The following is a 241,748-nucleotide window of genomic DNA, read 5'->3' on the forward strand; positions in this document are numbered from 1 at the left end:
TCCTCAGATAAATCCTGAAAACACTCAGCTGATTTCAGCCAGACCCTGCTGCATGCCCTTGAGATTTGCATGCTATTTTTAAAAAAAGAAGAAGAAAAGCAGGGGGAGGAGGAGAGAAGAGGGAGATGGGATGCAAAGAAAAGACAGAGAGAGCCCTGGAGTCTACACCATCTCGGAATTACTCAGCTCAAATAAGAAAGCTCACTTGACATCCCAACTTTATCCTCCTTTAAAAACTCTGAGGCAGCAAAAAAAAAAAAAAATAGTGAATGTTTTCTCTGATATAAGGTGACTGACTCATAGTGGGGTAGGGAGAGGGAGCATGAGAGGAATAGACAAACTTGAGATAGGGCAGAGGAGTGGAAGGGAAAGGGAGGAGACAGGGGGTTAGCAATGATGGTGGAATGTGATGGACATCATTATCCAAAGTACATGTATGAAGACATGAATTGGTGTCAACGTACTTTATATACAAAGAGAGATATGAAAAACTGTGTTCTATATGTGCAATAAGAATCATGATGTATTCTGCTGTCATGTATTTAAAAAACAAAAGCAATTTAAAAAAAAAAAAAAACTCTGAGGTAGAGCTACCAACAGATCCATACCAAATCCAAGTGTCTCAAAGTCCAAGAACTTTTTCCCACTACTGCTCATGAGGGTAGAGCCATGAAGAAAGAAGGTGTATACTGAGTGTCACCCCCAGAAGTTCTTGCTTGGACACTACAACTACGTAGGGCTGGGCCTCTGCCAAGCTGTTTTGTCATTATGTCTTCAGAGACCTGACCACTACTTTCTGGACCCCCCCACTCCCAGCTCTACCTTGAGGGTGATTCAAGTTGAAGATCAATTCCCCTCATAGTACAGACAGATACACTGAGGCCTAGGAAATAAAGAAAATAGGTACTCATCATCGGGGGATATTATAGATGAAATGCCTTCATCAAAAGAAGATCCAAATGGAGGATTCCCAATTTCATTCCAATACAAGGCTCTACAATTCTTATTCTTGCCCCCAGGGAAAAAGCTATTTAGAGGAAAAACCTGGATCAGAACATAGGTCTCACCCCACCCAGTCCACCAGCTACAGAAGATGAACCTGGCTTATCTTTGATGATTAGCTGTTATCAATGAATTTTCAGGTCAGATCTTAAATATCTGTTAAGCACCATGTAAATATTATCCTCACAATTTTCACAGGGAAATAAAGACTAGATTAAAGGGTAAAAAAGGAATAAGCAAGAAGATATGCAGAATCCCCTTTCTGCAACAGATACAGTCCTTAAGAGCTAAAAATGCAATTACATTCTACTAGATAAACTCTTCTTTAAAATTAAAACTCAACTGCCCTACAAATGGACTTCACTGTGAATTGCTATAAAGGTGACAATTCTTTTTTATAAAGTGACAGACCATTCCTTAATGTATAAATGTAGGATATTTAGGTATGTTTGGTTTTGATTAAAGTTCTACCTTGCTCTGCTTGTAGTCACTTTACTGCAAAGCCACAGTAATAAAATCAACTCCAGAAAGGTTAGTTATGTCTCATCCAAGAATATCCTAGGACTAATTCCACACTATGGACTCAAATCCCTTTCCTACTCACTCCTCCTCACAGCCCGGGACTCTAAGGAACTTCATCTCTTCACCTTGCTTGCATCAGAGCCAAGAGCTCCATGGTGCGCTTAACTTCAGATTTTTTTAAAGCAAGGCTTTCAAACAACCTTGTGCTGGATATTGGCATAGAAGCAGAGGCCTGTGTCCCTGACACACAAAGCCACTTTGAGTCCCCTAATCCCTGAGCAATTCCCTGCCTGCTGGGTCTTATTGCTTAAAAGCAACATAAGCTCCTCTGACATTGACCTGGACAAGTGCTATATATCTGGAAAGAGAGGAGATAGGACAAGCACAAAACATCTTTAAGCGCATTATCATCCTGCTTGATTTCTGCAAGCCATGAGAGTTGACCTGACCCCTCCTCTGGAAGAGAGACCCTTGAAACTTCAGGCTATCGAAACACAGGATCCCTAGGAAGAGCAAACTCCTTTCTTCAGAACAATGATCCCTACTCACCCTTAAAGGAACAAAAGCTATTAAATTATTTTTGTTTGTGTTTTTTTATTTCTCCCATTTCCACATAACAGTATTGCTGCTGAATTTGGCTTGTTGACCAGGCTATTAATTTACTAATTAAGTTCCAGTGGTAGCTCCTAAGTTGTCAGGCTGATGATTATCTCTCCTAAGTATTAACTTTCTCCTAGCTGTTTGAGGTTTTTCTTTCCAACTAACCCATGTGTTCTTGAAAGACTGAGGTAGGGCCACTTAAGCCTTTGCTTTACCCATAGAGAGTCTTATTTATGTTTGGAATAGAGTTGGAACTCAATAGACTCATAAATATATGGATAAGAATTTCTTAGGTGCTTATAGACATTATGAATCTCAACCTACAAACTGAGGCATGTAAAACAAAGATCTAATTCTTTATTTTCATCAAATCAAATTAATTTCCATTTGAGTTTTTATCCTCCTAGATTTGCAAGAGTTTCAATCTCAGGCATTACTAAGGTCTCTTTTCACCTCAGGGTCTCCCCAAAGTCCAGTAGGCTTCCACAGTGCTCAGAAAGTCAGGGTTAAACTTCTGTTCTCTTCTCCTTCATGGTCATTACTGAAAACCTCATCACCCCAGCCCATGGGGAAGGAACCCTAGAAATCTAATGTCTTTGTGCTGGAAGAAAGGGAGTTTTTACCATTGGAATTCCAGGGCCTAAAGTCAGGCCTCCTTCACCCTCTCTAAAATCTTGTCACCACTATAGGCAAGGGGCTCAAATGTTGCTGAGCCCAGTCCTTCCAAAATGTCCCACTGCCTCTTCCCCAGACAGGGTGTCTTATCGGACTCCAAGGGAAATCACTTTTCTTCTTCACTTATTACTTTCAGTCGAATCCGTAGTCTCTTCAATGAGATCACCAACGCCAGTTGAGCTAGGGCAATCTCTTACTGGTACCACAATTAGGAAGTCAATCTGCTTGCTAAAAGGAAAAGTAAGTAGTTCTTTTTAGTTTGGGAAAATGAAGCAAAGAACAGAAAAGATCACATGCAGGAAGAAAAATAGAAAGACTGTATTATAACCATCAGGTTCTTTGGTTGAAAGCAATTGAAACGGACTCTGAAAAAGTATAGACAAAATAATAATAATTTATTGGGAGGACAGAACATTGGGTAATGTCCTAGGACTGAAGGAAGATCTGAACAATCAGTCCTCAAGGACAGGAAAAGAATAGTTCCCAGAATTTCAGTCAGAATCTCACAGAAAAAAAGAAGAATGACTCATCTCCACCACCTCTGTCTACAAGTCATTGCACTAAACTCCCAGGAGAGAAGCTACTGGGCCTAACCCAGGTTATGTGCTCAGCATCTCCTGGGCAGAGAGTTTGAAGGCCACGGAGCACTTAGATCCATAGGTTACATAAACATATTAAAGAGGAGATGGAAAGTCCCTTCAACATGCCCCGCCCCCAGGAAATAGTGCTCTTATCAAAGGAAGAGAATACTAAGTAGGAAAAATGACTAATGACCATCACAAACAGAACAGAGCCTCTCTAGGTAGTAAATTGCCAGGAGGAGCACAAAACATCCCAGTCAAACTAATTACACTTGATAACTTAAAATTAAGTTGGGACATTTGCAGATTCAAAGACCAAAATCTGACTGAAGAAAAATAATATGAGCCATAAAGTAAATAACCAACACCAGAGCAGACAGCATGAGAAAAGAGTAGACAATATCCTATAGGATTAGGATAACTAGAGAAGGAAACTATGGAATAGACAACAAAGAGAACTGTTTTCTTAAGGATAAAGATTTTAACAGGTATCTTAAAGGGTGCAACTTGAGACTTAGTCAAGAAACCCACTCCAAAAGCTTACATCATTAAATTGTTGAGGCCTACTTTGTAGTTAAATATATTTGATTCTCATTATGATGTCTGAGTTCAATTACTGTCAACTAATTTTTTTAGGGTCTCTATAAAGTCTCTGGTCAAAGAATCCATCCCATTATTAAACACTTATCTCTTAACTGGATACATCATTCCAGCAAAAATTCTGAGCACCAAAGTGGGAAAAACCAGGTAAGCAGTGCTTCCCACAGATGGTGTCACACGATTCATTTCTCTGTGTGTGTACTATACATGAATAAAGATTGAAATGTAGACTTTTAAAAACAAAACAGCCATGTGAGTTCAACATTTCTCAAAATGGTACCCCACAATTTAGATCTTTGAGATTCTCTTTGAGCAGAAAAGAGGAGAAGAGAATTTCATGAATGAAAGGGAGCAAAGACTAGTGACCAGAGGTCTCCTGTTAGGAGCCCACTGAGGCAGTTCACCAGCTAACTAATGAGGACTGTGATAGGGAAGGTGATTATGAAAACAAAACAAAAATTAAAATATATGGAACAGTTATTGAGGCATCCCATCCAGGAAATAACATCATCAAAAGAATATCTAACAGTAACCCAAGAACCTACAGGTCATAACCCTTTGTTCTTAAACATAGCTTATCTCAAGCTTATTTCAAGAATAAATAGCTTATCAGGACATGGAATAATCTCCAAACAATCATGCTGAGTGAAAGACACCAAAGAAGAAGAACATGTTGTATGATTCCATTTATATAAAATTCTAGACTATGCAAACTAATGAATAAAGACAGAAAGCAAATTCAGTGATTGACTAGGGACAGTGAGTGGAGTATATGGCAAGAGCAGGGCTGAATTACAAAAGGACAGGGGGAATCTTTTGGGTATGATGGATATGTTCATTTTCTTGATTCACATGTGGAGATGTCAAAACTCATCAAATTATACACTTCAAATATGTACATGTTATTGTATATTAATTATACCTTTATTCCTGATAACATTTCAAAAAAGAAAAAGAAAATGCAGTTCATTGAGCTTTAATATATAGCAGAGTTTCTTAACCTCAACATTTACTAATATTTTAGGTATTTTTGTTGTGGGGGGATATCCCGTGCATTGTAGGATGTTTAGTAGTACCCCTGGATCTACCTACCACATACCAGTAACACCACTCCACCCACCAGTGACAACCAAAGATGATTCCAGACACTTAACCAAAGATGACCGCGGTCCCTGCCAAAAGTCTCCTGGTTGGGGAGGGGGTTGGGGGGTCCCCAATTGAAAACCATATGTCTATGTGGATTTGGTAGGTTATAAAGGAGAAAAAGAAAGACAGGAGCCTGAGTCCACATAGGTCAGTTCATCCTTTTAGACCTAACCACTGGAAACTCTGCTCTGGGGATTGAACAGAGTCACAAACTAGTTGGCAGGAGAAGGAAAGCTGTGAGGATTCTGATGGAAATACCATGAAGTGTCAAAGCCAGTGCTGTAGAAAAACATTAAACAATGAAAAACAAGACTCAAGAGGAAAAGTGAGAAGTATTTAAATAATACCTGGTACTTGTTTATATTTCCAGAGTACTTTATTCATGTTATCTTCATGGGTCTCTTAAGGCCCTTGTGAGGAGGAGACAGGTGGAGCCTCACTTTCTAGATGTGGAAACCATGACCTACAAAAGGGTATCTAAGTTCCTAGGCCTCTGAGCATGTTGTTAGACCTCTGAGTCTCATCAGTAAAAGAGGGTTAGGTGATCATCCCCAACCTAGTTAGAGATTCCAGGTAAAAATTCTAAAGGGCTATGATTAAAATTCTTAATCCCTGGTGGCCATCCAATAAGAAATGGGCTATAAAATTGTTAGGAAATTAGACTGGGAAGTTTAGCTTAAAGAGGCATTTTAGGGATGAGCCTTGTCAGATGAAGAATGTATGATTGAGGCATGTTGAAGAACATTCTCTTCTGGTGCTTAAAAATAGGAGAGACTTATTTCACTGGAATGATTTGATGTTACAGATAGAGGGCAAGAGGATAAATTAGAGGGAGATGCCCAGCCTCTTTCAGCCCTTTGATTTTTTAAGATTTATTTATTTATTTATTTATTTATTTATTTATTTATTTATTTATTTATTTATTTTTATCTTGAAGCAATAAAAGAAAGAGAGAATTCAGAAGTGAGTGATAGACGATCATTTGAAATGAGAATCTAGACTCAGTCTCAGTGCATTTAAGAAGGGGCTAGATTTCAGTGTACTTAGCCTCCCCTTGCTGCACCCTTTATCCTTCACAGATATCAAAATCCTCACTGCAGAAAGGCCTTATCATCAACACATAGTGTGAAGGTCACAAAGCCTCTCCTTGAACAAAGAAAAGCATTGCTTCTCCACAAGCAGAAGCTCAGGCCTGTGCAGGAGGAAGAGAGAGACTTGGCAAAGGGGCCTTAACAAATCATGCAGATGAGAGCACATGGTCCAGCCACTTTCCCCACAAGTTTGACAACCACTGATATAGGATTCCCAAATCTGTCTCTCCCATTTCAGTGTTTCCTTTGCTCTGCACCAGTGGGGTTCAGTTGCCTCCTAGATTTCTACAGGCAAAGGCCACCTCAATTTGTGCATCCTAGACAGCACTCCTGGTTTCTGTCCCTCCTCTCCCTTCCATCCCTTGCTGACACTCTCAGCCTGCTGCAAAGCACTTATTACTAAGTCCCTTTTGCTGAAAACAGGAATACCATTCTTTCAGTCTGTGGGCCCAAATGCACAGTACAGTACTGCTTCCTTTTCTAAAACTACTCTTTGAAGGAGATTCCCCTTTTGATAAAGACCTTGCAAGCCCTAGGGTAATGGCTAGCCTCTCTGTTTGTCTACATGACACATGATGTCCAAAAGGCATAATTCAATGTGACAGATATTATCAGCTGCAGGAAGAGGGATAGTGCATCCCTAATAGAGCTGGCACCAGAGCAAGTAGCCCCAAACAGGATGAGAGGAAGAGGAAGAGAGAAGAGAGCACTGCATCCACTCAAAACAGCCAGGAGAAAAGCATAGCAATTTTTCACTTTCCCTACTCTCTGTTCTGAATGAATCTGAGGGCAAAATCATGCAGAGGGTCTGCTTCTGGCACAGCTCTGACAGGAGGAAGTCCAGTGGGGACTCTTCCTTTCTCCAGGGACCCACACTTAATCTCCATATGCCCAGTGTCCTCACATCACCTGTGAAAGTCTTCAAAAATTATCCAAAAAAAATAGATCATTCAGATAAAGATATAATTGGCTCAAAGTGCTGCCATCCTGTGCTGTATATTCATTTTCAGAAAAGAATCTGGAAAGAGAGGTGCTTAACTTTTGGGATATATTGATAACTTTGGGATTTCCAGATATTGAGAGAGGAAGGGGAGTAGAAGGATTCAGATGATCTTCCATTCACCATACTGATCTGCTGTACTAAGATGCTAAGAACAGCTGTGGTTTCCAAACCAGTAGAAGGGTTCTTTGCCATAAAACTCAGGTAACTGCCATGTGTAAATAAACCAATTTGTATTCCCAAATCAGTATTTTTAAAGTATCTCAAAGAAACACCAGTCCAGGAGAATTTTCAAGATGACAGAATAAAGGAGGTCACTTTCCTTGCTGTTCCATGGAGTGCAACCAAGAAAGCAAACAGGCAGTTTCTCAGGAAGGTGGGTGAACAAAAAAAAAAAAAAAGCAGGAGGATTTTACTGAAATGTAAAACTGGGCATTCAAAATAGACCAGGGACTCAAGAGGTTGGATGTAATAAAACAAGGAAGAAATCCCCAGTGGCACACCAGAAGCACAAGCCAGTGGAGTCCCTCCAGGAGCACAGTGGAGGATAAGGGAACGAAAGGAACCCACATTTTGGGGAAGCCCAAGGTATGTCTGGGTGCGGAGTGTTTAGAGATCAAGGACATTGCCCAGCAAACCAGAAAGACATGCTGCACAATATCCATTTGAGGGGAATGAAGCTGCCACCTCTTCATGCAGCTTGCAGAGGACAAAGGAAGGAACCATTTTGCAGCTGCCATGTGGGGGCCGGCAGCTGAGGGAGCTGATTCCCGGAAAACTCAAGTTTGGCCCAAAATTCAGGTCCAGTAAACACACTGCATGACATAGTGTGTGCTTAAGTGACCAGGAGAAAATCAAACGTAGAGAGAGGTTTACACAAGGGACAACTGGACACAGAAACCCACCCAGCTCTACCCTCCTCCTTCAATCCGACTGCTAGTAGGACCGGCTGGGAGATGTGCATCTGGCCCAGAACTCAGAAGGGCAGGAGCAGAATAGATTGGCAACTGAACCTGAGACCAGAAAACATGGGGACTGAAGGTTACATAGGGGACTAAGAATTGGGTCCCTCACCACATGAGTAGAACCTAGGGAAGACCCCCACAGTCTTCCAGTGTGGACCAGCAAGTACTGAGCACTGAAGGTGTGCTGATTTAAAATGTCCAGACCAATTGGCATTCACCGAAGAGCCTGGAGCCCACCTAAGCCTAAACCCTGCCTCCAGGAATTCCACCTATGGGATTACCTCTCTCACTCTAGCAGTCCAGAGGGTGGAGCATCACACTTCAGATGACCCCACCTAAAACTGCAGAGAAGAGAAACAGAATCTTTTGAACTCCAACAGAAAGAACTCTTTAACTTTTCATCAAGATCTTTTTAAAAAAAAAAAAATTCCCTAATTGTGATCTTAATGATAAATGGATATTTATAAATATTTATATATTTTTTTCTCATGTCTAGCATATTTGAAGCCAGTTATTTTTCATGGATTAGTTTTTTGTGAACTAGGATGTTTGATTAATATATTTTAGATTTGTTTTTATTTTTATTTTTAATTTTTAAATTTTTACTTTATATATACATTTTGTTCTCCTACCTGTGTCCCTTGATTCTCTCCTTTCTTCTGCTCATAGCCAATCTCTATTGTCTTTCACTCTTCCTTTAAGTTTTTACTTCTATCTTCTGTCCTCTCTCATAATCATCACATCCTATATATCACTTCTGTTATCTCCCACAATTTCAAATTATAAACCCTTTTGCAAACTTGCTATTTTTATTGCAGACAATAACTGATCATATCATTTCTGTTTATTGTGATAATTATCATTGTAGATGTCATAATAGAAACTATTTGGTAAAATGCTGTATATTGTTTGCATTGGTTGATGTTATTATTTGTCTCCCCCGAAATAGTAAGGTACTAGAAATCTTCAGGGACACCATAAGTCCACAGGGTAGAAACTCTACTGCCTCTGAGCCATACTGTTAGATGAGTAGACACACAAACAACATGAAAAGGCAAGGAAACAAATTACCCCCAAACAAACCAAGTATTCCAGTAACAGAATCTATTGACACTACTGTGGAAGAGAAGGAGTTTAGAATGTACATAGTTAAACTGATCTGTGAAGTAAAGGATGGTGTAAGAAATAAAATCAGAGAGAAAATACAGGAAGTAAAACATCATTCAATAAAGAGGCAGAGATTCTGAAAAAAAAATAATAAGTAGAAATCCTTAAAATGAAGGAAACAATAAACCAAATTAAAAAGACAATAGAAAGCATCACCAACAAACTAGAACACTTGGAAGGCAGAACCTCAGGCAATGAAGACAAAATATATAATCTTGAAAACAGAGTTGACCATGGAGAGAAGGTGTTAAGAAACCATGAACAGAACTTCCAAGAACTATGGGGTAACATGAAAAGACCAAATTTAAGATTAATCAGGATAGATGAAGGTGCAGAGATACAAACTAAAGAAAAGCACAATCAATTTCCCAAACCTAAAAAATGAAATGAAAAATCAAATACAAGGGGCTGGGGCTGTAGCTCAGCAGTAGAGCACTTGCCTAGCATGCATGAAGCACCACATAAAAATAAACAAACAAAATAAAGGCATTCTGTTTATCTACAACTTCAAAAAAAATTTTTTTTCAAAAAGAGGCTTACAGGGCCCCAAATGTACAAAATTACAACAGACCCACACCAAGGCATATTATAATTAAAAAGCCTAACGTACAGAATAAGAATAGAATTTTAAAGACTGTGAAAGAAAAATATCAGATTATGTATAGGGGGAAATCAATTCAAATCTCAGCTGAGTTCTCCACCCAGACCCTCAAAGACAGAAGGTCCTAGAATAACATATATCAAGCTCTGAAAGAAAATGGATGCCAACCAAAAATACTATATCCACAATATTAAGCTTCAGATTTGAAGGTAAAATTAAAACCTTCCATAATAAACAAAGGTTAAAAGAATTTGCAACTAGAAAGCCTGTACCACAGATTATTCTCAACAAAATATTCCATGAAGATGAAATGAAAAATAAAAGTGAAAAATAGCAAAGGGAGGAACTAACTAAAGGAAGAATCAAAGAAGAAAGTAATTCAAATTAAAAACTAGAAATAAACCCAAATGACTGGGAATACAAATCATATTTTAATAACAACCTTGAACATTATAGCCTAACTCATCAATCAAAACACACAGACTAGCAGATTGGATTAAAAAATAAGGCCCAACAATATGCTGTCTCCAAGAAACTCACCTCATAGGTGAAGACATCCATAGACTGAAGGTGAAAGGATGGGAAAACACACATCACTCACACGGATCATGTAAGCAAGCAGAGGTTTCTATCCTTATATCAGATAAAGTGGACTTTAAAACAAATTTAATCAGAAGGAACAAAGAAGGCCATTTCATACTGCTTAAGGGAATTATACATCAACAAGACATAACACTGCTAAATATTTATGCCCAAAACAATGGAGCATCTACATACATCAAACAAACCCTTCTCAATCTCAAGAATCAAATAGACAACAACACAATAATAATGGGTAGCTTTAACATGCCTCTTTCACCACTGGATAGATTCTCCAAACAAAAGCTAAACAAAGAAGCTATAGAAGTAAAAAATATAATTTATAATTTAAACTTAACAGACATATATAGAATATTTCATCCATCAATTACTGAATACACTTTGTTCTCAGCAGCACACAGATCCTTCTCTAATATAGACCATGTTACATTAGCTAGCACATATGTTGGCATACAATGGTAATATTACCTTAATATATTTTTAATATCTGTGGGGTTATTTTGATTTATAATAACCCCACTATACTTATAAATGAGCCATTTAATTTTGAAATATTTGACATGTGGGGGTGGGGTTCTATATACTTTAAGGTGATTGATTTCTAATATAATAAATCATGCAGGAAACACAGTCTGCATAATTTCAAATATTGAATAAAAGTAATAGAAATGTTTTTTATATTGATTGTGTTGGTTACATGCACATCAAAACTTGTCAAATTGCATACTTCAAATATGTGCATTTTATTGTACTTCAATTTTATCTCAATAAAGCTATGGGGGGGAAATAGTCAAAAATAAATAAATAAATAAGAAACACCAGTCCATTACATATACTGTGGACTTCTTAGTGATCAAGAATGCATATTAAAAGTTATCAGAAACTCTCTAGTAAAGAATCTTCTTTAACTTTTAGACTAAATGTTCCTTAAATTTCTTGGGCTTTGACGTTTTTCCCTAAACACTAAGAATTAGCATAGCAGGGAACCATTAGGTATCCTGTGGTACAAACTTTGATTAATTCTACATTAAGTTTTTAGAAATAAAATCCTATTTACCTATGATTTATATCATCATTTCAGAAAGTTTTCTCTTTTTTGTGTTGGTTCTAATATTTTAGCTTGAAATTTAATTTCTAAATCAAGGTCACAGTTTTTTAAAAGGCCTTACCAAAAAATGAGAAGAATGTTTGGCGAATTATTTAGCAAAATGCAGCTTCCCAAAGAAAGGGAATAACATGGTACTCAATATTACCTTTTGTGCACTCAATCACTCTCATTCACTCATTCAACTACTTATTACCAGAACCAGAATGATGCAATGGGGAAAAATTCACTGAGGATGCGATGAGTCCTGTGACAGAGATAAGAATAAAAAAAGACTATTTCTCTCCTCTCTGGTAAGAGGTGAGGAAGTAGACAGGTCAAAAAAATCACAGCAAAGCTGATAATGGAAATCAGGATTTCTGGTTGCAAGTGACAGAAACCCAACACTGTCACCTAGCTTAAGCAAAAGAGAGAATGCATTGTCTCATTACTTGAACTCAAATGTGGAACTGGCCTCAGATATGATCAATTCCCTGGGGTCAAAGGACATTATCAAGATTCCTTGCCGCCATGCTTCTCATCTGTATTGTCATCCCCAGAGCTTCAGTCATTGCCAGTGCAGACAGGCTTTTTCCATGAGACAAGGAGAACAGCAGACCCCAATTTATTTCAGATTCTTTCAGCAACATGACCAAAAAAGATAAGTCCTCTTCTCCACATCTTTCTCAGTCCATCAGTTGCAGAGAAGTATTCTTGAGTCCCAGACTAGTCATCTCATTCTAATCCACACTCAATCCCAGGACCAGACCCAGGTGCTTAGGCACTGGAGCCCCAGGTTCCTCTCCCACAAGAACTCCAGGGTGGCATTGGAGGTGACATAATTGTTCACATCTCTGGTTTCATACTGTGTAGGCAGTAAAATGGAGATGAAATTCCCAAGCAAGAAACAGAAAATTTGCATGAAATTTCAGAGTGTAACTTTTAGGGGTCATCTTTTTAGTTCTCCTTGCTTGGATTTGGATTTTCTTGCAGGTAGCAAGGTAATCAGCTCAAAGACATAATGTATTTATCTTTTCTTACATGTTTTGTTTCTTCCTTTACCCTACATTTACCTTTCCTTCCAAGAGACAAGTGAAACCACTGTTTTTATGAGAGAAGCAATATCAGCTATAGTACAAACAGGATATGTGTTCAAGAATCAGAAAAGCAGGGCTGTGGATATAGCCCAAATGGTAGAGTGCTTGCCTTTTATGCACAAGGCCCTGGGTTCAATCCCCAGTACCACAAAAAATAAATAAACCAGAAAATCTTGACTATTCTTCTTAAGAGATTATTATTATTATTATTATTATTATTATTATTATTATTATTATTATTGATTTGTTAACTTCCTCCAGTTCTTAATTATGTGTGACACAGTATGTCTTAGTGCAACATCAAATGCTATTGAATTTTGACCTAGGAAGGCATAAAGAAAATAATTTTATGATCTTATGATAATGCTTATTCAAAAGATAAATAAATAAGTAAATTTGAATAGACTGTTACTCAAAGAAAAAAATTTTAGCAACACAACCAATTGAATAATTTTAAATATTTAAACACAACACACACAAACCTGCATGTTTCTTTAACAATGCAACAAAATACTTAGGCTTTGTTCAAAATTCTTCATAAGGATTCTTAAACTTTGTCTTCCTAAGGCAAATTCAGTTTAGCGTTCCTGCAACTGTGCTCTGGGAACCCTATACATCAAAATTACATGGAGGAGCTTATTAAAGTGTAAATACATTGGCATATCTATTGAATTAGAATCTTTTTGGGGAAGTCCCAGGAATCTTGTTTAAACTTTGTAAATGACACTTCTGCACCCTAATACATGAACTCTCTTCTAAAACTTTGGGAGTTTAATTAGGATTTCTGGTTGTAGTGTCAGATATTTTCATTTCTTTAAGATGGGATAAACTTCTTGTGAATTCCATGAACTTCATTTTGTCAGGAAAATGTAATTAGCAATCCTATGGGTCATGCTGTTTTGAAGTTCTGTAACAATAGTAGCTATAGGCATAGTTATATAAAACAGAAGTCCTTCAGATTTAAAAATACTCTAAGTAGGTCACATATTAATGAGTAGGAAAGGTAAATTCCATTATAACAAATATATAACAAGCAATTCAATGTGATATTCTTATAATGGGTACACTGCAGGAATTGACTGGTGATAATTAAGATCCAACTGAAATTAATCATAGCAAAATTTAACAAAACTCATTACAGTTGTAAACTTTCTTCCACATGAACAACCTCACCTCTTTATAAACAGAATTTTACATAAGGCAAGCTACAAGGAGTTAATATACACACCTCAACTTCTCCCCTCAAGAATATGGCAGGAGCTGCAAAGTTCAAAGACCCTGTCTCTAAATAAAAATGCAAATGAGTCTTAGGGATTATGAAACCATTCCCTCCTACAAATAAAGAAATCAAAGATCAAATCACATGGCTGATGACAGAGCAAGATGGAAAATCCAAAAGCCCTGATTTCCCAGTCCTTCTCCAACCAGAGTGCATAATTAAATAATTCCTCCTGAAATAGCCACTGTTCTCAAATATGCAATATTAGCTGAAAGCAAGCATTTTATATAAACACAACAAATAAGCTATGGAGTAAAAAGAAAACACCACATAAAACATGAGACTTGAAATAAATTCCATTCTGCTACCTTGAATTACTCATTGCTTCTTTCTTGTAATTCAGGCCACAAAATACAATCATTTAAAAAGTCCAGTGCTACCTCAACTTCCCTACCAAAATCTGACAAAGCTAAAACAGAAGAGACAATGTGACCCCAAAATAATCATGGATAATTACTTGAGGTTTATGCAGATAGATGCAGTATGGTTGAGAAGAAACCAAGCAATGTTGTTAAGTTCTTCACATAATTTAAGCATCTGCTATAGACCTGAGCTTGGGTTTCATTTATTTATTCTATTTCTCAATAGTTAAACATGGAACACCTACTAGGAACTAGAAGCTGTGACATGCTCTTGATGTACCAAAAAAAAAAAAAAATCAACTGACAGGAAAGCAAAATTCTACCCCAAATTACAGTGTATTGTATTACAGAAGAACTACTAAGCTATGTTGAGTCAGAAAAGTCACACAATGGAAATGACATTGGCTGTGTCTAGAAGTACAACCAGGAGTCTATCTGATGGAATAATGGGAAAGGAAAAAAAATCATTTAGAATATTGAGAACAACATATGCAAGGTATGAAAAGTATAAGTAATCAGATAAGCACTTGGAAAGAGAGATCCAGAGAAGACTATATTATAGACAAAAGCATTGATTCTAGCTTGGCACAGTGGTTCACGCCTATAATCCCAGTAGCATGGGAGGCTGAGTCAGGAGAGTTGTCAGTTCAAAGCCAGCCTCAGCAATGGCGAGGTGCTTAGCAGCTCAGTGAGACCCTGTCTCTAAATAAAATGCAAAATAAGTCTGGGATGTGACTCAGTGGACAAATGCCCCTGAATTTAATCCCCAATACCCTCCTACCAAAAAAAAGCATTGATTCTGTGCCATTAAGCACAATGTGGCCAAAGCCAAATTATTTTCTAAAACAATAATAATCTACCATCTTTGGCCAAGAGACTGGTGACTGAAGGAGAGTATCTTTGAGAATCAGTCAGAAATAAATCTAGTTTTATGTTTCCTGTCTTGAGAGCTTTAGACACCCTCCCAGCTCTGAAAGTCCACTTCTTCAAGCAAGACTTCTAGGATTCCTAGAGTCCAAACAAAATCCTTGGAAGAAAAAAAAGCTTAATGATCAAATTAGAGGCAAAATTATACATCCCATGGTTACCATAAAATCTGATCTCTTTTCAAAGCCCCTTGGTATGTAAACTGTATAACAGTATTTTTGCATTGATGAGAGACAGTGGATGATATAGCTAAGAGTCAAACAGGAGTTCTCTATTTATAAGTTGTGTTTTCTTTTTCTTTTTTTCCCTCCCCCCTCCCCCAGGGAAGTCACATACCTCTTGGGACACCATTTATCTTACAGTAAAAGCCCTGCTAATTTGGCATGAAGCTCAAGCATGATGCAACGCAGGGCACCTGTCATAGGGTCTATATTGGGTCTTCCACTGGGGCAGCTGAGTTATGTGAGGACTTACCATATAGAAGCCATAAGGAATATAAAAATAAATCTGAGTTGAATTTTGCTCTCATGGAACTCACAATCTCTAGTGGAGGTCACAAATAGCTATCCTGTAAGGAGGAGAGCAGTTACTACAAGAGAAAACAGAGGAATCACTGGGGAAGCTGGGAAGAGAGAGAACTTGCAGTATGAAGGGACTTGGTCAGAGAAAAGGAACTAGGATCTGGCGTTGAGCCTGAAGAAGAGGAGAAGCTTCTGAGAAGGCACTTTCACTCCTTCCATGTGTTTGCAAGTATCCATCTGACCCTCTCACGGATGAAATAAGGAAGTGCCACAGATCACCCAACTTCACTACTGCAGTTCTGCAGCAGAGCAGAATTGAGAACTCCCCACTCTTCACCCAAAGCATTCGCCACGTATCACTCTGCCTCCTAAAACTGGGACCATTTGCAGGTGTGGAGGACAAGACGCGTTAGGGAAAGCAGCAGAAAGACTGTGATGGGGCAGTTGACCAAGGTTCCAGGACCGGGGAGAAGGGACTCAGCTGGGGCGCTGTGAAAGGGGAGAGCAGGGGCGGGCCAGGGGACAGTGGGTGGGAGGGCAGACCGAAGGGCGGGCAGCGGGCGCGGGCCGCCCTCGGGCTGGGGACTGTCCAGGACACTGGCCCAGGCTCAGGAGCCTGCACTCAGGCTTGCTGGCCATGGGGCAGCGGTCCCCAGCGCAGCGGCTGCTGCTGGCTCTGCTGCTGCTGCTGGTGTTACCGCCACTGTCCCGAGCGCTGCGCGGGGCGCGCTGCCCGGAGCCCTGCAACTGCACGCCCGACAGCGCCCTGCGCTGCCCCGGCCCACGGGCCGGCCTCACCAGACTGTGAGTACACCGCGCTGCCCTCCCACGCGGGACCCTCGCTCACTCCAGGCCACCTGCCCTGCCTACTTCTTTAGTCCTCTTTGCTGAAACCTGGGAGAAGGATGCTTCACCCTATCAAACTTCCCCTTTAGGATGATGATACTCTTAAGGTTGTCTGTCACCCAGTTCCCTGGTAGCCCAAACCCGCACTTTCTTCATGTTTGAAACCGAGGCAGGGGGCATGGAACTGCCCAGAAGCTCCAAGAGACGTCCTGCTTTCTGCCTCTGCGGAAGCGAACATGGGTGCAAGGCTCTTTAATCAGCAGTGGTCGCCGCCAGAGAAGTCTTTGTGTGGTGTTTGAGCCTGGGCCAGCCAGGTCAGTGGGCTCTGCCACCCTATGGTGCCAGAATGGAGTGCTCAGCCCCTAGGGCCAGGGTGACCTGATTTATCAACAAGGATGCTGGCGGGCCTACTCCTCTACCTGCATCCTGGTGAGCATATAAGTCCCTGCCCTGGCCCTGCCCCCAGATATTCTTGCACTTCAGTCTAGTAAGCTAAGCACTGAAAGGCCTTGTGTCTAGTTCCTAGTATGCCCCCACCTTCACACCCACAGACATGATTAAGGGAATGTGTGTATCAGCAAGCAGGTGCAGGAGGCTTTTGTTGAAGTCATAGGGTAAATAGGAGGAGGGGACCATCAGGTCTCCTTTCTTCCATTTAGAAAAAGGTTCCACATATTACATGATTCTATTTAATATGAATAACTGGATAGACTGAAAGTAGATCACAAGTTCCTAGGGGTTGAGCAAGTTGGGAGGCAAGCATTACTGCTAACAGGTGTGGGGTTTGGGATGAGGGAAAATATCTAAAATTAGATGGTGGTAATGGTTGTACATGAACATACTAAAAATCTTGATATTGTACACTTTAAATGGGTGAATTTTATCTTACATGACTTACATCCCAATAAAACTGTTAGGAAAGAAATGTTGGGGGTGGTATCCAAAACACACCTGACCAGGAGGTCTTCAATATGTTTTAACTACTTGAGACAATTGGATTCTATGTTGGGGATGGAAAGAGACCACCCCCATCTTCTTTGGACCCCAGCTGTCTGTCAGGGGTCTGTTCATGGAGAAATTCACCCTCTCCTCAGGGCTGGACTTTTCCCTGTGGAAGAATTAATGGCCTTCTGGGAATAGTTGTGGTTGAGAGAAACAGGTTAAGGGTTGAGGGGTTTATATTAATTAGTTTCCATTAATTATCTTGTCAGCTCCATTCCCTGAAGGTGATGACCATGCTGATAGAATTTGTTTCAATCAATCAACAAATCCATGGAACCTGCCTTCCAAGTTCCAGCCCTTGCCCTTCCGTGACAATCCTCCTGTGTTTCTCTTATGAATGATTGTGCCACTAATGGCAGTTTTCACCTGCTCAGTGCTTACACAGATTAGAAGAAACCACGATCCAGAGAGATAGAATAACTTGCTCAAGGTCCCATAGCTATTGAATAGCAAAGATAGCACTTTATCTATTAATTGTCTTTTTATATCTATCTTTGAAAATAAGAAAATTACCTCTTACTTAATTTAAAAAAAAATACAACTTCTCCAAGTTTGGTACTGGGTAGAGAAACCCCTGTGGCAGGGGAGAGGTAAGGAATGGGTGAGACAAATCCTAGCTCACCTGAGATTCAACTTTTCACTGAGATCTCACAAAGCTGACATATTTATGCTGGCCTGAGGGGGGACCCTTTCCCTGAAAAAAAGCTGAAGAAAAAAACAAAAAATCAAAATACTCTATCTCATTGTCCCACAGCATGGTTGGAAAAAGCCTAGAACCAGAAGCCATTAAAAGATTTCTGTGTGTGTGTGTGTGTGTGTGTGTGTGTGTGTGTATTGAAGCCAGGGTCTCATACATATTAGGCAAGCACTCTACCACTGACCTACATCCCCAACCCAACTTTTATTTCTGAACATATTTTTTTTGCAGTATTGGATATTGAACTCAGGGATTGGCATATGCTAGGCAAGTGCTGTACCTCTGAGCTACATCCTCAATCCATCCTCAAGATTTAACAGTGCTGACTAGAGTGAGGGGTAGAAGTGGGAGACCCACACAATAAAAGGATAGGTGGCAAGTCTGGTTCTCAAACAGGAGTCCCTTCTCCAGGCTATGAAGCTCTTTACTATCCACAAGGTATTCTGGAGAAATCTTCTACTTCCTCCCTCTGCAGGCTCCATCTTAGCATCCACCCCTACCTCCCAACATCCTCTCCTAGACATTTGGAGCCTTGAACCAAGCATGATAACCTTCACAAGGTCATCTTTAATGTGGACCAGATGACTGAAAGGTGACCTGTCTTTCAGGTGAGAATCCAATAGAGGCAGAGCCTATGTAGGATAATTTTTGGCACAACACAGTGACTGCAACATCCATATGACAAGAGTAATGTGTATGAAGCAATAGGAAAGTTGCTATTCAAGGCAATGTTTCTCAAAGTGTGATCTGGACCAGCCCATGAGCACCTAAGAAATGTTAGACCTGTGTTCTCAGGACCCACTCCAATGAACTGAATCTGAATCAGTGGAGGTGGCACCTAGTAGTCTGCACTTTGGCAACTCCTCTGGGTGATTCTGATGTGTGCTCAAGTCTGAAAAACACGGCATTGGTTTTTTGGTTAGTTGGTTGTTTTTTGTTTGTTTGTTTTAATCCAGGGGCACTTAATCACTGACAGGTTGTCACTAAGCTGCTGAACTGGCCTTGACCTGTGATCCTCCTGCCTCAGCCTCCCAAATTGCTGGGATTACAGGCATGTGCTACCATGCCCAGGCATTGTTCTTCATAGATATAATCCTCCTGAAGAGCAAGAAGTATATTTTAAACTTCCTACAGCCATACATTTTCCTTCCCCATCTTCCCCCTACCCACCATATACACAACACCTACTTATTGCAAAAGGCAATAAAATTAAAACCTTAAAATCAGAAAGAGATGAAAAATAAGCAAAATGGATGAAAGTTTGTTTTATTAAAACAGGAATAGAGGAAGGAAAAGGACAGACTGAAGATACAAGGGATGAGGAAAGAGTCATAATTATTGGAGGAAGATCTCAACAAGAAAGTAGGGAAGCAGCAGTTTAAGAACATAAGGGAGGAGATGATTTTTAGAGAGCAGGGATAGCTCTATGTCCTGGGGAATGGAGATGGATGTGCAAAGGATAACTCAGTGTTACCGCAGAGGACAGGAAAAGTGGGCAGGCTCATGCTGACATCCCCTGTTCTTGATGATGACTGAATAAAACAGTAAGTAATCATTAAGTTGTGAATAACAAGTTTTCAGGAGTTCATAAAAAGAAGAGAGCTGAAATTATGAGAAGAGTGCAATCTTGCACTAATTTATCCATAGGGTTTGGCTCTGCAGAGAGAAAGGGAGCACCCCAGACTCTGGGGGTTGGGGGAAGCAAGTACCTCAGAGCATACTGAAATTCATCAGCATCCATCAGTAGATGATTGTTTATGTCAGTCGTTTCAGGTCTCGATAACTCTACTTTCTAAGACCTTCATCTATTTGGTTTAAAAAGTAGAATAAACAAGTGCAGGAATTATAATTGCTTGTCACTGATGATCCCACTGCTTGAAAATTTTGAAAATGGCACTACTCAAATTGTTCATCTCTTTCCTCACCTTCCTTATTTTATTAACAACATAGGTATTTAAAATCTAAAATATGATACAAGAAATAGCCCATATTTTCACTTGTTCTAATTGATTTTAAATTTTTTCATTTCCTTTCTCTTTCTTATTAGTTCCAGGCAAATGGAAAGAAGGGGGGCGAAAATCTCACCTTGCACATGGTTATATAAAGATCTTTGTCTCTATGACAACAGAAAGGTTGATCTGCTTGATATGGAAACAGCTTCTGAAAAATCTGTTAGTAAGAAAATGCTAATAATAATTGTGGCAATTTATTTTTGAATGTTGTGCCTGCTAAACAGAGATGAAACTTTTAAACTATATTGTAAGATACAATCCAAAGACTCCGGAAGGATAAAAAGTATGTATCCACCAGTCCAGTGTCCCTCTTCTTTCCTGAGTGTCTTCCTCTTCCTTGGAAGTCAGGGTCCCAAACAGCACTTCAGGCTGTAGAAGTAGGCACATGTGGAGGTGGTGGCTTCTGTCCTTGAAGTGGCAACACACCCCAAGAGACTAGTCTAGATGGGAAAAGAGAAGACAAGGCTGTAAGGTTTCAGAGAGTAGGTCAGTCACTATAACATGAAGTCCCCAAGGGATGACTTCATGGGCCAAATGTGAAGAAGATAAACCTTGAAAGAAAGAAGGGAAGAAGAGTCACACAGAAGAGTCCTTGCTGGGGGGCTGGGGTTGGGGCTCAGTGGTAGAGTGCTTGCCTAGCATGTGTGAGGCATTGGGTTAGATCCTCAGCACCACATAAAAATAAATAAATAAAATAAAACTATTGTGTCCATCTACAACTACAAAAAATTTTTTTAAAATGAAATATGATATGTCAAGAGCTTTGTAATGTTGTGAACAGCCAATAAAAATAATTAATTAATTAATTAATTAATTAATTAAATAAAGTCCTTGCTGAAAAGCAAAGGAAAAGGCTGAGTGGACTCTTCCCTCTTCATGCTTCCCCCAGGTTCTCTGGGGGGAACTTTTTTTTTTAAGGCAAGATAAAAAGCCATCAGAAATCTTTGAATAGTTTCTCAGAGGGCTGTACAAAAAGAAAATGGATTCTATTATGTAATTCTTGACTAATAATAAACTTTCAATAAAAGTCTTTCTTGGGCGGCTGGTTACAAAGACATTAAAACTATGATTAGGAGTCATTTCCCCATGAAGCCTTCCTGGATGGCCACCACCAGAAAGTCCATGCAGCACTCCTAGCCTCCAGCTTCTCCCTCAATAGGTTTGCTTTCATAACCTGCACTTCATGCATTTTTGCACATATCCTACCAGAATATAACCATTTGGTCAATGTGTACCTGTTCTACTGGAGCAGGATTTTTGATCTTCAGTACTTTAACACTTGGGACCAGATAACTGTTTGTTGCAGGGGACTGTTGCACATCCTAGGATGTTCAACAGCATTCCTGGCCTCAAATCACTAGCTGCCAGTAGCACTGTCCTCCCAAATTGTGAGAACCAAAAATGTTTCTAGATAAATACTCCTTCAGTCCTTAGTTTTAAATCAATGTGCTAGAGCCCTCTGAGAAACTATTCAAAGATTTCTGATGGCTTTTTATCTTCCCTTTATCTGAAGAGTCCACTCAGCCTTTTCCTTTGCTTTTCAGCAAGGTCTTAATAATGTAATTCCCAGAATTTTGCATTTATTATTATTAAAGGGTTTACTGAGCTACATGATGACTAAAATGAGCAGACAACTACAAAGGAACAAGGAATTAATGCAAAAAGGAAGCATGTTTGTTAACTAGCATGGCACCATATCTAAGTGTCATTTCTTAAATCTCCATCATAAGAATGGGAGATGAAAGGGTGCTATGGGAAGTGGAGGACGTTCTTTGTGTCACAGTTTATGTCAACATCCAAGTCCTAGAATCTGCAGGCTCTCAGTCTGTCCTATAAATGGGAAATAACAGATATACCAGCTGCAGAGAAGCAGACCTTCAGCTTACCCTTATTAGTAGATCCCATCTAAATGTTTTAATTTTGGTTGTTTGTTTTTAACTCTCTCAAGAGGGAAGGCTTAATCCCCAGCCCATGATTCCTTAAAAACAAAGAAACCAAAAACAAACAAAAATACCAAGGGAGCCTGAATCAAGATAGATGGGTTCCCAGTGCAGGATACCAGGTTAACAGACCCCAGGAAAGCAGCACAGTACAGAGAGGAGCCTAGCAAGCTCTTGCAAGAAGAATAGTTTGACCTATCCTCAGCTTCCCTGCAGCTGGGCCAGAAGAAAAATCTCAGATTTCAGAAAGTTCATGTCCCACTTTCCTACTTCACCCCCTTCCTTAGAAAGAAGAAAGGAAGAAAGGAAGAGGGAGAGAAGGAGAGTGGGAGGGGAGGGGAGAAAGGTACAAGGTAGGAGTTGATCTTGAACCTCAATTCTAATTCAGCCCTCCCAGCCATGCTTTTGAGACAATTCTTAAACCTGGTTGTGCTAATAAACTCCTTATAGGAAGCTTTGGGAGGGCCAAATTTTATTAGTTTAAGAATCATCTTTGGGGCCATGGTTGTGGTTCAGTGTTAGAACGCTTGCCTAACACGTGTGAGGTTCTAGGTTCGATCCTTAAAATCACATAAAGAATAAATAGATAGAGAGATAGATAGATAAATAAAAGTATTGTATCCATCTACAACTAATTTTTTTAAATCATCCTCTTGGGAAAAGTGAATGATGTTCACTAGCAGGATACTAAGAAACAAGCAAGAGCTCCCAAAATCTCAGTGAAGTATAGAGCCAAAAAAGTTCACACCCACATCCCTTTGGCATTGGATCCAGCTTTCCCTTAGAAAGCAGTGATTGCTTGGGATTCTTCTTCATTGTTGTTTTTATTACAAAAGCAGTAAATCAGGTCAACTCAGAGATCAGCTCTGCTCCTTTACATACCTCTATCTTCTTCCCAAGCCCTTGATTTGGCTTTCTTTCTCTCCCTCCTTCCTTCCCTCCCTTCCTTCCTTCCTTTCTTTCTTTCCCAGGGATTCAACCAAGGGATGATTTGCCATTCAGCCACATCCCCAGCCCTTTTTTATTTTTTGAGACAGCCTTCACTAAGTTTTTTAGGGCCTCCCTAAGTTGCTGAGACTGGCTTTGAACTTGCAATCTTCCTGACTCAGCCTCCTAAGTTGCTGGGATTACAGGTATGCTCCACCATTGACTTCTTTTCTTGAAATGAGGTGACAGAGGTCTCTTTCAAAACTATTTTCTCCCAGAGTGGCTGCACCACACAGTGCATGTATAACTCTGAGCTTACTCATGGGACTTTGTTGTGGTGGTGGTGGTCCTAGAATTGAACCTAAGCTATATCCCCATCCCTTTTCCCTTTTAATTTTGAGTCAGGGTCTCATTAAGATGCCCAATCTGGCCTCAAATTTGCAATTCTCCTGCCTTGACCTCCCAAATAGCTGAGATTACAGGTATGCACAACTGTGCCCGGAACATGTGAGGTTTTAAAGCCAGTTCAGTCACAGTGATAGAGAGAGGCCCTTTTGCTCAATTGCAGATCTGAGAAGGTGGGCTCCATGCAACCATATATATGCTCTGTTCCTGCAGTTCCCTTGGTTCAAGAAAAAACAAACACTTAACGCCAATTTTAGCAAATTTCCCACCAGCTTTATATATAGAGAGAAAAAAATTAAAATAATCCTACCTACCATGCAGGTGGACTATCTGATTTGGTGGGCAGCTTCTAACAACTTCTATACTGGATCCTCATTATTCTTAGCTTCCATCTCACTGGGAGATAACACCCCCCCACCCCGGCAGCAAACCACTCAGAGCTCTTCTCTGTGTGGCCCTGAATCATAGTTCTGTAATGCCACCTGAGCTAAGCTCAGAAAAGTCCAATTTATAAATAAAATGCAACTTTTTATCCCTTGCTGCTGTTACATCTGTCCTTGGCTCTGATGCAATGAGATTATGCCTGGGTTCCTACTCCTTCTCATGACCAGCAGCACACAACATTCCTGAGCCCACAGGGGTAGGAACTCAGGTGTGAGTCTAACTGAGTCTAACACGGGCCTCAAAGTATCTGATCAGTAAGACAAACACAAGGCAGACCTGACTTCTAGCACCATTAGCATTCCCTAATTTGCACTGTAGGTTCTCACTAGTGACAAAACCTCTATGCTCTGTTTAAAAGGGGTGTGATGATTGCTGCCTCTGAGTGGGGCCTGCTATGATGAGAATAAACAAGACTATAGTGCCCAAATTAGTAGTAAATAAAGGTTTCACATAACCATAAAGTGGTATTGTTACAGTCTCATGGGGCAAAGAAGACTGAAACCCACTGCCCATACATGAGGTTGAGTAGTAAATACCTATTCTCTATCCGGGGCAAGCCTGAAAAAAAAGAGTTTTGTTACTAGAAGGTGTTAATTAGAGAAAATTACCCACTAGGTCTTCTCAACCTGTGGGTGAATAAGTTAGAATGTCAAAATAGCAGAGGTCATTATTGCCTGGAGTCTAATATTCTGTCCTTTTCAGCTCAAACTGCATTGCCTCTGAAACATCCCTTCTAATACCTACTATAGGTTGTTTTAGCCCAATCTGCACAGTAGGGCATCTAAGGCCATTCTGTATCTTTTCCTTTCCCCATTCCCCATCACTAAAGCTCAGGCTGGACACAAAAAAATCTTCAGATCAAACTTGCTCACCACTCAGGAACTATGCTCTGAAATGTACAGGATCCAGACATTATCCCTGCCCTCCAAGAGCTTACAGTCTTCCAACCATAGGAGATGAAGGCCCAGTTCTCAGATCACTGCAGGAAATGCAGAAGGTGATAAAAACTAGCAAAGGTCAAAAATCAGGTAAGAGTTCAGACCAGGAAGCCATCCTTTGTAGCCACAGTAACAAAGGAAACTTGGTGGAGGGTTAGTTCTTCAAGGCTCACTTTTTATCACAGCAGGTGGCCAAGCAAACAAGCAAATGTGGTGACCCCATAAATTCATGACTGGCCTTTGACACCAGCTTAGAAAGGCTGCTAGGAAATCACAATGCAAAGCCTTCTATTCTCTCTCTGACCATCAGCACGTGCTCTGTCTGTGTTATGAACATATGATCAATGGAACAGAGGACTACTTCACCATGGAAATTTGGGGTGGGGCTCTAGTTAAGGCTTTTCTCATGTGCAAGCATTAGAAATCAACTCTGACAAATTTAATCATAAGAGAAAACTCAATGGAAGGATAAGGAGGTAGAAGGATGCCAGCAACAACCGAAGAGAATCTAGCATCTTAGCAACAGGAGGTCAAGGAAATTTTCTCTAGATTCCACCTTTTAAATGAATCAGTTCCAAAGACCTCCTTTCTGTCTCTGTATTGTAAGTTTTCAATTCCCAAAACACACACACACACACACACACACACACACACACACACACACACGAAGCATAGAATCATCCTGCTCCATCAGTGAGGTTTTTCCACCATGATGCTACCAGTAGTGGCATACTTCCAGAAGAAAGGGGTGTTTTTGAGCCAAGCAACCACACAAATTGGTGTCTACCAGAACAGATAAATTAGTGAAAAGTGAAGGCACATATGCCAGTAATTTCAGGTACATCAAACCCATCCTCCGATTAATTAAAAGTATATAGTATGTCAATAGCAACCAGCATTTACACGCTCACTCAAAAGAGGAAAAAAAATCTTTTTAAGTGTGGAGCAAGAAAAGCTTGTAATGAAAGGGCTTCCTGAAGCATATATGCAATGTCACTGCCCTGACAACATAATATTCTCTGCTTCTGAAAAATATTTTTGAGAAATCATTAGAAATGACACAGACATTCCCCAGGGAGAATTCAACATGTAGTTTTATTTACCAGAGTTATTCTTTTCATGTTACATTATTGCTGGAAGAATTAAGGGCTAGATTGGGTTATTTTGTTTTGTGTCTTTAGAATACTTTAAATGGTTTTGTGTAAGGGCTTAGGTATGTTTACCATTTTCCTCTGAGGCTTTATACTTTTAAATTAGTTGCTGCACAAGTAACTTGGAAAATGCATTATCCAGGGAATCTTCTTAACATTTTGGTTAACATGACAATTCACAAACTCCACCACAGCAGCTTTCTTGATGTTCTGGAATGGCTGTCTTGGAGGAGAGTGCAAATTGAACTTTTCAGTAGGAGGGTTCCAACTGATTGAACTTTTTAAAATCAATGAGCAATTGCAAACTCTGTAGAATGGTTTGCTAGAGCTAAAATATTTAATGGAAGATTGTTCTTTATGATTTCTCTAAAAGGCTATCAGGGGCTTATCTTAGTCCAAAAGAAAGATACCAAATGGGAATGTCTAACCTTCTTCACAGTTGTCCTGTATGTAATCAGTGGAAAGTCAAGACACAGAGACAAGTCATAGGAACTACATAGGCTGAAGAGTGACTCATGACAAAGTCAGTTCCAAGGTACAGGATCCACCTACCTACCTGCCAAGGAAGTAGAGTTGTCATGAGATGTAGCAGAGGTAGCTTAAACTTTTTACAATGAGTTGTTGTAAATTAAACCACTTACTGAATTACTATCTTGTGCTAGATGTTGTACCAGTATTATATAAACATTTTCTTATTTAAGCTAAATATATATATATATATATATATATATATATATATATATATATATATATATATATATATATATATATTTAACACATTCTATAGACTTGGAATGAAGCCATGATTTGAATCCAGGCATTCTGGTTCTAAAGTCTGCACTCTGTGCACGCTGTATTGCTCAAGAGAGAAAGCAAGTGCAGTTATATATGGAAGATACATTACCCAAAGTATATGACTTGAGATGAACCTTTACCTAAGAGTAGAATTTGACCAGCAGAGAAGACTTGAGATGTGCATCATGGTGGTAGAAACAGTACGAATGAAGGCAGGAAAATGTGAGGTGAGCTCAAGAAGCACAAATGGTCTGATTGTCTAGGGAAACTGTCCAGTAGAAATAAGATGTGAGTCTAAGGTTGTAGCTCAGTGGTAGAGCACTTGCCTAGCATGTTTAAGACACTGGATTTGATTTTTAGCACCACATAAAAATAAAATAAAATAAACATTGTGTCCATCTACAGCTAAGAAAGAAAGAAAGAAAGAAGATGTAAATCCTTTTAAATTTCTGGTACCTACATTGTAAAAGTTTTTGAAAGGTGAAACTAATTGTAATACAATATTTTATTTAATCCAGTATGGGCAAAATATTATCATGTCAATATGTAATCAATACAAAAATTATTAATAAGGTATTTTACATTATTTTTTCAAAGCCTAGTATTATTTCATACTTACAGCTCATCACCATTCAGACTGGACATATTGAACAGTGCAAGTCTAATATAATGGTTACATGAACAGAGAGTATGTGATATAACTGACAAACGAAGAATGAAAATTGAATGAAAGACCGAGACATTTGTAGGAGCCAAGGGGAAGCACAAAAGAGACTTGAGTACTAGAATGACATAGAAGGAGCTATCAGAAAGAATGATCTAGACCAGGCAGGGGAGAGCCAGAATAGAGAAACAGAATAGGAAAACATTTAGGGGCCCTAGAATAGTCAAGGTTGAGAAAAGAACGGCCAAAAGTAGCAGTGGGTAAGGACTAAAGCAGCCAGAACCAAGAGACAAGACAAGAAAGCAAAATCCACCAGAGACAAGGTATTCAATGGTAGAACAGAGGACATGGTAGTAAGCACCTGGTAAATTCTCAAATAAGTTCCGGCGGTAGGCAGATGGGGTGGGGGTGGTGGTGGGGAATGCAACAGTAGACATTAAGCACAGAGGAAGACAGAAAAATGAGAGAAAAAAAATATTCTGGCAGTCTCCAAAGATTCAAGAATAGAAATTTGAACTGCATCCTCAAGTTGAAGACTGGGCACAAATCCTCAATAACCGAAGGTTAGGTTTTCACAGGAAGAAGAAAGCACTGTGTAATAGAGTGTATCAACAAACACCAAGTGAACAGTGCAGATGTGATTTAGTTGGCGGAGGACACCATACTGGACCAGGAAGAAATGACCTAGATCTAGTCCAGCTTTGCCCTTAAAATTACCATGTGCTTTCAGGGAAGTCATTTCACCTTTCCTCATTTAAAATTCTTCCTCTGTAAAGTAGAGGCTTGGACCAAAAGGACTTGTAAGCAGCCCCATCACTCTGACTCCATGAGCCTAATAGGATCAGTGCTTCAGGCTGTAGTCAACTGATAATCAAAACCTCTGGGCTATATTTTTAAGGAACATTCCAAAATTTTCTGATGTAAAGTTTATCATATTGGATGTCCACCTATACTGACTTCATATTTCAGTTAACACTGAAGCCTTAGCTTCCTCTAGGTAAATACTGAAGAGGCTAATAAATGAAGACATTGCCCATAATGAAGTTACTAAACAGATGAGCTCAAAGTCTAAAATCATTTGAAAAGGAGAAAGTCATTTTTATTTCATTCTAAGATGAAAGCAAGTTTATTATAATTAGTGAGCAGGTTTGAAAAGAACACAGTAATTGTAGCTGGGGATATAGCTCAGTGGGTAGAGTGCTTGCCTCACATGCACAAAGCCCTGGGTTCAATCCCCAGCACTACCAAAAAAAAAAAAAAAACAGTAATTTTAGTAAGTCTCTTTTAAAAGTAGAATAAGATCTTATGTAATAAATACACAGGAATTAACATTTCTTCAAATTTAAATAAATAAAACCCCTTCCATTTCAATAAGTTCATGGGGCTGAGGGCTTTGGCCTTCTCTGATTTTTCTTTTTCCCTCCCTTTGATTTTATATTGTTTTAAAATTCAGGTGTAGCCCTAGCAATAAACTAATTGTCTGTGGAAAATGGATGGATGTTTGTGCTGTCTTAAATCGATAATATAGATGGTTTTCTTAAATAATTAGAAGGTAGTGAATAAAAATATTTCATTTCTGCCATGTGTTGGACAGAGGAAAAGCAAGGTACCAAAGATGCACACACTCCCAGGCTTTGAGGATTCCAGATTAACACTGGATGTCTTCCCTGGCTCTCTTCTTTCTCTGGAGCTGCTCAGCCTGTGGGCTTCAGAGGGTGGTCCTGCCCTGAGAACTAGCTTGCACTCTGAGAAACCAAGGACCCTACAGTTATAATTTACTTTCTGCAATACCTGTCTTTAAAGAGAGGGGGGAGGGAAGAGGAAAGATCTGTGTGTCTATTGAACCCTACTTTTCATTCATCTAGGGAGTTTGCTATTTAAAGGAATCCCTGCAGTGAATCCTTCTGTAGAACAAAGAACCCTTTGATAATGCAAATGTCTCTCAATTGATAGGTTTTTATAAGCAAAGATTTCCAAACCACAGTTTCCTTGAAGAGGAGACACAAGAGCCCTCCTGAAGAGTAATGAAGCTCTCCAGCTTTGAGGGTTAGTTAACAACTTAGTGAACTGGACAAATTGACTCCTTCCAAGGTCTACTATGCCATTAAATCCAAAAAACAAAAAGAAGGGATCTAAGCCCCATCTCTGAGGACCTAAGAAACATTAGAAATGACAAAGGAGGATATAAACTGACATTATTTTCAAGATAATTAGACTTATCTGAATACTGTAAATTTTACCATTGCTGGGCTCTGGCACAGGTAGGAGCTTGGCAATTTGAGTTGGCTAGGATGGAGATGACATCAGTTGCCCAGGTGAAAGAGTTATTAGAAGGAGCTCAAAGATAGAACTGTCCTGAGTAAGCCCACCTTGAGATAAAAGGGCCACACCTTTATTCTGCACACTGATCACTCATTAGATGAGGGCTGCTCAGGAGAGAAGATATAATCCTTGATGAGATAGCAATGTTAGAATGAAAGTATAATTTCAGGAGAGCAATTTAGTTGAGGGTTTCTGCCACCCACTCTCTGAGCAGCTGGGAGAATGAGCCTCTGTACTAAAGGGTGATTCTGACAGCCCACCAGAGCATCCACTAGAGGAGCTAACTCAACTATACTAGGTAGCCCCACCACAGAGTCCCTAACTGTGCCAGGAGGCCCAGTCTGAAAGTCTGAATCCATCAGTGAGAGATACTAGGTTGATTCTAACAAGATAGTAACTAGGAACCGGTCTGGAGCAGCAGTGTTCCTTTAAGAACAGAGATGCAGGGATTGGGAATCTGGTGATTGGGAAGACGGGAAGGCAGGAACTAGTTGGAGCCCCACTCCTAGATGGACTTGAGGGATAGCAAGCAGTCTTCAGGATAAGGAGTCAAGGCAAATGTAAGCACCAACATGGCATGGGCCATGCCCAGGGCTTCATCAGAGTCATAATCAAACACAAGACTCCCCAGATGAGAGGATGAGGTGACTTCATTTCAATCCTAAGGAGTAGAGACTGCTTCTACTTTAACTCTAATCCACAAATGGAAGGATTGGGGACCTGCAGATGGGATTAATGAATAGCTGGATATTTCAGAGTTTATGACACTAAGGCTGCCTTAATCATCCCATCTAACCATTTTTTTGGGGGGTGGTACCAGAGAGTAAATTTAGGGGGCATTCGACCACTGAGCCACATCCCCAGCCCTATTTTATATTTTATTTAGAGACAGGGTCTCACTGAGTTGCTTAGCACCTCACTATTGCTAAAGCTGGCTTTGAACTCATGATCCTCCTGTCTCAGGCCCTAGAGCCACTGGGATTACAGGTGTGCACCACCATGCCTGGCTCACAGTAACTTTCTTTTTCTTTCTTTTTTTTTTTTTTTAGAGAGAGAGAGAGAGAGAGAATTTTTAATATTTATTTTTTAGTTTTCAGCAGACATAACATCTTTGTTTGTATGTGGTGCTGAGGATTGAACCCAGGCCGCACGCATGCCAAGCGAGCATGCTACCACTTGAGCCACATCCCCAGCCCTCACAGTAACTCTTAATAGAGTTGATTATTACTAACATAATCCACTAGTGAGGTTAGAACCCTCATGACCAATCAACATCCACCTTTGAACACTGCTGTAATTGGGGATCAAGCCTTCAACACGTGTGCTTTTTTTTGGTGGTGGGGAGGGTCATTCCAGATCCAAATTATAATAGTCTTCCTCTGTTTTAATTATTTATTTTATCCCCTTCTCCCACTTCTGTTCCTCAACTCACCATAGACAATCAATCCTAACATATGTTCATGTGTTTTAAAATTTCTAAGGTTTTGTGTGCAGGTAGTTTAATTCTGCAAATAGTGTTACGTATATCGAATTAGTTGTTTCCGTCACTCCCATGATTCTAAGATTCACCCAAGCTGTTCTGTGTGCCTTCAGCTTCCAAGTGTTCATCTACTTGACTAGGTATGTACTGTGTACATTGTACCTGCACCCTTACCCAGGGATGGACACCTAACTCCCAATGCCACAATGTGGTCAAGAAAATTCTTGTATAGGTCTCCTTAGGAATCAGTTTAAAAATTTCTCTGGGATGTAAACAGGAATGGAATTGTAGAGTTATTTAGATAATTGTTCACATTGCTAAAAGTTTCTGGCATCTTGGGAAGAATAATAGAGGCATCCATCAGAGAAGGAAGCACCTACAAAGGGTGTAAATTGCAATGGCCCTTAACAAATCACATCTGGACTAGAGGAATCACTTTTCATGTTCTATAGCACAGTGGGTTAACTATGGTTGACAATAATTCATTTAATATTTCAAAACAGTTAATAGAGAGGATTTCAAACATACCTGTCTGAGGTGATAGATATGCCAATTACTCTGATCTGGTCATTACACATTGTACAGGTGTGTTGAAATGTCACCCTCTACCCCATAAATATTGAAATTGCTACATGCTAATTTAAAATGAAATATATTTTTAAAAACACAAGGCAATTCAGGTTACACTATGAACAAATTTAAATATAGGAAACAATACTTAATGCTGAGCTATTGCTCCAATTGAAAACAAATCAAAAATGGAAACAAGACTTCTTGAAATAAAAGTATTAAGCAATGGAAAAAATGTTTTGAATTCACAGAATCACATTCTCCATGGTGCCTCCTGGGAACACATCTGCTGTGAAAAGCACATGTACCTGCTTCACCCCGCTTCTCTCCCTACTCTCTGGCCCCAAGCCTCTTTCTGCACCCAGCCACATACTCCAAGATGTCAGTTGTTTGATCGGTGTCCCTTTTTAGATAGGGACTCTTATTTTCACTCTCATTATAGCTGCCTTTCCCACTCTGCAGCGTGGACATCAACTCTACAAAATTTCATCTTGCACCAGGGCTGTTCAATAGTCACTGGGGACAGCCAGTGCATGATCTATAGCTTCTCTCACTTCTGTCCGACCTTTGCTCCTCTTCCTTCATCCATACATCAATGAAGAGCTCAGGCAACCCCCTGGCGAATCTGAACCAAACTGTTCTGGGAGCAGCAAGCTCCCATTTAGGGGAACAGGCCGCCTGTTGAGAGGTGCCGGCTTCTGGGCTCCATTTACATGAATAAACACCTCTGAAGGGTTTGGTTGAAGCTTTTATGTAAACACTCTCCAAAATATGTTCTGCACTGCATTATCCCCAGCAATAAAGATTCTGGAATCAGAATTTGGCTGTCAGTTTTATTGATGTTGCATGGGGTACAGTAGAATACAGCTTTCTCTTCTGGAAATTTATTGGCTTGGCAGTGCAGAAAGCAATAAAACTGTGTTTTTAATCAGTAAGCCAAGCAGACATGATTCCAGAAGAAATATAGGACGCAAACATGCCATGGCAAGAAGATTTCTCCCTCCACTATCCCTGTTCTTCTCAGATCCCCAGTTAAATAATTTGGGGTTTTGAATAATGTGCTTGGTGGGACAGTCATCAGGAACAGAATCAGAGGACCAGGTTTGGATTATTTCCTCTAGGTTGTCTCATCTCTAAGAAACTGTTGAATGAAAGCACTCTTCTGAAATCTCTAAAACTCCTCTGTATTAGCTTCAAGAGAGGAACTGCTGGTAAGCTGCTTTGAGAGAGAAACAGAGTGTGACGTGCTTCCTTTCAAGAGAAGCAAGGATGGAGTGCTTGTCCTTCCACCTTACTCACCAAGAGACAATGGGTTAGGAATCACTTGCTTCATTTAGCCCAGTACTGCACATTGGAAAAGGCATTCAGAGTCAGTCTGCTTGGTTGTTACCTTGTCCACAGTACCTAATTTCTTTCTGACCCAATTTCTTCTACTATCAAAATGGAAATACCCCTTCACGCCATTGTTGCATGAATAAAATAAAGTTGTAAGTGGGTATATGTAACAGAATTACAACGTAGCAAGTTCCTTCTAATGCCTCACTGATTGATATTTGCTCATCACAGAGGACTTGTTTCTTCTTGAAAGCTAAGACAGTCCCTGCTGTGTAGACATCTAGAAAAAATGAGACAGCATCTCCCTACTCTGTTCTCATATACCTGATAGTCACTGGATTTCCACTTGAAATGACCTGATCCATTCGCTTCCTCTTTGCCAGTCCTGAGCTGAATCTTGAACCACTGGAGATGCCTGATAAATGGTTGACTGTTCATCTCTAATTTGCGGAAGCTTTCTTATGCACCTCTTAACCTCAAGATCCTTTAACCTTCCCATATCATCCTGAACTGGTTTTCCTGTTGCAAACTGGAGCTCTTTTCTCAACTCCTATGTCTTGTACAGCTTTCACCTCAATTTTATGAATACTCAAGTTGTTCCTGTAGATGTTAGTGCTCTCATAGACATTCTCCCAAATGATGTGAAATTCCCATGTGAATAAAACCATAGGAGCAGAGTGGCCTGGTTAGGACTATATTGAAATGGCTGCCTGAGGAAGATAGGTTAGGTGGAAAGAGGCCATTATTTAGGGAATCTTCCCTTCTCCTACCTGCATGGTTCCCAATTGTATTTTCACCATTCATTTCTCCACTGTATCTAAAAAAAGGCTTCTTATTTCATCCTCCCAATCAGTTCTACAGGACCACTCTAAAGCCATTTATTAACTATTTACTTGGTTCGAGCCTTGACTTTACAGAGGTAATCTTGATTAATTACTACAACAATCCTATGTGATAGGAATTACTATTCCAATTTTGTTGATGACAAAAGAAACAGAGGGCTTAAAGAACATGCTCAGGGTCACATAATCAGGAGGTGAGACAATGGAGATTTGATCCCAGATGCATCTAATCCCAATGTTCATGACCGTAACCACCCAATTACATATGTTTTGATAAAGACCAAGAATAAGTCATGGTATATCTCCTTATTGATATGTTAGAATACTCAACCTGCATCTAGTTGTTGTTACCTCTGTAATATCTCTCTCTCTCTCTCTCTCTCTCTCTCAAACACACACACACACACACACACACACACACACACACACACACACACACTTTATTTATAAACTTAAAAGGAACCCAGTCTGAAAACTTAAACTCTTGACTTTTCGTTTTTCTTTTCTAGATCACTCACTTATCTCCCTGTCAAAATCATTCCATCTCAAGCTTTCAGAGGACTTAATGAGGTCGTAAAAATGTAAGTAAGATATTGCATATTAAAAGACATTCAGAATCAAAATAATGAATTTTCTTCTAAAAACACAACTGAAAAAGAATAATTTTTCTAGGAGAGAAATAGTGTTTAGGACACCCAAGTATTTTTATCTTCATAATACAAATAATATCTAGGGGCCTTTGAAGAAAAGGTATGATTTTCAAGAGTCATTAAAATCCAGATAATTAACCTTGGTTCAAAGAATTGAATGCATTTTGATAAGTGATGATACACTTTTTAAGTAAAAAACAAGATATATTTCAATCATAAAAATTCTTCTACTAGAACAGCTATTCCCTTGTGTCACATTTTTAGATAACTCCCACACAGAAGAAAATGTGTTGGAAGTTTATTGTGCATCAGAAGATAATCTTTGTATCTAAAATATAATAAGTGTATGACAAAAACACAGTATTTATAGACTTATTGATGAAAGGCATTTATCAGAAGTGTAAAGCAGCCTGATAATGCAATATGATCTCATGTCTGTCAGATGTAAGTTCAATCATTTGTCCCTGGGTTTTTTCAGCTTCCAGAGTCAAAGACTCCATACATAAAGATAAAATTTTCTCAGGAGAAAGAACTTTCCAGCATCCTCCTTAATGCTAACCTGAATCAAAGGATGGTTATTTTGTTCCTATAGGGCATCTGTAACATTAACAATCCATTGGACTTTCAGGCAGATTTACACCTCCAAAGAAGATGCTATACTGTTAAGCCTAGCTCCTTGGAGAAACTCTGCTGCTCTTTAGGGTGTTTAGTATTATCATTATTAAGTTATTAAAATTCTATATTGAAAAGAAGCAATGAGAATATTAAACTAAGAATATTAAAATATACTCAAGAATTGTGCATCTTATAGTGTATTTGCTGCTGATTACAGACATGTCGGTTGACTAAAGCCTAACCCATGTTCTTCTGACTGCACTCAAGTTTAAATGTTGAGTTTTGATAACTTTCAATGCATTAAGACCTCCTACTCAGAAAAGCAGCCACACAGTTAAATAAGCAAACATTAGGTAGGAATAAGATGAATCAGCCCAGGCAATCCATTACTGTGTTGTTCAGAAAAGACATTAACAGCCTTAGGCTCTGCCTTTCTATGGGCTAAAGCTCTCATCAAGTCTGAAGCGTTCAGTAAGCATTAACCTTAGAAATACACAAATGTACAATTTGTGAATTTGAGACTTTTATCTCAGCTGGCAGCAGATAGTGGCTCATGTTGGGATTTTGGATAACACTGACATTACTAACATGCTTAGGGATAGCAAAGATGGTTGCTTTATGTTGTGTGTTTTTAAAAAGTCAGTTTATTCACTAGTCCATTCATTTATTCATTCATTCTCTAACTATGCACCAGGCAATATAAAGCCACCAGGGATTCAGAAGGAAATAAAAATGTTTTATGTCCTTTATTGGCTCAAGAATAAGAAAACAGTCAAGGAAAAGGATAATTACTGTCCATGATGGATGCCACATGCAGAGGTTAACCATTACAATAGCCTCAGGAGAGTGTTTTGGGAAATCAAGAATTAAGCGTTATTAAACAGCAGGTTGTGGTGATGCATGCCTGTCATCCCAGTAGCCCAGGAGGCTGAGGCAGGAGGATTATGAGTTTAATACCAGCCTCAGAAACTTTGTGAGGCCCCAAGCAACTCAGTGAGACCCTGTCTCTAAATAAAATATATAAAAAGGGCTGGGGATATGGCTTAGTGGTTAAGCACTCCTGGGTTCAATCCCCAGAACCCAAAAAAAGTTATGAAGCAACTAATTTAGACCAAATTAAAGCTTCAATACAGTGATGGAATTGGGACCCCAGTGTTCCTAATCTTAGTCTTGAGACTTCACAAAAATACTATTTGCCTGTCCTCTCAGGGACTCGATTTCCAAAACAAGAGAGTCTGGTTAGATTTTCTCAAGAATTGTGCATCTTTCTCAAAGGACTTATCTACTTCTAACAAATCTGTGATTCCAAGTCACAGATAAACAAGAGAAAAGCCTGTCATATAAATGGGAGTTACTGAAACTTACATTTCAACTGCATCTGGGTTGTAGACATCCATGGGTGCTCCTAAAGGGAGATGTTAGTATTTCGTGATGTAAGCAGAACTCGCACATTCTGTTCTTTTCCAGAGGGACACAATGCAGCACCTAGTTGTTGGGTCACACACACACTCCTCTTTATTATGTAGACATAGTCATTTCTTTCATGCTTCTTTTTTTACTTTTTTTTTTCTCCCCTAGAGAAATCTCTCAGAGTGATTCCCTGGAAAGGATAGAAGCTAATGCCTTTGACAACCTCCTCAATTTGTCTGAAATGTAAGCATCAGCTAACAGATAGTTTATTGCTGTACACTATTACCCTTGCTGGCTGGAGCCCACTTGGTATTTGTATTCAAGCATCTACTGCTAGGAATCCAAGAGGAAAAGACTCAGCAATTACTAGGTCTGGGCAGGCACTAATTTCTCTCACTGCAGTGGCCTGAAGGTTGCCATAGTGACAACTGCTTCTCTCTGGGAGCTGTATAAACCCTGAAACATCACAACACACTGTTGGAAATTAAAATTGACATTGTGAAGTTCTGCCAAGTAGCTCTTGCCTTAGGGAAGGGAGGGTATGGAGTACTTGGGGTAGTTGAAAATTTTGGAAAGGAGCTTAGAGATCATGAAGTGGTTCGTTGGGGGCTGTTCTGGCATATTCTTTGTGTCAGTAAAATGCTTCTTGAATACCTACCATGAAAAGCCCCATATTGAGCCCCTGTGTGTTGGACATGCTGTATTTTGTTGGTGTTTTGGAATTAACTTTTTAATGTAACCCCTTCCAATTCATCATTTTCTCTTAATTCCAAAAAGAGGATGGGAGAAGTCCAACTCAATTGAGTTTTCACATGACACATCTGTGACCCAAAGAGGTCAACTAACTCGCCTGATGTCACACAGCAAGTTGTACCAGAGCTGGACTAGAAACCAGGTCAGATGACTTTGAAACCAGACCTCTTACCACTGCCATATGTGGTTCTGACCCATGCAAAGATCCCTCAGTCTCCCCTGCTTAGGAGTATCAAAAGTACAAGAAAGGGAATTGTGGCAGCATGGGATATTTTTTGAACTCTACTGTTTGGCATTTCCTCTAGGTTGTGTCACTAATCCTCACAGCCACCTTGCAGAGTGGGATAATTATCCCTTTTGCCCAAAGAAAGGAATGGAAGCTGGGAAAAGTGCCACAACTTGACCAGTGTGACACTTTAGACAATGGCAGGACTGGGATTCAATTCTGAGCCTATCTTTTTCAAAGCTCATGTATTTTCCACTATACCACAAGGTCTCCCTGTAAATGCTCCAGTGAATAATTATCTAAAAAGAATAATTAACCAATAAGTATGTGAGTACCCACCATGTGTCCAGTTCTGATCCAAGCACCACTGGAATGCAAAGGAGATAAAATACAAATATCCACTAGGAGATGATTACAGAAAAATCCAAAATAATGGGTATTTTAGTGCAAACAAAAATGTCTAGACTTGGCTTTGAAGCCGAATTGTGCATAGGGCCCATTATAGTTGTACTCTCCCAGACCTAGAGATCTGCAGTTTTAACAAACTTCCCAGGTAATGCTGAAGCACATACTATATTGAGAACCACCAGGGAAGCTAATGATAATAAAGCCTCCAGTGATGTAAAGCAACATTTATCAACACAAAGAAAAATAAAGAACACTAAAGGGAATATTTATTGATTCCCAATGAAGTCCCTGACACTAGAATGCCAGCTCAATGCAGACTCTTTTTGCATTTTCACAATTATATCCCCAGTCTCTAGGACAGTTCTTGGAACATGTAGTCATTAAGTAAATGTACATTGAGTGAATGAATATATGAACAAATGGTCTAAGGTAAGACCCCCAAGAGATCTTTAAGAGGTAAAAAGCCTCTTCCATCTCACCCATATAAAGCCCTATGGCCCATGATTACTTGAATTGGTTGTTGAAAAAATAATTACCACAAAATATCACTCACACTGAAGAATCAGATGCCTATTTCCATCTTTTATTTGCAAATATATGCCAGTGATAGGAAACCATAGCACTAGACTTGGAGTCAGAAAAATGGGGTCACACTCAAGTTCTGCTACTTTTCAGCTGTGTGACTGTAAAGAAATCATTCAACTTCCTAATTTCAATTCTAACAATCATTATTAACACCTGATAAGGCCTTGCTGTGAACTAGACACCCACTTTTAGTCTTCCTCAAAAACTATTATATGAGAAAACATCCAAGTTCATATGATGGGTAAAATCAGGATTAAAAAAAACCAACTGGTAGCCGGGTGTGGTGGAGCACACCTATAATCCCAGCAGCTCCAGAGGCTGAGGCAGGAGGATTGCAAGTTAAAAGCCAGCCTCAGCAAAAGCAAGGTATTAAGCAATTCAGTGAGACCCTGTCTCTAAATAAATTTTTTTAAAAAATGGATAGGGATGTGGCTCAGTGGTCAAGTGCCCCCAAGTTCAATCCCCAGTACCCTCCCTCCCCCCGCAAATAAAACCAACTGATCTCACAGTGCATATTCCTAAACTATATACTATATTTCTCTGTATAGCAAAGGTGATTACCATGTCCTTAGGTTGTTGTCACCTGGGTCAAGAAAGCCGCACATATTTACAGGCTTTTTATTGAATCCAAAGTAGGCAGTACTCAACAATTGTGGCTACTTCTTACAGGGTCACAGTAATTGATGGAATGGGGGGGCAGGAAGGCAATAACACCATTATAGTATCATAGCTCAAATTATCTGTCTCAAATTATCTCGACCTATTCTATTACTCAAAACCCACCAACCTATGAGATGGGAAGAAGACATAATATTATTATTCCAATTTTGCAGAAGCAAACACTAGCTAAGGGAAGTTAAGATGGGCATCATCACACAGCAAATTATCTATACACTATGCCTAAGTTTCCAAAAATCCAAACCCCTAGTCTCTACTCTGTGCTGTTGCATAGACTGGGTGCCCATCTGGATAATTGCTCAGTGTGGTTGCCAGTTCAATATGAAGAGGACTAATTTGCCTGCAGAGGAGAGCAACTAATTTGTTCCTGAGTGCAGAATCTCTCACCAACCAGGCTCCACAATGGGACAGGATCTACTTGGCTAGGAGCTCTGGATGTCAGAGGTATTTGATGGGGAGCAGGAGGAGCAGGTAGAGATGTACAGCTATGATACCTACACCTGCCTCTTCAAAAGGTTTGAGCCAAGCTCCCTCAAAATAACCTCAGCAAACCATTTCCATCTCCAAAGTCTTGGGAGCTCCTCTCAAGCACATGAATTTGCTTGATTTTGTTGATTCCATTTTCAGGCAGCAACCTCTGGTGACCACAGCCTCATGCATTCCAAACAATATCCATCAATTAAACTGCTTCCTATTTCCCTCTCTCTTTACAGACTGATCCAGAACACCAAAAACCTGGTACACATTGAGCCTGGTGCATTTACAAATCTTCCGCGGTTAAAATACCTGTGAGAAATTTTCCTTTTTAACCATTTGGGAAGGGGAAGATGGGCATCTGATGAAAACCAAAATAATTAAAAGGCTGAGAAATATTTTTTAAAACCATCTACTTGGCATTGTTTGCATGTTCCTCCTCTTTAGCTGTCTGATTTAAACGTAATCGACATTTCTTATTGGCTGCCATGCTGGGTTCTTCTACATGGAAGTGGTTCCCAGCATTTTTTCTGTCCCAAACACCTGAGAAGAACATCACTCTTTGCTGTGACTTTCAGAGCTGACCCTGGGAAGGGAGGGGGGGGTCACAATATTCCAAAAAGGGTACATCAGAATCTCTAAGGTGAGCAGATAGTAGGTGAAAGTGGCAATTCTGATTTAGCCATAGTTGCTGGTTGAGAATTGTGTATCACCTTTATCTCATTTGTTCATTCATTTGTCAAGTGAAAACTTCTTAAGTACTGCCTTCATGTACTGTGAGAAATAAACTAAATAATCATTTGTTTTTTCCCATTAAATCATACCAACACTACTGTTTAGCATGACAAATTGAGTACAACTGTAGCCAAACAGCAATTGTCCTTGCCAAAATTCCTGAAAATTGATACAATCTATAAATTGATCAATAGCAGAGCTTCTCACCTATCAAGTCCTCCCTACTCACGCAGAAAAATTTAAGTCCTCCTAGTTTAGATAATTCTCTCTTCTTTTTAAAAAATTAAATTTCATAAACACCCCAGTCCACTTCCCACCACTACCTTAAAAAAGAAAAACAAAGGGGCAGGGAAGGAACATCACTCTGGTGATCCACATCATCATCTTGCTCCCAGGCCTCCTGCAGGAGGTGCTGATGGAACTGGCACAGCTCTTTGGCAACTCCAACATTGGACAATTCCAAACCCTGGTGTTCTGCTTTTCCCAGTCTTCAGGAGACCTAGAGTCATGTGAGCATCCTGCAGTATCAATCACTTTGAAAAAACATAAGAATAACAAAGAACCAAATTTGACCACTACTGCCCCTTATTTTCCAAGAGTCATTATCTATTAAATAGTATTTTCACCCAAAAATATGATGTTCCCCCAACCCAAACCCTCTTGCCCAAACTAAGCTCAAGCTGCTGTCTCCAGCCACAGACAGGGCATGGATTCTCATTCATCCATTCAAGACAGTTATGAGTAAAGAGGAGACCCACAGCCAGAAGGGAAACCTGGCTTTGTTCCATTGTCACCAGGATTCCAGACAGTTCCTATCAGTTGTCCAGGTCTGGTGAATTTAAAACTTAGTTGGGGGAAATCCAACTGTCTGGATGCCTCTAAAGGAGTCCATTCTGATAATAAAAAGTTCAATTTTACCTGTCACTTAAGCCTCTCTCTTCTTTGGAGGTTAAATAAAAGACTGGAGGAAAAGAAGAGGATCCTTGAGTAGCTCCAGACACCACAAGAATGTACAATGGTTTCAATGAGGTACAAGAAAGAACTTCCTGAACTGTGAGGTAGATAAATAAAGGAAGGTTTTTAATAATAAGGAAGATGAATTTCTCACATGAGATGAATCTTCCTGAAGTGTTTGAGTTAAAACCTGCTCCAAAAGAGAGGGATGCTTTCTATAACTATCAAGAGCATAGAATAAGCTAATTACCAGAAGGAAACAGAATGTAATACAATAGGAAAATACAATTGATCTAACGTGAAAAGACAGGTTGGAAATACAAATGGAAAAGACCTGAAAGCTTAATTCCAACTCCTAGATCTCTAAATAGGAGTGATTAGAACAACTTCTCCAGAGCAGTAGGGGCCTTTGAATTTTTACGGTCTTCGTCAGCTAGAAGTGATACTGATATAGCCAAATTCAATGTTTTTATTTAAAGTGAAAATAGCATTTGCAAAATGCCTTTCTACACCTTTTTGTCTTTATGCCTTAATGACAATCACTTTTACCCACTCTCTGCCCACATCACCATCCTGCCCTGAATCATAGGAGCATCTGTAACACAGGCATTCGAATGCTTCCAGATGTTACGAAGATCTTCTCCTCCGAATTTAATTTCATTCTGTAAGTACCCAGCTGATTGCTATGCATAACAGTTTCCTATTTGCAGCTAAAATTTGGAAAGTAAATATTTCTCATTTATTTCCTCAAGGGAAATTTGTGATAACTTGTACATAACCACCATACCAGGAAATGCTTTTCAAGGGATGAATAACGAATCCATAACACTGTGAGTAAACTCCCAGAAACTCATTCTGCCACACAGCCTCCTGCTATTCTTACTTCTGGCTTGAGGTGAGCTCTTTCTCATGTTTTAACACCTTCTTCACCAACTGGTGACATCCTTCTCAACCTAAAATGCCAAGGGTTGGGGGAGTGATATGAGATCACTGTTAGGTTACATATTCACAGGACAACTAATCACTCAATTCAGTTTAAAATCAATCAAATAGGTCCTAAAGATTCTCAGTACTAAATTTCCAAGTGATAAAATTGTTCAGTGAATCAGTGGAATGCTTTGAGGCTTGGAAAACACAGCCTAGAGGGTTATGGCTAAAGAAAGCACATGGTTAAAGAAACACAGGAATTTCAAGGTTTCAACTGAGCAAAGTTTGGAAGGACACTCTCCAAGTAGGTAGAGTAGTTCATCAATGGACTTTGTTCTCTCCCTCTGATTTTTCACTTACCCCTTGGATCTCTCTCAATTTATGTTTGAAGTAACACCATCAATGCCCATTTCCTCCATTCCATGATACTTCAAAATTATGACATTTCATTTGACAGTCACTCTTAGGTTACTAGGCTCACAAGCCCTGCCCTTTTCATGATGTTTCCTAAGGACCTGTCATTTAAAGTATCATCCATGAACTGACATCTTCAGCATCATCTGAGAGCTGGTTAGAAATTCAGACTCTAAGATCTGTGCAGACCCATTGATTTAAAATCTGCATTTTCACAGGATCCCAAGAAATTTACATGCAATCGTAATTTGAAGGGCACTGTACTCGGTGCCCATACCCTTTACAATGCACCAGAGTGACTTCCTTCACTTAGAACACTGCCATCCCTCTTCACATGTATACTCTCCCTTGCCCACCACTCAGAAGCAGCATCCTAAGCACCATGTCTCATTTATCCAAAGCCCAGTGACATATATTCATTTCTGCTCCCCACATGCACATCCCTCTCACTCTTTCCACCTTAGTTACAGCCCATGGTGGGATTGTGATGAAGCAATAAATAAGCTCAGGGTGGGGGGTAGAAAATATGGATTGGAATGACCCTGGAGTAACGAGAAATATGAAAGCAAGAGGAAAGATCGTCTTAACTCCCTTTTATAGCAATGGATCCTAAAAATTGGTATCAATGGCACACTGCATTTGTATAATACTTTTACTTTATGTGGATATAATTTTACACATATAATTGCCATGTTACAAAGCTGTGACTAACATAGCCCCAGCTCAGACTGCAATCAAAAAGATACAGAGCAGCAACCAAACTAATTTTAAAATAACTTAAATTCTTTACTAGCAACTCTTGAACACTGGGAAGGAGACTCTGTAGATCCCAGAAATACTTTTCTATAGTCTTTCAGCTCCTGCCACTTCCCTCACACACTATGGCTCTGGCAGCTGTGTATAAATTGTTTCCAACCCACCATTGCATAATAGATTTATAACTATATATCATGTTCCCACATCCCCTGTTTCCACAGGGTATTCATAGCATGAACTCTGAGTGAGGAGACACCACATAGCTTATGACTTTTGAGTCTCACAATGCCTTTAGTGAGAACACAAAAGACATGACAATATTCATGTTAAGAAGCTTATAAACTCAATGAGGGTAGGAGACATGAAATAACAAAGGAATAATACAAGCCAGTAGATATTCCCCTCCAAGTGTGTGGTATGCAGAAATAAGGTCTCAGAGAATTCCTCTTGGGTTGGAGAACTCCAAGGAGGCTACATGGTGAAGCTGAGACTTGAATTGTACCTCACAGATTCAGTAGTATTTGTATGGGTAAATTTATTAACAGCAGCTAATATTTAGACAGCATTATTAAATGCCTGGACTGTTTTAAGTACCTTTTAAAACTCATTTAAGTTCCACAGCAACCTTATATGGTAAGGTTCAGCTCCACTTTTATACAAGGAAACCAAGGCATGAAGGGCTTAATTATTTATCCAAGGCCAAGATTTGGACCCAGGCAATCTGGCTCCAGAGGGCATGTTCTTAACCATTATGTGGTATCAAAATAGAGATGGGGGAGTGAGGAAACAGCAAGAGCAAGAGCATGGCCAGGGTGAGGCTCACACCTGGGAGTGAACATCCTGTTTAAGAAATAAAAGATGTTTCCAGATAAATGTCTAGGGTAGAGGGGACACTGGATTGCAGGGGTTTTGAATGCAAAGATAAAGGGGACAAGGCTTGGAAGAAACTCTGAAAAAAACTAAGAAGAAACCATGTACTAGAGTAGCTTTTATGCAAAGATCAAAATATTCAAGACTTTCATCAATTTTATCCTAAATAATCAAGAACCAATAGGTAAATGTGCAGGAATGGGAGTGGAGTGGAATGAAAGGGCAGAGGCATGAGGGGCACACTGGGATAATCCACAGGGAACTATGAGCTCCAAGACAGGGCCACCCCACCAAACTGAAGAGAAACCAAAGCTTCCTTTCAGACACCGCATTCCAGTATGTATGCATAAGAGCAGCATGGTATTCTTTTTACAGGGACATTAACTTGTGTTGGTTATGAGTTTAAGAGGAATAGTACCTGCCAGTTGGGTGTAATTGCCCCACCTCTGAAGTTAATGAGGACTTCAAATTCATCTCTCCCAGAGGGCCTGTGAGGAACTGTGCTTCCATCCCCCTCCTTAGTCTTGGCACTTCATCTGGAAGGGGAGTGATTAGTCATTTGCTTGGCACTTGTTCTCAGCTGAATGGGCCCTTCTGTGAGTGAGGGATCATGTGGAGCACCCTGCTGGATAAAGGGTATTATACTTAAAGAGGAAAGCTTTATTTTCCCAGCTATAAAGTTCAACTCCTTAATTAGAAAATAATGAAAGCAAGCCTTCTCTTTTCATTATTAGTAGTATTTGAAATTTTGCTTCTAGTGGAACCTGTCCTGCCCCCACCCCACCTAAATCTTTACCAACTGTGAGCTCATTTAATGAAAACAAAACACTTTACTTGATGCAGGAGAAGCTCAGTGGGGCTAATGCTAAAACTATGCATTATACTCTTATGTCCCTTTATAGCCACTTTGGCTTTTCATTAAATCTCCTCAAGAGGCCACCTTGAAATCCACCCCCACCCCCACCCCACTGCAAATGAGCAGCACTTAGCTGCACCACCTTTAAAATATTCTGGATGATTGGTGATACCAGTCTCAAAAAAGAGGCAACCTTTATTCACATCTGAAATCCAATAAGACAAGGGAAGGCCATGGCGATTTTTTTTCTGAGATCCTTTGGAGAAGGAGTATCTGGTAAAGCATAGCAAAATTCCTGGCTGCACCCATGACAAGCCATAGTAGAGAGGCTGCTGGGTGTTCAAATAAAAGCCTTCATTTTAGTCCCAGCTTTGTGCCTTACCATCAAGCATGCTTAGCCAAGTCAGGCCACCTCTATGTGCCTCCCTCTCTGTCTATTCAATGGTATTATGAATGCATCCTTATGCAGATCCAATTATTATAATTAACTAGTTAAAGGCTAATATGCAGTAACCCACAACAGGTTAGTTGTTTTAGATCATACTGAAAACACTTTTGAATATTTTTTATGTAAAAATTTTTTAACTTGGGCTGGGGAGGTGGCTCAAGTGGTAACGCGCTTGCCTGGCATGCGCGCGGCGCTGGGTTCGATCCTCAGCACCACATAAAAATAAAATAAAGATGTTGTGTCCACCGAAAACTAAAAAATAAATATTAAAAAAGTTTTCTCTCTCTCTCTAAAAATAATTTTTTTAACTAACACATGACTTTCCATTTGTCTTTCCACTAACAAATAGAACAATATGATTAACATATACCTTACCTAGAGTCATCAACTATTACATGACTTACAAGGCACATGACTTTCCATTTGTCTTTCCACCAAGAAATAGAAAAAATGATGTGATTAACATGCCTAAACCTTACCTAGATTCATCAACTATTATCAGCTTGCCACAGCCACTCCATCTATAGATGGGAGTATATACATTTCCCTTTTGCCAAATCATCCAGGAGAAAATTATAGAGATAATGATATTTTATCCCTAAGTACTTCAGCATATATCTCCCCCTCCACATAGTACCTTTATCCTTAAGAAAATTACTGGGAATTTAATGATATCATCCAGCCCATATTTAAGTGAAAATGTCTTGTATGGGTTTTTCAAAATTTAGCATCCAAAGTTTATGGATTACATTTTTGCTGTTATGTCCGGCATTCAGTCCTCTCAACCTCATCTCCCATACCTCTTCCACACCTAGAACTGTCCCTTTGCCTTCCTCTGTTCTATAAGACACTGAACATGCTGAGAAGCTCAGGCTGCCTCGATTCATCTGACTGAATTGCCATGACCACATTTAGGCCAGATATTTCTATCAGAGCACCGCAAAGGGAATGGTATGTCTCTCACTGCATCAAACCAAGAAGTCACACTGTTCCATTACTTGGCCACTTGCTTAAGATGTTGACAGTTAGACCTCTATTGTAAAGACATGTTTTTCCCTTTGTCATTTATAAGTAAATCATGATGGGATACCTGGTGGGATGTTCAGTTGCCTAACTATCTTTCAGCAAATTTGATCACTCAAGTTATTTCAAAGGGAGTTACAAAATGGAAATTTTTACATTCTAGTATTCCTCTATATTTATTAGCCAGCATGTCTACAAAAAAGTGACTTCCTTTGTTGTTGTTGTTTCTGTTCCTCTCTCTCCCTTGCTCTTTCTAAATATCACTGTGGAATGTGGATTTCTCAGATAATGTATTCAATATATCAGAATTTATTACTGTCATCATTCTTTTTGATGCCTGTCACCTTCTTTATTACTATATATGGTAAAGTCATATAAGTTGGCATGAACTTGGCTGAGGTGAAGGGAAACATGAAAACTCAGCGCTGCTGAAAGACAGGCAGTTGTTCCATATCAGGGACAGGGATCCCTTGCTACAGAGACAGTGACACTCACAGAAAAGGGGGCACCTTGACATACATTCAGAGCAAGTGTCATGGCAGCACATAGCAGTGATGGGGTAACAGCACACAATCACTGCCAATATATCTATTATTGAACTGTCTTCATACCTGGGGAATGCTTCAGATATAGAAGGACTTCAGTAACATGCCACATGAGGAGATACAAAAAGTTATTTGATTAAAATTGGCTTACAGATATCCAAACAGAAGAAGGGCCACTTTTTGAGACCTCAAACACCTGCAAATATAAATTAATCCTTCTTTGAAATATCCAAAAACTAGGTGACTATAAGATACAAAAGAAATACAGCTGCATATAGAAATGCTACTTCCAGAAGTGCTTCTAGAACCCCAGGAATAATGTTTGTAATAAGACAGCATTCAGCAGCAGAATATCATCTGTGATTAATTTCTAAAGCCCAAATCTTATTTTGAATAAAAAAGATGCCATTCTCTCTGCTTGATTCGCAATTACTGACATTTGAAGAGAGAACCTAGACAATGCTCGCAAGCAAGGGGCTGCTATTATGATAGAGGAGCAAGGGGGAAACCTCCATTTCTATGCCCCTGACAGAATTCTCCAGGCAAAGGGAACCCTTCTCATTTCATTCTGACACCATGAGATCTTGGGAAAAATTTATCTGAAGTGATCTCTAGATGTTTTGAAAGAGCACTGGAGGCATTGTGCTGGCGCGATAGTGCAAGGGCTCCCACTCACATATGTAATTCATCCAGAGAGGGGAAGCCACTCTTCTCATCAAAACGAGGCAGCACATGCCATTGTGTGCCACTGGGAAGAACAGAGATGAGAAGCAGCTGAAAAGGAAACAGTGAGCCACAGTCTTTGGAAAATTGGGACAAGCAAGACCTGGGCTATAAAAAAGAAAGAAAGAAAAAGACATGAAAATTATCTAAATGCAAAAACATCCATGATTCTGGCTCAGACCAAAGTATCTTGAGGGCACTCAGAAAAGGAAGACATTTTGGCAGTCCCAGCCACTGACCTAGACTGCTCTGCCCAAGAATAGAAGGGCACCTACCCCAAAGGAAGAAAAGAACAGTTCAATTAAACAGGTTGCTTGAAGTTCATACAAATCCTTCCCAGAGTATGGAAAGGTAGACCCTTTCCCTATGTTCTGGTAGAGGGCTGGAGACTACTGCAAAATACAGTCATAATAAGATCAGCACATTAAGCATTTACTGTGTCCCAGAACCTATTTCTAAGTGCTCAACATATGTTTGCCCCTGTAACCTTCAAGACAGCTTTATGGAGTTGATACTATTATTATCATTCCTACTTTCAGATTAAGAAACTGAGACACAGAAAGGTAAGTAAATTGCCAAAAGTTAGCTCAGTTTGTAAGTAGCAGAACTGGGACTGAAGCCCAGGCAGTTGAGCTCAATGCTTGCAGACTTAACCATGAGGCCTCACTTAAAGCAATGGCATTATGAATCCACAAAAAAAAAAAAAAAAAGATAACCTAATGTAGCAAAACTTAGGATCAAGGCAGCATGCAAAAGTGAAGGGCAATGGTCACTGAGACAACTGCAAGAAGCTTTGCTTTCCCCAAAACAAAGGAAGGATTACTTTTTCCTGATCCACTAGAAATGTAGCTCCATCACTTAAAAGTAGAGAAAGCAATGACTCTAGACTTAATATGGGGCAAAAGACATTCTGATTTGCACCCTAGAAATAATGAGAACCTCATCTTATCATGGTGTATTTTATGGTGAGGGTTCCCAAACTGGTATGGCTGCCACTCAGTGGGAGCACTTGTCACAAAAGTGCATATTCCTGAATACCACTAATAGACCCTGACTCAGTGGGTCTGTAGTAGCCCTGGTCAATAGGCCTGAGTCTGCATCTTTGACAAATAAGTCCAAGTGACTCTGATTCAGTGGATGGAGGAGAATGCTTTGACAAATACTGGCCTAGATTCTAAAAAATCAATTTTTTCAAAGAAGTTCATTGAAAAGACAGGTATGAATCTCTCATCTAAAAAAGATTGCTGCTACACACAATGGTGTACATCTGTAATTCCAGCAACTTGAGAGGCTGAGGCAGGAGGGTTGCCAAGTTCAAGGCAAGCCTTGGAAATTTAACAAGACCTTGTCTCAAACTAAAAATTAAAATAGGCCGGGGCTGTAGCTCAGTGGTAGAGCACCCATGGGATTAATCCCCAGTACCAAATAAATGAATAAATAAGAGGGATTGCTATAAAGGAATTCAGCCACCCCAAATGACAGGTGTTTGACAAAGAATAATATTCTAAGTATAATTTTTTTAAAGCTCCCATAGGATTGAGCTACTAAGAAGGCAAGAAGGTTGTGTACAATTTCCCAAAGCAACAGGTATATACCTAGTATCTATTCTCTCAAATTCTATAATATAAAAAGTAAGGAAAAATTATCAGAAAATGTCATCTCATAATCCAGTGCAGATCATAGTTAAGAAAATAGTGTGTGAAGCTGTAAAATCAGAAAATCCTAGAAGAGAGCAGGTGAGAGCAGGAGAAACCAGGGCAGGGGGCGGTGCTCTCTCTGCCATGGAAGGGCATAGCTATCGCTTCAGCCAGACCATGGACAGCTCCTTCCAGGTACTAGGCAGCATGTGAGGCCTCAGGTTTGTGGGTATTTGTTTTTAATTAACATGTATTAATTGTATATATTTATGGGGTACAGTGTGATATTTCAATATGTGATTGGTATATAATGTATAGAGATCAAACCAGGATAATCAACATCTCCATCTCTTTATAATTTCTTTATGTTTGGAGGCTTCAAGCTCCCTTTTTTCAGCCTCTTCATTAAATATATAATGGGATTTTAAGAAATAAATAAGCTTCCTTGCTCTCTTTGAACTCAATTTGATGAGGAGGCTTTCAGAATTATTTTGTAATGTCTATATTTTCTGAATTTTGTCGTTTGAATATCATACCTCAATATGAGTACCACCTCTATTTATTTGCTGATTTGTCTCAGATGTGATATGATGGGAAGAAATCAAACATATACATTCACTACATATACATACATATGACATACATATACATTATACACATTCATCTACAGCTCAAGGTTAAAATCTCTGTTCATTTTGTTTAATAAAGACTAGAGAAACCCCATGGACAACAGCAACCTAGAGTAGGAGCGGGTAGAGCAGAGCATGCATCTGAGCCATTTCTCAAGTCACTCCCCAAGTCTGTCCCTAAAATGGTCATCCAGCTGCCAACAACCCTGGAGAAGAGGCTAGACCTCGCTAGATATGGGATGCTCAAACATGTATTACATTCCAGTCGTTTCTCACCTAGGACTTGCATCATCATTCACAAAGAACCCATACAAATATTGCATGTAAGATAATGGCTTTACAATTTGTTTGGTTTGATCAACAGTAAGAGATTCTTCTTACATAAGCCCATTTGTTCATCCAATTCATTTAACATATACTTACTGTAATACTGCAGATGCCAATCATCTGTTATGAATATGGAAGTTATGCTAGGTGAAAAGCAATTTAAAATCCTTTTTTCATGAAATTTATGCTCTGGTGGGGAAGAATAAGTAAAATAGCATCATGGGTCAGATCATGAAAAGAGATGGAAGAAAAATAAGTTGGGGAAGGGAGATAAAGAATTCTGGGGATGGGAGATAGGCATTTTAAATAGAGCAGCCAAAGAAGGCCACATTGAGAACATGACATTGAACTCAGCCTTGCAGGAAGACAGCAAGTGAACCTTCAGTATTTAGGGGTGGGAGGAAAAAACAATGATGTCTAATACAAAACTGATATGTTGGAAGTGGCCCCAGACAAAGTGTATTCTGGTCCCATTCCTGCCGATGGTGGAAGTCATTTTCCCTCTCTGAGCCTATTTCCTTCTTTATAAAATGAGAGAGTGTTGTTGCTCCTTGAGCCCATCCAGGCTCCTTTCTGGTTCTAACATTTGTCAATGTCTGTGTTCTAAGGATTCTCTTATGTCTTAGTCTGGGTAGATGTGTGTGCACATGTGTTAAGTGTGTTTATATGTGTATGCCATAAAAATTCTGAAACAACATTTCATAAACATTCCTAGCCTAACTACTCGTAATACACAATAATATTTTCCATTTGTTCTATTCTATTTCACTTTTTAAAATGCTGATGGCACTCAACTAAATTGATTTCACTGTCCACTAATGGTTCTTACAGACCTCTTTACAGATGTTTACATCTTCTTGGCTTTGGAATCAACTCTGGCATCCACAAAACCACCTACTCACCCAAGAAAAAGAACAGGTGGATCAGTGCTGGAGCTTTGCTCTGCCCTTGGCTTTCAGCAGCCCAGAGATCACACAGCCACAAAACCAAAGGATGAGTCTCTGGCCTCAGATCACAGCTCCACCACCGCTTTCCTTTCACAATAAGCAAGCTGCACGGCAACACTGATGCTTGGCTCTCTTTTCAGGATAAAGGAAATGATGATGAGAATTAAATCATAAAATAGGCATACAATGGCTGGTCAAGTATCTGGCACTTAATAAACACTTAATAAATTAGTGATGGTGGGGATGGAGGAAGTAGAGGGAAACCAGAACAAAAAGAACAGCTTCTTCCCTGCATGCCCTTAGAATCTAAAATGTTGGAGGAATCGAGCTAGATATTGTGAATGCCAGTGATTATCTCAGTAATAAATGTCACAGGAGGAAGAATGTGTGCTTCCAAACTGGGTTTCTATCAGTTCTTTCCCATTTCTAAATCGTCTCTCCTCCCTCCTTCAGCAAACTATATGGAAATGGATTTGAAGAAGTACAAAGTCATGCATTCAATGGAACGACGCTAATTTCACTGTAAGTATGTGCTTATTTCCCTAACTCATGAATAAAAATGAAATATCACTCTGGCTACCAGATCATATTCAATCTTCAGCAACTAACTCAGGGCAAAAATAAACTTTCAAGTGGCTAGTCCTCAGTGTTTTACGCATGTTACTAGGCAACCGGCTGGCTGGAAACCCCAGAGCACCCTGATTTCAAAGACAGATGCAGCCTCAATACATTGAAGTTGACAGTTTGCTGAAATATTCAGCACCTTACTTGATGCCTCCTCCATAGCACAGCTTCCCCCTCTATCCCCCTCACTCAGGTTGATGGTGTGTTAGAGGCTGCATGATTTCAGAAAGAAATTCTTCCCCAGGCCTCACTGCAGAGAAATCGGGTGACACCATTTACCAGCCTAATTAGTCTCAAAAGCCCCACCCAGAAAGGCTATCTCCCTCCTACTCTGAGGGAGGAAGCCCCTGTTCCCAGGTGAGGGAACTCACCCCATCCTAATCCCTAGCCTAACAGTCTCTAACCCAGGGGGAATGACCCTACTCATTGTCCCCTTCTTCTCAACCTCTCTTTTTTTCCCCTGTGGTTCCTCTTTTAGAAGAGTGGCACATTCCCAATCCCATGGGGACATGAGACCCATCACAAGTACAGGATGAGGTGCCAAAAACCATACAGTTGTGCATAGTAAAACCTAAGAGCACACAAAAAGTTCAACTAAAACAAAATTTTAGAAAAACCAACAAAAATGCTTTTTAAAGAAGTGATTTCTATAAACCATGATCTATACCATATAGGTCATATATGGTGTATACATAGATACTTCTCAAACTTGAACACACATGAGAATAACCAGTAGATTGTTAAAAAACAGAGATTCTCTGGGCCTTACCCCAAGAGATACTGATTCAGTGGATCTAGGTAAGGTCTAGGAATTTGCAGTTTTAACTAGCTCCCCGGAGATCCTGGCACTGGCAGTTTGAAGTTAAGTAGCACAACTCTATATGAAATACTAATTATTTTAACTATAGATATTAAACCAAAGGCCCCATTATATTGATACTATATAGTTTGGTGGTTAAGAGAACAGGCCTAAGGGTCAAAGTCCAACCCCACTATTTATCAGCTTTATGAAGCTGAGCAAGTTCCACAGCCCCTCTAAGCTACAGTGTACTCATTAGTAAAGTTGAGCTGCTAAGAGACTTGAGGATACCCCCAACAAAATGGAAGGTTTGCTTTGTATCCTCAGTACTTAAAATGGTGCCTGGCACATAGTGTGTCCTTTATTTAATTTTTATTATATTTTACAATCAATGATGAATAATTAAATAAGATTATATTTTTATGAGGTCATATAGGATCTGGTACATACTAAGTACTAGAGAAATGGTAGCTTTTTAAAAGTTGTCCTTTCAGTCCTCCCAAATCACTCCAGTCCTGGTTGATAGGAAATTTCAGGGGAGGACCCCACGTGGAGAACCCTGGGGCTCTCTCCCACACTTTGTCTAGCTTCCAGGTTTGTTTGCTGTGTTTATAAAGACATTGACCCTGGACTTAGCTGGGGAGGGAGCTCTGTCTACATACCACCATCCACCCCAGAGCCAGGGGTCTGTTTGTAGTTGTTGGGTTTTTTTTGTTTGTTTGTTTCTTCTGTTTTGTTTTGTTTTGTTTTGGACAACTGAGCATTTCTCTCCTGTACAGGACCCAATACAAACTTCCTTATGATTTGCAAAAACCACACACACACACACACACACAAAAAAAAAAAAAGTTGTCCTTTCAATCATGGACTGAATCTGCCCTCATTTTCTCCTCTTGGCTTGATTTAATGAAGGGTTGATTAACAAGACCCTGGAGTTGGTGAAGGGTTTACCCTGGCCAATTGAATCTGTTTCTGTCAAACTCAGATCAGAGGCATGTATAGCCTCTCCTGGTCTAGTATTCTCAGATGCCTCATTCTGTCATTCACTCAACAAGGGTCTAGCAGGCATCAGCTGTGTTTGGAGGAACATGCTATATTTTGAGAAGAAATGAAGATGAATAATCACTGGGGTCTGCCCCATAGGCATTTACAGCAAATGAAGAGGCATTTCCAAATGGTACATTATCTGTACACTAAGTTGTAGCTAAAACAGAAGGCAACAGTGTGGCACCTGCACTGGGAGAGGAGAGTCCCCTGGGATTTCAAAGACAGGAGGAAAGGAAGTTACAGCAAGCCTGGTCAGAGGTGGGCTTTAAGCTGGGCCTAATTGGGGCAGACAATGAGGGTAAGCAAATGTATTCCAGGCAGAAGGCAGAAAGAATAGCCCAGAGAAAAGAAGGAAGCAGGGGATGTGTTCATAAACCAACAAATAGTACTGTGTACAAAGTGGTGGACGTGAGTTAGGGTCAAAGAGGGAAGAGCCTCGATGCCAGAGTAAAGAATTTGGACTCTGTAGAAATGAGAAGCCATTGAAAGTTCTTGGATGGAAACTATGAGAAGTGGGCATAAAGAAAGTTCATGTATTAAGAGGAAGGACAGAGGCTGGAAGAGACAGGGCAGGTCTATAGACACAAATATTGGGATTTTCTGAACAAAGGGTATCTGAAGTCCTTCATGACTGATGTCACCTAGACAAGGGAGAAAATAAGAGGACTGAATATGCAATTAGGAGAAACAAGAGATGAGGAAGAGAAGCCAGAGCAAGAGCAAAGAGAGGTGGGAGGGAATCCAGCAGAGCACTGCTTTGGGAGGTCAGGAAAAACAGCAGGAGGAAGTATTCAGGTACTCCATAGTGTCTCAGCTGTCACAGGGGTGCCAAAATGAGAACTGTCCAATTAACTAAAAGTTTGCATCCTCCTGTACCTCATATAGCAAGAAAGAAGAAACAAAAAAATCCAGATCAGATTGCCAAGAACACAAATTAATTTTATTCATGTATTCATTCAACAGATGTTTATTAAGCACCACCAATATCTTAGACACTGTGTTAGGTGCTGAGTCTACAATTAGAGTGGACACAGTCCCTGCCTTCATGAAATTTCTTTTCTAGCAAACGAGTCAGACAAAAAGGCAAGTAAATAGATAAATAAAGTTATTAAAAGTAGTCATATGTGCTATGAAGAAATAACCCATTAGGAGATCTGAGAGAGTACAGAAGGTGAATGACTTGGACAAGGTAGTTTGGGGAAGGCCTCATCAAAAACATGATAATTAGGTTGAGCTCAGAGATTGAAAAGGAGTCACCATGGCAATAGTGAGGAAACATATTACTGAAAGCAGAAGCAGTGTATGCAAAGGACCTGAGTTGGGAATGAAAAGAAGCAGACAAGTACCAAGAACTGAGAAGAAGCCCCTGTGGCTAGAGGGTCTTCAGCAAGAGGAAGACTGGCATGAGATAAACTGGAGACATTGCAGAAGCAAGTCCTGAAGGACTGACAGGCCAGCAGAAGGAGTGTGAATCTCTTGTAAGAGCAAAGATACACACTGAAGAGTTTAAACAGGACTGAGGGAATAGTTTTCCAAACTGTAAAAACAAAATTCTCAAACTATACAGTCATACTGCTGTCATATATCATATATAACAAAGTGGAATAAATTTTAAAAAAAAACTATACATTCAGCCCAGTCTCTGACACCTCCCTCATGTCCAGAGTTGTTTAGAGCAATGATGGGGAAGTCTGCAACATGCTCAGACACCTACTCACTATGGGTGGCCAGGACAGAGAGGAGCAATACCAGAAGCCCACCTCAGACACCTGCAGGGGGCTGGCAGTCAGTCCCTCCCATTCTCAGAGCACACCAGTTAGGAGGCTTTGGTGGAGCTTGTGGGTTCTCACACTGTGCCTCAAAATGGTTGCCTGTCTCTGGTTCTCACACCTGGTTAGTCATGTCACTTGGGAGAATTCTCAAAAGATGACCCCCAGGAAAATGTGCTAAATGGATTTATTTTTTGACAAAGTAACATAAGGCAGAGTTACCAGTACACAGAAAGATCCAAGTTTTAATAAAACATGTGAAATGCTCTGTCATGAAATTCAAACAATTAATTTGACCTGGCTGACATGAGGATTATCTGCTCACTGGGCCCCATTTCAACGATTTATAACTATAACTGAACATAATTAAAACAAACTGAATCAGGAAGAAGAACTGTGGAGGTTTAGGAGGGAAATTTTCTTTTGATTTAGATTTTAAACAGCAATTGACTCTGACAACCTCATCTCTTTGAAAGTGAAAGTGCACCCAGGGGATGGGAGGCTGCGAGACTGACAGGTGCATTCTGATGAAAGGCTGAGGGCTTCCGAGGAAAAGGCTGAGTAGAAGCGTGTGGAAAACCACCACCCAGAGAATGAGATGCAAGGGCTCTTGCAGTTTCTAACTGGCAGACATGATATGCAAACGTGCAGAAAGCTGGTGAAGGAGATGTAAAGTTATGAGATGAGCACTAGTGATTCCCAGTCTTTCTGCAGGGGAGGGAGTGGCTGTTACTGTCTTTGTTTTGCTGTGTCACACTATAATGATAATGCAGAAGACTCATTCCCATGGTGCAAGTCATCACACTAATAATGGATGCTTAAACATTGTGCCTACTATCCAGGGTTTCCAAAATGTTCTTTTAGACACAACTCTTATTGGAAAAAAAAAAATACTCAAAAGAAGGCTGGCAGGCCTGAGCCCAGGGACTCCTTTTCTAGGTCTCTTGTCCAACCAGCAAAGAGCCTGGTGCTCAGGAGACCCTCTGCGTCAGAGACTGGACAAGAGGTCTCTTGGCAGGGCCAGCCTGTGCTGCTCCTCAGTCATTTAGCTTGAGCTGCTTTGAGCTATGGGGCACAGAGCCCTCGTGTAGTTACTGCCTCAGCAGTTTTGGGATTCATGCACTTTTCAGAATAGTGGCCCTTAGCACTGTTGTTTGCATAATACACACACACACACACACACACACACACACACACACACACAGCTGTCTATGCGGTACAGACCCATACACAGGGTATGGGGCAATTGTCTCCTCAGGCTGTGATCTCACCCCATGCTCACCCCCTGAGAAATGCAAATCTGAAAGAAAAAGAATGCAACTTATGACAAGGTTGACTTTGAATAAGCCCTACTTTTTTTGTTAAGTATTTGCAAACTTCAATATATTACTATTGACAAACTGAGAGCCCTTCAAGGTCACTGCTGCTGCTGGTCTGACACAGAGCAGGCTGCCCATTAACACTCCAGTCTTGGCCTCTTGGAGCAGCCTTTCATCCTCACCCAGCTGTCTGGTAGCAAACTCTCACAACTCCAGGACAGGAGGGGTGAGTTGTGCATTGTAGGACAAAGGGCTGCACCAAGTGAGGGAGACATTGCAGAGAAAAGGTGGAGTCAAACACATATGCCAGCAATCACACAATTTCAGCAAGGGCCAGCATGTCTTTTTTCCACTTTTCCTAGAGTTCCTCTTTCCCTCTCCTAATCTTGCACACTGTCCAAAAGTGTGTGTACACATAAGGTGCAAACTCCACTAAGGAAACTGTTCTTTCCCACAGGGAACTAAAAGAAAACATACACCTGGAGAAGATGCACAATGGAGCCTTCAGGGGGGCCACAGGGCCAAGCATCTTGTGAGTACGGTGGTGCTGCCTTCCTTTCCCACCCAATGTACCCCGACTGGCCTAGTCAGTGTGCTCAGCCACGTCATGCTCAGCCTGGTTTGCAAAGCATCAGCCTCTGCAGCTGAAAAGTCCCAATGTATTTGGGATGCCAATAATAAAGCACCACATATTGTCTCTCAGCTGTAGAGTCTAGAAGTCCAAAGACAAGGTATCAGCAGGTTAGGTTCCTTCTCAGGGCAGTGAGGGAAGAATCTGCCAGGCCTCTCTCTTTGCTTCTGGTAGTTCTTTCTGGTTGTGGCAGCATAACTCCACTCTCCCATGGCATTCTGTGTGCATGTGTGAGTGTGACTTCCAATTTCCCCTTTTGGTAAAAAAAAAAAAAAAAAAACAGGCATACTGCATTGGGACTCGGCCCAATGACCTCATTTTACTTTGGTTAGCTCTATAAAAAGCTTATCTCCAAACAAGGTCATATTTGGAGGGACCAGGGTTAAGACCTCAACATATGAATTTGAAGGAACTATAATTCAATCAGTACTACCAAATATGGAGGGTAGTCTCATGTGCTAGCAGACGGGATGGCTACCTGCCTGGGATCCACTCATGGAATCCAAGGCCAGAATTCTGACTTGTCCTTGGCACTTGGCGTATCACACTCTCAGATGATACAATGACTGAGCCATGCTTCTCAGTTTATAGGAGTTTAGGGTAAGGACATGTGGGAAAATTAGGAGGAAGAGGAAATCGAATCAGTAGTCTGGTGAAGCCTTGAAAAACCTGAAACATCCTGCAGAGGAGAATTGCAGCTGCAGGCAGGGCTCAGAGAGACAAGGTTCCAGATGCTCTCCAGCTCTAACATGGGAGATCACTTCACCCTCTCCACAAAGGTGCAGTCCATTACTTCCCACTCGAGTGAGCTGCTATTCATTCAACAAACCCCTCCTGCTCACCAAGCACCAGGATGGAGAGACAGTGTTGAGCAAAACAGCTCTAGTCCCTGTCCTTAAAGAGATTACAGTCACACAGGAAGACAACAATAAAGAGGCAAAGCAATAAATAGGCATGTCATTTTAAAATGTAAAAAAAATGTGCTAAAAAGCAGGATAACTTAGTTTATTTGTTGATCCATTCATTCATTTGTTCAACAACTCCTTTAAGAGCTCAAATCATGTGCCAGGCATTGGATTACACAACAGGGAAATAGCACAGAATGAGACAAGACAAACATCATCTCTTTTATAGAATAGGGAAAGACAAACATGTAGGAAGCCACATGGTGTCAGTTACAGAGGTGAAAAATTCAGCTAGAGGGCGGGAAAGAAGTTCTTGAGAGGCAGAGTTACCATTTTAAAGAGGATGGCCAAGGAAGAGTGCCTGAAAAAGTGTCAGTTGAACAAACATGTATGAAAGGAGTGAGGAAGCAAATTGTGTGAGTATCTGGAAGAAAAACATTTCAGGAGACAGAACAGCAAGAGCAAAGGCCCTGAGGCAGAATCTTGCCTTGTGTGTTTGAAGAATAACAAGGAGGCATGGCAAAGGAGTGAGTAAGGGAACATAAATCAAGAGAGGTGACAAAAAGCAGGGTCACAGGATCTTGTAGCCACTAAAAGGCTTAACCTTGCTCTTAGTGAGATGGGGAGGCTTCATAATTTTGATCAGAAGAAGGACATGAACTGTCCCAGTTATTCTTTATATCCTAGATCCTGCCAGGATCAACCCAGGACTCTCTCCTACCACTATAAACCCCAAACTCTTGTCCACTTCCTACTTCTTTCTGCTGTCAAGTCGAAACACCTACCCACACCTGCTCTACTTTCTATCCAGCCACTGCCTAGCTCCCACAACTACCAATTCCTGGTGTCATCCACTCCTAGCTCCAGTGGCTATTCATTCTGAATCTAATTTCCTCCCCCATCAACCTCTGGCTCTTCCTAACACCCACCACTAAAATTTGGGATTCTTTCTGTTCTCCGACTTTTGCCGCAATCAATCCTAACTATTCAACCTCAGGGCTCCCTCTAGCTTGTGCCTCCTGCCTATTGCTTTCTCTGTTGTCTCCCAGCTTCTGGCCACTAGGCCCTAAGAGATCTTTTCTACATGTCCTCATACTAGAAAGACACCAGTCTTGCAGGCTGGCTGAATACTCTCCATCTTACCCACCCCCCACTGGCACTGGACAGCGTGCTGCTTCTGGCTCAGTACAGAACATGACTGTTAGGGTGGCTGGAAGAGCCCTGAGTGACAGTCCTGAAGAGCTGCTTGGTGGGCTGCTTAGGAATGACTATGGGTACTGCAGGTACCTATGCTGTCATTTTTGGAACAGTGGGGCTAGACCTAGGTCTCTTCATTCCCAAGATAGAGTTCTCATTGCACCTCCAGGATTGAGATGGTGTCTAGAAGCATCCTTTCTGCCCCTCAATATTATATTCCCCATACCCCAATCTGTCACTGAGACTGAAAATCCACTCTCAGAGTTCCTCCTTTGTAATAAGGTCTTGCCATTTCTAAGATCCTAATTTTACACATATACACTCAGGAAAAAAAAAAAAGCAAGTCTGCGAAGAGTTCTGTGCTCAATCCCTAACACAGCTGAAATGTTAACTCTGTAAAGCAGAATGAGAACACTGTTTTACTTAAATCAACCAGGACATAGAAGCAGTAGGAAGTCTGAAGCTCCTGAGGTAAATTCTGCTGTCTATGCCAGTCACATTCCATGTTGTCAAGTTCATGTTCCATCCATCACTTATTGATCCCCTCCCACACACTGGGCACCAAGTACTGGGTCAGACTGCTGAGGGGTGCTGTGCTGCTGGAAGTCTCAAGGGGCACCAGTAGCAAGTATTTAGAAGATGAGCAGAATTTTTTAATTCCCACTGACTTCTCTTCTTCCTGATTTTTTACACGTTTGCTATTTTCTTGGACATGGCCTCAAATCTAGTAAAACTGAAGAGTTCAGGTTATTTGCAGAGCCCCAGACTTCCTTCCACACAGCTCTGCTTACATGGCAGAAGTGTTTGCTTACTTTGGATAGATGCATCCAGCCTGCCACTAGAAAATATTCAGTTTCCCAGGCAGATTATGGTAAATGCCACAAGGCGGCTGTTAATGAGGTAGCCAGCCTAGGTTTCATGAAAACCTCTCCTGCAGGGCTTCATAAATCAAAGGCATCAAAGTCCTGAATATTTACCCCAGGAATGAGCACAAAAGCTGATGTCACTACATGTGCCCACTCTCTCAGAAAGCAAGTAGTTATTTCACTCCTACTAAGTGGAAGAAGGGAGAAAGAGAATGGGAGAAGGGAATCTAGAGAGGGAAGATTCAAGGCAGGTACAAGGAGTTACACTCAATCTTGAAAAGAATAATGGGGTGCACATGAAGGGAAAAAAAACCATGGAATGACTTTTTTGAATTCAGATCTTAATGAGGGTAACTAAGAGAAGTAAAGGAAAAACAAAAATGGAGAAAAGAGTTCTAACAACTTAGAATGACAGACTATTGAGGGGAGGTTTTGTTCTCTGAATAAAATGTATAAAATAAATAAATAAAAACGTTTTCCTTCTTTATTGCTCAGGGACATTTCTTCCACCAAATTACAGGCCCTGCCAAGCTATGGCCTGGAGTCCATTCAGACGCTAATTGCCACATCATCCTATTATCTAAAAAAATTGCCATCAAGAGAAAAATTCACCAATCTCGTGGATGCCACACTGACTTACCCCAGCCACTGCTGTGCCTTTAGGAACTTGCCAACCAAAGAGTAAGTAGGGCTGGGATTGCAGCTCAGAGGTGGAGCACTTGCCTCGTACACATGAGGCACTATGTTCGATCCTCAGTACCAACATAAAAATAAATAAGTAAAATAAATGTATTGTGTCCATCTACAACTAAAATTTTTAAAAAAATTAAGAGTAAGTAAAAAACAAAATGTAAAGCCAACCCATGTGGCAGAGACTCAGTTCTCAAGATAGTCAACTAATGGGGATCTCTCTCTACTTTTATTCCCTGCCTTCCAGGCCAATTCCATAATCACGAGGTCACTCTCAGATACAGAAGAAAATGAGCTCCCCTGTTTTCTCACAAAAAAATGCTACCAACCAGGCATGGTGGCACACGCCAGACAGCATCTTGGTAGGCTGAAGCAGGATCACAAGTTCAAAGCCAGCCTCAGCAACTTAGCAAGGCCCTAAGCAACTTAGCAATACCCTGTCTCAAAATAAAAAATAAAGAGGACTGGGAATGGACTGGGAATGTAGCACAGTGGTTAAACATCCCTGGGTTCAATCCCTGGTACCAAAAAAAAAAAAAAAAAAAAAAAAAGTGCTGCCAAATCACGTACTGACCCTGTAACCACAAAACCTCAGTGATCAATTCTGGGCTAACTGAATGATAGCCTACTTTAGCAATTACAAAATGAAGTATAAAACCAGCATCTCAAAGATCAATTAGTTCCAATCCTCATCAGAGAGCATCATCTTTAAAGAAGTGGGGGAAGTAGGCTAAGAAGAGTAAAAATTAGCTAATATCTTATTTTTTAGTAAATATGGACCAAAAAAAAACTATAGAAGGGATTTTTTAAAGTTATTTCTCACTGAAGAACATCATTCATTTCAAAAAGAAAGCCAAATTCCCTAATGATTAACGTAGCATGCAAACAGACAGGGCATGCGCTCCTGGCTAGTTTATGTCCAGTAAACTGCATCTTACTGATTTGGTTCACTCCAGAATGGGGGACAGGATGGTAAGATTTCATTTTCTCCTTTGGAGGGTTGTTTTCCAGATTTTTTTTTTTGACTGAGACTCATAGTAAAAAAATACCTTTTTTTTTTGTATTGAAGCCAATACACTTATCATATATGTAACTGAAATAAAACAAAGCAAAGCAATATGTAACTTTTAAATATGTGACATATTCTGATACTTTCCCTCTTACTCCATTCTATTTCATGTTTGTTTTTACTACCAGTAATGATGCATTCTATTGTTTTCAAGATCCACTAATGGGACACAACTCACGAGTGTTGGAGGGGGAACCACTCACCTGAAGGATTATTACTGCAGTCTATGAAAATATTTTCAATCAATTAATAAGGCACTGAGACAGTGACACCAGGCTGCTGCTGGTTTTGTTTGGATTCAACTTCTTTTTTTTTTATTGTTGGTTGTTCAAAACATTACATAGTTCTTGACATATCATATTTCACATTTTGATTCAAGTGGGTTATGAACTCCCATTTTTACCCCGTATACAGATTGCAGAATCACATCAGTTACACTTCCATTGATTTACATATTACCATACTAGTGTCTGTGTTGTATTCTGCTGCCTTTCCTATCCTCTACTATCCCCCCTCCCCTCCCCTCCCCTCTTCTCTCTCTACCCCCTCTACTGTAATTCATTTCTCCCCCTTTATTATTTTTCCCTTTCCCCTCACTTCCTCTTGTATGTAATTTTGTATAACCATGAGGGTCTCCTTCCATTTCCATGCAATTTCCCTTCCCTCTCGCTTTCCCTCCCACCTCTTATCCCTGTTAAAATGTTAATCTTCTTCTCATGCTCTTCGTCCCTACTCTGTTCTTAGTTACTCTCCTTATATCAAAGAAGACATTTGGCATTTGTTTTTTAGGGATTGGCTGGCTTCACTTAGCATAATCTGCTCTAATGCCATCCATTTCCCTCCAAATTCTATGATTTTGTCATTTTTTAATGCAGAGTAATACTCCATTGTGTATAGATGCCACATTTTTTTTATCCATTCATCTATTGAAGGGCATCTGGGTTGGTTCCACAGTCTTGCTATTGTGAATTGTGCTGCTATGAACATCGATGTAGCAGTGTCCCTGTAGCATGCTCTTTTAAGGTCTTCAGGGAATAGTCCGAGAAGGGCAATAGCAGGGTCAAATGGTGGTTCCATTCCCAGCTTTCCAAGAAATCTCCATACTGCTTTCCAAATTGGCTGCACCAATTTGCAGTCCCACCAACAATGAGCAAGTGTACCCTTTTCCCCACATCCTCGCCAGCACTTGTTGTTGTTTGACTTCATAATGGCTGCCAATCTTAGTGGAGTGAGATGGTATCTTAGGGTGGTTTTGATTTGCATTTCTCTGACTGCTAGCGATGCTGAGCATTTTTTCATGTGCTTGTTGATTGATAGTATGTCCTCCTCTGAGAAGTGTCTGTTCAGGTCCTTGGCCCATCTGTTGATTGGGTTATTTGTTATCTTATTGTCTAATTATTTGAGTTCTTTGTATACTCTGGATATTAGGGCTCTATCTGAAGTGTGAGGAGTAAAGATTTGGTCCCAGGACGTAGGCTCCCTATTTACCTCTCTTATTGTTTCTTTTGCTGAGAAAAAACTTTTTAGTTTGAGTAAGTCCCATTTGTTGATTCTAGTTATTAACTCTTGTGCTATGGGTATCCTATTGAGGAATTTGGGGCCCGACCCCACAGTATGTAGATCGTAGCCAACTTTTTCTTCTATCAGACGCTGTGTCTCTGATTTGATATCAAGCTCTTTGATCCATTTTGAGTTGACTTTTGTGCATGGTGAGAGAAAGGGATTCAGTTTCATTTTGATGCATATGGATTTCCAGTTTTCCCAGCACCATTTGTTGAAGATGCTATCCTTCCTCCATTGCATGCTTTTAGCCCCTTTATCAAATATAAGATAGTTGTAGTTTTGTGGATTGGTTTCTGTGTCCTCTATTCTGTACCATTGGTCCACCCGCCTGTTTTGGTACCAGTACCATGCTGTTTTTGTTACTATTGCTCTGTAGTATAGTTTGAAGTCTGGTATTGCTATACCGCCTGATTCACACTTCCTGCTTAGCATTGTTTTTTCTATTCTGGGTCTTTTGTTTTTCCATATGAATTTCATGATTGCTTTATCTATTTCTACAAGAAATGCCGTTGGAATTTTGATTGGCATTGCATTAAACCTATAGAGAACTTTTGGTAATATCGCCATTTTGATGATGTTAGTTCTGCCTATCCATGAACAGGGTATATTTTTCCATCTTCTAAGATCTTCTTCTATTTCTCTCTTTAGGGTTCTGTAGTTTTCATTGTATAAGTCTTTCACCTCTTTTGTTAGGTTGATTCCCAAGTATTTTATTTTTTTTGAGGATATTGTGAATGGAGTGTTTTTCCTCATTTCCATTTCAGAGGATTTGTCGCTGATATACAGGAATGCCTTTGATTTATGCGTGTTGATTTTATATCCTGCCACTTTGCTAAATTCATTTATTAGCTCTAATAGTTTCTTTGTAGACCCTTTTGGGTCTGCTAGGTATAGAATTATGTCATCTGCAAATAGTGATAATTGAAGTTCTTCTTTTCCTATTTTTATGCCTTTAATTTCTTTCGTCTAATTGCTCTGGCCAGTGTTTCGAGAACTATGTTGAACAGAAGTGGTGAGAGAGGGCATCCCTGTCTTGTTCCAGATTTTAGAGGGAATGCCTTCAATTTTTCTCCATTCAGAATGATGCTAGCCTGAGGCTTAGCATAGATTGCTTTTACAATGTTGAGGTATGTTCCTGTTATCCCTAGTTTTTCTAGAGTTTTGAACATAAAGGGATGCTGTACTTTGTCGAATGCTTTTTCTGCATCTATCAAGATGATCATATGGTTCTTAATTTTAACTCTATTGATGTGGTGAATAACATTTATTGATTTCCGTATATTGAACCAGCCTTGCATCCCAGGGATGAATCCTACTTGATCATGATGCACAATTTTTTTGATATGTTTTTTAATCCGATTCGCCAGAAATTTATTGAGGATTTTTGCATCTAGGTTCATTAGAGATATTGGTCTGTAGTTTTCTTTCTTTCAAGTGTCTTTGTCTGGTTTAGGAATCAGGGTGATGTTGGCCTCGTAGAATGAATTTGGAAGTTCTCCCTCTTTTTCTATTTCCTGAAATAGCTTGAAAAGTATTGGTATTAGTTCCTCTTTAAAGGTTTTGTAAAACTCCGCTGTATACCCATCCGGTCCTGGGCTTTTCTTAGTTGGTAGTCTTTTGATGGTTTCTTCTGTTTCTTCAATTGATATTGGACTGTTTAGGTTGTCTATATCCTCCTGACTCAATCTGGGCAGATCATATGACTTAAGAAATTTATCGATGCCTTCACTATCTTCTATTTTATTGGAGTATAAGGATTCAAAATAATTTCTGATTATCTTCTGTATTTCTGAAGTGTCTGTTGTGATGTTGCCTTTTTCATCCCATATGCTAGTAATTTGAGTTCTCTCTCTTCTTCTCTTTGTTAGCATGGCTAAGGGTCTGTCGATTTTATTTATTTTTTCAAAGAACCATCTTTTAGTTTTGTCAATTTTTTCAATTGTTTCTTTTGCTTCAATTTCATTGATTTCCGCTCTGATTTTAATTATTTCTTGCCTTCTACTTCTTTTGCTGTTATTTTGCTCTTCTTTTTCTAGGATTTTGAGATGAAGTATGAGATCATTTATTTGTTGGTTTTTTCTTTTTTTAAGGAATGAACTCCAAGCAATGAATTTTCCTCTTAGAACTGATTTCATTGTGTCCCATAGATTCTGATATGTTGTGTCTGTGTTTTCATTTATCTCTAAGAATTTTTTAATTTCCTCCTTGATGTCTTCTATAACCCATTGATCATTCAGTAACCTATTGTTCATTCTCCAAGTGATGCATGATTTTTCCTTCCTTCTTTTATCGTTCATTTTCAGTTTCATTCCATTATGATCAGATAAGATGCATGGTATTATCTCTACTCCTTTATATTGTCTAAGAGTTGCCCTGTGACATAATATATGATCTATTTTTGAGAAGGATCCATGTGCTGCTGAGAAAAAAGTGTAACTGCTTAATGTTGGGTGGTATATTCTATATATGTCAATTAAGTCTAGGTTATTAATTGTGTTATTGAGTTCTATAGTTTCCTTATTCAACTTTTGTTTGGAAGATCTGTCCAGTGGTGAGAGAGGTGTGTTGAAGTCTCCCATGATTATTGTATGGTGGTCTATTAGACTCTTGAACTTGAGAAGAGTTTGCTTGATGAACATAGCTGCACCGTTGTTTGGGGCATATATATTTATGATTGTTATGTCTTGTTGGTGTATGGTTCCCTTGAGCAGTATGTAGTGTCCCTCTTTATCCCTTTTGATTAACTTTGGCTTGAAATCTATTTTATTTGATATGAGTATGGACACTCCTGCTTGTTTCCGAAGTCCATATGAGTGATATGATTTTTCCCAACCTTTCACCTTCAGTCTATGTATATCTTTTCCTATCAAATGCGTCTCCTGTAGGCAGCATATTGTTGGGTCTTGTTTTGTGATCCATTATACTAGCCTGTGTCTCTTAATTGGTGAGTTTAAGCCATTAACATTTAGGGTTATTATTGAGATATGGTTTGTTCTTCCAGCCATATTTGTTTATTTATGTTACTAAACATGGTTTGTTTTCCTCTTTGATTATTTTCCCCCCCTTTACTGTCCTACCTCCCACTGTTGGTTTTCATTGTTGTTTTCCATTTCCTCTTCCTGAAATGTTTTGCCAAGGATGTTTTGAAGAGATGGTTTTCTAGCTGCAAATTCTTTTAACTTTTGTTTATCATGGAAGGTTTTAATTTCATCTTCCATCCTGAAGCTTAATTTCGCCGGATACACGATTCTTGGTTGGAACCCATTTTCTTTCAGAGTTTGAAATATGTTATTCCAGGATCTTCTAGCTTTCAGAGTCTGTGTTGAAAGATCAGCTGTTATCCTGATTGGTTTACCCCTAAATGTAATCTGCTTCCTTTCTCTTGTTGCTTTTAAAATTCTCTCCTTATTCTGTATGCTGGGCATCTTCATTATAATGTGTCTAGGTGTGGATCTCTTATGATTTTGCACATTCGGCGTCCTGTAGGCTTCTAGGATTTGGGATTCTGTCTCATTCTTCAAGTCTGGGAAGTTTTCTCATATTATTTCATTGAATAGATTGCTCATTCCTTTGGTTTGGACCTCTATACCTTCCTGTATCCCAATGACTCTTAAGTTTGATCTCTATATGTTGTCCCATATTTCTTGAATGTTCTGCTCATGGTTCCTTAACAGTCTTGCTGAGCTGTCTATGTTCTTTTCAAGTTGAAATACTTTGTCTTCATTGTCTGATGTTCTATCTTCTAAGTGTTCTACTCTGCTGGTAGTATTCTCAATTGAGTTTTTAAGTTGGTTTATTGCTTCCTGCATTTCTAGGATTTCTGTTTGTTTGTTTTTTATTACCTCTATCTCCCTGTATAGTTGATCTTTTGCTTCTTGGATTTGTTTATGTAATTCATTGTCAAAGTGATCTTTCATTGACTGATTTTGCTGTCTAATGTCTTCCTTGAGACTCCAGATCATCTGAAGCGTGTATATCCTGAATTCTTTATCTGACATTCCATCTGCTGCAGCTATTACCTCTTCTAAAGTTGAGTTGACCTGCATTGCTTGTGGTCCTTTCTTTCCTTGTCATTTCATACTGCTCGCATTTCTTTCTGCTTGGTGAAACTGTTGTGTTTTTTAAATTTTCCCCCTATATATTTATATTACTCTTGTATAGTTGAAAAGTCTCCCTTGCAGGGCGGGCAGCAGCTGTGCTCCTCCTCCAGTTGGTGTGACATGTCTACCATGCCCGCGGACCCCTGGGGCTGTTCTGCCGGTCGGTCGCAGGTCTGCCTAACTTGCAGGCGAGGGCGGCGGCTCTGCTCTGCCCTTACACCAATTGGGGTGATGTGTCTACCACGCCGGGGGGTCGCTGGGCCTGTTCCGGGCGCAGGAGGCGGCTCTGCTCTACCCCTACTCCAATTGGTGTGACGTAACTACCACGCCGGCGGGCCTCTGGGCCTGTCCCGGGCGCGGGCGGCGGCTCTCCTCTGCCCCTCCTCCAATTGGTGTGACGTGTCCACCACGCCTGTGGACCGCTGGGCCTGTTGTGCCAGTCGGTCGCAGGTCTGCCTACCTTGCGGGCGCGGGTGGCGGCTCTGCTCTGCCCCTTCTCCAATTGGCGTAACGTGACTACCATGCCCGCGGGTCGTTGGGTCTGTTCCGGAAGCGGGCGGCGGCTCTGCTCTGCCCCTACTCCAATTGGTGTGATGTGTCTACCATGCCGGCAGGCCACTGGGCCTGTCCTGCCGGTCGGTCGCAGGTCTGCCTACCTTGCGGGCTCGGGCGGCGGCTCTGCTCGGCCCCTACTGCAGTTGGGGTGAAGTGATACCACGCCGGCGGGTCGCTAGGCCTGTTCCAGGAGCGGGCGGCGGCTCTGCTCTGCCCCTACTCCAATTGGTGTGACGTGTCTACCACGCCGTCAGGCCACTGGGCCTGTCCCGCTGGTCGGTCGCAGGTCTGCCTACCTTGTGGGCTCGGGCGGCGGCTCTGCTCGGCCCCCACTGCAGTTGGGGTGAAGCGATACCACGCCGGCGGGTCACTAGGCCTGTTCCAGGCGCGGGCGGTGGCTCTGCTCTACCCCTACTCCAATTGGTGGGACATGTCTAGCACGCCGGCGGGTCACTAGGCCTGTTCCGGGCGCAGGCGGCAGCTCTGCTCTGCCCCTACTCCAATTGGTGTGACGTGTCTACCACGCCGGCAGGCCGCTGGGCCTGTCCCGCTGGTCAGTCGCAGGTCTGCCTACCTTGCGGGCTCAGGCAGCGGCTCTGCTCGGCCCGTACTGCAGTTGGGGTGAAGTGATACCACGCCGGCGGGTCGCTAGGCCTGTTCCGGGCACGGGTGGCGGCCCTGCTCTGCCCCACTCCAATTGGTGTGACGTGTCTACCACACCAGCAGGCCGCTGCGCCTGTCCCGCTGGTCGGTCGCAGGTCTGCCTACCTTGCGGGCTCAGGCGGCAGCTCTGCTCGGCCCCCACTGCAGTTGGGGTGAAGCGATACCACGCCGGCGGGTCACTAGGCCCACTCCAGGCGCGGGCGGCGGCCCTGCTCTGCCCCTACTCCCATTGGTGTGACGTGTCTACCACGCTGGCAGGCCGCTGGGCCCGTTCCGCCGATCAGCCGGTGGTCTGCGTACCTTGCGGGCTTGGGCGGCAGCTCTGCTCAGCCCCCACCGCAGTTGGGGTGAAGTGATACCACGCCGGCGGGTCGCTGGGGCTGTTCCGGACGCGGGCTGCAGCTCTGCTCTGCCCCTCTGGCCCCCACAGCACTCAGCAGGATCCGGACTGAGAAGCAGTCTCCGCGGGTTCCTCAGCCCTGGGTCAGAGCAGCTCTGGGAGCCAGAACTCGGCCGCTCTGGGCTCCGTGCATGCTCTGATAGGAGCAGGCTCCAAGAAGCAGCCCCCGCGGGCTCCTTAGCCCTGGGCCAGAGCAGTTCCGGGAGCCAGAATTCGGCCGCCCCGGGCTCCGTGTATGTACTGATAGGAGCAGGCCCCAAGAAGCAGTTTCCGCGGGTTCTTTAGCACTGCGCCTGAGTAATTTGTCTGCGAGACGCAGGCGAATGGCAGCCTGAAATTACCTGAATGAGCTGCGATCAGTCAAAAACAGGGATGATGACGTCAACTCTCCAAGATGGTGGCCGCTGGCTTCCTCTGTGGTCTGACCAGTGGAGAACCGAACTGGACCGCTTCTTTCCCCCGTCTCAAACCCAGAATTCAGCACTGTGTACAGTGATTGCACAGCTGGGAGGAGCCCACAGAATCCACAGTGCTGTATCTTTGCGTTGCTATCTCTTGCTTCCCAGCGCGTGCCGCAGATTCTAGCCACGGGGCGATTTGCTGAATAAGCGGCGTGACCCTCCGTGCGGACAAATTGCTCGCGTTTGAGCCCCTGTAGCTGATCCTCGTGCGATGAAAATCCTTCCACTAGGTTTTGGAGCACCCCAGTTTTGCTAGAAATTCCTAACAAGATAGTTTTTAGCTGTTCTAACTCATCATTCTTCCGAACAGTGACGCGGTACATGGGAGTGATGCACTCCCTTCGCCGCCATCTTCCCCCTCCAAGTCTGGATTCAACTTCTTTATAACTTATTTATAGTCAGCATGTATTATGTGTGCTTTGCATAGGTAAACTGAGCTGAGAAGACAAAACACTTGCTGTGTTCAAAGTTATGCACCACTAACTGAGCTTCAACAAACATTAATTGAGCACTTACTGTGTTCTAAACACTGGGCCAGGTCTGAAGATGAAAAGATGAGTAAGAGTTCAGTCCAATTTTCAGAGTATAGGGGAACACACAAATAACCCAATATCTACACAGAATATAGCAGATGTTATAACATAGTTGAGAACAAAGCAGAATGTTCTGGTAGCACAGAAGAACAATTTCTAAATGGTAGCAGGGTTTAAGGAAGGCTTCCTAAGGGAGGTGATTTGTGCTGAGCTGTGGAGAGCAGATGAGGGGGATAGCATGCCAAGAAGATGGAATTTGTCATATAAAAGTAAAAACTCAAGAGACACTAGATGAATGTCATTCAGAAAAAGCAGAACAAGAAGACTTATGGGTGTGTGGAGGAAAATGTGTCAGGAGAGAAGTCATTGAGAATTGGGCCATGATGGGTTCTGAGTGCCAGCCAAAGTTGTCTAGAGGATAGAAGGACATAAAGAATTTAAAGCAAGATTACTCAAATTTTCTTTCACAAAATATCACCCTGGCAAGCAGGGTGAAGGATGGGCTGAAGGTGACCAAAGCTGGTGAGTGACCAGTTTAGAGAAAATAGAGATGCTGAGGTATGGTAAAGCTGATTCTGGATACCTACACTATGTGGTGTAGAGGCCACATCCCTTCTGAAAGTAATAAATTGTAAAACTTTAAAACTTCTATTACAGTAGATGAAAGAGACTATTTCTGGTGGGGGGAGGATTGCACAATTATGGACCAGCATCAAGGTAAGATGGGAACATAGTTACACAGAGATTGTCTTGATTAGAATTACAAGTTTTATTTGGCATTTGTTTTTTAAGGATTGGCTAGCTTCACTTAGCATAATCTGCTCTAATGCCATCCATTTCCCTCCAAATTCTATGATTTTGTCATTTTTTAATGCAGAGTAATACTCCATTGTGTATAAATGCCACATTTTTTTTATCCACTCATCTATTGAAGGGCATCTAGGTTGGTTCCACAATCTTGCTATCGTGAATTGTGCTGCTATGAACATCGATGTAGCAGTGTCCCTGTAGCATGCTCTTATTAGGACAGGGTAGGGATGAAGAGCTTGAGAAGAAAATTAACATTAAACAGGGATGAGAGGTGGGAGGGAAAGGGAGTGAGAAGGGAAATCGCATGGAAATGGAAGGTGATCCTCAGGGTTTTACAAAATTACATATAAGAGGAAATGAGGGGTAAGAGAAGAATAATACAAGTGGAAGAAATGATTTACAGTAGAGGGGGTAGAGAGAGAAAAAGGGAGGGGAGGGGAAGGGTGGGGGATAGTAGAGAATAGGATAGACAGCAGAATACATCAGACACTAGAATGGCAATATGTAAATCGTGTTTTGAACGACCAACAATAAAAAAAAAAAAAAGAACTACAAGCTTTAACTAACTCCTTCTGTGACCCTAAAGCTTAAAGCCTTAGATACCAGTGAGGATGGAGAACCTCAAGTAGGGCCTATGAGACGTTGGTGCAAACTTTGAGTCATCCCTCTGCCTGGACAACTCACACAGCTGCCTGGGCAGATGGCTCCCAAGACTTCTTTGGTATCTATAATTAAAACTTTAAAGAAGATGGAGTGGACAGTACCTAGTATTATCATTTAAAGACCAAGAACAAGCACATATCTTGTTAACTGTGGATTTGTTTCCACAAAAGAGCTCTCAGTGTCAGATACTCAAAGCCAACATGTAAATCCATCCACCATCCCCCCACACACACATATTTGATACATTTTAAGAATTTACAATCATAACCCAAAATAACAAGTTGATTAATTTTTGAAAGTCTGGCACATCAAATAATTCTGACATACTCCCCAACTTTCTGCTTTTGTACAAAGTTATTTCTACAAGGAACTGTCTCATTGATATTGCAGAAGAACAACTCAAGAGAAATGTCCAGTCTTTCTTGATTAGAATTACAAGGACAGCCTTTCTCTTTCTTCCTCGGTGAAAGCTGAGGCTCTTGGAGTCTGCTCTCCTTTATCCCAACTCTTCATTCATTTTTATCCCTGCCATAGGTTTCATCCCTAGGTAAATACTCCTTTAGGCAAGTTTACACACTTTCTTTGGTTTTCTTGGCATTTCTCCCCTTTCCATAAGCTAAACTTCTTAGAGGTGAAGATGGAAGTGCAGGCAGCATCCACATAGGTTTCTGCCCATAAGCAAAAAAAAAAAAAAAAAACAAACTAAAATTCACATTGTACTGTCATGTCAAACATCCTCAAATCCTTACAAGAAGAGTCTCTGTTATAATTCAAAGTCATAAACTCTGAATGATTATTAATCAAGGCCAATATGGACAGGAGAGTTGGTAAGTAGCAAACTTTAATAGACCATTAAGGTAGCTTTTAATAAGCATTAAAAAAGAAAACTTGATTCACTATGACAATTTTAAGAGTTTTCATCTCTAGAGCCCACACAAAACATTTAGCATTCAGAAGCATTCTATCTAAACTGGAGGAGCACTAATAACAACTCAGAAGGCTTTACTCTCTCCTCAGGAAGCATTTCAGTTAGGACAAAGGTGCAGAAAATGTCCCCTGGTGTATTAGGTAAAGAACTTGGATGAACAAAGCATAAATAGACATGATTAGGTTTAGTTTAAAAACCAAAAGCTCAATTGCTTTTTTTTTTACTTCTTCTCTTTCAGACAGAATTTTTCATTTTCCATTTTTGAAAACTTTTCCAAACAATGTGAAAGCACAGTAAGAAAACCAAATAATGAAACACTGTAAGTATCTGCATGCAAAGAAACTCAGGAAGCCATGTCTTACTCTGTGTGCACCTTATTATTATCAGTACCAACGACTTTCTTTTGATAAAAGTATTGGTTAAGGTATGTTTGCAAGATATTTTTTAATAGTTTAAAATGGAAAATTCTTTTTGCAAGTAGTATCTAGTTGTACAGGTATTTTACATGGTTTTTAAGAAGCCTATTTTTAAAATGTACCTGAATGTTCATTCTACATTTAAATTAAAATTTTTAAAAATTAGTTTTATTTTCAGGTATTTGCATATCACTAAAGGCTGATCTACATAATAAGTTTCATTTGTAGGAATTTTCAATAGTCACATGGTCAGCATTCCACAAAGGTAAACTGATTGCAGACATAGCTTTTGAAAGTAACCAATTCCTTTCAAAGGGACTTAGGCTACATGACCACTATACCCCTAAGCATTAAATTAATCATAATGCCATCATCATCATACACTGGACAGGAGCTACATTTCCATTCTACTAATTTTTAACGTTTTTCCTGCTTTAAATACTGTCTGCCTTGGCATTTCACTTACCTTCAATTGTAAAAGAGCACGCTTCAAAAGATAATCCCAGTGTCCCTATGCCACATTTAGTGAGATTTAGAAATATTATTAGTCCTCCCATGTGTCCTTAGACAAAACCAGGTGCCCCTCTAAGAGACCTTGCCAATTTCTATTATTTTTCTCTTCTCTCCTCCACCCCCATTAATCTCTGAGTTACACAGAGGCAGCAGGGCCGTGTGGGGAAGGCCTGAGCTTCAGGGTTCCTCAGAGTTTGACAGTAATGTTCCTGCAATGCGTGGGGACTGCTGAACAATAAATTTCTTTTTGAGACTTTTGCCCTCATCTATAAGAAGCAGCATAAATATCATTTGGCTTTTAGAACCATAAGAGTGATAGGAGTTGTAAAAGAATGTGATAGCATCAGCATAGGTTTTATTCTTATTAGTCTCCTTCGTTTCCTTTCATTTGGGTCTGACACTCTGTCCTCCCATGTTCCTTTCCTCCACTGGTCCCTCTCTTCTCAATACCACTCACCTTCCACATGACTCTCTGGCAAACACATGGCTTTATACTCATCAATGGGAAACCATTTCTGGGTTCAGTCAATGGTGGCACAAAGGGATGTTTTGTAGGGGGAAGAGAAACTCTAACCCACACTCAATAATCTTCATCAGCCCCCACCCCAAGGTTTCCCAAATAAGCATGCAACCTCAAATTTACTATGCTAATGCTGCTTTAAGACAAATCCCCTAATCTCTAACATCCCCAAAATTACACAACGTTCATACATAATCTAAGTTAAATGGTTCCCTGTGAAAACATTTTTAATGATAAATCCCCTACCTCCCATTTCCCACCAGAGAGCTAGTCTCTGGGGTCTAAAGCCAGCCACTAAGCCTTATCAGTTCTTCCAAGATAAGATTGGTACTCTCACTGCTGTGGCTGACCCCACTGTCCTAAAATTCCCACCTTTTCCCTTTCTTTCTTAATTGTAACTGGAACAGTGGTGCTACTGTTTCTGCCTCCTCTAACTGGGTCCCTGTGAGCCACTAACATTCCCTGTCATAGCCTCCAGTACTAAGGACAGTTCCCTGCTGGGCTTTTCAATAGGCAACAGGCTTCCCTCAGGAGCCATCCCTGGACACACTTGTTAGTAGCAGCAGGTGGGTATTTGGTTTGAAGACAAATCGCTAAGGAGAAAAACTACTAGACATATGACAGGTAGGGCAAAAGAAGAAAGGACAAAGGACCAAGGAGGAAGGAGGAAGGGAACATGTTGAACCTTTTATTGATTTTAATTTATTCAGAAATCATGCCAGAATTTTTAGAAATTTTAAATTATTTCTTCTAACAGCTGAAGTAGTTTTGATTAGGGGAAAGGAGTAAAGGCAATCAAGACAGCAAGAGTTGAAACATTTTTACCTGATTTTTGGCCTGTATTTTATATGAATCATTCAAAGAACCTGCTTAAATTGCAGATTTCTGGGCTCTGTCTCTAGAAATTTTGAATCGGGGCTTGCTTGGAGTGAAGCTAGGAATCTGCAGTTTAACAAACGTCCTAGTGATTCTGATGCAGGTGGTGAGGACCACACTTTGAAAAACACTACCAGATAGTGAGGTGTAGAGCAAGGGCCTCTGGACAGTGGATGTGGAAACCTCATGCTGCCACGGTCCTCCAGAGGGACCTCGGGTAAGTCACTCACTAATAAAACGAAGACTCAATGAGATGGTGTGTAAGGACCTAACACTAATTTTAATAGTTCTTTGTAACAATCTTTTCTCTTTAGAGATTAAAAATAATTATGTTGATGCCTGTCATATGAAGAAAAATAATTGTATTGTTTTTAAAGATATTTAATAATAAAATAGATAAGGTTTCTGTGCAGCCTTCTGTATAAAGCAGCCCTTCTGTAGTTCCAAACTGGTCTCCGTGATATTTTCACAAATTTTCAGAGAACATTTTTTATTTTTTTCCTCCTTCAGTATTATATTCCTCAAATATATTATTTCAACCACTCACTAAATTAGACACATACTCCTAATACAGAACATAGGAAGTTCAAAGAGAAAAATACTACTAATTTGAGAGACCCCAAGGTGAAATACATATTTGTAATGGTCTTCACAGAAAAATTACACCTGCTTTTCCAGTTCTCAAGATTATATTAGCAGAGTGTAATAAGAAAAGATTTGAGCCCACATGCATCATGCAGGATATGCTCATTGTTCCTGTACCCTATCAATTCCTTTCAGAGCCAGGATTGTTGTGCTTTAGATTTATTCACTCTACATTTATTGAAAGGACACTCTGAGCCAAAACTGTGCTAAACACTGTTATTTCAGAAATAAATAAGACCTGAGTCCCCTGTCTTCTAGAAACTAAGAGACTATTAAAGACAGACATGTATCATCACTTCATTGCAATATGTTTTGATAACTCCAATAGTACTAAGTGCAACCTAGCAGAGAGGAAAGATAATAAACTCCTTGGGGAGGAGAATCAAGAAAGCCATTATAGAGGAACTTGGCTTTAAGAATGAGGAGGAAATCACCAGAGAGGAAAAAAATTCCAGGCAGAAGAAACAACACATATGAAGACAAAGGAATGAACAATAGAACTGCTTCATTCAGAGACTTACAAGTAGTCTCATGTGACCAAAAGTGCATGGGAGATTTGCAAGTGATAACTACTGGAATTCCTGGTATTATGTCAATAATTTTTCTAAACATTATACATATCTTAATGCACTTAATTCTTAGCATACCCCTAACAAAGAAGGTATGATTATTATCCCTATTTGGCAAATGAAGAACTTGGGGCACAGAGATGTTAATTAACTTTCTAGGTTGTCTGCAGCCTGGAGGCTGCTATGCCAGGCCTGAACCCTGGCAGTCTCCCTTCAGAGACCATGCTCTGTATTGTACAGCACTTCTGCTTCTCAGAAATGAGACTGAAAAAGTAGACAGGACCCAACCAAGGAAGTAATTTAGACCCAAACCTTGAAGATAACTTAGAAAAGGTCATTCCAAGAGGAATATACAGGCTTGAATGGGGAGAGCTAAAATTGGAGAAAGGATGTCAAGAAGAAAAGCAATGTAACTGCCCCAAGAGAGAGGATGAAAACATGAGAGGAGTCGCAATGGGGTTGGAATGGAGTGGCAGAAGTAAAACTGTTCCTCCACTAGGAAGAGTCTTTGCCTCATATTCCTAAGAAATGTCTATTTTCACTACTTCTTCCTTTTGTCCATGACTATTCATCCTCTTCTCTTAGGTTTTTAGTAATCTGTCCTTGGTTTCTATTCCTCATTTTTATTAGCCAGGGACTTAAGGTCAAACAAGTCCACTGGTAGCTCATGATTTTAAAACTGCAAGCCTTCCTATCCCATTTGTGGGCTACTACAAACAGCTTAGTAGCAGTTTGGTTGGCAACTAAATGAGATAAATAGCTAAGAAAATGCCAAGAAAGGATTATTTTAGATTTAGCAAAGTGTATATTATGCCTCTAAATTTGTTTTCCAAAGAAAATCATCCTCTGTAAACAGTTTCATTAAGTCTTTGCATCAATGTGACACACACACACATATAAAATATAGTCTAATTGGTTTTTAATTCCCTTCTTAAAGAACTCTATCAAATCAGATAATCTAACAAATAAATGTAAGGCTGAGGCTGCTGTGTCTTTTTCTCTTGTTTCTTAGGCTTTAAAAACACAATAAGGATGATTCTTGAACTTTTTTCAATACTCAGAATCATAAAAACATCTCTTAAGTTTACATCAAGCCAATATTGTTCTTACAGTTATTCTGCTATCTTTGCTGAGAGTGAACTGAGTGGCTGGGACTATGATTATGGTTTCTGCTTGCCAAAGACTCTCCGATGTGCTCCTGAACCAGATGCTTTTAACCCCTGTGAAGATATTATGGGCTATGACTTCCTTAGAGTTCTGATTTGGCTGATTAATATTCTGGCCATCATGGGAAACTTGACTGTCCTTTTTGTTCTTCTGACCAGTCGTTACAAACTGACAGTGCCCCGTTTTCTTATATGCAATCTCTCCTTTGCAGACTTTTGCATGGGGCTCTATCTGCTCCTCATTGCCTCAGTTGATTCCCAGACAAAAGGCCAGTACTATAATCATGCCATAGATTGGCAGACAGGGAGTGGATGTAGTGCTGCTGGCTTTTTCACAGTATTTGCAAGCGAACTTTCAGTCTACACCCTTACAGTCATCACTATAGAAAGATGGCACACCATCACCTATGCTGTTCAGCTGGACCAAAAGCTTCGATTGAGACATGCCATTCCAATTATGCTTGGAGGATGGCTCTTTTCTACTCTGATTGCCATGTTGCCCCTCATGGGTGTCAGCAATTACATGAAGGTCAGCATCTGCCTCCCCATGGATGTGGAAACCACTCTCTCGCAAGTCTACATATTAACTATCCTGATACTCAACGTGGTAGCCTTCATCATCATTTGTGCTTGTTACATTAAAATTTATTTTGCAGTTCAAAATCCAGAGCTGATGGCTACCAACAAAGATACAAAGATTGCTAAGAAAATGGCAATCCTCATCTTCACTGACTTTACCTGCATGGCACCTATCTCTTTTTTTGCCATCTCAGCTGCCTTCAAAGTTCCTCTTATCACAGTCACCAACTCTAAAGTTTTACTGGTTCTCTTTTATCCTGTCAATTCTTGTGCCAACCCATTTCTATACGCAATTTTCACAAAGGCATTCCGAAGGGATTTCTTTCTGTTGCTGAGCAAATTTGGCTGCTGTAAACGTCGGGCTGAACTTTATAGAAGGAAGGAATTTTCTGCTTATACCTCCAACTGCAAAAATGGCTTCCCTGGATCAAATAAGCCTTCTCAGTCGACCTTGAAGTTGTCCACATTGCACTGTCAATACTCAGCTGTCCTAGACAAGACCTGCTACAAAGAGTGTTAACTATTACATCAGTAATTGCATTACTGAATTATACTTAAGTCTGAAAAAAAATTACCTGAACCAGTAATTTTAATATAAAGAGTTGGTTTTAGAAAATTATTTATTCTTAGGTATGTTGATCAAAAGACTTTTGCCTAGTTCAAATTGTGATCCATGACCATTGCCAATCTGGGAACTATTTGTCATTGATATGTGATGATATAAAATTCAGAGGCAGCTCAGAAATTTTGTAACAATTTTGACAGAGTGATTAAATTGTTAAACCTAATATTAAGAAAAATCAAGATGGTATTTTATGTGTCTTTGATTTTTTTCATTTTATTCTTTTAATTTTTATTTCACTCTATAAAAACAATAGTGCATAACAGATTGGAAATTTAAAGTAATTGGTCTTTTTTTCCCCAGTTAGAAAGCCACACTCAAGAGATTGCACTATGCAATCTGCTAGCCACTAGCCATGTGTGGCTAAATTAAGGTTACATGAAAATTGTAGTTTCTCAGTTGCACTAACCACATTTTAAGTGCTTTATGAGCACATCTGACTAGTAATTTCTATACTGGGCAGCACAGATAAAAAACATTTTCATCTTCCCAGAAGAGTTTATTTTTTATGGATTTCAAAGTAATTTGCAGAAGACTTCAGTACTTGTCAGTCCTAAAATTTCTGCAAAAAAAAAAAAGTTTCACAAAAGTTCAGTATTTATTTTTTGTTTTGTTTTGTTTTTAGGTAAAATTCACATATGAATTTTTTAGGTGACATGAACAAATCTTAAATATACCATTTAAAAAGTTTTGGGAAATGCATACAACTCTATGAAGACACAGAACAGTATCACTATCAGAAAGTTCCCCCACCTCCCTTCCCAGTCAGTTCCTCATCCCCTCTCTTAAAGGTACTGATGAATCTGATTTTTATTCCTATAGATTAGTTTTGCCTATTCTAGAACTTCATATAATGGAATCATACAGTTTACATTCTTGTACATTTCTTCTTTAACCCAACATAATGTTTTTGCTATTCATTTCTGTTTCTGATGAATTAGTTCATTGCTTTTCAATACTTATTAGTATTCCAGTGGCTATGTCAATGGATATCTGGGCTATTTCCAGATTTCAGCTCTTCAACATTTCATTAAATACATATCTAAACATAACTAGACTCAACACATCTAGTTTTCTTTCAATCCTTGTGCTACTATGTATAATGTGATTCAAATAAAAATTTAAAAAGACTATAAACTTTATAAAATCTCTTCTCTATAATGCGTTTTTCACATTTCTGACTTTTCAACTCCATAACAGTTACTTTATTCAGATGTAGTCCTCTCTCTTGTAAGCTAGTGTTTTAGAATTTGTCTCAGCAATATGGCAGAATACCAATTCATCATGTTGCTATTTAACTACATATATACATTTTATTCATAATAAATCCCAGAAGCAAAACAACTGAGTGAAAATTTTTTAAAAGCAGAAAGCAAAATAATGAAAAATTAAATCTATTCTGGTGGAGAATCTTAATATAACTAACTTCCCCACAGTTAAATAGTTTGAGCCCAAAAGTCATCATACATATACTCTGAAAATACCTGTAAATTTAAGTTTCAGCTACTAGACTAATATTCAGAGAGCTCTAGAATCCATCCTCAGATCTGCTCACTTTTTCTCCTGTTTTTTCACATGTAGCAAATTGTTCCAGTTACTTTTCCTTAGTCATGCCATATATGTATTTATCCCCTATACTTATCACATGAATAATTTATTCCTTATTTGTTCCTCTATCCTGCTTCCTTTAAAGTTCCAACTATGGGTTTATCTTCTTTATCAAACTCTCCTTAATCTACTCCCTTGCTAATCCACTATAGTCAAGAACCTCTTATGTGCAATAAAATAGAGTACAAATAATATTTATATAAACTACAACAGTCTCTCTCTTTGGACTCCATGGCACTTGCCATCCATATCACTCATTTGCTTCTACCCTATACTGTGTATTACTAATTATGTTTACAAGCCCATCCTTATTTCAACTGTTACAAATTTCTGATACACTTGTCTCTTTTACAACTTTGTTTCTCCCACTATATTTATCCTTCAACTACTCTGTGAAGCCTTACACCGAGTAGTTGATTGAATTTTTTCTTCTTTGTGGTGTTAGGGATTGGATCCAAGGTTGCGCTCATGTTAAGCAGATGCTTTACCAATAAGCTCCTCACCCAGATTAATAATTTTTTAAGCTGATTCACTTTTGTAACTGAATATAAAACTGTCCTTGTCAAGAAGCATTTCTTGTATGTAATAGTCCCATAGACAGTGTGTGTATTCTTATGCTGTATAATCTCTCAAACCTAAATCATAGAAAAAATCAGTTGCTTAATGGATTTATATTTCTGCCTTGAATTTTTTTTGTGATGTTGAATATTATTATTGTTAGGTTGTATATTGGCTAAAAAGGGTTAATCAATTTGGAATAAATCATGTAAAGTTATAAATAGCTTTAAAATGTATTGGTGTTTTGTACTCCATTTATTACATTTGTTGTAAAGGGTCTGTTTTTAGCTTCTTCAAGAATGTAAATTAAGCAGAATACAACAGTCACTAATATGCCATTATGTAAAAATGTGAGTGTGTAACCGATGTGATTCTGCAATTTGTATTTGGGGTAAAAATGGGAGTTCATAACCCAATTGAGTCAAATGTATGAAAGATGATATATCATGAGCTTTGTAATGTCTTGAACAACCAATAAAAAATATAAAAAGAAGAATGTAAATTAAGGGCTGGTGTTGTGGCTCAGCAGCAAAGCACTCACCTAGCACGTGCAAGGCCCTGGGTTTGATCCTCAGCACCACTTAAAGATAAATAAATAAAATAAAGGTATTGTGTCCAACTACAACTAAAAAAATAAATATTAAAAAAGAATGTAAATTAAGAATCTCATAATGATTTCAATAAATGTGTTCATAATTAGAAATAACCTTTTCTTCAAAGTATCCCCACTGTTTTCACTTTCCATGGTTTCAGCTATCCACAATCAACCACAGGCAAAAAATATAAAGTGAAAAATTCCAGAAATGAAAATTTCACATGTTTTAAATTGTGTGCTGTGGTGAAATCTCATATCATACTCAATCCCACCCATTTGAATCATCCTTTTATCCAGAATATCCACACTGAACACCTGACATACCATTGTTATTTAGTAGCACTCTGGATTATCAGTTTGACTGGCATGATATCACAATGCCTATATTCAAGTAAACCTTTTTTTTAATTTAATGATGACCCCAAAATGCAAGAATAGTGATGCAAAGGAGACACCAGAACATAAAAGGAAAGATTAACTTAGGTGTTATATGGCAACAATGAACAACACATATGGATAAAAACAGTTTATACAGGGTTTGGTACTATCTTCAGTTTTAAGCATCCACTGGGGGTCTTGAAACATATTCCCTATGCATAAGATAGAAGTACTCTAATTTTAATTAACGTATTTTTCCCTAAGAGTTATTGCCATAGGCTTCCAACTTACCATTTAACTTTCTAGTTATAAAACACAAAGTTCCCACCTTGCCTAGAGTATATTTACATGGAAAACAGCATAATATTGACCTACTAGCATAAATCAAATAAAATCCTGTATTAAATTCCCTGCTTAATGTCCCAATTAACTGTTGCTGTTTGTTATGGTTTGCATGTAAGGTGTCCCTCAAAAGCTCATGTGTTAGACAATGCAAGATACTTCAGAGGAAAAAATGATTGGGTTGTGAAAGTCTTAACCCAATCAGTGAATTAATCCCCTGTAGGGATTAACTGAGTGGTAACTGGAGTAGTAAGGTGTGGCTGGAGAAGGTGGGAATTAGGATGCGTCTATGGGGTATATATATTCTGTATCTCGAGAGTGGAGTCTCTCTCTCTGCTTCTTGATCACCATAATATGAGCTGAATCCCTCTGCCACACACTCTGCCATGATGTTCAGCCTCATCTTGAGCCCCAAGGAATAGAGCCAGCCCTCTATGGACTAAAACCTCTGAAACCGTGAGCCCTCAAATAAACTCTTCTTCCTCTATAATTGTGCTGGTCAGGTCCTTTAGTCATGACAATGAAAAAGCTGACTAAAACACTATTCATTCTATAGTTATTATTTTCCAACACAATATAAATGATTTAAACTGAGTACAGCAGTTATAATTAGAATCCTAATGCTGTATGAAGTCTGAGCTGTAGATGATTATTTATACATATTATAGCACTGACTGGGGAATTCTGCACATTGAATAAAATAAGTAAAGGAAGCAAGGTCAGTTAGTCAAGAGACTAATTCTATGCAAAATCAACAAGATCTTCTTGGTCTACAGGGAGATAGAAAATATGTTAAGAAATCACCATAGGATGCTGAGTATGATAAAAAAAAATTTGAGAAATTCTCAAAGTGTACTGGCACAGGAATTAGATACATGATACTTTCACAAACCTCCTTTAACATAGCAAACTGTAACCTCTACAAAAGACACTTTACTTATAAAAAGTAAAAGACAACATTTACCAAGGCACTGTCTTTATAAGAACTTAGAAACTAACTTTATAGTATTTTGTTATAAAATACAATAAGAAATGTTTACCTTGGACATGATGCAGAGGTTCCTAAAATTCATATAATAGCAAAGTGAAGTCTCAGATAAAATCTCTCAACTTTACAAGGTTCAAAGAATAATTTTCTCTTCTAAAGTAGATGGAGATTTATCTCACATTGTCTTTACCACATAGGTTAAAAATCTTTCTCATATGTGTAAGTTAAAAAAAAAAGGCCAACCTGAATGTGGAGTAGTGATTATTAGAGGTTGATGAGCAAGCAGGGCAGGGGAGGGGAGGGGGATACTGGGAGGGTGAATTTGATCACTTCACACTGTATGCATATACTGAAATATCACACTAAACCCTATTAATAGGCATAATTAATACATCTTAATCAAAAATGCAATAAAATACTAGATGAATTTGTTAAGAACTGAATCCTCTATATTATCATATTCATACTGAATAATAAAGATATGATTGTCAGCATGCCAAAAAAAAAAAAAAAAGGTTTTTAACTGCAAGTAATGAGACCAACTTGGTTGAGATCATCAGGTTTAAAAAAAAAAAAAGGCAGAATGGAATCAGCTAATGTAGAAGGCCATCATGCTAAAGGCAATCATGATTTTCTGAAACTTGTTTCATTTGTGTCATGAGTGTCAATATGCATTCAAATATATATTGTGTTGTCAAAGTGCATTTCTTAGTGTGGATCCTGGCCAAAAAAAATTGCAAATCACTGGTTTAGATAACTTCTCAAGAATTAGAAGTCTTTTTAACATTATCTGAGCTAATAAATGGGTATGAGATCCAAAATAATTTGGTGAAATCCTAATTTTTTCTAGTCACTACCAAAATTATCACCACTTATATTATCATGCAAGGATATTTATTATTGGACTTTGTTTTGTGGTAAGCCTACTTTTAAATTGATTGTTTTTTTATTTTTAAAAGATGAGGGGCATGAAGACATGCAGAGACACAAGTGGGACTACTATGACTTTTTTTCCCTAATAATACAATGTGCTACATAAAGAAGACTGATACAATAGTACTTACAATGTACTATTTTAAAAAAATCACTGAAGCAAAGAGAAATTTTAAATCCTAGTTCCTGGGTAGGATATCTTGTCAATTAACCTAGGGCTTAATTTACAATAAGGTTTGCCTAGAGAAAATACAAAGTGACCAGGTGGGCCTAGGAAGAAGAAAACAAAAAGAGTAGAAAGTAAACTACTCCAATCTAACAATTGATATTGACTTTATATGAAGGGGCACTGGAATCTGATTTAAATTTTACTTCAAAAAAAGAAATATGCCAAGGGGGCTGGGGCTGTAGCTCAGTGGCAGAGCGCTTGCCTAACAAGTATGAGACACTGAGTTTGATCCTCAGCACCACATAAAAATAAATAAAATAATCTGTCATCTACAACTACAAAAAAAAGAAAAAAGAAAAACATGACAGGGCCGTGGTTATAGCTCAGTGGTAGAGTGCTAGCCTAGTACATGTGAGGCACTGAGTTCCATCCACAGCACTACATTAAAAAAAAAAGCACTAAATAAAATAAAGGTATTAAAAAAAAGAAATAAGACATAACAGTATAGATAATAGGGGGGCACTTTAAAACATAGCAAAATAAATATAAAATTGCATATTTGCATCTGCATCTGAATTAGAAGTTTATTAAATTCCATATAGTGAATTAAAATTTGATCAGCTCTTGATGGACTATATTTAAAATAACAGGAAGTTTCACAATACGTAATATTGTGATGTTTACAAAACTGATGAACTGAGCTCAGAAAGTTTACCACTCTGCATCACCAATGGCTTTTGCAAATACATAGTCTCTCCCTCCAAAACACATAACACCATCTTTCAAAAAGAATTTCCATTTGTTCTTGCTTCGATGAATCTGGAGGGAGAAAAATAATCTAAATTAATTTTATAAGTTAAAAAATCATTTACATTTCTTTGAAATAGTAAACAGATTTATTCTAACACTAAATAGGAATTTTTTAAAAGTAAGACCCCCTCAAGATAGTTTATTCACTAATTCAACAGATATTTGAATTTCTATAATGTCAAATACTGTTTGAGGTACTGAAAATACAACCAGTTCTTACATATAAAATATTATTTTAGGCACTAGAGTACTATATCTATATCATATATACAGTCATCCCTCAATATCATTGTATCCTGAGGTATTGGTTCCATAGCTCCCACAGATATGAAAACCTGTGGATGCTTGAATTCCTTATGAAAAATGGTGTGTGTGTGTGTGCATGTGCATGCATGTATGTGTGTTTACATATACTGACATGTTTACATATATTTATATATATAGCACACACATATAACCTATGCATATCCTTCTATGTGTTTTAAATCATCTCTAGACTTTTTTTATGTTAAGGTTACAAACTTACTAGCATGAATAAGGTATAGAATTTGAAAACCTTAGGCTTTGCATTACTTTTATTATCATAGGAGTTACTTCCCCAAAATGTTAATCACAGCTGTATTGAAAGAGTATTTGGGAAATGTGGCAATATGGTTTATATAAGTATACCACATTATAAATCTACTGGAGATCCAAAGGGATTTGCCTTTGTGGAATTTGAAACAAAAGAGCAAGCAGCAAAAGCTATTAAGGTAGGTCCAAACCCAGAAGGCAAAACAGGGAAGAGGAAAAGAAGCAGTTCTGAAGATGCAGAGTGCTTAGCTCCCAAATTCTTTTTAAAAGGTACAGAAAGCACCTCCATGTTAAAGTGGAAGGGAGTCCACGCATACAAGACTCCTTTGTATCCGAGAATTAAAAGCTTCTAGCACCAATTTCCAAGGAGTTCTGTCCTCATCTTCAGGAGTAGATCTCCAGATTATTTGCATACCTAATACAATGTAAATATTCTTAAGTAGTAATTATACTGTATTGTTTAGGGATTAAAGATGGGGAAAAGGTCTGCAAATGTTTGGTAAAGACACAATTTTTAAAATATTTTCAATTCACAGTTGATTAAACAGAGGATGAAACTGCAGATATGGAAGGCCTACTATACATGATTTCATATACTATGTCTGTAAAAACATACATATACATAATATATACGGAAAATACAGGGGGAAAAAATCCTGCCTTTGAAGAGTTTACATTTTAATAGAAAGGGGACAGAAATCTAATCTGTAAGTAAATTATATAGAATATTAAAAGGTGATGTGCACTACAAAAAATAAAGTAGGAACCAAAGCACAAATGTAGAGGTAGAATTACAATCTTAAAAAGGCTAGTCAGAATAGGCTTCACATTTAAGGTGATACTTAAGCAACAACCTGAGGAAGGCAAGGGATAAGGCCAGACAAGTATTGACTCAAGGTCACTCCAGGCAAAAGGCACAGGAGAGAAAGGTGCTGACAAGGGACATGCCAGAAATGTTCAAGAACACCAAAGAGTCCAACATGTCTGCAAAGGTATAAACAGGGAGGAGGTAGCTAATATTATCAAAAATGAAAAAGTTGTGTTTCAGTGTGAAAAAGAAAGTCACAATAAAGCACCAACCACAGACAGAAGATACATCCTAAAATCTGTTTGATTCTGTCAGCTGTTCTTCAGATTTAATAAATCAGCCTAGATACAGGTAAAATAAAATGATAAGAAATCATACTACTTTGAGAGGTAAGAAACCATAAAATAACTGCTATCTCTTCGTAAACTACAAGTAACTATTCAGAAAATATATGATCTGAGATCAAAGATAATATTTAAACCTCGTTGTCTGACTATAAATAATCAAGTCTGGGAATAGACAGATATTGTGACTGGTATTCTTGTGCATTTTGTGAAGTAAAAGAAAATGCAAAAAAAAAAAGAAAGAAAGAAAGAAAATGCAAAGGATAAATCCCTGTTTATGTGTTTAAAATGCCCTAATAATGTAAACTTTTTTTCTGAGTTTGATTCCCAAATTTTCACTTGCACAGCACAGGTGAGAAAATATAACCAGAATTAGAAGAACAGTTGCAGCAATGGGAAGATTTATCAAGTGACTACTTTTTGTCCTACAATTTCAATATAGTTTAAATTAGGTATTTATTAATCTAAAAAAAACATATTGCTTGTGACAAATCATTATCATTTCCAGTGATATTGAAAATACATCTGAGAATACTCATGTATTTAGGGTATTTTTAATCCAAAAAAAAAAAAAAAAGAATCATTTGTTTTTTATCCTATACACATACAGCTAGGAAAACCCTAAAAGTATTTCCATGAAAGTCAGGACATACACAAGATTATCTACCACTATTCAACTTTTAAACACTTTATTGGTACTAGCTAATACAGACAAGTGTAAACTACAATTGATATTAACCAATGCAATTAGATAAAATAGAGATATAAAAACTGGAAAAATTTAATAAATTTGCAGATGTATGTCAAAACTCCAAGATAATCAACAAAAAAAATACTAAATAGGAACTCAGTTGGATAAATTAGCACACCGAAATCTATATCCTTCATGCATATAAACAAAAGAAGATACAGAGGAAAAGCCTATTAACCACATAAATCAAAGAAATAAAATAACTAGGAATAAAGAAGAAATACTGATCCAACATGGCGGCAGGCGCGGAGAGATCAAGTCTCTGACCTCTTCAGCTGCGTGGGCATAGGGAGTCGTAAACCGTCTAAATGCTGTTTGCTCAGGGTCACTAGGCAATGCTGAGCTGACGTGGATCTGGGGCAAACAGTCTGGGCCTCTCAGAACACACACGGAGCCCGAATTGGCTGAATTCAACCTCCCATTCGCCTTCGTCTCGCAGACAAACTGCTGTGACTCAGCACTAAACGATCCCGCTGAAACAACTGGTCGGCCCTTCTGAACCTGTGGAGGTTAATACCAACCGAGCCTTCATAGGCAGTGGCCACAGGATTGAAATGGGGTTTGGGAGAGCCAGTCAGGACCCACCCGTTGCATTGGTCACCCGGCAAAGGGAATGAACTGTTGCCATTTGCATGGGATACCAACATGGCAGAGAACTGACGTCACCAGAATGCGGCAGAGGAGATAACTTCATTGAAACCAGCGGTGACAGGTGTGTAACCCCATAGCCTTCCCTCTCCACACATCGGGGAAACCTTAAGGGACCCTCCCAGCTCTCCCGTGAGCGCAATAGCCAGACCGAGGGAATCAGGAGTGGCGCAGAACCCGTGGCGTGGAACAACCGGCTACCGCTCCCACCAGTGCTGACAACCGAGGTCTCTTGCACCAGCTACCAGGGGCGTGGCTACCGGAGGGCAAGCAAAATTTGCTGAGGGTTCTCAGCCCCAAGCTCTACAAACTTAGGGCCTGAGGGAATAGCAAACAGGGAGAGTGTGCCCAGTCGTTCATGAAAATAGGGCTCCCAGGAGCAGCAGACCTGGCGTGTAGCCAGTATTGTGGTGAGCATCACTGGTGAGCGGGAACTGGCTTGAGGAAAAGTGGGGAAGTGACTAAACACAAGAGAAGGCCTTAGGCACTCAGGATTGGAGACCTGCCCAGTCTGGGAGGAGGAGCTGCTGCAAAGTGATTGGTTCCCAGGTATTGAGAGGAGAAGCTTGGCCCGGTGGGCACAGCTCCACCTACTGGAAGAGCAGTTAATCAAACTTTAAGACTGCATTTATTAATTTTTTTAATTTGGGTTTTTTTTTAATTTTCATTTTTTGTGGTTTTTTAAATTTTTTTTAATTTTTTTATTATTTTTTTAATTTTAATTTTAATTTTTTTATTTTTTTAATTTTTTTCTTTTTTTATTTTCTATTTTTTTCATTTGTCTTTTCATTTATTTTCAATTTCCTTATTCCCCCTTCCTTGAATTCTACCTGCTTACTCTCATTCTCTTTAGGGATTCCTTCCCTTCCCTTCTAATACCTTTCCTCCCAAGCATCAAATAAATTTTAGGAGTAAACAGTAACTCAGCAGTCAAACAGAACAAGAAGTAACATGAGCAGCATGAAAAAGCAAGGAAGAAAAGAAGTACAAACAATGCAGGACAGCCTAAATATTCAGGAGGACCTAGAGGCATCAGAAAAATGGTCAAATAAAGAACTCAAGGAATACCTTAGACAGATGGAATGGAACCTTTAAGAGGATATGAGACAGCAAATTCAAACAGTGAAAGAACACATTGAAAATGAATTACATAAACAGATAAAAGAAGAAATTAAGCATCTTTATCAGGAGATAGAGATTATAAAAAAATCAAACAATAATTCTAGAAATGAAGGAAACTATAAACCAAATTAAAAACTCAAATGAGAGTATCACTAACAGAGTGGAGCAAGTAGAAGCCAGAACGTCAGATAATGAAGACAAAATATATCATCTTGAAAAGAGTCTAACCAACTCAGAAAGGCTGGTAAAAAAATCACGAGAAAAACATCCAAGAGATATGGGATAACATAAAAAAAACAAACTTAAGAGTCATCGGGATAGAGGAAGGTATAGAGGTTCAAACCAAGGGAATGAGCAACCTGCTGAATGAAATAATTATAGAAAACTTTCCAGAAATAAAAAAGGAAACGGATATACAAATTGCAGATGCATACAGGACACTGAGCATACAAAATCACAGTAGACCAACGCCAAGACACATTGTTATGAAGATATCCAATATACAGAACAAAGAGAAAATATTAAATGCTACAAGAGAAAGGAGGCAGATTACATACAGGGATAAACCAATAAGGTTAACAACGGATTTTTCATCACAGACGCTGAAAGCGAGAAGATCCAGGAACAACGTATTTCAAACACTGAAAGACAATGGATGCCAACCAAGAATTCTGTATCCAGCAAAATTAAGCTTCAGGTATGACAACAAAATAAAAATCTTTCATGATAAACAAAGGTTAAAAGAATTTGCAGCCAGAAAACCAGCATTGCAAACCATCTTGAGCAAAACACTACACGAGGAAGAAATGAAAAACAATAACCAAAACCATCAGTGGGAAGTACCTCAGTAAAGACAGAAGGCGAGGGGAAAGATAATCACGGAGAAACAAACTAAATATTTTTTTTTTTTAAAAAAAAAAAAGGATAAACAATCAAACATGGATGGAAGTTCAAACCATATATCAATAGTAACTCTGAATGTTAATGGCCTAAACTCTCCAATAAAGTGACATAGGCTGGTATCATGGATTAAAAAAACAAATCCAACAATATGCTGCCTCCAGGAGACACATCTGATTGGAAAAGACATACACAGGCTGAAGGTGAAAGGATGGGAAAAAATATACCACGCACACAGTTCTCGTAAGCAAGCAGGAGTGGCCATCCTCATATCGAATAAAATCGACTTCAAGACTAAGTTAATCAAAAGGGATAATGAAGGACATTATATACTGTTAAAAGGAACCATTCACCAACAAGACATAACAATTATCAATATTTATGCACCAAATAATGGTGCTGCGACATTCATAAAACAAATTCTCAAGTTCAAGAATCAAATAGACCACAACACAATAATTATGGGTGACTTCAACACACCTCTCTCACCATTGGACAGATCCTCCAAACAAAAGTTGAATAAAGAAACTATAGAACTTAATATCACAATGAATAACCTAGACTTAATTGACATATATAGAATATATCAACCATCATCAAGTGGATATACCTTTTTCTCAGCAGCACATGGATCCTTCTCAAAAATAGACCATATATTATGCCATAGGGCAACCCTCAGTAAATATAAAGGGGTGGAGATAATACCATGCATTTTATCTGATCATAATGGAATGAAACTGGAAATCAATGATAAAAGAAGGAAGGAAAAATCCTACATCACATGGAAAATGAACAATATGTTACTGAATGATCAATGGGTTACAGAAGACATAAAGGAGGAAATCAAAAAATTCTTAGAGATAAATGAAAATACAGACACAACATATCAGAATCTATGGGACACAATGAAAGCAGTTTTAAGAGGGAAATTCATCTCCTGGATGTCATTCCTCAAAAAAAGAAAAAACCAACAAATAAATGAGCTCACACTTCATCTCAAAGCCCTAGAAAAGGAAGAGCAAAACAACAGCAAATGTAGTAGAAGGCAAGAAATGATTAAAATCAAAGCGGAAATCAATGAAATGGAAACAAAACAAACTACTGAAAAAATTGACAAAACTAAAAGTTGGTTATTCGAAAAAATAAATAAGATCGACAGACCCTTAGCCATGCTAACAAAGAGAAGAAGAGAGAGAACTCAAATTACTAACATACAGGATGAAAAAGGCAACATCACAACAGATACTACAGAAATACAGAAGATAATTAGGAATTATTTTGAAAATCTATATTCCAATAAAATAGAAGATAGTGAAGACATCGATAAATTTCTTAAGTCATATGATTTGCCCAGACTGAGTCAGGAAGATACACACAATTTGAACAGACCAATATCAATGGATGAAATAGAAGAAGCAATCAAAGGACTACCAACCAAGAAAAGCCCAGGACCGGATGGGTATACAGCAAAGTTTTACAAAACCTTTAAAGAAGAATTAATACCAATACTTTTTAAGTTATTTCAGGAAATAGAAAAAGACGGAGCTCTTCCAAATTCATTCTATGAGGCCAACATCACCCTGATTCCGAAACCAGACAAAGACACCTCAAAGAAAGAAAACTACAGACCAATATCTCTAATGAACCTAGATGCAAAAATCCTCAATAAAATCCTGGCAAATCGAATACAAAAACACATCAAAAAAATTGTGCACCATGATCAAGTAGGATTCATCCCTGGGATGCAAGGATGGTTCAATATATGGAAATCAATAAATGTTATTCACCACATCAATAGACTTAAAGATAAGAACCATATGATCATCTCGATCGACACAGAAAAAGTATTCAACAAAGTACAGCATCCCTTTATGTTCAAAACATTAGAAAAACTAGGGATAACAGGAACTTACCTCAACATTGTAAAAGCTATCTATGCTAAGCCTCAGGGTAGCATCATTCTGAATGAAGAAAAATTGAAGGCATTTCCTCTAAAATCTGGAACAAGACAGGGATGCCCTCTATCACCACTTCTATTCAATATAGTTCTCAAAACACTGGCCAGAGCAATTAGACACACAAAAGAAATTAAAGGCATAAAAATAGGAAAAGAAGAACTTAAATTATCACTATTTGCGGATGATATGATACTATACCTAGAAGACCCAAAAGGGTCTACAAAGAAACTACTAGAGCTAATAAATGAATTCAGCAAAGTGGCAGGATATAAAATCAACACACATAAATCAAAGGTATTTCTGTATATCAGCGACAAAACTTCTGAAATGGAAATGAGGAAAAACACCCCATTCACAATATCCTCAAAAAAAAAATAAAATACTTGGGAATCAACCTAACAAAAGAGGTGAAAGATTTATACAATGAAAACTACAGAAACCTAAAGAGAGAAATAGAAGAAGATCTTAGAAGATGGAAAAATATACCCTGTTCATGGATAGGCAGAACTAACATCATCAAAATGGCGATATTACCAAAAGTTCTCTATAAGTTTAATGCAATGTCAATCAAAATCCCAAGGGCATTTCTTATAGAAATAGATAAAGCAATCATGAAATTCATATGGAAAAATAAAAGACTCAGAATAGCAAAAGCAACTCTAGGAAGTGTGAATCAGGCGGTATGGCGATACCAGATTTCAAACTGTACTACAGAACAATAGTAACAAAAACAGCATGGTACTGGTACAAAAACAGGCAGGTGGATCAATGGTACAGAATAGAGGACACAGAGACTAATCCACAAAGTTACAACTATCTTATATTTGATAAAGAGGCTAAAAGCATGCAATGGAGAAAGAATAGCATCTTCAACAAATGGTGCTGGGAAAACTGGAAATCCGTATGCAACAAAATGAAACTGAATCCCCTCCTCTCGCCATGCACAAAAGTTAACTCAAAATGGATCAAGGAGCTTGATATCAAATCAGAGACTCTGCATCTGATAGAAGAAAAAGTTGGCTCCGATCTACAGATTGTTGGGTCAGGCTCCAAATTCCTTAATAGGACACCCATAGCACAAGAGTTAATAACAAGAACCAACAAATGGGACTTACTTAAACTAAAAAGTTTTTTCTCAGCAAGAGAAACAATAAGAGAGGTAAATAGGGAGCCTACATCCTGACAACAAATTTTTACTCCTCACACTTCAGATAGAGCCCTAATATCCAGAGTATACAAAGAACTCAAAAAATTAAACAATAAGATAATAACCCAATCAACAAATGGGCCAAGGACCTGAACAGACACTTCTCAGAGGAAGACATACAATCAATCAACAAGTACATGAAAAAATGCTCACCATCTCTAGCAGTCAGAGAAATGCAAATCAAAACCACCCTAAGATACCATCTCACTCCAGTAAGATTGGCAGCCATTATGAAGTCAAACAACAACAAGTGCTGGGGAAAAGGGTACTCTTGTACATTGCTGGTGGGACTGCAAATTGGTGCAGCCAATTTGGAAAGCAGTATGGAGATTCCTGGGAAAGCTAGGAACGGAACCACCATTTGACCCAGCTATTGCCCTTCTCGGACTATTCCCTGAAGACCTTAAAAGAGCGTACTACAGGGATACTGCCACATCCATGTTCACAGCAGCACAATTCACAATAGCTAGAATGTGGAACCAACCCAGATGCCCTTCAATAGATGAATGGATAAAAAATAATGTGGCATTTATACACAATGGAGTATTACACAGCACTAAAAAAATGACAAAATCATGGAATTTGCAGGGAAATGGATGGCACTAGAGCAGATTATGCTAAGTGAAGCTAGCCAATCCCTAAAAAACAAATGCCAAATGTCTTCTTTGATGTAATGAGAGCAACTAAGAACAAAGCAGGGAGGAAGAGCAGGAGGAAAAGACTAACATTAAACAGAGACATGAGGTGGGAGGGAAAGGGAGAGAAAAGGGAAATTGCATGTAAATGGAAGGAGACACTCATTGTTACACAAAATTACATATAAGAGGTTGTGAGGGGAATGGAAAAAAACAACAAGGAGAGAAATGAATTACAGTAGATGGGATAGAGAGAGAAGATGGGAGGGGAGGGGAGGGGGAGTAGTAGAGGATAGGAAAGGTAGCAGAATACAACAGTTACTAATATGGCATTATATAAAAATGTGGATGTGTAACCGATGTGATTCTGCAATCTGTATTTGGGGTAAAATGGGAGTTCATAACCCACTTGAATCTAATGTATGAAATATGATATGTCAAGAGCTTTGTAATGTTTTGAACAACCAATAAAAAAAATAAAGAAGAAATATTTGATTTATTGGCAGCATTCAATACTCTCTTCTTTGAATTGTTCTCACTTGGTTTCTAGAACATTCTGGTTTTTCATCTAACTCCCCAACATCATAACTCTGACCACTCCTTAGTTTCCTTTACTCATCCCTCCAATATCTCTCTTACTTCTCAATTTTAGAGTATACCAGAACCCTTGTTTCTGCTTATATTCATTCTTGGTAATACTAATCTCATGACTTTAAACACCATCTATATGTTGATGACAAAATTTATATCTCTAGCTCATACTTATTCCCTTAAGTCCTGATTCTCATTCAATTAATTCCACATCTCCTAAATGTCAAGTGGACACCTGAAGCAAATTTAAAACTAGAATAACTTTTTCTCCCCAAGTCTTCCTCCATCTCATTGGGAAATAGCCAGGTAAAAAAAAAAAATTCTTCAACATTCTTTATGCCTCCTAGTCATACCCCATTCCCAGATCTACCATTGCATGTTAGCTCTACCTACAAAGGATATTCGTATTTCAGCTACTTCTACCACCTCCAATACTATCACACTTGTTTAAGCCTCTATTTTCTTTGCCTAGACAATAACCTTGTAACTAGTTTCCCCATTTTTACCCTTGCATCCCCACTTTTTAGTCTAATATGAATGTGGTAGCCTGAGGGGTTCTCCTAAAAATGTAATTTAATATCATTTCTCAGCTCAAAACTCTCCAATGCTTCCCATCCAAAAATTAAAGTTTTTACAATGGATGCAAAATCTCTCATTTCCCCTCCCTTACCATTCTAGACTCCTTTCTGTTCCCAGAACACAAAGGTATTCCTACCTCAGGACTTTTACATTTGTTCCCTCTGTTGGAAATGTTTTTACCCAAATACCTTAACAATTCACTCCCTTACCTCTTTCTGATCCCTAGCCTATTATATTTTCAGTAAGGCTGTCCCTGGAAACTCTATCTAAAATTGCAACCCATTTCTCCCCAACATCATTAAAATATCAGATTTTGTGATTTAATGTTATCTCATTGAAAGTAACGTAACGATTAGGTTTTATTTTGAACTGGTCAAGTTGATTCTGAGTTAATGCTGAAAAATAGACAATTATACCCAGGAAAAAACATATCAATAAACAATTACTTACCTACCGGATATTTAAAAATCTCAATGTAATACAAGACTAAAGATAGATAAACCAATAGAACAAAATAGAAAATTAACTAAATCCAAATACATATCAAAATTTATTAGGTGATAAAGGAATCTTATCAGTATGGACAAAACAGTCTTTTCAATAAATGTTAGGAAAATCAAGTGTTAAAAAAAGTTAAAACCATGTTACTTTATACATCAACACATATACTAAATGGATCAAGACTTGAATATTAAAAAAGAAATCAAATAAATACTAGAAGAAAACATGAGTGAATCCTTTAAAATCCTGAGGTAAGAAAGAAGCTCTCGTGACTCAAAATTTAGAAGCCATAAAATTAAAGACTGACAAATTTAACATCTACACATAAGAAAAAGCAACGAGAGCAAATGATTAAGGAAAAATTACTTCCATGTATAACAAAAAGCTAATAACATCTCTCAACATGATATAGAACTCTTAGAAATCACTGAGTGGAAAACCAATATTTTAATGGTTTAAAAAGTTGCTGGATATGGTGCCACATGCCTATAATTCCAGTGACTAAGAGGTTGAGGCAGGATTCCAAGTTTGAAGCCAGCCTCAGAAACTTAGTGAGACCCTAAGCAACTTAAAGAGGTCCTGTTCTCAAAATTAAATTTTAAAAAAATTAAAAAGGCTGGGGATGTAGCTCAATAGTTAAATGCCCCTGGGTTCAATCCCCAGTACCAGGAAAAAAAAGAAAAGAAAAAGACAGAAGTGTACTCATTTCAGCAGCACATATATTAAAAAGACAAAAGTTAAGAACAAGAAGGTCACAAAAACTAAATATAAATGGCCCTTAAACACATAGAAAGTTAAAAATTCCACCAACATATCATTTTCACTTTCCATAGCAATAAAGATCCAAATTTCTTTATCACATTCTATTGGCAATGTGCAGGAAAAACTTCACTCTCAAACACTATTTTGGAAATATAAACTGAAACATCCCCTTGGAGAGCACTGTGGCAATAGCTAACCAAATACATTTGTCTTTGACCTAGTTATCCTATTTCTGTACATGTATGTAATAGGTATGTTTACATACATGTGAAATGTCTTATCCATATAGTAATTCCAAGCAAAAGACTAAAACATAAATATTCATCAGTAAGGAATTAATTAAATAAATTTTAATAACCCTAAAATGGAATATTATACGACTCTTAAAATATTAGCATGAAGAAAACCTCCTTATGTAAAAAAGACTGAGACACTGTCAATAGTAGAAAGCAAAGGTGCAGAATGAAGTATTGTCTATGCTACTTTTTGTACTTACACTAAATAAGCTCTATAAATATATTTAAAAACTAATATAACTAGTTACTTATTTGCAGTCAAGTCAGAATCAGAAGAGCTACTAAAAGGAAACACAAATAGTGAAGAAGTGAGAATCAGACCTTATTGTATACCTTTCTATTGTGTTTTGACTTTTAACCAAGTGTATGCACTATTTAAACACCAAAACAAATATACATTTGAGAGACTGTACTATATACATTACAATTAATCACTGTGCTAACATCTAAAGGACAAAGCCACTATAAAAAGGTTTACTAACCTGTTAGATGAAGATATAGGCTATTCAAATGATTTCACATCCCTTTATAAAGTGTCCTATTTATAGCACAGAATACTCTCATTCCTATTAAAATGCTTCATTTCACCATTAATGTTTCCTGTATTATCCTTATTACTTTAACCTTTATATATTTTTTATTTTTTATTTGTTTTAATTAGTTACACATGACAGTTCAATGATCTTGACATATCATACATTTGAATCAGATGGGGTATAATTTCTCATTTTTCTGAGTGTACAGGTTGCAGAATCATATTGGTCATACAGTCACATATATATATGCAGCAATAGTAATGTCTGTTTTTATATTAATCTTAGACATTTTCTAGGTCTCTGGAATCACTAATTCTCACCCAGTATATAGACCAATGCCTTTATTTAGCCCCTTTTCATTGTGCATGTTAAAATTTTCAAACTTTCTTCCAAGAGTTAAACTATACAGTTTAAAAGGTAAATTCCATCTGTTAATCAAAGCAAAATAAACCACTTAAAAAAAAACAGCTCTTCTCAAAGTTTAAGGGGTTGCAAATCACCTGAAAGTCTTATTAAAAAGGCACATTCTGGGGCTAGGGCTGTAGCTCGGTGGTAGAGTGCCTGCCTCGCACATGTGAAGCACTGGGTTCGATCCTCAGCCCCACATAAAAATAAATAAAGATATTGTATCCATCTATAACTAAAAAATATTTTTAAATGGTTTTTTTAAAAAATGCACATTCTGATCCAGGACTCTGGAGTGGTCCGCAGAGTTCTGTATTTGTAATACTCTCCCAGGGAAACAGATGCTATTGGCCTTTAAAACACTCTGAACCAGTAAAGCTTTAAAGACTATATATACACAATGGAATTTTACTCAGCAATAAAAGAGAATAAAATCGTGGCATTTGCAGGTAAGTGGATGGCGTTGGAGAAGATAATGCTAAGTGAAGTTAGCCAACCCCCAAAAAACAAATGCCGAATGTTTTCTTGATATAAGGAGGCTGATTCATAGTGGGGTAGGGAGGGGGAACATGGGAGGAAAAGACGAATTCTAGATAGGGAAGAGGAGAAGGAGGGCAAAGGAGGAGGCAGGGGATTAGCAAGGATGGTGGAATGTGATGGACATCATTATCCAAAGTACATGTATGAAGACACGAATTGGGTGTCAACCTATTTTATATACAAACAGAGATATGAAAAATTGCGGTATATAAGTGTAATAAGAATTGTAATGCAAAAAAAAAGTACATGTATAAAAAATGAATTGGCGTGAACATACTTTATATACAAAGATATGAAAGATTGTGCTCTATATGTGTAATAAGAATTGTAATGTATTCCATTGCTGTGTATTTAAAAAATAAAATCAATATTAAAAAAAAAAAAGACTACTGAGGATTCTTTTAATTTACTTGAGTTTCATTCCATTCAATACTATTCTAAGCAAATCAACCCATGACAAGAACTGGCAAGTTTTCCCTCATAAAAATTCACTATAACAATATTTTCCACTCTATTTTGACTTTATAGATACATTCTTTTTGCTACTATTTTCTGACTTCATCACTCCCTTTAAAAAATATTTCAATGGCTCCCCAATGCCCTGGTTTCTATTAATGTTCTTAAAATATTCACTAATTAGAGAGTGCTCTCGGACAACTAGATTTGTTAATACAACTAATATCACCTCAATCTACTCCACAAGGAGAAGAAGCAAAACACAAAGTATGGGTAAATGCTTTGAAAAATACAATGCACTATGTAATTAATTATAAACTCTCTTCAACAATGTAGCAAAGAACACTATATTCATAATGTTCTAGAAATTTTTTGAGACTTTAAAGAATGTATATATAATTAGATACCTTAAAATCTTTTCTTTGTAGAAGTCAATACAATGTTTATAAGAAACTAAAAGAAGTTTCAAACTAAGAACTGTCCCTTTTTTATTCCTACTCCCTCTTAAATTATATTTTACAAGCATTTAAATTGCTTTTTTGGGGTGAGGGGGACTGGTACTGGGGATTCAACTCAGGGGCACTCAACCACTGAGCCACATCCCCAGCCCTATTTTGTATTTTATTTAGAGATAGGGTCTCACTGAGTTGCTTAGTGTCTCACTGTTGCTGAAGCTGACTTTGAATTTGCAATCCTCCTGCCTCAGCCTCCCAAGCCGCTGGGATTACAGGTATGTGCCACTGTGCCCAGCCTAAATTCTAAATTTTCTATCTATATAAAATGTTATAGATAAGAAAGTGGTTATCATTTTTATAGAAAATGATTTTTAAAAATAAATTCACAACAAAGGGTATCCTTTGTTTCCTTTAAGTATATTCTAATTGTGATTTTAAAAAAAAAAAAATAGGCCAGGTATAGTGGCACATGCATGTAATCCCAGCAACACAGGAGGCTGGGCCAGGAGGATGGCAAGTTTGAGGGTAGCCCCAACAATGTAGCAAGGCCCTAAGCAACTTAATAAGATCCTGCCTCAAAATGAAAATTAATAGAGTTGGGGGTATGGCTCAGTGATAAAGCACCTCTGGGTTCAATCCCTAGTACCAAAAAGAAGAAAAAAGATTAAAATATCTATTAGATATCAAGGCAATGAAAATCACAACTGCAATAACATACCATCTCATACTCACTTGGATGACTAGGTTCTTGAAGTCAGATAACAAGTGTTAGCAAGGATGTAGAGATATTGAAACCCTCAAATGTTGCTGGTAAGAATGTAAAATAGTATAGCTGTTTTAGAAAACAGCCTGGTAGTTCCATAAACCATTACCATGTGACCCAGAAAATCAACTCCTAGGTGTCAAGACAGATAAAAATACATACCTACACAAAAACTTGTGCATTAATGTTTATAGTAGCATTACTCATAATATCCAAAAGGTGGTGATGGGGTTCAAGACATCCTAACCCAAAATATGGCACCTTGTCATCTGAGAAAACAGTCAAAACAAGAAAGACTCTCTGACGTTTCTCTTGCCCTTCTTCCCTTAAGCAGGCCATAAAAGAATTCTCTAACCTTCTTCTGAATATTTTATAAAACACTTAAGCCAGAGTTGCCCTCCCTACACCCAGGAGGAACTAATTCATCTCTGAAGACACAGGGGCACAGAGAAGAATCTGAATAAACAGGACTTACAAAATTCCTCTCCATTAATTACAATATCATACCCCTATTTCCTCCAATCACACTTCTGCACAATTCTCCAGAAAAATACTTTTCCCTGTATCTTTGTGTCTTCATTTCTAAAGGTTCCTGTGCCATGTAAAACTAATCTAAAATCAATGTGTACACTTTTCTATTTTATTAGAGGGTCTTAGCTATGATCCTAGTGGTGGATGAGGAAGAGAGATTACTTTTTTCCCTATACAGTGGAAAACAACTATGTTAGCTTTTTATCACTGTTACCCAAACACCTGACAAGAACAATTTGGAAGAGGAAAAGTTTTTTTAGCTCATGATTTCAATGTTCTCAGTCCATAGTTGGCTGGCTTCAAGACAGAAAAATCATGGCTGAGAAAAGCCACTCAGCTCATGACAACCAGGGAGCAGAGAGAGTAAAGCTCAAGCTTCTGTGGAGACCCCAGGAATCAAGAGACACCAGAAATGGGGACTGCTGGCAGAGGGAAAGCTGAAGGCAGGAAGCAGAGCCAGCCCAAGAGAGAGGCTATATAGGTGCAACCATCGAGCTCATGGAGGTGGGGCTTCCCATATCTCACCACCACGTGCCCTGGATGCTAGACATGGAGCTACAGGACTTAATATGTGCCTAGTTGGGTTCCAGTCTTGCTTTGGTCCTATTTTTCCCTTATTTCTATGTTCCTTTTCCTCCCTTTTGGAGTGGAGATGTTTATTTTGTGCCATTATATATTGGAAGCATGTAACTTAATGTTCTTTCTTTATTTTAATAGGGATTCACAGGATCTGCCTTGAGTCTCAAAGGAGACTTTGGACTTGGACTTCTAAGCAGTGCTGGAACTATTAAGACTATAGGGACTCTTGTAGATAGAATGAATGTATTTTGCCCTGTGAGATGGGCACAAGCTTTGGGGGGGCCAGGGGAAGGATATTATGGTTTAGATCTGTGATGTCTCCAAAAATGCAACCTTGGGGAATATATCTGTCTCTAACCAGCTTCTCTCCTCTTTCTTTCTCTCTCTTTTTCTCCCCCACCCCTTTCTCTCCCACCACCCGTCTCCTTCCCAGCCACCATAAGCTGGGAAGCTTTCCTCCACCATAACCTTCTGCCATGATATTTCAGTCTTGGAGACAGCCAACCATGGACTAAACCTCTAAAATTGTGAGCAAAAATGAATCTTTACTCTTCTAAGTCGTTCTTGTCAGGTATTTTAATCACAATGACAAAAAGCTGAGTAACAAAAAACCCAAGGTCTACTGGCAGATTAAAAAACAAAATGTGGTATATACATTCAATAGACTATTGATCAGTAATAAAAATGAATGAGTTTTGATACATGTTACAATACAAATGAATCTTGAAATCATAGTAAGCAAAAGAAATCTGTCAAAAAAATACTGCATGTTACATGATTCTTTCATATGAAATGCCAGAACAGGAAAATTCATAGAAACAAAGTAGATCAGTGGTTCCCCAGAGCCTAAGGGGTAAGGTGGGGGCAACAGGTAGATATTAGAGTAAGACGTAAAGTTTTAAGAAGTCTTCTGAAGATACAGAAAGGTTTTCAAATTGACTAAGGTAATGGTTGTACATATCCATGAACATATTTTAAAAACACTGAACCGAGCGGCCACCATCTTAGAGAGCTGAAGTATCCACCGCCACTCTCCGACAGATTGCAGCAACAAAACAGGTGTGTGTGACCCAGCCCAGCCCCCATACTTAGGGGGATTTCGCATAAAATCTCTCCTAGACTTTCAGGGGGAGGCAGTATCAGAGTGAGCCTGCATAAAGACTAAAGGGGAGCTAGAGGCACCTGACGCTCAACCCCCCCTCCCATCAGCGGACAAAACAAAACCTGCCTAGCCAGCGCTGGGGGAGGGGCAAGCAGAAAAAATCAAAACCATAGAGTGCCGGGGATCCCAAAAGCCAACGGTGTGACCCCGGAGATCCAGGCTGTCTGATACGCGCGGCCTGCCCCGAGGCTACAGAAGGCGTGGCGCCGCAGGGAAGGGGTTAACCAGTCAGCAGGGAATTAAGTGGCTGCGACACGGTGGTATCCCACCAGCCAAGCCCAAGCCCGCACTGACCCCCGGGCTGAGTTCGGGATTGCAGTCGGGGAAGGAAGCCGGTAAGGCCCCGCCCCCCACAAGGGACACTCCGCTAAGGCAAACAGCGGCCACCATCTTAGAGAGCTGAAGTATCCACCGCCACTCTCCCACAGATTGCAACAAAACAGGCCCAGAGTACAGTTTGAACTGCCGAGAACCATCACTGAGGGGAAATCTGGTCTAGCAGAAGAACCCAAGCCTAGCAGGAGAGAACAGGAGACTAGAGGCAAGGCTCTCGTGACTGGGCAGCTGTAAACTGCAGGCCCGCCGGCGACAGTTCATCCACTGCCAGCGTAACTGGGCGGTAGGAGAACGCCCTCCCGCTGGCGATGGATCACCTGCCCACGGCCTGAGATACTGGGCGGCGGGAGTCTGCCCGCCTGCCACGACCAGGTGCTGAAACCAAACAGAGACAGTCCAGTCACACCCCCCCATTAGGGTACCCCGGCAAGGAGACTGGGGCACGGCACAGCAGAGTAGTGTCGTCACTGGAGCTTGGACGTCGGAATTCCTTCCCAGCAGAATCCACGTTAGCAGGCATAGTTCAACAACACAAAGGAGAGACATCAGAGTAATACAGAAACAAAACAAATCTATAGAAGAGAGCAGAAACACGACAATCAAAAAGAGCTGGAAAGTAACGTGGACAACATGAGAAAACAAGGGAAAAAAGGATTTCAAACAATGCAAGACAACTCAATTCTACAGGAGGACATAGAAACTTCAGAAACAGGGATATGGAAAGAACTCAAGGGATACCTAACTCGAATGGAAAGGAATATTAGAGAAGACATGAGACAGCAAGTCCAAGAAATAAAAGTGTATTTTGAAAATGAATTAAACAAACAAATTCAAAGGGCAAAGAACGAGATCTACCAGGAGATAGAGATCTTAAAAAAAAATCAAACAATAATCCTAGAATTGCAGGAAACTATAAACCAAATTAAAAACTCAAACGAGAATATTACAAATAGACTTGATCAAGTAGAAGTCAGGACATCAGATAATGAAGACAAGGTTTATCAACTTGAAAAGAATATAGTCAACACAGAAAAGATGCTTAAATCCCACGAACAATCTATTCAAGAGTTATGGGATGTCATAAAAAAAACAAATCTGAGAGTCATAGGGATAGAAGAAGGCACAGAGTTTCAAACCAAAGGAATGGACAGCATATTAAATGAAATAATTCTAGAAAACTTCCCAGAGATGAAAGATGGAATGGATTGCCAAATCCTGGAAGCCTACAGGACCCCAAACATTCAAAACCATAATAGACCAACCCCAAGACATATAATTATGAAGATAGCCAACATACAGAACAAGGAGAGAATATTAAAAGCTACGAGAGAAAAGAGGCAGATTACTTTCAGGGGTAAACCAATTAGGTTAACGACCGATTTCTCATCACAAACTTTGAAAGCGAGAAGATCCTGGAATAATGTATTTCAAACGCTGAAAAATAATGGATTCCAACCAAGAATACTATATCCAGCAAAATTGAGCTTCAAATTTGACAATGAAATTAAAATCTTTCATGATAAACAAAAGCTAAAAGAATTTGCAGCAAGAAAACCAGCTCTGCAAAGCATTTTGAACAAAACACTACAAGAAGAGGATTTGATAAATAGTGCCCAAAACTAACAGCAGGAGGTATCTCAGTAAAGGGGGAGGAAAACAACCAAAAAGCAAAACTAGCCAAACTAAAATAAATAAATAAAGAAGCATGACTGGAAATACAAATCATATCTCAATTGTAACCTTAAATGTTAATGGCCTAAATTCACCAATCAAGAGACATAGGCTAGTAACCTGTATCAAAAAAACAAATCCAACAATATGCTGCCTTCAGGAGACTCATATGATAGGAAAAGACATACACAGGCTGAAGGTAAAAGGTTGGGAAAAATCATACCACTCATATGGCCCTCGGAAGCAAGCAGGAGTGGCCATACTCATATCGAATAAAATCAACTTCAAACCTAAGTTAATCAAGAAGGATAAAGAAGGTCACTATATACTGTTAAAAGGAACCATCCACCAACAAGACATAACAATCATCAATTTGTATGCACCAAACAATGGAGCTGCAACGTTCATAAAACAAATTCTCCTCAAGTTCAAGAGTCAAATAGACCACAACACAATAATTATGGGTGACTTCAACACACCGCTCTCGCCATTAGACAGATCCTCTAGACAAAAGCTGAATAAAGAAACTATAGAACTCAACAGCACAATCAATAACCTAGACTTAACCGACATATATAGAATACATCAACCATCATCAAGTGGATACACGTTCTTCTCAGCAGCACATGGATCCTACTCAAAGATAGACCATATATTATGCCATAAGGCAACTCTTAGTAATTATAAGGGCGTGGAGATAATACCATGCACCATATCTGACCATAATGGAATGAAATTGGAAATCAATGATAAAAGAAGGAAGGAAAAATCCTACATCACATGGAAAATGAACAATATGTTATTGAATGATCAATGGGTTGTAGAAGACATAAAGGAGGAGATGAAAAAATTCTTAGAGTCAAATGACAACACAGACACAACATACCAGAATCTATGGGACACAATGAAAGCAGTTTTAAGAGGGAAATTCATTTCTTGGAGTTCTTACCTCAAAAAAAGAAAAAACCAACAAATAAATGAACTCACACAACACCTCAAAAACCTAGAAAAGGAAGAGCAAAACAACAGCAAATGTAGTAGAAGACAAGAAATAATTAAAATTAGAGCAGAAATCAACGAAATTGAAACAAAAGAAACCATTGAAAAGATAGATAAAACTAAAAGTTGGTTCTTTGAAAAAATAAATAAGATAGACAAGCCCTTAGCCATGCTAACGAAAAGAAGAAGAGAGAGAACTCAAATTACTAACATACGGGATGAAAAAGGCAATATCACAACAGACACTACAGAAATACAGAAGATAATTAGAAAGTATTTTGAAACCCTATATTCCAATAAAATAGAAGATAATGAAGATATCGATAAATTTCTTAAGGCATATGATTTGCCCAGATTGAGACAGGAAGACACACACAATTTAAACAGACCAATAACAAAAGAAGAAATAGAAGAAGCCATCAAAAGACTACCAACTAAGAAAAGCCCTGGACCAGATGGCTATACAGCGGAGTTCTACAAAACCTTCAAAGAAGAATTAATACCAATACTTTTCAAGCTATTTCAAGAAATAGAAAAAGAAGGAGCTCTTCCAAATTCATTCTATGAGGCCAACATCACTTTGATCCCAAAACCAGACAAAGATACTTCAAAGAAAGAAAACTACAGACCAATATCTCTAATGAACTTGGATGCAAAAATTCTCAATAAAATTCTGGCGAATCGAATACAAAAACATATCAGAAAACTTGTGCACCATGATCAAGTAGGATTCATTCCTGGGATGCAAGGATGGTTCAATATACGGAAATCAATAAATGCTATTCACCACATCAATAGACTTAAAGACAAGAACCACATGATCATCTCGATGGATGCAGAAAAAGCATTTGACAAAGTACAGCATCCCTTTATGTTCAAAACACTAGAAAAACTAGGGATAACAGGAACTTACCTCAACATTGTAAAAGCTGTATATGCTAAACCTCAGGCTAGCATCATCCTAAACGGAGAAAAACTGAAGGCATTTCCTCTAAAATCTGGAACAAGACAGGGATGCCCTCTATCACCACTTCTATTCAATTTAGTTCTCGAAGTACTAGCCAGAGCAATTAGACAGACAAAAGAAATTAAAGGCATAAAAATAGGAAAAGAAGAAATTAAACTATCGCTATTTGCGGATGACATGATAATATACTTAACAGACCCAAAAGAGTCTACAAAGAAGCTGCTAGAGTTAATAAATGAATTCAGCAAAGTGGCAGGGTATAAAATCAACACGCATAAATCAAAGGCATTCCTGTATATCAGCAACAAAACCTCTGAAATGGAAATAAGGAAAACCACTCCATTCACAATATCCTCAAAGAAAATAAGATACTTGGGAATCAACCTAACAAAAGAGGTGAAAGATTTATACAATGAAAACTACAGAACCATAAAGAGAGAGATAGAAGAAGATCTCAGAAGATGGAAAAATGTACCCTGTTCATGGATAGGCAGAACTAACATCATCAAAATGGCGATATTACCCAAACTTCTCTACAGGTTTAATGCGATGCCAATCAAAATCCCAATGGCATTTCTTGTAGAAATAGACAAAGCAATCATGAAATTCATATGGAAAAACAAAAGACCCAGAATAGCAAAAGCAATTCTAAGCAGGAAGTGTGAATCTGGAGGCATAGCGATACCAGAGGTCAAACTGTACTACAAAGCAATAGTAACAAAAACAGCATGGTACTGGTACCAAAACAGGCGGGTAGACCAATGGTACAGAATAGAAGACACAGAGACTAATCCACAAAGTTACAACTATCTTATATTTGATAAAGGGGCTAAAAGCATGCAATGGAGGAAGGATAGCATTTTCAACAAATGGTGCTGGGAAAATTGGAAATCCATATGCAACAAAATGAAATTGAATCCCTTTCTCTCGCCATCCACAAAAATTAACTCAAAATGGATCAGGGAGCTAGGTATCAAATCAGAGACACTGCGTCTGATAGAAGAAAAAGTTGGCTACGATCTACAAATTGTGGGGTCAGGCTCCAAATTCCTTAATAGGACACCCATAGCCCAAGAGTTAACAACAAGAATAAACAAATGGGACTTACTTAAACTAAAAAGTTTTTTCTCAGCAAGAGAAACAATAAAAGAGGTAAATAGAGAGCCTACATCCTGGGAACAAATCTTTACCCCCCACACCTCCGATAGAGCCCTAATATCCAGAATGTACAAAGAACTCAAAAAATTAAACAATAAGATAACAAATAACCCAATTAACAAATGGGCCAAGGACCTCAACAGACACTTCTCAGAGGAGGACATACAATCAATCAACAAGTACATGAAAAAATGCTCACCATCTCTAGCAATCAGAGAAATGCAAATCAAAACCACCCTAAGATACCATCTCACTCCAGTAAGATTGGCAGCCATTATGAAGTCAAACAACAACAAGTGATGGCGGGGATGTGGGGAAAAGGGTACACTTGTACACTGCTGGTGGGACTGCAAAATGGTGAGGCCAATTTGGAAAGCAGTATGGAGATTCCTGGGAAAGCTGGGAATGGAACCACCATTTGACCCAGCTATCGCACTTCTCGGACTATTCCCTGAGGACCTTAAAAGAGCGCACTATAGGGATACGGCTGCATCAATGATTATAGCGGCACAATTCACAATAGCTAGACTGTGGAACCAACCTAGATGCCCTTCAATTGATGAATGGATAAAAAAAATGTGGCATCTATACACAATGGAGTATTATGCAGCACTAAGAAATGACAAAATCATAGAATTTGCAGGGAAATGGATGGCATTAGAGCAGATTATGCTAAGCGAAGCTAGCCAAGCCCTAAAAAACAAATGCCAAATGTCTGCTTTGATATAAAGAGAACAACTAAGAACAGAACAGGAAGAAAGAGCATGAGGAAAAGACTACAGTAAACAAAGACGAATGGGGGGAGAGAAATGGAGAGAGAAGGGAAAGCATATGGAAATGGTAGGAGACCTTCAAGGATACATAAAATTATAAGAGGTTATGAGGGGCAAGGGGGAGGGAAAAAAAAAAAGGGAGAGAATTGAACAACAGCAGGGGAGGTAGAGAGGGAAGATGGGAGGGGAGGGGAGGGGAGGGGGGATAGTAGGGGATAGGAAAGGTAGCAGAATACAACAGTCACTAATATGGCATTATGTAAAAATGTGAATATGTAACAGATGTGATTCTGCAATCTGTATTTGGGGTGAAAATGGGAGTTCAAAGCACAATTTGAGTCTAATGTATGAAAGATGATATATCATGAACTATGTAATGCGATAAATAATCAATAAAAAAAATTAAAAAAAAAAATAAAAAAATAAAAACACTGAACCATATACTAAACAGGTAAAATTTACAGTATACTAATGATATCTCAAGTTTTAAAAAACAGAAATATTCATGAATTAAGGACAAAAACTTACCATTCTGTTACATAAAAAAAAAAAACAGTTGTGATTGTTAAGAAAAACTGTTACTAACTTATTTCCTCAGCTTAAAACCTGATAGGCACCTTCATCTAACACAAAGTCCCACTGATTCTATCATAACCTCTAGCTTTTCTGTCTTTTTACTTAATCTTACTTTTACTTAATCTGAACTTCTATTACTTCATATCTATACTATCCCTGTTTTTCTTCCTATTAGCCTTTTCCAAATCATTAAACATAGCCAGTTTCTAAATTCAATCACAATTTTTTCAATAGCCTTTTCAAAAGGCTAATTTCTTCAAACCAAGTTTAGACTTCTCCACCTAGCATTCAGAATATTTCAACATGCTCCCTACTCTGTCTTCCAGTCCAACTTTATTCACTGTACATCCAATAAAAGAACACTTACCAGAGCCAAAGCTGTCTCTTCACTGTCCCTTGTACATACTACAACTATTCATTTCTTGGCCTTTCTCAGGATATTCTACTTTGAATGCCTACCCTCTATATTAACCTACATCCTATAAATCATTCAAAACCCATTTCAAAGCTCCATGTCATCCATGAAGGATTTGTGGAGAACTCAAACTGCAAATGATTTCTTGTATTTCCTAGCCACTTTTAGGACTCACAGTCTGCCACATATCTCATTTGATTTATGTAACACTCATCTTAGCATTTGGTTTACCTGTCACATATTTTAGCTTTTGGTTTGCCTGCCATCTTATTGTGTGTTATTCTATTATTCCCTAAGATATCCCTTGTTTCAATAAGACTGTCACCTCCTTAAGACAAGGACTATTGCTTTTTTTTTTTAGTACTTCAGCATCCATACAGCACAGTACTAGACCCAAAATGCACCATCAAAACTTGACAGAACTAAATAGCTGTTTTGCAATTCATTAAACAGTTAACTATAACTCACCATAATGTTTCCCATCATTCAAAAAATCTTCCTATTCCAAATGCAATTAATAAACTCAAAGTCCAAAAGGTGAATACAGTACCTTATCATACTGACAGACAATTACATTATCTGTGTCAAACAGGTCTGGCACATCCTGCTCACTAACATCATCTCCAGAATTTAAAGGATCCTAAAGATGAAAGATGATCACATTAAGAAATTTCATGATGCTTCAAATTTTTTAAAGATAGAGAAACATATAGAAATGGAGAGCTTAGAGAGACAGAATTATATTATACTTTAAAGTCAAACAGCTGAGTTTTAATCCCAGCTTGGCTACTTAATAATCATATGCCTGATCTTATGCAAGTTACTAAAACTCCCCATATCTCAATTTTCTCATTAATACAATAAGGATAGTAATAACTGGGACTATTAAATAAGGCAGATAAGATTTAGTGTTATATGATATATATGTAAATCTACCACAACTGATACCTAATACCTATGTACTCCTTAATTACCATATTCCACCCAGATGTGTACTTATTAGAATTAGAACAGATACTATATACTTCTACGCAGGCTACCTTCTTAACCTCCACTTCCATCCCCTAAACCTTCCACTACCTCTAATAAAGAGCAACAAATACATAAGACAATTCCTAAACACTTATTACTAATCTAAATTACAGTTTAAGTCCCAACATACAAATAAGTCTCATTTTAAAGCGCAAAAACACAGGAAATATTGTAATTGATCTTGGTTCCCAAGTATACTGAAGCACAAATGTTGTAAGTTAATAAAGAAAGTCTGAGCTCAAAAGTGATCCTCACCTCTTCCACAACATCTATTTGAGCATCTTCATCATCACTACTGTTTGCAGGTGAATCTTCATTTGATATACTGCCAGCTTCTTCAAGCACCTTTAGATCTCCTGCATCAATAATCCCTATAAATTCATTCTCATTTACATCCCTTATACTTTCTATTTCTTCATTGGAAGATGTATCACCAGTCCCATCTATTTGAATTATTTCATTAATATCATCATCAGATACCTGAGTGTTTAAATCCATCTGAGAATTAGAATTCTAAAAAGAGAAAGAAATAAAGTTCTTCAAGTCAAATATGATGTATAAAACAATGCGTCAGAATTTTAACTTACTTTGGCAAGTATTCTACAAGTGGTCACTTAAAATATATTTCTGCCTGGTCATAGTGGTGCACACCTGTATTCCAGTGACTCAAGAGGCTGAGGCAGGTGGATCACAGGTTCAAGACCAGCCTCAGCAACTCAGTGAGGCCCTAATCAATTTAGTGAGAGCCTAACTCAAATTTAAAAACTTAAAAGGGCTGGGGATGTAGCTCAGTGGTAAAAATATCTCTGGGTTCAATCATATTTCTGCTTTATAAAATGACTCTCCCTCCAGATTTGAATTCCAGAATACCTCTAGCATTTCTATATAACATATATGTACATGTAACATAAGAATAGTTTTTTTAAATTATAAATTAAACCTATTTATAATCATACATAAGCAACAAATGAATTCACTTTCATATAATATTTACCAGTTTTTATTAACATATTACCTTAAATTAACATAGTACCTATTGGCTTTCAATTATTATACTTGATTCTAAACAATTACTGAAGTAGAAAACAAATGACAGCATGTTTAATACATAACTAAAAATACAAAGGATTATACCAATGAAGTAAGTTGAACACAGAAGAATAAATATCACATTATTCCACTTAATATGAGATACCTAGAATAGGCTAAAGCCAGCAAATTCAAAAAGATAAAAAGGTTACTAGGCCTAGGAGGAAGTAAATTATAATTTAACAAAAAGAGTTTGTTTGAGATGATGAAAGTGTTCTAGAAATGGATAGTTATGATGGTTGTACAATGTTGTGAATGTACTTAATACCACTGAATTATACACTTAAATATGGCAAAGTTTATGTTATATATATTTTTACTACAACTACAAAGATTTTAAATTAGAAAAAATGTAAAGGAAATTTAGTAATCACCTATGCTCACATAGCTACTCTTTTTATCACTACCTTCACCTATCAGAGCTAACAGATAAGCATTTGTAAAATATTTTATAGGCATTTTCTCACTTAACCTAATTGCAACACACACTGAGAGATGAAATACGTGCCAAGATCCAAAAGCTAGAAAGGTGTGCAATGGAGTTAAATCCCAAATTTGATTGTAGAGAACTGCCCTACATGTTGCTCTCCTGTTGGTTTGTCATAGACAGAATAGAGACCAACCAAATTTCAAGCTAAGGACAGGGGCTATTTCATATGCTTATAAGCACCACAGAACTTAACCTTTTTGATGACTTCAGAGATCTCATGAAAACTTGGTGAAAGTTCCAGGTGCTACCATGGAGTTTAGAGCACTGCTGGTTGTTTTGGAAACAAACACAAGTAGATGCACATATTGCAAATATAATAGGTTACTTTAACTCAAAGGATGGGGTACAGAAGTGGAGCTCAAGAACATGTAAAGCTTGGCTCTCAGCACCCAAATGGTCAGCCTCAGAAGTCTTGGAAACCTATAAGGTCACTGAAGCTAAAGAAGGCTCCCAACAGAGCTCAAGAGGCTTTACTAAGTTTCAAATAAATGGGTTTTCTTTCTACCCCTACAGGTGATACTATGGGCAATATCTCAATGCACCTTCTTAAGATATATCTTTATTATCTTGAGTGGATGAATGTCCTTCTGGGACTCATACCCATAAGAATATTCCCTACAATGAATCTCTCAAAGAACCCCCAACAAATAATCTCACATATAAAAAATAAGATTAAAAAACTGGGGTTTTGGCTCAGTGGTAGAGTGCTTGTCTAGCATGTGTGAAGTACTGGGTTCGAATATCAGTACTGTATATAAATAAATAAATAAATAAAATAAAGGTCCAAAAATAAAACACGTAATTAACTAGTTTGCACTGAAAAAAGATCTTCACAGATGGAATAAGGACTATCATACTTATGCAAAAGTGAATGGCTATGTGCTCAAAAATGAAAATAAATCCAAATTATACAAATAATTTTTATTGTATACAAAAATAATATAGAAAATTCTTGGGGATTCCACTGCTGCCTATGATGTAAAAGCTAAAAAAATTTCCACCAAAACACTAACAATAAGAAAAAGCTAGAGACTCGGAAGATGGCGGCGAATGGAGTGCATCAACGCTGTGTCCGCGTCACTGCACAGGTGAATGACGAGTTAGAACAGCCAAAAGCTATCTTGTTAGGAATTTCCAGTAAATTTGGGGTACACCGAAACCTAGAGGAAGGATTTCCATCACCCAAGGATGGGTTACCAGGGCTCCACCGCGAGTGATTTCTCCGCCCGGAGATTCAAGCTGCTTATTCAGCGGCTCGCCCCGCTGCTAGAGACTGCGGCGCGTGCCAGAAACGGCGAGCTAGCAATGCAGCAACGCGCTGCTGATTCTGCGGACTCCTGCCGGCTGTGCCCTCACTCTGCTCCAGGCTGAATTCTGGGTTTGAGACGGGGAAGGAAGCGGTCCAGTTCTGTCCTCCACACCAGTCAGATCACCGAGGAAGCCAGCGGCCACCATCTTGGAGAGCTGACGTCACCATCGCCAGTTTTCGACTGATTGCAGCTCACTCAGCGATAGAACAAGTCTGTGACATTTAGTTCATCTCCCATACAGCGGGGAAATCTCATAAAATCTCTCCCCGGCTTTCCGGGGACGTGATTAACAGATTGAGCTTGAGTAGAGGCGTGGGGGAAAGGTAAAGGCACCGACCTCCAACTCCTCCCTCCCACCAGCAGCTAAAAGGAAACCTGTTTCACCAGCTCTAGGAGGAGGGGCTAGCAGAGGGAATCAAAACAATAAGGTGCCGGTTCCCAAAAGCCGCACTCCACGTCCAGGAAACTGCAGGCACAGAGTGTAGTTTGAACTGCTGAGAGGTATCACACTGGGGAAGGCCTGGCTGACAGGAGAAGCCAGGGGACTAGAAACCAGGAATAAACCTAAGCTAACAGGTTTTGAGAGACACCAGTGGGGGGAGGAGGGAGCTGCCTCACACGGATTGTTTCCTACAGCCAGAGGGCAAAATCTTGGCTCAGAAGGCACAGCACCACCTACTGGAAGCTAAGAAAATAGAAGCCTAACAGTGTCCCTTTTTTCTTTTAATTTTATTTAAACTTTTTTTTAGTCTTAATTTTTTTTCTTTTCTACAATTATACTATTATTTTTTAAATGTAATTTTTATTTTACCGCATTTTATTATTATTATTTTAATTATCATTTCCTTTTATTTTCTATTCTTTTCTCTTTCTTTCCTCTCTCCCTCTCTCTTTCTTGGTTTGCTTCCTTACCTTTTCCCCATCTTTTCTCTTAAGCATAACCACCAGATTACGTACAACTTACTAAATGCAAATAGATTAATACTACGAATCGGTCCATAGTCCACCTAAGCCCTTAACTACCCCCAAGTACTCCTGTCTATTCTCTTGTTAACATCCACCTGCATTTGAGTAACCCTACAAAGGAGCTAACATATACTAACCTCCATACCATCAAAGCGCCCGAACTCAACATAAAATCCTAAGTTCAAACCTCAATTCTATACATGCCATCAAATTCTATAGGCCTCTAATGAAACTAATGAATTCACCTTAAATCACAATTAAATCCAACGTCTCTAAACATTGTCTCCCAACACAAAGGAGAGATATTGGAACTATAAAAACCAAAACAAATTTAAAGAAGAAAACAGAAACACAGCAGTCAAACAAAGTTGGAAAGCAACGTGAGCACCATGAAAAAACAAGGGAAAAAAGGATTACAAAAAATGCAGGACAACTTAAATTCACAGGAGAACCTAGAGGCTTCAGAAAAATGGACAGAGAAAGAACTCAAGGCATACCTAACTCAGATGGAACAGAATCTTAGAGAAGACATTAGACAGCAAGTCCAAACAATGAAAGTATACTTTGAAAATGAATTAAATAGGCAAATTCAAATGGCAAAGAATGAGCTATACCAGGAAATAGAGATTTAAAAAAAAAATCAAACAGTAATCCTAGAAATGCAGGAAACCATAAACCAAATTAAAAACTCAAACGAGAATATTACAAATAGAATAGATCAAATAGAAGTCAGAACATCAGATAATGAAGACAAAGTGTATCAACTTGAAAAGAAAATAGTCAACACAGAAAGGATACTAAGAAATCACCAGCAATCTATCCAAGAGATATGAGATGTTATAAAAAAAACAAACTTGAGAGTCATTGGGATAGAAGAAGGTATAGAGATTCAAACTAAAGGAATGAACAATCTATTGAATGAAATAATCCTAGAAAACTTCCCAGATATGAAAGATGGAATGGATTGCCAAACCCTGGAAGCCTACAGGACCCCAAACATACAAAACCGTAATAGACCAACTCCAAGACACATAATTATGAAGATATCCAACATACAGAACAAGGAGAGAATATTAAAAGCTACAAGAGAAAGAAGGCAGATTACATTCAGGGGTAAACCAATTAGATTAACGGCTGATTTTTTATCACAGACGTTGAAAGCAAGAAGATCATGGAACAACGTATTTCAAACGCTGAAAAATAATGGATTGCAACCAAGAATACTGTACCAAGCAAAATTAAGCTTCAGCTTTGACAATGAAATTAAAATATTTCACGATAAACAAAAATTAAAGGAGTTCGCAGCCAGAAAACCAGCACTGCAAGGCATTTTGAGCAAAACACTACAAGAAGAGGAATTGAAAAACAGCACCCAAAACTAACATTGGGAGGTAACTCAGTAAAGGGAAGAACAAAAAATATAACCAAAAAGGAAAAACTAGCCATATTAAAATAAATAAATAAATAAATAAGCATGACTGAAAGTACAAACAGTATATCAATAGTAACTTTAAAAGTTAATAGCTTAAATTCACCAATCAAGAGACAAAGGCTAGTAACCTGGATTAAAAAAAACAAATCCAACAATATGCTGCCTTCAGGAGACTCATATGATAGGGAAAGACATACACAGGTTGAAAGTAAAAAGCTGGGAAAAATCATACCACTCACATGGTCCTCGGAAGCAAGCAGGAGTGGCCATACTCATATCAAATAAAATCAACTTCAAACCTAAGTTAATCAAAAGAGATAAAGAAGGCCACTATATACTGTTAAAAGGAACCATCCACCAACAAGACATAACAATTATAAATATGTATGCACCAAACAATGGCGCTGCAACATTCATAAAACAAACTCTCCTCAAGTTCAAGAGTCAAATAGACCACAACACAATAATTATCGGTGACTTCAACACAACTCTCTCACCATTGGACAGATCCACCAGACAAAAGCTGAATAAAGAAACTATAGAACTCAATAACACAATTAATAACCTAGACTTAACCGACATATACAGAATATATCAACCATCATCAAGTGGATACACGTTCTTCTCAGCAGCACATGGATCCTTCTCAAAGATAGATCATATATTATGCCATAGAGCAACTCTTGGTAAATATAAAGGTGTGAAGATAATACCATGCATCTTATCTGATCATAATGGAAAGAAACTGGATATCAATGATAAAAGAAGGAAGAAAAAATCCTGCATCACCTGGAAAATGAACAATATGTTACTGAATGATCAATGGGTTACAGAAGACATAAAGGAGGAAATTAAAAAATTCTTAGAGATAAATGAAAATACAGACACAACATATCGGAATCTATGGGACACAATGTAAGCAGTTTTAAGAGGGAAATTCATTGCCTGGAGTTCATTCCTCAATAAAAGAAAAAACCAACAAATAAATGAACTCAAACTTCATCTCAAAACCCTAGAAAAGGAAGAGCAAAACAACAGCAAATGTAGTAGAAGGCAAGAAGGCAAGAAATAATTAAAATCAGAGTGGAAATCAACGAAATTGAAACAAAAAAAAAACATTGAAAAAATTGATAAAACTAAAAGATGGTTCTTCGAAAAAATAAATAAGATCGACAGACCCTTAGCCATGCTAACAAAGAGAAGAAGAGAGAGAACTCAAATTACTAACATACGGGATGAAAAAGGCAATATCACAACAGACACTACAGAAATACAGAAGATAATTAGAAATTATTTTGAAACCCTATATTCCAATAAAATACAAGGTAGTGAAGATATCAATAAATTTCTGAAGTCATATGATTTGCCCAGATTGAGTCAGGAAGATACACACAATTTAAACAGACCAATAACAAAGAAGGAAATAGAAGAAGCCATCAAAAGGCTACCAACCAAGAAAAGCCCTGGACCAGATGGATATACAGCAGAGTTTTACAAAACCTTCAAAGAAGAATTCATACCAATACTTTTCAAGTTATTTCAAGAAATAGAAAAACAAGGAGATCTTCCAAATTCATTCTATGAGGCCAACATCACCCTGATTCCGAAAACAGACAAAGACACTTCAAAGAAAGAAAACTACAGACCAATATCTCTAATGAACATAGATGCAAAAATTCTCAATAAAATCCTGGCGAATCGAATACAAAAGCATATAAAAAAAATAGTGCACCATGATCAAGTAGGATTCATCCCTGGGATGCAAGGCTGGTTCAATATACGGAAATCAATAAATGTTATTCACCACATCAATAGACTTAAAGATAAGAACCACATTATCATCTCGATAGATGCAGAAAAAGCATTTGACAAAGTTCAACATCCCTTTATGTTCAAAATACTAGAAAAACTAGGGATTACAGGAGCTTACCTCAACATCGTAAAAGCTATATATGCTAAACTTCAGGCTAGCATTATTCTGAATGGAGAAAAACTGAAGGCATTCCCTCTAAAATCTGGAACAAGACAGGGATGCCCTCTCTCACCACTTCTATTCAACATAGTTCTTGAAATACTAGCCAGAGCAATTAGACAGACAAAAGAAATTAAAGGCATAAAAATAGGAAAAGAAGAACTTAAATTATCACTATTTGCGGATGATATGATACTATATCTAACAGACCCAAAAGGGTCTACAAAGAAACTACTAGAGTTAATAAATGAATTCAGCAAAGTGTCAGGATATAAAATCAACACACATAAATCAAAGGTATTCCTGTATATCAGTGACAAATCGTCTGAAATGGAAATGAGGACAACCACATCATTCACAATATCCTCAAAAAAATAAAATAAAATACTTGGGAATCAACCTAACAAAAGAGGTGAAAGATTTATACAATGAAAACTACAGAAACCTAAAGAGAGAAATAGAAGAAGACCTTAGAAGATGGAAAAATATACCCTGTTCATGGATAGGAAGAACTAACATCATCAAAATGGCGATATTACCCAAAGTTCTCTATAGGTTTAATGCAATGCCAATCAAAATCCCAACGGCATATCTTGTAGAAATTGACAAAGCAATCATGAAATTCATATGGAAAAACAAAAGACCCAGAATAGCAAAAGCAATTCTAACCAGGAAGTGTGAGTCAGGCGGTATAGCAATACCAGATTTCAAACTATACTACAGAGCAAAAGTAACAAAAACAGCATGGTACTGGTACCAAAACAGGTGGGTGGATCAATGGTACAGAATAGAGGACACAGAGACCAATCCACAAAATTACAACTTTCTTATATTTGATAAAGGGGCTAAAAGCATGCAATGGAGGAAGGATAATATCTTCAACAAATGGTGCTGGGAAAACTGGAAATCCGTATGCAACAAAATGAAACTGAATCCCTTTCTCTCGCCATGCACAAAAGTTAACTCAAAATGAATCAAAGAGCTTGATATCAAATCAGAGACTCTGCACCTGATAGAAGAAAAAGTTGGCTCCGATCTACATATTGTTGGGTCAGGCTCCAAATTCCTTAATAGGACACCCATAGCACAAGAGTTAATAACTAGAATCAACAAATGGGACTTACTTAAACTAAAAAGTTTTTTCTCAGCAAGAGAAACAATAAGAGAGGTAAATAGGGAGCCTACATCCTGGGAACAAATTTTTACTCCTCACACTTCAGATAGAGCCCTAATATCCAGAGTATACAAAGAACTCAAAAAATTAAACAATAAGATAACAAATAACCCAATCAACAAATGGGCCAAGGACCTGAACAGACACTTCTCAGAGGAAGACATACAATCAATCAACAAGTACATGAAAAAATGCTCACCATCTCTAGCAGTCAGAGAAATGCAAATCAAAACCACCCTAAGATACCATCTCACTCCAGTAAGACTGGCAGCCATTATGAAGTCAAACAACAACAAGTGCTGGGGAAAAGGGTACTCTTGTACATTGCTGGTGGGACTGCAAATTGGTGCAGCCAATTTGGAAAGCAGTATGGAGATTCCTGGGAAAGCTGGGAACGGAACCACCATTTGACCCAGCTATTGCCCTTCTCGGACTATTCCCTGAAGACCTTAAAAGAGCGTACTACAGGGATACTGCCACATCCTTGTTCATAGCAGCACAATTCACAATAGCTAGACTGTGGAACCAACCCAGATGCCCTTCAATAGATGAATGGATTTAAAAAATGTGGCATTTATACACAATGGAGTACTACACAGCACTAAAAAATGACAAAATCATGGAATTTGCAGGGAAATGGATGGCACTAGAGCAGATTATGCTAAGTGAAGCTAGCCAATCCCTAAAAAACAAATGCCAAATATCTTCTTTGATATAATGAGAGCAACTAAGAACAAAGCAGGGAGGAAGAACAGGAGGAAAAGACTAACATTAAACAGAGACATGAGGTGGGAGGGAAAGGGAGAGAAAAGGGAAATTGCATGGAAATGGAAGGAGACCCTCATTGTTACACAAAATTACATATAAGAGGTTGTGAGGGGAATGGGGAAAAAAAACAAGGAGAGAAATGAACTGTAGTAGATGTGGTAGAGAGAGAAGATGAGAGAGGAGGGGAGGGGGGATAATAGAGGATAGGAAAGGTAGCAGAATACAACAAGCACTAATATGGCATCATGTAAAAATGTGGATGTGTAACCAATGTGATTCTGCAATCTGTAATTGGGGTAAAAATGGGAGTTCATAACCCACTTAAATCTAATGTATTAAATATGATATGTCAAGAGCTTTGTAATGTTTTGAACAACCAATAAAAAAATGGTTAAAAAAAAAGAAAAAGCTAGAGAAACGTGTCACAGTAGATTGGGTAGAAAGAGGTGATGGGAGGGGAGGGGAGGAGAGGGGGGATAAGAAGGGCAGCACAATACAATAGACACTAGTATGGCCCTATGTATAAACGTGGCTGTATAACCAATGTGATCCTGCAATCTGTACTCGTGGAAAAATAAAATTATGTACCCCATTTGAATCAAATGTATGATATGTCAAGATCATTGTAATGTTTTGAACAACTAATTAAAAAAAATAATAAATGGGGCATTGTCAAAAAAAACCCACAAAATTTAGGAAAGTCTTTGTAAGTAGTATATCGTACTGAAATAATGAATTTAAACCTGGGCACTCCTAAAGCATCATGAAAATAAAGAGATTGATAACATTAAAAAAATAAAAAGCTAAATAAACTATAATATCACATTTTTCCTTTAATCCATCTTAGAATCCATCCTGAGGTCACAGGGCATTCAAGAAATCCGATTTTCAAGGATAACCAGACCTTGGAAAACAGAACATACAGATATCTCTCTCTGTGAGAATAGTAATACCCACTTCTAAGTATGAATATTATTTAACTTTTTTTAAGTAGCCTCTCATTTTCTAAACAAGATGTCTGACATTTAATAAAAAATAAGAAACAAAAAAGCAATGGAAACCAACCATCAAACAGAAAAGCAATCAAGAGAATCAGACCCAGAGATATAAGAATCATCAGACTATCATGAAAAAATATGAATAACATATCTGAACAAATCTGGAGAATTTCAGCAAGAGAATCTATAAGAGTCAAATAAAAATTCTAAAAATAAAAACATAATAGAGCAAAATTTTCATCTGAAGGAATCATCAGATATGACATAGCCAAGGAAATAATCAAAACACACAAGAAAAAAGAAAGTGAAAGAACACACAGAAAACAACTGCAAAGTAGCTTAATAGCTATATTAAATAGAAATGGTTAAAACATACCAATTAGAAAACAGAAATTATCAGACTGCATTAAGTTAGCCAGACCCAACCATTTGGATCATTTTAAATTTGAAACTGGGAGGAGTGGCTATGAATAGAAAAAATATGTATGATGTAAACACTAATTAAAATAAAACTAAAATCTTTACATTAATATCAGAAAAAAGTGAACTTCAGAACAAGGATTATTATCAGAGATAAATAAGAACGATTATATAATGATAAAGGGTTCAATTCAAGAAGAAAACATTAATCTTAAATATTTACATACCTGTCAATATATATAACCTCAAAACTCCATGAATCTAAAATTGCTTGGGCTGGGGATATAGCTCAGTGGTACAGCATATGCACTTAGCATGCGCTAAGGCCCTAAAAGTTCAATCCCTAGAGTGTATGTGTGCATGCACACAAACACACACAACCATTATTGGAAGTTGGAAAATATAGATAAATCCACATTATCTTTAGAGAAATCAAAATTCCTATCTCAGAAATTAAAAGTAAACAGAAATTCAGTAAAGACATAGAATACAATGGAATCAATACACATGACCCAATTGACATGTATAGACTATTCCATCCAAAAATAGCAAAATTGCTTCTTTTTAAGAGCACACAGAATGTTCTCAAAGACAGACCACATTCTGAGCCATATAACAAACCTTGACAAATTTAAAACATACAATGTATGTCCTGACAAAGAAATTAATCTAGAAATAAATAACAGAAAGATACCTAGAAAAAACAAATATTAAAAAATTTAAAATAATAATCCCAAACATGTATGGGTCAAAGAGTAAATCACAAGGGGAATTAGAACTTAATTTATTTGAATTTAAATTAAAATAAAACAAAAACTTGTGAGATGTAAACTATGTCTACAGGTAAAAGCATAGTATTAAATGATTATAAAAGAAGAAAGTCCCGATCCAATGTGGTGGTACTTGCCTATAATACTGGCAATTTGGAAAGCTGAGACAAGAGCATCAAAAGTTCAAGGCCAGCCTCAGCAAAAAAAGAGGTTGTGGGTAGGGATGTAGCTCAATGATAAAGGGACCCTGAGTGGAAAAGAAGGAAGGAGAAGTAACAAAGAATGATAAGACAAAGAAGGAGAAAGAGAAGAGGAGGGGAAAGAAGAAGAGGGGGAGGAAGGAAAAGAGAAGGAGGTTTTAAATCAATGTTTTAATATTCCATGTAAGAAACTACAAAAATAAGACCAAGTTAAATTCAATGCAAACCAAAGGAAATAAAAATAGAGAAACAAAGAACATAAAAAAATAGAGAAAAATCAACAATACCAAATGTTCATTCTTTGAAAAAGAAATTGAAAAATCTTGTACAAACAAGTGAGTCAGCATGAGAGAGAATTCAAAATTAGAAATTACAGAAAAGATGTTACCATAGGTCCTAAAATATTAAAATGATAAGGAAATATTATGAACTTTCTTATAATAAATTTTATGACTTAAATGAAGTGGATAAATTCCTTAAAAACTACCAAAGTTTAAGGAACTAAGTTAAAAGAGAAAAAAAAAAGCAGATGACCTAAATAGACATTTCAAAAATTTAATTCAGAGTTAAAATTCTTTCCCACAAAGAAAAAGTCTGGATCCAGATGACTACAAACTCTTGCAGAAAACAGAAGAGGTACAGATATTTTTCAACTTATTTTATGAAACTAGTACTATTAACCTGATGTAGTAGTACAAAGAAAAAAATAAAGACCAATATTCTTTATGAACATAGAGGCAAAAATCCTCAATAAAATTTTAGCAAGGGGCTGGGGATGTGGCTCAAGCGGTAGCGCGCTCGCCTGGCATGCATGTGGCCCGGGTTCGATCCTCAGCACCACATACAAACAAAGATGTTGTGTCCGCTGAAAACTAAAAAAAAAAAAAAAAAAAAAAAAAAAAAAAAAAAAAAAAAAAAAAAAAAAATTTAGCAAATTGAATCTAGCAATATATTAAAAGGATAACACAACCTGACTAAAGGAAATAATTTGGGGAGTGCATTTCATAGTTGAACATCTGATAATCAATCAATGTGCTTTACCATATCAAATGATGAATGAAGGGAAACATTTGGTTTCAATGGATGTGGCAAAAACATTTTAAAAATTCAACAATTCATGATAAAAACTCTCAGAAAACTTAGGTTAAAGTCATCTACAAAAAAAAATTTACAGCCAACACAATACTTGATAATGAAAGATTGAATGCTCTCCCTTTAAGAATAAGATATCTGCTCTCACCATTCTTATTTAATTTTGCACTGGATATCTTGATGCAATAAGTCAGTGGGGGAATTACTGACTGGGAAGGAATAAAAACTATTCCTATTAACAAGAAAAAAATAATTGTCTATATAAAATAATTCCAATGTATGTACAAAATAGCAACTAAAACCTATCAAGATGACAAAAACTATACATCTATATAATAGCAACAATTAGAAATTGAAATTTAAAAAACACTTTCATTTCAAGCAGCAAGAGAAATCAATTTTTCCACATACTAAGGACCCTTAAAAAGAGTTTTAGCACATTTTTCAGAATAACAATGAAGATCAGAAGGCAGTAGGATGATATAATTAAAGGGCTTAAAATGAGAAAAGGAGTTGAGTTGAATCTCTCTCCCCTACTATAAAACCCTATTACAATGGTCCATATACCTATTGCCATGACCCACCTTTAATAAAATCTGCCTTGCCATTTTAAATGAGGGAGAAATTAGAACATTCCCAGATAAAAGCTGAAGGAATTAATTACAATGAGACCTTCCCTGTAAGACACATTAAAAGGAGTCCTTTAAATTTAAAGGATGTTAGATAATAACTCTGGTGACACAAAATAAAGAATTCTTCAGGAAAGGAAAATTACATGGAAAAATACATAAACTAGTATTATCACAATTTAGTTGGTTATTATTTTATTCTTCTCTAGGAATTAAAAAACAAAAGCATAAAATTATGTCTATTATTAGGGGTATATAACATAAATACACAATCTGTGAAAACAGTAGGAGACAGTAGAATGGTAAAGGAATAAACTTTTGTGTGTGTGTTCTTTTTTAATTTTTTTTTTTAGTTATAGTTGGACACAATACCTTTATCTTATTTATTTTTATGTGGTGCTGAGGATCAAACTCAGTGCCTCGCACGTGCTAGGCAAGCGCTCTACCACTGAGCTACAACCCCAACCCCTTGTGTGTGATTAATCTTAAATTGATATCAGATAAAAATAATTATAATGTTAAGATATTATATGTAATATCCCTAGTAACCAAAGAAAATAACTATAGAATGTTCACAAAGGAAATGAGAAAGAAATAAAAATATATCATTATAAAATTATCAATAAAACACAGAAGAAAACAATATAGAAGATAATGAGGGACAAAAAAGTTCAGACATGAAGAAAATAAATAACAAAATGGCAATTTTCCAATTATTTAAAATGTAAACTGAGTAAACTCCCCGTATTAGTCTATTTTGTGTTGCTCTAATACCTAGGGCTTAGTACTTTTTAAAGAAAAAGGTTTATTTGTTCACAGTTCTCGAGGTTCAAGAACTTGCAGTCAGCATCTACTCAACTCTGGTGAGGAACTCAAAGCAGATGGCCCAATTCCTTAAAGGTTATACTATTTCAGCACCTCCATATTGGAGACCAAGCCCCTAGTACATGAACCTCTAGGGGATAACCCATATCTAAATTACAGCATTCCCCAATCAAAAGACATGGGCCGGAAGAATGGACAAAAAGCAGGATCCAATTATATGCTGTCTACAAGGACTCACTTTAGATCTAAGGACATGCATATGTTGAAACTGAAAGGATGTAAAACTGAAGTCCATGCAAACAGTAACCCAAAGAGAGTTGTGGGGCTATGTTACTATCAGACAAAACAGACTTTAAGTCAAAAACTATTACAAAAAAAAAAAATACACAGTGATAAAAGAATCAGTTTACCAGAAAGATGTAACAATAAACACAAGTTCACCAAACACCAGAGCAGATAAATATATACAACATTCAAAGAATTAAAAGCAGAAATAGTTCTATAGTACTAGGAGATTTCAATACCCTACTTAAAATAATGAACAGATGAATCACAAAAAAAGATCAATAAGAAAATAAAGAATTTAACAACATCAATCAATAGGACTTAATGGACATATAAATAACTTTTTATGCAACAAAGTCAGAATACAAATTTTTTTCTTTCTTTTTTTTTTAAATAATGGGGATTGAACCTGGGGGTGCCATTGAGCCACATCCCCAGTACTTTTTGTTATTTTTTATTTTGAGACAGAGTCTCACTAAATTGCCTTGCTAAATTGCTGAGGCTGGCCTCAAACTTGCAATCCTCCTACCTCCATCTCCCAAGTCACTGGGAATACAGGCATATACCACCACGCATAGCAGAATACAAATTTTTCTGAAGTATATAAATAATATCCTCCAAGATTAAATATGCTAGGATATTAAACAAGTCTTTAAAAATGTTTTAAGTTAAACTTATGCTAAGCATCTTTTCTCATCAAATGGGATAAAACTAAAATGGAAATATTAGAATTATATTTAATATAGTAATAAAAATTATACAAATAGATTTTTAATAAATAGTAAAAATTAATAACTAGAAAATGATGTAATAAAAAATGGAAAATCCACAAATTATGAAAAATATATATATATTAAAAAAATAGTAGGTCAAAGAAGAAATCACAAGGGAAATTTATAAAATAGTTTGAGGCAAATAAAAATGAAAACACATATATCAAAATTTATGGGATGTAAGCAGTGCTAAGAGGGAAATTTACTATAAATGCTTACATTTCAAAAGACCAATCTCAAAACTGACAAGTAAAGGAAGAGGACCCAGGAGAAGGAGTAGCAAAGGGGAAAGGGAGGTAGTAGGGAACTAAATTGATCAAATTATGTTTAATGCATGTCACAATCAATCCCACTATTACAATGCACCAATAAAATTTTTGAAAATATAAAAAAATGAATCTCAAATTCGCAACCCAACTTTACACTCTAAGAAACTAGGGATAAAAAGAATAAATCAAACTCAAAAACCAGAAGAAGAAAGAAATAATTATTAGAGATAAACAAAATAGAAAATCAACAAAAACTATGAGTTAGTTCTTCAAAAAGATCAAGACATAGACAAATCTTTACAGCTAGACTGAAGACAACTCAAACATTTAAAATCATTATAAAACAGGGAACACCACTACCAATCTTACAGAGATAAAAGAAAGAGAGAGAGAGAGAGAGAGAGAAAAACACTTTGAGAGACTACTATGAGCACTTGTATTCCCCAAAATTTGAAAACTTAGATGAAATGGACAAATTTCTAGAAACACACAACCTACCAAGGTTGAAGAGGCCCATTAACTATTAAAGATATTCAATTAATAATTTTTAAAAAATCTCCAAAACAAGAGGGCTTCACTAAAGAACTGTACCAAATATTTCAAGAATTAAAACCAATACTCCCCAAACTCTATCAAAAATTGAAAAGAAAGGAATATCTCCAAACTCATTTTATAAGGCCAGCATCACGTGGATATCAAAACCTGACAAAAACATTACAAGAAAACTACAGGTAATAATTGACTTAAAAAAAAAAAAAGCTTGAAAGATGAGGAAAAAAGCAAAAATGCCTGCTTTCACCACTTCTACTCAGCACAGTATCAGAAATACTATCTAGGACAATTTAATAAGAAAAACAAATAAAAGAAATACTTTTATATGTAGAAAACCCTAAAGACTTCACAAAAGAAGAAGAAACAGAATAAATGAATTAGGTTATAAAAACCAATACACAAAAATCAGTTGCTTATCTATGTACTCTGAAAACCTAAAAAGGAAATTTAAAAAACAATTCTATTTATACTAGCATCAAAAAGAATAAAACCCTTTTTTTGATAAAGAATTTTTTATTTTTTTAATTGATTTTTTAAAATAAATGACACCGAATGGATTACAATTCTTATTACACATATACACACAATTTTTCATATCTCTGGTTGTATATAAGTATGTTGACACCAATTTGTGTCTTCATACATGTACTTTGGATAATGATGTCCATCACATTCCACCGTCCTTGCTAACCCTCTGCCCCCTCCCTTCCCCTCCCACCCCTCTGTCCTATCTAGAGTTTGTCTATTCCTCCCATGCTCCCCCTCCCTACCCCACGATGAATCAGCCTCCTTATATCAGAAAAAACACCCGGTATTTGTTTTTTGGGGATTGCCTAACTTCACTTAGCATTATCTTCTCCAAAAAAAATGTGTGTGTGTGTGTGTGTATGTGTGTGTGTGTATTTTTTTTTTTTTTTAATTTAGAGACAGGGTCTCACTGAGTTACCTAGGGCCTTGCCTAGTTGCTGAGGCTGACTTTGAACTGATGATCCCCCTGCCTCTGCTTTCTGAGCCACTGACATTATAGGCATGTGTCATGTAACTACAAAATTTGAGAAGAAAACATGACTATGCTGGGGGTGTAGCATAGTCAGTGGTAGAGTGCCTGCTTGCCTAGTATGTGCAAAGCCCTGGGATAGATCCCCCAGCACTGTAAAAAAAAAAAAAAAAAAAAAAAAAAAGGCGGGAAAGACAAAAATCTTGAAATCTTTGCAACTTTCAGTTACATATACATGAAGCAGAATTCAAAAGAAAAGCTTAATTGGACTTGATCAAAATCCCAAACTTCTCTCCAAAAGACTGTGTTCAATGGCAAGAACCTAAAGCAATTATAACCCTCCTACATTGCTGGCAGAAATGCAAAATTCCACCCAAACACTGGTGTTGGATATATAGCCACTTAGGAAATGAGTTTGACAGTTTGTTATAAATTATTATATGACCTAGCAGTCCCACTCCTCAGTATTTACTCAAAAGGAACGTATACATACATACACACACACACACACACACTATATATATATATATATATATTTTTTTTTTTCAGGAACTTCATTCACAGATGCCAAAAACTGGAAACAACCCAAATATGCAACTGGTAAATAAACTATGGTACATTCATATAATGGAATATACTGATACATTCAACAACATATATGAATCTCAAGTGCATTATTCTAAAACTACATATTACATACCTTCAACAGTTTGACATTCTGAAAAAGTTAAAGCTCTACCAAAAGAAAACAGATCAATGAGTGACTACCAGGGACTAGGAGTAGGTAGGAGGGTATTGACTATAAAGGAACATGAGGGAACTCTTTGAGGTGATGGAAATGTTTTCTTATCTCAGCTGAGGTAGTTTTATATAACTGCATATATTTGTCAAAATTCATACTATACACCTAAAACTGACAAAACTCAAAAATGAAAATTTTATCATTTACTATATGTCAAAAAATCTGACTTTTTGCCAATACTTCAAAAATCTGCTTTTTAGAAAAAAAAATATTATAAGGTTAGTCCTAAGCCTAAACCACATGTTGAAATTGGCTTTTCATTTTAATAGCATCAAGTACTGAAAACTTTAAATCATGAAATCTTTTGTTGCAAAATGACTCAGAGCTCCCTTGGTACTGTGCCAGATGAGTATAAGCTTACTGAGGAATATTAAAGATTCCAGAACTCTTTCAACTGAATTCACATAACATCATCTTATTTTTCTCAAATTAATGAGGTTCTCTTTACCCTGGGAAAGTAAGAGTACAAATCTGAATTTAATTTCAGTAACTGAAAAAGAATTTTGTCATTCTCAATTTCTTTCTTCAGAAGCACTTCCAACATGCACTGCAAAGTTCAGACTACACATATGATTATATGAATCCAGTGTCCTTTGAGGTTGTAATTTGACCCAAATAGTGAATAGTTTTATAACATCATCAATAATGGATGCTGCAGGACCATGAATAGGAAGATTTACATCTTTCATATAGCCAAACATCCCCCACACTGATCATCAATAAATTCCTCCAGGTAAAACTATATAAGGAGGCTTTTGTTCCCTCTCAAAAATAGTAAACATCTCCCCAAGGATTAAGTCAGGGCTTTAAGCATTGTCCTTTGAAATATCAGGAAAAAAAATCTTCATGAAGAAAAATTTAACATTTTGCACACATTTTTAATAAACGTATTGGAAAAGATAATAATTCAAAACCTTGTTTCTAAAGTACTGGAGTTTTATGTCAGCAGACAAGATTTTTTTTTTTTTTTTTTTTAGAATTACTGGCTATATCTTAGCACTAATGAATGCCACGTGCCAAAATAGACAACAATGCTTGCTTTACTAAAACTACAAAACTATGTATTGCCAAGCATCTCAGGTGCTATATTAGTGTACAGAATATCAAATTTTGCAAAGCAAAAATCCCTTTTTATTATTGCAATGATTTCAGGTTCCAACTTCCCCCCCCCCCAAAAAAGGGGTTCTCAGCAAAGTAATTCTTTAATGATGTCAACATGCAAATATAATGAAAATCAAATGCTAGCTGCCCTAAGCAGCACTGGTATTTTTATCCTGTTGAATGTTAAAGGAAAGTTACTGCTGATTCTTCTATGAATTCTAGCCAAATGTAAAATTAAAAAAAAAAAATGTCTACAGTTCTAATGCAAATGATGTAATCTGACTGCTTCAATTCTCTTTCTCTGCTCTAAAACAAACCAGCTCAGTAATGTTCAAGATTCTCAGTTTCACCAAAGTATCTTTAATTATTTGTTGCTTCTGTGTCTGGGTATTACAATAATCAAATAAATAGGATTCCTTAAAATAAAGCTTCATTTACCTAATCCAGCTTCCAACCTTTTCCATTTACGCTTTCTTCTAATTAAAAAACCATATTTTTCCAGTGGCTAGTAAGGACTGACAAAACTTCATACACATAAGGTGAGAATAAATACAAAACAAGAGAAACATAAGGTATAATAATTTTTTACCCATTTTTAACCTAAATTATGCTGAATTCAGTGTTCTGTAATCATGACAGGTGATTTAATTCAGCTATCTATCATAATATAGTGACAATGATGATTATATATTATCTGACCATGTAAACAGCATCCCACATTATTCCACTCTCATTTGGCAGGAAATACACCTTAACATATTTTGACAAATACAAAAAAATTTTTAATCCCCAGTATTATACACACACAAAAAAAAAAGAAAAGAGCTAGGAAACAGAATCACTTCCATTTGGTGTTTCAAAGTACTAGGCATGAAAGGAAAAGTAAATAAGAAATTGGCAGAGAGAGAACATGGAGATGGTCCTTAACTGCCATATTAAGGAGCCTGAACTGTATCCTATACATGATGGGCAGTGATGTGTTAAGCAAGCAAAGAACACAGTCAGGCTGCACTCTGGACAGATCTCTCATGGCTTTGAAAGACATAAGGAAGACCAATAATAGCTAACAGGGACTGAGCACTCACCATGCAGCAGCAGTGTGCTGTTGAGCACTTCATGCTATCCTAACACATCCTCCCATCACCACAATTTTAAAGGAGAAACATTATTTTACATAAAATATACTTTTTGAGTCACTTTTTTAGTACTTGCCCACATCACAAGAGTAGATATTCAAAACAATTCTGATCCCTGAAACTTAGGCCTTTATCCTCCTGGAATGGAATGAGAAACAGCAGAGGCTAAAAGGCTGATAAATTCATTAGGAAACTTATTCCACATAAGAGACATTTAGGGCAATGTCAGCTGGGATGGAGAAGAGGGAACAGACTCCAGAAATATTTACAAGTTTTTTTTTCTTCAGAACCTTTTTTATTTATCATCTACCCAACACTACAAGTTTTATCATGCTAAGCGAAGTAAGCCAATCCCCAAAAACCAAAGGCCAAATGTTCTCTCTTATAAATGGATGCTGATCCCTAATGAAGGGGACATGGGAAAAATGGAGGAGCTTTGATGGGGCAAAGGGGAGGGAGGGGCAGAGAGGAGGCATGGGGGCAGGAAAGGTGATGGAATGAGATGGACATCACTACCCTAGGTACATATATGACTGTACATATGGTGTGACGCTACACTGTGTACAATCAGAGAAATGAAAAGTTGTGCTGCAATTGTGTACAATGAATCAAAATGCATTCTGCTGTCATATATAATTAATTTAAATAAATTAATTAATTTTTAAAAATTATCAAAATCACGATTCAGTCTTAAAACAGAATGAAACCCTGGTACTGTCAACATGATGAACCATGAAAACATTATACTGAGAAAGCCAGTCACAAAAGAACATTATATGATTCCATTTATAAGGTACCTAGAATGGTCAAATTCATACAGATGAAAAACAGAACAGAACTTATAGGAAGCTGAATCAAAATTTGTCAGGAATATATTTTATGAAACAGTAAGAAATAATAAGATTGCATAGTTTCTTAAGATAGCTGGGAGTCTACAACACAGGACAAGTAAACAAGTACTGCTAATTACAACTTGCTCTAAGCTGCTTAGAAAAAAATAAAACTACTTATAAATTTTTTCAAAATTAGATCAGCATAAATTTCCCATATTGCTAAATATTTAAAGGTATTCTACAATAAATAAATAAGGAAGCATTTTATAAGGTACATACTCTTGGATATTTGGATTTTGTGTTTTACATACAGACCTATTTTAAAACTAATAGACAAGTGATATGAAAAGCTATCCAATATGTAACCATAAAGCATACTAACACTAATCTGAAGCTTTCTATATCAGAAGCTTTACGTCTTCTATATACAACAGTTTTGAAAATTCTAAAACTTATGAAGTTGGTATTATGCCTAGTTTACAGACTGTGACTGAATTTCAGAGATTAACTTTACATAGTGCTTATAGAAGTGAATCTGGAATTTGAATTTTTTGTGCCTTCAATGCACCAGTATTCCCTAAATAATTCTTGATTAATACATAGTAACTAATCTATTTTCCTCTATCAAAAAAGTACATGATGATATCTAATGCCTAAAAGTAGAATATGTCCTCGACTCATCACACCAAAAATCTGCAAAATTCACACAGAATACCAGAAAAAAAATGCCTCCAGAAGTACTAAATGACGAAAACATATATATTTTAAATTTACAGTTATTTTTACCTCAAAATCAAATGTTTTATAATTATTAGTTTAGCTAAAATTTAACTCCAAATTTCATATTTTATGTTAAAAATGTCATGAAAAATACTTAAAAAACACATTTATTTCAATACTTTTTATGAAAACTAAAAATTTGCTAAAAGATCCTGTACAGGTTTCATCAAACATCAGAAATATTCTACAATGGGTCAAATATTTTCTGAAAGTTATCAGTCAATTGAAACTCCCAAAATAGTTTGACACACTCTCTTCACAGTCCCTATCTTTCCCCTAAGAAATATGAAATATTCTAAAAATAAAAAGTTCAGATGGCACTTAACTGTACATTACTACAGCTTTATACAGTGGTTCTAGAAGATGACTAAACCATTAGCTAGAGCATAACTTAGTCACATGATACTAAAATAATAAATGGAATTAGCAAAAATTCCCTTGGGGAGCTCACATTTACTTTCAGAAATGCAATGTTGTTTCTAATTTTTACAACCCAAAATTTGCCATGAATCTTTCTTTTACCACTATGAATTTCTTGGAAATAAATACCTCAGATCAATTTTAATATGTAAAATTAATTAGAAACTTTCTTTTTAATGATCTGAATTCCAAAAGAAATTCAATAAAACTAGTATTTCAACAGGCAGAGGGAAACAAAATTACTAGCAAGATAATTCCTTGTGTAGGGAAGTTTTTCATGCAAGTTCAAGAAAATTAGGTAAAATAGGAAATACATCAGATAACTTTTGTACATTGGCAATGAATTAATCTCAAAATATTCATTAAATACTGGGATAGATTTCTGGGTCTTTTAAATTTTATCTCTAAACAAAAAAAAAAAAAACATTTCTCACAATCTGAGGGAGAGGTAAAATGGGTTACCTCAAAATAAATGCATTCTCTTTAAAGAAGTATTCTGATTCATCAATGGAAACAAAAAGTTAAGAAATGCTGAGTATGAATACTTTAAGAACTGATAGTTATACTTAAAACTATAAAGAAATAATTTTATGAAAGGAGAAACACTGGGGAATGATTCTGGCCAAATAATATGGTTATATTAGGTACATGTACAAATATGTAACAATGAATCCCACCATTATGTACAACTATAAAGTACCAATAAAAAAATAGAATAAAGAAATTTTCTAAGGAAAAACAAAAACATATATAATTCTGATTAGTATTATACCTTTAAAAAATTTTCAGGAATTCTAATTACTGGCCACAATCAGTTCCCTAATATCAAGAAGGTGAACAAAGAACTATACCTTCTCAGAAACAGGTAGGCTGCTGGGTTCCTCTATTTTTCTAGGTTGTTTTACAGAATCACATCCATACATTCTTTTTTTAAGAACATGAAGCTGTGCATCAGTCATGTGGTGGAAAGACACCTGAGGGCCCAATGAGAGAGGCCCACTATGAAGATTCTGAGTCATGCTAGCTGAAACACTGAGCACTGGCTCCACATTAGAATCTGTCTGCAAAACCTGTGGAGGAAATACAACACCTGGAAGACTGATGTACTGAGAGTTTTCCTGCTGCCTCAACAAAGCTTCAGGCATGATTTTATGCTCATTTCCAGGAGGTACAAGTATATCACTAGTGGCATTTTTTAAGAGCTTCCTATCCACTGGCCCAGAATGTAGGATTGTGGGTTGCTGCAGCGCAGTTTCCATCCTTTGTGATTTATTACTCGCTTGAAGGGAACAAGGGTTCAGTTGTGAAACACTGGTCTGTATCATTGAAGGATGCCCAAACTGTTGAAAAACTTGTTGAACTGGATGCTGGAGAATACTTGCTCTTCCAGAAGTCTGTGTAACCATAATTGGTACATTAACTTTATAAAGGTGACCTTAAAAAGGAGAAAACAAAACTTTAAGTATTATTAGAATTCTAGCAATAGAATTAAAATTCTAATTTCCTGTTAAAAAAAAAAACCTCACCCCTAACAGGCTGGGAGGAAATCTATCAATAAGGTAATAGTGGTTATCTCTAGAAATTTCTCTTATTCTTTAGACTTTTTGTATTTTCTATAAGCAATATGTATTACTGTAGTTTTTAAATTTTCTTTTGCTTAAACTCTAGTTTTTTCCCACTATGATTTATAATACACACTCTGAGACACACATAGGCCACCAATATTTTATCCAAGACCCTCTCCTATTGCTTGATAAATTAATCTTATCAGCCTAATGGAACTTTAACAAAGAATCATGTACAATGTATTTCATACACTTAAGATACCATTACAAGAAAAGATTATCCAAAAAAAGAGTTTGATAATTTCTTTTTTTTTTAATTGGTTGTTCACAACGTTACAAAGCTCTTGACATATCATACTTCATACATTAGACTGAAGTGGGTTATGAACTCCCAATTTTACCCCAAATGCAGATTGCAGAGTCACATCGGTTACACATCCACAATTTTACATAATGTCCTATTGGTAATTGTTGTACTCTGCTCCCTTTCCTATCCCCCACTATCCCCCCTCCCCTCCCCTCGCTTTTACTCTCTCTACCCCATCTACTGTAATCCATCTCCCTCCTTATTTATTTTCCCATTCCCCACCCAGCCTCTTATATGTAATTTTGTATAGCAATGAGGGTCTCCCTTCATTTCCATGCAATTTTCCTCATCTCTCCCTTTCCCTCCCATCTCATGTCACTGATTAATGTTACTCTTTTCTTCCTACTCTTCCTCCCTGCTCTGTTCATATTTGCTCTCATTATATCAAAGAAGACATTTGGCACTTGTTTTTTAGGGATTGGCTAGCTTCACTAAGCATAATCTGCTCTAGTGCTGTCCATTTCCCTGCAAATTCTATGATTTTGTCATTTTTTATTGCTGCATAGTACTCCATTGTGTATAGATGCCACATTTTTTTTATCCATTCATCTACTGAGGGGCATCTGGGTTGGTTCCACAGTCTAGCAATTGTGAATTGTGCTGCTATGAACATCGATGTGGCAGTATCCCTGTAGCATGCTCTTTTAAGGTCTTCAGGGAATAGTCCAAGAAGGGCAATAGCAGGGTCAAATGGTGGTTCCATTCCCATCTTTCCCAGGAATCTCCAAACTGCTTTCCCAATTGGCCGCACCAATTTGCAGTCCCACCAGCAATGTACAAGTGTACCCTTTTCTCCACAACCTCTCCAGCACTTGTTGTTGTTTGACTTCATAGTGGCTGCCAATCTTACTGGAGTGAAATGGTATCTTAGGGTGGTTTTGATTTGCATTTCTCTGACTGCTAGAGATGGTGAGCATTTTTTCATGTACTTATTGATTGATTGTATATCCTCCTCTGAGAGGTGTCTGTTCAGGTCCTTGGCCCATTTGTTGATTGGGTTATTTGTTATCTTATTGTCTAATTTTTTGAGTTCTTTGTATACTCTGGATATTAGGGCTCTATCTGAAGTGTGAGGAGTAAAGATTTGTTCCCAGGATGTAGGCCCCCTGTTTATCTCTCTTATTGTTTCTCTTGCTGAGAAAAAACTTTTAAGTTTAATTAAGTCCCATTTGTTGATTCTTGTTATTAACTCTTGTGCTATGGGTGTCCTATTAAGGAATTTGGAGCCCGACCCCACAATCTGTAGATCGGATCCAACTTTTTCTTCTATCAGACGCAGAGTCTCTGGTTTGATATCAAGTTCCCTGATCCATTTTGAGTTAACTTTTGTGCATGGCGAGAGAAAGGGATTCAGTTTCATTTTGTTGCATATGGATTTCCAGTTTTCCCAACACCATTTGTTGAAGATGCTATCCTTCCTCCATTGCATGCTTTAAGCCCCTTTATCAAATATAAGATAGTTGTAACTTTGTGGATTAGTCTCTATGTCCTCTATTCTATACCATTGGTCCACCCGCCTGTTTTGGTACCAGTACCATGCTGTTTTTGTCACTATTGCTCTGTAATATAGCTTGAAATCTGGTATCGCTATACCACCTGATTCACACTTCCTGGTTAGAATTGCTTTTGCTATTCTGGGTCTTTTATTTTTCCATATGAATTTCATGATTGCTTTGTCAATTTCTACAAGATATGCCGTTGGGATTTTGATTGGCATTGCATTAAACCTATAGAGAACTTTTGGTAATATCGCCATTTTGATGATGTTAGTTCTGCCTATCCATGAACAGGGTATGTTTTTCCATCTTCTAAGATCTTCATCAACTTCTCTCTTTAGGGTTCTGTAGTTTTCATTATATAAATCTTTCACCTCTTTTGTTAGGTTAATTCCCAAGTATTTTATTTTTTTTGAGGATATCGTGAATGGAGTGTTTTTCCTCATTTCCGTTTCAGAAGTTTTGTCGCTGATATACAGAAATGCCTTTGATTTATGCGTGTTGATTTTATATCCTGCCACTTTGCTGAATTAATTTATTAGTTCTAGTAGTTTCTTTGTAGACCCTTTTGGGTCTTCTAGGTATAGAATCATGTCATCTGCAAATAGTGATAATTTAAGTTCTTCTTTTCCAATTTTTATGCCTTTAATTTCTTTCGTCTGTCTAATTGCTCTGGCCAGTGTTTCGAGAACTATATTGAATAGAAGTGGAGATAGAGGGCATCCCTGTCTTGTTCCGGATTTTAGAGGGAATGCCTTCAACTTTTGTCCATTCAGAATGATGCTAGCCTGCGGCTTAGCATAGATAGCTTTTACAATGTCAAGGTAAGTTCCTGTTATCCCTAATTTTTCTAATGTTTTGAACATAAAGGGATGCTGTACTTTGTCAAATGCTTTCTCTGCATCTATCGAGATGATCATATGGTTCTTATCTTTAAGTCTATTGATGTGGTGAATAACATTTATTGATTTCCGTATGTTGAACCATCCTTGCATCCCAGGGATGAATCCTACTTGGTCATGGTGCACAATTTTTTTGATGTGTTTTTGTATTCGATTCGCCAGAATTTTATTGAGGATTTTTGCATCTAGGTTCATTAGAGATATTGGTCTGTAGTTTTCTTTCTTTGAGGTGTCTTTGTCTGGTTTCGGAATCAGGGTGATGTTGGCCTCATAGAATGAATTTGGAAGAGCTCCCTCTTTTTCTATTTCCTGAAATAACTTGAAAAGTATTGGTTTTAATTCTTCTTTAAAGGTTTTGTAAAACTCCGCTGTATACCCATCCGGTCCTGGGCTTTTCTTGGTTGGTAGTCTTTTGATGGCTTCTTCAATTTCATCCATTGATATTGGTCTGTTCAAATTGTGTGTATCCTCCTGACTCAGTCTGGGAAAATCATATGACTTAAGAAATTTATCAATGTCTTCAGTATCTTCTATTTTGTTGGAATATAGGTTTTCAAAATAATTTCTTATTGTCTTCTGTATTTCTGTAGCATCTGTTGTGATATTGCCTTTTTCATCCCGTATGTTAGTAATTTGGGTTCTCTCTCTTCTTCTCTTTGTTAGCATGGCTAAAGGTCTGTCGATCTTATTTATTTTTTCGAAAAACCAACTTTTAGTTTTGTTAATTTTTTCAATAGTTTCTTTTGTTTCAATTTCATTGATTTCCGCTCTAATTTTAATTATTTCTAGCCTTCTGCTACATTTGCTGTTGTTTTTCTCTTCCTTTTCTAGGGCTTTGAGATGAAGTGTGAGCTCATTTATTTGTTGGTTTTTTCTTTTTTTGAGGAATGACATCCAGGAGATGAATTTCCCTCTTAAAACTGCTTTCATTGTGTCCCATAGATTCCGATATGTTGTGTCTGTATTTTCATTTATCTCTAAGAATTTTTTAATTTCCTCCTTTATGTCTTCTGTAACCCATTGATCATTCAGTAACATATTGTTCATTTTCCATGTGATGTAGGATTTTTCCTTCCTTCTTTTATCATTGATTTCCAATTTCGTTCCATTATGATCAGATAAAATGCATGGTATTATCTCCACCCCTTTATATTTACTGAGGGTTGCCCTATGGCATAATATATGGTCTATTTTTGAGAAGGATCCATGTGCTGCTGAGAAAAAAGTATATCCATTTGATGATGGTTGATATATTCTATATATGTCAGTTAAGTCTAGGTTGTTGATTGTGATATTGAGTTCTATAGTTTCTTTATTCAATTTTTGTTTGGAGGATCTGTCCAATGGTGAGAGAGGTGTGTTGAAGTCACCCATAATTATTGTGTTGTGGTCTATTTGATTCTTGAACTTGAGGAGAATTTGTTTTATGAATGTCGCAGCACCATTATTTGGTGCGTAAATATTGATAATTGTTATGTCTTGTTGGTGAATGGTTCCTTTTAACAGTATATAATGATCTTCTTTATCCCTTTTGATTAACTTAGTCTTGAAGTCGATTTTATTCGATATGAGGATGGCCACTCCTGCTTGCTTACGAGAACTGTGTGCGTGGTATATTTTTTCCCATCCTTTCACCTTCAGCCTGTGTATGTCTTTTCCAATCAGATGTGTCTCCTGGAGGCAGCATATTGTTGGATTTGTTTTTTTAATCCATGATACCAGCCTATGTCACTTTATTGGAGAGTTTAGGCCATTAACATTCAGAGTTACTATTGATATATGGTTTGAACTTCCATCCATGTTTGATTGTTTATCCTTTTTTTTTTTTTTTTTTTAAATATTTAGTTTGTTTCTCCGTGATTATCTTTCCTCTCGCCCTCTGTCTTTACTGAGGCACTTCCCACTGATGGTTTTGGTTATTGTTTTTCATTTCTTCCTCGTGTAGTGTTTTGCTCAAAATGCTTTGCAATGCAGGTTTTCTGGCTGCAAATTCTTTTAACTTTTATTTATCATGAAAGATCTTTATTTCGTTGTCATACCTGAAGCTTAATTTTGCTGGATACAGAATTCTTGGTTGGCATCCATTGTCTTTCAGTGTTTGAAATACATTGTTCCATGACCTTCTTGCTTTCAGTGTCTGTGATGAAAAGTCCGTTGTTAACCGTATTGGTTTACCCCTAAATGTAATCTGCCTCCTTTCTCTTGTAGCTTTTAATATTTTCTCTTTGTTCTGTATATTGGATATCTTCATAACAATGTGTCTTGGCGTTGGTCTACTTTGATTTTGTGTGCTCGGTGTCCTGTATGCATCTTCAATTTGTATATCTGTTTCCTTTTTTATTTCTGGAAAGTTTTCTGTAATTATTTCATTCAGCAGGTTTCTCATTCCCTTGGTGTGAATCTCTGTACCTTCTTCTATCCCGATGACTCGTAAGTTTGGTTTCTTCATGTTATCCCAAATCTCTTGGATGTTTTTCTCGTGATTTTTTACCAGCCTTTCTGAGTTGGCTAGACTCTTTTCAAGATGGTATATTTTGTCTTCATTATCTGACGTTCTGGTTTCTACTTGTTCCACTCTGTTAGTGATACTCTCAATTGAGTTTTTAATCTGGTTTATCGTTTCCTTCATTTCTAGAATTATTGTTTGATTATTCTTTATAATCTCTATCTCCTGATAAAGATGCTTAACTTCTTCTTTTAGGTGTTTATGTAACTCATTCTCAATGTGTTCTTTCGCTGCTTGAATTTGCTGTCTTGTATCCTCTTTGATGTTCCATTCCATCTGTCTAAGGTGTTCCTTGAGGTCTTTATATGACCATTTTTCTGATGACTCTAGGTCCTCCTGAATATTTAGGCTATCCTGCATTGTTTGTACTCCTTTTCTTCCTTGTTTCTTGAAGCTGCTCATGTTGCTTCTTGTTCTGATTGACTGCTGAGTTACTGTTTATTCCTATAAATTTATTTGATGCTAGGGAGGAAAGGTATTAGAAGGGAAGGGAAGAAGTCACTAAGGAGAATGAGAGTAGGCAGGTAGAATTCAAGGACGGGGGATAAGAAAAATGAACAGACAAAAGAAGAAAGAAATAGGAACTAAAAAAGAACAAAAATTTAAAAAATATATTAATAATAATTAAAAAAAATTAAAATTAAGATTAGAAGAGAAAGAAGAAAAAAAGAGAAAGGAAAAAAAAACAAGATAGAAAAATGAAGATGAAAGAAAAACCCCAATCAAGGAAAAAAAAAAAAAAAAACCTAATAAATGCCGTCTTAGAGTTTGATTAACTTATCTTCCACTAGGTGGCGCTGTGCCCACCAGGTCAAGTCTTTCCCGTCAGTACGCGGGAACCAATCACTGTGCAGCAGCTCCTCCCAGACTGGGCGAGTCTCCAAACCTGAGTGCCTAGGGCCTCCTCTTGTGTCCAATCCCTTCCACTTTTCCTCTAGCCAGGCCCCTCTCACCACAGTACTGGCTACAGGCCAGGTCTGCTGCTCCCGGGAGCCCTGTTTTCATGAACGACTGGGCTCACTCCTCCAGAATGCCATTCCCTCAGACCCTAATTTTGTAGAGCTTGGTGCTGAGAATCCTCAGCGAATTTTACTTGCCCTCCGGTAGCCACACCCCCGTAGCTGGTGCAAGAGACCTCAGCAGTCAGCCCTGGCAGGAGCGGCAGTCCCGCACCACCTCTGACTCCCTCGGGCTGGCTGTAGCACTCACGGGAGAGCTGGGAGGGGCTCTTAAGTTTTCCCCGATGCATGGAGAGGGAAAGCCAGGTGTCCACACACCTGTAGCAGCAGGCTTCAATGAAGTTATCTCCTGCGCTGCAGCCCTGCGACTCCAGCCCTCTGCCACAGTGGTGTCCTCCGCAAACGGCGACAGTTCGCCTCCCCCTGCCGGGCGACCAACGCCACAGGCGGGTCCCCACTGTCTCCCAAGCCCCGCCTGGACCCTGCGGCCACTACCCACGAAGGCCCGGCAGGCATCCACCTCCGCAGGATGAGAAGGGCTGACCAGCCGCCTCGGCTGGATGGCTTAATGCTGAGTCGCAGCTGTCAGTCTCAGCTTTTCAGACGCGGCGGTGCGGGGCGCAGAACTCGGAGAGGCTTACTCACTTCCCACCGCCATCTTCCTCTTCTCGCTATTTCGGGATGATGGCGGGGTGCTGGCTCGCTCTCTCCGGTGTGTCTCTGCCTCCAGCTCCCACGCCTCTCTCCTCCACGGCCTCCACAGCCAGCGCTGCCCTGGTCGCTCTCTCCGCCCCCGGCGTTCCCGGCTTCTAGCCAGCCGCGCCGCGTCCCGGTCCGTGTTTTTCTGGCTCGCGCTCCAGCGGCGCCCGGGGCTGGGGAGGCGACGGCCGGCAAGTACCACAGTCCCCGGGCCCCGAGTCCCAGCGGCCACAAACCGACACTTCTAATAGACCTACCAGATCCCGGCAGGACCCCTCTTCATGGAATTTTGCTAGGAGTTCCTCAGTGTGAAGACTGCCGCTGTTCCAAAGGGTCTTTTTGATCTCGTTAATGTGGAGACATTAGAGTCACTGCTTCCTCGTCGGCGGCCATGTTCCCTCCTATCTCAGCTGTCTATTCACAGTGAAGGGACTTCAAAGCACTTCAAATTAATCTCCATGCTGGAAGGGCATAGACCGGCCTCCACACACGTTCTGGGGCAATCCCAGTTCTGCTGCCACCCAATTCACTTACTCCAGGAGGCTTTTTTCCCAAAATGCTCTGATAATTTCAATAGTTATCAAATTTCTTCCTCTTTTCTTTAAACTACAACTAAACAGGAGAGGAACTGAATAGTTTTTAAGCATTGAGTTAGGTACTGTACTTAAATTTTACAACACCCAAAAAAATAAGTCTGATACTCTTTTAAATCAAAAGATAGTACTGAAATGCAAAGGTTGGTTAACCTCCAAACTTATGGATGTTCTTTCTATTAGGGGATGCAATCTCCAATTCAAAAGGAGGCAAAGGTTGATCAACCTAATCTTTGGTTTTCCTTGATTAGAGCTACCAGGAACACAGATAAATCCTTTTGTTTGTATTTGCTAAAATTTGATAATTGACTTGAATTAGAGAAAATAGATACAAAGCATCTTACACAAGGTTGGAAAAGAGAATTCAGAGTGAATTAGATATAGGACAGGTATCATACAGTGTTCTTTGTGGTGGATGGTGTCTATAATAACAATAACTGCAACTTAATACCATTTTTAATATTTATTTTTTAGTTGTAGCCAACACAATACCTTTATTTTATTTATTTTTATGTGGTGCTGAGGATCGAACCCAGGGCCTCGCACATGCTAAGCAAGCACTCTACCGCTGAGCCACAACCCCAGCCCAACTTAATACCATTTTTAAAATAGGTTTTATTGAAGGTTCCTTTAATTTCTGGTATAGTTCATTAAACAATATGAGATTTAATATCCAGAGTTAGCACCAATGCTAACTAAAAATAAAATATTCTTAGAAAATATTCTCACCAGATGCAGTCTGTAGTGTCACACCTGCTGGTACATGAATAGGATAACCAGGAAAAGTAAAGTTTGCACTGGAGTTTGAAGTGCCCTAGTAGAAGAAATTTGTATTAGAAAGTTAGAAAAATATTTTATTTACATCCTTTTCCCATGGTATCACAAGGAATGAAAAAAAAATCTGATTCCAGACAATAGAACAATAATTTGACAATACATTTAATACTAGGCCTGTCTGAGTTCTTTGAATAAAATGGCTTTTGAATTTGTAGTCATTAACAATGAAGCCAGTAATGTTTTTCCCCCTTTCTATAGCTCTCCTCAGTAGCTTCCTTTATGAAGTCAGTAAGTCTTAATAAATAGAATGAACACCAACTCATAAAACTTACCCAATGCCTAGCTTTGCCTGGGCCATTGACTCCTAAGGTGTCAAATATAAGAACCACAGCTATTTATAAGGTGCTTTAGTCTCTAAGTTGATCATGAATGGTATTTTGAAATAGATATGATAATGCATAATTCATAATAGTACATAATTTTATTTTTGGAATAATTAAACCCTAGAGTTTTAAAATTAAAAATAAAATCAAGACAAAGAAATGTTTTATCTATCCGATCTGAAAATTTTAAAAAACTGATAAAGTAGGCTAGGGATGTGGCTCAGCTAGTAGAGTGCTTGCCTAGCATGTGCAAGACCCTGGATTCTATTCCTAATATCACACACACACATACACACACACACACACACCACACAAAAGATTGATAAGTAGCACCCTATGTTGGTGAGGATGTGAGTAAAAACTAGTTGCCTTAGGCTACTGTTTATATGAGTATAAACTAGAACAACCCTTTAGACAATTTAGCAATATATTCTAAAATTGAAAATATGACCTTTGACCCAGAAATCCTACTTTTAGGAATCTACCAAATTGTCACTTAAACAACAGATAAACACAACTATAATCAATGGGATGCTATACATTTTTTAAAAAATGAAAAGAATTTAAAGGTCCATCAGCAAAAAGCTGGTTAGTTGAACCATGGTATATCCACTACGTCCAATCTATGTTTACTGACATTGAAAGGAGTCCATCTATATTACTAAAAGAAGAGGGAGGGAGGGAGATCAGGGGTAGGGAGTGAAGGGAGGGAAAGAGAGGAAACACAGTGCATATGGAAGGAAGGAAATTACAAAAACAGTAACAAATGTAATCCTACTTTTTGCCCTGAAAAGTAATGTACAGCTCATGAAATAAGTCTAGTGAATATTTATCAAACAATTAAAACCATTATCTTTGGGGTATAAGACTGCAGGGTTCTTTCACATTTTACTTTATAAATTTGTTTGTTTTTACTTCATATAAGCATATTATTCCTTTAATAAGGAAAAAAAAGATATTTCCACTAATCTCAAAAGCAGAGATATTTCAAAGGTTTCCTATCAAAAGCAGAGCCATTCTTTCCAAAAATCTAGTTAAGGAGTAGTCTTTGTTTGTTCTTAATGAAGAAATGGAAATAAGTGGCACATTTAATCTTGTACCTTAAAAGGTAGCTCATGGACTAGAAGAAAATGAAAAATAGTTAATGGATTATATGCCATCAGTACCATGGAAGAAAAGTAAAAGTGAAAATGTGCCATTCTTTCCCACCTAAAAAACTACTCAATTTTCTATGAATAAGTAATAATATTTATCTCCTATCTCCAAGTCCTAGGGAGGTAGGAAACTTTATTTCATAAAAGTAGGAAATGACCAAAACATTCCACTTAAATAAAAGGAAGAACTATGAAGTCACTCAACTCTGGAGGGAAAAAATTCAGAAAAAAATACCAGATCGAAATTATCTGCATTAAGGCCCACCAAACATATAACACTATATGGTATATTAAAACCCCATTCAATGTAACTGTAGAAATTTCCTAACCTTGTAAGTACAGTTTGGGCAGATGCTAACAACTGCACTGGAAGACAGGAAAAACTAGTAAGAAAATGTTGATTCTGAATCTCCTGAGCTTTTCTATGATATGGAAACTATTCTATGATATGTGTCCCACTTCTTACCACATCTTTTCCCTAAAGGATCATGAATTACATCTATGCCCACCATTATCCCACCATTCACTAAAAATAGTGCATATCTTTTCAATTTTAGCCAGGTGCTGTGGCATAGGTCTGTAATCCTGGCTACTTGGAAGGCTGAGGTAGGAAGATCACACTTTAAGGTCAGCTTCAGCATCTTAGCTAGACACTGTCTCAAAATAAAAAATAAAAAGGGCTGGGAAGGTAACTTGGTGGCAAAGCACCCCTGGTTTTAACTCCCAGTACCAAAAAAAAAAAAAAAAATATTTTAAATAAGCTACATACCAGTTCTGCTGTGGCAAAACTTGGAAGAGTTCTACCAGTAGGAATAACTAACGATGCTGCATAGAAAACAAAATAAATATCACACATTCATTAGAATTTATTAATTTAATTGCTAAATAGATTTTTTTAAATATTCTATAATGTTAGACCATAGTGAATTCTAAACTTCCAGTCCAAATGAGAACAGAAGTATTTAATTATACTTTTCCAGCAACTTTAGATAGACTTTACAACTAAACTACTTTAAATATCAAAGGTAAATATTTCTTTATAATTAGGCATACTGTACTTTAGGAATCCATAACAACATCTGCAGACTGTCTTTAGTAAGTAACTGTAGCACTAAGTCTCCATTACAACTTATACAATAAGGAAAAAAACTTCAGACCAATATCTCTGATGAACATAGATGCAAAAATTCTTAATAAAATGCTGGCAAATTGCATAGAAAAACATATTAAAAAGATAGGGCACCAAAATCAAGTGGGTTCATTCCAGGGATGCAAGGCTGGTTCAACATATGGAAATCAATAAATATAATTCATCACATCAACAGACTTAAGAATCTATGATTATCTCAATAAATGCAGAAAAAGCATTTGACAAAATTCAGCACACATTCATGCTCAAAACACTAAAAACACTAGGGATAATAGGAACATAACTCAACATTGTAAAAGCTACAAATGCTAAACCCAAGGCCAACATCATTCTAAATGAGAAAAATTGAAGCATTCCTTCTAAAAACTAGAACAAGACAGGTATGCCCTCTTTCACCACTCCTAATTGAACATAGTCCTGGAAACCCTAGCCAGAACAATTAGACAAAGGAAAGAAATTAAAGGGATATGAATAGGAAAAGAACTCAAACTATTCCTATTTGCCAACGACATGATTCTATATTTAGAAGACCCAAAAAACTCCATCAGAAAGCTTCTAGAACTCATAAATAAATTCAGCAAAGTAGCAGGTTATAAAATTAACACCCATAAATCAGTTGCATTCCTACACACCAATGACAAATCAGCTCAAAGACAAATCAGGAATGCTATCCCTTTAACAATAGCCTCAATAAAATAAAATATTTGGGAATGAATCTAACAAGTAAGGTGAAATACCTCTACAATGAAAACTACAGAACACTAAAGAAAGAAAATGAAGAAGACCTCAGAAGATGGAAAGATATCCCACGTTCTTGTATAGGCAGAATTAATATTGTCAAAAATGGCCATACTACTAAAAGCACTCTACAAACTTAATGTAATTACTATAAAAATTCCAATGACATTCTTCATAGAAATAGAAAAAGAAGTCGTGAAATAGAAAAAGGAAAGCATACATTTGGAAAAATAAGAGGCCCAGAATAGTCAAAGCAATCCTTAGAAAAGTGATGCAGAAGGCATCACAATACCAGACTTTAAATTATACTACAGAGCTATAGAAACAAAAACAACACAGTATTGGCACAAAAACATAAATGAAGACCAGTGGAACAGATTAGAAGACACAGAGTCATACCTATATAAATACAACTATCCATTGGGAAGAAAAAGTAATTTTGTTAAGTGGCATATTTCTATGAAACTATAGTATTGATCAAAAATATGTAACTTGACATAAATCCATTCTAAATTTTATAGATTCAAATAAGTTTCAATTCATTTCATTAAAAGTTATTTATGGTACTTTAGCTATGTTAGCAAGCACAGCTACACCACTTTAGGAACAAACAAATGAAAATACTTTGTAATGAAACCACTATGACTGATAAGAAAAATAGAATAAATTATCCAAAGTGAAATCCTTAATTTGTACAATTAATATGGCTCAATAATTTTAATTTTAAGATTCTATTTATAAAAGGAAAAGAACAAATTCTTAGGAGAATTGCAACTCAACCTACATTAAAGCCACAATCCCATACATCTTCCCTTTATTATCTGCCAATTTTCTATGCTGACTATTGCTTTGTTTCTAATGCATCCAAAAGGTGGTCCAACTGGTTGTAAATGTAATCTATCATTAAAAAATTATGTATAAATCCCAGCACAGTTGCTCACACCTATAATCCCAGCAGCTCAGGAGGCTGAGGCAGGAGGATCATTAGTTCAAAGTTAGCCTCAGTAACTTAGCAAGGCCCTAAGCAACTCAGTGAGACCCTGTCTCTAAATAAAATATTTTTTAAAAAAGGGCTTAGGATATGGTTCAATGGTAAAGTGCCCCTGAGTTCAATCTCCATTACCATATATGTATATGTATATGTGTATGTATATGTATAAAGACCAAATAATAACCACAATAGAAGTATCTCAGTTATCAATGTAACCATAAACCTTAAATGCTCAAGGTTCACCTAGCTGAATGTAATTATTAGAATAACATTTGCCTTTTCTTTAATAAAAAGTACTTCTTAGCATGTTTATAAAGTTACATATATATCAGTGTAATGCTGATTATGGCCTGCCTGTTTTTCACATACTGCAATAAGGAAAACTCCCCCATTCTGATGGTAGAAAGGCTTCTTCACATACAACAAAAAGCTCAGAAGAGCAAACTAACCATTCTTCCCACGTTCAGACAACAGAATTGAGGCTGCAGATTGATGGTTAATGAGCCACAGAATTATTTTTATCCTCTGTTCATCTATGGCTTTGCTTATTAACAGGCATTCTTTCAGAAAAGCTAAATTAGAAAGAATCGGAGTGGCAGGAACACAATGGCATTAGTCTTAATTAGCTGAAGTGAGCAAAGCTTACGCAGCTACAGCTTAAGTCATAGCCTGAGAGGAAACAAAAATCTGTTAACGCACTGTCTGAAGCAATTAAATGAGTTTCTTGAGGAAAAATAGCAACAATCCTCCTCTTTTAAATACCTTGTAATAAATCCTACAGGATAATTCTCTATCTTTAAGGAAATCAAGCAGGGTTATAAGAGAGCTTTCAAAGTTTCTTTGTGACATCAGAATAAAAGCACTGAACTAAATTGTATAATGAAGTTTCATGCAATTCCTACCTAACTAAATTCAATACTAAATTCACAAGTTATATGTACCATTTATATACATTTACAAGTTGTACACACCATTAAACATACCTGAAACATATTTTTTAACATTCAGAATTATTTTAATAACTAAGTAAATTTTAACTAAATGTTTTCACTCAAACTATGACATAATTTCAGATTTTTCATATATATGTTCTAGAAATTATTATTATCATTTATATTATTATTATTACTGGGGATTGAACCCAAGGGTGTTTTACTACTGAGCCACATTCTCAGTCCTTTTTTATATTTGATTTTGAGACAGAGTCTTGTTAAATTCCCTATGCTGGACTCAAACTTATGATCCTCTTACCTCAGCCTTCCAAGTTGCTGAGATAATAGGCATGTGCCAACTCACCCAGCTTAGAAATATTAATTTCAAAATGAATAAATTTTAAAATATAGCAATAATTCAATTCCATAAACATAATTTTAAAATTCTGAAATGTGATAATTTGGTATAGAAAAATTTCCCAGACATGAGTGACATTCACATCTATAAGTGTACTTTTTCCCACCATCAAAAATTCTAGTAGTTTCACAATTCTTACTTCTATTGTTTTGGGGGTTTTTTTCTGTGAATTTTTTAATTTGTTTGTTTGTTTGTTTATTTTGGTACCAGGGATTGAACCCAGGGGCACTTCACCACTGAGCCACATCCCTCTCCCCTTTTATTTTGTTTTATTTTAAGACAGATTCTCACTAAGTCCTTAAACCCCACTAAGCTGCTGAGGCTTGCTTTGAACTTGCAATCCTCCTGAGCCACTGGAATTACAGGCATGCATCACCTCACCTGGCCTTACTTCTGTTTGAATCATTTCAAATCTTAATATGCAAGTCACATTATTCAAAAACTGCAGACTGATCAGTTCTTGAGACTAATCATAAGCACATGGAATTCTGATGACTAAACTGAACATTCCACCCCTCATATCACCTAAAGAACAAATCAATCACATTGATGAAATTTCCACCAGACCTAAGTTTGAGAACAATTTGAAATATTACTTATACCTATTGTTTAAGTGTTTAGTGCTCAAATCCCCCAGAAACTTGTGTTCCTGTTCTTCCCTTCTCTTACTCCCACAAAGACTGATGTTTTCATTGAAAAAAAAAAAAAAACACTGTGATATGAAAACCAAACAGCAGAAACCAATTTAAAGTCCCCTAAAAAAATGGATAGGATGACTGCACATTCCAGTTTGCCCAGGATAGTCCCAGTTTACACCTGTTAGTCTGAGATAATTATTAGTAGATTCCCATTTCTCTCTCAAAAATGGATTATAAATTATATATGTGTATACACAAACACACACACTCTGTAAGTACAGAGCTGCAGATCTCAGAGTATAATGTGCAAACCCCTGGGGGTCCCAAGTTCCCTTTCAGGATGTTCAAAACTGTTTATAATAAGACAACATATGCCTTTTTCATTTTTCATTAACTACAGTCTGTTCTGTTTTGTTGACATTTGTATTAAAGACACAAAAGCAGTGATGGGTAAAACTGCAGGGACCTCAGCATGAAGTAAGGCAGCAGCACCATGCCTTATGAAGTCATTGTGCTCTCCAGTGTCACTCAGAAGGGAGGGAAAGAGTAAAAGGAAGGAGAAGAAAGATCAGACAAAAATCAGCAGCACCAACACCAAAACTGTTCCACTTAAGAAAGTCCTGTGATGACCTAAGGATTATTAATTATAGTGAATTTTACCCAGAAAGTATGCTTCCTTTTAATATTCTATGGTAAGATGAAAAGAAAACAAAAATTTCAGCAGCGTATGGAAGTGTAAAGATGTACAAGCAAAATCATTTATGCTCTTATTTAAGTGGAGAGTTGACCTAGCCTCTTTTTTCAAGGAACATCATTTTAAATGGAAAGAATGACAGAAACTGCTTTATTGCATCTGGGTATTTAGCAAACTCTCAAAAAATGAACTAAGCATTTGCTTCAAAAAAACAAACTAATGTCTTTATACATGTACTTTGGGTAATGATATCCACTCCATTCCACTGTCTTTCCCACCCCATTCCCCCTCTTTTTCCCTCCCTATCTAGTGCCCTATCTAGTGTTCATCTATTCCTCCAATGCTCAATATCCTTGTATCAGAGAAAACATTTGGCATTTGGTTTTTTGAGACTGGCTAACTTCATTTAGCATTATATTCTCCAACTCCATCCATTTACCTGCAAATGCCATGATTTTATCATCTTTTAATGCTGAATAATATTTCATTGTGTATATATACCACATTTTCTGTATCCACTCATCTACTAAAGGGCATCTAGGTTGCTTCCACAATTTAGTTATTGTGAACTGTGCTGCTATAAACATTGATGTGTCTGTGAAAACATAAATGGTGTAACTCTACTTTGTGTATGGCCAGAGATATGAAAAATTGTGCTCTAGATGGGTAATATGAATTGTAGTGCATTCTGCTGTCATATATAACAAATTAGAATAAATTTAAAAATTTTTAAAAAACAAACTAATGGTATTTTCCAATGATAAAATTCAAGCTTTCGAGCAAAACTTAGAATGTATCACCTATTATATTATATTATATCTATCACAGTAGATGAGATGTGGAGTGATAATAATGAGTATAATTTTTTTTTGTACCAGGGATTGAACTGAGGAGCACTCAATCACCGAGAGCCACATCCCCAGCCTTATTTTGTATTTTATTCAGAGACAGGGTCTCACTGAGTTGCTTAGCACCTTGCTGTTACTGAGGCTGGCTTTGAACTCGTGATCCTCCTGCCTCAAACTCCAGAGCTGCTGGGATTACAGGCGTGCACCACTGTGCCCAGCCATTTTTTAACCTTATATAATGAACAATGTTTCAACTGTATAATGCAGTGAAACAATATTTTCTAAATAATCAACATACATCACAAAATTACAGGAGTGAAGAGGCATTTAAAGTGCAAGATATGTACACCAACATAACTCTAATGTAACATTCTAAAAAATTCCTTGATTTAGGTTCAGATTCCACCTAAACTTTACTGTAGTATCAAATTATCTGAAAATGCTACCAAAAAAAAAGCCCTTTTCCAATTACGTATCTGTGAAAAGCTAAATTTTCTTCATGTGTTTTAACAATCACAATACAGTATAACAGTTTGATTGTAGAAATAGATATTGAAAAGATAGAAGTAGTAATCTAAAACCTCCAACAGGACATGATGTTAAGGGAAATAATCCAAACATAGAAGAACAAATACTACATGTTCTTTCTCATATGTGGAAGCTAAAAACACTAGTCTAAGCCAGGCATGGTGGTGCAAGCTTGTAATCCCAGCCAAGGAAGGAGGATGTAAGTTTAAGGCCAGCCTGGGCAACTTAGCAAGAACCCATCTCAAAAATAAATAGTTAAAAAAAAAGGAGGGGGGAAAAACAGTGGTAAAACAGGCCTGGGTTCAATCTCCAGCATTGGGAGGGAAAAAAAAAAGTTGATCTGAATGTAGAATAAGACAGCAGGTAGAAAAAGAGAGGGTATGAGATAATGGATACCAAAATACAATTAGATAGAACAATTCTAGTGTTCCACTATAGTGAGATGACTATAATTCACAATAATCTATTATATATTTTATGATAATCTAGGAGAAGCTCAAAAGCTCCAAACATAAAGAGACAAGGAAATTCAATGCTATTGCCCTAATTTGATTAGTATGTACCATGTATACATGTGCTAAATATCACACTATACTCCATAAATATATACAATTATTACATGTCAGTCAAAAGTCTTTTTTTTAAAAAAAGTAAGTTAAAAACGTCCCAACAAAACAAAGCCCAGGACTAGATGGATTCTGGGATTGAATTCTACCAAACATTCAAAAAAAAATTAATACCAATTCTTAAACTCTTTCAAAACAGAGAACTAAAGGCAAACACAATTTACTAAGCCAACATTAGCTTGACACCAGAAGCAGAAAAAGACATTCTAAATAGAAAACCAGGGCTGAGGATATAGTTCAGTGGTTGAGTACTTGCCTGGCATATGTGAGGCCCTGGGTTTGATCCCCAGGAAAAGAAAGGAGAACCCCACAGCTAACATCAAAATCAATGGGGAGGCGCTGGGGCTGGGGCTCAGTATAAAGCACTCACCTAGCACATGTGAGGCACTGAGTTTGAACCTCAGCACCACATATAAACAAATAAAATAAAAGTATTATGTCCACCTACAACTAAAAATATATTTTTAAAAAATCAACAGGGAAAAACTGAAAGCTTTCCCTTCAAGATCGAGCATAAAGAAAGAGTACCTACTCTCACCACCTCTCTTCAACACAGAAGTTCTACCCAGAGCAATCAGACAAGAAAAATAAATACAAGGCATACTAATCAGAAACAAAGAAGTAAAGTTATCTTTATTTGCAAAGGGCATGGTCCTGTATAGAGAGAACCCAAAAAAATACACACACACACAGAGTTAGAACTAATAAGTTCAATAAATTTGCAGGATATAAAAGCAACATAGAAAAATCAGTTACATATCTATATAAAATATCAATCAATCTAATAAAGAAATCAAGAAAATTATCCCATTTATGATAACATCTAAAAATTAAAACAGGAAGAAATTTAATCAAGAAGGTAAAAGATATGTACCTCTACTCTGAAAACTAAAAGACAACGATGAAAAAAATGAAGAAGAAACAAATGAAAAGATACTCCCTATTCATGGACTGAAGGAATTAATATTGTTAAAATATTGTTAGAATGTATAATGCTTCCCAAAGCAATTACAGATTCAGTTTCAATCGTTATCAAAATTTCATGGCATTATTCACAGAAATAGAAAAATGCTAAAATTCATAAGGAACTACAAAAAAAAACTCAAATAACCAAAGCAATTCATATACAGAAAAAGTTGGAGACATCATACTGCCTGATTTAAAAGTATAAAGCCAGGCACAGCCACATATGCCTATAGTCCCAGTTACTCAGGAGGCTGAGGCAGAAGGATTGCTTGAGTTCAGGAGTTCACAGCCAGCCTGGACAACACAGTGAGATCCCTATCTCAAAAACAAACAAACAAAATAATATTACAGAGCTATTAGTAATCAAAACAGTAGAGTACTAATACAAAAATACTTAGAAACTAGAAATCAATCCAAATATATATGGTTAACTAATTTTTAACAAGGGCAATAAGAGGACACAATAGGGAAAAAAAAAAGTCTCTTTAATAAATGGTACTGGGAAAACTGGATTTTCACATGCAGTATAATAAAATTGGACAGCTTATACCATATATAAAAAAATCAACTCAAAATTAATAAATGACCTAAAATTACACCTGAACCATAAAACTTCCAGAAGAGAATACTAAAAAAAAAAAAAAAAAAAAACTCCCTGACACTAGACTTGGCAATGATTTTTTTTTTTTTAATACCACAACAAAAGTTAAGGCTACAAAACAAAAATAAATGGAACTACATCAAACTAAAAAAGCTTCTGCACAACAAGAAAGAATCAAAATATAAAGGCAGATTGGGAGAATATACACACAAACCATACATCTGATAAAGTGCTAATATCCAAAATATATTAAAGAGTTTAGGCAATTAAAGAGTCAGCAGAAAATAACCCAACTAAAAAATGAGCAAAAGAACCTAGATAGATATTTTTCTAAAGAGAAAATAAAAATGATCAACAAGTATATGAAAAGGTGCTCAGCATCACTAAACATCATAGAAATGCCCATCAAAACTATGAGACATTACCTACACCTGTAAGGATGGCTATTATCAAAAAGATGAGAGATTACAAGTATTGGTGAAGATTCAGAGAAAAGGGAATCTTTGTGATTGTTGATGACAATACAGAATGGTACAGCCACTGCAGAAAGCAGTACAGAGGCTCCTAAAGAAATTAATAATAGAACTACCATATAACCCAGCAAACCCTTCTTATGAATATATACCCAAAAGATATTAAATCACTACCTCATAAGTATCTGCACTTCCAAGTTCATTGCAGCATTATTCATAACAGCCAAGATGAAGTAATAACCAACATGTCCAATGATGGACAAATGGATCAAGAAAATGTAATTTATATACACAATGGATTATTGTTCAGCTTTCAAAAAGGAGATTCTGCCCTCTGTCACACAATAAGGATGAAAATGGAAGACTTTATGCTATGTGGAATAAGGCAGACACAAAGAAAAAGGTACTACATGATCTCACTCATATGCAGAATCTTAAAAAAAAAAAGTCAAAAGTCAAATACAAAATGGTAGAGAATAAAACAGTAGTTATCAAGGGCAGGGGAGCATGGAATAGGAAAATGTAGGTCCAAGAACACAAAGCAACAGAAACACGAGATCAATAAGTCTAAAGATCAGACGTACAACATTATGAGGGTTTACTTAATATTGTACCATGCTCAGGATTTTTGCTATGAAAAGAGTAGACTTTAGGTACACTTGCCACAATTTTTAGAAATGGAAAACTACTAAGATGATAGATATATTGATTTACAGAATTATATAACCTTTTCACTATATATATTCACACGTATCTCAAAACATGGTGTTCACCTTAAATATACACATATTTAAATTTAAAAAGACATGAGAACTCAGTTGTCTTATATTAAAGCAGACATTAACAAAATTGGCAGAAAAGTAAAACAATGCCACCTTACTAAAAATTTTTATTGTAAAAAGTTATTTTTCATATATATAAACAAATAATTGAATTTTTAAATAAATAAACCATTTTTTATTTCTTAGTTTTAATTCCAATCTTTTAATACATATTTACAATCCACATTTTAAAATGTTCCTTAGGGTCCTCAATTTTTAAGAATATAAAGGAGTCCTTTATAAATAATGTTGAGAACTAAAGATACAGGAAATTACTAAACAAATAAATAATGCAGTCAAAAATATGGTATAGCAAACAAGTTTTAAAGTGGAACAGAAAAAAAAGCAGATGACTTATTCAATTGTAGATTTAATTTGAACCTAGTATCAAAAGAAATGAAAAGATTGTAGAAGTTTAAGTTATATTAATCAGGCTTTTAAAAGCATACCATGAGAAGATACAATTAAGAAGTACTTAAATTTTATGAGACTATTTATTTCAAGAATCCTATTGTAGGGTACCAAGAAATGAAGACAGATAGGAACAAGGTCTATAATGCACTTTTAAAGGATACAGTAATTCCTCTTAAACCTCTTCATTATAAATCATGTAGAGGAGAATAAGGAGGAAAACTGTCTTATTTTAAATGTAATTATTTCTATTATTCTAACTCCTAAGACACAGAATAAGAATAGGTACAGAGTGAAAACTAGCTAGATATATTAGCTGCCAGACTATTTTGTGATTTAAATCACTGGTAATATTACCATCTTGTGGTAAAATGAAGTATTGCAATTTTGAATGACAAAGAACCCCTAAGGGGTTCACTATGCTTTTGAAAAAAGACAGTGAAGTATTTTCAGCCTGCCTATCCACCACACCCTCACATCAACCCCAAGCAAAAAGAACCTCCAGAGTTCTTTAATTTAAAAAAATAGAGATTAAAATAAAGAATGTTAAACAGCTAAAGGAAATGTTCTGACACCATAAAGGTAAAAATGAAACCACAGTCAAAAACCCAAAGATTGATGAAAACATTTCAGTGGTTCAACAATTACAACTGTCATGACTGGGAGACATCCTGGGGAGGGATACTGGCCAAATTATATTGTTATATTGTGTACATGTAATATGTAACAACAAATCCCACCATTATATACAATAAAAAAGAAGAGAAAAAAATCTATTATGACTAATACTTAAAGAAGAAAATTATATTTTGTAAGCACAGTATTAGATAAAACTTGTGTTTGGTAACTCAATTATTACTTTTTCATTTTTATAGGTTATAATTGCTGCCACACTTAAAGTCTCCCATTTTATAAGAGAAGAGTTCTAGCATCCTATTTTCTCTTCACCTTGGCCTATGTAATTTTCATGTGAATTTTCAAAAGCATGCAAGAACAATCTACTTATTATTGACAATCTAATCTGAATTCTACCCTCACTTCTTGCAGATACCACTCTATTGAATTTCAGCTAAACCAAATAAAATCTATTTACGTGTGTATATATATCCCATGAGTAAGATAAAGATTATAAGAATCAGAACTGAAAAGACAGATAGGATAATATCAATTTTACCGTTTATTACTTAGTCTTTCCCAACTCCAATTGGCATATATAGTATAAACAAATATTTCCCTTAAAAGCAAAGGTCTATTCAATCTAATGTATGAAATATGATATGTCAAGAGCTTTGTAATGTTGTGAACAACCAATAAAAAAAAAAAGAAGCCAAAAAAAAAAAAAAGCAAAGGTCTAGGTTCAATAAATTCGAGAATAAACATAAAATGCACATGGTCAATTTCTTGCCATTATTTTACATAATCAAAATAGTGAAGTAGCCTGAATAATCTCCATATTTTTTTCACTCTCCATTTTGCTTCCAATACAATAATTGATTACTAACAACAGACACAGAAAGTAAAAGGAACAAAGAGAATATAAAGCATGCAAACACCTTTCCCACTTTCCCTCTGCTACTTCAGCAATAATGGCTAGATTACTTCTACTGGACCCAATCAAATTCTCTGAAACAACCTGCGTATGCTCCAAGCTCAAGAACTATATAACTTGCTTCTCTAAAACAAGGTTTTGTCACCTTTATGAATTTATTATTTTTTAAAAAACTAGTTTGAGGGCTGGGGTTGTGGCTCAATGGTAGGGTGCTCGCCTAGCACACTTGAGGCACTGGGTTTGATCCTCAGAACCACATTAAAAAAAAATGAAATAAAGATATTGTGTATCCACCTACAACTAAAAAAGTAAATATTCTTTTAAAAAACTAGTTTGAATAACCAGAGTTTTCTTTCAATAATAACATGAAGTGATGATTTACACCATGTTCACTTAATGGAAATGATGTTGAGGTTTAAGTCATCTATACTTTAAGAACATTATCCTAATTAAAAAACATTATCAAAAGAGAATTAATTCTCAAGATGTAGAAAATACTAATTTAAAAACTTTATCCAACCTGTTGATGATTGCAATGTTTGATGCAAGCTGTGTGGCAACTGAAGGGTGAACAAAGGTGAATGGACGCTATTTCTGAAGAAGTCTTCTGTTGCTTTAGACTGCAAAACTTTGGTTTCCCAGAGCTGGAAAAAAAAAAAAATATATATATATATACAGATATATATATGTATATATATATGCTTTTTAAAAATCGGATATTTACTTCTATTTTTAAAGTTTTAAAATGGAATTTTCGGCTGATGGTACAATGGTTAAGTACTAAACTATAATTGATGGGTTATAACTACAATTATCAGTTTTTTTAAGTTGAAAACTACAAGAACAGAAACTTGTATTGTCCACAAACCTGTTTCAAGTCCTTTAAAACTTGTTCCTCTATACCTTCTTCAACAAATAGATCCCGCACTCCTTCAATTACATCTTCAATTACAGATCTGTAGAGTTTAGGCTACATAAAAGCAATTATTAAAGTTTTAAATTCTCAAGTTTGAATTACTTGCCTCTAAAAACATACAGTATATACTTTCTAATCTTATAGTTTAAAAAAAAAAGAAGCACTGGAAGGATTTTTACTAAGTATATGCCATTCCCAGTATATACTTAGCTTTTTATAAATTGTGCTAGCTTCAAAGCTTTAGTTCTAGCTGTAGCCCCCTTGTATCCCACCCCCATCTACAAGGCTGAACTACAAGAATACAATTGAGGTAATCTTATAAAGATAGATGATTATGGTTATGTTACTTGACTTCTGTGGCAGTATTTAACCTCCCCATTCCTTATAAAATGGAAATTAATTTAAGGCAGCTGGAAATTAAACTGTTTTCAATTTAACTTTTTCTCAAAGTAGCCACTATTAGTGAACTAGTAGAGTTCACTATATTATTTCCATAAATGTAAATAAACTTCATGTCTTAACACTGGGGAAATCAAAACCTGTCCTACTTTCAAATCCCACAAACCAAAAAAAAAGTGTGTATGCACACATGTGTGCACACACATATTTTGAACCCTTATCAAGTTAATAAACAACTGCACCAAAATGAATTTCCTAAACAAAAACTACAAAGGGCACTAACAACCTCACCCTTCTACAATGCATATTGTAGAAACAAAATAACATCCTAAAGTGTTTCCTAGTAAAAACATGCCATGAAATGAAATTAAGCAGATTCATACCCAGATTAAACATCATTTATGTCAACACAACAATGAACATGTGCAATAAACTTAGTCCTTCAAAGCTATGTAAAGTGTGTTCCACCCAGGTCTCCAATCCAAAATGGCAATTCTAAGTGCTGACAATACTGATCCAGTGGAAGTTCCACTGACAAGAAAAGGCATAACAGGAATTTAATTTAGTTGCTCTTGTCTCAAATTGCTTAATCAGGCCAAAATGAATACTGTGGCATTCTAGGATTACTTTTTCATACTTCCCATAAAATACTCTAAATACTCCTGTAAACTCCAAGAGAAGCTAAATTCTAAAATAATCCTTCTAAAGATCCAGGGTAAGCCTATGAATAGGCCAATCAGTAACATTTAAATAATATGTTATTCACAAGCATATTCATTAAGGCTAAGTGCCCTTAGATTGGTTGCTTCTTCTAAAACAGTCTACCCTTATAAAGGCATTCTAAAGGGGTGCTTCAGTGTTAATCCTAGCTAGTGTGATCACACTTAGAGCTAGAGGAAAAAATTCCTAGGGCTAAAAACATCTTTAAGATCTGCCCTCAGAGTATAACAGCAGCAGTCAAAAAGAAGCCATTAGACACAATTTTTCAAAAGCAAAATAGGTATTGAACGTAGTTTCTCTTCTAAGACTACATTTAGACGTCATACTGCTTTCCCTATCTACTATCTTTATTAAAACTATATATAATCCAGAAGTCCATCTTAACACCTCTGAAGGAAAACATGCACACCACCCTCTCCTTGGAGTTCACACTCAGGGAAATCATTTCACCCTGTAAACTTGTTTTCAAGTATAAGTGTTCTACATTTCTTAAAACAGTATCATAAAATGGATAGACACTAAAATAGCATGCCTCTAAAAATGGAACATTTAATTCTACTTATGTATACTTGGAATCATATTTGTCCCCTCCAAAAAAAAAAAAAAAAAAAAAAAACCCATCTGGATGAACACATTGTCTTTCAGGAAATGTGAAGTCTATTGATAATAAAGATGAATTCTTTTTTTTTCTTTAATTTAGGTTTTTAAGATTGATGGAGAGTCTCACAAGTGCCAGTCAGCCTGTGAATTCTGTGAGGTTCAGGTACTCTTCGAGGACACAAAGGCAATGTCTGAAGGTTGAACACTTCAGCGCGAAAGGGGCTAGAGAATGGGAAAAGGAAGACGATGGGGTGACAAGCCATATCGCATTACCTGTTATTTCATATTAGTAAATAACAGCTTGAATCGACAATGCCCGTAGCAAAATTAAAAATTAGACTACAAGTGAGCTTAGGAATTTTTAAACATACAGAAAATCCACAAGGCAGAGGGTGAGTTCGACCTCTAAACACGTAACCCTAACCTAGACAACCTCAACTTGGAGGAGGAGGACATCACTTCTTCCGGTTGGGCCAGGCCCGACTTCCGGCCAAACCACTGGCCCTTGTCAGCTTCCTCAACACAGAAGTGAGGAACAGGGTTTATGAAAGTGTATGGCTTATCACTGATGACTAAAGGGTGTGCAGGGTTCAACTACTGTGAACCGGTGTCCTAGGCCGCTCCCACGCGCAGAGCCGGCGGCCCTCCTTACCACTGGGTTGACGCAGGCCATGACAGCGGCTCCAGCGGGCCCTTCGCGCCTGCGCAGCACGGGATGTACCGCCCAGGGGCGCGCGGGCCGGTTTTGAACGGTGAGGAGAGAACGTTGCCACGCAACCTCGGAAAACGCCAAGGGCGGGGCACGGAAGAAGCTAAGCTCCGTGAGTGGAGCAGGGTTGATTGCAAGCGCTGTCTCTTCAGAGGAGAGGTTGGCCTGCCTGAGGAAGGACAGCTAAAATGAATGAATGGTTAGGTCGGGCCTTACCATCTTTAGGCTGTTCCCAAGACTCCAAAGGGCCTTTATTTCCTCTGTGAAATAAAGACCAAGAAAATAGGGACAATGCAGTGGTAGATCCCAGTTCCACTTGAGCTTTGAAGGAAGGGTGTGGCAAGAGATAAGAAGGGAGTTTAGTGATATCTGCTTTTACCAATTTTCATTCCCACCCCTAAACCCAGCTGAACTCCATATTGTTATTTTAAAATATAGCGAGAGCCATCAAGAGAATGGGCAGCAGCAACATCACCTGGGAACCTATTTAAAATGCAAAAGATCGAAGTCCATCCACACCCACTCAATCAGAAACTGGAGGGAGGGGCCCAGCATTCTGTAATTTTAACGTGCTTTCTGGGTGGTTTTAATGGACATTCAAATGAGACCCACTGTCTTCAGAGTCTCAACTTTGGTATACATTAAAATCATGTGAGGAGCTTTAAAAAAAAAAAAAGGTCTGGTGCCTACGCCTCACCCCAGAGTATCTGATTCTAAAATGCAACCAACGTTGAGAACCACTGTTTGAAGTCAGGTACCCAGTGGCATCCAGTCTCCTTTTTCTCAAGCAGAGGTCACTATCTTTTGACCTGCAATCATTTTCTCCATCTTCCGAAAGATTGAGCATATCATAAGGGGTATAGCTTACCTAGTTAAATGTAAATGTAAGCACAGACAACCTGGAGGGCTAGAAAAAGGAAGAAGTCATCGATTGCCACCACTCTACCTTTTAAACAGTCTTTCTAGCCTGAAGATAAGCCTTGACTTAACCAGATGGTTATTTGATGATTAAAAATCCTATTAGGTTTAAAAATTGGCTGTTTATTTATTTATCTGTAAATATAAGTGCAGTAGAGTATCCTCTACCACTCTGTATTTGCCTGCAACCAGGTACCTTAAGGTTGTGTGTTTCAAGCAGCTGGTTCATATGACCCCCTTAGAAGACTTTCATAAATTGAAAACTATTGGAAATTTATTTTACAAAAGCCAAGAAGCTTACATGGTAATTTTTGATGGTTATATCTCTACCTGGCAATTTGCAACTAGGAATATTCAAAGTGACTTATCTTTAACCCAAAATAGAAAAGCTAAAAGCAGACATTGATTCCTTCTATTATAAAATGCAATTAAATTATTCAAGCTGGGAAATAAGAAAGCTGAAAGGTCTCTTGTTTTCCATCTTCTTCATAGCAAGATTTTAAAATTTTATTCCTAAATGCATATGATTGGTAATCAGCTAACTTTTTGTGACTGCATACCATTTTGTTGTACTTTATTATATATTATCCCTTTCTCAGGGGTACACTGTGTATCATGCATATTTTTTAAATCAAATTTGGACGTTGGTGCTCATTATAAGTTGACTAGCAGTTGAATTACTATTGCTTAGTACACTCAGATTATAGAAAACTTATGCAATGTTAGCAAGAAATGTCAACAACTTTCTGTTTGTCTCTTGTGGTCTACCTGTATGGTCACTGGTAGGTTCAGTGGTATTTTCTTCTCAACAATAAATAATGACCATTAGAAGAGGAATGCTTTTGGGGCTGGGGATGTGGCTCAAGCGGTAGTGCGCCCGCCCGGCATGGGTGCGGCCCGGGTTCGATCCTCAGCACCACATATGAATAAAGATGTTGTTTCTGCCGAAAACTAAAATGTAAATAAACTATATAAAAAAAAAAGAAGAGGCATGCTTTAATCCAAGTTCACTGCGATCCAAGTTGCAAATCTGCTCTGAACCTTTGGTAGCCAGCTTCCAACATGGCTTCCAGTTGATCTTTGCCTTCTGGTATTCACCACCTAGTATCTTCCCCTCCCACCAATGGAATAAAGCAGAAGTAATGATACATCACTCCCAGATTTGTTATAAATGGCTGTAGGATCCCCCGCTCCCACCCACATCACTCAACTCTGGAGAACCCAGCTATTTTGGAAAAATTTGGTATTTCAGAACCAGTCACCAAAGACAGAGGTATCAAGAAGCTGAGGAAAGAGACAAATCCAGTCTTTGCAATTTAGGATGGGATTTATAGACAGATGCAAATCTTAGGCAACAGCAAGACAGAAGTATCTCTACACTCCGAGGCAGGAAAGGGTTTACATACTAAGCTAGACAAAGGGGAGCCATGGCCAGCTAGAATGTACCTAGACTTTCTCAAAAATTATTAACAGCACAAGCATGACACAAAATGCTCAGCTGTGGGAGGCAGTCTCACTGAATGACTGGCATTCTCCTTCCTGTGATCTGAAAAGGATCTGTTGGTCACTTTCATAGTAACCTGGTTATTGATTGCCCCAATCCTCGAAGTAGCAGAATGTGTCTTCAGACATAGGCGTGCCTTCCGCAGTCCCATGGGTTGAGCTATGCTCACCTGTTTCTTTGTGTGTCCCTTTCTGCCTTTAGGTGTGGCCTTCCTAGATGTCAGTCAATCTGCTGACAGAAGACATCATGAAGCTAGTCTCAACCCCCTGAAACCTGACCCCTTGCCTCATTTGAATGGCTTCTCCTCAATAAAAAGGTCAGCATGTGCTGGCTCTCTCTCTCTTTCTGCAGACCCTTAAATTCAGAGGAGCCGTCACAGGACCCCCAAAGAAAAAGGTTATCTCTGTCTCTTGTGTGGTTATTTCGCGCAGCCCAGTTCACCTGGAGTAACCCTGAGTGTTTTAGTCATGAGGAACATGACACTCGGCTCTCCTAATGATTTCATTTATCTCATTAGATTTGGAGTATATACTAGGGTCACACGGTGGGCAAAATGACAATTACAAATGATGATGGCTATAATCAGGTGAAGCTGGATCCCTACACCAACTGTCTTGCCACACTAACACTCAGGTAGCCTATGGAACTGAGACTCCAGCCCATAACCACACATATTAGAAACCTGCAAACAATCACTTGCATAACTTTGGATATGAATCCTTGCCCAGTTGAGCTACCACATGATTACAACACAGAATGGCAGCTGTATTGCATCCTTATGAGAGATCTTGAACCAGAACCACCCTCTAAGCATCTCCTAGATTTCTGATACCTAGAAGTCATTGGAAATTATGTTTGTCACCTTACGCAGTTAAGTGTTTGAGGTAATTTGTTATACAGTATGAGACAACTCATACAGGACCCATTATCCGGTTGAACTGTGACTATAGAAGGTTTGGTTTTCCCTATTTTAATCTCAGCATTTGAAGTTTCGTGAGTACCCTCTTTGGTCACAAGAGCATTTTAAAAGTATGAAAAGGAATCTTTATAGACTGATATTTGACAGCTTTGACCCAAGATTATCATGAAACAAGCAGATTTTTATAGTTATGAAATAATCACATTTCTTTTGTCAATTTTTCAAAGTCAGGGGGGAAGTGTGTTGCATGTACAAAGCATTTTTGATGCTAAAATTGAAATTTCAAAATCCCAGAGCCTCAGTGAGGCAATTTTACAGTGACTACTTTTTATGTTAGTAAATAGAGTATAAAAAGGGAATGCTAGGGTTTGTTCCTTCTTTGAGTACTTAGTTCTTAGAAATTACACTTGTACCAAGGCACGAAGCTCTCCTCCAGTCACCTGTCACAGATTAGAACATCAGATTTTCATTTTGTATGCTTTGCTTAGAAACCATAATATATATTTACTACATCATTGTATTGACACCAGATTTTGAAAATCTTAATAATCAGATTAATTTCTTTGCATTCTGTATATTCCCATTATTTTTGCCTTGAGGTTTCAGCAATACTATTCCAAAAAGTAAAGAAACCATTTCATGATGCTTTAATGTGTAAAAAGTCCATATCTATGAAGTCCTTTTCTTGGATAACAATGTAAAAAAATAGATATTTTAGAGACAGCCCATTATCTTTTCCATATTAAACTTAATAACCAAGCACAGGGTGTTTCAGTATAGATTCTAAATAATAAATTTATCTATAATGAAAAATAGGAGTTAGTCTTTGGGCATATGGCTTAAGGCAGGAAATATTCATAATTAGTTTTTTAACATTTTGCAACTGATGCATTAAGCCTAGCAGTATTGTGTTTCTCTGCCTCTGCTTCATCCCTCACATTTTCCAGGAAATGAAAATCCAGATAATCTTTGCCTCCCCTTGTAACTTTGAAGTGGTTGCATGTTGGCAGTTCTGGTTTATTTATATGCTGCACTTTTATAACATTTCCCATTTTCTAATACAACTCCAGAATCAACTGGCACAATCTGAACATCTGACACTTTTCCACCATGATGAATCCCTCCCTGCACCCCAACAGGATTTCAGTTGAAACAACCATATGACACAATGCTATGGCCAACTGGTGACCTTATCACACAATGGACCTCTGTTGGTGAGCACATCACTGAATTTCAAAATGCTTTAATATTCAGAAGACGTATACATTGTGTATATATGTAAGTTGCTGATAATAATTAACTCATAGAACATATGCAAAATTATTTTAAACAGTTTTCCTGTCCCTATTTTTCTACATTCTCATCAGTGTCTTATTAAGGTTTCAATAACTTCCTAGATAAGAAATGATTCCATTTTCATTTCTTAATCATAATGTGTATAATTATACATGAACATGATGTATTAGAAAGAATAATGTTCATTGTCTCCAATTAATTCTCCAGCCTAAATTTCCACTTAGAGAAGATTGAAATAATGACCAACAATTTCAGCTGAATCCTCTGATCTGGAGAGAACCAACCAGCTTTGTTCTCACAATAACTGTACTTTTCTGTTTTCCTAATTTGTCTCATTTTGTAAGAGGTAAATAGCAATATCTTAAATATTCTGCATTGTTGCCTTAGGTGCTTCAGTATCCGGACGGGCAGAGACAACACAGAATAGATGTACTTCTTCCTAATCCTTGTCTGAGATCATTGTTGATCCTTCAGCTAAGAATATATAAAAATTCTGGATATTCCATATAAAACAAATATAAGAAGACTCTTAAAGATGGAAAGAAGCAGACAGACCAGTGAGGGACCCTGCAACGCCAGACTGACACAGCAGTGATTCCCTAGTTTTCTTTTTTGCTTCATAAATCCCTGATGGAGTTGAAGAAGCTGGCAACCTGGGAACCGCCAGTGATCTCAGACAAGAAAAGCCTCAACAAAAGCCTGATGTCTCAGGGGCTGGGGATGTGGCTCAAGCGGTAGCGCGCTCGCCTGGCATGCGTGCGGCCTGGGTTCGATCCTCAGCACCACATACAAATAAAGATGTTGTGTCCGCCAAAAACTAAAAAAAAAAAAATAAATATTAAAAAAATTCTCTCTCTAAAAAAAAAAAAAAAAAAAAAAAAAAAGCCTGATGTCTCAAGTCAAAGGACCAAGAGAAAAGCATTAAGAGAGAAAACTAATACAGTAACTACTCGACTTCACAGCCCACTACCACCCTTGTCACTCCTGCTTGTAATTGTGTTTTCTTTTGGCTTAGAAGTGGGCAATGTTGTGTTTCCATGAGTTACAGTACAGCATGATTTGTACAGTCCCATTTGTTTCCTATGTTGTAGTACCTAGCATCATCCTGGCCACATAAGAAGTTCCTAACAAACCCCTGTTTGTGTGTGTGTGTGTGTGTGTCTGCACACCCATTTATGGGGGTGAACTAGTCATTCCTTATCTGAATGTTTTCCATTCAAGGTTGCATTTTATCCTTATATAGACAAGTGAAGGAAATCAAGTACCTAGTGTTGTTTCAAGCACAAGGAAGAAAAACCCTGCGGCTACATAATGGTTCCAGATATCTCTAACAGAGACAGTTGAGAAATAACACTTTATCAGATGTTGGGAATTAAATGAGAAAACGTGGTCCCTGGCATATAGTAGGTGCTTAAAAGCTAAGTGTATGGCTTCCATGTTGAGAGCCACAGCCAAAGGGACCCCAGCAAACTTTCAGACTGCCAGACAATGATTGGCTCACAGTGGCCCTAGCAACTTCTAGCTGATTGGCTCCTCTGCGGTGATGCTCATTGGGCTGTTTCCCCACCCTTTCAGACTATGGAGCTGCTCATTGGGGGACTTTTTGGCTCCGCCCACGCGACCCAGCCAATTGGCCTCAAGAGCAGGAGGAGTGGGGGAGGTAGAGAGGCTTGTGGGAAGCAGGTGGTGGCAGTTGGGCTCTGAAGGTTTTCCTGAGGAGCTGTTTTGTTTGGCGTGTGTGGTTCTAAAAATAAAGTTTGTTTCTTTTGACAAGTGGCTCCTGAATGCTTTTTGAATGCTTCTGAATGCGGCAGTTCTCCACATTCAGAAGCATTCAAAAACAAGACTAAATCAAATTTTGAAACAAACATTTTAATCTTTTCAATCCCTTGAGGATATATATATATGTGTGTGTGTGTGTGTGTGTGTGTGTGTGTTTATTAAGAAAAATACATTTGTAACCATAAGTGTGATGTTTTAATTCCTTGAGGACTGATGAAATTCTCTATATGCTCCCTAAGTACCTAGCATAGTACCTCCAATCTGTAAAGCATTCATTAAATATTATGATTTGAATTTATTGTTACCCAGTTACAAAATGGAGTTTCTGGCCTATGCATGGGGAATGATTAGAGACTACCATGCAACCATTCTTGGGGGAAGTAGTGCATTGATCTAAATCCACCCTACCATTCATTCATATGACATTTTTAATTCAAGACATAGCTGCCTAAACTCCAGCCAAGGGAGCAGCCCCACACTACCAGCTTTGTTTCTACCACCACCTATTATTACCCTTGTATATGAGCTTCTTCCCAGAAAATGGGAAATCACAATGGGCAGAGCCACTCTAATCAATGTCCCAGACAGGGTGAGGTGGGAAAAAAATGTTAGTAATTACAATATAATGGGATTAGTAGTAAAAATGACATATGAGGAGTCCCTCACCTGAATGGGAGGCCCAGGCAAGGCTTCCTAGGACCTCTCAACTGAGATCTATAGGACATAAGGGCCAAAGGAAGGAGGCAAGAAAGATTGTTCCAGGAAAGGACATTGTATTAAAGCCTGAGGCCTGATGACAGAATGGGTCTGAGGAATGAGAGCAGTTCAGCTTGGCCAGGACAGAGAACAAGGCAAGCTGGAGTGAAAGCGGAGGCTGTCTGGTAAGCCAGTGCCAGATAATGTGTTCCTCATCACAGACAGCAGCATGAAGGCTAGGTGGGAGGATGGCCACAGTGAAGACAGAGACACGCTTAAAGGTCTGGAGGTATGGACGAGTAAGCAACACTGTTAGAAAAACCTGCAGCAGAAGCAACATCAGAGTGGAAAGACAGCAAGGTCTAAATGACTGGCACTCGATTATATGAAGCAAGAAGGGAGAGAGGGGGAAGCCTCCAAGATCTTTGTGGAGATACAGGGAGAAGGGGCTGGGGCATCTCCCGATAGAGGAAAAGGCAATAAAAAGAGGACTATGAGCACCATCTAGCTCACAATCCTACCCAAGGCCATCTCTGATCCCAGAGCAAGTTTAATATAGAATTTGTCCTTTTCCACAATGAATTCTTAGCAAGGCCTTTAAAAAGTGTTTCAGAATATCTCAAAATTATCCACTGGAGAGACAGGCTCTTGGCATTTAACAATGCCACTGTTCAGAGATGCTCTTTCCTTGTCCTTTTCATGGCACTTGAGGACCTTTGGGTGGAATTCTCTCTGAACAGTGTGAAAATATCAAAATAAAACTCCACAGGAAAAGGACAAGCATAGCAACTAGGTGTCATCTCCGACCCCCACGCAGCCACTCAAGATCTGCAGCATCTCAGAGATGAGAAGCAGAAAAGGAGACTGAATTCTAGAGTATTCACAAGTGGGTTTCCCAAATCAGAGCTACCTTATCATGTATTCCATTAGAAGGGATTGATACTCTTAGTTGCAAAGTCCCAAGAACGTCCTTGTTTGGGTCAGTACAGTTGATATTTGAACACTAATACCAGTAAAGAGCATGTACCAGAAGATATGATCAAAGATTTCAAGAAAATAAAACTAAAATCTGTTGATCATAAAGGATTCTTAAAGAAATAGGACTCTTACTGTCAATGGGACATGTAGAAAGTCTCTGAATCCAGTTCTACTTCTAGAAAAAAAAATGAAGGAATAATACTTTGAATATATAGGACTGTACCCTACACCTGTGCCCATATTACTTGTCTTTCACCCACTACAGTGTTGAACTGTTAGTTTGGGGATTTTGGTTTTTTATTTTTTTACCTAAGGCAGCCCCTCCATTAGCAGTCTTGGGTCCCACCTCCTCTTGTCTACTTACAGAGATAGTCCTAGAAATTGTCTCACTCTCTCCTTTGTGTGATTAGTTTTCCTTTTACTACTAGAACACTGCTAATAGGCATAAATATCTACAATCCAGTGGTTTACCAAGATGGGAGTGTGGGCTGTTAGCTCCAAGTACAGGCCATACCAGGTGTGTTGTTGAGAATTTAAACACAATAATGAAACAACAAAGTCAGTCTGCATTTGATTATCAGCACACACACACAATCCTAAGAAGTGTCCACAATAAAACACTCACCACCCCCCATTCAATTTATTACCTTACATTCTAAATAATTGGCACAATTACTATTGGGTTTTAATAATGCATATCAAAGATGAATATATTTTAATTTCTTAACATTGAATAAACATTATACTTACATGGAAGTTAATTTGGAGAACTCCAAATTATCCAGTTGGATCCCTGATACACACAGACTCAAATATATGTATTCACTTTGGGAAATCATAATGGGCCAGAATTTTTCAAACTTGTTTCACATGCAGTTTGTGTCTCCATCCTTCTCGGTAATACATATTCTTGGATTTAAGCCATGGATTCATAATAAGCAGTTATTGTAAAGATAAAGAAATAGAACTGAGTTCATTTCAATTCTGTCATTCCATGTGGACATGTCAAGTTTTTATTTGTGCTTTTAAATTTAGAAGAATAAAATAAAAAATAAAAAGAATTACAAGATATTATATCTTTGGAAAGTTTTGTTCGGTCACTTTGTACATTAAGTACTTAGTGTGCAGAGAAATAATATTTTAAATTTGAAGTTTATTCTTCTATTTTAATTGTAATAATTATTATTATGTATCTTTTAATGACTCCAAATACTTATATAGTTTGTTATGTGAGTGAGATTTTGCTTTGACAAGAATTTGGGGTGTACATCCCCTCCCTTTATAGATATTATGTCACACCTTATCAAACCCCGTATGTGAAATACTGACCTCAACTACTGGCCTACACAATACACATACACCTAAGAATCTGACAGTTGCTTTGAGAGCTTAGTTTGTGGCCAAGTTACCTTCCTTCAGTCACTTCTCTGAAGATGGATGATAAAGAGCTAAAGTTAAGTGTGAACCCTGGGTTAGATCCCAAGAGACAGAGAGCTGAAATTAAGGCAGGGACATACCCAGTTAGCCTTTGGGTTAATCTCAGAAGCTTCACCAGCACTTGTATATGGCGGGCCCCTAGATATCTTCACAGATCTTCACAGTTCTCCATGTTGGACGCCATCTCTCTAGAAAGCCTCTCTTCTAAAAAGGGATACCTCACACTGCACTTAGGTTTTACTTTCCACAGAGGCCTGCTTCCAACCTAACTGAGCAACTAGACTCTAATAATTTTGGAACTCACTATGTGATTAATGTGCCTCACCTCTCAATGTGTCCCTGATGGGATTTAGTCTCACTATTCAACCCCTCTTTAAGCATTGTAATCCTAAGGAGAAATCATCTTTGTGTTTCAATAAATTATATGATTCATAAATCCTACTTTGACCAGCTCCTTATTTTAATCATAAAAGCAGTCTTATAACTAAACAGTAAGTCAAGAAAATAGAATATTACATTAGTAGTTGCTTAATTTCTGCCTTCTGCAGGTACTTTAATTATATTCAAATTCACTTAGTAGTACTGGACAATCATTTACATAGAACATTATTATATCAAAGCATAAAAAGAACCAATGCTTAAACAGGTAGATATAAAAACTATGAATTAATACTTGTGCTTTTCTTATCCTGCAGTAACTTGTGGTCATTCTCAAGATTGTGAAACCAGCAATTGCTTCATGATTACTTTGAATTCAATAACAAAATTTGAAGTAGGATTACCATACCAACATGATATGACATCAACCCAGCAGAGCTCATTGAAGAAAAAAAAATAAAAAACAAAATGGAAAGTGATTAAAGTAATGGCTAAATTTATTTTAAAATGTGTAACACCCACAACATCACAAATATGTTAGTGAAAACTCTGAAGAAATACAAGCTGGTACGTCTAACACCTATGCAAGACACAGTACATGATTCAGTTGACATGGATTGAAAGATGACAAGAAATCATTTTCTATAAGCATTGACACTGAGAACATTTTAGCAATAATTAATATCAATAAGGTAAGATAGTAATAATAATTAAAGAAAAAAGAGACACTAGTAGAAACAAAGGCCAATACTCGAGTCTCAAGGAGGGCGGGGGATCTCACTCTCACCAGCTACTATCCTGATGTTTATAGCACAACTCCTCAAAAGACTTCGAGAAGTTCAGATCATGCCACCCAAAAAATGCTGCTTTGGCATATTGATTATTTTAAGTTGATGAAACTTGAGAAATAGCAGGTGCAAGAAGGGTCTCTGACCTCCTCCTTTCTACCTAAAAGCAGGTCATAAAATTTCCCACAAGCAAGGTGGTCTCCTATGCTAGGAAGAAACATTCTTATCATCGGAGACTGGGAGTCAATGCCAAAATGGATCTGTACACACAAAGCTACTAAAAATAACCCTTACCTTCCATTATGTTCCACATTATTTCCTGGTCACCGTTCCAAGCCCCTTTCTCTTCTCATGTTAGCACAATTTTTTTTATTTTTCATATAAAATTTAATATAAGAATTATGGTCTAAAGGCTTTTTTTTTTTTTTTGGTACTGGGGATTTGAACCCAGAGGTGCTTTACTACTGAGCCACATCCCAGCCCTTTTTATTTTGAGACAGGTTCTCACTAAGTTGCTTAGGATGTCACTAAATTGCTAAAGATGTCCTCCAACTTCTGTCTCAACTTCCAGAGTTGCTGGGATTGCAGGTGTGTACTACTGTGCCTAGAGCCTGAAGGCTTTTTTAAATTTTCATTTTGAGGACTCCCACATACAAGTAGAAACATTAAATAAAATTTGTATGCTTTCCTTCTCTTAATCTCTTTCAAGTCATTTTGATTCTTAGGCCAACCACAGGACCTAGGAAAGTAAAAAGAAGTTTTACCTCCCCAACAGAGTATCTACTGTCTGGCTCTATATGTGCTTAATTGGCTTTCCTTGCCTTTACTCCAATGACACTGCTGCCTGTTGCTAAATCCAGTGGTCAATTCTTAGTCCTCATCTTATCCTATACCAGCATCTGAGGCAGACACTACTTCCTTTCTCACCGAGATACCATTCTCTGATGTCTTCTCCTCCAGCTGCTCTTCCTTGGTCTCCTTTACTGTCCTTGTTTTTCTGACCTCTAAACTTCAAAAAGCCCAAGGGTTCAGCTCTCAGACCACTTCTAGTATCTCTATTCTCTCCCAGGTGATCCCAGCCAGTCCCACAGCTCTAAATTCTGCTGTTCCCAAAGTGGCATCTTTAGCCCAGCACTCTCTCCCACCTTATGCACCCAAGTAGTACTCACTGTCTCCACTTGTATACCTAATAAATGTCTCAAGGTTAACACATCCCATTCAAGCATAAACTCCTGATCTTTCGCTCCCATTCTGTAGCTGCTCAGATGAAAAATCTTAGAATCATCCATCTTCCATTCCCTCTCCCCCTCACAATCCACATCCAGTCCCTCAGCATGCACTGTTCTTTCTTGTATTTCAACAATTTTGCATCTTCTTTCACCACTCCTAATCACTATGATTGGTCACACCTGGTGCTACTGTCTGAAGGTTTGTGTCTTCCCACAATTCACATGTTGAAATCTAACCCTCAATGGATGGTAGTAAAAGATGGAGCCTTTGGGAAGTAATTAGGATGTGAGGCTCCACCCTTACAAACAGGATCAGTGCTATTTAAAAAAAGGCTCAAGGGGGATTGGAGATAGAGTTCAGTTGGTAGAGTGCTTGCCTTACATGCACGAGACCCTGGGTTCAGTCCCCCACACTATAATAAATAGATTTTTTTAAAGGCTTGAGGGAGCCTTTTTGCTCCTTCCTCCATGCAAAGACACATAGATGGTGCCCTCTATGAAGAACTGACCCTTATCAGACATTGAATACTCTGGCACCTTGATCTTGAACTCTCCAACCTCTCATAACTGTAAGAAATAAATTTCTGATCTTTATAAATTACCCAGCCTATGGTATTTTTTTATATCAGCAGGAACAAACTAAGAAGCCTGGGTTATTGCAATAGGCTCCTAACTGCTCGCTCTGCTTCTGTCATTGCCCCCCACTCATTCATAGACTCACTTTAACATGTAACAAAGTTCATGTAACTTGTTCACCAGAAACTCTCTATGGGTTTCCATCTCATTTAGGATGAAACCTGAAGTCCTTACCATGGCCTACAAAGCCCTACCTGATCTCCTCCCTGACCTGCTAGCAACCTCTCTGATTTCCTTCTCCCTGGTCCTCTGCCACTGAGTAGCTATTTGCTGCTAGCCTTGATATTCCTGAGACAGGCCAAGAGCCCTGATTCTAGCACCTGTGCATTAGCAGTGGCTGGACTCACTCTTCCCTGAAGGATCCAGGTGACTCTCTCCTTTATTTTTTCCAGGTTTCTTCTGGAACTCCATTTCAACATTCTTCTGCCACTCTTTGCCACCCTACCCTTCTTTATTTTCCTGCATAACAAATTACTGTTTATTGTCTGACTTCCTGCATTAGTATATACCCTCTAGGATAACAGCAATTAACTGTTTTGTGATTGTTTATCCCCAGTGTCTAGAAAAAATGTAGACACATAGAAAGCACTCAATAAACATTAGAATAATCAGCAAGATGATTGATTGTAATGACATAGCATTTTGAGGTTATTAGAAGTGACAAACTGTGGCAGCCAATGCCTTAAGCAACACTTCTGTACTTCAGATGGCGGCAGACACCTTTGGGAATGTCTCATGCTACACTCATAGACTTGCTCATGACATAAGATTTTTAGAAGAAGAATGTTCTAATGGGCTTCATAAAAGAATGGCAACATCCACCCAGAAAGATTTCTGAGAGAAAGAGCTCATTACTGTTTTCTGAGGATTGAAAGAACAAAGCCTTGTCCCTGGGTCAAGGTAACATGGAATATTCTGCAAGCAAATATTTGCTTGGTCTTACCCATAGACTGAAAGTACAATCCTGGGCTGGAGCTAAATTCTAGAGACCACATTGACTTTGCTACATGCCCACACAAGATGGATTAATTACAATATTTTCTAAATCTTCATAAGTAAGATTTAGAGTTTATTAACTCTCATTAGAGTTTTAAATCAGTGGAGAAGGAACATGCTATTTTTCTGTCTCCTTAATAGAAATGTTTAGAGATAAGCATAGTATTTAAATCCTTGGGATGTGTAAAATTGTACTCAACAGCATTTTTAGACAAAGAATTAAGAATACTTTAAAGTGTTTGTCTACTGTATTAATTTTAATTATGCTTCACCAGACTCACGATGCTTTGAAATGATTTGTAAAATGCCCTCAAGATCTTTTATTAATCAAAATACAAGCTTCACCAAATTCAAACGCTGGTGTTTCTGACTCTGGGTAACAGCAGCTTGCCTGAGAGCACCCTCTTCTGTTTTAAAAGTGTACTGCAAGTTACATTTCATGGATTTTACAGCAATTCTGGGTAGGACAAAGGGGGCTTCTCAGAAAAATGTCAAGATACAATCCTTTTATTTACATAAACTATCCTTCCTTCTGAGGTTTGGAAGGCTGTGCTGGTGTGCAGAGGCATGAGGGAAAGAAGCAAATCTCAAGGTGGAATGGCGATTTGTGTTTCTTCCTAGAATTCTCATGGAAATGAACTTCAATCTTTCAAAACATGGGGCAATCACACTAATCCATTTTCTTCTTTCATACAGGTGGAAGGAACATAATCTTAAAAGCACAATATTACCTGAAACTTTTATCTATGGTATTTTTAGTAAATCAACTATCTGCTTGATAACCAGCAACTATCTTGCTTTAAGAATTAATTACAAGGCTCAGGAGGCTGAAGCATGAGGATCACGAATTCAAAGCCAGCCTCAGCAACTTAGCAAGGCTCTAAGCAACTCAGTTGAGACCTTATCTCTAAATAAAATATAAAAAAGGGCTAGGAATGTGGCAGAGTGGTTAAGTGCTGCTGAGTTCAATCTCCGGTACCAAAAAAAAAAAATTAATTACAGTCAAATTCATATCTCAATGCCAGCTCTAAGCAAGAACTTATAATATACTTACAACAAGAAAAAAAATCCTTGTTTCATATAACCCTGGAAAATAGACAGGTAATTAGGTTGAGCCCCATGAAATTGCTAGCAAGAATGACAAACACTGGCAATTGTCAATGAAAATATCAAATTGTCAATATCAAAATCAATATCTCACCAAATACACACAGTTCTATACTTTAGGAGCAAAAGGTCCTAGGGACAGAATTGTGCAGGGAGTGAGAGGGTCTAGGATAGATGACATAGATACCTGGAAGCGGGCAGGGCAGCCTAGGTAGATCTGAACAAGAAAGAATTAAATGATGGGGCTTTGAGGGACATTGTTACAAACATGTCACTCGATGACACTTAATCCTTTCTCTTGCTCCAGAAGAACAACAGCCACGCCTTGTTACTACCAGCAATGACTAGAATAGTGCTCATGATCTTTCTGGTACAGTTTTGAAATATTAACTTTAATAGATAAAAATTTAATTTCAACAAATGTCAGTTTTCTTATGATGGAAAGAGAGGTTGGTTTCATTAGGGTTTTTTAATCAGCATTGATTTACTTTTGTATCTATTATGGCCTACCCAGCGCACCCAGCCCAGCTCTCTGAAATATATTCTGCACTATTGGGTAAAAATATATTCTGCACTATTGGGTAAAAATAGTTTTCAAAACTTCAAAAATTTTGCTTTTAAATACACATGATTTCTTTAGTACTACTAAACAAGTTGCCCAAGTTGTACAATTCTGTTCTCCTGTGGACAAAGTTCAGCCTATTGTCAAAAAAAAAAAAAAATGGTATAAGACTTTGAAATGGAATCCTATCTCATTTTCATCCAGGTTATCAATACCTTTACTTTGTCTTTGAATTATTTTATGAATATGTAAATGATAGAAGTCTGATATTAATGCACATGACTCTTGTCCACAGAAATGTAAATTAATTGTTAGGACAGGAGGATACTATATTTTTATTGTTGCCCTAAGAATGACTAGACCCATCTTGTATCTATTGGCAAATTCATTTAAGAATTCCTTACATCCTATATATGTCTCCTTTTGAATTCTCTTTGGAACTCCTTATGACTTTTTTATTTTATAGGGTCTCAAGTTGCTTAAATCTTGCTAAATTGCTGAGACTGGCTTTGAACTTAGGATTCTCCTTTCTCAGCCTCCCAAATTGCTGGGATTACAGGTGTGTAACACCACACCCAGCATTGAACCAATTATAACAGCTTATGGATTCCCTCATTAGTTAGTGAGTTAAATAAAATTTTATGCACATACTCACTTCATATCTTTATGAGTCATGATTATTTGCTCTTTTAAAAATCATCCTTTATCATATCATCAATTACAGTTTGATGGTATTATTTTTCCAGGATATGCCAAGATGCCATGTTCAATGAGTCCTTAATAGTGAAGTCTTATACATATGCCTGACAGAGAGTCAATTTTTGAAGGATATTGAAATTGATTTCACACCTTAAAAAAAATATCCCCAGGCCTTGCAAAAGATATAAGTCCATAGCACAGCAAGAATTATTTGAAATACATCTTTAATTTTAGAAAAATCAATATGCAATCTACAAAATACTTTGTTACATGATTATTAGGGCTCAAGCTGTTTTATATTTGTATTGATAGGACACAAAATCATATTTTGAGTAAAACATTATAACAGTCATTGTTAAGGAAGACCTTCTAACTGAATTTATAAGAAAAGGGCTGTATTATAAGCACAGCTCCAGAATTAAGGGAACTAAACTCCTAGAACTGTCTAAAATATACATCAGGTCAAAAATTTTAGCCTTTATGTTCTGAAAAATATCCTTTTTCCATCCCTTTTTAAATAAACTGTTGTGATTCCATTGAAAAAGGAAATATTCTTTAATTCAGATCTTCATAATTGATCATGTGATGATCAATCTGTGAACTCATTTATATTGTTACTATGACTCTGTGATTTGTAAAGTGACCAGACTAGAACAATTGGAACAGAATGGGACTAGTCACAACTGCACCTCTCTTTGGAAATGTGCCATAGTGTCAAACAACTGACTTCAAAATGGTCAAACAAGTAAACTAACCTAAAATGCTATAAGTATTTCTTCCTTTATTCCCTCCCGACTTCCTTTAAAAGTGTGTGTGGGGGGGGGGGGCTTGAAAATCACTATTTACTTTCTGACAAAAGAAATTCTACTTCCTATTTTTTAAATCTAAATGGACCCTACCTGATTTTTTTCACTTAGAGCTCCATAGTCACATTTGACCTCCTGCCATTTCTAAGGTCAGAAGAATCATATTAAGAAGGCTCTCATTCCTACACAGAATGTTAATTTAACACTAAGTAATGAATATTTAAGGTTCTAATAAATGTGCAAATTAACAATTAAGCGGGAGCACCCTGCTGTTAATGCTATCAACCTTTGCATTGCTGCAGAAACTCAATTTGGGCTTTAGTCTTTTGTTACTATATATATATATATATTTTTTTTAAAAGAGAGAGAGAGAGAGAGAGAGAGAGAGAGAGAGAGAGAGAATTTTCAATATTCATTTCTAGTTCTCAGCGGACACAACATCTTTGTATGTGGCGCTGAGGATCGAACCCAGGCCGCACGCATGCGCGTTTGAGCCACATCCCCAGCCCCTGTTACTATATTTTCAACAATGAGTCTTGAGATGCTCCCGGAAGTCTGGGTGGCTTGTGAGTAAATGACCCTAGCAGTGACGTACCCACAGATACTAGTCAACCTGTGAAGCATGAGAGACAATTAGTTGAACCCTTTGTTGAATTTATTTTGAGGTGTAAATATTCATTAAGTTCGTCTAAATCAGACTGTGAGTTCTTTGTAGGCCAGATGCCATAAAACATACTTGGAAGGGAATGGCAGTAATTAACCCAGCTAACTTCTGGGATTGTGGTATAGCATCAGATCTGGCCCACGGCCATATTTGTTCTGAGCAGACTGAAGTTGCTCCAGGGTGTGCCCATGCCAGATGATAAGAAAAGATGGTAGAATTTTAAAAACAATCACACACACACACACACACACACACACACACACACACACACACAGATTTGCCCTCCTATACACATAAACAGTGAGTCTCAAACATATGATATTATGAGCAATATGTCAAGTGAAGTTAAAAAAAACATCAATTCCTTTCTCCCATTGACTTTTGCATTCTGTGCCTTCACAGTAAAAAATGAAAAGCAATAAAATCTGCTAATTGATACAGACCATCATAAATGTTTGTTTTAATCTGTTATTTGAACAGATTAAAATGAATGTAATACAATATTAAATAAAACATAGGAAATAAACTCTTTAGGCCAACAAAAAATGTTGTTGGGAAGAACATTATATCAGTTTTGACTCAAAACAATCCAGCAAATAGAGAAAAATGCCTCCTGATCATATTTAAGATTCAACATATATTGGAGGTTTATTAAAACCACAGAGAAGTTTGTTTTTCAGACTAAAAACATAATTCTGACCTGTTGCTGTAAATACTAAAAGGAAATTACAACTAGTATTATAGGTGCTAATGATGCTGGCTTTTCATTAAAAACTAAACTACTGTAGTCATTTCCCTGACTTTGAAGAATAGAAATGTCTTCTCTCAGAAATATTAGTAAAATAATCTAATGTCTTTCACTTTACTCATCTTTTAAAGAATAATACTCTAAATTAAGCATATAATTAACAAAAAATAGCATGATAGCAGCACTACATAAAATAATCATGATTTAGAATCTACTCTAGAGAGGCTTCTGTTAATTACAAATAATACTTTATCAAAATACATTCTTAGAGTCTATACTTTTAGAAAACAATATTCATGAACTTTTAAAATTCATCTTTAACGTACATAAATATTTTAACTAGTGTCCAATACTCTGATTCTATTTTGAAAGGAATCCCACCAACCAAAAGGCAGTATGTCTTAGTGACTTGTACTAAAATATGTATATCAACAGGAATAGCTTCTTTGCAGCACATACCAGAATACAAAGACACTTTTCAAATGATAACAGAGTCAGGGAAAGACAGCTACCAGATACACCCAATGATTACTTACCAATGAGGTCAGAGGATGGGAATATAAATAATTCAAAACCACTGATACTTCCAAATCTCCATTTTAGCTGTGGTTTCAACCTCATTCTCTACCAAAGCACGTTTCAGAGATGAGCAAAAGGGGAGTTAAGTATTTTGGTTTACATCTTCTTTGATTGCCTTTCCCTCTGGTACAGATGCTAACACAGCAAGAAGAGATTGGGGACTGAGGGATAATAAATATGGCACTCAGGTAATCCAGAGTACAAAACAATCAGCCACTCAGTAATCAAAAATCAAAAACCCTTCAGCCAAACTGGCTGCCAGGACGTATTTCAGATAACAGTGCCTTTGAGTTTCAATAAAAAGCAAAACATCACACAAATTATAGACACATTTAGATGAAACCCCTATGGCAAAACATATCAAAAGCACAAAACACAGAAGGTTTGGTTTTAGGTCTAAGCTTCTGTACACACAGCCACTGGGCCTGTCCTAAGCCCACCACTCAGAAGCCAATAGCAGAACTTCATGTGGTTTCTCTGAGTTACATATCTGACGTGTGGATCATCATCACTCTTGGTACTTCTACTGAGTTATGCAGCCACCAACTTTATCTGGGTCTTCTCCATCGATTTTAATCCATTTCTTTTCTATTTCAACCTGTTATATAAAAGCAAAACATGGGCAGCATTAGCAGTCCAATTTATACATGAGGCAAGGATGGGCCAGCTCACACTGTGACTGCAAACACAGCCCTCCAGCCTCCCGCGCTAACTTAGAAGAGTGCTCTCTTTGGGGACTAAAGAACCCCTCAAATCCTTCCCTCCAAATCTGAAGTTCTTTAAGTCAAACGTACTATAAATATGCATCTAAAATATTAACTCATTTTTAATTCCATATTGAGAATACATGTATATATTGATAAGATATTGACAAGTCTGGCTAGATGTGATCAGTTATCTCCTAAAGGATCATATTATACAGTCATTGGCCCACCCAAAATTTAAAACACTCCAAATTATCTTCCTAAAAAAAAAACTAGTTTACAAACTAGTAACCCAGTTGAGCCAAACCATCTGTGCTGCTTCTTTTTCTAATCTCATCTCAAATGTCCCCTCCTCATGGAGATCCTCCTGGACCACCCTGGAATAAAGGAGTCTCCCCTCACCTCATTCTCAATCCTGTTGCCCTATCATATTCCCTTTTTAGAATTCATCAGTTGTTGAAATAATATTATTTGCTTGTTTACTAATTTTTTGTTTGCCCCCACTCACACACTAGAAGCTCCATCAGGACAGGGACCTTATCTCTCTTGTTCACCACTGTGTCTCCCATCTATAGCAATAGCTGGAACTAGGACACAGTTCATCAGACACTAAAAGGAAGGTAGCATTATGAAACTAACAGACAGTGGGGATGATCAGGACTTTGAAGAAATAAAGGCACAGATCCATGGTAAACCTGAGACACTTTGTTATATAATTTTAAGCTGTCTACTAAAACTATGTGAAATTGACATATTCTATAAATAGGGAGGCCGGTATAAGTAAAGTCTCTGTGTGTACTTGACTCACATTTCAGTCATACATAACACTTACACAACTAGTGTTATAGGTCAGGTTCCCAAGAAGCAGATTCTGAGATAAGATTCAAGTGAGAAAGTTCACTGGGGCATTCTGCTGATCACTGACGGCAGCAGGGAGACAGGTGGGCAGAGCAGCCAATATCTGGGAGGCTGACCCTTTAGTGGTCCTGTAGACTTAGCCTAGCTGATCAAATGGGGTCTTTATACACTGTATCTACCCATCTCTGGACACAGGTGATCCAGGAGAGGACATGACCTTGGGGAAAGCAGCTCTCTTTAGCCATGCTGGAAAAGTAAGTTCTTTAGTGCCAAAAAAAGTACCCAGGACAGCATCTACCCATCATTAATTCTATCGATAGGAAAAAATCACCAGGCTCAAACATATAGACTTCTAAACAGATGGTCCAAAATAAAGAAAAATCCTGATATATTACTATGTTATAGGACCACTAGTTGGTGTTAATGATGTCTTATATAAAATCACGTGATTTTAATAGGAATAAATGAGTAGAAAATCAGGATGGCATTAATCATAGCTGAGATTCAACCAACACATATATTTAAAATGCTATTAGTATAAATATTGTCCATGTGCAAAACAAAAAGAAAACAAATTCTAAACAGAACCACCTGTTTGTTAAGCACTATTCAATTTCTGTGATTTGCGAAATATTTTCCAATTTAAAAAATATTTGTAAACAAAACCAGCAACATATGTCACCATTTTAAGATACTATGGGAAATATGTGGGAGATATGCTCTGTGTGTGTTTCTAATGTATGTTTAATATATATATATATATATATATATATATATATATATATATAGTCTAATATATGTTTCTAAACAGATATATGTATGTGTGTATACACATACCAAACTTGAAGATAAAAAGGAAAAATAATAATATATATGAAGAAAAAATATGTTTAGAAACAGATGTAAGTGTAATTCACCTGGCCCAAGAGTGCAGAACTGATGGTGAACACTTAAAACTCTTGTAACAGAGTAACTCAACATTTCTCAAAGGATGCTCCACAGAATACTAGTCCATAAGATATTTTTAAAATATATTTTTAGTTGTTGATAGACTTTTATTTTATTTATTTATATGTGGTGTTGAGAATCGAACCAGTGCCTCTCACATGCCAGGCAAATGTACTACCACTGAGCCACAGCCCCAGCCCTCCGTAAGATTTTGATGTGTGTTTTATACACACATAACCACCAGACAATAGTCCTCAGTCAATAGTTGGGAAAAATTAGATAAGCAAGCTTAGCAATTTTCTTTTCGTAGGACTTTTCAGAACCTTCATTTAGTTAATTTACTATCCCAACCTTTTTTTTTTTTATTGAATCACTATGAGAGACACATGTTCCACAACACATGAGAAATGCTATCCTAACACATGTTCCTCAGAACATCTTGGGAAATCTCACATCATAATTTTTATTACAAATGTACTTCTAAGATATGAGTTCATTTTAAATGTCCTGTTTTTCATTGAAAGTTATATAACTGCTAATTTGTGTTCTCCAGTATGGAAGGGAAGAACTAAGCTCAATGGTACTACAAAGTTTCCATGGCCAAACTTATTTTCTAGAGCAAATATTATTACACATACACACACAAACACACACACACACACACAGAGTCACTTCAGAGGGTAAAGCAAATATTTAAAGCCAAATCAGGCCCCAGTTCTAGATGGCCCAACATGAACTAAGGGGCTCTAGGATGTACCTGGATGTTGTAGCAAGCTCGCTGTTGAACATGTTTCTGTGGCTGGACATCGCTCTCCACCCCCAGAGACCTGACCTCTGTCCTTGAAGCACAGGACTCAGGCATAGAAAACTGAACAGTAGCAAATGGATACCAGTCAGAGGGAATTTCTTGGTCTGATCCAAGTTCTAGTTTGTATGACAGACAGTGGGGATGATCAGGACCTTGAAGAAACAAAATTGAACGGTTAAAGTGTTTTAATGGCCATTGAACATTTCTCCTGAACATAAAAGGCATTTATCTTTTACTTTAATAAGCAATTCCATTGGCATCATAGCAGTACAAATTCTATTTAAACAAAATGCTATCAAAATCTACAATTGTGTACCAAGTAGTGGAAATTCCATCTGCATTTTCAAGTACTAGCTCTAAGAAAAATTATAATTTTAGCCAGGCATGATGATTCAAGTCTCCCAGCATCTTGGGAGGCTGAGACAGGAGGATCATGAGTTCAAAGCCAGATTAAGCCACTTAGAGAGACCCTGTCTCTAAAATTTAAAAAAAAAAAAATCATATATGTGTGTGCATGTGTGTGTGCGTGCGCGCGCACACACGAGCACGCTGGGGATGTGGCTTAATACTTAAATATCCCTGGGTTCAATCCCTGGTACCAAAAAAAAAAAAAAAAAATTACAATTTTGTTACTGTTACTATATACCTACAGATATTAATTTCTCAAAATGTTTCCAATTACAAGTATTACAAAGTTTTTTCTCTAATTAAAAGGTAAAAGTAATGTTTATAACGTATTTGGCCACAATGTGCTTTAGCCCCGTGGAAACCTCTTAAGCTCTTACAAGTAACTCTTAATTCATTCATTTTCTTACCACTCCATTTATAGATAATGCAAAGGTAAATTTCAGCCCAAATTAGGTTATATGAAAAAGTATGATTTTGTTAAATTTGAAATTTTATTACATTTCAAAAAATATTCCAAACCAAGAATTATTTTTTCAGAGGGACAGATTATTTTTCTCTACTGTAATTCTCATTCATCCTTCTAAAAAGCTTTGACTGGAACAGATATAGAGTGCAGAGACAGGCATATTGGCATCCAAAATTTCAATCTAATACTTGTTTTCACTCTATCCAATTTGTCATTTATTGAGCATCTACACTACACCAGGCCAGGATCTATGCCAGACCCAGAGAGATACTGGATATACTCAAAGATTTTAGGTGGGTTCACATATGTGTGTACATGTATTATAATGGAGTATAAATATTTTCACTGCAGTAACTTTATAAATGATTCATGATCTTGTTGCCATTGTTCATAGCATCTACATATCCAATGTGGCTGTCTTAAATAAATGTCCGTGATGACAGTAATTTCAAAAGCCAGATGAAATTGCTGTACCACTGACATAAATCAAGAACATTTTCATCAGAGTATAGCTTTAGGCACAAAAACAAGAGTTTAAAGGATTTCACTTAATTCTGAAAAGATAAATTGCCTTTCATTCCCTACAACCTGTTTCTTGTAGAGAAACTAATAGAATTCTAAGGCTGTAAAAGGCCTTGAGAAGTTATCAATCAATTAACCAACAGATGTTCATTAGCCACATCCATAGGAAAACAGTGGCCTCTGAGCACTTCTACCCACATTACTACAGGCAAAGTGATGACTTCATTCACACCCCACCCCTCAGGAGAGCCACAATCCATTATCCTTTCTAGACTCTGGCCACAGCCAGGATGCACAAAGTTCATTCACACTTAATTCAGTCCTACGATGGCAGAGTGATTAAGAATCCAACCTCTGCACCCAGACTACCCAGAGGGTGATCCAGCTCTGCTACCTAAGAGCTGTGTGATCCCGGAAAGTTACTTACTTCTTTGAGCCTTGGTTTCTCCATCTGAAATGAGGGTAATGATAACATGAACTTTAGATGGTTGTTGTCAGAATCAACCAGTTATATACACACAGAACAGGGAAAGTAGTGTACTCCAGTGGTACAGATGTGCTGCACACGTATTATTAATTTGACAAGTACTACTTGATTTTTATATCCAATATTATTACCTAATTATTATGACTGTGCTAATAAAGAAACTGAATTCTACATAGAGTTGAAAATTATACCGGAGATGATCTAATTTTTTTTTAATTTTGACTTGTAGATGAACACAGTATCTTTATTTTTATTTATGTGGTGCTGAGGCTTGAACCCAGTGCCTCACATATGCTAGGCAAGCACTCTGCCACTGAGCTACAACCCCAGCCATGGAGACAATCTAATTTAAGATTCATATTTTATAAGGAAAAAAAAATAGGGGAAGTTTTTAATAAAAACTTAAGAAAAAAAAATTAAACCCAAGTTGAAGATCTCATATTTGTACAATGTTAGAAATAAAACCTACCTACTTTTCTGGGGGAAACAAATTGTGAAAAATAAAACCACTTTTTCTCTTCAAGTTTTCTGGGATATTTTTCCTGGCTTTTGGAGTACTCTAAATACTCCATAATGTTTACTAATACACTCCTTAGACTTTGAGCTCCATGATAATGGCTATCCTGGGACGTGGAGCTTAGCTGATTATTTGTCAAATTCACAGATAAATGAATGAAAGATAAAGGGAAATCCCGTCATCTCAGTTCTGACCACTAGGGGGCACTCCGGGCTTTGGTACTTGTTACTGTCACAGCCCGACTCCTAATCTTAGGTCGGGAAATGCACATCACAAAATCTTCTTAGGATCTGTTTGATATCCAGTCCCCCCTGAACCAAAATATTTAACAGCTGAAACTGAACTGTTGAGGGTCCAAAGAAACGAATAATACAAGGATGACACACCAAAGTTCCTATGGCAGAGAGGCACAGTGGTGCACTCCTTATAATCCCAGCAGCTTGGGAGGCTGAGACAGGAGGATCACCAGTTCAAAGCCAGTCTCAGCAAAGGTGAGGCGCTAAGCAACTTAGTGAGACCCTGTCTCTAAAGAAAATAGAAAATAGGGCTGGGGTGAGGCTCAGTGGTCGAGTAACCCTAAATTCAATCCCTGGTATCAAAAAGAAGAAAAACAGAACTATTGGTAAGAGAGAGAGGCATGTTTGCTAATAGACACTCCAGCACTGCCATTATTACCCTTTCCAATTCTATGCCACTGTTTACACCGCCTGTGGCTAATCAGGGTTCTCATTCTCTTTCTGGGACTCTCTCTCTTTCCCTGCTACTTCCTCTTCCCCCCCCCCCCAACAAGGCCTAAGCTCCTAGTTCTCCCTCACACCTCAGTGTGATGAAATCTATGAGCTCCCGCCCAGGCCAACCTTTGATGTAAAGGAACAGTGAGCATGGAAGAGCTGGTAGAGAGACATTTCAGAGACCTGCAGCTCATCCCACCTCTCCTGAAATCGCAGGGGATCTCACCAATAGGAAAGGTTAAGCTGGGCTCACAATTTCCCAGGAAGAAAAGCAAAAACAAAATATTTTTAATTAGTGCCTAGTAGACTATTTCATATGTTCTCCACCAGTTTCCACAAAATATTTTTCTAATAGTGAAGGTTTTTCAGAAACTGGTTTGGAAAGCATGATATTTTAAAAATATTTTTTAAAGTCTTGTTCTCTAAACACACAAATCATATAAAAAAATCACACCGAGAACTAGAGATGACTTCTAGGACCCAGTTACTGTGTGTGGTCGGTCCACAGGCCCACAGCAGCACTTGTTAGAGACACAGGAGTGTCAGCCCCAGCCCCAGAGTTGGCCTCCATTTTAACAAGGAGGTTCATGTGGAAGTTTATTAAGAAACACTGTCCTGAGACAAAGGCTTCCCCTCAGTCCCAACCTTCCTCTGCCTCCACCTCTTCTCAAGAGGCAAATCAGACTGCAGCCTCCCGGGCACTTTCCTGTTCTCTGCATTGTCCTTCTCACTCACATAACCAGCCCCCTCGGACCTGCACTCTCCCCTCCCCACTCTGACACAGCCCTCTTCTCCTTGTCTGGACCTTGATCTAATCTTGGCACCCAGATCTAATCTTCACCAAAGCTTTGATCCCAAAGGATTTGCTCAGACCACTATCACTGTACAGTTGACTGAAATTAATGCTTGTAAAATGCTGTTCTGCATGGGCCTGGCGCTCTGACGATCTCCAGGAAGAATCCCTGAGGGCCAAGATCAAGCCCAACCAAAGTCCATTCTTGTAATTGTTCCCATTGAGCCCAACTGCTGGTAAATACCAGTGGGAGATGAGTAACAGGCCTCTAGAAGACAGGAACACACGGAGCAGGAAGAATGATCTCTGCCTCGGAGACCAGACAGGGTTTCACAGGACAGTGACCAGGTCAGTAGTTCTCCTGAGCCGTGGCTGCAATAGGAAAGCTTTTCACAAACATTAAAAACTGGGCCTCAGCCCCAGAGATGTGTTAGGGGCTGGGGTGAGTAGATGGGTACAGGTTGAATATCCCTTATTTGAGATGCTGGGGACCAGAAGAGCTACAGATTGCAAGTTGTTTTGTTTTTGTTGATGATGATGTTTTTTGGTTGTTTTTTTTTTCTAATTTCATAATATTTACATAGACATAATATCATTGGGACAAAAGTCTAAATGAACTTCATTTATGTCTCATACATACCTTATACATACAGCCTGAAGCTAATTTTATACACTATTTTAAATAATTTTGTGCATAAAACTGAATTTCATGGAATGGAATTTTCCACTTAAATGCTCAGAAACTTTCAAATTTGGGAGCATTTTGAATTTGGGGATTAGAAAAGTTCAACCTGTATGTTTTTAAAGCTCTAATGTATCTAACATGCAGCCAGAATGGGGAAGCAGACTATTCACTCCAAAATGGGGAAACAGACTATTCACTTATTTACTTATGTGGTAAATAAGTATATTGATATCCAGTCCCCCCTGAACCAAAATATTTAACATCTGAAACTGAATTGTTGAAGGTCCAAAGAAATGAATAATACAAGGATAACACACTAAAGTGTGGTTACTGGGAGTACTGGGAATTGAACCTGGGACATCTACCACTGAGCTATATTCAAGCCCTTTTTATTTTTTATTTTGAGACAAGGTTACAATAAGTTGCCCAGGCTGACCTCAAACTTGCAATCCTCCTGCCTCTCTCTCCAAGTAGCTAGGATTGCAGGCATGCACCACCATGCCCAACACAGACTTAATTTTAAAAAGGTGAATGATTGACAGATCCTAGGCTATCTCAGCTAATGGCAACACCATTCCCCACACTAGACACCCTGACTTTGTCCCCACTGCCTTGCCCCCATGCCCAATCTGTCATCATCTTGGAGGAACCTCCTCTGAATTTCCTTATCCTTCCTTGTCAGCCTCCCTGTATCTATAACCTACTCCTGCACACCTCCCCTGCACTACACACCTGCCTTTCCAAAATGGGGTATGATACTGTCCCAGTCATACCTGAAGACACCTCTGAGGACCTGGTGACAAACTCCATACCCCATAACATGGCTCACAAGATCTTCATGTGCTTCTTTCTTCTACCACTCCCCAGATTTTAGTAGATTACCCACCTACAGGCCTGTGGTTCTGCTGTTTATATTCTGAGTGGAATCTGCTGATAGTTCTGTGCCAAGCTTAACCACCAGTTCCTGAGTAAAGCCTTCCCTCATACCCAGGCTTATCTCTCCTATTTCTGGGATCTCCACTGTGCATGTGTGTGCATGCTGGAATAGCATACTTCTCCCCAGTGCACCTGGGGGGTTGCTCCTGGGTCTGTCTCACCTGCTACACTCACACGTCTCTGGAGAGCAGGGATCATGTTTGTGCATCTCCCCAGCATCCAGCACAGAGCCTGTACCTGGAGGAAATTTAGTGAGTCTGCAATGAAGGAATGAGTCTTCCTCTCAAGAAATTCTTGTTGATTCCATCCATTATCTACACCATTTGTGCTGAGAACATCCAGTGTTATAACAGGATTATTTTCACAAGAAACTTTATATGCTGGTTCCACTTCCAAAATTTAAAAAAAAAAAAAAAAAGTATGGGTTCAATTTGCAAAATAAGTGGCGGCCCTGGCCAGGTTAAACTGAGAGCTTAGTCCTTTCAGGTCCTCCAGGACTACCTGCTCCAAGCAGGTTATATGAGTGAGAAGGACAGTGCAGAGAAGCAGCAGGATGGTCTCCCTGTCTCTCTGCTCCCAGCTGGTGAAACCAGCAGGCTGAGCTCTGCACTCCTCTCTCAGATGCATAATCACTACCACAAATCTACGAAAAAAACATGTTTGATCTTTTGCTCCAACAACCATCTCTAGGACCAACAGAAAACTCCAGGAGCTGAGTTATCAGCCCTCAGGGGAGGCCTCTGGTTCCAGGAGGTTCCAGTAGGCATTCCAGCCTGCCTGCTTTCCCAGCTTTCCTTTTTTTTTTTATTTCCTTTAATAAGATAAAAGCCAATATTTCCTGATTTTGTTTAACCCTCACAACCTCAAAGTAGCACAAGTAGCTTTCACAAAAGATCACTGAAAACCTGGTTCACAAGATCTTCTACTTGTTTCCCTGGCATGCAGACAATCTGAGAACCCTTCAACTTGCCTCAACAGACTAGTTATAAAAGAAGGCAGGAGAAGGTCTCTGTGGAACACATCATGGAAGATTCTGACCTTCTCATCACACTGGAGTTGGCCAGAAGGTGCAGTCAGAGGCTATCCATTGGGACCATGCTAACCCAGCACTACCCACCCTGCCTGGGCCCCAGCTAACCTCGCTGGGGAACAGACTCCCAGCTAATGTGGGAGTCACAAGAACACTGAGGGGTGGAACACAGCTTTAATGAAGAAGAAGACTACAGCGTGGGCACTTCTCTTCTAGACAGGGACCTAGGTTCCTCAGTCCTCCAAGCCTGTGTCTCTCACTTGCTGATCTTTGTCTGTAGCTCAAGCTCTAGTCAGTTGACAGATGTCACCAAAGAATTATAAGTCATGGAGAAGGTGGTCCACAGCCACCCGGGGAGCATTCCATGCTGCCCCTCTATCCACGGTAGCTGGGGCTTGCTCTTCCTGCTTTAGATCATTACAAAGTCTGTAGGGCAGTATGTATACTGCCCTGCGATGAGGTTCACTTGGGAGCTCTCTAAACATGCTGGTACCTAAGCCTTTGCCCCAGGGGTTCTGACTAAATTGATATGGAGCAGGGCCTGAACATCCAGATTATTTAAAAGGTCTCAGGTCATTCCAACATTTGGTCAGGTGTGAGAAACACTATCAGAGGGTCACCCCAAGTAAAAGTTCTTCTTCTCAAATCCACAGGCTGGAGAGGTCTCAGATGAGCTTAAATTTCCCTAAAGGACTAGAGCAGCCATGAGCTATTTGGAAACAGGGACCAGATCTTACCCAGCTTTACCCTCACACTTGCTACTGCACTTTGTATACAGTAAGTGCTCAGTTTGACTGAATACATGAGTGAATGAATGAGTGAATGAATGAATGAGTGCATCAACTCAGATCTCCCAAACCTGCCCAAATTCACCTCCATAACTAGAAAAATAACTTTTAAGAAAGGAATAGCCCTAATTTCCAAATTTCCCTTGTTGTTTTATGATATCAAGCCCACTACTAACTTACTATCCTAAAATGAATGTGGGGCTAGAACTGGCTTTTCAAAGTTCTGACCTTCTAGATTACTTGCTCTGCAGATTTTTGAAAATAAACTGAGGGGCTGGGGATGTGGCTCAAGCGGTAGCGCGCTCGCCTGGCATGCGTGCGGCCCGGGTTCGATCCTCAGCACCACATACCAACAAAGATGTTGTGTCCGCCGAGAACTAAAAAATAAATATTAAAAATTCTCTCTCTCTCTCTCTCTCTCTCTCTCATTCTCTCTCCTCTCTCACTCTCTCTAAAAAAAAATTAAAAAAAATAAACTGAATTTTTAATACTTGGATTGTGTCTAATTCTAAAACAACCATTTGAGACAGTTAAATAGGTAAATTCAGCCAAAGAAATCAATTTGGTTAAAAAAAAAAAAAAAAAGTAAGCCAGTCTTATTTCCAAGAGCAGGGAGGGAGCAAAACCTAGGGAGGAAGCATACTGGCTAAGAATTCAAAAAAGTTCAAGTATACTCATGAATGGCAGGTCTTTAAAGATTAATTGGGGAATCTAAGCTATGTTAGAAACATTTTTAATATTTGATGTTGACAGGTTGATGTCAAAAAGCCCAAGGGAATGTCTGCATATTTTCCCTCAGTTCACCATCCACAACAAACTCCTATCTCTTAAGATATTAAGAAAGATGTAAAAAGTTAAACTTTTGTGGTAGAAATAGGCCCAAAAGGAAACAAATAAACCAGCTGTTGGGCTAAATGTTCCCTTTCCCACAGGTCTAGGTAAACTGGCCTCAGCTGACAAGTTACCATCTGTCTCTGCCTGCTTGCAACCCAAGGAGAATGGAAAAAACATTTACGTTATTTCCTATGGAAATCAACTTAGGTGTTGAATATTTACTTGAATTTTTATCAGGAAGCCGATCTATCTTCCACACCACAGCCCGGTAGGCACTCTCATATTTGGCTGACCCCACAGTGACTTGAATGACAGGTTCAGATTCAGGTTCATGTAAACTCCCCAGACAGGCCCTGCGGTTCATTTTGGCTTTCAGGGACTTCTGCCTCTGGAGGTTCATGGTCCAGAGAGCCTTGATCCACTGAGACGGGACAGGAAAGTGTATCATTATATTGTCACAGCCCTTCAAGGAACTGGAGTGGGATGGCCTCTGAGCCAACGGGGCCATGTTGACAAAGGCCTGAAGTTCCACGTAGGCGCCTTGGACAACCACGACGGACTTCACAGAAAAGGGAAGCTCATCCCCATCATACAAAGTCTTAAAACGCATCAGCTCAAACCGGCAGGCATCAAGAGGGACAAACTTAACGACCCTTGACTGCTCAAATTCTTGTCCTTTCACACACTTATGAAAATGGTAGTCAAGAATCTCGATCCACTTCTTTTCTGGATCTTTTTCAAAACAGCATTCATCTTGCTTCTGCAGTCCAAGATCATTCAAGGTTAAAAAGCACTCCACATTCCCATTCACAAAGCAGAGGCAATAGATTTGAGTTATGACAGCACTTTCAACCAATTTCCCATCCTCTTTTGTGACTTTACCCCAAAAGTTGTCCACAATTTCCAGGGAAATTTCTTGTTCCTCATAGTTTTTCTTTGGTTTGGGAACGACTGGTAGCTTCAGCAGCTCCTCCTCCACGGTGGTCAGAAAGTCCAGGAAGTCCCAGTACTCTGTGGACCCCAACTTCAACATCTGCTCTACGTCTGGTTCATGAACAACTTCTGTCTTAGAATGGTATTTCCTTTTTTCTGTGTAAGACACATGTTCAATCTTCACAGTATGGATTTTCCCTGCCACACTAAAGTTTTCAACTTTGGGTTCAGAAAGTCTGCAATGTGGGTCAAGCTGGAACTCTCTGAATGGCTTCTCCAAGCCCTTCTCATAATACATTTGCAAAATTCCTCCAGGTAAGACTTTCAGAAAAATTGGGCCCCACTGCCGGGAAGACATCATGTTCTTCTTTTCAGGGATTCTCAGCATGAAGGACCATCCGGCTTTGGGCTGACTCCTGAAAAGCGTATGGGGGACAAAGGAAGAAACAGAGTCTTCAGCATAGGGACACTGCGCAGACAAATTTCCAAGAGGGTCTTGGTGCTCGGCTGACTGGAAGTGTTCAAGCTTCTCACAGATGTAGTCAAGGGAACATTTATTTAGGCTTTTCTGATCCATAGGCATCTCCCTGTCTCTTGACGAGAAAGTCTTTCTGCTTCCCGAGGGATCAAAGGTGAACTGAGAAGCACTGCCTTCATCTTTCCAAAATGGACTTGAAAAAGCGCAGTCCTCCTGAAAATACTGAAACTGGGGAGCATCACTTTGCAGCCCTCCACCTTCAGCCTGCTGAGGACTCGTTTCATCTGAGAGACCCATTCTGGGAGCTGGAGGTGTACATGACGGGTCCTTAGGTACGATAGCATGGGAGACACAGGTTGACTTAGTAGACAATAAGGAGGAACCTGTTCCTGCTGGCACAAGTGGACAGTTTGGAGAAGATTCTGGAATGGGATAAAGGACATGAACCCCTGATTTAGGGATGCCGGGAAAACCTGGGAAGTCTTTGGTTGGTGTAGAAAGGGGAGAATTACTTGGAGGTCCCGGACTAAAGTAAAAATCAACAATGGGAGAAGACAGCGGGGTGCTGCTGGCGGAGGAAGGCCCATTGGGAAATTCTCTGAGACCAGGCAGGTTCAGTTTAAGTCCATTTGGTCTACAGACACTTTGATTCTCCAGAGGGAAATTCTTGGACTTTTGAGAAGACTGAAAAGCAGGGTCATCATCAAAGGTGACCCAATTGCCTGGGTTTGTGGAGCACATCTTCAGGAGGAGGCTGTGGCCTTGTCAAGGAACCAGATATGTTGTCTCTGTTCAAGGAGAAAGAGAAAATAGGCATAGAAAATAAAGAGGAAAAAACAAGTTACTAGAGGTCTTTGGTTATGAAAAACACTTGGATATACAAGTACACATAATTACTGAGTACAAACAAGTGTTTAGAAATGAATTCTTTTGATAGCTGAATGGATATTCTATTTTTAAAAAGGATCCAACTGTAGGCTGTCTACATGAGACTCACTTTGGTTTAAGAATACATATAGGCTAGGGCTGGGGATGTGGCTCAAGCGGTAGCGCGCTCGCCTGGCATGCGTGCGACCCGGGTTCGATCCTCAGCACCACATACCAACAAAGATGTTGTGTCCGCCAAGAACTAAAAAATAAATATTAAGGATTTTCTCTCTCTCTCTCTCCTCTCTCACTCTCTCTTTAAAAAAAAAAAAAGAATACATATAGGCTAAAAGTGAACAGATGAATAAGGATACTCCATGCACCTGGAGATCAAAGTAGAACAGGGAAGGGACTAGCTTGGATCTAGAATGTCCCCCTGAAGGCCAATGTGTTAGGAGGCTTGGTCCTCAGCTCCTTGTACAAATGAGAGGTGATACAGCCTTTAGGGCCTAGTGGGAAGAACTTAGATCACTGGGGGTGTGCTCTTGAAGGAAATCGTGGAACCCCATTTTTTTTCCTCTCTCTCTCTTTTTGCACCCAGCTGAGATGACTGGGCTTCCTCTTCCATGTGCTTCTGCCATGAGATGCTGCCTCGTCACAAGCCCAAAAGCAGTGAGCCAAGCATGGACTCAAACCTCCAAAATTGTAAGCCAAAAGAGACCTTTCCGATTTTTAAGTTTATTATCTCCAGTATTGTATAACAGTAACAGAAAGCTGACTAACACAGGGGGCAATATTTATATTAGATAAAATAAACTATAAGTCAAACACTGTTAGACAAGACCAAAAGAACTTATAATGGTTAAAAGGCCAATTCACAAGGAGGCAATAACAATTATATATGAACCCAACATCAGAGCAACAAAATATATGAAACAAACATTGACAGAAGCGAAGAAAGAAACAGATGGCTGTTACGGTTTCAATATTAGGTGTCCCCCAAAAGCTTATGTGTGAGACAATGCAAAAGAAATTTTAGAGATGAAATGACTGTGTTATGAAAGTCTTAATCTAATCAATACATTAAATCTCTGATAGGGATTAACTGAGTGGTAACTATAAGCAGGTAGGGCATAGCTGTGGCTGTGGCTGGAGGAGGGGGTTCCCTGGGCTGTGCCTTTGAGGTATATATTTTATCTTTGTTGAAAATAGCTCTCTCTCTTCTCTCCTCTTCTTCTCTCTCTGATGTGGTGTCCTGGGCTGCTTTCCTCCACCACCACACCCTTTCACCCTGCTGTTCAGCTTTTTATGGACTGAGACCTCTGAAACCATGAGCCTCAAAATAAACTTTTCCTGAAATTGTTCTTGTCAGGTCTTTTTGGTCACAGTGGTGAAAAAGCGGACTAAACCAACAGCCAAACAATATTAGGAGATTTCAATATACTACTTTTTTTTTTAAATACTGGAGATTGAACCCAAAGGCATTCTACCACTAAGCTACACCCCAGTCCTTTTATTTTTCTTTTCAGGCAGATGTCCAAGCTGGTCTTGAATTTGTGATCCTCCTGCTTTAGCCTCCTGAGTAGCTGGGTTTATAGGTGTGCACTACTGTTCCCAGATTCCATATCCCACTTTAAATAATAATTACATCATCCTGACAGAAGATCAATTAACCAAGAAAAGACAGAGGAGTTGAACAACACTATAGATTAAATGGACCTACCAGACAATATGCAGAACATTCCCAACAGTGGCAGAATGATTACACATTCTTCTCAAGCACACAGAACATTCACCAGATCATGTTAGGTCACAAAACAAGTCATAATTTAGGAAGACCAAAACCACACAAGTATCTTTGCCAACCACAATAGAATAAAACTGGAAATCAGATACAGAAGGAGGAATCAAATAATATCTAGAAAAACACAAATAGTGGAAATTAAACAAAACACAACCCTAATAATGGATAAACTGTATAGTCACATTGCAAACACAAAAAGGGGGTATCAAGAGACAGAATTAGAAAATATCCCAAGACAAATAAAAATGAAAACACAGCATAACAAATTTAAGGCAAGAGCAGTACAAAAGGGAAATTAATGGCCATAATGTCTACAATAAAAAAATAAGAGAAATGTCAAAAGAAGTAACATCACTTTATGCCTCAAGAAGCTAGAAAAAAAATAAACTAAGTCTAAAATTAACAAAAGAGAAAAATAATAGAATACAGCAAAAATTGATGAAATAGAAAACAGAGCTGGCTGGGTAAGGTGGCACATGCTTAAAACACAGGAGTCCCCTGTGTTTCTCCTTTGCTAGCAAAGCAATAAAATGTTTTCAAAAATAAATAAATAAATAAGAAGAAGAAGAAAATCGAAAATAGGAACAAAAAGCAATGAAACTGTGAGTTGCTTTTTTGAAAAGATCAACAAAAATGACAAATCTTTAGCTAAACTCATAAAGGATACAAACCTTAAAATTAGAAATAAAAAAGATGACATTACAACAAATACCCCATAAATAAAAGGTATTCTAAGTGACTACTATGAACAATCATATACTAACAAATCAGATTACAAGAGAAATGGATAAATTCCTAGAAACATACAACCTACCAATACTGAATCATAAGAAAACAGAATATCTGAACAGACCTATAACTAGTAAGATAATTCAATCAGTGATGAAAAATCTCCCAACCAAAAAAAAAAAAAATCAGGACCAGATGGTTTCCCAGCTGCTTTCTACAAAGCACTCAAAGAATTGATGCCAAACTCTTTCAAATTCTCCAAAGAACTGAAGAGGAAGGAACACTTCCAAACTCATAATGCCAGTATAACCCTGATACCAAAGCCAGCGAGACACTACAAGAAAAGAAAGCAAAGGCCAAATATTCCCAAGCAAATATAAATGCAAAAATCCTCAATAAAATCTCTGGAAACCAAATTCAACTGCACATTAAAATGATCCTACACCATAGCCAAGCGGGATTCATCCCTGAGATGCAAGGATGGTTCAATGTACAATAATCAATCAATATGATCCACCACATTTACAGAATGAAGGATAAAATCGACACAATCTTCTCAACAGATAAAGAAAAAGCATTTCATAAAATTTAACAAATATTTTCATGACAAAAATATTCAAATTAGTAATAAAAGAAAATTACCTCAATTAATTTGCATGTATAAAAATCCCAAAGATAACACCATAAATCCCAATGATTTTCACCAACTAACAACAAATTATCCAAAAGGGAAATTAAGAAAACAATCTTATGTACAATTATATCAAGAGGAAGAAAATACTTAGTAATAAACATAACCAAGGAAACAAAAGAATATAAAACACTGAAACTATCTAATGTCACTGAAAAAAATTAAACAAGACACAAATATGTAAAAAGATGTCTGTTATTCATGGATTGGAAGATTTAAAATTGTTAAAATGGCCATACCACCTAAAGCAACTTATAGATTCAATATAGTGCTTATCAAAATCTCAATAGCATTTTTATCAAAAATAGAAAAAAATTATAAAATTCATATGGAACCACAAAGGATCCTAAATAGTCAAAACAATGTAGATAAAAAGAACAAATCTGAAGGCCTCACACTTATTGACTTCAAACTTATACCAAAGCTAAGATAAGCAATACGGAACGGTACTGGCCTAAAGGCACATTTGCAGACTAATTGGACAGATGGTACAGAATAGAAATAAATCCATGGTCAATGATACCTGATAAGGGTGCCAAGAATACACAATAGGGAAGGGAGACTTTCTTCAACAAAAGGTATTCAGAAAACTGCATATCCCCCCACAAAAACAATGAAATTAGAACTACATCTTACACCATATACAAAAATTAACTCAGGATGAATAAAAGACCTAAATGTAAGACCTAAAAATGTCAAACTCCTAGAATAAAATATGAGGGAAATTTTCATAATTTTCATCTTGGTAATGATTATTGAATATGACACCAAAGTACAGGCAACTAAAGTAAAAATAGACAAATGGGACTTTATTAAACCAAACAGCTTCTGCACAGCAAAGGAAACAGTCAAGGGGGTTAAAAAGAAAACATTCAGAATAGGAGAAAATATTTGCAAACCATATATATGATAAGGGATCAATATTTTAAAAGATACATAAGGAACTCAAATAATTCAATAGCAAAAAACAAATAATTTGATTAGAAAATGCACAAAAGGACTTAGAAATTTCTCCACAAAAGACAGAGAGCCAACACATACATGAAAAGATGCTCAGCATCACCAATCATCAGAGAAAATCAAATCAAAACCTGAGGTATCATGTCATACCTGCTAGAAGGATCAGTATAAAAAATAAACAAATAGGGCTGGGGATGTAGCTCAGCGGTAGAGCACCTGCCTTGCATGCACAAGGCCTAGGTTCCATCACCAGCACTAGTTAGATGAATAAATAAATCAAATGTTGGCAAGATAGTGCAAATAATGGAATTTCTGTACATTTTTGGTGGGAATGTTAAAATGGTACAGCCACTATGGAAAACAGTATAAAAGTTCCTCACAAAAATTAAAAATACGGCTACCATATTTCCAAGCAATCTACATCTTGGTATTTATCCAACAGAACTGAAAACAGGATCTTGAAAAGCGAGATTTGCACTCCCATGTTCCTTGCACCCAATTTTCACAATAACCAGCAGGTGGAAACAACCTAAATGCTGACTGATGGGTGAAAGAATAAAGAAAAAGCAGTATATGCATACAATAAGATACTTGTCAGTCTTAAATTAAGGGAATTCTAACACAAGCTACAACACAGAGAGAGCTTGAGCAACTCAGACTAAGTGAAATAAGCCAGTCACAGGAGGCAAGTACTGCAAGATCTCACATATGCAAAGTATCAAAAGTGGTCGGATTCATAGGCAGAAAGTAAATGGTGGTTGCCAGAGGCAGCAGGGAGGGACCAACGAGGAGGTAACTGTTCAATAGGTTTAGTTTCAGCCACTCAATATCAAAAAGTTCCAGAGATCTTCTGCACAACAATGTGAATATAATTAACAACACTATGCTGTACACTTAAAATTTTGTTGAAAGGGTCTACCTCATTGTGGGTTTTCACGATTGAAAAAAAAAAAAACTGTCCTATTTTCTAATTAAATCACTAAGTTTACTATGTAGCCAGAGCTTGTTATCTTGTGGAAAATACAGGAGGAAAATCTAAAAGTCTAATTTATAATAAACTTTTATAATAAACATTTTTCATAATAAACTAATAATGCATTGACAGCTCATAACTGAGGTTTACAGTTTAGAAACATTTTAAAATTCATGATCTTGTTCATCAAAATGACCCTGGGAAGTGTATGTTATTATTTCTATATCATAGGTGGTTTTGTTACATTGTCTAAAGTCACTCAGCAAATAGAAGATAGAATCAGGATTTTTTAAAACAATAGCTTTATTGAGATATAATTCACATACATAAACTCTACCCTTTTCAACAAAGTATTTTGTTGATTAACAGAGATTTAGTTGATGAATCTTTAAAGATTTAGTTGATTTAACAGAGATGTGCAACCATCAGCACTGATTCCACAACATTTTTATTATCCCCCAAAAACTCTGTATCTATTTAGCAGTCACTCCCCATTCTCTCCTTTTCCCGGGCTCTGGCAACCACCTATCTATAAACTTGCCTTTTCTGGACATTTTAGGTATGTAGAAATATACAACGTCTGACCTTCTATGTTCAGCTTCTATCACCTAGCATGTTTCCAAGGTTCACCATGGAATAGCACTTATCAGTACTTCATTCCTTTTTATTGCTGGATAATATTCCATTGTGTGGCTGTACCACATTTTGTTTACTCCATTCATCAGTTGGTGGACATGTGGTTTGTTCAGTTTCTTTAGCTGATATGAATAATGCTGCTGTACATATTTGTGAGTTTGTTTTTTGTTTTTGTTTTTCAGGTAATAGGAATTGAGCCCAAAGGCCCTCTACCAATGAACTACCATCCCCAGCCCTTTTTATTTTTTTACTTTGAGACAGGATCTCACTAAGTTGCCCAGGCTGGACTCAAACTTGCAACCCTCCTGCCTCAGCCTCCTGAGTCACTGGGATTACAGGCATGTACCACCCCACCTAGCTAGTGTGTAAATTTTGTGTGGTCATTTCTCAGGTATGGAAAGAACCAGATGTGAACACGGGTCCCTTCAGTCCAATCTGATATGAAATTATTCCAGTGGCACCAGAGTCAATGAGCTGTAAAGACCACTGCACTGACCTGGAGATAGGGTCACCCGAATATTGGGCACCATGGTCACTCACGAGCTGTGTGCACAGCCTCTCAGAACATTCAGTGATTGCCCCAGAGTGATCTCTGGAGTCCTTTCCAACTCTAATAAAACAATTCTATGGTGGTGGACATTCAGTTGGAAATTTTTAGAAAAGCAGAAACGGTTACCACCGAGTTCATGGGCCTCGGTGCTAAGACTTTTAACCAAACACCCAAAGCAACAGAATAAAACTCCATAAGATCTACTGATGTGAAACTGACAACCCGCTGCGACAGTGCCCACAGGAAAGGCCATACTCCGTCCAGCCCTCTCTCTCCTTGTGGGTAATGAGGGTCCAACCAGTGCAACCATCCCAGCTTGGAGAAAAGCCAGAGCAGAGAGAGGGGGCCTGGGGCTCCTCTGGGGACAGAGCCCTCAGTGTTGTCATCTGCTGCCTCCACACATTCCTGAGGGAGGGCACAAAAACACACAGTGGCGCAGCAGCCAGCTGCTAGCTCTCGGGAGGGCACTTCACTGTCCCCTTTAGGCTGAAGCTGCCAAAAAGCACTTGCCCTGGGAGCAGAAAGAGCTCCACGGGATACCGCCAGCCCCGCCAGCCCCCCCCCCCCCCCGCAGGAAATCAGCAGCAGGGTTTCTTGACCTGTCCTCTTCCCACCCTCTTCACGAGGACTCCAGCCAAAACAACTCCCTACATAGGATGAGAGACTGTGAAAATATTTACTTTAGTTGAGTTTATTAAAAAGAAAGAGAAGCCCAAGAGAAGAAATAACTCAGCTTCAAACTGAGATCCTGTGCCATAAACATTTTGCCTCATCAGTTTTCCCCTGGTAACGTCAAAGTTTGGAAGGGTGGTGTTCGTTTCTTTCGTGTTTGCTTGTTATGAGACAAATACAGTGATTTCCATAAGCCAGGAAAAGAAATCAATCCCATTTCTCTGTAAGCAGACATATTTTTTTCTTTAAGCAGACCAAAAATTCTCCTACCTTGAACCCAAAAATCGGTGTAAGGTGCACTCCCACCCAACCCCTAGCCCCCTCCTGGTGCAGGATTCTTCTGGAGGAGACTCTCAGCAAATGTGTCATGAGTTTCATTCATCCCAACAGAATCCTGCATCCTGACCAACAGGAACCCAAACCTTTATCCCTGAAGGCAGGGGGAGTATAATGCTGCTCTGAACAAGCAGGTTTGTTTCCTCCATACTCCTCTTTCTCCCCTTTTCTGTCCCTCTTGCTGCCTTTCTTTATCAGACCTTCTGCACACATTTCCTCTTCTCTCATACCTCTGTTACCCCCCCTCCCTATATATGACCTCATCTTTCTATTCTGGCCCCAGAGCCCCCACCAGTCAATTGGCCCAAAGTCAACAACTAAGGACCATTTCTATCCAGTGCTTTCCTTCCCTCCTGAACTTCACAGGGAAAGGAGGCCACAGATTGCTCAAAGCCCCAGACTATAAGAAGCCTGCTAGGTCTTGGGAAGGGATGGGAAAGCCCAGGGCAGTTGAGATGCATCTTCTACTACTGTACCCCAGCTGCAGGGAGACACTGAAGGCAGAAGTCTTCAAGCAGCAGCATCTATTTAACCTTACTTTGTTTCGTTTTGTTTCCTACATTGTAAGTGGCATATGATCTAATATACACCCTGCCCCTCAGAGCACTGACAGAGCCCTGACATGGACAATATCTCATTTAAACTTTATAACAATCCAAACCGGACTACAACATTTAGGCATCTTCCCCAAAGTCTAGAATCCAGTGAGTGCAGAGCTGGGAACTCAGAGCTAGCTCCAGGCTGCCGGTCCCCCAGCCACCTTCCTCAGAGGCAAAGACCCTCCAGTCTGACTCTCATTCTTTCCTCAACTGTGAACTCCATCCCTCCCTGCACACCCCAGACCCTCCAGAGGGTCTAATTTCAGTCAATCTGGATCATGCTACAAACTCCTAGAAGACAATTCCAGACAAAGTTCAGAGACAGGGAAAGTCACCAAGACCCTGAGGAGTGAGGCACACATAGAGAAGGGAAATGTATCATGGTAGAAAGTTCTAGAAATCTATGTCCACGGTTTAAAAATGTGTAAGTGGAGTACTTGCTTTTCTTTAAGATTATTAGACATTATTTATAGCCACCTGTTTTCAAAGCAGCATAAGTTGAACCCAAGAACAAATTAGATGCAACAGCCTATCCATACTGGGAATAATGAGGATGTAGTTTCAGCCTTACACATGAACACATATGACAGGGGGCATTCAGAAGTCTAGCACATTCCCTAGAATGTGCAAGACTTTAACAATCCCTGTTTTAGGGAAGTCCTAGAAAAATCAATTATTCTCACCATCCTACATGGTAGGTCAGCAACAGGAGAGAACTAAGCCTGAAAAATGTGCAAAAAGCCTGCACCCGCATAAGTTCCTACACTTTCTTTCACTTAAGAAATCCTGTGGGAATATTACAGAGATTATCACAAATTGACTCTAAATTATTTCTGAAAGGAAATCACAAATAGCAGTCCCTTTAATATCAATAATATTGCAACAGGTTTTGTAAATAAGAGGCACTGATATGGGGGGGGGGGAGCAGCCTCAACAAAAATAATTTGGGAATAAACTGTTTCAAGTGATCCCAGGAAAATATCTCATTTATTTAGAGTCAAGAGTGAAGCTTTTTAAGGAGGGCTCAAGTTTCATTTGTTAGAGCATTTTCCACTCCATCTGTGAATGCCTGACACGAATTTAAATTCAATATATTTTTATTAAATAATTTAAAACAATCTTTCTTACTTTTCAGCAAAGTAAATCTCTATATTGCCCTCTTCCGTTTAAAGAATCACTGAATTTTAGAGTCAGGAAGAAATTGGAGGCATTCTGTTCAATGAACCACACTAACAAACATTGTATCAAATAGTGTGTGCACCTGGTCTGCTAAAGGCTGTGTATGGATGCTCTCATTTAATACAACCTCATGGGCTGATAACATTATCATCATTTGTTTTTTTTTGTTGTTGTTGTTGTTGTTTTTTTTTTAATAGTGGTTAAAATTGACACTCTCATGTTTATTTCAGCATTATTCACAATAGCAATATCTGGACACAAGGTAAGTTAATTAATGGATGAATGGATAAAGAAAATGTGGTATACATACACAATGGACTAGTATACAGCCTACAAAAAAAGGAAATTCTGTCATTCAGGACATGGATGGAGAGGACATTATTCCAAGTGAAATAAGTCAGGCACAGAAAGACAAATACTTCATGAAATTGCTAACATGTGAAATCTAAAAGAGTTGCTGTCATAGAGAATGAAAAGGTAATTACCAGAGACTGGAGGGGAAAAGGAGAAGGGATGGGGAAAGAGAGGATGTTGATCAAAGTTTCAGTGAGAGAAGAATAAGCCTTCAGTGACATATTACAGTGCATAACCATGGTTAATAGTAATACACGCTTTAAAACTGCTGAAATGATAGAGTTTAGTGTTCTATACACATACACACAAACAAGGTAGTGAGGTGATGAATATATAAGCTTGACTGAATTTTTCTACAATGTATACCTAGATCAAAACATCACATTATAATCCATAAAAACAATTACTTAAAAATAAACATTATCTAAACAATGTCAATAAAAATGTCAGGCATAAAGCTAGGTGTGGTGGCTGCACACCTGTAATTACACCTACTTGGGGGGATGGGACAGGAGGACAGCTAGTTCAACGCCAGCCTAGGCAATTTGGTGAAACCATGTCTCAAAAGAAATAAAATGACGAAGATCTGGAGATGTAGCTCAGTAGTAGAGCACTTGGCTAGCTGTTCCAGGCCCTGGGTTCAGTCCCCCTGTACTCTTCTTTCTTAAGTCCTTCTGCAAGCATGTTTTCCGCTCCTTTCAGTTCCTCTGTCTGATGTTTCTTTTTGTTATTAAAATGCACTGACCCAAGAAGACACCGAGATCTCTCCTCAAGATTGGAAACCACTGGGCTAGAGCCTGGCACCGGCAGCGGGGCGGGCGGCGGCTCCGGCCCTCGGTCCTTCCTGCTCACGCGCCTCCAGGCCCCGTCGGGCCCCGCGCTGACAGCCATCATCATTTGTTAAAGAGAAAAATAAGGTTCAGAGAGGTTAAGCTACTCACCTAAAGTCACCCAGCCAGTAAGAGACAGGACCTGGGCTGTGACCAGTTCTGTCTGATCCTAAAGTCAAATGCTTCCTGAGGCCTAGGTGATTTGCTGGCATTTATTGTCTTGCCATTTCCAAATACTTTCCACCACCCTAACTAAAGAGCTAGCACCAGGGAGAACCATCACTTCCGGTAGCCAGGAGCTCTCTAAACTGGAGGGACATTATTCTCACCTGGGAAGAGCCTGATTCTCCACCAAGTCCACCACATGCATCTGCATCAGGCTGTGGGAAAGGCAGACTCTGGAACATTTTCCTCCAAAGCTGCTCAAGAACAACAATAGCCCAGCATGGATTTGGGTCATTTCTGAGAATGACTTTCACAACTCAGCCTGACCTACTTCCTGTCCCTTCTTGACTGTGTCAATTGCCATCCTATCTTTCATAATGAGCAATTTCTCAGAACTCTTGTCTAACAAATACCTGTAGGTGCCACCTCTCCTGTAGGAGGTGTCTTGGCATACTAATTCTCCAAACTCTGTCTAACTCCTTGAAAAGTCCTTCTTCCCATTTCACCCCAACCCCCTCTATTTTGCTGTTCTTTGAAGTTTTCCTTTGCTTTTCTTCAGAAATCATCCCCCCAAAAAAGAAAGAAATCATCCAAAAAGGTACATAGGATGCTCTACCTTCTCCTGCAGATTGAAGAAATCAGATCAGATGCGTTGGGTTGGCAAAGCAGCATTCCAGGCCATTTGCGGCTGATGACTGTCCCTTTCAATATGTCTGTGGAGAACACTCTCCAATGTGTCCCTAGCATCTGGCTTCTTGTAACCCGCCAGATGCTAAGGGAGGACTGAGGCTGAGGAAGTATTTGTTGGAGCTCAGGAGGTCATCACCAATGCCTATCTGTTTCCTCCTGGTATCAGCCCCAAGCCCAACTGTCACTGTTGGGCTCAATTTTCCTCAAGCCTCAGGAACACATCTGGATTCCCAAGAACATCCTAGCCTTTGCAGAAGACCGAATTTAGTCTTTTATGCCTCTTTTTGCTCTGTAACAGTACTGCATAACCCAGAGAAAGAATTGTCTTAATGTTGGTATCTGTGTGTTTTCATTGGCTGTTTCCCAAATAAGGAATTCTCAGATTCCCCACAGTGCCAGATTCCTCCAAAGCGATACAACTAGACTGGAGCTACACTTGAAAAACCCGAGTCTTGTTTTGTGTGGTTGGAGGAGTGCAATCCAGTTACCCAAACAGCTCCCCGAGGATGCATATCGTGGAAACAAAGTCAGGGCAGACCAGTGTGTAAACATGCATTGTGGAGAATTCTCTTCAAGGTTTCCTATGCTATGACAATGTTTTAAATATCATTCCTACAGAAGTTTTCCCTTTAAAAGGAAAAGCAAATGTTTGAAACAGAAAGGAAACAAGATGTCAAGGAAAATGAAAAGCCTCACTTCATTTTAGGTCATGGAGAAGTAATCAGTCCACATGAGCTATACTATTAACACTTATGTTGTACAGTCCATAATATTCCATCCAAACCTGTGGTATTTAGGTAAGCTATGCAATAGGAAATACCATTTGTAAAATATTAAGCCACAGCATAATCTCCCCATGCCTTCGAATACTATCGGCTCTGATTCCAGCTCAGCTGCCCACCCTGCCTCTCCCCTGTGGCAGTTAACCTTCATTTTTCTGGCATTGAATTTGGGTCCCGGTTATTTCTTTAAGCTTATTTTATAATCTGTTAATTTCCTACATTTTGAGAGTAATGACAGAGGTTCTCTCTTTGACCAGATTCTAGCCAGGATCAGAGTCTCCTTCTTAAACAGGCCTGTCGACTCTGACCTATAAAGACTTGAACGAGAACAAACAGGGCTTCTTATGGTTTAAGGCTGCATCCCTCCGATGACACTGGCCTCCCTTAAAGTGCCTGCTTGACAAAATTCAAGGCTGCCTGAAGAGTTTACTGTTTGTTTCAGCCCACACCTGAAGGTAGGGTTCCCGTTTTCCAGGCTTGATGGGAGGGTAGAAGCCAACTTTGATAAACACCAGTTTGCAAACTTAAATGGGTTTCACCCGGACCAATGCCCTTCCCATGTTGTGTAATTTTTCACTTCCTGACTCTACAGGGCTCAATCTCCCTTCAGAAGTCTCAGTCATTTCTGTACAAATCAAGTTCAGTTCATGCTAGAATCTTTCCCCTAATGCAATAGTTATCACCAATGAAATCTATTCTCAGCATTTTAAGGTCCCGCTGTTTATCTCTGACAACAGTATGAACAGATACCAAGCCAAAGATGAGAAGTCGGCCATCTGCAATCTCGGCCAAACTCGACCATTTTGGCACCCTGATCTCAGACACCCAGCTCTAGAACCATGAGAAATGAATCTCTTGTTTATAAGTCACCTAGTCCTTGAAGACAGCATCTTCCAAAATGGAGAGAAGTTAATAGGGTAGGGAAAAAAGACCCAGTGTCACATGCAATTGAGAATTCCTGGTTTAAAAGATTAACAGGTCTCTTCATGGCTACCCTCTGCACAGCCTATAGGACACTAATGTGCTCTGGAGCCTTGAGGAGGAGGAGGGAGCTGTCCTCATAACATACATGGCAGGTGTGCCTCGACACTGTGGAACATGGTACCAGAGAACACACAGTCCACCCTTAAATCCAGATGCCTCAGCCTTTTCATTCTGTTGCCAGCTTCTTTTCTATGACCTGGAGGATCGGCTCTGGGGCCCCTAGTGGCTTCTTTGAGTTGGCAGGTTCTCAGCATAGCTCCCTGGACTAGCAGCAGCCACAGGCTGTTTCCCTGGTATACCAGCAGTCCTCATGGGGGAGGCCCAGGCAGGGGAGCAAAGAGGGCCAGGCTAGGGTCAGCCTCTCATCCGCATTTAAGTGAGTGGCACAGACTTCTTGGCTGTCTGTCAGGCAGGCTGCATGACCAAGTTATATCCAAGTTATGAAGCAGGAAGTTAGATTAACTGGGGGCCTTTCCTAACCTGGACCCAGTGCTGGGACCCAAGGCTCGACCAGCCTCTGCCTGGCCTACAGCTCTGCTCTTCATTCACAACACCACACCCTAGGACTTGTGGGTAGCAAGATAGGCATTTGAATCCCAAGTAAGAAGAGCCCTGCTCCGTGGGCTTCTGACCTCTAGTTATAGCAATGGCTCAACCCACAAAGGCAGAAGAGCATGGAGGTCAAGTGCTACGGGCTGTCATGTCAAAGTCACCTGGCTTCTCATCCCGGTTTCTGGAATCACTACTTCTAGGACATGTTGCTAAGTGTCTTTTGGCCTTCATTTCCTCAATCTATAACGTGAAAATAAAGAGTCTAATTCATAAGGGCCAAATAAGTAACTTGCCACATAGTAGGTTCCCCCTAAAAATGGCAACATAATGCTTACAAGCATGAGGTTTCCAAATCTGCATCATCATAGCTCCAAGGCCAGGGCCTGAGCAGCAGGCAATACCAAGCTTGAGAGGTGGCCAGCGAGAGTCCCAGGGCTTGTGTTTGACCCTGAAAGGTCTCTCATTTTCCAGCAAGAGAAAATCAAAGTGCAATCCTGGCATGTGCTGAACTGGGTTGTGATACGAAAAGCACTAGTTAATAACCAAGTCAGCACAGCAGCTGGAGACATCAAAAATAATCAGGAAAGAAAGATTAAAAGTGACATGGCCCTTCACACATGCAGCTGATGACTTACTTTAAGGTTATAACCTGAAAACCTGGGTCCATGCTTGTCACCCACAAACCAAGACTTAACATCACTCTCTACCAGTGGTTCTCAACAGGAGCGATTTGCTTTCCAGGGGACATATGGAAGTGCCTAGAGACACTTTGGGTTGTCATAGCCATGTGTGTGGGATGCTACTGGCATCTTGTAGACAGAGGCCAGAGATGCTGCTAACATCCTATAGTGAGTGCATTGGACACACAGGGCAAAGAATTATTCCTCTGGAAACATCAGTAGTGCTTATGCTGAGAAACCTGCTCTAGGGTCAGGGAGCTGGGAATGTGGCAGGCCTGAGGTGCAGCCTTCTGCACTGGTCTACTTTGCAGACAATGCTTTGGAAACCTCGGTTTGGCAATGTGCCTCGGATCACACAACCAGAAAATGGTTCTGTCAGAATTGGTCCCTGTCTCAAATCCCAAATCTCATGATCTTTCCGCAACACCACACTAACAACCAGGGCAGAAATCAGCATAGGACAAGAGGATAAAGGGATATTTTAAAAGAGGACTCAAAGGATTTAAAGGAAAGGGGGCAGGTGGAATCTGGCACTCAGAACAGCAGAGCCCTAGAACAGACACAAGACAAAGGAACGTTTAAGAGGAACCAGGGGCTAGCAGAGAGAGTCAGGGGTCTTTCTGGGCTAAGTCAGAGCTGAATGCAAGAGAGAAAGAAAAGCCATAGGGCCTCAGAGCTGAGGGCTGAGCCAATTTATAGAAGGAGGAAATGAAAAGGAGTGACACACCCAGGAAGCCCAAAGTAAACCCAGGAGACAGAGACCCCATAGCAGGAAAGAGCTTCTTCCTAGGGTACTGAAGGAATGCAGAGGACAGGAACAATACAGACAGGAAGACTGGAGTTTAGGGATTTGGTTGGTAAAGACAAGAGTCGGGGTCAATTTCAGCTGTTGAGCCAGGCTGCCAATCTGGAAGAAAGGGAACATGTTGCCCACTCACCCTACATGGAGGCCAGGCTGCTGCCCACCCACGTCACCACCCAGACTCTGGGTTTTTGCAGTGTGATACTGTCTTGTTTCCTGGGTGGACTGGTCTCTGGCAGCCCTTCATACCCTACCTACCTTCTGGTTTCAGAGGCAGCACAGAAAGGACCCCAGGGCTTCCCACTCTCCAGAAAATTCAGCCCACTCCTGGCTGGAAGGAGGCAGACAAGCAAGCCTTCGTTCCAGTGAGGGCCTGCAAACAAGGTCTGCTTTCAGAGCCGGCTTCTGGCATTTGTGTTCCGTGGGTTCCTCAGTGGAAAGAGCAAGGCACTCAGAGAGAAATGAGAGAAGGCATTATCCCCACAATGGCCCTGGAGAGATGGGCTGTGGTTACTAGAGGTGGTTCCAGGAATTTTATTCTGAATTCTCCAAGGAAACCATCAAAATGATGTGAGATAAAGTTAGCTGATGGTAGCCTGGCTCAGATCACACAACTTAAACATGTGAATCTCCTTCCTTCTCCCAGGAGGCCCAACTGCTCCTCCTGAAGATAAGCAGAAAGTCTTGGAAGTTTAAAAACTTTAAAGAGGATCTCTCTCTCTCTGGACTTAAATATTTAGTAGGGGGCGCGGGGAGGGATCACCAAATTCAAACATTTTGCTATGAAAATTGGTCAAATAATTTATCTTAATTATCATGTAATAACCTTTAGTGTTTGAAGGAAGGCAAGTTGCTCAATAGCCCAAAAGAAATATTTAATGCTCTAAACTAAATTCCTTCCCATACACCAGACAAGCTGTGGTCAGTAGGAACAGACCTTCTGACCTGATTGGGATTGTGCCCTTATAAGAGGCCCTACAGAGCTTGTTCATTCCTATTGTGGGAGGACACCATTAAGAAGGTATCATTTATGAAGCAGAGCAGGCCCTCACCAGACATCAAGTCTACAGTCACTTTGACCTTGAAATTCCCAACCTCCACAACTATGAGCAATAAATGTCTGTTGTTCCTGAGCTGGCCAGTCTAAGGTATTTTGTTACAGTAGTCCACACAGACTGATAGTTTACCTTAATGGGTTCTTGCACATACTAAATAAAGCAACATCTGTGAAATGGCAGTGCGTGGGAGTGATCATAAACAGACTTATTACTATAGGTTCCTGCTTCTACAGTGTGTATAACCTGGTCGGAAAGACTAAAGAAAACAATAAATGAGAGAGAAAACGTACCCTGCTAATATTCACTGGGAGACCCAGAGTGGCCAGCAACCCAGGCAACATGGCTCAAGGGTAGGGACAGCTTCAGAGGGAGGAAATGAACATCTGCTCCAGTGGAGAGACATGGGCAGCAAATCAGGCGTTCAGGATTGAAACACTGCTCGTGTTTTCTATTGATTTGGGTCACGTGCCACTTAACGCTGGTGTAAAAGAAGTTCTCCCACCTGGCTTTATTCACCCCAGTGAGCAGACACAAAATACCCACTCATGCACACATTTGTCATCACTAGGGCAGGTCTCCTCTCTGGCTGTCTGAACTGGGCCACAAGCCAACAGAGACAACCCGGGAGGTGATCAGGGCTACACACATGCCCCCACATCAAATGTACTTTGGTATATCCATGGCCAGTCCTGGATGCTATTGACCACAAAGGTCACTGGGAAATGCCTACATCACTGTAGCTACAAAGGCTGAAGCTACTGAATTGCAAGGGACAGGAGCAGGTTTGCTTCTATCCTCTCCAGCCCCATGGACTTTCATGAATGTATATGTGTATAAATACTTAACAACTTGAGCAATCCCAAAATTAGGAGAGATTTTTTAAAAATCACTGATTAAGGTTATGAAAGGTCAGCATTTACTTAATGTCTTGGTCTCAAATGCAGACATGAGCACACAAAAAATAATATTCATATCTCTAAGTCCTCAGGGAGTGCTCGCAAAATACTTGTGAATTTTATTGCATCTCGGGGGCCACCAAAGGCTTCAAAAGAATTTTGCACATAAAGAAAAGTCTGATTGGAACCATGTAAGTGGGCACCAATGGTTGGATTTGCCACCTAGCACCCTCAGGGTTAGCTTATATTTAAACACACAGCTGTTGCTTGGATTCTCAGTCACAGATGCTTGAACATGTGGCAGACTGACGACCCCTTCCTCTGGACTCTAGAAAACTCCCAACCTGCTCAGGAAGTCTGTTCTAAAGTCACCCTGATTCCACCCTGGACACAGCCCTGCCCAGCATGGCCCACAGCTCCAACAGATCTATCACAGCAAGGAGCTTGCCCAGTCTGAGGTGCTGACCACTCTATGCTACACACCTTCACCCACCACCCCCCACACACAGGGGCCCTCTTCCCATATTCCCCTCTCCACTGTGATAAGCACACAGATGTATGTCAGGTCTTGGAGCTGGAGTCGTAGCCCAGTATGTGGAAGCTTTGTTCCAGCTCTGCTTCTCCCTGGCTCTAGAAGTTCAAACAAGTCACTGCTAACAAGTGGTTTCCAAGGTCCCTTCAAACTCCCACAATCCATGAGGATTCATTCTCCCAAGATGGGGTCCACAGAGAAGTGGGTGCCTCCCAGAAGTCTGCTTCCTGCCTAAACTCCTCAAGACTCCTGCAACCACACTGCAGGCCAGAGGCTTTCCAAAGATGCCAGGCCACAATATCACCTTGCCCCCCTCCCATCAAGAAGGGATCCTGTTTCTCCTCTCCTTGAATCTAGGTAGATTTTGTCAACTCTGACCAACACAACGTGGCAGAAGCAACAATACCAATTAGGGGCAAAAGCATCAACTAACCCAGAGACCTCCCTTGCCTGCTAATTGGAGCCCTGAGAATCCCTGAAGAAGGCCAAGCTATTCTGCCAGGCAGAGAAGCCACATGGAACAGCCACATAGGGCAGCATTGTGGACAACCAGCCAGTTGAGCCTTCAGTGATTCTGATCCCTGTCACCATCTAACTGCAACAGCATGAGAAGTTCAAAGCAAGACCCTCCCAGCTGAGCCCAGTTAACCACAGAACCAGGAGAACATTGAGGTTTTAGGATGTGTGTGTGTGTTAAAATGTACATCTGACAGGGAAAGATTCACCACCATGCAGCTCAGGATCTCCACCAAAGCACAACCAGGCAGGCAGCCATCGGGAAGCAGAGGCTCCACCACCTGTAGGGGAAGGTGCCTAGTTAGGAAGACAAGCAGGGCAACAGGCTGAGCTGACATGATGAGATTCCTCATTGAGCATCCTTGCTCAGTTTGTTGGGCCCAATTACCAGGGCTCAGGGGCAGTAGAGCCTTACTCACTTAACATAGGGGCAGGGGCAAGGCTTAGATGGACCTGGCCCTTGGCCATGGTTCAGGCCTTGGAGGGAGGAAAAGTGGACTGAGTTGAATTACATAGCTACACCCTGGGGGCTTTAGGACAGCATCCTTCCTTTACAGGAGGGCCCCCAGCTTGGTTATACTACGTCCTCAGACCTCCTACCCATAACCACTTCCCCCAGGAAACCCCAGTGTAGAGCTCAACCTATTCTCTCCACTGTGCTGTTCACTGGGCCACATATCTAGGGTGCCCAGCAAGGATCGGGCCGCACCAGAGCGTGGATGTTAATTCCAAGTCTGAGACGACAACTTCCTCCTGATTGACTTAGAGAAAACCAACCACTTGGAAGTTCAACAAGAAGGACTCAAGAAGTTGTTCAACTCTGCATTTAGGTTTTTCAGCCTTTAAAGATAAAGCGAAACCTTGAGCCATACTTTTGAAGGAGTTTTATCTACTTCTTCTCTAGGCATACATGGGGAACATTTGCAGCTGCTTACCAAGTGGACAGCGGCTACAAGCACTGTTGAGAGCCACAGCCAAAGGGGCCCCAGCAAACTTCCAGCTGCCCGCTGATGATTGGCTCACGGAGGCCCCAGCAACATCTAGCTGATTGGCTCCTCTGCGGTGATGCTCATTGGGCTGTTTCCCTGCCCTTTCAGACCACGGAGCTGCTCACTGGGGGACTTCTTTGGCTCCGCCCACACGACCCAGCCAATCGGCCTCAAGAGCAGGAGGATTGTGGGAGGTGGAGAGGCTGGTGTTGGGGAGAGAGGCTTGTGGGAAGCCGGTGGTGGCAGTTGGGCTCTGATGGTTTTTTCCTGAGGAGCTGTTTTGTTTGGTGTGTGTAGTTCTAAAAATAAAGTTAGTTTCTTTTGACAAGTGGCTCCTGAATTGTGCCCAGCCAGACTGCGGCAAGCACCAGTGAAAGGACTCAGAAAGCATGGATTCTGTACTTGGCTTAACTCCTAACTATGGGACTTAGGGCAAACCAATTATCCTTTTTAGCCTCAGTTTCCTGATCCACAAAATGGAGGATATTAGTATGTATGTATTCCTGTGGTTTAGTTAAATAAATGCCCAAATAAACTAAGATTATAGGAAGACTCCCATCTGATGAAAGCAGGTCTTTCCTCTCACTTCAGAATCCCCAGGTAATCTCTACTAGACCCAGGGCCACCTCACTAGGGGACCCTACCTCCAAAGCCTTCATTCTCGTCTCCCATCCATACTAATATTGTTCCAACCCATCCATGTGGAGCTGGCCTGATCCCAAGGACTAGAACCTGCCTCACCACCCTTCCTCATCCCTGACCTATATCCTATTTCCAAACACTGCACTCAGCTGCCAACTGCCAAACTCAGACCCCAAGGTCTGCCTCCCTTATCTTTGACACTAGATAGAAACAGTTCATTCCCATTTCCTGGTTTTTCTGAACTTGGGCACAGGGCAGGTTTGGGGATGAGAAGCCAGCAACTCTGTTCAGGACCTCCTTCACCCACCAGAGGCCTGCACTCCACACTTCGCCTGCAAAATGAAGCTCCAATGTGCTCTTCCACATCAAAGGACTATGGGGAGCATCATACACGGGGATGGACGCGAAAGTTTCTTTGAAAACTATGAAGCACTAGGTAAGTTTCTATTGCTCTTGCTACTCTTGTTCATGGTCTTTAGTGTGGTCTCAGACTCTGAGTCTCTGGAGGCCTGGGATTGCTTCCCGGGCAAATTCTTTTGGTACAATGACCACACACAGAGAATAAAATTGATGCTCTTTGTGACTCCAGTGCTGTTAGCAAATGCAGTGTGATCCAAAGGACAGAGGCTGGGAGAGAAGTCAGGAAACCTGGGTCCTGACCTCCTTGATCTGCCAATGAATTAACCGCATCACTTAACCACCCAGGGCATTTTGCTTTATGTGCATAATAGAGCTTACAAGCCACCCACATTCCTATTCACCAGGATACCAGGAGGGCAAAGAATTTGAATAGAAAAACACTGCACAGTATTTAGTGGGCACAGAGAGTTAGAAAGAGGAGATGACAAAGAAAAATGAAAGGGAAAAAAGAAAGGAAAGAGGGAAAGCAGGTATTTGGGGTAAAGTATGAGGTTCTGGAGAATGCCAGGCTGAAGCTGGGCATATTGACCATGCCTGTAATTCTAGCAACTTGGGAAGCTCAGGCAGGAGGACTGCAAGTTCAAGGGAAGCCTCAGCAACTTAGCAAGGCCCTAAGCAACATAGTGAGACCCTGTCTCAAAATAAAAATAAAATTGTTTAAAAAATTTTTTAAAAAGCTGGGATGTAGTTCAGTTGTAAAGCTGGTAAAGCATCCCTGGTTCAATCTCAGTACCAGGGAGAAAAAAAAAAAAAGCCCAGCTGACATGCTAGTGAAGTTCCCTGTATAGAAAGGGTCTCCCAAGCCTGAGAGTCAATGTCTAGGTTAATTTACCCCAGAGGGTCCAGAAGACAAAGCTGAATGAAAGAAACCAAAGTTTTCCAGCACCTGAGATACCAGAAACAGCCACACTCGTTGCTCTTTGCTTATACAGCTCAGCTCAGAGCAAGAGGCAGATGAGGAAGTAACAGGCCCACCACCTGTACAAACTGTGTAATGTCCCTCGAGGGGTGCTGGTCAGGCCACATCCTGGCACACAAGGTCCAATTCAAGAAACATTCAAACACCATTCAAACACCAAGACCTGAAAGTACGCGGGGCACAGTGGGATGCTCCTGTAATCCCAGGGATTGAGGAGGCTGAGGCAGGAGGATCACAGGTTTGAAGATAGCCTCAGCAATTTAGCAAGGTCCTAAGCAACTTAGCAAGCCCCTGTCTCAAAATAAAAAAATAAAAAGGGATGAGCATGTGGCTCAATGGTTAAGCATCTCTGGGTTCAATCCACACTACCCATAATAAATAAAATAAAGCTGAGTGTTTACTTAGATGAGATTCACTGAGAATATGAGAAGAAAAGGTTCTCTTGGAATGAGAAAAATAACTTTTAACATCATTTAGTTTCAACCTTCATAATTCACAAATTTTTAATGCAATATCCCTGGCTGAGGATTTATTCAGCGGCTGCATACACTACACTCTTCAAGTGATAGAGACCTCATTGTGTTATAAGTTAGTTCATTTCATTCTCATTTGGACAAGATTAAACTTTTCTCCTTCCTATTAACCCCAAATTAACCTCCTCCAGGCCTCCCCAGATGCTCTGGAGGCCTAAGTCTAAATACCTTTTCCTTTACCAGCCTCCAGAGAACTTGAGGCAGCTGGTAGGGGTTTCCCAGAGACTTTCCTGAGAGCAGGACAAATTTTCAGTGTATCCTAAAAGCAAACCACCCAGCCCCCTTCCACGCTTCTTTCCTGATGACCTCAGGCCAGCTTTGACCTCAGACTGCGGTGGGACACTGACTGCTGTCTCCACTCTACTCAGGGCATTGCATCCTGGCCCTGCCTCTGGCTCTGTGTTTGATTTACGACTTGGCCTCCTGCCCCAATTTAGGCAAATGCCGGTCCATCTTAGGACTCCACTCGGACTTGTCACGTGATGAGATTAAAAAAATAACAGCTCCAAATTCATTCCCCTTAATGGAAAGCAGCCGGTCATCTATCTTTAGCCCTAATAATGAATGACTTTAGAAACTGTTCATCAGGCACTAAGTATTATCTTTTCTAGCATTTCATTTGACAGATGAGGAAACAGAAGTTTAGAAAGACAAAATTATTTGCTCATGGTAACAGAGCTGAGAAGATAAATAAAATAAGATTTTATTTTCCAGCCCCATATTCTTCCTATTTCAGTTAAGCAGAAGCAAAGCTACATTATGCCTCTCTTCTGAATATATTTTGGGATAAATTTTCCATAGTTTGTGTGTAGTTGCATTCATTCTTTTTTTTTTTTTAATATTTCTTTTTTTAGTTTTCGGTGGACACAACATCTTTATTTGTATGTAGTGCTGAGGATTGAACCCAGTGACATGCGCATGCCAGGCGAGCACGCTACCGCTTGAGCCACATCCCCAGCCCGGCATTCATTCTTTCTTTGACTCAACAGAAATTCACTAAGCACCTATTATGCACTTTGTAAACAGTCTCAGTAAGACCTAAAATAAGGTTCCCACAGGGATCTATATATTAGTGTGTGTGATCACACTGTGTGCACAAGTGTGTGTGAATTAAAACTCATGCATGGGGCTGAGGTTGTGGCTCAGTAGTAGAGCACTTGCCTGGCACATGAGGCACTGAATTTGATCCTCAGTACCTCATAAAAATAAAGAAAGGTCATCAACAACTAAAAAAAAAAAAAAAGGAAAGGAAAAATAAATAAATAAGAGCCAGGGACTTTTGGTCTAAAAAAGAGAAAAAATTTCTGGCCTAAAAAAAAAAAAACAAAAGAAAAAAAACTCGTGCATGCATACATCCGCTCAACAATAACCAAACACTTTAGAAACTACACTACACACCGCTACAAGTCAAACAGTCACAAGCCACTACCGCAAGGCATTCTCCTTCTAGTAGAGGCCATTCTCAATGCTGTTAATGTGATAAAGCCCATCCCAGGCGTCTGTGGGACTCAAACCCAGATGCCTAATCAAGACTGGCAGGAGTGGTGGCGGTAACTACCCATAATGGTGGTGGGGGACTGAAGCTGCTGGCCCTAGGGAATTGAAAAAGCCTCTAAGAAGAGTGGACCTCTGAGCTGAATCTTGACAGTTGATATGAACTGATCAGGCAGAACAGAGTGAGAGTACAAAGGCAGGGAGGCTGATCCTGCCAAGGAAGACAGGCACAGCTGGGGAGGCAGACAGGTGGGATCACAGAAGCCATTCTTTATTATGCTAAGAGTGTGTGTTTGCTCTAAATACAATAGGAATTCCGAGGCAAAATTTAAAGAGAGAATAAACAGGATCAGATTTGAATTTGGGAAAGCAAGCTCTGGCAGAGAACAGGACAGATTAGAGGGTGGCAAGGCCAAAGACAGGAAAACCTGGCAGGAGGCTAGGCAGAATTCAGGTGAGAAACCAGCATTGAACCTGATGGCTCCGGCCCCTACACGCTTCAAGTTTGAAATATATCACGGGAGAAGAAATTGTTTTTCACGTATGTCTCTCTCGGCACAGGTAATTTCCACAAAGCTCTGCAGATCTGTAATATCACCTCATTATTCTCCTTGGTGATTCTGGTGGCCCCAGAGAGTGACGTCACTGCTCAGTAAGTGGTGGCTGACTGCATGAGCGGTGGAGGTGGAGAAGTCCTTACCAAATAAAGTCAGGGTTCAGGAAGCACAGAGAAATCAAGTTTAAGCAAGGCAACATCTGAACCCAGACAAACAGAAAAGTTTCAGGATGAAAGGCATGGAGTGAAGAGCACAGGGAGCATAGGAAACCAATAAAGCAGCCAGCGCCTGCTGTCTCTGGTGGGGAGATTCTGCATATCTCCCTTTGCAGAGTGCACTGCACACAGCCCATAAAGCACCCCCAAGAGAATCTGGGAAAGGAGCCCTTCTGGTCAGACAGGCAACAAGAGGTAAGAGTCTGCAGCAGAGTTGGCACAGGGGGTGTGCATGTGTGAGCAGTTAAGTAGGAACATCTGGCAGCAAAGAGGACTGTGTGGGTGAGAAAGAGGCAGATGCCAACAGGCAGGGGGCTGTTTAAAGCTGGCTAAGCCCCATCACATGTGCCATTAGCTCTTGCAGATGACAAAAAATGATTAATAAAGAGGATAATGTTAAGCCCAAAATAATGTATTTTCTTACTGGAGGAAAATGCTGATCTAGGCAAGTCTGAGCTTTCTTGGAACTGGAGGATCCTGACATTATCATCTAATTCCCAGGAAAGCCTGACCATTTTTTTTTTCATAAGATCATTTTTCCAAAAATCAGGAGCACTTGACCATTGGTGTGCTACTTAGAATGACCCCAACTGAACACTTTCCACTGAAGCCATGACAGAGCACTGGGATTTTCACAAAATTCATGAGGTTTTGCTTCAAGCCACACAGGAGCAACAGGCCCGGAGCTGCGCTAAGCAAGCTTCTCAGGTGTAAAGATTTGAGATTAAAGTATTTCTCTGTTTGTATTAATGCTAAACAGACGCCAACAAAAACGAGGTTTGTAACATCAATTACTATCTTCCAGGCCTTCTAAATTGGCCCCGAATATGTATTACTGTGAGCTAGGAAAAAAATATTCAAAGGGATGAACAGGGGCCAAGATGTCAGTCCCGTCTCTGAATTTCTGGGTCATGGCTGTTTTAAATTAGATTCTCAATGCTGTTTCCATGAAACTGTTGGCTTAGCTCTGCAGTGGAAAAGCTATTTTTGTGCTCTGGACCACAGATATGAAGGCATATCCATAATTTTAATCATTTTGTTTTCATAATGCTCTTTCCCTCTGCTTAAGAACAGTCAAAGCTATCACTGTCATTACTATTTCTAAAAAGTCCCTTGCAAAAATTGACATGCTCTGAGTCATACACAGATGCCACAGGACCCAAATAATGATGGTTGTAAAATAAGCACATTTTAGGTTTTGTGAAATTCTCAAGTAACACCTTCAGTATTTCTTCCTATGGCTACCTTCTCTCTGTCAGCTCCCCATCACCTACTCTTGAATGACTCAGGAGGGTCTTCAAGCCCCTCCTGGGAAAATCTAGTCCCAAAAGTGTCTCTCTAATATTGACACTTAACAGGCTCCCTCTGGGGTCTTTGTAATAAAAGTTTTATTTCCTTAAAGGAGAAGAGCACCAACAAATAAAGTGAAGAGATATTTCTGGTTAAGAGGGTCCTGGTTCTTAGGTAACCACATAGATATTCTATAGAAAGCTTCAGGAGTAGGCTGTATGGGCTACCAAGTGGCATACAAACACATTAAGAAATCTTACACAAAAGAAAAGTAAATTGATTACCAAGAAAATAGAAGATAATAGGGGGTGTGACCAAGGGCTCTCTCCAGAAGTCTTCCCTATTAGACCTTCTAAAGCACAATCCTGGTTTTGAAAGAACCAGCAAGAGAAGGTACAAAATGGGAGGGGACTAACATTTGTGAACATTAATATATACCAAGCACTTGACCCATGTATTTCCTGTCATCTCACTGAATTTCAGATCAACCTGTTGAGGTAGATTTTGTCATTACTGTCTTACAGAGAAGAAAACAGCCTTAGATATATTAAATAACTTGCCTAATGCATTGAAATCCATGCCTGCTTGACTCTAAAATCCATTTCTTTTCCATTATGACTTAAAGCTTATGTGAGGATCAGAGAAAACCGAGGACTAACCCTGGTTTGGTTTCCTTAAAGTAAAGAACAGGGTTTGCTGGAAGGGTTGGTGGAAGATGTCTTTGTATAGATTATTTTAAACGTGACAAACAGGCTCCACTGATGTCAATCAATGTCCTCAGAGATGGTGTTGGCTGCAAGTAAAGAATCAATTGCTTAGTGTATGCCTCTCTTACCATGAGAGACACGATAATCATGCAGAAAAGCAGCTTCACACAGCGCAGGAACACTGGCCTTTCACATGCAGTATTTCCCTTCAGTGTAGGTGTTGGGATGCTCACATCATACTCAGATGGTGTGCTGAAGTGAGATTGCCTTTTACAAACGTCTCTTGAAGGTCTTAATCTATTACGGAGACTCTAAAGGCCAACACTTGGAAAGCATCATGTTTGGGAAATTCAGATCTCATCTAGACAGAAAATATGTGGCCAGACAGACAGCAAGACACCACAGCAAGGGTGCCTGTGATACTGATGTCAGCACCAGTGTCAGGAGCAGCCTATTCACATATTCACATCCTAATGTATATGTATTTACCTACCTGGATTCTACTTTACATATAACACAATAAACTTTAAAATAAGTAATTAAAAATTTTATTCACAATGATGGATTGACAGAAGAATTACCCTTCCTAATTAATCCAAACACTTCAGAACACAGAACAAAAAAATATAATAATAAAAATATGTTCTAAAACCTATATATAATTAGGTACCAGCAATGAAGAGGGAAGTCAAAGTTCGATCAATGAATGGGAGCTGAAGCCACAGTACTCATGGAAAAATCCAGAGACGTCAGAGGACTGAATAGCGAGCACTGGGATTTTGATGACAATGCGTGCAATGGGGGAGTGCAGGTGATGGCCACCTCATAGCAGGAGCCCTCGGGGAAGCACCTGCACAATGCTGAGGGCCACAAAGGCTGCTTCATAAGTGAAACAAGTCTAGAAGAACATCATTCACCAATGAGAGGAAGCAGCAAGAAAGCCTGTCATTTGCTTGGGCAAAGAGTGGAAAATGAGAGACCTATAAAATATGAAATCCAGGCTTGAACTGCATGCAAGAACAAGGTTTAAATGCATACTTCCAGATCACACAGGGGCTCCATGCCAAGAAATTCACAAAAAGGCTATTCTGGAGTGAGTAAAACACAGAGGGCACCAGCTGAAGTAAATGTAAAATTACTTCATAAGGATATGCTAACCCTCTGAGTGCAGAGGATTTCTTTGGAAAACAACTCCTGATGAATACGTAAAACATAGGAGGAAATAAACCACCCTTTAAAAAGTCAAAAAAGGAGATAAATAATCTAAAGTATAAAATAAAGTATTGAAAAAAAATTCAAATGTTTAGAGATGATAAGACAAAAAAAGGCAGATATGAAGTACCAAATAGAAATCCTAGAAATTTAAAAAAAGACTGATTTCTTTAAAACAATAGATGAGTTGAATAATAAACTAAGTGGAGATGAAGAAATATTAATAAATTGGAAATAAAACTAAAAAAAAAAAAAAACACTCCAAGTACACTGAGAGATAAAAAGACACACAATACTAAAGAGAATTTTCTTCAGGCCCAAAATAAGATGGGAAGGTTCAAGGTTTGCCTAATGGATTGCAAATGGAGAGATGAGAGAGCGTAATGGATATGGGATCAAGGGCTTTTAGCTTCTGACATTCAGTCCTACTCCTCTAGCACCTAGAAGCATTACTGACACATACTGACTGCCCAACAATTATATTTATTCTAAAATAAATTTGTAGCAAAAACAACTGAGAAACCTCTAGAGAATAGACAGAAGTCTTCATCACAAAGGCACATACTGAGTTCCAAGGAGGATATACAAAAACTGACCAACTTGGATATCAGAGAGAAAGGCAGAATATAAAAGGCAAAGCAAATCTGGAAAAGTCTCCAAGAGAGAAAACAGATTCCCTAAGAAAGAGCGACATGCTGGAAAGAGATATTTCATTAGGAAGGACTGAAACTAGAAGACAGTGGAATGATAGCTTCCGGAAGTCAAGAGAAAGCTACTTAGAATTCCACACCTTGCTAAATCATCTCTCAAGACTGACCTGCAACAGACATTCTCAAAATAAAAGACTGACTATTACAAGACTGAGTATTAGAACCCCAGACCTTTACTAAAAAATATAGCAGTGAAGAAGAGGTAAGCAATGGTATACAAGAAGCAATCCAGAGAAAGAAATCAGGAAAGTTAAACAAATGTTGGTTATAGGAAGAAAGGAAATAATGACCAACCTTTGTGGCAGTGGGTAGGGGAAAATTGGAAGAGTTTAGACAATGTGGAAGAGGGGCAGATCAAATTTAAAGTCATTTAAAATCACTGCATTATTTAGAAGAAAATAAAGAAATTGACTAGACTTTTTAAATACACATGCTAGAAATTGGAGGATACTATTAAAAAATACAAATATACATCTTTCAAAAACAGTTGACAGAAAAACAGAAATACACAAAACTTGATCAATTCAAAAACAAAAGGAAAAGAAGAAAAAAAGAGCAAAAGTGGTAAAACAAAAAAATAAGCCAGGCTCAGCGAAACCTGCCTATAATCCCAACAACTCAGGAGGCTAAGACAGGAGGATTGCAGGTTCAAAGCCAGCCTCAGCAATTTAGCAAGACTTTGCCTCAAAATAAAAAATAAGGGCTGAGGATATGGCTCAGTTGGTAGAGTGCTTGCCTCACATGCACAAGGCTCTGGGTTCAATCCCCAGCACTGCCAAAAAAAATTTTTTTTAAATAAAAAGGTCTCCCGGGATGTGGCTCAGTGACTAAGCACCCTGGGTTTGGTTCCCAGCACCACAAAAAAAAAAAAAAAAAAAAAAAGGAAGAAAGAAAGAAACATGGCAGAAATGGAATATATACCTACATATATTATACACATGCATATCATATGTGCATAATATAAATATATATATTACCAAGAATGTAAAAATCTTAAATATATTATTTTAGGTTGAAATTTTAAAAATCAAGAAACATATAAATGATTTTTCTAATATACATATTTAAAGTAAACTCTTAAAGAAAAGTTAATATAAAAAAAAATACTGGGGCTGGGGTTGTGGCTCTGTGGTAGAGCGCTTGCCTCACACATGGGAGGCACTAGGTTCAATCATCAGCTCCACATAAAATAAATAAATTAAGGTATTGTGTTCATCTACAACTAAAAAAATTTTTAAAAAAATACTAACCAAGAGTAAGCAAGTACAGCAATATTAACACCAAGCAAAATAGAAATCAAACCAAAGCCATTAATAGAAATAAAAGAGGACATTACATAGCAGAATGAAAAAGAAATTCAAAGACTGTACACACCTCTAATCCCAGGGACTCAGGAGCCTGAGGCAGGAGGATCACAAATTTAAGGCCAGCCTCAGCAATTTAATAAGACCTGGTCTCCAAAAAAAAAAAAAAAGAGCTGGAGATTTAGCAAGGTGGTAGAGTGCCCCTGAGTTCAATCCCCAGTAAAGTTAAAGGAGGAGAAGAAAAAGAAGCAATTCACCAATCATGGGTTTGCATAAGCACCGATGGAATCACAAGAAGAAATTAACAAATCTACAATGAGAGTGGGGGGTTTTAATATTTTCCAGAAACCTAGAGGAACTCAGAAAACAGGCATTAAAGCAGGAAAGACACGACAAATTTGACCTATCAGAGTGATACAGAATTTTGTACCATCTAAGTAGGTAATATATTTTTCTTTTAATGCACATGCAGAATGTTTGGTAAACTCATGTAATTAGACATAAAGGAAGTCCTAACCAAAAAAAAAAAAAAAAAAAAAAAAAAATATATATATATATATATATATATACACACACACACACGTGTATGTGTGTGTGTGTGTGTGTGTGTATATACTATTATACAGACCATGCTGTTTTTTCATAATGTAACTAAATTAAAAATCACTAATAATTTAAACAAAGTAAAAATAAAATTTAAGTTGAAAAATGGAAAATTAAATAAATCTATAGGCTTAAAAAGAAGTATCAGAAGTAAAAAGAAATATTTAGAGCTAAGTGATAATGAAAGCATCACATATCTAAATGTATAATGTGGCTAAAGCAATACTTTGGTAAATTTATAGCTTTTAATTAATTTATTGAAAAACAAAAAATAAATAAGCTAGGCATCCACTCAAATAGCTAGAAATAGAAATAATATACATAAAAAATACAAATGAAAAACAAAAAATATGGATAAGAAACTGTTTATTTGAAAAAGCTAATTAAATAGACCTGTATGTTAATTAAGAAAAAAGAGCTGACACAACATATTATGATGAAAAGAACATAAGACACAACCAATACTTATAAAACCATAAAAGAAAATTATGAACAACTTTATGTTTATAAATTCAAGAACACATAAGTGGATCATCTTAACTAAATAATCAAAACTGAATCAAAAATAGTAAAATTAAATTCATTAATAATCACTAATAATTTATGAAACTTGATACAAATACCCTGTATAAGTGGTTCAGATGATTTCACAATTAGTTTTAATGTTTTTTTGTTACCAGGGATTGAATACAGGGGTGCTTAACCACTGAGCCACATCCTCAGACCTTTTTATATTTTATTTTGAGACAGGTTCTTGCAGAGTTGTTCAGGACCTTGCTAAATTGCTAAGGCTGGCTTTGAAATCATGACATTCCTGCTTCAGCCTCCTGAACCACTGGGATTACAGGCGTGAGCCACCATGACTGGCCCCTTAACAAACTTTTGTTTATTCATTTATTTATTTTTGGTACTAGGAACTGAACTCAGGAACACTTTACCACTGAACCACACCCCGAGACCTTTTTATATTTTCTTTTCAGATGGTCTCACCTGGTTGCCAAGGCTGCTCTCAAACTTGCTATCTTCCAGCCTCAGGTTCAGGAGTAGCTGGGATTACAGGTATGGGCCACCACATGTAGCTCAACAAATTTCTAAAGAACAGATAGTCTTTATCTCTTATAAAGAGTTTAAAATATATAGATATATAAATGAAAGAGGAAAAGCTATCCACTTCCTTAATAGGATTAATATAAACTTAAAAAACAAAATGAGAACAAGAGAAAAAAGGAAAATTATAGAATAATTATTTAACTTGCGAACTTCCAAAAAAATTCTAAATAAAATGCTAGCATATTATACCCTATAAAATAAAAGATTGTACATCTGTACATGTATATATATCTATGCATATGCATGTTTTTAACTATATTTTAATATTTATTTTTAATTATACTCATTAATCACATTGTAATATTAAGAAAGAAAAACATACGATAATCTTATATAACTTACATGAAAGGCATTAAAACATTATATAAAATCAGTCATAATACAATTTTTAACTTAAGAAATGTTAAGAATAGACAGAAAGTTCTTAACTTAATAAATATCTACTAAAACCTAAGCAAAAGTTCATACTTAAAGGAGAAACTTTTAAGAGTACACATTAAAGACAAAATTTAAGGGTAATCTCCATCACTGTCACTAGTGAACATTGTAGAAGTTCTACCCAAGGCAATAAGAAAGATACAGAAGCCATAAGTAATTGGATAGAAAAGACAAATTACTGCTGTTTTATGATTACTAAATTAAAAGTTCAAGAATATTTACATGCAGACTTTTAAAACTAATAGGAGAGGTCAGGATGATACTAGATAAAAGAATAAAATTTAAATTCAGGAATATTTCTATGGACCAGCAAATAACAAATTAGAAAATAAAACAAGAAAAAGAATATCATTTAAAGTATTGACAAAATCTATAGAAATAATTATTGCAAAAGTTGTATTAGAGATTTATAGGAGTAATCACCAGTAGTCCTGAATGAAAAAGACGAGAAGATCCAGTATTATAAAGATGTCATTATAAATTGAGTGCAATTTCAATAAAAATCTCAACAGAATTATGAATGTGTGTGCAAGTAGACAGACTAACATTTATATAAACTCCTAAAACTCAAAAGAAATTTTTAAAAATATGTATGTAATCATAAGCAATTATTTTGTGCTTCCTTACATGGTAGGGACTATTCTAACATTTTTCATGCATTATCTCCTCAATTACTCTTGGAGTGTTTACCATTATTATTTGTATTTTATAGCTGGTAAGACTGAGAAAAGTTAAGTAATTTGCTCAAGGTTAGTCAGCTAGAAAATCACAAATGCTCATGGAGCTCGGGGTAGGATTACATTTTCAGAAATCCACACCTACATATGTATAGAACATTTTTGAGAAAATCCTAAAATCTAGGGAGAAGACAGGTTACATTACAATGAAATGACAATAATCTGTGATCAGACTAGTAGCAATATATTCAAGAAGACAATGGTGAAATATCTTCCAAGGACTCAGGGAAAATAATTTTGTCTAGAACACTACACAGAGACGAACTCTCATTTATAAGAGCAAAAAAATAAAAAAAATTTAAAAAAACACGTTCAGGAATATGAATATTTTACAACATGCCAAATACCAAATTTTTTTATAAAAAAAAAAAAGCTTCTAAATTTACATTGGCATGAAGAAAAATGAACCCAGAAGAAAGGAGTAGGGTGTCAGAAGTAGCAGCCACATAAGTGCCATGAAGAAACACAAACATGGCAGAAACAGGTCTTTCTCCCCCTCACACTAGCCAACACCTCGAAGAACAACAAAGGCCCATATTGGCAGAGCTCTGAAGGCAGAATTTGCCTAATCTACTTTAAATCTTGCCTTGTACTGGAACTATTCCAGAATCCCATAGGGTGCCTAGAACTCCTGTCTAGCTGGAAAGTCTCCATAGAATTCTGAATACTTCTCACATGCAGAACTGGTTCCCAAGGAAAGGTGAGCTGCCTCTGACTAAGTCTGGAGCAATTTTCAAAGAACGAAAGAAAAATAACAGTGGGAGGTGAGAGAGGTGGAAAGCAGGGATATTTTGCAAATAATCAAAATATTAGTTCTTATTAAAGCATGAAATATTTTTCCTTCCCTTTTCTATCTACTTTTTCCTTATACTTAAAATAGTATTATTATTATTATTATATCACATGTTCAGGGAGAAAGTAGACAGTAGAAATTGAGATACACAGACTTTTACCACTGACCTGAATTCAAGATTCAATTCCAGCATTAGTAGCTATGCAGCTTTGGGCAATTTACCCCTCTGATCCTAGTTTCTGAATCTCTATAATAAAATAATAGCAGTACTTACCCTAAAGAGTTTTAAAATGACATACTATGGTGTCAGTGCTTAATGCTTAATAAATATTAACTAGTATTGTCGTAAAAAAAAAATTGAGAAACATAGCCAAGCACACACACAAAAAAAATCAAAAGCACCTGTAATCCCACCATCCATAGTAATGCATATAATTCCAATTTTTTTATATATTTTCAAAAAGAGAAATTATAGTGCTTTCTAATCTATAGCTAGTTCTATAAATTCACTCCCATATTCTAAGCATGTCTTATACAGTTTAGTATTTTTGTACAACATGATGTTTAAAGGTCATATGGTATTCCTTTGGGTTGTTTTATTTCTTAAGGACCCCTACCCTCCTTCATCTCTGCAGGTACCATACTTTAAGTATGTGCAACTCATCTGACCCGGCCAGATAGGGGCTGCTTGCCTTCTATTAGCTAACCATCCAAACCACTTACTCCTTAGATCAGGGACCCTTTGTAGCCTTCATGACATCCCAGCATCCACAGCAGTCTATCGTGAGGTTGCTAAGCCACCTCTGTAATGCCAAACCACCCAGTTTAACAAGATTCCATGAGAGGAGCAAAAGCTGAACAAGGCAGAAAGACAGTTTTTCTCCATATAGTATCAGGTATTAAATACAGGATTAGAAATTCTCAGAGGGAAATTTAAAAAAAAAAAAAAAACGTCAGGAAGAGGAAGAGACTGAAGATTCTTATCTGAGTACATTGTTTTTCTAAGCAACAGGGCCAAACAAGTTTAAACCTGAAGGGCATTTTTTTGAATGGAGTCACAATGCTTCCTTATCAATAAAGCTTAGAGGGCTGGGGATGTGGCTCAAGCGGTAGCACACATGCAGGCCATGCGTGCGGCCAGGGTTCAATCCTCAGCACCACATACCAACAAAGATGTTGTGTCTGTCGAGAACTAAAAAATAAATATTAAAAATTCTCTCTCTCTCTCTCCTCTCTCTTTAAAAAAAAATAAATAAATAAAGCTTAGAAACCACAGTAAAACCTTATAGTTTCACAGAATGGAGAACTGTCAAACTGATCAGTGGAGATAAGTAAATTATATTCTGTTTTAAATGTTATTTTACTTTCAATGAATTTTTTTAAATTTTTATTTCCAAATGGTTCAATGCCTTGACCTGTTTTAATGGGTTGTTCACAATCTGATCTACATTAGTTACAATCACATTTATTGTTTGTACAGAAAGGGGAATGGCTAAAGTTCTTGACAAGTGTGTTCTCCTTACATACAATAAAATTTCAACATCACTCCCTGCATTCCTGTTCACACAGTGAGCAAAGCTTTTTCTTCCAGGTCATGTGGAAGTAAACCAGACTCCGGCTGCTTCCCCTACTCTGATTCTGAGTGAGTGAACAGAGGTTTGCAATATAATCCAAATCAATCCCTAAAAAGAATATCCCAGATTCTAGATTCCATTTTCCCAGACCCATGCCAGAACTAGCAAGCTTCCTCTAAGCACCCAGAGAACCTAGCTTGTCATGGAAACACTGATTCAACCATAATAAGAACCAGCATAAAAACCACAATGAACTAAACATGTCTTCCAGCCAATCGGACTGTAGTTGAAGCCACAGCCTGGGGATTTAATAAATGAGTTTTTTTTTTCTTTGTGGTCCTGCTCATTTTAGCCTCTTCCATAGCCTTGTTTGCACAACTTCTATTTAGAGAGAGAAGGGAGTGGAAAGATGCGGGCTAGCAAGGCAGAGACCTGCAGATGGGCAAGGCCAAGCTGGAATGCTAACAAAGGCTGCTCAGCCCAGCCCTGGTCTGCCCTGCCCATCAAGCAAATTAAAACTTGTAGCCTAGAGGCAGCTTTAATAGCTTGTTTGGGGTAGTCTAAAAACAAGCTACACTTGCTTCTTTCTCCTACCAAAACAGTTGAGTGTGGACCAAAGTCTGCTTTCAAGAGACATGGTTCTGCACCATATTTTTAGCAGGCAATCTCTTCTTCTCTTCTTTTTATCATTCTTCCTGTTTCTTTTCTTTCAGGCTTAGAAAGACGAATTATATGAAGTGTTTGTTATTATCATTGGAAGAAAGCAGAGTCAGTGGAGAGGTTAAAAAAGAAGATGCCAAACCAACAGAAATAGTAAAATCCTAAGAAGGAATAGATTTCAACTACCCCTGCCCCTCAAAAGTTCAAATCCCAAATTCCAGAGAATGTTATTCCTGCAGGAAATATCTGGACAAGTGTGGCGGTGCTTGCGGCTGTGTCCCCTTGGCCTGGCTCCTCGCTTTGGGGGGACAGGATAGGCTGAAGACTTCAGTAGGGGTCTAAGTCTGGGGGCCACGGGCCTTCCAGGAAAAGGGTAGGAGACAGTAGTGCAAAGAACAGGGGCCAGAAAGAAAGTGAAGGGTCCTGGACGGACGAGATCCACAGCCCCCAAGGAGGACTGAAGGGCAGGGCCACTGTCCCCTGTCTGGGAGACCGGGGTCCACGCGCGCGCGGGTGTAGAGCCCCCGGCCCCGCTCAGGGAAATGAATCTAGATGCTTTTTGGTGCTGTTGGAGTTTGCTTTCTTTAGAGTCGGACCCAGAGCAGAGGTGAGGAGGGGAAGACCCGTCGCGGCCCACCCCCTTGCCCGCCGGGGCGCCTACGGGGCAGCGAGTGCAGGTTGAAGGAAGACGGGGACGCAGCACGTCGGGGCGCCGAGCGAGCCCAGGAGTTGCCCGAGTCCCGGGATCCCGCCCACAAACTTTCCTAGAGAACTGAGAGTGGCTCCACCCTGGAGAGGGGGCTCCCAAAACTTCCCCGTCTGTTCCCCGGGGCTGGTCACTCACGCGCAGCGTAGCTGGGGCTCCGACTCTAGCCGCCGCCATCCACACTGGGAGGGGTGGGGGAGGGGAGGGGCGGGTCCGGAGCCCGCGGAGTGGCGGGGAGGGGAGGGGCTCCCGTCCCCGCCCCTCTCTTCCAGCCCCGGCTCGATCCCCTTTCTCTTCTCTTCTTTCCCGCTTTGGATCCCCTGAAGTTTTTCCTAGTGTCCGATTCCCCAATTTGCCTTCCTGCGTGTGTCTTCAATCTCTGAATCTCTAGACCCCAAGAGGAGGACAGAGCGCTCACTCCTGAAAAAGTGGGGTGATGGTGGAGAGGGGTAATGGATTACTTTGAAAGTCTCTGCTGAGGGCCTCTTTTCCCTTGAGGTGGAACCCACCGCGTTAGCTGGGTAAGATGAAAGGTAAAGGTAGAACCCCGCCTTCCTGGGAGCTGTCAACCCTTGGCAGGATGGCCGGAGACAGTTGAGTGACAGGCCAAGCTGTGTGGCTGCAGCCGGAGATAAGCATCTACTACATATACCTCGGTGTACCGCCTTTGGAGTGCAGAAGCCAGGAGAAAAGGAAGTCGTCCTCCCAAGAGAGGTTTTAGAGTGGATTCTAGACCTTGCTCCGTTGTCGGCCGACAGGTGACTCAGAACTAGTCTCAGCCTCCTCCTCAAGTGGGCTGCCTCACTGGAAGAGAGTCAGAATGAAAGGAGGAGCCCCTCTTCCCAACACACCCGGCCCCTTTTCCTGGAAGGGAGACTTGAGCTGCGTTAAACAGGCTCCAAGGGGCCAGAAAAGGGAATTCCAGAGCCTAGGGCATGGTCCTTTGAGGGCTGGCAAGACTGGAAGGTTTTAAGAGGGGAATGTTCAGAAGGGAAAGTGGAGCTGGGCACGAAGCAGAAAACAGGAACTCCATGAAAATGTTTAAGCAAAGCATTTTGATCCATATGGTATCCCATTCACTTTTGATTTCCCAGAACCTGGCATATAATAGGCACCCAGTAAAATCTTCATAGATTCAAAATGGCAATTGAGAAATAGTTTAACAGTCTGCAAGATGAACTGCCTGGAAAGAGGGGAATTGCACCTCAGGAGAGGAGTCAGGAGGAGCTGATCAACAGCTCAAATCAAGTGCTATTTGGATGGTGGAAAGGAAGTGGGGGGGATTCTGGCAGATTCTCACAGAACACTTCCCTGCCTTTCTATAGCAGTGTGATTCTTTATCTTGCAGGTCTAGACTTTCTTTTTTTTTTTTTTTTTTTTACCTTCGAGTGTCCATGAAATGGAAAAGATTTAAGTACCCTGTTCAAAAACCAACCAGTGTTGAGAACCCCTGTTCAGGGCTATGAGTGAGGAAACTGACATTCAGAAAGGCCAAGGAAGCCTGAAGTCACACTGCTGGGACCTATTTAGGATACCTTTATTCTCAGATAAGATTTCTAATTATTTATACTTAAGACACTCAAGCAAACAGGAAAAAGGCCTCATGCCCTCCTCACCTCCCCATTTCCTCCAGCTACCTTCCCAGTGATGCTCAAGAGTTGAGGAAGGGCAAGTGAGAGCCTGTAGAATAGGAAGTCAACTGACTGGGATCTCTTCAGAGATCTTCACTAAAACCAGACAGCACTAGTCCCAGTCAGACCCCTGGGAAGGAGCTGAGAGAAGTGAAGAGAGAAAGAAGAGCTGGGGACGTGGGAGTTGGAGGAAGAGAAGAAAAAGAGAGGTGGCAACTCTTTGTTGTTTGTGTGACTTGACCTCCCCCCAAAATTGGACCTCTTATTATCCTGTGTCTAGCCCACCCTTTACCCTAGGGCCTCCCAGGGAGGCCAGCCCATCTCAGAAAATGCTGCAGCTAACTGGAAAGAGGAGTCATACAGAAAACAACTCACTGGAAAAATAGTAATTATCACTGTACTTCAATAGAGTTCTGAACACACCTTTTGAATTGTCATCTTTGAAATAAGCAGGATGGTCTTGATTAGTACGTAGCTCACCTGGGGAAAGAAATCTCTTTTGGAAACGTTGACACCTCTGCAAAGCAAACAGGCCCATAATTTTCTACAGCATAAGCACAGTTGGTTGAAAACCATTTTATCTTTGTAAAGGATAGGCCTTCCCCTTCTTTGTGATTCAGCATTGCCCCCAAAGATTGCCACTTTCATGAAAAAAGATTTATTTCTTGTACTCCAACACATATTTCCAGAGGATTCTTTCTGGCAATGTCCTTTTGTATCAAAATCTGGTGGTAAACAGCTTAGCCTGGCCTCAATAGCTAAGCCATCACAGTCATTCATCCCCAGCTGTGACCTCATTTTACTCCAGTTCTTTCCTTGCTTTACAATAAGTAGACTCTCAGACTGTCATTTTCCTTTTTGCTAACATGTTTCCCTTACCCCACAGCCTTTTTATGGAAACATTTAGGATTTCTACAATTTAACAACAGGTCTCTAATGTGTCTATAGATAGGGCCTAGTAGATTAACTTGGAATTCCTCAAAACTCAAGTCAGCCAGAGCTGTCAGGATCAATTAATATAACTTCAGGAGGAAAAACTGGCTTAATCTCAAATGATTGATGAGAACATTCCTCTATAAAACCTTTTCAATAGTAAGCCTCTATTTAAATGATAACACTCATTCAAGATAAAGTAAGGGCTTTTTGGAAAACCACATTCAAAAAGTTGTTAGTGGATAGCTTCAATAACAGTTCAAATGAAACAGGAGGGAAAAAAAAAAAAAAAAACACCCTGCCATTTGAGATGCATGATGCATTCAGACCTGATGTTTGAAAAACTAGCTACTGCTAAATGACTTTTTCTTTTTTTTTTTTTTAAGAAAATATATTTTACTGTTACTGAACATGCAGGATGGTTTACATGCCAATTTGATAGTATCAAGATTCTTTTCTATCTCATTGATGTCTTTATTTTATTTTATTTTTTTTATTGGTTGTTCACAAAATTACAAAGCTCTTGACATATCATATTTCATACATTAGATTGAAGTGGGTTATGAACCCCCAATTTTACCCCAAATGCAGATTGCAGAATCACGTCGGTTACACATCCACAATTTCACATAATGCCCTATTAGTAATTGTTGTATTCTGCTACCTTTCCTATCCCCTACTATCCCCCCTCCCCTCCCCTCCCATCTTCTCTCTCTACCCCATCTACTGTAATTCATTTCTCTCCTTGTTTATTTTCCCATTCCCCTCACAACCTCTTATATGTAATTTTGTGTAGCAATGAGGGTCTCCCTTCATTTCCATGCAATTTCCCTTTTCTCTCCCTTTCCCTCCCATCTCATGTCTCTGTTTAATGTTAGTCTTTTCTTCCTGCTCTTCTTCCCTGCTTTGTTCATAGTTGCTCTCATTATATCAAAGAAGACATTTGGTATTTGTTTTTTAGGGATTGGCTAGCTTCACTAAGCATAATCTGCTCTAGTGCCATCCATTTCCCTGCAAATTCTATGATTTTGTCATTTTTTATTGCTGCATAGTACTCCATTGTGTATAGATGCCACATTTTTTTTTTATCCATTCATCTATTGAAGGGCATCTGGGTTGGTTCCACAGTCTAGCTATTGTGAATTGTGCTGCTATGAACATCGATGTGGCAGTATCCCTGTAGCATGCTCTTTTAAGGTCTTCAGGGAATAGACCAAGAAGGGGAATAGCTGGGTCAAATGGTGGTTCCATTCCCATCTTTCCCAGGAATCTCCAAACTGCTTTCCCAATTGGCCACACTAATTTGCAGTCCCACCAGCAATGTACAAGTGTACCCTTTTCTCCACATCCTCGCCAGCACTTGTTGTTTTTTGACTTCATAGTGGCTGCCAATCTTACTGGAGTGAGATGATATCTTAGGGTGGTTTTGATTTGCATTTCTCTGACTGCTAGACATGGTGAGCATTGTTTCATGTACTTGTTGATTGATTGTATATCCTCCTCTGAGAAGTGTCTGTTCAGGTCCTTGGCCCATTTGTTGATTGGGTTATTTGTTATCTTATTGTCTAATTTTTTGAGTTCTTTGTATACTCTGGATATTAGGGCTCTATCTGAAGTATGAGGAGTAAAAATTTGTTCCCAGGATGTAGGCTCCCTATTTACCTCTCTTATTGTTTCTCTTGCTGAGAAAAAACTTTTTAGTTTAAGTAAGTCCCATTTGTTGATTCTTGTTATTAACTCTTGTGCTATGGGTGTCCTATTAAGGAATTTGGAGCCCGACCCCACAATATGTAGATCGGAGCCAACTTTTTCTTCTATCAGACGCAGAGTCTCTGATTTGATATCAAGCTCCTTGATCCATTTTGAGTTAACTTTTATGCATGGCGAGAGAAAGGGATTCAGTTTCATTTTGTTGCATATGGATTTCCAGTTTTCCCAACACCATTTGTTGAAGACGCTATCCTTCCTCCATTGCATGCTTTTAGCCTCTTTATCAAATATAAGATAGTTGTAACTTTGTGGATTAGTCTCTGTGTCCTCTATTCTATACCATTGGTCCACCCGCCTGTTTTGGTACCAGTACCATGCTGTTTTTGTCACTATTGCTCTGTAACATAGTTTGAAATCTGGTATCACTATACTGCCTGATTCACACTTCCTGTTTAGAATTGCTTTTGCTATTCTGGGTCTTTTATTTTTCCATATGAATTTCATGCTTGCTTTATCTATTTCTAAAAGAAATGCTGTTGGGATTTTGATTGGCATTGCATTAAACCTATAGAGAACTTTTGGTAATATCGCCATTTTGATGATGTTAGTTCTGCCTATCCATGAACAGGGTATATTTTTCCATCTTCTAAGATCTTCTTCTACTTCTCTCTTTAGGGTTCTGTAGTTTTCATTGTATAAATCTTTCACCTCTTTTGTTAGGTTGATTCCCAAGTATTTTATTTTTTTTGAGGATATTGTGAATGGAGTGTTTTTCCTCATTTCCGTTTCAGAAGTTTTGTCGCTGATATACAGAAATGCCTATGATTTATGCGTGTTGATTTTATATCCTGCCACTTTGCTGAATTCATTTATTAGTTCTAGTAGTTTCTTTGTAGACCCTTTTGGGTCTTCTAGGTATAGAATCATGTCATCTGCAAATAGTGATAATTTAAGTTCTTCTTTACCTATTTTTATGCCTTTAATTTCTTTCGTCTAATTGCTCTGGCCAGTGTTTCGAGAACTATATTGAATAGAAGTGGCGATAGAGGGCATCCCTGTCTTGTTCCAGACTTTAGAGGGAATGCCTTTAACTTTTGTCCATTCAGAATGATGCTAGCCTGAGGCTTAGCATAGATAGCTTTTACAATGTCAAGGTAAGTTCCTGTTATCCCTAGTTTTTCTAATGTTTTGAACATAAAGGGATGCTGTACTTTGTCGAATGCTTTCTCTGCGTCTATCGAGATGATCATATGGTTCTTATCTTTAAGTCTATTGATGTGGTGAATAACATTTATTGATTTCTGTATATTGAACCATCCTTGCATCCCAGGGATGAATCCTACTTGATCATGGTGCACAATTTTTTTGATGTGTTTTTGTATTCGATTTGCCAGAATTTTATTGAGGATTTTTGCATCTAGGTTCATTAGAGATATTGGTCTGTAGTTTTCTTTCTTTGAGGTGTCTTTGTCTGGTTTTGGAATCAGGGTGATGTTGGCCTCATAGAATGAATTTGGAAGAGCTCCCTCTTTTTCTATTTCCTGAAATAACTTGAAAAGTATTGGTATTAATTCTTCTTTAAAGGTTTTGTAAAACTCCGCTGTATACCCATCTGGTCCTGGGCTTTTCTTGGTTGGTAGTCTTTTGATGGCTTCTTCAATTTCATCCATTGATATTGGTCTGTTCAAATTGTGTGTATCCTCCTGACTCAGTCTGGGCAAATCATATGACTTAAGAAATTTATCGATGTCTTCACTATCTTCTATTTTATTGGAATATAGGTTTTCAAAATAATTTCTAATTGTCTTCTGTATTTCTGTAGCATCTGTTGTGATATTGCCTTTTTCATCCCGTATGTTAGTAATTTGAGTTCTCTCTCTTTTCTCTTCGTTAGCATGGCTAAAGGTCTGTCGATCTTATTTATTTTTTCGAAGAACCAACTTTTAGTTTTGTGAATTTTTTCAATAGTTTCTTTTGTTTCAATTTCATTGATTTCCGCTCTGATTTTAATTATTTCTTGCCTTCTGCTACATTTGCTGTTGTTTTGCTCTTCCTTTTCTAGGGCTTTGAGATGAAGCGTGAGCTCATTTATTTGTTGGTTTTTCCTTTTTTTGAGGAATGACCACCAGGCGATGAATTTTCCTCTTAAAACTGCTTTCATTGTGTCCCATAGATTCCGATATGTTGTGTCTGTCTTTTCATTTATCTCTAAGAATTTTTTAATTTCCTCCTTTATGTCTTCTGTAACCCATTGATCATTCAGTAACATATTGTTCATTTTCCATGTGATGTAGGATTTTTCCTTCCTTCTTTTATCATTGATTTCCAGTTTCATTCCATTATGATCAGATAAAATGCATGGTATTATCTCCAGCCCTTTATATTTACTGAGGGTTGCCCTATGGCATAATATATGGTCTATTTTTGAGAAGGATCCATGTGCTGCTGAGAAAAAAGTATATCCATTTGATGGTGGTTGATATATTCTATATATGTCAGTTAAGTCTAGGTTATTGATTGTGGTATTGAGTTCTATAGTTTCTTTATTCAACTTTTGTTTGGAGGATCTGTCCAATGGTGAGAGAGGTGTGTTGAAGTCACCCATAATTATTGTGTTGTGGTCTATTTGATTCTTGAACTTGAGAATTTGTTTTATAAATGTCGCAGCACCATTATTTGGTGCATAAATATTGATAATTGTTATGTCTTGTTGGTGAATGGTTCCTTTTAACAGTATATAATGACCTTCTTTATCCCTTTTGATTAACTTAGTCTTGAAGTCGATTTTATTCGATATGAGGATGGCCACCCCTGCTTGCTTACGAGGACCGTGTGTGTGGTATATTTTTTCCCATCCTTTCCCCTTCAGCCTGTGTATGTCTTTTCCAATCAGATGTGTCTCCTGGAGGCAGCATATTGTTGGATTTGTTTTTTAATCCATGATACAAGCCTATGTCACTTTATTGGAGAGTTTAATCCATTAACATTCAGAGTTACTATTGATATATGGTTTGTACTTCCATCCATGTTTGATTATTTATCCTTTTTTTAAAAAAAATTTAGTTTGTTTCTCCATGATTATCTTTCCCCTCGCCCTCTGTCTTTACCGAGGCACTTCCCACTGATGGTTTTGGTTATTGTTTTTCATTTCTTCCTCGTGTAGTGTTTTGCTCAAAATGCTTTGCAATGCTGGTTTTCTGGCTGCAAATTCTTTTAACTTTTGTTTATCATGAAAGATTTTTATTTCATTGTCATACCTGAAGCTTAATTTTGCTGGATACAGAATTTTTGGTTGGCATCCATTGTCTTTCAGTGTTTGAAATACATTGTTCCATGACCTTCTTGCTTTCAGTGTCTGTGATGAAAAATCTGTTGTTAACCTTATGGGTTTACCCCTGAATGTAATCTGTCTCCTTTCTCTTGTAGCTTTTAATATTTTCTCTTTGTTCTGTATATTGGATATCTTCATAACAATGTGTCTTGGCGTTGGTCTACTGTGATTTTGTGTGCTCGGTGTCCTGTATGCATCTTCAATTTGTATATCTGTTTCCTTTTTTATTTCTGGGAAGTTTTCTGTAATTATTTCATTCAGCAGGTTACTCATTCCCTTGGTGTGAATCTCTGTACCTTCTTCTATCCCGATGACTCGTAAGTTTGGTTTTTTTATGTTATCCCATAACTCTTGGATGTTTTTCTCGTGATTTTTTAGCAGCCTTTCTGAGTTGGCTAGACTCTTTTCAAGATGATATATTTTGTCTTCATTATCTGACGTTCTGGCTTCTACTTGCTCCACTCTGTTAGTGATACTCTCAATTGAGTTTTTAATTTGGTTTATCGTTTCCTTCATTTCTAGTATTGTTTGATTATTTTTTATAATCTCTATCTCCTGATAAAGATGCTTAACTTCTTTTATCTGTTTATGTAATTCATTCTCAATGTGTTCTTTCGCTGCTTGAATTTGCTGTCTTGTATCCTCTTTAAGGTTCCATTCCATCTGTCTAAGGTGTTCCTTGAGTTCTTTATATGACCATTTTTCTGATGACTCTAGGTCCTCCTGAATATTTAGTCTGTCCTGCATTGTTTGTACTCCTTTTCTTCCTTGCTTTTTGAAGCTGCTCATGTTACTTCTTGTTCTGTTTGACTGCTGAGTTACTGTTTACTCCTATAAATTTATTTGATGCTTGGGAGGAAAGGTATTAGAAGGGAAGGGAAGAAGTCACTAAAGAGAATGAGAGTAAGCAGGTAGAATTTAAGGAAGGGGGGATAAGATAATTGAAAAGAAATGAAAAGCCAAAAGAAGGAAAAAAAACAGGAAATAAAAAAAGGAAAAAAATTTAAAAAAAATAATAAAAAAAATTAAAATTAAAATTAGAAGAAAAAAAATTTAAAAAAATTGTAAAAAAAATTTAAAAAAAACAAGAAAGAAAAATGAAAATGAAAGAAAAACCCAAATCAAAAAAAAAAAAAAAAGAGAAAAGAAAAAAAAAACTAATAAATGCAGTCTTAGAGTTTGATTAACTTCTCTTCCAGTAGGTGGCGCTGTGCCCACCAGGCCAAGTTTCTCCTGTCAATACGCGGGAACCAATCACTGTGCAGCAGCTCCTCCCAGACTGGGTGAGTCTCCAATCCTGAGTGCCTAGGGCCTCCTCTTGTGTCTAGTCACTTCCCACTTTTCCTCTAGCCAGGCCCCTCTCACGGGTGCCGCTCACCACAATACTGGCTACACGCCAGGTCTGCTGCTCTTGGGAGCCCTGTTTTCATGAACGACTGGGCACACTCTTCCAGTTTGCCATTCCCTCAGACCCAATGTTTGTAGAGCTTGGGGCTGAGAATCCTCAGCGAATTTTACTTGCCCTCCGGTAGCCCCGCCCCCGGTAGTTGGTGCAAGAGACCTCAGCTGTCAGCACTGGTGGGAGCGGTAGTTCCACGCCACGGGTCCCGCGCCACCTCTGATTCCCTCGGGCTGGGTATCGCGCTCACGGGAGAGCTGGGAGGGGCCCTTAAGGTTTCCCTGATGTGTGGAGAGGGAAGGCTAGGGCATTACACACCTGTAGCCGCAGGTTTCAATGAAGTTATCTCCTCCGCCGCAGTCTGATGACATCAGTTTCTGCCATGGTGGTATCTCTTGCAAATGGCGACAGTTCGTTTCCCTTTGCCGGGCGACTAATGCAATGGGTGGGTCCTTACTGTCTCTCCCAAGCCCCATTTCAAACCTGTGGCCACTACCTATGAAGGCTCGGTAGGCATTTACCTCCGTAGGATGAGAAGGGCTGACCAGTTGTTTCAGCCGGATGGATTAGTGCTGAGTCACAGCTGTTTGTCTGCGGGAAGCAGGCGAACGGGAGCTTGAATTCAGCCGATCCGGGCTCAGTGTGTGTTCTGAGAGGCCCAGACTGTTCACCCCAGATCCACGTCAGCTCAGCATTGCCTAGTGATCCTGAGCAAACAGATTTAGGTTGTTTACGACTCCCTGTGCCTGCACAGCTGAAGAGGTCAGAGACTTGATCTCTCTGCACCTGCCGCCATGTTGGAATCCTCATAAATGACTTTTTCTATGAGGAAATTCTAATACCCATTGGATGGAAATTTCCAGAGATAAATGCCCATGTCTTCAATGAGAGTGTTGATTGAAATCAATGCTGTTTAGGCCAGTAGTCGCCATTCTGAACTTCTTGAGATTGCCTGTCCTTTATCCTGCAGATGGGACACCCATAGGTATGGCTTGAGCTACACTGACCTTGGCTACAGTTGTTGATCCAATCCTTGATCTAATCCTTACAATGTATCCAATTAGCATTTACTGAACACTTCCTGTAAACATGACATTCTGCTAGGCACCAAGGGAAGTAAGTAAAAGATACCTGCCTCACAGCATCTGAAGCTGTTTAGAGAGATGACATACATAAAGTAACTATATGAGACAGGTTGACAGTTTAACACAACTGAGTAGTATCCTAAAGAAACACAGGAAAGCTGGGAGAATACCCTTCAGTATCTGTGCAGGATGTAATTGAATGACATTTTGTTCTTTGTTAACTGAACTTTACTGTTTCTATTTTTGGGCCCAGAAGATGTCACCATGGGGCTATTCCACTCCTCCCTTGTGTTTAAAGAGAACAGTGTGGTTGAGTTCAGGGATATTAAAGCCCCCCCCCAGGGGGGAGGGACTCAAGGTTCTAACAGGAGAGGTACTTTTTTGAGGCCTCTATTCCTGCAAACAAAAGTCCCCAGCATGTTTCCATCTATGACTGAATTTTTCTAATCCTCTCCTTAGGAAAAGTTATTCTAACACTCTCTAACCCTTTCTTTCAAAGACTTGGAAGAGCTATAATGAGTTTTCCTGCTTGAATACTTTGATTGCCAGTTAATTTCCTAATTTAGATCTAATTACTAAACTGCTTAAAAATTTAAGGCAAAGAGGCAACCACTTACTGACAAGCTTTCCATTTATCACCATGGTATCTGAGGACATGGCTCTTAGCCGAGAACAGAAACTTCCTCTTCAAACATAGAACAAACTATTCCTTGTCAGTGTGGCTCCCACAGATGTTTTCTTAGCCATCATCAACCAACTATGTAGCTATCTTCACATGTTAAAGTTAAGCAGTTTGAAGTCTTAAGACATCGGAGTAATTTCCAGGGTTAATGCTGCATAAAACAAAACTATAAATTGCACATATTTTCTGTCTGAGGATTTTTACTATGAAGAAGGATTTAATTCATTCATTTTGTTCCAACTCATTTGGTGACTTGGCTAATTGGTTCATCATTTTAAGTTTTTGCTTTTTTTCCCACACTTTTGTTTGCAAGCAGAATGGCTGAGTTTGGGGTTTGTTTGTTTAATGGATAATGAACTTGAAAGTGGTCATGTTGTTTAAAAGTATCTGTTAGCTTAACTGATAGTTTCTTACCAAAAGCAATGAAGAATCCAATTTTATCAACTTTGAAAACTGAGTAGTAGTGCATGTAACAAGTTAATGGAGAGGGAGTTTGAAAAATACCATACAATGCTATTTATTGGTTTCTTAAAGCTGTGCTTGAAGGCTCTTTCCATGCTTTCTAGGAATAGTGTAGATCACCATGTGGACCAGTGTCCCCTGGAGTTGTGCAGACAGGTAAAATGCTTTTCCCCCTTCTCATTTGGTATTTCTTCTCACATAATCCTAATTTGACTAAATACATATTTTATACAGCCATGAACAGGAATAAAAAATGAGTTGTGTGCTTGATACTTCTCATTTTCCAAATTTCCAACAATAAGTAGGTAATATATAATCAAGAAAAAGTAGGAAATGTCATTTTAATACATTCTAAAAATCCCATCTTCTCCAGTAAGCAAGGCATGATTAATTAGTCCTCTTTTGGTCTTGGCTTTCACTCTGCATGGACTTCAAGTCCCTACTCTGTGCCTAGACTGAGAATTTCCTCTCATTTTTTAACTTTCCATGCCACATGAGGCCTGGACAGGAGAGGTAAGCTGCAAAGTTAAGTTTGATAGGTGGGCTGCAAAGGTAAGTAGCGGGGAAGGGCAGTCACTGGAAGGGCTCCTGGAGCTGAGTGAGGGTTGTTTTAAAGGTGAAAAAGACATTCGATACCCAGGATGTTGAAGAAGGGAGGTCCTGGGACAACAGCAGTGCTGCTACCAGAGATCAACTAATACAGCCTGGAGCAGGTTGCGGGTGCTGGGAGAGAGTTTTTGTTTTTTTGAGATGGGGTGTCTCTATGTTGCCCAGGCTGGTGTTGAACTCCTGGGCTCATTTTAAACTAATCTCCTGCCTCCACCTCCTGAGTGGCTGGACTACAGGCACACACCATGGCACCAGGCTTGAGAGTTCTTGAAGATGAAGTTGGCTGAACACTCAATTGATTTGACCACACTGAGAGCAGAGTTATCATATCTGGGAGAAAACTTAGGAATAAATTAGTGATGAGAATCATAGAAAACATAGTTAATAATTTTAGAGTTGTACAGAAAAGGAAAAGTATCATAGGATGTTATATTACTCAGCTACCACTAGCATTTGAGTAGTCACAATGAAGCATATACTGAATATCAACCTAGACAAATGTCGATATGCCAATTTAAAGAGAAAGTATTTATGTGAATGTGAAGGCTGGGGACAGGAAGTGGATAAAACAGACAAATCTTCATCTTCCACCTGCAGAGTCAATTAGTGATGCCTAAGAGGAAAGCAAAAGTAACATGCTTTTTGGAAATAGAGATACCAAGACAGTGAGCAGCAGTGGTTTTCTCAGGTGTGTGGTTTGGATGTGGCATGTCCCCCAAAGGCTCTGCATTGATGGTTTGGTCCTGGGAGCAGCAAAGTTTACAAGTGGGGCTTTTGGAAAGTGATTGGATCTTGAGGACTCCAACCTCATAGGTGGATGGATCCAATAAAAGATTCATAATTTGATGGCATTAGGGAAGGTGGTGGAAACTTCTAGAAGGTGGGGCCTAGCTGGAAGAAGCAGGTAACTGGGGGCATGGCTTGGAAGGATATATGTTGTCCCCAGCTCTTTCCTTGTTCTCTAAGGAGCTTTTCTCCCCCATGCCCTTCTGCCATGATTCATCTGCCCTACCACATGCCTAAAAGCAATGGAGCTAGTTGACCATGAACTGAAATTTCTGAAACCATGAGCTTTGAAAAATCTTTCCTCCTTTGTTTTTCTCAGGTATTTTGTCAGAGTCATGGAAAGCTGGAGTGCATATCTGGAGTGTATAAAATGGGGGGAAGATAAAAAAGGAACTTTTTTGTTGTTGTTGTCATCTGTTTTGCCTTGTTTTGTTTCTTAATAATAAATATTTTATAAGTCTGACTCAAATAATACAGACATTTGGAGGGGAAAAGCCTCTATGTATTATCTCTTGCTGACTGACCTGAGACAATCCCAGGACAGGATGGACAACTGATGACATCTGTCATTGTGTACTTATGAGATTACTTCTTGGCCTCACTGCTGGGCTGTAACCTCTCAAAGGCAGCCATCATGTCTGTTTTGTTCCTCACAGTCTGCTCAGCACTGAGCAGGCTGCAGGCACTCTACACACACTTGTTGAATGAACTAATTACCTGTGTAAGGTTTAGAAGTCAGTGCCTATCACTCTTTCAAAGGCATGCAGAACAAAAGCATTTACAGATCAAATGACCCAATGTCTGGAGTTTGCTTTAAAATACTCCATAGGGGAAAAAAGCATTAAAAAAAAAAAAAAAGCAAAACAAGATTAACAGTGTTCATAATGAGTAATAGGGACATAAGGCTTATATTAGTGTCTCCAAATTTGTATGTTAGAAAATTCCTATAATAAAATTGTGACAACAAATTTGGTTCAGGAATAAATGGTTGGCAGGGTTTGTGTAAATAAAAATGCAGTGTCAGGAAAGAAAAATCATATAAAACACAAACATTGTACCAATACCTTTAAATTAGCCTAAGAAGCTAACTAAAAACAAATTGGAAAAAGGTATAAGGGCTGT

General features: G+C 38.5%; 3 protein-coding genes across 6 annotated transcripts; 1 reads left to right on the forward strand and 2 right to left on the reverse strand.

The window, feature by feature from the left end:
• Positions 1 to 16,457: 16,457 nt before the first annotated feature.
• On the forward strand, positions 16,458 to 79,176 carry LHCGR (luteinizing hormone/choriogonadotropin receptor; the record flags this gene model as incomplete). Its single annotated transcript, XM_081264227.1, has 11 exons — positions 16,458 to 16,624; positions 34,700 to 34,771; positions 37,034 to 37,108; positions 40,229 to 40,303; positions 42,268 to 42,342; positions 42,431 to 42,508; positions 52,234 to 52,302; positions 57,796 to 57,870; positions 61,433 to 61,618; positions 73,611 to 73,691; positions 78,024 to 79,176. The coding sequence occupies 11 exons, from the start codon at positions 16,458 to 16,460 to the stop codon at positions 79,174 to 79,176; spliced, it is 2,106 nt and encodes a 701-aa protein (XP_081120353.1).
• Positions 79,177 to 85,426: 6,250 nt separating this feature from the next.
• On the reverse strand, positions 85,427 to 169,421 carry GTF2A1L (general transcription factor IIA subunit 1 like). Its single transcript, XM_081264468.1, has 10 exons — positions 169,403 to 169,421; positions 159,844 to 160,069; positions 157,425 to 157,526; positions 157,077 to 157,200; positions 144,942 to 144,997; positions 142,588 to 142,672; positions 133,623 to 134,206; positions 110,944 to 111,201; positions 110,207 to 110,296; positions 85,427 to 85,668 (listed from the first exon to the last, which is right to left on the reverse strand). The coding sequence occupies exons 2-10, from the start codon at positions 159,862 to 159,864 to the stop codon at positions 85,561 to 85,563; spliced, it is 1,428 nt and encodes a 475-aa protein (XP_081120594.1). The 5' UTR covers positions 159,865 to 160,069; positions 169,403 to 169,421; the 3' UTR covers positions 85,427 to 85,560.
• An 8,091-nt stretch (positions 169,422 to 177,512) lies between these two features.
• Positions 177,513 to 228,834, reverse strand: STON1 (stonin 1). Of its 4 annotated transcripts, none has more exons than XM_081264464.1 (4): positions 228,137 to 228,834; positions 190,360 to 192,336; positions 181,890 to 182,092; positions 177,513 to 179,220 (listed from the first exon to the last, which is right to left on the reverse strand). In XM_081264464.1, the coding sequence occupies exons 2-4, from the start codon at positions 192,287 to 192,289 to the stop codon at positions 179,146 to 179,148; spliced, it is 2,208 nt and encodes a 735-aa protein (XP_081120590.1). In that variant the 5' UTR covers positions 192,290 to 192,336; positions 228,137 to 228,834; the 3' UTR covers positions 177,513 to 179,145. The 4 variants fall into 4 exon arrangements, with proteins under 4 accessions (XP_081120590.1, XP_081120593.1, XP_081120591.1 ...); XM_081264467.1 differs by lacking the exon at positions 228,137 to 228,834 and adding an exon at positions 222,971 to 223,053; XM_081264465.1 differs by lacking the exon at positions 228,137 to 228,834 and adding an exon at positions 203,510 to 205,054.
• Between the last annotated feature and the right edge of the window lie 12,914 nt (positions 228,835 to 241,748).

Source organism: Spermophilus citellus, assembly GCF_964194105.1.
Source record: "Spermophilus citellus genome assembly, chromosome: 13".
Taxonomy (NCBI): Eukaryota; Metazoa; Chordata; class Mammalia; order Rodentia; family Sciuridae; genus Spermophilus; species Spermophilus citellus.

Coding starts and splice junctions, on each gene's coding strand:
- STON1 (XM_081264464.1), bottom strand. CDS start 192,289: ATGTGCTCCACAAACCCAGGCAATTGGGTCACCTTTGATGATGACCCT. Junction 182,093..190,359: donor GCTTCCTGATAAAAATTCAA/GTAAATATTCAA, acceptor TGTTTCTTCAAG/GTCCTGATCATCCCCACTGT. Junction 179,221..181,889: donor GAGCTTGCTACAACATCCAG/GTACATCCTAGA, acceptor TTTATATAACAG/GTTGAAATAGAAAAGAAATG.
- GTF2A1L (XM_081264468.1), bottom strand. CDS start 159,864: ATGGCCTGCGTCAACCCAGTG. Junction 144,998..157,076: donor AACATTGCAATCATCAACAG/GTTGGATAAAGT, acceptor TTTTCTATGCAG/CATCGTTAGTTATTCCTACT. Junction 110,297..110,943: donor AAATAGATGTTGTGGAAGAG/GTGAGGATCACT, acceptor TTTCATCTTTAG/GATCCTTTAAATTCTGGAGA.